General features: G+C 36.8%; 1 protein-coding gene across 2 annotated transcripts; it reads left to right on the forward strand.

The window, feature by feature from the left end:
* The first annotated feature begins 3,115 nt into the window (after nucleotides 1-3,115).
* NAV3 (neuron navigator 3) lies at nucleotides 3,116-230,356 on the forward strand. 2 transcript variants are annotated; one of them, XM_070947671.1, is made up of 40 exons: nucleotides 3,116-3,358; nucleotides 50,186-50,303; nucleotides 50,939-50,991; nucleotides 77,048-77,120; nucleotides 79,635-79,818; nucleotides 95,188-95,256; nucleotides 98,742-98,881; nucleotides 102,865-103,897; nucleotides 109,961-110,076; nucleotides 127,909-128,017; nucleotides 129,170-129,553; nucleotides 136,509-136,628; nucleotides 160,754-160,892; nucleotides 161,854-162,130; nucleotides 162,724-163,432; nucleotides 170,799-171,287; nucleotides 176,388-176,429; nucleotides 178,748-178,905; nucleotides 179,881-180,069; nucleotides 181,651-181,703; nucleotides 187,484-187,507; nucleotides 188,867-188,944; nucleotides 194,450-194,533; nucleotides 196,502-196,613; nucleotides 198,180-198,301; nucleotides 199,004-199,024; nucleotides 200,859-201,031; nucleotides 203,457-203,522; nucleotides 204,575-204,728; nucleotides 206,653-206,827; nucleotides 208,585-208,682; nucleotides 209,331-209,426; nucleotides 210,591-210,759; nucleotides 212,107-212,342; nucleotides 220,546-220,700; nucleotides 222,302-222,373; nucleotides 223,133-223,329; nucleotides 226,525-226,643; nucleotides 227,320-227,517; nucleotides 229,964-230,356. In XM_070947671.1, the coding sequence occupies exons 1-40, from the start codon at nucleotides 3,116-3,118 to the stop codon at nucleotides 230,081-230,083; spliced, it is 7,167 nt and encodes a 2,388-aa protein (XP_070803772.1). In that variant the 3' UTR covers nucleotides 230,084-230,356. The 2 variants fall into 2 exon arrangements, with proteins under 2 accessions (XP_070803772.1, XP_070803773.1); XM_070947672.1 differs by lacking the exon at nucleotides 203,457-203,522.
* Nucleotides 230,357-288,358: the final 58,002 nt, after the last annotated feature.

Genomic DNA, 288,358 nt, shown 5'->3' on the forward strand with positions numbered 1-288,358 from the left:
GTACTGATATATCCCAGCTGCTTTGTACTTCTCCATATTCTAAGCAGCCAGATGGCTAGCCAAGCTTCTCATTCTCATTTTGTAGCTATTAGTTCTCACAATGAAAATCTGATTCACGCTCATTCCTTTGATAGATTCATCAAGGTGATTATAAAACACTCAATATCCCGTTCTTGGCCAGTTTCAATACAGCTTGTTGAAATGGCAATTATACCTGCAAAAGACAGTTGTGCAAACTGATTTCTCAATTTGATCTAATTCTCTGGTCAAAGTAGCCCACTTTCCTATCTCCTGAAACCTAAGGCATGGAATAATGCTGTGGATAATATTCCACAATAATTCATGGAAGATCTATATTTTGAATCCAGTATCAACCTATAGAATCACAGCATCAAAGAGTTAAGTGGAGCCATTTAGGCTAAACTAAAAACAAACATATTTGTCTCTTCCTTTTGTTGAAATAGAATAAGCTCATTTTATTTGCACGGTCCCCTCTTTTTAAAAAAATCAGAACTCAGATTCTTCTTAACGTATAGCAGATCTTCTGTACTTTATCTCTGTTTAAAATGGTTACATGCAGTGGTGGGTTTCAAATTTTTTTACTACCGGTTCTGTGAGTGTGGCTTGGTGGGAGTGGCATGGCTTGGTGGGCGTGGCTTGGCTTGGCGGTCATGGCAGGGGAAGGATACTGTAAAATCTCCACTTCCTCCCCACTCCAGGGGAAGGTTACTGTAAAATACCCAGTTCCTCCCGATCAGCTGGGATTTGGGAAGCAGAGAATAGATGGAGGCTGGGCCAGTCAGAATTTTTACTACCTGTTCTCTGAACTACTCAAAATTTCCACTACCGGTTCTCCAGAACTGGTCAGAACCTGCTGAAACCCACCTCTGATGTACTGTTACAGTATATATGCTAATTATGAGAATATTCGCCTAGTCATTTTTGTAATTTATTCTGGCTGTGTACATAAATTAAAACTTTGCCTTTTTGAATTTGAGTAATAGTTTTATGGCATTATTCATAAATTTTTGTTAATCTATATGGCTATTTAATTTCATTATTCCTCAATTATAATTAGGAATTTGCTATTCTCCAAATTACTGAAATCCCCAAACCATACAACTGCTAGGTGCATACTACATTTCTGGGAAAGATCTCTAATTCTGACATTTGTTTGAGTTCACATATGTGTGAACAGAGAATATTTGGCATCATTAGGTCTTCTGAGACTTTGAGCCCAAATTTTCTTTAAGTCAGCCATATGCGTTATTTTTATTGTGCACTTGCATAATAATGTCACTGCAAGAATATACAACTTCATTTATACTTACACACGTAGATTTATATTTCTAGAATCCTTATGTTGTATTTGTTGACCATACAGGGAATATAGTATTGCTTGGTAATGTGTAGAATAGTTTTAATGTTATTATTATTATAGGCAGTCCTCAACTTTTGACCACAATTGAGCCAACATTTCTATTGCTAAGCAAGGCAGTTGTTAAGTAAATTGTGCCCCATTTTATAACTTTCTTGCCATGGTTGTTAAGCGAGTCACTGTGGTTGTTAAGTGAATTATATAGTGAATTAAGTGAATTATGTTAAGTGAGTCTGGATTCCCCCATTGACTTTGTTTGTTGGAAGCCAGCTGAGAAGGTTAGGAAATGGTGATCACATGACCCTGGGACAGTCACTGCCATAAATATATGACAGTTACTAATTGCCCAAATTTTGATCACATGACCATGGGGATGCTGCAACAGTTGTAAGTGTGAAAAAAGGTCACACATCATTTTTTTCAGTGTCATTATAACTTTGAACAGTAACTAAACAAATGGCTATACGTTGAGGACTACCTGTACTATTATTCATAAATCTTTCTATACCACATAAATATTTAATAGTTTTAATAGTAAGCAATACCAAAATAAAACTAGTGTGAATTACACTTTATAGTATTTATTAGTTTTGATCAAGGCACTCCTCTACATATTAAATACTAAACTGTTGATAACTAAATTTGTTGTTATTTATACATAAATCCTACTGCAAACCTAGCAGTTCAAACAGACGTAAAAATGCAAGTGGAAAAATAGGGACCACCTTTAGTGGGAAAGTAATAGTGTTCTGTGTGCCTCTAGCGTTTAGTCATGCCGGCCACATGACCATGGATACGTCTTTGGACAGCGCTGGCTCTTTGGCTTTGAAATGGAGATGAGCACTGCCTCCTAGAGTTGGGAACGACTAGCACATATGTGTGAGGGGAACCTTTACCTTATACATAAATCTAGAATAAATAAAGTATTTTGAAATATAATTTGGACAAAATATAACGATGAAGCATTCTTTATTTTAGTGTTATATTTAAATGAGTTCATATTAACAGAGGTACCGGTAGACATTATCAATGCTGGAATTCATTTTCAGTGCTAGGCTTGGGTGTATTTAATCTGATTTTATGGGAGAAAGAAGGAATGAGTATTGTAGTTTATGGATGTCACTAGTGAAATATTGCTGTGAACAGGACAAACAGCTTCATTACTCTGATTATTTCCAGCTAAAAACATGTTTAGCAGCTGTTTGCTTTGGCCATTGCACTGCCTTTTTTGTTTTTTTATCTTTCAAAATGATTTTTATAAAAATGTGGGTTGGTCATTTTTGTAACCAGGAAGATGTCTGCAATTCTAGTGCTGTAGATTCAGCAGTGTTAGATAGTTAGTATCTGAGAATACTTTTCTTATTCTCACTCTCACTGTTTCTTTCTCATTCTTTTGATTAGCGTAAGGAGATGAAACAGAAAATTTATGAGTTCTTTAATCCCAGACAGGCAGCTTTGCAGCAGTTACATTCAAGAAAGGTTCACACTCCAAAGAAATGGTTAGTCTGACACAGCCACTGATTCAGTCGGTATGGTTTGTGTGGAAAAGCAAGAATAGAGATGAACAAAAAGACTTGCCTCTTGGAAAAACTATTACCTTATTTTTAAAAGTTTCAAACGATGACTGCCGTTTTTGCTTAAAGCATTTGTTCTGGAATGCGTTGAAGTTAAAGTCTACAAGACTGAGGTCAGGAGCAATTTTCTTCTTGGCAGAAAGCAGAGACATTTATAAAAGCCATGCCTGTGTTTGGTGTTGCCGCAAAGCTAAAGCACGGACCTATAGGGTCACAGCCTGCTGATACTGTCCAAACAATCCCAAATTTTGGCACAAGCGGGTCACAGCAGTATTTATCAAAATCTCTGGAGCTTTCCAGGACAGAGAACTCAATGATTTCTTGTCAGATTACGTTAGAGTCAACCTCTGATTTTGGAGAAGTAAAAGCACTTCCAAGAAAAGGCAAGGATACACAGGACAGCAAGGTTAGTTCTAAACTTTACCTGCAGATTGGAACTCTGGAAAGAATGGCCTAAATATTTATCTTACCTTGGGATGAGTATAAAATTCTGTGCAATAATAATGCAAACATTGGAATCATTCAGAGGGTAAAGAATCTTTTATTTGATGTATTTAATTGATGGCTGGTATTTATATTATATTTTAAGAAACAGTTTGTTCCTATGCTCACCTTGAATCCCCCAAGGATGTTTTTGAAAACTGTCTTGATTTTTTATTTTATTTGTGTATTCTTTTGTATCCTCTATACTGCTATTTATTTTGTAGAGTTTAAAAACTGGGGAAACTAGGTAAGTTCCATAAGATGTGTACTAGGGTGACATTGAATAATTCTAATAACTATGAGCCATAAATGCAATAATTCTTAGTAGTATCATTTGGATAACTAAAATACTTTCATTGTGTTAATTAAAGAGATTAGCTATTGCTTTGGTTTTTCTATCTTAGGTACCAGCAGATTTTTTTTTACCTTCTGCTATATTTTTTAAGAATAAGGACTTAAGCAAAATTAAAAGATGACATTAAGTAGCTTGAAATCTACTCACTCTCTTAGAACTCCTATGTTATCCTAGGTACAGAACCAGAAAAATATTTGCACACACTTAATTTTTCTAGTTTGAGTAAAGGACTTTTCAGGGCTTAATATTACTTGGCAGGTACATAAATATTCCTTTATCCAAATATTACTTGCGTTTATTGTAATTTTTATGAGGATCTCTGAAAAGGCATCCTAGCCCTTCTTTTACTAAATGTGCCTAGGAGAGTGAATAATTTTTACAGTTTTTACTCTCAGACATGAAACTACCAACATAGTAATCAGTTTATAACTTCTTTAGCAATGTAGCGTATCTATATTTTTGTTCGTTTGTTTTCTGCCCCCAGAAACAGAATCCTCCAGAGATTTGCATTGTTCCTACCCTGGAACAATGTTACACTCAAATTTTTAATGTGTTATAGTCTTCTTGTTAAAAGGGACGCAGTGGCTCAGTGACTAAGATGCTTAGCTTGTCAATCGAAAGGTTGGCAGTTCAGCGGTTCGAATCCCTAGTGCCGCGTAACGCGGTGAGCTTCCGTTACTTGTCCCAGCTTCTGCCAACCTAGCAGTTCGAAAGCACGTAAAAAATGCAAGCAGAAAAAATAGGGACCACCTTTGGTGGGAAGGTAACAGCATTCCGTGTGCCTTTGACGTTTAGTCCTGCTGGCCACATGACCATGGAGACGTCTTTGGACAGCACTGGCTCTGTCCAAAACTCTTGGCTTTTTCACAGCCAAGGCTCTTGGCTGTGAAATGGAGATGAGTACCACCCCCTAGAGTCGGGAAGGTCTAGCACAAATGTGTGAGGGGACCTTTACCTGTACCTAGGCTTCTTGTTGTTTCTGTTTTTTCCTGCAGGCAGTCTTTCATAAACTATAGCTGCTGGCAATGAATAGACTTAGGGTCAGACTTGGCTTTCCTCCTAACTGCATAGTGTCAGGGTTCCAACGGATGCCCTAATTAAATCATGAGGCTTGAGCCAAGATAGTTTCCCATCCCACCTGGCCTATGGCAACTCAAGAGCAGGCCAGGGATGCTTTGTGAGTTGACATATAGTATGGAAAAACTTTTTTACATCTTCAACCACTATTGTCTTCACTATCCTGGTCATTGGAGTAGAAGCCAACTGTGGGATGCAGTTAGGACTTCAGTGTCTCTGTTTGAAGCATACCTTAGTACCTCTGCATCCCTTACTTTGGCATGGGAAGAAGGGCTGCTTTTATTGTTCTCTGATCCAGCGGTGGATCCACTTACTTTCACTACCAGTTCGGGAATGGGAGCATGCATCTCTTCTGCACATGTGCAGAGCCTTCTGCGCATACACAGAGGGTCAAAAATGGAATGTAATGACATCCTGGTGGTGGGTGGAGGCTCCCACTGCCAGCGCTACCAGTTCACGCGAGCCGGATAGATCTGGCAGGATTTCACCACAGGTCTGATCACAATAGTATTGTAAGTGTTGCTGCTACTGGGCTCTACCGTTGCTCCACTTATCATCAATATAAGATATTTACATTATTAATATTTACATTATTAATATTAATTATGCTGTTCTCATCTTTTTCAATAGAAAATTTATATGACTGGCCATCTTAAGTATATAACTCTGGGTAATTAGCAAAAGTCATATAGACACATACAAAAATCCCAAATATGAAAATAACCCCATAACCAAAGTTAAAATAAGCTGATCTGAATCAAACCCAAGATGCTCTATAACAAGTTCACAAACCTCATTCAGGTATATTGGATTCCCATAAAATCCTGGCTTTAACACCTGGAAAGAAGTCAAGTCTTACTGGTCTTCTTGAATGTCAAGATGTTTCTTGTACTCGGTACTAGCTTAATTCTGAAGTGTGAATATACCCACAAAATAAGATGGGTGTTAGCAATAGCACTTAGATTTATATACTGCTTTATAGCCTTCTCTAAGCGATTTACAGAATCATATTGCCCCCAACAATCTGGCTCCTCATTTTGCCGACATTGGAAGGATGGAAGGCTGAGTCAACCTTGAACTGATGAGAATTGAACTGCTGGCAGTCAGCAGAATTAGCCTGCAATACTGTATTCTAACCACTACGCCACCACTCAGATGTATTGAACATTTTCTTTCTTTATCTTTGATTTAAAAAACATAACCAGCTAATTTCTTTGCATAGCATGGGGATTTAGAACCATCAAACTGAACTTTACTGCATACTATTATATCTAATGGTCCAGGAGAAGTGCAAATTCCAAGCCTGTCTTTCTATTCATTAATATTACTTTAAAAGGACTAAAATGATTAGTTCTGAAATCCTACCTTACTACTATGGATGCTAAAAACTTCTGACAGATTATCTGGTAGTCACTTAATAGCCATTTGATGCCGATCAAATACAACCCCAACAATGGTAACCCATATACATATGTTATTACAACAAATAGCCACTGCAGACTCCTGTTATGGATATTCTTCGTGTTAGAACCAAAGGTGCTTTTTCAAAAGGTAACTGGACTTTCTTTGTTTTTCCTTGAAGATATTTTGGTTCTCATCCAGAAAACTTATCAGAACTGAAGAAGCTTCTTGGATGAGAAGTGAAATGTCTTCAAAGAAAGTCCAGTTGCTTTTTGAAAAAGCACCTTTGGGACAATCATGACTGGATGACTGAGAATCTCCATAGACATCTTTGTGTAAGAATTAAACTGCCCCCAGTTATTTATTTATTTATGGCCACCCATCTCATATACATGACAAAATGTGGATTTTGGACTATTGCTGACCAGACCTTTGTGTAACTTCTTGTGACTTTCTTAGGATCAGCAATGATTCAATGTATAGCATTCTTAGCTCATGGTGCTATATCTTAAGGAATGTTTCCACATATACAGTTCAGATAAAAGAGCTTGCATTCAAAATGTAATGAATACTTGTCAGAATTTCCAAATGCAAGGAAAATCTGCTTGTCTTTGAACAATTATTGAATATAATTGGAAATGTGGGAACTCTCATTTTTAGGAAAAATGATGACTATATTTGTTATAGATAATGGAAAATATGAATTAATCATCTGGTTTACATTTATGCTTGGCTGCTGCTTTCAAATTCTACTTCAGCATTTTACATGAACTGGGAATGAAGCTCTAGCACTTGCTATGCTTAATTTTTCCTGTCCTATCAGAAAGGTGCTATGATTGACATATGGAAAATTCACTTTATATTATACAATTTGAGATATTCTGATTCCAACATGAATGAGCATTTTCCATAGTCAATACTGCAAGCCATTATACCATCCTCCTGATTGTTAAAGATTTTTGGCTTCCAAGTTATTTGTATTGCCAAATAATGTCTTAGAATACAGCTGCAAAAATCAATTCACAGGTCCCTAGATACTCCTTTTATTCTAGTTTATATCTTCTGGATTTGGAGGATTTTCAGGTTTTGAAACCATAGAAAATTGTTTAGCTTTCCATTCAGTCTCATATATAAATAGGGTCCTTTTCCTTATAGCCACCTCCCCAGCTTCAGGAGGGATCTCTCAAGATGATCAAAATGCTTAGACAGGTTTCTTAGAAGGAATCATTCCTTGATAATCACTAGTTTATTCAGGGATTTAAAGCTTAGTATGAACTAGGGTTGGAAATAGACAATACAACTGATTGAAACTGATGAAGCACTAGCAGTCTATGTTTCATTCAATCCCAGTTAGCATGTTATAGTGATTGGAAATATTTTCCAAATGTGTGGTAGGAGACACCCTATACTGAGGAAGACACTCTCATAATAGGCTGATAATGGACTTCAAAGGGTGAATGGGTCAATGATATGTAACAACTCTATTAGTGAAGACATAGTAACCAGAGAAGGAACTTTGAAAAAACAGTGATAAATAAGAATCTATGGTAAAACAATCTGATAGGAAAAGAAGCCAAAAGGGGAAAAAAATCCTTAAAAATGAAATGTTAAAAGTACGATGATAGACAATTCTATCAAAGAAAAAACCAGAAGCCAATGTGGCTGCCTACAATAATTTGAAAATAAAAAATGGATGTGAGGAAAAAGGAATAAGTCACCAAGACAAGTACAAATTTGGACAGAGCTCAAGTTTATTGAGTTAGTGTCAGCAAACTGAGATTGCAAAGGATGAGGTACAACAACTTGAAAGTAAGAAAAAGGAGATATATATTACTGGATCATAAGAGTAACAGATAACAAAAATAAGATAAAATGACTTAACTCTTGCTTTGGCCTAATCTATTAGAAGAGGATATCTATTCTACAAGCAATTATAAAGTATTGGTTATCAAGGAGCAGGATTCCTATCTGAACTTTATAGATAAGGGGATGTCTACTGATTTTGAATAGGTAACTTGGAAATATCAGTTAACAGTGAACAGCAGAGGGTATGTAAAAATCAATTACATTCTGATTAGTCAATCAGTCATACCAGGATTGGATAGCATGTGTATTACAGTCATTCCTTATGGCCACTTTCATGTGTCAGTTCTGCCTGGTTCTGGACCAGGAGGCCTTGTTCAAAATCAGTCATGGCTTGGTTACTTCCTAGTTGAATTAGTGCAGTTCACTCCGCATGGAGCTGCCCTTGAAAGACCATCTGGAAATTACAACTGATCCAGAGTGCAAGAATGTATATACTCATGTGATCTTTGATTGTCGGATACTATACTACTATGGTGAGAGTTGCAGTAGCTTCCAGTTCCTTTCCATGTACAATTCAAGTTGCTATTTGTCATATTTAAAACCTTGCATTGGTATGGTGCCAGGTTATTTACAGAAATGTTTCTCCCTGTCTGTTCTACTAAGTCAGATGAGGTGAGCATGCTGCAGATTTCTTCCTTTACATATGGTCATACCAGTGGTGAAATCCAAATTTTTTTTACTACTGGTTCTGTGGGCATGGCTTGGTAGACATGGTGTGGCTTGGTGGGCGTGGCAGGGGAAGGATATTGCAAAATCTCCATTCCCTCCCCACTCCTGGGGGAAGGATATTGCAAAATCTCTATTCTCTCCCCACTCTGGGGCCAGCCAGAGGTGGTATTTGCCGGTTCTCCGAACTACTCAAAATTTCCACTACCGGTTCTCCAGAACCTGTCAGAACCTGCTGGATTTCACCCCTTGGTCATGCCTTCTCAATAGCAGTCCCTGCCCTATGGAGCCCCTTTCTACTGAGATCCAGAAGACACTTAAACTTCTAGCCTTCCTGAAGGACTTAAAAACCTGGCTCTTTCTCCAAGCATTGGGATAGGGAAAGTCTAGAACCCTTTGATTATTGGTGAATGTTGTCTTGGGCTGCCAAAAACTGTTTTTGGGAATTGGTTTTTATTGTTTCTTATATACAGTATTTTATTATTGATTCCATGAGCTATCCAGAGTCATAATACATAGAAGGCAGTGGTGGGTTTCAAATTTTTTTACTACCAGTTCTGTGGGCGTGGCTTGGTGGGCATGACAAGGGAAGGATACTGTAAAATCTCCATTCCCACCCCACTCCAGGGGAAGGATACTGTAAAATCTCCATTCCCTTCCCAATCCAGGGGAAGGTTACTGCAAAATCCCCATTTCCTCCCGATCAGCTGGGACTTGGGAGGCAGAGAATAGATGGGGGTGAGGCCAGTCAGAATTTTTACTACCAGTTCTCTGAACTACTCAAAATTTCCTCTACCGGTTCTCCAGAATTGGTCAGAACCTGCTGAAACCCACCTTTGATAGATGGCCATCCATACAAGTTTCATAAATCAATTAATTTGAGTATAATCATTAATTGCTACCTGTTTTGGTGGCTGCCTCAATTTGATGCTAATGTTTGGTGATGACAGAATTTCTTTTCTGGGTTCCTACTTCCAGTGTTACTAATAAGTGCATCTTATATCCTGAATGCATTTTACATTTGCTTTGATGCTTACATAGGAGGGTTCATGTTTTTATTGGAATGAGAAATTTGCTGAAAGATTGCATAACTTATTGAAATTCTCAGTCAAAGATTTCACATTGTTTAGTCTTGGTAAGGCAAGTAATTATTCCCATGTGAAAAACAGATTTTTAGTGCCTCTTGGGAAGAATAGAATAAACCAAGTATAGAACACTTAGAAAATACACAAGGTAAATAAAAAGGAACCTATTGTGAAATAGTTAAGGCAGGGTCCTAGAGGCTGTGGTGACAAAGGCTGAAACTTTGCCAGAAGACAGAGAAAATTTTTTTAAAACTGCAATATTAATAGTAACAACCTGGTATATCTGTCTAAGATAGAATGAATGGTACATTATTATAATAAACCTTGTTTGGTATAACTTCATATTTCAGTTGATTTCAATATGTTTGGACTGTGGCAGGAAAAATGTATGTGTTGTGGTCCGCCAGCAGCCTGCGAAGTCAGGCAGCGAAGTCAGACAGCGATGAGGCTGAGGAAGAACATGGGCCAGTCCTGGAGGCTGGGGAAGGCCCAGATGAGGGCTCCATGTCAGAGGCAGAGATGGGGCCAGGGCCATCGGGGAGTGAGGTGCGGACTCCAGAGCCTCCAGACCCTGATAGTAGTGAGGCAGAGGAACAGAAGGAGCCTGTTCCTAATGCACGCTGAGAAGAGTTGCCAGAAGGCAAGAGCAGCTCAAGCAAAGAGGACAACTCAAGAGATGATTGGCCCTCCCATAAGGCTTAAAACAGACCAGCAATGGTGTTTGGGCTTTGCCAGAAAACAACGTTGGTAGCTTCATCTTCGTCTTCTTCTTCGTCTACGTCTTGTATTTATTTTTGTATCTGTGACTTCTGAACGTGTGCCAAGAAAGGCCTTTGGCAGTTTGCCTAATTGGACCAAGGTTTGCAATAGGACTGAGGAATTTGTGTTTGGAGGAATTTGCTTTAATTTAGTTGAACGACACTGGGAATGAAGTAATTCTCAGCTGTTCGAATAAAGTTTGTTTGTTTTTTCACTGACTGATTTTCCTACTACTTACTTGGCCTGAGTCACAAGAGTATGTGTGCATTGTTTACTGCATTTTAAAATACTTTTATCCAGTTTTTCAGTCCAAAGAACTGCCACAACAGCTTATAAAAAAACCAATGAAAGAAAAGTACCGAGAGAAAATTGATAAAACTCCACTTTGAGTGGAGCTAATAGCAAAAACGTTTGAAATAAAGCTGTCAGATATGGTAAACTATGCTTTCTGAAGAAGCTGCAATGAAAAGTTTACATGACTTGAGATGGAGATATTTGCCAACCCATATTTTTCTATTCTATGTCCTTACAGAGTTATCCAGTTTCTCAAACCTGAATGTGATTTGAAATAACCTTGCCTGCTGAAATTACTACTTTTCCGAACATGGCCCAAATAGGAATAAATGTATATATTTAGAAAATGCACAAATGAAAATTGTACATGTTTGTACAACAAAAGTTCAGATGAAAGTGCACAAAATACAATTTTTGTGCCAATTGTTCTTAATTAGAATTTGCAAGGAAGTATGGAAATTCCCACAACTGTTTCTACTGGTATAGCACTTCATTCACTACTATCCATTTGACCTTTCATTACAGCAGAATTTTTGTAGGTGTCCTCACACAATACCATTTGGAACTGTGAGAATGCAGATTCCTAAGACTTATGTCTGAAATCTTCAAGGTAAACGTCACTATCTTTAGAATCTACTTTTCCATGTTTGTTTTCTGGCTGAATAGCCTGTTTTCTCATTAGAAAAGTCTACTTTTCAACACTTGCTCAAAATCATTGTTTAGCTGAAAATATCCAATTAATGCAGCTGCAGTTGATATGGAAAATGAGTTCAAGGAGAGTCTCTTGAGCATTTTGTATCTTTTTCTCTCCAAATATTCTTATCCCAAACTTTATTCCATATTTGTAGTACCTTGCCAAGATCTTAATGATGCTGTAATGGACTCCCAAGGTTTTGGCAGTTCTTTTTTCCTGTTGTGCATTATGGTTTGATATATAGGACATCTGTAAAACCACCAGATCTTAGTAATCCAGATGGTCATCCATAAAAACCAAACTTCCTAAGAGTGTGGTTGAATTCTTTTGTCCAGTAATAAAGGTCTGTGTGCTTCATATATAATTTAGGGTGAGTAAGGCATAAATCACCATGCTGAACTTTTATTCTAGCAATAGTGAGATTTCCTGGCAACATATGCCAACATCTAATCAGGATGTTCTTTTGTAAACACATGCTAATTTAAAAGAAATTCTAAATACACTCTAAGGCCTGATATAGTTTTTATACTGTATAACGCTTGTTGCAAAGGAGTTACAAAAAGGAAATGTGAACAAAGTACTATTTATTTCTTGTATTATGGATGTGATATCTATATCAGTGAAGGTTAACCTTTTTGGTGCTGAGTGCCCAAAGCGCGTGCGAACACACACACATGTGCCCAAACCCCCAAAATGCACTGTGAGTGTCCCCCCACTGTGGTGCATGCACAACACCCCCATGCATGTGCCCCAGTCCCCCAAGCCCCGTTTTGGCTTCTAGGATGGTGCAGAAAGCTTTCCAGACCCCAAACGCCCGCTGCCACATCCCATTTTGGACTTGGAAAGCCTCCTGCACCAACCTGTATCCCCCACACATGTGCCCCTCCCCCACACATGCACGCGTGCATCCCCTGCATGCACCCCACCCTGCACATGCACGGCAGAGACCTGAAGACCATCTGGCCTGCAGAGTTACATGTGCAATAGAGCTGGGCATTTTATGAGACCCCTGAGAATCCTATGCCTGAGAATTTAAAGGACTTGGCAGCCAGGCTTCACCTTCACCTGCCCTCTATTTCCCTAACATGCATACAGTTTCTCTCACAGGGAAAGGAAGCAGAGGAACCATAACAACAGCTGAGGCAGTCTGCCTTCTTGCCTAAAGGCTCAGAAAGTGCTACAACACATCTGGGATCAGCAGGGATGTTATTCAGAAATCCTCCTCAGAATAATGTCTGTTATCCAAAACCAAAAGCAAGACAGCACATAAAGAGTCATCTTCAGAGATGTAGCTAAATAGCTTTGCTATTTTATTTCATTGGCATCAGGCATTCTAGAAGGTTATGTTTTGATGCTATAGTAGACCAATAGTACAGCTGGAATTGCAAAATGGATGGTCCAAAGGAGAAGCCCATGTCCTAGTAGAATGTGGACTGTCTGGTGAGCAGTCAAAGGCTCCATTATTTATTTTATTTATTTATTTATTTATTAATCAAATTTCTATACCGCCCTACTCCCGAAGGACTCAGGGCGGTGAACAGCCAAGATAAAATACAGACAATACAAATATTAAAAATCCCTTAAAATTATTAAATATTTCGGCCGAAACACAGATTAAAACACCCAATTTATAAAATCACGAATTCAAAAATTTAAAATTTAAGAATTTAAAAGAGGGGAGTTAGGCCAGGCCAGCTTGCTGAAATAGAAAAGTTTTGAGAGCACGGCGAAACGTGCGCAGGTCCGGGATCTTCCGTATCTCTGGGGGGAGCTCGTTCCAGATGGTAGGTGCCCCCACAGAGAAGGCTCTCCCCCTGGGGGCCGCCAGTCGACACTGTTTGGCCGACGGCACCCTGAGGAGCCCCTCTCTATGGGAGCGTACTGGTCGGTGAGAGGCTATTGGTAGCAGAAGGCGGTCTCGTAGATACCCCGGTCCGATGCCATGGAGCGCTCTAAAGGTGGTAACCAAAACCTTGAAGCGCACCCGGAAGACCACCGGGAGCCAGTGCAGCTCGCGCAGGAGGGGGGTCACATGGGAGCGCCACGTCGCTCCCATAACCACCCGCGCGGCCGCATTCTGGACCAGCTGGAGCCTCCGGGTGCTCCTCAAGGGGAGCCCCATGTAGAGAGCATTGCAGTAGTCCAAGCGGGAAGTAACAAGAGCATGAGTGACCGTATTTAACGAGTCCCGATCCAGAAAGGGACGCAATTATTGAAGCTCCATTCCTGCAAGTCACCTTTTTGCAGCAACTGTAGGGTTCTGTGCAAAATGTCATGACTCTTTTCTCATTCTGGAACCATTTAGTTAAGCATTTATTTATTTATTTAGCATATGGCATAACATACATGGACCAGCAATATATATTAACATTTCACTTAGATTAGTAAAGCACTAATTTTTTTAAAAAATAAATCAGATACTGGATACTGATAAATGCCCTCAGCTTACAGCCAGTCACAATGTGATCTACAGTTTGATGTGGGACCCCCCAGTCACACTTGAGGGGAGGATATCCATTTACACAGAGAGCCCTGGCAGATGCTGTGTGCGGTGCAAATCCTATTCATTGCAAATCCATTGCTAACATAATTCAAAGCTTGGTACCTTTTCTGTGGGGTCATTTATATGTTGTTCTATGTCTAGGCCGTCAGCAACCTACTTGGCTTTCTATTGGGGATCGTTGAGCAGATGCTGTGCAAGTGGAGTCTTCCTGGATCTGAGTCTTCTTGCTGATAAATGAGGAAGATCAGCATGCACCTGTAGGAGTGAATTAAGCACCATTAAATCTTTCTGAGGTTAATAAACAAATGAAATAACCTTACAGCTAATGCTGAAATTAAAAGGATGTATATTTAACTTTTGACTTGTATAACAAAACAAATTCTGTTTGTTTGAATGTTTAAAATACGTTGTAAGGACGTGACTTCTAAGAGCTTATGTGTACTGGCTCTTTGCTCCATTGACAACAAGAAGCAAGCAACAATTTCTGGATGGCAGTAATGTACAACTTTTGTGTGCATGTGTGTGTGCAGGTGCTCTGTTTTCTTGACACATTTTTGGAAATGGCTTGCCATTGCTGCCACTGATTAATTAGGTGCCTTTGTGTAAGAGGCTTTTTGCTGCCCCAGGCAAAAGAAGATTTAGTGCAGTTCATCTTTGTTCAATTGAGCTTTGTGGAACTGCAACAATATGCCCACTGGAAAATGTTAGGCACAACTGATAGTTTCAGATGGTACAATACATATGGATTCTCTGGACTAATATACAGCACTTGTTTCTGAAGCAGTGAAATCTGACATTAGCAAGCTCACACAGCTGGTATTTCAAAAAGACAACTGGATTTTAAAAATTGTGGCCCCTCCATGTCATGCCATCTTTGTGCACCATTGCACATGTTTGTGGTGAATTTGTGGCTTCCACTTGCCTTTTTCCTGGGCCTGAGCATGACTGGTTGAGGTCACCCAACTGGCTTCATGCCTCAGGCCAGACTAGATTTCATAGTCTTCTGGTTTGTAGACTGATGCCTTAACCTCTGCACCAAACAGATGTCCTAATCTCCTTTTCATCATCAAAGCAATCTATTTTTCTGCTTTACCTAATAAAAGGCCCTTTCCATGTTATGTCTGTTTGAATGCCCCACTTTGTTTGGAATAATAAATGTCAGTTTGTGGCAGGCTAAGTGCAGTTGTTTATTGGATATTTTATACAGAAGAAGGGACCCAAGATGGATTTGGCCACACACACATAAAATTATATATGTCCACAGAGAAGGCCCTGGCAAATGGAATAGAAAGGAAGGGAGGGTGGTGTCTCAGCACAAGTATCCCATTGAATAATATGGTAGCTTGCAATCCAGGCTGACTGCTTTGCAAGCTGTTGCTACTCTTATTCCATGCTCATGCTGGATTAAACCAGCTTTTAAAAATAAAATGTGCACACATGCACACATTTGTTAAATGTATATCTACAAGCATTAAAAAATAGAAAGCTTTCACCTTAACCCTCAAACGGTCCATAGATGATTTAGGCTATTTCAAAACTGAGGGTGAAAGCCTTTAATTTCAGTTGACTGGAAAAAGTGAAATGATGGAAGTATGTTCATAGGGTGGGGGAGTGTGGGGGGAGAAGCAGCAAATGGAAAATGAAGATGCTTGGAAAGAAAAACAATAATTTAAAACATACAAAATTTTTACTGATTATACAGTTGTAACAAGGAAGGGAGGTACTAGATAGTAGAGCTAGTGGTAAGCATCAACTCTTCTGATAAATAGCCAACAAAGTGCTGAGTTAAGGCTGCAGAAATGACAGCACTTGGTCCAGATAGGAGTTCTTGTTGAGCTGATATATGAAGGAAAAGGCTACTTTGGAAATGGAACATTGAGGTGCCCATGGAGGATGCTTTCAGAGAGAGTCGATGACAACATTGCTCATTTTAACCCTCCGGAAACAGTTGCCAGCTAATTCTGCTAATTGGGTAAGAGATACCCATTTGTTTATGGGTAGCTATAAGCTTAAGTCAAAGTATTGTTCATACTCTGAATTTGATGAACAAGATGCACCTATTCCTAAATCAAACTGTCTATAAATATATTAAATGTAACATGATTACATTTTCTAGTACATGAAATATAATGCATAAGTTTGTACGGGGAAATAGTTCTGATTTTTTTTTCTACCAAGAAAGGAAACAGTTTGTCAAAAATTGCATGGACTAGTTTGGTTACCATGCGGAGTTTTAAAAAAAGGAAACACAACAAAAGTGTAGCTGTTAAAACAATGAATATTTAGATTCCCCCCCCCCTTCTTTCAGTTTTGTGAGTATGTATTTTTGTTCTGCAAATGCTATATTGCTATATTTTCTCCTCAGCTGCTGGAAGTGCAGTAGACCTTAGCTTCCTGACCACAATATGGTACAATATACAGTTTTGTTTCTGCAGTATATATTTTAATATCTGTATGAATACATACCAAATGAAGAAACAATATTGCATCTAACTATATGAACATTCAGAGGAAATGCTGATCACTATGTTGAAAATATGAAATCTGTTTTTAAATTTAATTCACAATGGCTTCATATGAACAAATATTAAATCTTTTTATTTTATAATATATAAAATATAAATATTTCATATATTATAAAAAAACATAGCAATTAAATCCCAATATTTATGAAAGATTTTAAAACATCATTATTATTCTTTCTAAGAAACAATCATAGAGATTTAAAATGCTTTATCTGTTTCTAACAGATAAAAGATTAGTTAGCCATCTAGCTAAAGATGTTATACGTAAGTGCATAGTTAGGTATAGTTCATGTCTATGTTATGGTGATAATGATATTCTTGTATAGGAATATTATGATGCACAGTAGGCAAAAATAAATAAAATAAAATATCAATGAACAGTTTATTTTAGTAAGCAGAATCATGAAACTGAGGCCCCTGGTTTAGCTTAGATCACTGGTTAATGGAATCAGTTGCAACTGGTTATGTCCATGACATGTTCATGCAGTTTCATTGGCAACAAAGGACAAGTGGTTTCTCATTATCTCCTTCTCAGTCTTGCCAGAGTTGTATTTCCTGGAAGTCTACCATCAAGTTTTGATGGCCAGAATACTCTGCCAGGAGATGCTCCCTCATGAGACAAATAATCTAGCAGCCTAAAAATATTTTTGGTCGGTCATTGAAAGCTTTTAAGAAAGTAGGCCAGAAGTACTACCCTGAGGAAGATCGGTTTTCTTATTGCATGATTAGACAATTAATTTTATAAAGGGGCCACATGAGAAATTGGGACTGTTGTGGAGGACCGCTGCCATCCCTCCATCCCCTTGACATCCAGCTGCTCCTCCTCCCAGAGACCACCAATCACTGTCACTGCCCCTCTGATGCCACTGATGCCCCTTGCTGCCACCCAACCCGCTGCTGCAGATGTTGCTCTTTCTGTGTGTGTGTGTCTGTATGCCTGTGTGTCTATGCATGTGTAGTAATATACATCCACTTAACAGTATGCTTCAAGAATCTGTGTGCCCTAATTTGTTTTTCTGGACTTTTGAACCTGGCTACCTTTTGATTATATTCTGCACTGAAGGTATTTTTAAAAACCTTTTAAGACTCAGGTCCTTGTCTCTTCCAAAACAAGATTTATCTACTTTTTCTGCAGCTCTCGTGCTATGGATTGTTAAATTTGCTACTCTAAGTGCACTTAGAACAGAAATGTTGGGATCAAGAGTGACATGTGTACTCTTATATCTGTAATGTTCAGACAAGGGCTTTAGTGATGTTTACAGTTTGAATCAGTTTTAAAGCATGGCATTTAAAGTGATTAGTGACACATAAATAAACATTCAAGCTTTAGCTGATTTAAATGGGTTTTCTTTTATTACAATCTTTTTCTCACCTTTAGCTTCAGCACAGGTTAACATATCATTAATTGAAGCTAGTAATGGCATGAGGTCAAGTAATAAAAGAACACTGCATGAGAGCATTATCTAGTTATTGTCAGTTGCACATCATGCTTGTAAATTCAAGTTGAACTTGAAAATAATTATTCCAAAAGGTTTAGCCATAACTCACCCTGATATTTGGAACTTGAAAATCCTTGTTCCAACCGTATCATCTCTATTGCAAAAGTGGTTTTATACCACTTGTGCAAATTATTGCCAGAAACAGAAAAATAATGCTGTTGTTGCTTGGGTGTTTTTCCAAAGGAGCCATATTCCATAGCACTTCTCATATTGGAGCAGCCAAACTGATTTGGGTTATTTGAAGTTGAAATATTTATAAAATTATTCTCAAATGTTTCTGAAGGGCAAACCGCACTTTGAAAACCACCTCCCTTTTCATTCATTATATGCATACTCATGCCCTGTGACCAAAGACTGTTTCTGTGCCAACTATAGTTACTGCTTTCTTGGATAAATTGCAAGGCAATGATAATATGATGATAGCTTCTTTTGGTGCAACTTTGAGATACTTTTCTACAGAGCATGCGGAATAAAGTAACATCGTTTTATCCATTTCATTCTCTCTCTTGGAGGACAGAGATGAGTTGGCAAATTGGTCTTTTGTGTTATTAAAAAAGACAATAGAAATCTAAGGTGAAAAGATGAAATGTTGTACAAGTGTAATTTTTTACTCGTTCTGGAAAACTAAGAAAGAAGTTATTTCATCAATCAAGGAAAGGAACATTAAGCCATCACTGTGACCAAAGAAATTTGAAAAGGAATTTCTAAACCAGCCTCATTTCGAAGTACTGTATGCATGAGATTCCATACAAAAATGTCCTTAAGATAAATGAAATTCCGTTTGGTTCTATGAAATATCAGCAATATTTTATTAGGAGTGTCTATTTAAGAGGCACTTATGATACCTCAGATGTCTTAGAGTAGAACTGGCTGCAATCTCAAAATTCTAAGCTATATTGTGATTGGGTCAAACTAAGCTACCAGTATAGTACCAGTTATGATTCATAGCCATTTTATGAATCTGTTTCAATGTATTTTACCTCCTTGCACGCTTGCCAGCTCATTGAGCATCTGTGCATGAGGTAGAGTGTTGAATATTGTATGAGGAGGAGGGGCTTTGCAAATGATTGCTAGCAATCATTTGCCATCTCATCTTAAGACCACAACAAAATTAAAGCAGACTTATGTTTAAAATGTATTGTGCTGTCTGAAGGCTTTTTAAAAATCGGTTTAGAAACAGTTTCCAAAATAACACTAAACTATTGTTTTTGCTATTAACAAAAATGCCTGGCTGTAATAATGTTAAAGTGCTATCATTTAAGTGCACAGTTTGCAAGAGGATTTCAAATGTGGAAGACGGATGGCTTTCCTAGCAATTGTTTCTGCAAATGACTGGATGCAAGGACACAATATAAATTGAATTTTGTGTTTGTGTTCCTGAGCAGTAGAAATTCATGGTCTTCTGTGAAGCGGGAATTGTGGTGCATGGGGTAGAGGACACCAATTGCATGAGAACAATTTCTCTCTTCCCTTGGTCAGCTAATTGGCTCATGGTGATATCTGCATGTTCTCAGCATTTCAAGAGCTGCTAAAGTGATCCTATTGGCAGACCACTTTTGAATGGATTGATGAGAGATTCGGGAGCCAATGTGGTTTGGTGTCTTTCAGTAATTTTGGGTTGTGGTCCTGTACATATTTTGCTTAGCAGCAAGGAAGTTGGACAGCAATTTGGATGGCTTGACAGTATATATTCAATCCATAAGAATTTTTCTGAAATTCCCTTCTCCTTTGAAAAATATTTAAACAGACTTCTCTTTTATTATGTTGATATAGAACAAATATGAAAAAAATGCAGGACTATTTCTCCACCTAGTTCTAGTGCCAACAATATTGTTGTTAACAATAAATTGAACATAATTGTTTAAAACTTCATCTTAAATTTTCTAACTGAAAATCTGCCTCTAGTGATGCCGATGTGTATCTTAATATTGATATATGTTTTTTTCCTGGACCTGCTGGATATATCTGATTTTAGTGAGAAAAAAACCACAGTATTCAGCTCAGGATACACAGTTTTAGTATGGCCACATTGTTTACCTGGGGTTCCTCCATACAATATGTCTTGTCATCACAAATATTAGAATTTCTCAACTATTATGGCTATTATTATTGGTTGCATAGTCAGCCAGAGGTTTAGCCTGGATTTGGCGATTTTATCCATCTATCAAGTCTTTCTCAGTGACCTGGGATAGGCAGATATTGTTGTTTGATGGTACTAAAGGTGTCATGGCAGGATGTACGCTAGATAATCAGATTTCCACATCAGAGATTTTTTTTTAAAAAAATGTAACATAGTATTTTTATCAAATACAGAATGGAAAATTTATAATTACTTGTAGACCTGATATTTTTTGATATATTTTTCAGCATTCAGTCTTTTTAAAGACTTTTTATGTTCATTGTCAGTGTGAATGATATACTCGTTATTTGGTTTTATTTTGTTTTTTGTGCACATGGTTTTTTATTTTTATTATTAGTGTCAGCTTGTTAGTTTGTTTTGCTCCTTTTTTTCTTTTATTTTGTATCTTAACTTTGGAAATAAAAACTAATTTAAAAAACAGGTAAGAGCGTACATATTAGGTGTGATTTAGGGAAAATGCAAAACCCATGATATATTTTAGAAAAATAATTCCCTGTGCTTTTCAAGACCAGCTGCAAGGGGAAAAAAGCTGATGATTTCAGCGGAAATGTAGGCAGCATTCTACAAAGGTCTTTGGTTCTAATATCTTGGATAAATTGGGACTATGAATCCATTACGTGTTTTCAAATTAAAATAATATGTTTGGGAAATGGAAAGCTTGCTAAGCTGCAGTTTTGGGGTGAATGTTTTGAGTTAGAGTAAATAGAAGTGAATAACGTGACCATTGGTGTTTGTTGCTTAAAAAGGAGGAACTCACTCTACTTGAATTCAGCTCTTGATTATGACCTATCTGTGTAGCTGAGTTGGCAACAATATGGATGTGGCTTGTGACTGCTTTTTTCAGGATCGTTTTTCTTCTTTCCTGTCTAGAAATCTAAACACAGTAATTTATGTAAACAATGTGTGAGACAAGAAAACTCATGATCTAAATTATCATAATGATAATCATGTGGCTGACTAAATTTTATACAGCTACTAGTAAATGTTGTTCCATCTACTGAAGTAAAAGAAAATATAGATGATAATAAATCAAAAGAAGCCATAGTATTGAATTTTTATTATGGTTTTGTTTTTCTTTAACTATGGCTTTGCTATTTGATGTTTTAGTTGATTCAGGATTATATTTTATTCATTTATTTATTTAACAAATTTATATATACTGCCCATTTCACAAAACATGATGCTGGGCAGTGAGAAATATATATAAAGAACAATAAGCATCATAAAACACTAAGTAAAATCACACACACACAAAACCCCCACTCAAGATAGTGGGAGAAACAACCATAATTTAACATCACACAATTATCTCATAGGATTTCTCAAGGGGTCAAGACAGGAACAGGGGTGATGTCATCTTAGTGGGAATTATGTTTCATATGGCAGGGGCCACAGCAGAAAAGGCATGACACCTGGGTTCCTCCTTAATAGATGGGATCTGTAGCATACTCTTCCTTCTTAACCTGATGGGATGGTAGATGTAACTGGGAAGAGACAGTCTCTCAAATAATCTGATTCTTTATAGTTAAAAACCAGCATCTTAAATTGTACCTGGTTGTGGAACATGTTAGGATCACATATAACGTCTTTACTATCTGATACAGCCCCCTGTAGATCACATTACAGTAATCCATTTTAAAGGTGACCAGGGCATGAATAAGGGCATGAGTAGAGTCTTATGGTCCAGGAAAGGACCCAACTGGCACACAATATGAACTTGTACTAAGACTCTCCTAACTACAATTACCACCTGGTCCTCATCTTAAACAAATCCAACAGGTGACTATCTATAGATCCAATTAGGATGGAGAAGTTTTGATACTTCGCCACCCTCACCACAACAAATAGGCTAAATAATGGCTCTCGCTCATGTTCTGACAAGTTCATCCTGTGCTGACGCCAGCAACCCTCTCACTGTGACTTCTCCTGTTTCATCTCCCTAAACTCCTCTTCGAACCATGAAGAGCAACAGGATCCATGAGAAGAGAGTTCGCGTGGGCACAATAACATATGAAGTCTTGACTACTCTTTTACTCCAGGCAACCAAGAACTCAACTGTACTATGTAGCAGAACATCAAGAATAATCCCCAAATCTCACTGAAATCCATTTGGGTGCATTAGTCTATTAATTTAATCATGATTCTACTATTATATTTTATTTTTGTGCCATTTTAGGAGCTAAAAGATATATGTTTAAAGTGTATGTGTGTGTGTGTTGTGTGTGCACACAATTATATATAAATATACACACACATTTAATATTTATACATATCTCAGTGGCTAAGATGCTGAGCTTGTTGATCGAAAGGTTGGCAGTTCAGCGGTTCGAATCCCTAGTGCCGCATAACGGGGTGAGCTCCTGTTACTTGTCCCAGCTTCTGCCAACCTAGCAGCTTGAAAGCACATAAAAAACGCAAGTAGAAAATAGGGACCACTTTTGGTGGGAAGGTAATAGTGTTCCATGCGCCTTTGGTGTTTAGTCATGCCAGCCACATGATCATGGAGACATTTTCGGACAGCGCTGGCTCTTTGGGTTTGAAATGAGCACCGGCCCCTAGAGTCAGGAATGACTAGCACATATGTGCGAGGGGAACCCTTACCTTTACCTTTACCTTTACCTTTACCTTTACCTTTACCTTTACCTTATCCTATCTATCTATCTATCTATCTATCTATCTATCTATCTATCTATCTATCTATCTACCTACCTACCTACCTACCTACCTACCTACCATCTATCCTTGCATTGGGAATCTGTTAGCAAATATACACTTTTAACTCCTTTTGTAAATATAAAATGTGAAAATTCATTTCTTATTATTAATTTTTCCATAATTACAATTGACATTCTGGAAAAAAAATCATTCTTTTAAAAGGTAATTAGGGTGGCTTGTCATGTATTCTGTCAGTGGTTGTATTAATATTGTTGAATAGTTGATGGAGTTCAGTAGATAGTTAATCATTTAGTGTTTTAGTGGATACTTGTTGGAGACTGATCTCACAGGTCCTTAAAAGTGAAAAAAAAAAGTGAAATAACAGCTGTTTTGTCAATTTCTTAAGAGGCACCTGTTTTGCCCTCTCACTGTCAGTTCAAGGTGCTTGAGGCAGAAAGTTTAGGAAAACGATCATTTCTGGAAAGCATATCAAATTCTCATAAAAATTAGTTACATTTTGTTTTATTGTCTTGAGAAAAAGAAAGATGTTGTATTGTGAGAATAGTATGGGCTTGTACGTAAATGGAACTGAGCTTCTCCCCAAAGATATCTGAAATAGTTTCTGCCTGGTTGGATTACTTCAACTTGAAATCTTCCATTAGTGTAATATGTTGCTACTGGGGGGAAATACTGGCAAGTGTTCACTTTATTATATCATTACTCTGGTTGACAATATATTTCTGAACATAATTTAAACTGCTGTTTATGGAATTGTGGTACCTAACAAGTTGAGACAAGGCTGCCTGAAAGACCAAATTTTACACTGAAAACTTGCCCTTTAAAATAGGCTATGCCCTTCTTTTTATGTGCCATTGTCTTCAGCAGCGTAGTTTGTACAAACTCAGTTATGCTATCTTCATTAGGGAAGTCCTCACTCTCAAAGGAGAACATTTGTATTTTTCAGGCAACTGAGCACATGTCTATTTAAATAAGCCTTTGATTCTTTAGTTTGTTGATTGAGTGGGTTGCTCCCGGTTCAGCCCGGTTTGGGCGAGCCGGTAGTGGTGATGATGTGACATCACTGAACCGGTTCTCTTTGACTCTTTTTTTTCAGAGACAATGTTATAGAATAGTCACGGGCCATTTATCAAATAAGTAAGGAAGTGTTTAGAAGAAAATGAGATAAATTCAAATATTTAATGCAATTTATATAATAAATTGTCTGTGGGGACTGACTCCTGGTACACCCTATAGGTATGTATGCAAATTCACTTAAGTTAACAAGTGAAGTTGTTATTTGATGTGTCCTTCTATCCTGGCCAGTGGTGGCATATATTGGTTAAAAATGTATAAGTGCTTACCGAAAGAAATTAATAATATGTGCCTCATGATGTCAAATACCATGACTTATGTACTTGGATCAGCTATCAGAACATAGACGCAGAATTTGCCTCATGATATCAGCATGCTTATAACATTCTTTTTTATGTAATAAAAAAATTGCTGTAGATCCCCTAGTATCAGAAACGAAATTGATTAAGCCAACAAGGTCTAATCTCTTCCCAGGTCTCTCTAACAATCTTTTCAATGGACTTACTACCAGAAATGTATAGCTGATATACAGATATTAAATCTGTATATATATTGTACATATATAAATCTGTATATACTGTACATATATATATATTGTTTATATATGTATGTGTCAGTCTTCTCCCCCTCCCAGTCATCTGTCAATGGAGCAGTGCCCTTGACCTAATAAATCACAAAGACATAATAATATTTAAACAAATAATCCCTGCTAGTCCCTTTGAAAAATGACCTGAAGTTATATACAACATTTGCATCTCTTTCCTCTGCTATTGAGTTGGATTCCTTCTATCTATCTGATCCATCTCATCTCTCTCTTCCTGTTACTCTACTTCATTCTTGTACATCTTGATCCTTCCACAATCAATGTACTGGGTGATTCTCTCTTTGGTGAAGGTTGTTAGCTTGCTTTTTGTCTGTCAACCAAACACTGCAAATGAGATTCTTTTGCATACACCAGTTGTTCCTTCTCCCTGTGGCTACAGTAAGTGGAACCCTGGCTAGACAGATTGCAACATGGAGAAAAGCTTCAGAAAGCCTTTTCCGTTTTGCTTCTTCCTGATTAGTCATTAATGCTCTCTTATTCCAGAGATAGATAAAAGGCTACCCAACTGTGTTTCTTATTTCATAATCTTTTCAGGATCCTTTGTCTTGTGAGACTAATCTTTCTTTTTCCTAGCTATGATTCTAGTCTAATCTTCTTCAGCTTTTCTTTCTCATCTGGGTATCTCAATCTTGCACAGGTCACTTAATTCATGTTTCCTTATTCTACTAAATTCCTGAATATAATTTATTCCTTTTATGCTTTGGGACAGCCATTCTCTTACCTTCTCCAGTCTGTCTAATCTTTTCATCTGCAGCAGCAGTTTATATCCTCTTATTGTCAATCCACTACTTGGTTTCTCTGTAGGTTAGTATCCTCTTCCCATTCCGATTTCTTGGGTATAGATCCAGTCATTTTGTAATCACATTTTCTTTTTATTTCTTTTCCAGGCATATTCTACCATTTTGCCTCAAACTCTGATTTGATTTGTTATTTATCTACTCCGATATAATCTACTAGATTGAAGTTGTAAAATTCACTGCAGTAATACAACCAGAACTATATCATGAATACTTATACTTGATTTCATTATCTGTCCTAAACTGATAAAAGAAACATCACCTGTGCTTCAGAGGTAAAGATGGGTCCAAGAGCATTTTTATTCTGTTCTTGATTAAAAGCGCAAAAGTCCTTCCAGACCAGGCTGAATATAACTCAGCTGGGGAGATGAACCACTCAGGAGCAGAAAATATTGTACAGGTAGACCTTGACTTACAACAATTAATTGAGTGACCATTTGAAGTTACACTGGCACTGGAAAAAGTAACTTATGACCATTTTTCACACATAAGACCATTGCAGAACCACCATGGTCACATGATTGAAATTCAGACTCTTGGCAATTGATTCATATTTATGATGGTTGCAGTGCCCTGGAGTCAACTTTGGCAAGAAAGTCAACGAGGAACCCAGGTTCCCTTAACAACTGTGTTACTAGCTTAACAAGTGATTGCAGTGATTCACTTAATATAACGGTGGCAAGATAGGTTATAAAATGGGGCAAAAATAACTTAACAACTGTCTCACTTAGCAACAAACATTTTGGGCTCAATTGAGCCTGTATTATATCTGAATATAATTTCAGGTTATTTCATCTAATATTTTTCCATTTTAGACATCAAAACAAGAGATCCAGTGTTTCATTTGAATGAAATAGAAAAAGTATTATTGGTGAGTTGATTGAAGCCTTACTGTCAAACCAAAGATCACTGTGTATATGTGATATAGAATTCAGACAATGCCTAGCAAAGAAAGAGTGCATCTTATTTATTACAGGTACCCGTGTTTCCCCCAAAACAAGACCCTGTCTTATATTTTTTTTACCACCAAAAAAAGGCACCAGGTCTTATTTTCGGGGGGATTCACTGATGCAGATGCACCTTACTTGCACGCGCTGCCCCCAGCCTCCTTTTCGCTGTCAGAGGCCTTCAGGAACTTTTTTGGCTGGCAAAGAAAACAGAGCTCAAGATCGATCCAGAGCTCTGTTATTGGCTAGAGAGGAAAGGCCTTCAGGAAAGGCCTTTAGGAAAAGTAGTTATTGACTTAACTAAATTGGGACCAGAATTTTTGTTGCTAAGCAAGGCAGTTAAGTGAGTTGAACCCAATTTTATTTTATTTATTTATTTTATTTATTTGTCAACAAGTACAAGGAAACAAGTAACAGTATAGATATAGACGTGGACACATGAAAAAAATTGGCACAAATAAAAGGATATAAATAGGCAAAACATAAACACATAGAATGATTAATATAAATGGGGACAATAGGCATGCTGGTGTGCTTATGCACGCCCCTTTAGGGACCTCTTAAGAAACATGAAAGGTCCACGGTAGACATTTTAAGGTAAAAAGTATGGGGATTAGTGAGACTAACACTAACAACAGGATCAGGTAGAGTGCTCCAGATATTTATTACTCTATTGCAAAAGTCATATTTCCTACAATCAAAATTAGAGCGAATTACATTGAGTTTGAATCTATTGCTAGCCCTTGTGTTATTACGGTTGAAATTAAAGTATTCATTTACAGATAGGACGTTTTGGTAAATAATCTTATGAACTAAGCATAGGTCAGAACGTAGATGGAGTAGCTCAAGGCTATCCAGACCTAAAATTTCAAGCCTGGTGGTATAGAGAATTTTATTTTGAGCAGAAGATTTGAGTACCCTTCTAGTAAAATATCTCTGGACTCTCTCTAATGTATTGATGTCTGAAATACAGTGAGGATTCCAGGCAGGTAGACAGTATTCAAGTATAGGTCTGGCAAAGGTTTTATATGCCCTAGTTTGAAGTATAGCGTTTGAAGTATAGAGAAAACTTCGTAAAATAAGATTGACAACTCTTAATGCCTTTTTTGCAATGATGTTACAGTGAGCTCTGGGACTTAGATCTTTTGAAGTAAGTACTCCTAGATCCTTGACAGAGTGTGGGTCAACTTTTAGATCATTTCCAGCCAGCAAATATTTGATGTTCTTATTTCTATTGCCAATGTGCAGGACTGGGCATTTGTTAGCAGAGATTTGGAGTTGCCAATTGTTTGACCATTCAGATACATAGCTTAAGTCATTTTGAACGGTAGTAGAGTTGTCTGTGGTGTTGAAAGTTTAACATAATCGGCAAAGAGGGCACAACTGCTTATAATTTGATCACAAAGGTTGTTGATATAAAGCAGAAAGAGTGTTGGACCTAAAATGCTGCCTTGGGGAACACCGCTGTTAACAGGTGGAGGATTTGATAGGGCGCTGCCTATTTTGACCACTTGTTGCCTGTTTGACAGGAACACAGTTATCCAATTATGCAGGGGTCCAGAAATACCAGAAGATTTTAGTTTCAGTGTCGTGCACTACTGAATCAAAGGCTTTACAGAAGTCTATGTAAATTGCATCTATTGCTTTGCCCTGGTCTAGTTGAGAGGTCCAGATGTTTTTGCAGTGAATGAGTTGCAGATTACATGACAAATTTTTCCTGAAACCAAATTGTTTACCAGAGAGTAGGTTATTTGTTGCTAAGTGAAGGGTGATGGATTGGTTTATGATGGATTCCATGACTTTACACGTGACACAACAATTTTACAGTCTTTTTGCTATGGTTGTTAAATGAATTATGTCATTTTGCAAACTGAACTTCCCCCATGGACTTTGCTTGTTGGAAGGTCACAACTAGTGATCATCAAAATACATCCTGATTGGCAAGCAGTCAAATTTTTATCACATGACTGTGGGGATGCTATGATGGTTATAAGTGCGAAGATCGGTCATAAGTCACTTTTTTTGGTGTAGTAACTTTGAACAGTTGTTAAACAAATAGTTATAAATCGAGGCTTATCCATGTAGATACTCACCTATTTATGTGTGACTATTATCTGCTTTCTTACCAGAGCCAACCTTTATCTGATTTGTAAAAATAAGAATTGGTCCCTCACCATTTTAAAACACCTCATTCATGAAATAGTTTGAGTTTGAGAGAAGAAAGACGTCTATGCAGAATGTATGTTGATTTAAAAAAAAACAAACCAACATGACATGCTGGAGTGCAATTTAATGCATAAATGCATGTCTTTGCAATGGCACACATGCTGGGAAGCTGCAAATGTTTTTCTTTTAACTGTGCATGCATGTAAAGTAAGATCAAGTAGTAATACAATCCTGTGCCTATGCAGGATTACATAAATTTATAGAGGTGTGGCATGTGAATGAATGTATTTCACAGCAGTTCATCATTTTACATTGGCCTCTAATTTATGTTATTATCATACACATTGAAAATATTTACATTTTTGCACATCTATTCCTAATTGCAGCTTTTAATTTTGAGTATAAATTTTTTTCTTCCTTTAAGACTCAGGGAGAAAAAGCATACATGTAAAAATGCAAGTTAGAAATTTCTTTACTACAGAAAAAAATCTATGGAATTAATTAAATTTAAGATCACCTTAATATACATAAAAATTGAAACCCTGAGTGTTTTTAATAATTTAACAAAGAGTCTAATCCTTCCTGGGAGATGTATGAATGTTTCCACATGTAATTTATATGTTAATCTTGCAGAACAAAACCAATGATCTTATTTTATGGTTGATTTTTGTCTTTTATAAACCCGTAATGTACAATTTTTGCATGCACAAAAATTGAAATGAGTGCTTTTATAATTTAACAAAGTTCCTAACATAAAACATGCCTTGCAATTGGTTATGCTGTTTGCCACAGGCATCCATTTAAAATATACTGTTTGTGAATGAGAAGGGGGAGTTGTTTTAACTGACATGAATAGTTCTGCTTCATTAGTTCAGTTGCTTAGAAGTCTTGTAATGTTGTAGTATCAGACTTCCCAAGTTAAGAAACAAAGCACTGTAAGCCATTCTACATGCAATTAAAAGCTGATTACACTATTCATATGGAAATGAACTGTTCACAATGTGATAGGGAACCCATGCAAGCAACGAAATTACTCCACTGTATTGTCCCATCAAGTAGCAAGAAGTCTTCAGCTTGATTTAGCTGTAATCCTCCAGTAGCCTTCCCATCCTGCTCAATTCATAGAATTCTGTTCACTTGGCTTTCCCTTCTAGCCATGCAGTTGTAGCACATTGGGAGAGCACAAACCAGGGTAAGGCTACTCCAGGCTATATTTTGGAACTGTATGTAGAAACCATATTTTTCCCCCATTGATGTAATTCTTTCATCTTTTCTTGATCTGGTGCAACCAAATTAGTACAATCTCATTTGTAGAGAGAAATCTCAAGCAGTATTTTGTCACATTTAACAAAATAGGAAGCTACTAGTTAGCTTCAAATGATAAAAGCAGGTAAGTAATTTCCCTTAGGTGCAAACAGAGATGGGATTGTTGGTTAGTTTTTCGCATACTGTAATTTCGCATTCTATCTATATTGTCCAAGGGGCTTTATCGGGAAATGAATGCAATTTTACTTATGTGAAAAAAGCAAGATATTTATGCTAGGACAAATAGTTTATTTGTATATAGTTGTGCTGTCAAGTGAACTTTTCAAATTTATATATAGCTATATGCCCAATAAACACCAAAGTATATCTTATCTTAGACTTTTGTACCTATAGGATTATTTCACTTGGTAATTTTTGATATTTCTTAACATATCTTTTGACAACCAGTGTTTCTTTTTTGTATAAATAGTGCCTAGTATGCACCCTGTGTTTATCATGCTTAGTAAAGCTCTTGCAGAAGTCTACCTGTCATAAGAACAAGGTAGCCTATATGTTGTCAGGATAAGTATCATGTTGGCTTAGTTTTGTGAAGTCTGATTCTAATAATAGATGCTTTAAATAGATCAATAAATGATTTAAAAATAAATAAGTGTTTGAATTTTTGGGGTGGACCTAATATAAGCTCTACTCCAAAAATAAGCCCGGGGAGATGGGCATGACCAGTACAAGAGGTGGCGATGTGAGGCAACAGTGTCCAGCAGCAGCTGCAGTCTGCCAGGCCCTTGGCACAGCACAGAAAAGTCCAAGTATGGATGGAGAGGCGATGGAGAGGAAACAGATGATCTGGATGTGCTGCACGGTTGCCTGGCTCATGAACGGCTCGTGGGAGGCTTGCAATGTGGCACCAGCAGCAGGCTAAGACAGAGGCACGGTGGGGGTATGCTGATGATCCTGATGCCCTGCACGGGTGCCTGGTGTGGCACAGCTGCAGGCAAGGTGAGAGATGGTGGGACAGAGTAGACAGTGTGTTGGATTGCCTGCCTCCCCCCCACCCCATGCCTCTACCTTTACCTGGCTCTGCTGTGCACTTTTTGCCCATAGCGAGACTGGACACCTTTGGAGTGCTTGGGAATGGAGCAAATCACTCTATTCCCAAGTGCCCCAGGTGCCCAAACACTTTTCACCCAGAGGGAGATGAAGTTTCGTCTGCTTGCAGATAGGGCTCTTTAAAATGGAGCTAATTACTCCATTTCAAACCATCCTATTTGCAAGCAGACGAAACTTCCAGTCTCCGTCATTTCTCTATCTAGGTGAAAAGTGTTTGTGCATCTATGGGGCACTTGGGAACAGAGTGAATCACTGTATTACCAAACACCCCATAGGCACCCAAACACTTTTCATCTGGAAAGTGTTTTGCCCCCTAATCTCTCCATTTCAAAGCACCCTATTTGCAAGCAGGCAAAGCTTCCAGTCTATGCTGGAAGAAAAGTATGTCTGCCCTGGGAAGCCCTGTAAACTGTTGCAGATGGTGGGAGGGAGTGGGCGGGCAGCTATAAAATAAGGCATTCCCAAAAATAAGACCCAGTAGATCTTTTGGTCCAAAAAAAATTAGAATACCTGATCTTATTTTTGGGGAAACACGGTATATAGTTTCAAATATTAAAATACTTTACCATAATATTATTAAAATATTATTAAAATAGCCATAATAAAAATTTGGAATACTTACGAGGATATCAGCTCTTGGTGCTGAGCTGTCACTGTTTTTGAAAGGAAATTGAGGTTAAGAAAAGGATCATTAGTATAGTCAGAAAATTTATGTCTGTTAATAGGACACTGCTTTAGGATTGTTACTTTGTTCTCAGAATTCACAAAATAGAGAATGATACATGTAAGATAAATAATGCCGATTTATTTGGGTTGGAATAATTTAGAAATCTTTTACCATTGTATAAAATAGCAATAGATATAAAGTATGGATTTTATCAAAGGATTTCAAACGTTTGCTGCCAAAACTGAAAGTTATGAGTGAACTATTTCCTATCCAAACAACACTTCAAACCGTCATATTACAAATTAATAACCACTTGAAAAGTATTGCCACAAAGGTTCCAGAGCTTTAACATGGTTTACATTTAGAGTTTAACTTCAATAGTAGACCATAAGCAGTGGAATATCTTGAGTGACCTATTATGCAAAACTTTCTCCTTGTCTGATAGCAGACAATTGTTTGATTGAAATCTTATTTACTCTTGTATGCTATATTATGTTTCTCTTAAGAACTGCAGCCTCTGCAGAATGTCACTACTTGTATAGCTGTATGAAAATGGCCTTGAAGAAGGCGTTCAATAGTCATCTGATTAACACCAATTTAGCCCTGAAAGGGAGGAGGGAATGAAGAAGAAACTCAAGATTGCCCTGCCTTGATTCTCTTAGTATAAGAGTCAAGAGAGAAAAATCTCTGCAGGACTTTCAAAATTTTATTATTATACTTCGAAGGAAGAAGAGTTACCTTAGTTGAGTGTGGGGCCTGTTTTTTGATCTAGCCTATGTCAAAAGACAAATATCATTGCATTCAACATATTAACCTTACATTTGCATTTATCTAAGTAAATTGAGCAAAAACAGTTTTATTACAAATATATTATTAAATTTGACAAATAAAATAATAAAGCTGGATGTTATTTAGTCCAATCTCTTGCAATATGGCTGGCTTGCATTACAGAGACCTGGCTGGGCTCGGAAGGAGGTGTCCCTCTGACTGAACTTTGCCCGTCAGGTTTTTGGATGCTACACCAGCCGAGGACCCAGGGGAGGGGTGGGGGGATGGCTGTTGTTATTAGGGAGGCCCATAGTCTGCAGGAGGTCACTGCTCCCCAGATGGACGGGTGTGAGTCCCTACTCATGAGATGGGGTCCTTAAGGGCAGTGGGCCTGTTGATTACGTACCTATCTCCCAGCTGTGTATCAACGGCCCTGCCCGGGCTGCTGGATGCCCTATCGGGGCTGGTGGTTGAGTTTCCCAGACTCATTGTTCTGGGGGACTTTAACCTGCCTTCCCTGGGTGGGGCGTCAGGGGCAGCCCTGGAGTTAATGGCTTCCATGGCAGCCATGGATCTGACTCAGGTAATTCAGGGCCCGACTCATGGGGGACACACACCTGATCTCATTTTTATCTCAGAGCAGTGGCGTAGTGAGTTCGGTGAGGGTATACCAAGTATGTACCCCCTGTCATGGACCGATCATTATCTTCTTCGGCTGGACTTCCATTATGCCGCCCCATGCCACTGGGATGCAGGACCGACCACCTGGTTCCATCCCAGGTGCCTGATGGACCCTGAGCGGTTCCAGATGGAGCTTGGGACTATACCTGTCTCTCTTTCCCACGCTCCGGTCGAGACTCTGGTGGATGCCTGGGAAAAGGTGGCCACCGGGGCTCTCAACCGGGTTGTACCTTTGTGGCCTCTGACCCGACGCAGATACTGGTTGGCCCCTTGGTTTACTGAGGAGCTCTGGGAGATGAAGTGGCAGAGGAGAGGCCTGGAGAGCTGTTGGAGATCCAGCCATTCCGAGTCTAACCGAGCACAGTTAAAATCCTTTTACGCGATCTTATCTAGTGGAGATGGAGGCAGCGAAGCGCCTTTACTTCTCTGTTCTCATTGCGTCCGCAGATAATCGCCCGACCGCCCTGTTTAGGGTGTCCCACTCCCTTCTGAATCAGGGAATGGGGGATGACCCTATGCGGGGGAGGGCCAAGCAGTATAGCCAACATCTGCTGGACAAGATCGCTCAGATTCGGGATGGGCTGGACTCAGGGCAGGGTCGGTTGAGGGGGGTGACGACAGGTCTGGTTATCTGGGACGAGTTCGATCCTGTTACTCCCGAGGAAGTGGACAGGATCATGGGGAAGCTGAGTACCACCACGTGTTTGTTGGACCCGTGTCCCTCCTGGCTTGTTTATTTGGCTCGGGAGTTACACGTGATTGGATCCAGGCAGTGATTACTGCTTCCTTGGGTGAGGGGAGCTTGCCTGCCGCCTTGAAGGAGGTGGTGGTGAGACCCCTCCTCAAGAAACCTGCCTTGGATCTAGCTATCTTGAACAACTTTCATCCTGACTCCAACCTTCGCTTTATTGCGAAGGTTGTTGAGAGCATGGTAGCACATCAGCTCCCGTTGGCCCTGGAGGAAGCAGTATACCTGGACCCATACCAGTTGGGTTTCAGGCCCAGGTACAGCACGGAGATGGCATTGGTCGCACTGGTTGACGATCTCTGGAGGGCTCGGGACAGGGGACATTCCTCTGTCCTGGTCCTGTTAGATCTCTTGGCGGCTTTTGATACCATCGACCATGGTATCCTACTGCAACGCCTCGAGGGATTAGGGGTGGGAAGCACTGTTTTACGGTGGTTCTCATCCTACCTCACGGGTTATTCGCAATCAGTGTTGGCGGGGGACAGAGGTCGGCCCCAAGGCCCCTTACATGTGGGGTGCCCCAGGAGTTGGTCCTCTCTCCCCTTTTGTTCAACATCTATATGAAGCCGCTGGGGGAGATCATCCATGGTTTTGGGGTATGCTGATGATACCCAACTTTTTCTGATTCTACCCGAATCAGCCCAGCGATGCCCTCGACGTGATGTCCTGGTGCTTGGAAGTGGTGCGGCTCTGGATGGGGAGGAACAGGCTTCGGCTCAACCCTGCCAAGACGGAGTGGCTGTGGGTACCGGCATCTCGGTTCCATGGGGATGCTCCACCGCTGGTTATAGGGGGTGAGGTGTTGCCCCCTGTTGACAGGGTGCACAACTTAGGCATCCTCCTGGATTCATGGTTGTCTCTGGAAGATCATGTTACGACTGTGACCAGGGGGGCATTTGCCCAGATTCATCTGGTGCACCAGTTGCGCCCCTACCTGGACCAAGATGCCCTATGCACGATCACTCATGCGCTGGTCACCTCCTGGATTGATTACTGCAACGTTCTCTACATGGGGTTGTCCCTGAAGACCACCCGGAGGCTTCAGCTGGTGCAGAATGCGGCCGCGCAGGTAGTGATGGGAGTGTCCTGACGCTCTCATGTTACACCCCTCCTGCGCGACCTGCATTGGTTACCGGTTGCCCTCCGTGTGAGAGTCAAGGTGCTGGTGATTACCTATAAAGCCCTTCATGGCTTAGGACCGGGGTATTTGGCAGACCTTCTGCGGCCAGCAACAGCTCCCCATCACCCGGTGCGTTCCCACAGAGAGGCCCTACTCAGGGTGCCGTCGGCCAGACAGTGTCGGCTGGCGACCCCTAGGGAGTGGGCCTTCTCTGTGGGTGCACCTACCCTCTGGAATCAGCCCCCCCCTGGAGCTCCAGATGGCCCCCAACCTTCGCTCTTTCCGCCGTGAACTAAAAACATGGCTATTTCGCCTGGCCAGCCTGGACTGCTGGGGTTTTTTAAAATGGATTTTAATTGATTTTAGGGATTTTATGTGTAACTTTTAACCCAGAGTTTTTGTTTTATTTTTCTGTTTTATTGTTGTGAGCCGCCCTGAGTCCTCTCGGAGAAAGGGCGGCATATAAATCTAAATAAATAAATAAATAAATAAATATTTAATATATTGTAGAATCCGCTGTAGCATCTTTGACAGAGGACCATTCAAACAGCTTTGAAGACCTCTAGTATAGGAAAAGGCAGTACTACATATGGTAGTTGTTCCATTTTCTAACAGTTATATACTCTAAAAATGCAAAATTAGTAAAGCCTCGGTGTTATGGATACACAAGTCAATAACCTTTGGATATAGTAAGAACATTTTGAATTCTGTTGTTTAGCAAATCAATCGAGACAGTGTTCAAAAAGTTCACTCAATGTATGTTTATTATATACCATTTTCAAAAATGTGCATAAATAGTGTAAAACTACATAAATGTTACGTATACAATTCTGGCACTATAAGACATCTAGCATTAACTGACACCCTTTCCCCAACTTGGCCTTAAAATGAGTTTTATTGTTCTAATATATTTTTTGTCTGATAATAAGAATATATTCCAAAACATAAGTACTCTATTAAATTTTTAGATAAGCACAGGTTTTTATGTCTATCAAAAACTATAGCTAAAGTTGACTCAGTAGCTTGGTTTCATGATTGTAACTTAATTGACTATAGAATCTGGTGGTTCTTTTGCTTCAGGGCTGAATTCACAGCAAGCACTAGTTTTGAGGTAGGAAGGGAGCATATCTTGCATATTTGTTTTTTTTTTTTTACAGCAAATGGTGTAAGTACCACAATTTCACGGTGGTATAACTAGTTTTAAAAACAAAAAGCCATTTACTGAGCAGTTGCTTAAGGCAAGAATGGACATAGTACATTAAAAAAAAACATCTGTTTTATTCAAGAAGGCAGAATGGTGTGTAGTGAGAATGGGTAACTTTCTTTTACTATACGTGGAAACTGTTTGGTAATTAAATACCCAACAGAGAGAAACTTGTGTACGGAACTGTAGCAGTGTGTAATATACCTTGAATCTGGACTTCTTTCCATACAAAATAATAGAATAAAAGAAGAGACATTAAAACAATTGCATGTTTTAATTCTGCAAAATGTAAAAGGAATGCAGTCGGAAACAAGGCTGAATTTTAAGTTTTTCATCTGATGTATAGAATAGAAAATTGGAGACACAAAATGTGTGTCTGTTAGATACAAAAATATGATTGGTTTATTACTGCAATATTTATTTATTTATTTATTTATTTATTTATTTATTTATTTATTTATTTATTTATTTATTTATTTATTTATTTATTTATTGGTTCAATTTATATCCGCCCTTCTCCGGAGACTCAGGGCGGCTTACAATGCATTTAAGCAATAGCCTTCATACTTTTGTATATACTGCTTAGTAGGGCTTCCCCCCCCCCAAGCGGTGTTCTTTTTTATACAAAGTCAGCTTATTGCTCCCACAATCCGGGTCTTCATTTTACCTACCTCGAAAGGATGGAAGGCTGAGTCAACCTTGAGCCTGGTGAGATTTGAATTTGCAGTAATTGCAGGCAGCTGGTGCTACTTAACAGCACTTTAGTCTGCTGTGCCACCAAGGCTCTTGGGATTAATACACTATATAGTAGTGTATTAATCCCAAGAACAACTTTGTGTGTTAATCGGGGGAAAAATTAGGAATGTTATAGATATTTAATAGGAAAGTTTTAATTCTTTTAGATTATTGTCACCTCCTGGTTACTTCAGAAAACTTGGTGCCTTTAGATGATTTGGGCTTCAGTGATCTTCAGTGCCAACCAGCATGGTTGATGCAAGAGCATTTGTGCATTGTAGAACTGAATCCAGAGAGCTCTGGGTTGTCCATCTGCATATTATAATGTCTAATTGGAGCATAAAATACAGGAAGCTCCTAGTGAAAACATGAAGATTCTTTACATGTAGTCCTCACTTAACAATGGTAATTAGGGCAGCAACTCTGTCACTAAATGATAACAGTTGGGGCAGTTCGGGTTGCCATCGCCAATCCCACATGGTTATTAGATGCACCATCATGTGATTGCTATTTATGACTTCTTAATCAGTGTTTTGTGTGCGTGTGTGTGTGTAGATTTATGTATTTATCAACTTTGAGGAAGACAAAAATGTATACAATTGAAACCAGTTTATACAATCTCTTCAAAATGGTTAATCTTGGATTTATAAGAGCTTTAGAACTCCATATGACACATTGCCAACAATAGTTTTTTTTCTCAGTTTATTTAACAAGTTAAAGATTGAGTGTATAGTCATTGTTTTACAATAAGAAACATTCATCTTCTACCACAATGATCCCAAGTGTAAAATGTCTATGTTGTATGTCAACTGGAATGAGACTTTATCAGAAACTGCTTAGTTATTGTTCCAAGGGAATGCTGAATCTTGACTAAAGCCAATCTGTTTTATATATATTTTAAATGACCAGTTAATCACAGCATATCTCTGTTTAAGATCAGTTTGACAGCTAGTATTCTTTCCTTCCCCCTTTTTAGCTTTTTACTTCTGACACGCAATATCACAGTTAACAGTTGTGTGATGTGTCATTGCCTGAAGAGTCATTATTTATATCCACACAAAATTGGGAATTCTCAGCTATCAGCTTCTTGGGTTTTTTCAGCTACAGATAATGATCTAGCTCCTTCTTGTGGTGCTTTGCTAGACCTGCAAAATAAAAAAAGGTTAATCTGAGTTTTCTAATGTGGTGAACAGAGTGCAAAGAAAATAATCCTTCTCCTTTCCGAATAATAGAATAAAACACTTATTGTTTATACCACTTTCCTCTAATTTCACTGGATTATAATACTTAGTCACCACGATAGACTTACCTATTATGAGGATCAGTTCAATTTATCTGGACGTAGCCAATGGATAGAGAACTCCTGTATTGCAGAGCATGCAGTAGAATAATATATTTTCTCTCTCTCTTTCTCTGTCTCATCCATCCATCCATCCATCCATCCATCCATCCATCCATCCATGCATCCTGTCAGGGCAGTTTTTAGTTTTTTAAAAAAACTAAAGCCTAAATTAAATATATTTTTTTTATTGGCCAAGTGTGATTGGACACACAAGGAATTTGTCTTGGTGTATATGCTCTCAGTGTACATATAAGTATATAAGTATGTATGATACTATTTTTTACTGTCCCGATTGCTTATTTTTGCCATGAATTTATAAGAGGAAAATCAGAAAAATAGCCACATGCAGAATGAGACAAGAATATTAAAAATGATATAAAGATGGGATTTTAGCAGTGCCTGTACACTATCGAGCATTGGAAAGGCCCTGGGCATGATGCCTGTTTAGGGACCAAGTTACACTCCTAAGAACAATCAATATTTTCTCAATATTTTCATTTTCTTTATCGCCCAGTTTATATTTGCTCATTCTCTTTCATGAATGCATGTTTCCTCCTTCCTTCATTATGGTATGCTTATGCTACCAGGAGTATTCATTTGTATCCAATTTGAAAATAAATCAATTTAATACAATTCTTTTTCACGAATGAAAATCTTGCAACAATTCTTTGTGTTGGGTACAGATATAAACACTATTTTTAAATTCCCAATATAGTTCATGAATGCTATATCACAAATAGACCATTAGTTTTCACTTAATTACCTTGTACTTAAATGGAATATAGTATAGAATGAAAATTTTCAATTATAGAAGACATGGTCCCTCTTGAATTATGATATAGTCTGTTAAATAAAATGTAAGACTAACAACTTTTTATCTAACACACTTCTCCTTCTTGTCTCTTCTTTCCACTTAGTTCAGGGTCAACCATCACAAAAAGCTTTGATGCTATGGATTAGTGACAAGTGACAGACCCAAAGAATTCAACAATTCCTATGATCTGAAATTATTTTAAGCTGCCATAGACCTAGGAAGCATTTGATCTTAAATAATTGACTTGAGCTCAGGAATTTTACATTTATTTTTGCCAATTGACTATATTATTTTATATAGTATTCATTCCCAACTATGTACATTTACTCAGACATAAACTCCCTAGTGGGATGCATAGGACTCTAGCCTTCATTTAATTAAATGAATTTTTTGTTTGATTCCATGAAATATAAATAAGACATCTAGTTGGTGTTTAAAATTAACATGGATATGTAATAAAAATTACAAAAATTATCCTTGAGCTACAAGCTTATTAGAGCTTTCTAACATGCATAACAAGCATCACAGGACTATACAGTTTCTGCTCACTGATATCAAGAATATGTCACCAACTCTGTAGGGCAAAATCCAGTCCTTGATCCTCTATTCTATCTTCCCAATGTCATTTTCCAAAGCTGGAAAATTCCAACCACCCCTCCTGTTCCCTCCCAAAAAAGGATGGTGAGAGAACACTAAGGGACGGATCAAGGATCTAAAGGTTTTTAAGCAAATCCTAAAATCACAAAACCCTCTGACTATTCTCTGTGTACACTTAGATAATTTTTTGTTCTTATTTCAATTCTCAAAACATTGGAGGTTGGAATCCATTTTGGGACATATGTAATCACTGTCTCTAATATCTATCAATATATCCTTCATGGTTGTTTGTAGGATTGGAAGAAAGGCAGAAGTTGTTCCAGGAGTTCTGACCTAGGCTTTCTGATATAGTAAAAAGCATACAATTAGTCCCCAAACCTCCCTTTTTTTATTTTAACGGCTGTGAATTCCTTTCATTCACAGCACATGCTGAATCACCCAGAGTTTATAAATAGTCCAACAGAAGTCTGCCACAGTCCTTCGGATAAGACTGGGAAACACCCACCTTTATCTTCTTTGACACACTGCCAAAGACCTAATTGGCAATTATCTTGGCAAGGCCACATGGAAACACTGAATCAAAAACGGAGCTTCAAAGTACAAACCAACACCATCCACAACGTTGCTTCCTGCAAAGGCCCATGTGCCTTTGCTCTTCCTTTATGTTTTATGGGAGGGGACAATAATCTCCAAACCTTACTCCCGGGTCGTCCCTTTTGTTTTAACTTTCCTGCCTTCTGGCAGCTCTGCGCATGTGCGCACTAGGAACAAGCTCCCCCTGTTTCTCTGTATCTCTGTATCTCTGTGTCTGACTCTGGAGGCTCCAGAGTCCGCACATAACTCCCAGATGGCCCTGGCCCCATCTCTGCCTCTGACGCAGAGCCCACGTCCAAGTCTTCCCCAGACTCCAGGACTGGCCCATGTTCCTCCTCAGCCTCCTCACTGTCCGACTCTGCTGCCAGCTCCTCAGGCTGCTGGTGGACCACAACAGTCAGGCCTAAGAAACATGCCCAAATACACCCAAATTGTTTTTTTCTTCTTCATGATTTAAAGCAAAGAGAAACACCAACAGTCCTTACAGTCTAGTTGAGCCCAGAGACCAGTGTTCTAGATCTAACACAAATTGTACTAAGAGCATCTCCAAGATTATAAATATATATAAATCCAGGATTTAACTTTATTGATAACAGAATTTGAACATCAAAAAGGAAACTTGAGCTCAGATGTAAGTTTTGGAAAAATGATATAAGGCAACTTAAAACAAGGTCAAATGAATGAACAAATAGTTTCATTTTATACTTCCTAATTTAGGAAAGGGGCAACCTTTTTGGGGAGGCAGAGAATAGATGGGAGTGGGGCCAGTCAGAATTTTACTACCAATTCTCCGAACTACTCAAAATTTCCGCTACCGGTTCTCCAGAACTGGTCAGAACCTACTGAAACCCACCTCTGCTCCTCGATCTTTATGATCTAGGACCCATCCTTTCTGTCAATCTTTCTTAACTCCCATTCTTGCTTTTCATTCAGATTTCTCTCTTGAGATTGTTTTCTAGGCAGTGGCTCTTCCTCCTGTGTCTTAAGTTTTTTCTCATAGTCTATTACAAACAGATAGTGTTTTAGGTCATATTGATGCAGAAATAAATAATGTTTCCTGGTTATATTGCCAACAGGCTAAATATTTTGCTCTTGTGCACCTTGAATTGGATGTTTTAATTTTTTTTAACTGGTTTTAATGTTTTTTTTTTACTGTTTTTATTGTTTTAAAATGCTTTTTAAAATTTTTAATTATAATATATATTCTGAATTGTAAGCCTCATAGAGTCATTAATTGAGATGGATGGCTATAGAAACTAAACAAACAAACAAACAAACAAACAAACAAACAAACAAGCATTGAAAATGTAAAAGTTCACCAACTTTTAAGTAGCACTTTATCTCCATTTGGCTCTTACCTTTTGGAAGGGGCATGACTACCAGGCAGCGTTCTATTTCTATTTGAATAAACAATTAATAATGCAATAATGACGATTATACTGAATATTTGGAAACAGAACAAAAAAACTTTTCTTCTTATGACGATTTTACTGAATATTTGGAAACAGAAAAAAAACTTTTCTTCTTCTTAATAAGCTGACTTAATTATTACATGCCTATTTCTATTAAAAAGAAAGATGTGAAAGTGAGTTCAGTGGAAAAACAGCAAATGGTTCAGTTTGCAAGTCTTAATTATAGATAACACAAGTATAAAATCTTTTGAGAGTCATATTTCACAGTGGTCTAGTTACCTAATTGCTTTCAGTATGTTCAAGTAAGTAGAACATCACAAAAATAATTGCAGAAACAAGGGGGAAAATTGAGATTTTACAGAATTAAAAAAACAACAACTTATGTGTATCTACTATACTACTTGCCTTTAATTTATAAACTATTATTGAAATATAACTTGGAAACAAGTCAAGGATTGTATGATTAAATGCTGCAGAAATTGAATACTGTAACAGATATGCAATAATGGAAAGTTCAATAGAGGAATAATTAAATTTACTCTGAGTATATTATATTCAGAGAAATTGGTATAGGATATTTTATTGTTGGTAGTTTATTCCAGTTTTGATCTCTAAAACAAGTCATTTTCAAAGCAATAGCAGCAGCAACAACAACAACAACAACAACAACAACAACTGTTGTTTCATTTTGTTTGGTATAAATGGGAATACACAGGTACTCTTTCAAGATTCTGTTATTACATTTTACAACAGTACAGTAACATTCCTGAAATTCTTGTGTTGTCTCTTCCTTGACCTGGCCTACCTCAAAAGGCTGAATCACTGATGAAGCAGAGCAGTGCTACATTATTGTAATTCTGATTATTGCACAATGATCTTTCTCAGGCACCTTTGTGTTAGCTGAAAAGTCTTAAAGGAATCCCTAGATGTATGCAACCAAACAAAATTCACATGGCCTATTTATAAGTAAATAGTGATTCTCCAATAAAGATGGGTCTACAGCAGGGATGTCAAACTTGATTTCATTGAGGGCCACATCTGGGTTGTGTTTGACCTTGGGGGGGGCGAGTGGGCATGGCAGACTCGACATCACTTGTGTCGGGGGCATCTGTTGTGGCCCGAGCGCTCTGCCAGAGTAAATGGTTCCTGAGATCCATTTTTTGCTGTGATGGCCTTCTGCAACCATCTGCTCTGGTTTCCTGGCAGGGGCGCTGAGGGCCAGTCCTTTGCTGTTTCCAGGGCAGCCCCGAGGATCAGATCTAAGCACCCTGTGGGTTGGATTGGGCCCCCGGGCCTTGAATTTGACACCCCTGGTTTACAGGAAAAGCTATTGAAAATGGGTAAAATCAGACTACCTCTTCATCCAAAGAGCTGCTTCTGCCCTTCTCCAGCCTCCCCATCCTATCCTGCTTCACTCTCTACAGTCTTTAGGTTATTGCTCCTTGCACAGGGCTACTCTGTCCACACCACTGGCTCTGTCCTGCTGCCTCTCCCTAACCAGGTTCAACAAGCTCTCTTCAACAGGAGAAGTATTGCTTTGCTATCCTGCAGTACTCACCCTGCTCATTTTAGGGCTGCTCCATTGCCTAACACCTGGATCCCAGCTGGCAATAGGAGGAAGAAGACAGCGGAAGTGGCAATGGCAGGGGGCAGTAGGGGTATTGGCAAAGTGAAGGGTAGTCAAAAGGGAAGAGATAAGGGAGAGGTTTATGGGTGGGCTGAGCTGAAGCAGACACAATTCACTTAGGGCAGGAGAAATGTGAAATCCTTGCCTAACAACCACATAGTCCTGGCCTAACCACTGCGTCTAGGGCTGCCAGAACTGCCACTGCTAAGCAGCATGGTCATGATGCTTAATGACTGTTTCACTTAAAGAAAAAAAATGTTCATCTCAAAAAGAGTCGTGAATTGAAGATCTGTATTGAAGAATGAGATTATTACACAGATTCAGAAAAATTCACATAAAATAGAGATTTTTTTTTCTTTTAGTCTAAACATAAGAGAGACGTTCTTTAAAATTGCCATTTCCATGATGGGAGTGAGGAGGCTTCTGGTATATAAATTAAATAATTATGTTATTTACATCCTCTCATATTCCAGATTTATGGTGCAAAATTTATATTAATATTTGAGTTTCAAAAATAGTATACTTTTCTTTTGTTATTTTACAATAGAATTAAAAATAGTTTAAAAATGATAGATGTCAAATGTATTGAGAAATTACTTCTTTGCACAAATAATTTTGACTTATATAGTACTTAACAATGCAAGTCATTAAGCTTTGCGTCTTGCGGGGGCTTCACAAATGCAGAACATACTCTTATACTGTCATCTTGTTGAGATTATTTTAATAGATAAATTTGGCCATAGACAATGTAAGCAATTTGTGGTCAAAGCTGTTGTTTAATGGAGAATATAGATGAGGAGAAAGATCTCTCTAAGGAAATGAGCAATGTGATAGTTGGTTATGGAGTTCAGTCAGTGAGATACATCCACAAAGTTCAGTGATGACTCCGTACTGACAGTTGTCAGTGACTAATACTCTGAATGTTTTTCTGTAGAAGTGACATTTAATAGACTCTTTCTGTTTTTATAAAGTGTTTCATATCAAAGTGTAAATGAAATGTGTATGGGAAACTGATAAAGGCCCCATGCTTTGCTTCTCAGCAATTTCTGTTCAGGCCCGGTCTCACACAGCAGTTGGCATTCTAACAAATTCATAATGGTTTTACTAAATTCCTGTATCTGCATCATTGTTCCTATTATTTGCATGCTAGATGTAGGAGTGCACATGAGTTTATTTATGTATTGGCTTGCAAGGAATTTATTTCAAAATAGAATAGTAGAAGAGCTCACTGGAATTCACAAAGCCATGTTCTCACTTTGCTTTGCCCTATTATTTCCTACACTATAACTGGAATCTGAAATATAAAACTGTAACTTAAAAGCATTAGGCAATTATCAGCTGTTGCTACTGATAGTTCTGTTTTAAAATAGAAGCCAGAATGGAAGATACTTATTAAACAACTACCACATCTGGAATGCAAATGACAGCAGCAATGAAAGTCAACAGTGAAATATTTGAAGTATGTATAAGAGGCATGGATGACTTAAACAAGTGCTTTTTTCAAACTGCACAAGCTATTATAAGTACCGTACTTTGTATGAATGAATTAGTAAAGCATAGAAAGAAGCAACATATTTTATAGTCTTGGACACGGGTTATATGTTAAATTATGAAAGTCACTAAGAACTCCAATTTACTTATTTGTTTTTATGTATTCAATTTGTATGGCCTCCCATCTCAAACAGGTGATTCTGGATGGCGAATAATCATAAAATAAATTAACACCAATTAAAATCACAATGCAGAATGAAAAATTGTTACTTTTGATTCAGGTGACATCCGAAATACAAACCCATGCTTAAATTACTGAGAGGCAGAGATACTATTATCCAAATCTAAGGACAATCAAATGATAGCAAATCTTGAGAAATGCAAATGTTTGCAAGTTCAAACGTAAAGCTGTACTGCTTAACAACTGGTCTCCTCACAAGTTATTCAGGGATAGAATCTTACAAAAATAAGGATATCTGGATCCAACAGTCCTCAGTTCTGATTAGTTATTAATTGACGTCTGCTAAGCTATGATTTGCTTGATACACAGTTGGGTTGTGACACAATGACTGGTCCTAAATAACTTGTGATTGTAAGCCACCCGGAGTTACTTAACATGGGTAGCCATATAAATCTTTTAAACCAACCAGCAAACCAATGAACCAATTAATCATCCAGTGAACTTCCATGGCTCAGAATAAACATGAAGTTGGGTCTCTGTTCTGCCAGCCCAGAACCTTAAGCATTATTGAATCTTTATTTGGACAATGTATTATTTAATTCAGGGAAGCTCAGAACAGCTTACTCCTCCCTGTTTTAATTCCTGTTGCTAAGAAAATATGAAGTTAAATTCAAAAACATTGTCCGAGGGAAATTTTAAAAGTTGCTATAAATATACATGTTGTGAGCCATTGTGTGAAATCTTGAGACAACACTATTGATGGTCTTTCTTTGACTTATGTTCTTAGTTCAGCCAATTGTTTACTATATTTCACTTTATTTGAGACCTTGTTCTACAAGTAGTAAATAAAACAGAAGCCTGTTTCTGAAAAGGGTAAATGTTAACTCACTGTATGTGTTCATTTGGTTCTGTGTATCTACATGGGACTAAGATTTTAGTGAATGCAGTTCATTATGCAAAGTTTGCAAGATTGGTATATAATTTTGTTGCTGTTTTTGTCCCGGTGTTCATTCACCGTAATTGAATTTTACCCCATGTAAGTTTATGCTAAAATACTTTATTTTTTTAAGATGACCAAAACCTTGTGTTTTTCTTGAAACAAGAAGGCACACAACCACTGTCATAATTCTTATCTGACAGCAATGTTTCTTTTTTTCTAAAAGTCACCTCTGGTTCACTTTATGTCCTTTCCAAACTGCCAGTGTGTTTCTCTTGTTCAAGCTGCCAATGTACTCATCGTTGCTCTGTCTGTATAGTAAGAGTTCTATAATAGAAGCCATTATTTCAACATTGTGACTTTTTTGTATGTGTAATTTTACAGCCCTCCATAGACATTTCAAAACATTGAAATGTAAGGCAAGTAACAAAGCAAATGAACTCTTACGGGAATAAACAGTTGTGTGACTTTTTTCCCCCAAATGCCTTACACAAACATGCCTTATCACTTTTGAAATTGCTTCAGAATAGGACATTTTAGAGATTTCCTTATGAAATTTATATCTGTCACAATCCAAACATTCTCTTAGCATCCCACAGTAATTACAAGGGGGGGAGGAGCACTGAAAGTAAAACATCCATGATAAAACCTAAAATAAAACAATAAACAAAATCCTGACCTCAGTAATTCCAGATCATAAATCACACATAGACATCCTATCATTCACCCTAGACTCTATGGAGCAACTTTATTTTCAAAAGTTTCCAGACAGCCAAAACTACAAGGGCCAACATGATTTCTCATGGGAAATTATTCCATAGCAGTGCCAATGAGCCTCTGTTCCATATCCATTCAAATGCTGGTGACTGGGGATCACCAGCAGTTTCTCAGTTTCAGCAGAACATGCAAGCTAGATGTGCTGCTTGTAAATGGAGACCAGAATGCCAAAGTTAGAAATATTGCCCAAGGATCTGCTGATATAGTCTACAGAGGAATTATTTAGTCTGTCATTTGTATCTCAACAACTGTCTGATTTGGTACAGCAACCAAACAGGACAGGTACAAACTTTAACAGATAGTTAGGACTGCATTAAAAAGAATCACAACCAGCCTGCCTTCCATTGACAATTTGTATACTGCATGAACCAGGAAGAGGGCAGAGTAAATATCTACAGACCCCTCACATCCTGGGCACAATCTACTTTAACTTCTCCCCTCAGGATGCCGCAATAGAGCATTGCATGCCAAAACAAGTAGACACAAAGCTAGTTTTTTCTCCCATGCCATCACTCTGCTAAACACATAATTCTCACAGCATTGTCTCATTTCTCATCTTTTCTCATCCTCTCATCTTTCCTACTATCTTCTTATGATTTATCAATTGCTGTTTGTAACTTGTAATTATGATTTGTGATCTATGACTTATTATTTGCTGTTTATATATGCATTGTGAGCTTATGCACTGGAGACAAATTCCTTGTGTGTCCAATCACACAATAGAATAAAATAGAATTCTATTCTATTCTATTCTATTCTATTCTATTCTATTCTATTCTATTCTATTCTATTCTATTCTATTCTATTCTATTCTTCTTATTGAGCAAATATTGTGGTGGGGGGAGGGGGTTGGTGCAGCAGTGGTGTTTGCCACCGCCACCTGTCACTGCTACAGCCGTTTGCCGCCGCTGCGGGATGCTGGAGCCTTTGCTGCCAAGCAGATGATTGGTGGTTGGATCAGCCTCCTGGAATACCACTAATCAGCTGTTCTAGTCGCCTATCACCGCTGATCGTCACCCCTGCCTATCACTACCATTCACCACTGCTGCCTATCACTGCTGCTGCTGTTTGTCAGTGGCAAGCGGTGGTGATTGGCAGCGGTGGTGGTGAATGGCAGCGGTGATCAGCAGGTAGAACAGCTGATCAACGGTATTATGGGAGGCCGATCCAACCACCGATCAGCTGCTGGGCAGTGAAGGCTCCAGTGTTCCCCAGCAGTGGCGAATAGCAGCAGCAGTGATAGGCAACAGTGGTGACAGGCGGTGGTGGCAAATGCCACCGCTGCACCAAGCCCCCACCCCCTTGCCACAATATTCACTCTATAAGATGCACAGATATTTCCACCCACTTTTTTGTGTGTCTTACAGTGTGAAACATACGGTAGTTTGGCTAAAAAATCAAAGTAAATTTTGGCCAATCCACTGATTTATTTTCATTGCTGTTTTCTAGTAACCTAGTAGCTTTGTAGTAGCTTCTTTTCCATGAAAGAGCAAAGTCACCCAAGTTATTGGAAGGTTACAAAAGTCATCTAAGCAGCCAACAATGAAAATTTAATTAACTGCATTAAATACCCATTTCTAACATAGTCAGTTTAAGCTAATCATGCATTTCTGAATGACTACTTATATTATTGGGATGGGAGGTATAGACAGAGTTCACTATGGTCACAGACAAGAATTCAAAATAAAACATATTAAAAATAAATTCAGTACAAATACACAAAACAGAATGGGAATGCTATAATTGGCGGTGGACTTACCAGTGGGAAGAGTCTAATTTTACAGGCAGCATAAAAATTAGGTATTTTCAAGCAAAGTAAATCTTTCTGATTTGATTATATATATATATATATATATATATATATATATATATATATATATGCATATTCTTTCCAGCCAGGTTTTACCTACGTAAACTTAGTTGTTCTACAGACCTAGGTTCTGTGAAATCTAGATTTCACAGAACCTAGGTCTGTAGAACAACTAAGTTTACGTAGGTAAAACCTGGCTAGAAAGAATATGCACATAAAAGCCTACGAAAAAGAAAAAAGATACATTGTACCTTTACAGGAAGGATATCTGAGAAGTGGGTGTGGCTCACTGACGACGCCTTAAAAGGCAGAAATAGCTATTTGAGTCTCCCAGAGAGCAACACAGAGTTGCAGTTTGTCAGCAGAAAAAAGGCCCAGAAACTTGTGAATGAGATTTCACAGAACCTAGGTCTGTAGAACAACTAAGTTTACGTAGGTAAAACCTGGCTAGAAAGAATATGCACATAAAAGCCTACGAAAAAGAATATATATATATATATATATATTATATCAGCCCTCCAAAATTGATAAGGGGAGAATATTGAAGCATTCTAAAGTTAATATTCTTTGGAATTTGGAAACAGTTACATGATGCAAATATCTTGTCGATTTGAAATTGCAGGGGGGCGGGTTTTGAATGTTCAGGAAAACATTATTGTTGGGATTTGACTTTGACATATAGATTGAACATGATTTTATTTAAATAGGAAGTTGTACATGGGCCTACGAACCATATTTGTATATTTCTTATGAATATTGGTATTTAGTTAAGCAGCCTCCACTAGTCTTTATGACAAGCCATTCTCACATTTCTGTCCAGCTATCTTTTCAGTGATTGTGGGTATTGATGACTTCCTAGTTTATTTGTGGGACAAGAAAGCAATTAATTTAAAGACTTTCTCCTCTCTGAGGGCACCTCTCCAAGTTGCCTTACTGCTAAAGTCTGGCTGGTGTAGTCCTATTACAGTTGGTGCTAAGTTTAGTTAGCTTTTGGTGTTAGCTAAAGAGCTCCTTGCCAAGACTTTTGGCTGAACTTCTGCTACTGTGTCATTTAGCTTGTTTCTGTCTTTTGTTGTCATGCTGCTACTGTATGGTTTTCATGTTTGTAATTTAGTATATAGTTTTAATTTTTAAACGGTTTGATGGATTTATCTGGTTTACTCTAATCCACTTTATTTCTGAGGAATAGTGAACCAAAATGATTACTTATAGGTGTATAGATTGCTATTTGCTTCCAGGAAGCAAAGGCATTTGCAGAACCAAGATATGTAAGGTACTGTACATCTTACACTTGTTTGCATACTCTGTATGGATAAAATGTTTGTTTCCCTAGAAAATGCTGGTACAACTGTTTGCACATGGTTCTTATGAAAATAAACACAAGAAGCAAAATGAAAAAAGTAAAAACATTACATGCAGTGCTTCCAGTGTAAGTCTCAGATCAGACTGAAAGTGATTTATGACAAGAATTTTCTTGGCAGTCCTGAAGGGGCTTTTTTCCTGATCACAATGATAGTGATGTTTCATTGTATAATAAAATGAATCATTCAAGGTTAAAATGCAGAAAAATGGCACAGAGGCTGATTAAAAAAAGTAAAAACCATTCAAGTTTTGGTAGTGACTCCTTAAATTGGAATGTGCTTTATAGAGCTCTACTCACATGTAAGCCAACACAAGTCTTTCTAAATGTTATTGTTTCTCTCTCTTTCTCTCCCTCTTTTCCTGTTTCCCTTTCTCTACTCTGCAGATTTACACTGACTGGGCTAATCATTATCTAGCAAAATCTGGCCACAAACGGCTGATCAAAGATTTGCAACAGGACATTGCAGATGGAGTTCTACTAGCAGAAATCATTCAGATTATTGGTAAGTCCCATGCATAATCTGAGAGCTGACATCTGGGTTAGGATATAAAATACAACAGAACTAGAACTAAGTGTTGTGAGAGATGAACATTAGATAGTTATGATTCAGTCTCTTTATTTCTCTTCTCTATACTTATTTTCAGAAATAGAGGCAATACTTCCTAATTTTTTTAAATGTTCAGAAATTTTGATAAGGGTTTGTCTGAATCTATTTGTATGTGGTTCATCCCCTTTATAGCCCAAGGACTGTGTTTCACACACTTGGCAGACTAAAGTGAATGCTTCATTAAGCCATGTGTCTCCAATGTGTGCATTTTATTAACTGGAGCGGTTTATACTTTCTGAAATGACTTGAAACTGTATCTTGATCCCACAAAAACAATTGTGGAAGATTTCATGTCAGCAGGCATTTGGCAGGGTCTGGAGAATTAGCAGCAATGGTCTCTGCACTTTCCCTTTGCATGAGGGAAGGAACTGCCGCTAACAAGAAAGACTGTTATTGTACATTTCAGCCTGCTGAGAGCAAAGTTCAGTATGTGCAAAATACTTGTGTGCCTATTTGCTTTGTCTCATCTTGTCTTGTTGCCTATTCTCAGACATGACTTTTTTTAAAAAAAATTCACTGCTTTCTTTTAGCAAATGAAAAAGTTGAAGATATCAATGGTTGTCCTCGAAGCCAATCTCAAATGGTAAGAATTAAATGTATGTATGTATGTATGTATGTATGTATGTATGTATGTATATGTGTGCATGTGGACACACTTATTTTATATGTATTTATACTATAGTATATTGATAACTGTCACATTTGCATTATACTGAATGTATACTCCTGGAAAATACATATCAGAAAATTGTTTACGGGATATCAAGAACTTAAGGAAGAAACATCATTGATACTTGCAAATAGATTGTCAGTGTGCTCTTTTCCTAAACTTCCGTGTCTTTCAGATTTATACAGATCATTTCACTTCATTTCAGAACTGCCTTTAAAACAGTAAATGGCAGGACCAATTTTAAGTGGTGTCTTTGTGTCTGGACTATTGGTTTGAAATATGGGGCTTGCCAACTTTTAATGAATATAAATAGTCTTTTTACTTATCCACAATATAGTCCAGTGAAATAGCCTGACTGCAGAACACTTTTTGAATCACATGCTATTCCTGTTGGAAGAAATGAACCTACAGAATGCATTGAAATACAGTTTATCATCTGAGGAAAATTCATCTATTATCCAGAATGAGTTTTAATTTTGGTAGCATTTTAAAATTACTAACATTTATGATTATAACATAATGGAAATGATACTTGGATTTTTTTTGTCACTCTGTTCCTTCAGTTAATCTACTTTATATTGTTGCTGGGTTTTTTTGTTTGATATTTTTAAGCTTCTATTGATTAATTTTAATTGCTTAGATATTTCATCTGTTAACCACTGTTTAGGTAGATATTTGAGAAAGGAGCCTGTTACATTCATTCTCTCACAGGAAGCTGCTAAAATTAACTCTTCACTGCAATAAGGTGAAGAGCTTCTTGCTTGCTAAAGCAAACTCAACAGTAGCTGTTATCTTCTTAAAAAAATTATTTATTTAAGTAGTTTCTGCAACCTTGCTTTTTTTATCATTTGTATTTTCTCAAGGAGTCTTACAAAATAGGTTTTGCTCCCACTGTAACACTGCATTACATCAGAGGTCAATAATATATTGCCAATAGATGTCAATAGCAACCTTTATTATTATTAAGCCATTTAAAAAATAAAAACAGCTGAACATTGATAAGATTCCAAATCTCATGAGATGTGAAAAGAAATCTCTCTTCACTTAATAGGGATAAGGGATTTCAGAATACTTAGATATTATTGTGAGATTCCCAAAGGTGCTTTTCAAGGGCAGCTTGACTTTCTTCTTTTTCTTTGATATGTTATTATGAGAGGTGTTGGATGGGAGGGAGAAGTAAAATTGCTGTAATTTCAAATATCATGGAATTTTGAGTCCCTGTCCCATTGCACAAGCATTATGCAAAACTTCCTGATATCTGGAGAAAATGCAAAATTCTTGCTTTTTTGAAAACATAAGATGATCTCTGCAAATAAAGAGCCAGTTTAATGGACTGATTAAAGTGTAGGGAAATGATTGGAAACACCTAGTTTCAAGTCATTCTTAATAACAGAGACTTGCTGGGTTACAGTGGACAATCAATCATTGTCAGCCCATGCTACTATACATGTTTTTTGCTATGTATACCACCATACAGTCTTTTTTTTAAAATAAAAAAAACCCTTAAATGTGATATAATATTGTTGTTCCTGATAAGAAAAAAAGATTTTTAAACCTTCTGCATCAAAAAGGTCCATTTTCTTGCCCATCATGATCCTATTCTTTAAATTGTTTTTCTATAGATGTGGATTACAGTTACTAATGAGCTATGATGCCGCTGGATAACTTTGATTAGATGATGTATTAAGATAGTAAAATTAAAATGGAGCAGGGGGATTTCAAGAGAAGATTCCCAAAGGATCTGTCAAAAGTAGATTAATGAATGTCAACATTTTAATGCAGCTAAGGAGAGGAAGAAGAAAGTATTCAGAAAATTTTGGAGTCATAGTCGATAAGTCAAGGAAAATTGCCCAAAGTCTAGCCACCATAAAATTCTATGTCTGGAAACATTGAAAGAGAACTAACAGAAATGCAGCCAATATTATGATGTCCTTATAAATCTACTATGTGACCACATTTGGAAATAATGTATGCAGTTTTAACTATCACACTTGAATATTGTATTTAATATTCTACGAAGTCTACATCAGTATATTTATTGAAGAGTTGAATAGAACCCTTCCACCCAAAGGGCAATCAAAACAATTTCAGTGATAGAGCAGTTTATCCATTGAGAAAGACTATAGCATCAGTAATTCTTAATTACAAAGGGGATATGAGGATACTCAATAGACAGCAGGGAAAGGAAAATATAGATTTTGTCCAGCAGTTCTACTGGCTTTGTTAGTATTCTTGGTAATGTTTTTTTTTTTTTTTGCTACCTTCAGAATCAGAAGTGGCATATGTTGAATACTAGCTGCCAAGGAATAATAGTGATAAGAGATAATCATCTTCTTATTAAGTCTTCTGAATACAGCTGATTGAGTATTAAGAGATAAATTGTTGGCTGTTCCAGCAGGGTTTTTATGAACCTCTGGCTTTCCAAACATTGCCGAGCTATGTTCCCTGCATCCTTCACATTTTATTTGAGATGCTAGCACAGAAATAAGGCTAATTTTATAAATACTTTCCATAGCAAATTAGCTTTAGACACATTTTTTACTTTTTATATCTTTGGATGCTTTACAATAATTTTTTCTTTTCGATTTTAGTATCTTTGTATACAAGAACAGGTTGCTGAGTGGGAACTATGATACCAAAATGGCATACAACAATAGGCATATTAATATTAATATTATTGTCTTTTTTGGCTTAAAAATTGAGCAATTAACATTTCTGGAGAAATATTTTGGGATCTGGAAAAACTTAAAAATATTGTGTGACTTTTGTGCAGTGAGTCTGCTTCTTATTAAAGGAATATTGTCAAAGTTAGTCATCCTTAGAACACGTTGTTTTTCAAAGGAAACATTTAGCTTCAGAAAAGCCACATCTTCAAAGTTCTGCAGATTAAAGCAGGAAATGGCCAGATTTCAAGTTAACCTTCTAATATTGATGATGCATTTCCCAAGAGGGTTACTTTTTGTTCAACAACAGAATTACAAAAATATATCCTATACCTCAGTGGTGGGATTCAATTTTTTTTACTACCAGTTCTGTGGGCATGGCTTGGTGGGCATGGCCTAGTGGGCGTGGCAGGGGAAGGATACTGAAAAATCTCCATTTCCTCCCGATCAGCTGGGACTCAGGAGGCAGAGAATAGATGGGGGTGGGGCCAGTCAGAGGTGGTATTTATCAATTCTCTGAACTACTCAAAATTTTTGCTACCGATTCTCCAGAACTGGTCAGAACCTGCTGAACACAACCTCTATATATCTATGTGCACACAGAGGTCTGTCTCCATATTAAAATGGTTTTCTGCTGAATGAGAATGGCAAAGCCAACTAATGCTGTATGCTGTCATTAATTAATTTGATCCTCTGAATTTCCAATCAAATTATAAATTAAACAATTCAAAATGTAACAACCCAGAAACCTTATTAATACAGTCCAAATCTGCTCTTTTTCCCTTAGCTTTTTCTAGGCAACAGTACCATCCATCATACAAAGCATTTTCAGATGCAGCCTCTTTGACAGTCTTCTCCCATCTGGTATCCTTCAGAGATAGTTGAACTAGAACTCCTTATATACCCAGCCAGCATTCTTGGTAATAATTGCAAGACATCTTAATTTCCCCACAAGGATATAGGATAGATATAAAAAGGCAGTGCAATCTCTCCTTTAGTTTTACTCCAGATCTCAACATGCCCTATACAGGATTTAGGTCATATAGAAATCCCTTTGTAGTATTGTATGTCAGTTCTTTCATGTTTCAGATGAAATTGTAAACATCGTAAGTGTGACCAGAGAGTGTACCTTCATTATAAACTTGGACTGACTTCTCTTTCCATCTGTTGCATGTGTTTCTCAATCTGAAAAAGATTACAATACTAAAGGTGATATATTCAGATTCATTTCAGTGCATAGAATTTGAATTAAAAATCAGTTTCTAGTCTGTATCACTTCTTTTCCCTCCCATTCAGTTCTGCTCTTTTTCTGCATTAAGCTATTACATCCATATATTGTATATCAAAATATGTACAACAATGTATTTTCACTTTGAAGTTGTCATGGATGAGTAAATTCTTGAGAAGTATTTTTAATAAAAAAATTGGAATGGAAATTAATAAATTTATTTATTAATGAGATTTATATGCTGCTCTATCTCCAGCCGGACTCAGGGCGGCTCACAACAGTTAAGAAACATCTAATAAAAAGTTAAAAAATTGAATCCAAATCTCATAATTTAACAGTTAAAAGTACAATTAAGACTAACAAGTTAAAATTAAATTAGAATTAAAACCCCATCAGTTCAGGCCGGCCAAACGAAACAGCCATGTTTTCAGGTCTCAGTGGAAAGAGTGGAGGTCGGGGGCCACCTGGAGCTCCAGGGGCAGTTCATTCCAAAGGGTAGGTGCGCCCACAGAGAAAGCCCTCCCCCTGGGGATCGCCAGCCGACACTGTCTGGCCGACGGCACCCTGAGGAGGCCCTCTCTGTGGGAACGCACTGGGTGATGGGAAGCTGTTGCTGGCTGCAGATGGACCCCCAAATATCCCAGGCCTAAGCCATGTAGAGCCTTATAGATAATTACCAGCACCTTGAATCTCACTCGGAGGGCAACCGGCAACCAATGCAAGTCGCATAGGAGAGGTGTAACATGGGAGTGTCAGGATATTCCCATCACAACCCGCGCGGCCGCACTCTGCACCAGCTGAAGTCTCCGAGTGGTTTTCAAGGGCAGCCCCATGTAGAGGGCATTGCAGTAGTCAATATGGGAGGTGACAAACGCCTGAGTAACCATGCGTAGGGCAATCTAGGTCCAAATTATTATATGTATTATACCTCTCCCAATTACATCTTGCAGAGTTGAATGAGGGATGCATTATAGCTATGAGACTTATTACGAATACTTGTTGTAGGAGTTTAGTATCAGTAGTTGGTATTGATATTTAATTCAAAGCATACCCGGTGTTGGAAAAATAGATAAAATAAAATATCGATTTTTGTTGCTGCTATACATTAAATAGTATTCAAAGTTCATTGAAGCAGTAAATATAAAAAAGATGTAAATACTCTAGCCACACCTGTTTGCTGAAGTAATAAATATATTTTTGTCAACCAGAAGGATTAGAAAAAAATGTTACCCCGGAATGGTATATTTAGATTATCTTTTTAAGGGAAAAATGAGAGCATGCTAAAGATACAAGAATGTTGAGAATGCTTCCCACTATTAAAAATAGCATCAATAAAAGCATTTCCTCACTAAATATGACTAAGAGAAAGATACAGAACCAACTGAAATCTATAACTGGATGAAATTGTTCAATAAATAAGATGCTGCTGAAACAAACATTTAGCTGTTGTATAAGTGCTAGGGTAAATATTATTTAGTACAGCCTTTCCCAACCTATGTCTCTCTAAAGATGTTGAAACTCAGTCCCAATATTTTCAGCTAGTGCATTTGATTTCTCTGCTGGTTGGGAAATCTTAGACCTTGTTTTGCAGTTCATCTAAGGGAAGAATGACCTATACATATTTATTCCATTTGAAAAAAAAAAGTAAGGTTCTGGAAACTGGTAAATGGCAGCAGTCAACATATAGCAGCAAAAATTCTGTTCATGTGGAAATCTGACTATAGTTTCTGCCCCATAATCTGCACAATACTTTACACTTTTGTAATGTATTCCATAGTGTACTGCTTTGTGCAGGGGCAGATCTGAGGTTAATGACACTCTTAGCAAAATAGAGTTTTCCATTCATGAGTTCTGTCAGGTTTATTTGAAAGTAGTTGGGTAGATCTCTCTGAAAACTACCAACTATTTGGACTAGTCACATTTTAATTTCTGAATGCCAGGAAAAAGTTCTATTCAAGACATTTGAGTCATGTCAACAGATGTAATGGTATGAAGGAATGTCTTTGGGAGACAGGGCAAAGAAATGCAACCAAGAGAATGCTCAGATAAAAGGCAGCTGAGCCTGCAGCAGTAATTTGCGTGGGGCAAGGAGCTCAGAAAGGATTCTCCTTAGTTTCTTGGGCTGTAAAATGGAGGGAAGGGAGGTACTTTCAGTTGTGCAAGAGTCTATTAATGTAACCTTAAAATAAAATAGAATTAGCTGATTTGGTTGTGTTATCTGTCTGGTCTATCTCATAAGGCTGACTCTCTAAAACACTGTATTGCTTCTGAAGCGGCAGATTGGGCAAGGATCATGATGGGTCTGGCAATTGTCCAAGAATGCTCAATGTTGAAGCCATTTGAAGACATGTTACCCTACCCACTTTCTAGTGTGCAACAATCCAAAGATGTGTGCTATATTCTTTGGAAGAATATTTATTTTAATATAATATAATTTAAAATATTTATCTCTCTCCTAGACTTCGAGGCAAATAATAAAATGCTTTCCCCCTCTTTCCTTCCCTTCTTTATATGCTAGTATTTTGAACAGGGAACATTAAAAGAACTTGTCTGAAACTCTGTTGATGTTCTATCATTCATTATAGGTGGTACTTAGCTAGATGCAGCAATAGTATGACTCATGAAGTAGCTTCTTATATTCAGTGGAAGAGCCAAGCCATCTCTTAACCTCAGAGAGCTATAAATCTCTCTAAAATGAAAGCCAGCTTATCTGTAGCCACAACTATGTCAAAAACATAAAAGGGAACTTGGTACTTGTGGATTGTATTCACTGTTTTACATAGTTGGTTTAAAATATTAGTCAGAATTAAAGTTGGACGATACTATTATATTTTTGCAAACACTTCCTGAAAAAGGAAACTCTGCAGTAAATTTTCCATGTTGTAAAGATGTTAAAGAATACTATCTAAAACTAATCAAATCCATTTGCCTGCCTTTAACAGAAGCTGGAAAAAGCATATTTTTATATATAACAGTAAGGAAGATAGGGCATAATAACTCCAAGTCCACATAAATTCTGGTGGTTACAAACTTCCACAAATTTTACTGGTTACACTCACCAAGCTTTAGTTTAACTTAAATCTAAAGAACCCATTGACTGGACAGTTTGAATGCAGGCAACAGCATCCCAGATACTGACAGAAGCAGAAAGAAACTGATGCCTAGAATGGGAGATTCAAATAATATGGCCCCATTATTTTCCCTGTGGGTTAGGCAGCCAAGCCGGGGTTTTACAGCAAACCCTGTATCCCCAAATTATCCTATCCCAGTGCTTGTATCATAAAATAGGCAGAAATTTTTTATCCTGCTGTAAAATGAATTAAATGATTATGAAACAAAAAGATCAATAGGGTAAGTTCTTCCCTTGGTTCTTCTCTCAAACTTGGCTCCCAGGAACCAATGGATTTCTGCAGTGAGAGCTTCAAACCACACAAACCACTAAGATTGTATTGATACTTTCCACCTTCCTCATATAACAGCTACAAATTTGTTCCGCCTTCTAACACCATAGTGAGGTGCCAATGCTTCAAATCTCAGCAAAGCACACATGAAGTTCAAAGAAAGCAATCTCTCTCAGTAGAAAAATGACAGTCCAAATTAAATCCAGATGAGTATAACAAGAAGTATCTTTAGCTGTCTCAGTCTGAAAAAGCTGCTCAAGATACTTGACACAGGATAGCTATGCAAGAATTGTTACTGCATGGTAGGATAAAACCACATAAAACAATTCATTCTTGCCTATCAATGTGAGAGTAAAAAGCTCTTTCTTCTCTCCACAGAATTTAAATCCAGTTCTTTTCACCTTTTTCATGAATTAGCAGACATCTAACTTCACATTTTTCATCCTTGGACCCAGATGACAGTTAATAATTGAAATAATCAATAATCCTGCTGACAATTATAGGACTGATGCTTTGGAAAGTGAGGTTTAGCAGCAACCATAATATAAAATGATCTCCATTCCCATAGTATAAATATAGCTGGGTGACATTTGCTCTAGTTTTAAAATCCCTTTTAAATAGCCTTTTTAAAATGAACATTGTTTTAAAACTTGCATTTTAAATATTTTCTTAAAGGATAGGTAGCTTTGTTATTTAAGCGTTGTTGTTATTAGTACTAAAGCACTCTAGATTCTTTTTTCAAGATAAAAAGTGGCATAAAATAATAATATAATCAGGGGTGGGCTTCATAAATTTTAGCAAGGGGTTCTCTGCCCAGTTGCTGGGTGGGCATGGCCATGGTGGGCATGGCTTAGTCGGCCTCCTGCACCACAGCGGTGGTGGCAGGGGCATTTCTGCCCTCCCTGGGCTCTGGAGGTTTTCATGAAGCCTCCAGGAGGGTGAAAACAGCCTACCCAGGCTCCAGAGTCTCTCTGGACTTTTCTAATCCTTCTGGTTCCCAAACTTCCAGTAGGCTCATTTTTCGCCCTCCCTGAGCCTCTGCGCATGCCATGCACTTACCTGTATCCAAAACAGGCCACCTGGGGATTCCTGTGAGAGGCGGGGTGGGGTAGATGAGGCCAGCCAGGAGTGGGATTTTGGGGTTCTCCAAACTAGACAGAATCTTAGCTAGAGGTTCTCCCCAACCCCTACAAACCCCCAGCAGCCCACCCCTGAATATAATGTTTACTATATAGTGATTACTAGGTAAGCCTCGACTTGACTCTAATAGAACCCAGAACTTCTACTAATGGTCATAAATTGAGGCACTCACATGATTGGAGCCAATTTTATGACTTTTTTGCAGCAGTCACTGAACAAATCAATGTATTCTTATGGGTGTTCTTTTCCTGGAGATTGGGCAAAAGGCTGAAAACTAGCAAAGAAAGTCATAAAAAGCAGTCAGGACATCTCTAAACCATGGCTGTCAAACTCATGGACCATGGACCGGGAACTGACCAATCACACATTGGCCATGACCACGCCCGGTTTAGCAAAGGGGAAAAGTCTGGATGGGAGTCAACAGGCTCAGACTTAACCCAGACAAGACCAAGTGGCTGTGGGTATTGCCTCCCAAGGACCATGTCAATTGTCCATCCTTAGCCCTGGGGGGGAAGAAGCTGTCCCCCTCAGAACGGGCTTGCAATTTGGGTGTCCTCCTTGACACACAGCTGAGATTAGAGCAACACCTAGCAGCTGTGGCTAAGCAGCTGACCTTTGTACAGGTTCGCCTTGTACACCAATTGTGACCCTACCTGGATCGGGAGGCTCTTCTCACAGTCACTCATGCCCTTGTCACCTCACAGTTGGATTATTGCAACGCTCTACATGGGGCTACCCCTGAAAAGTGTTTGGAGACTACAGTTGGTCCAGAGTTGGCCTCCTCCGGGTCCTGTTAGCTAAACAAAGTCAGCTGGCGGGTCCGCAGGGCTGTGGCTGCCCCGGCTCTCTGGAATCAGCTACCTCCTGAGGCCTGGACTGCTCCCACCCTACTGGCCTTCCAGAAAATGGTGAAAACCTGGCTTTTCCGGCAGGCTTGGGGCCGTTGATTTCGCCGCTGCGATCTTGTGAGATTCGGCCATGAGCGGTGTGTATGGGTTTTTTTAAAGTCTCTTATTGTATATTGTTCATATTGTCTTTGTTGTAAACTGCTCAGAGTCCTCGGAGAGTTGGGCAGCATAGAAATACGAATAATAAATAAATAAATAAACAAATAAATAAATAAATAAGTTGCGATACCTCATGTGACACTGCCGTGACAACCTGAGTTTGACATCCCTGTTCTAAGCTGTTGCATAACTCACTGAAACTGCTACTAAGGACTAAATTAGTAAAAGAAATCTCTAGACTGTTTGAGTTGATTTTGCTAAACAGAATAAAGGCTATTATTTTCTACTCTATTTTAAGCACTGGTATGTTTTAGAAATATTAATATGTTTAATTTTATGAAAACAAAAAGGTTTTATTCAAGCAAAAATAGCTGTATTTTTTAGAATAAAATAATATTATATGAACTTGTGCTCCATTGCTTCATTGTCATTTGATATTTCTAAAGCTGTACACTGTTGCACAACAACATAATTTATAGATCTTCAGGAGTCAGTCAGACTTGTCAATTTGGCTAACAAAATAAATGAATGAGAAGATTTCATTTTCATTTCAAAGATGCTTTGCTGAGGATTCCTAGCTAAATTTTTGTTATGCAGAATTTGTTTTATGTTATGCAGAATGTTGTAATGTAATTGGCAGTAGTTATTGGTTCACAAATATTAAATATTTGAGTATGGGGTGACATATGAATTTTTTGTCTAATGCATATACATAAAAGTACAAGCACAATATAAACATGCAATCTAATGCATGCACCAGAATCCCTCAGTTTTTTGGTTTTTAGTTTGTCTTGTACTATATCTCAATTCCCAGTAAGAAAAGCAATGAACATTTGATGGGAAAGATCAGAGTCCATTGTTTCTGAAAGATGGAAGTTGGGGAAGAATATAATATATGCCTTAAATGACATTTCCTTCTGAGTAACCCTGCAGAGCATTGCATAAAAGTTCTTATTTTGCACCTGGAAATTTCTGTATTGATGCTATATTATTGGCAGGGCTTCTTCTTCTTCTTCTTTTTTTTTTTTGCTTTTTCTTATTTGGATTTTAGATCAACAATATTGATCGTCAGTGAAGTAGTCCATTATATGGAACCAAAAGGATTACAATCATAGACTGTTTCTAATCTCTGGAAGGTTTAAATTCACCATCTTGATAAACTCATCTTGAGACACACACTCTTGCTTTAATAATTATGGTCTGCAATTTGGAAATTATTACAATAGATTAAAAACCGCTTCTGTCTTTATCACCAGCAATGTATTTGTTAAATATTTTCTTAGTTCTGCTTTTCTATAAGATAGTATCTTTGGTTGGAGGAAGCTAGTCATTTTGATAGTAGGAAGAACAAAAATAAGTATCAGCAATGATGGAAATCTTAGAAGATCTCCCTTTGTTAATTATTGAGAAGTTTACCTACAAAATTGAAAAAGGACTTTATATTTTATCTTTTGGAATCCAATGCTGGCTTGGATTGGCAATGCTAATTTTTAGAATCACTGCTTCTAGTATCCTTAGAGACTAAGGATTATCTGCATAATTGATTCATCAGATTCATCAGAATTAATTATGCAGATAACTTTACTCAGTTTTTTTTTTTTTACAAACTCCTCTTTAAAAGCCAAGAATAACATCACAATATTTTTCTTTCTTCTACCTCCTCCCCACTCATTGAACTCTTTCATTACAATGGAGATGGTATTTCCTGGCATTGAAAATTCTGAAAAGTAATTTAAACATGAATAGTTAAAAAATTCAAAACTTTCAAAATTATTTCAGAATGATTGATTTCACTCCTACAAATCATTGCAAAAGTAATTTTATTCATTTCATTATGAATTATGTTCTGTGTACCTTTATTAGTTGGTCTGTTAGCGATTCCCTGTTAGGAATCCCTAACCATTAGAAGAATAATTTCATTTTTAGTTTATAGTAACATATCAAAGAAAAACAGAAGTATAGAAATGCAAATAAAAGGAAAAAGACAAAAGACAAAGAGGAGTGCTGTGAGGCAATGATGGTTTTATTACTCAGTATTAATTACCATATGTTCAATTTATAATTAATTATGTTTGGAAGAAGGATAAGTAATGTCTACCAGAGAATGGTGATCAAAGTTACTTTTAGTAATGCCAAGATTAGTGTTAATAGACATTTTTAAGACAAGCCAATAGAATTTCTGTTCACAAGTGAATTGTTCATTTAGTCTATTAATTGAAAATCATACAGCATTGACTTCCAATCCTTCATTTCATTTAATGGTTTCCTTTTGTAAAATATTAACACAATGAATTCACTCACAACCTTGAATATTCAAGGATTTAAACATACAGACATACAGACATCGGAAAAAAAACAAAGATCTTTGTGTATGTTTTTCTTGTTTGAATTAAAAAATCACTACTTAACATATTGCAGTGATGGCTAACCTTTCACGCGCATGCAAACCCGCCAATGCAATGCGTGTGCACCCCCCCTGCATGAGTGGCTGGCTGGCAGGAGGCACGCACACATGCATATCAGAGCTGAACTGGGACGATGGCTCGCATGCCATCTCTGGCATGTGTGCCATAGGTTTGCCGTCAAGGACATATTACTTATATCTGTCCAAAATATGCTAATATATTTATTAGTTTTATACTCTGGATTTTTTATGTCATATACACATGGTTGCATATGCAAAATTCATTAATGTCCCTAATCACCATTCAGATAACCTTCAATAAAATTTCTGTGTCACCTTTCTTCAAATTATGTATTGGTCTTTTAAATGTGAAATTTTTACATACAATGATTTAAATAGATATTTTTTACTCAAAGATTGGAAGCATTCTGAACTCTCAACGAATGCTAATGCATAAAATCATCAATAAGCCTTGCATGTGTGCTGGTATAGCAATAGATCTAATATACAGATTTATTGATAATGTTTCTCTTAATGGCATTAGGCTCTTATAATAACAGTGTAATTTATAAAATTTTTATTTGCATGGGAAAAACTCTTTGTGTTCAATTTTAGCAGCAAACAGCCATATTTTAGTTTCAGATAGTCACTTTAAATAGAGCGCCTGTAGAGATTCTCATATATCGATGCAGATATTTTATTCACATTATTGATGCTTTTTATTCTTTAGAATTTCAAGTAAAGGTTCTTAAATTTGGACTTTTTTTCTGAATAGTTACCCAGAAGATTATACTTTTATTGTTACATTAGCTATAGCATTGCAAAATAAGTATTTCTTGCCATATTTACATTGCTGACATTTGCATTATGAATTTTATAGGTTTAACTTAACCAAAAAGTTCAAGCTTAATTTTAGTTTGCACTAAAAGAAATATAAATTTCAACATTTGTTTGTTTGTTTATTAGATTTCTGTGGCTGTCCACCCTAATCAACTCTGGTGGTTCATAAGATTTTCTTCCATGCAATCTTATTCTAGAACCTTAATAAAAAGCCAAGTCTTAACAGCCAAGTCAATTTGAACAACTAGAAGGCGGGCCTGTTGAATCACCAGTGGCAAGGTGTTTCACAAGGTAGGGGGGAACCTCAAAAAGCCCAATTTCCAAGAATCCACAACATTGCAAAATTTTAGGTACCTGATCTAGTAGGATGGGAGATGTGTTTAGGGAAAGGTGGTCCTGCAAGTACCCAGGTCTTGCCATGTATGGCTTTAAAGGTGATAACCAGCATCATGAATTGTGTCTGGAAGAAAACTGAAAGCCAGTGCATCTCACAATAAAGATGAAACATTTATAAATGTCTGTGTACAGCTGCATTCTGGACCATTTATAACTTTTAGTGGTCTTTGAATGCAGCCCTATGTAAAGTCCTAATAGAGGCTCATACCTGTGTTTAGTTGCTTTCGATGCTTTGTCTTCCTTCAGCAACATTCTAGGCATCTCTTGCATTGCTTCATCTCATAAGCTACTCATTAAATCAAAACTTTCTATGAGATCCATGTGCATAGAGAGTCCACATAGGCACAATTCAGTCCAGAACTCCAGTTGCCTTCTCATTTCAAGCAGCAATGAGGCATCTGCTGAACTACCTGCCAGGACTTAAGGAAAAACTCTTAAGTTCCCTTTGAAACTTCATAGTGTTCATTGAAGACCTGGGACAAGCCATTTCAAAAAGTTCCTAAAAAGACAAATCTATCTTTAACATACAGTATTTTTTCAGAAATAAATATCTAATTTCTGAATTTAGAACTTGAACTTGTTAGTGTTGATTTAACAGAATCATTTGAAAGAAAAAATTAAATAGAAATTCAAAAGTATACAATACATTTTTTATTCTGCTTATTCCAATTCCTAATATGAAAGGCAATATTACTAAGCAACATTGTAATTAGTCAAACTTTACCCGATAATATATTAGCCTCATAATTTGTTAGATGGTTATTATTGATTTCAGAGAGCTATTCCAATTTTGATTGAAACAGTATTGAGGCATGAAGGCTGACTAAAATATAATGGAACTTATATATGCAACCACAAACTTTAAGTTATTTTCATCCATTTTAAAGTAAAATGTGTTTGGGACTATTAAGTTTTGAATTCAAAGAATAGTTGTGAGTTGCCAAAGCAAAACGAAGGTAATTAAAGCAAATGACAATTTGTGGTAAAATTGCAAATAATACATTAACAATTTTTTTAAAAGCTGAGTGGGAATAAAAAGGGGGAAAAAAGACAAATAGAATGTATTGACCAATGATTTATTAAATCTTCTAATGACATTCCCACATCGTGTGTTCAGATGATCCATCAACTGTACATTATTTCAGTGATGTTTCTTAAATGAAGCTGATGGAATACAATAGTATTGGAAATGATAGTGGAAACTAAGCAACAATTATTTGCTTTAGATCAAAGAATAAGTTCATGTTTAAACTAAGAATTATGTGTGAGGACTAGTAAGCCAGTTCTTGTATTATTATGTGCTTGTCACAATAAATTCTAAATATAGTTTATTAGCAGAGAAGTCAAAGTTATGAATGCCTTTCACTTGGTATGGTTTTCTGATTCTAATATCTGCTACTCCCCATCTTCAACAAGATAATGGAAGAAAGGAGTCCTCAACAGAAAGATAAAGGTCAGTGAACTGTCAGTTCCATTCATCTCAAAAAGAAGATAGCACAAATTGAAACTGGAGCTAATTTTAAAAAAAATATGACTGAAGGCTTGCATTTCTTAGGCTCTTTTGTCAGCTGCCTGAACTGAGTGATTATTTTCCAAGCCCGATTTCCACATACTAGTTTCAAAAGATTTATTGAGATGAAAAGAATAGGTATAAAAGAATTTCAGCAAATCCACTATTTTCAGGTGAGATTTATTACATTTATGTACATTAACATTAAGCCATTAGACCAGAAACAGAAGATTGTGACTTTTAGTCCTGTCTTTAGGTATGAAGCCAGCTTGGGATCTTCAGTCCTAGGAAAAAGGCAATGGCAAACCACTTCCAAAAAACTTTGCCAAGATAACTTCAGGGTAGACAAGTGTCAGGAGTCAGAAAATCACTTGAAGACACAATAAAATACATTAAGACGAGAGACTCTTTTTTTCAAAATCTATCTTTGGTGAATGACAGGTCTATGTCAACAGAGGTGTTTAAAAGCCAATGTTTACAAATCATTCTCTTAACTTCTATAATATTTTAGGCTGCATTCCAGTTTGAATACTTTACTAATATCTTGGAAAAAAATTATTTTGATATTTAACTAATGTATCAAAGAAATAGCCAGTTTAGAAAATCTTTGTTGTTGCATCAAAACAACAAGGATGCCCTGAACTAGATTGAGAGTTTTAAAAAATATTTCTTCAGGTAAATAAAAATATAATTTTCATATTGATGGCATTGCAGCTTTTAATTTACTCTAAAATACTAGGTTTGTTCTTAATTATTTTAAGTAAATACCATTTAATATGAAAACGACTTCCTTTGATCTTTCAGGCAGTAGGACTATTTTGAATTCAGTCTTTGTACCGGTAGCTCAGGAAAACTAGTCTATTTTTTTAAAAAATAAAAGCAACATTAAAATATAGACCAATGTGTTTATTTTAAAATGTTAGCTATCATATTATTTACATTTTGTAGGTCTTAAAAAAATAAACTGGGGAGAGGTGTTTTGCCCCCTATCTGATAGATGATAGTAGTCCTTTAGACACTGTGTTGATACTATATGAAGAACTACTTTGATAAATGTTTGTTTTTTACTGCATTAACTGAGTGTGTTTCTTTTCCGCGTAAATATAGCTGTCTAGACTCTTGGCACATTCCCTTAGCTCTTAAAGAAAGAGCCCATGTATTAAAACCAGATTTGGTGCAGGTTTGGAAATGTTTTCTTTTATATGTTGTATTGGAGAAAATATTTCTAGGTTTTCATTTTGCAAAGTTAGTTTTCAATAGCACCATAAAGGAATTCTCAAGTATCTTTCCCTTCTTTGATTTCAATTTCTATATTCAATTTTCCTAGAAGATCCAGTTGTGGAGCCATATATAAACAAAGTTGTATTTTCAGTTCATTTTTATTGTTTTATTTTCCAACAAATATTAATAATTATTATCAATACAATTAAAGATGTACCAACATAATGAAGAGCAAGTAATAGGAAATATGAAATAAATCAGTTTACCCTCCAAACTTCTAATATCTTCCTACAACAAAAGATTCAGCTGCCAATTAAATTATATATAGAAGACAAAGATTTTTTAAAAAAGGCAGACTTGATGGAGCACTAGGTCTTTTTTTGCCATCAGTTTTCTATATTTGTATAAGGGGTGGGGATGAGAGAAAACTGGAGAAAGGAAGAAATTAAAGTAAATATTAATTGCTGGCAAATTCTGCTTACTGTAGTTGAAAATTTGTTTGCAGTGAATAAATGAGATTTTGGCCGGCCCAAAGATGGTGTTTATAAACTTTTCAAATCTTCCAGAAAAACGTAATAAAATAACTATTAGACTATTCTGTGAGTCTTTATATAAAATATAGTGGTAAATTGTTAGGCAATGATTCAATTATTCCATTACCACAAAGTAGAATATTTTGGCATAAGGTATTTTAAATCTGCCCTCAATCAGGGTAAAATATTAAAGCATAGTAACATGAAAGCTTTGTGATATTTAGGTACAGCAATTTCATTAAAATATTCATTTTCCATTTATGGTTTTTGCCAGTGCATTGGCTTCAAATGATGCAGAAATTAAATAGCATTAGGAAAAAATGCAATGTTTTGTGCTCTTAATTCTTGATTCCAAGAAGTGCCCTGCAGTGTTCCATTTACTCCCAAACTAGTATTGTTGTTCAGTTTATATATGAGGTTATGAGTGTAAGCAGACCATTTAAGACAATTTGTACCAAAGGTTCTCCCTGAAGAGTCTTGTCTGAAATCACAAATATTGTGACAGGGGCTAAATTGCTTAAAAACAAACTTTGATTTTATGTGGAACATTCAGCTTTTAAAACCAGCACAGCAGAAAATTGAATGAGGGCAGTTTTTCAACTAGGGAGAAATTGTTTTGCACAATCACCTTATGCAGGAAATTCTGATTTTGATCAAATTGAAGTCTTCAGAAATGGGTCCTGGAAATTGGATCATAGACCACTTCTAGATGGTCACTATTTGGGCAATTCTTAATTGTGAGATTCACAAATTAGTTTAACAGAGCAACATATATTAAGTAAGCAGTGGAATACCACAAGCTTCCATCTTAGGCCCAGTACTCTTCATAAATGATTTAGATGAGACAATAGAAGGGGAACTCATCAAATTTGTAGATGATACTAAGCTGGCAAGAATAGTCAACACTCCCGAAGACAAGTTCAGAATCCAAAAAGATCTTGACAAACTTGAATAATGGGCCCTATCCAACAACATCAAATTTAATGTGGAGAAAAGCAAGGTTTTACACTTAGGCAGGAAAAATCAAAGGTACACGTATAGATTAGGTGAAACCTGGCTCAAAAACAGTAACTATGAGAGGTACCCTGGAGTCCTAGTGGATGAACACCTAAATGTGAACCAGCAGTGTGTAGCAGTAGCCAAAAAAGCTAATAAAATCCTTGACTGTATAAACAGAGACATAGAATCAAAATCACGTGAAGTATTAATACTTCACGTGATTTTGGCCACACCTGACATGCTGCATCCAGTTTTGGTCAACACATTAGAAAAAAGATTTTGAGACTTTGGAAGAAGTGTAGAGCAGGAAGAAGAGAAGAGCAACTAAGTTGATTAAAGGCCTGGAGACTAAAACATATGAAGAATAGTTGCAGGATTTGAGTTTGGCTAGTCTAGACAAAAGAATGACTAGTCTAGAAAAAAGAAGGACATGATAGCAGTATTCCAGTATCTGAGAGGCTGCCACAAAGATGAGGGGAGTCAATTTATTTTCAAAGCACAAGAGGACAGGACAAGAAACAACTGATGGAAACTAATCAAGGAGATAAGCAACCTGGAATTAAGGAGAAATTTCTTAACAGTGAGGACAACCAGTGGAACAGCCTGCTATCAGAAGTTGTCGGTGTTTCATCACTGGAGATTTTTAAGAAGAGACTTGATAGTCACTTATCTGAAATGGTATTCTGCTTGAGCAGGGGGTTGAACTACAAGATCTCCAAGGTCCCTTCCAGCTCTGTTATGATTGCTTGATCAAGATTTCTTCAATACCTTTAAAAGAACACTTTGCAGAAACAGCTCTTACTTTCCACTTGCTTTTCTTAAATGTCAGACAATGATGAATGATCACCAACTTACTCTTTTGGGAGTTATAGTCAAGGCATGTTTAGTGGAGGACCAGGAGGTCTGGCATAGCTGACTTGCAATTTTGATCTTCTTGGGATCCATAATACTCATTTTGTAGATGTGGAAGTTTAGGCACATCACATTGTCAAAGCTTATCTTCTTCTGGGCTGGACTCAGAAGAATTACATTGATTTGCTTTTAAATTGAGGTTTAATTTTTCAGCTTTTCATTTTTCTTTTTGTTTCTATTGATGGCTAAAGGCTATAATAAAATAGGACAGAACTGAATTAAATTATATTACTGCCTCTGATCATCATGTGATAACTGGCAAGGTAGCTGCCAGTTGATCCTCTTGGTCCCTCTTAGGAATAATTCTTTAATTAGTAGTAGAACTAAAATGTATCAGGTTTGTTGCCTGCTACAAAAACATTTTTTGTTAAATTGAAGCAAAAGAAGACCATGAGAGGGATTGGCATACAGGAGGGGGGTGCGGACCTGACGGGTGTTACAGAGACCTGGTTGGGGCAGGAGGGGGGTCCCCCTCGTTGAACTGTGTTCACCAGGTTTCTGGGCGTTCCATCGGCCGAGGGCTCAGGGTAGGGGCGGTCGGGTGGCAGTTATTATTAAAGAAGATCTGAGTCTGAGGGAGGCCACTGTTCCTCAGACAGCCAGATGTGAGTCCCTCCTTGTGAAGTGAGATCATGGGGTTCACATGGGCCTGCTGACTGTGTATCTGGCTCCCTGCCACGTAGCAGCGGCCCTGCCCTAGCTGCTTGATGTAATAGCCGGGGTGGCGATGGATACCCCCAGACTTATGGTCATGGGGGATTTTAACCTGCCATCTGTCGGCGAGACGTCGGAAGCGGCTCAGGACTTCATGGCTTCCATGACGGCTATGGACCTGACCCAGGTAGTTCATGGCCCGATGCACACAGGGAGACACACTCTGGACTTGATTTTCATCTCAGGTCAGTGGCTGAATGATCTAGATATAGGGGATGTAGTCATCGAACCCTTGTCATGGTCTGATCATTCGCTCCTCCGACTGGACTTCTGTACCATTGCCCCCCACCGCAGGGAGGTGGAACCGGTTAGGTGGTTCTGGGGCGGAACCACCTAACCGGTTCCACCTTCCTGCGGTGGGGGGCAGTGGTACAGAAGTCCAGTCGGACTTCTGGATCCTGATGGATCCTGATGGATTCCAGAGGGAGCTTGGGCCATTTCCTGAGGTTCTGGCTCACGATTCAACTGAGGACCTGGTAACCGCCTGAGATAGGGCAGCCGCTGGAGCCTTGGATCGCATCATGCCTTTGTGGCCTCTGACCCGGTGCTGATCCCGGGTGGCTGCCTGGTTCTCCGAGAAGCTCAGGGAAATGAAGCACCGGAAAAGACACCTAGAAAGCGGTTGGAGGGCCAGCCGATCTGAATCCGACTGGACACTGGTGAGGTCTTATATTAAGACCTACCTAGTGGAGATAAAAGCGCTGAAATCTGAGTATTTTTCTGCTCTTATCGCGTCATCAGATAATTGCCCAGCCACTCTGTTTAGGGTGACCCATTCCCTACTCATCAGGGAGCGAGGGAAGACCCCTTACAGGGGAGAGCTGAGGACTTCGTGCAATATCTGTATGACAAAATTGCTCAGATTCGAGAAGGATTGGACTCTAACTGGGTAGCTTCAGGTGGGGTGACTGAGGCGGGCCTAGAGAATGTCATTTGGGAGGAGTTTGACCCTGTGGCTCCCGAGGACGTGGACAGGATTCTGGGCAGGCTTAGTGTGGCCACATATTTACTGGACCCATGTCCCTCCTGGTTGGTACTGGCCTCCCGGGAGGTTACACAAGGCTGGCTCCAGGGGATTATCAATGCTTCTTTGAGTGAGGGTAACTTCCCCGCCACCTTGAAGGAGGCGGTGGTGAGGCCCCTTCTTAAGAAGCCTTCCCTGGACCTGGCTGTATTAGCAAATTATCGTCCTGTCTCCAACCTTCGCTTTGTGGTGAAGGTTGTTGAGAGTGTGTTGGCACGACAGTTTCCCCGGTACCTGGAGGAAACGGTTTATCTAGATCTGTTCCAGTCGGTGGATGATCTCTGGAGGGCTTGGGACAGGGGTTGTTTCTCTGTCCTGGTCCTATTAGATCTCTCGGCGGCTTTTGATACCATTGACCATGGTATCATGGGGGGTTCGGGATAGGGGGCACTGTGTTGCAGTGGTTCTCTTCCTTCCTCTCCGATCAGTCACAGTTTGTGTTGACAGGGGGACAGAGATCGACCTCGAGGCGCCTTGTGTGTGGGGTGCTGCAAGGGTCGGTTCTCTCGCCCCTTCTGTTCAACATTTATGTGAAGCCGCTGGGTGAGATCATCCGTGGTTTTGGGGTGAAGTGTCATCTGTACGCTGATGATACTCAGCTGTGCATCTCCACCCCGGACCACCCCAATGATGCCCTTGATGTGATGTCCCAGTCCCTGGAGGCTGTGCAGATTTGGATGGGGAGAAACAGGCTCAGATTCAACCCATCCAAGACCGAGTGGCTGTGGCTTCTGGCATCCTGATATAGTCAGTTGGTCCCATCGCTGATTTTGTGGGTGAGTCGTTGCTCCCCAAAGAGAGGGCTCACAATTTGGGTGTCCTCCTGGATACATGGCTGTCTTTGGAAGAGCATATGATGGCTGTGGCCAGGGGAGCTTTTTATCAGATTCGCCTGATCCACCAGTTGCGTCCCTTTCTGGATTGGGATGCCTTACGCACAGTCACTCATGCCCTCGTCACATCCCGCTTGGACTACTGTAATGCTCTTTACATGGGGCTCCCCTTGAGGAGCACCGGGAGGCTCCAACTGATCCAGAATGCGGCCGCACGGGTGGTGATGGGGTGACTCGGTGTTCCCATGTAACACCTCTCCTGCGCGAGTTGCACTGGCTCCCAGTGGTCTTCCAGGTGCACTTCAAGTTATTGGTTACCATCTTTAGAGTGCTCCATGGCTTAGGACCCAGGTATTTACAAGACCGCCTTCTGCCGCCAGTAGCCTCCCACCGAACAGTACTCTCCCACAGAGAGGGGCTCCTCAGGGTGCCGTCAGCCAAACAATGTTGGCTGGTGGCCCCCAGGGGGAGAGCCTTCTCTGTGGGGGCACCTACCCTCTGGAACGAGTTGCCCCCGGAGATACGGCAGATCCCGGATCTGCGCACTTTCTGCTATGCCTTAAAGACATTTCTGTTTCATCAAGCCGGGCTGACCTGACCTAACTTTTTAAATTGTTTTAATTTTAAATTGTTAAATTATGGGTTTTAATATAGGAGTGTTTTAACTATGGGCCAAATTAAATAAATTAATTTTAACAATTTTAATATTGTTTTAAATTTTGTATTTTCTGTATTTTATCTGCTGCCTTTTCACCACCCTGAGTCCTTCGGGAAGGACTGTGAAATTGTAACATTAAGTATTCTCAGTAGTACCAGAAGGGCTATCAAATCTGCAAAACATTTGAAAGATTATTAAGTGCTTTAATCTTTAATCTGATAAATTCTAAAACTTGTCCAATTTAATATGGCATTTAAGAATGAACTGAACTTCAAAGCAGTTTAAACTGTTGACTTAAAATGTATTTATTTTATATCTTTAGAACTTTGAGGCATAGAAGAGAATTAAAATTTCCCCAAATTATCCAGCTAATAAATCAACAAATCAATAATCAATTGTAGCAGGTCATAAATCCTATAGCTATTCTGCATTCATTTCATTGGTGGGATGGGGCAATTTGATTCACTGAGCATTTAGTTTTATACTTCAGCAACTTTTCCATGTCTCATTCCTTTGGTTCTATCTCATATTATCTGTCTTGTATCTTTCTAGTTATGTAGAACATTTCCTCAGTAGTGATTGACAGTGTCTTTTAATATCACTCAGCTATGTCTGTAATGAGGAAAGATTTTTATATCAGTGCACCAATGTTTAAGTAACATTAGAAAGTTCTTCAAATCACTACAGCAGTGGAGAAATGGCTCTAATTTCTTTCATAAGTATGACTGGTTTTTAAGTAGTGGAAGGCCACTAGATTTTTAAAAATTGTATCTTTCACAAAATGAATATCATATCTACAAAATGATATATTTGTATATATTTTAAAGTTATTGTCAGGTAGGGTACTAAGTATAACATAAGCAGGCTTTGGGTTTGAGGTCAAGAAGCTAGAAGGCACAAGGCACAAGATACTCTTGTCCTAAAAGTATCCTGCTTCCTGTCTTTTATCATCTCTCTGCCCAGCATTACCAAAATGCTAGTGCCTACCCCGTGACCTTAAGTCCATATTATCAACTCTTATACACAATTGAAATAAGCAAAGAATTATCAACTTCTTTGTAGTTTTGATGACACCATATGAAGAAGATAAGATGGCTCCTATCCTAAGTATAGACTTTGCAGATGATGCAGATGTTCTTGAGGATTTGGTTGAACTTTAAGCTTTTTTAACCTTTTGGAATGAGAAAGTGGTTATGGGCCTAGACTGAATTAAAGCTCTGTCTCTGCACAGAGAATCCAGAGAATCCCTTGGTTTTCAAAGGTAGGGTTGCCAGGTGTCCACTATTTGAGTGGACAGTCCACTTTTTTCACATTATGTTCACTATTTTTTTTCACAAAATAGTGGACATTTTTTTTATTCAAAAGCTTTATGATGAAATGGTACATAATCTAAAGCTGTACAGTCTAAGAGAATAAGGATAGGAGAATCGCGTTTTGTCTTTTTTTTCATAAGTTAGAATGAGACAAAGATCGAATGCTCATTGCAATAATCACATTTTACACAACAGCGCAAAAAATGCATTAAAGCATTTTATCTTTTGATATCGAAAATGTAGTGCTGAAGTTTTTTGCCGAATTTTCGAATTCTGCGAAGAAACGAGAAGAGTTGAAATCATTTTTTGAGTTTTGCGAGTCAGAATTCCATGAAGTTTTGTGCCATGTTCCAACACGTTGGTTAAGTTTGTTTAAAGTGGTCGAAAGACTTTTTTTAAACTGGATACCTCTAAAATCGTATTTTATTTCTCTTGGATCTGATGAGTGCCATAAGGTTATCTGGAACCTTATTTCGGATCAGGAAAATGAACTTGCAAAAGACGATGAACCAACAATTTCAGAATTGTATTTATATTTCACGCACTTCTTCATGTCAATAATGCAAGACACCCTACTGAAGCTGGAAAGCAAGAAAATTCTTGCATGTGATCTTCACATTATCATGTGTAAGCTGCGTGATTCTTTGCAAAAAAAAATACGATGAGCAGTTTTTTGGAATGAAAGTTTTATTTGCCTTACGTAAAAAACATTTGCCTGAGAATGCCGTGCAAAAGTTCAAGAAAGAAGCCATCAACGTGTATCAAAGAGCCATTGCGTACCTAGAAAAGTGGTATAATTTCACCGATTCAGTATATGAGATGCTAAGTTGTTTCAATCTAATTGATCGCAATAATCCTCCAACTTTAGAAGAAATGACGAACATCTGGTTATTATCACCACGGCGAGAAGAACTTCCACCCAACCCTCTCTTCGATGAAATTTCTGCCTTAGAAGAAGTTTATGTTCATCTGCAGGGCGATTCATCCCTTGATAAGTGGACGTACTTTTTCAAGAAAGAGCCAGCTCCGAGTTTACTGAAACTGTTCCAGTATTGTGCATCAATTCCGGTATCAGATGCAAACGTTGAACGAATTTTCAGCATCATGGGAAATTTGTGGACTGACGAACGTAACCAACTGCTTGTATCAGTTCGAAGTGAACTTTGTATATTTTTTAATATTTCTCAACGTTATACTGAAATTAAAGAATTATTCCTTAAACACAAGGAATTGAACAAAGCTGCGCAGTCAAATAAAAAATACACACGACAGCAAAGTAAAATGTAATTTAATATTTTACATATTATTATAATAAATTTGATGTTTTGAATTTTAAGTAAAGTTTTGAAGTGATTATTTTAATACGTGTTAAAATGTTTGTAAGAAAATATATAATTTAATTGTAATTTTTTTTTTTATTTTTTTACTACTTAACCCCCCCCCCCCGCTTGTCCGCTATTTTTTGGAAGCAGACCTGGCAACCCTATCAAAGAAACCATCCATCCTGGTCTCCTTTGATCTTGGTCTTCAATACTACTAGTCATGGTATTCTTCTGGACGGATCAGAGTGTTAGGAGCGAGAGGCATGGTGTTACAATAGTTTCCCTCCTTTTTCCAAGTCATTTCCAATTAGTATTGATGAGTGACGACATCAAGGCTTAGGTCCCTGCCCCATGGGGTATCTTGACTTTCAGATGTCTTCCTGCCATTGTTTAAGATCTTCATGAAGCTGCTGGATGAGATCACCTATTCTTCTAGAGCTCAGGAGCAACTTTATGATGATATACAAGTTATACAACTCAGCTCTAGCAGAACTGAATGGGTGAGCATTTGGGGGCCACCTGGATCCAGGGAATTTCCTGATTTGGTTCATGTTAGTATAGTATTACTCCATACAGGGTTCAATTTGGAAGGTCTCTTGCTTGAACAGCAAGTGGCAGTCATGGTTGACTATGCAAAGCTATTTTATGTGCCAATTTTGTTCATTTCTGGATCAGGAAGTCTTACTTACAGTCTGCCACACATTTGTCAACTTCCATCTAGATTACTGCAATGTAGTATACATGAGAGTGTCTCTGAAGACTACTTGGAAGCTACAGCTGGTCCAAAATACAGCAATACGAATAATTCTAAGCATGCCTCAATATGCTTATGTAATACCTTTACTACGTGAGTTATATTGGTTACCAGTAAGTATCTGGGTCAATTCAAGATGGCCTATAAAGCCAATCTTAGCCAGGGATGGGCAATTTGCAAGATTGCCTGCCCATTCCAATAAGATAAGACAAAGAGAACATGTCCAACACTTAATTAATAGATCCCAGGAGAAGCACTTTTTCTTTTGCTGCACCTACTCTATGGAACAGCATTACCTCTGAAATTTAGATGGTCTTGATCCTGCCCGCCTTTTGGATGACTCTAAAGATGCAGCTTCCTCCAAAATAATGGGTTTTGTGACAGCTTGTCCTGATGGTTGCCCTTGGATGGTTGGATGAAATTGCATCAAAAATAATATGTTTTATTATTTGCAATGGTTGTGGTTGTTTGTTATATGTCATTTTACTTACCTACATACTCTGATTTGTATGTAAATTGGGTAGCTATGATTAAAATAAATAACATTACCAATTTAAAACAAACCTCAAATGTTACCAGAGTAGTAACTGAATTTGCTTACAGACTCTATGGCGAATTTGAAGAGATCTCTTTCAGGCAAAGTTTAAAAATAAGTTTATTTACAAAATCACATTTCATTACACACGCACACACGCACACTTTGCTCTGTTGATGTGTTTTCACTGAAGCAGTCAGTCTCCCACAATTTAGGACATACCACAGTATTCAAGCTTGTATGGAAACTTTCATTGTTGTTTATGTGAGTGTTCAAAATCCAGTTTTCTCGTACGTAGGTGGCTTGGTGATTTGTCAGCATGCCATTCTGGATCAGCCCTTTATGAATTGTTTTTAAGCACCAAAATGGACAATGAAAGCTTTTATAGCAGCTGCCTAATTAGCAGTAATCATTCTTGTTAACTTTGCTAAAGAACTGGACTATGTGATGAATGTAAACTATTCATTTTGGGGGTTTTTTCCTCCCATACCCATTTGCAGCAAGCAAGTTCATCTTGTAAAATAGCCTTTAACTGCTTTGCTATTTCATGTTCATTTTGCAGATTGAGAATGTTGATGTCTGCCTTAGCTTTCTGGCAGCCAGAGGAGTAAATGTCCAAGGTCTTTCTGCTGAAGGTAAGAGAACCACATATAAACCAAGAAAGTAAAATATCTCTCTGAAAAGTTCATGAACTCTATTTTCAACTTGCCATCTGGAAAAAAATCTTTATTATGAATTACCTACTTTATTTTCTTGGAATCAGTTGTTTCTTTATAAGAAAATAAATATTTCATTTGGAAGTCAAATGAAATACTCAAATTATTGATTTATTCCTAGGTATATTTTGTGCATTTAATCTCTTACCTATATTTCTAAACAGATATATGGTGTAATTTCCAAGTATATTGCTGAACATAGCAGGAATATGATACAGTATTGCATTGTGTAAATCACTGAAATTTAGCATGGTCAATAAGCCTATAAATTCACAAGAAATCTCATTTTAAAGTAACAGATCTAATGATTTATTACCTTCGGCGGTTCTGTTAACAATTATGTGCATTCATGTCACACTGTAATCAAATGGTTTAAAACTTTTGTCGGTTTGTTTAAATTTGTTACTCTTTGCATCACATATTATATTATCCCGGGGCAAATTAAATTTTTTTTAAAAAAATCCTGTTTTTTTAGCTTCACCATTAATATTTAGTTGAAGTGATGTCAGAAACTATTTTATTAGAATGCACAATTACTATTTTTGAATTTCTGTTTTATATGAAATTAATTATGCTATTGTCAAAGTTTTCAGACTCATTCAAATGTTATTGTTCATTTCTTGAGAAACCTGAAATAAATTATTTCTTGATAAAGAAAGAAGTAACATAAAATATTCTATTTTTTTTGTAAGAATGATACAGTGTCAGTTTTCATTTTCTTTTAGAATATGTATTTTTTTATTATTAAATTTCTACACTGCCCATCTCACCTAAGTGATTATTGATAGTCCTAGTCAGAACATTCAGTATAGCTTTTTGTGATTCTGAAAGAGGATGTATTCTCAAAAACAGTTCTTAAAAGAGATTTTCACATTTATTTTTATTGTTATCATGTAGATAAGTTTCAATTACCTTAAGTCCATTGATCAGGGAAGCCTGAATGGCAAAAACAGGCCAGTTAGAAATCAGTTGGAAATATTTTGATATATTATTCAAATATTTTACAAAATTTAAAAATGGTTGATTATGTATTTCCGTCTTTCAGATGCACAATATCAGTATACATTTCCTTTTAAATGTATATCATATTAATATCAATATCAAAAACATTTCTTATTATCAAGAAAGTAGTAACAATTTTATATATTTAATGTTTTTTAATTTCAGTTAAAGATGAATAAGCTTGTATTATTTTTATAACCACATCTGTCAGACGACTTTTTATCAGAGAATTTTAAAAAAAAGTCTAGATTCAGGAACTAGAAAAAAATGCCCTACAGATTTTTATTCTATCTTCTTTTGATCATAAAGAAGGTATGATTAAGCATAAGAAACATTTTAACTTATTTTTATTTTTTTTCTGAGAAATTAAGATGAAATTCTCAAATATGTCAGCTGGTATAATTTCAGAGGAACCAACAATACTTTTTTGATGTAAAAACCAGAGCTGAATAAATAGAAGGAAAAATAATTATTATACCGGGTATAATAATGAATAAGAATGAAGTGACTTTTGGTCCTAGCATTAGACACAGTGAGGCAGTTGGCTCCCATAGTTAATGCTCGAGAGCAGGAATTAACAGTGGGATATTGAGAACATACTTTATGATCTCAAAACAGTTCTTTCCTCTCAGAAGCAACTTAGACAAAAATCAGCTAAAGATAAAGATTTAACTACTTCTCTGGTCATCCTCTGTACACATAAATGTGTAGGTATTAAGTATGAGATTGGATTTTTACTGGTTCCAACATGAAAACTCCTCTTTGTTGCAAAGTTAAATTTCTTTATCTTGCAATTCTTAAAGTGTGAAGAGATTAGTTCTGACAAAGGCAATCTGTAACTTGGTCTCCAGTAACAAAAAGCTTCAAAAATCGTATGCAGCACTTTGATTTAGGCTTGGAAACACATTTAACCAGTATAATCCAAGACATGAATTGACTGGGTATGCTTCTAAATGGTTCTGGATTGTCTACAGAAACAGCCCAATATAGAAATGTATGAAATAGTCCAGCAGAATTTAGTATTATATATATAGCTGAAGGAAGGCACAATACCACTTTAGTTACAGGATTATGAAATTATTGGCCAACATCACCAAATGTAAATAATCATCACATTGAAATTATACAAAATTGTTACCTTTTGAATAGTGATTATGTGCTATTATATGTGTTTGAATATATTTATGGTAGATAAATTGGTGTTATGAGACAGTAAGTACTTTAAAAAAGTTCAATATATGATATAAAATTTATGTTTAATATCCAATATGAAACATGAGATTCCATCATAAATATCTCTAAAAATCTTGTCATATTAAATTCAAATATAAGGCAGTTTGCAGAACTGAAACAATGGATAATGTCCATTAGGCACATCTGTGAAGGAAAGCTAATTTCGATATTTTCATTTCCTTCTTTTTGTCTGTGCAGAAATAAGAAATGGAAATTTGAAAGCCATTTTAGGACTGTTTTTCAGTTTGTCTCGTTATAAACAGCAGCAGCACCAACAACAGCAGTACTATCAGTCCTTGGTAGAGCTACAGCAACACATCTCTCATTCTCCGAATCCTCCTGAGAGTGGCCAGTCCAAAACTCAGCAAGATATGCAGTCCAGGTAGGTCAGATTAGTTCCTTAATCAAATTGTACCTGAGATGGCTTTCTTTATGCAAGAAGTCTTTTCAAGCTCCGCAAAACAAAACTGAAACTGTGACACCAATGAAGTCTTATGTGGAAGGAAGCCTTTTATTAATGTTCAGAAAACTGTAATTGCTTAAAACAGTTTATAAACTATTATTCAGATATTTTTTTAGACATTTAACTTCCCCATCCCTGTTAACAATGAGATGAAACTGGCTGTTGGAAACTCACTGATTACACTGAAGCCTGATAATGCTTCATCTGAAGGAAGCTCATTTTAAAGACATTAAATTTCTGAAATTACTAAAGAATTACTAAATTTCTGAATTACTAAAGATTACTAAAGATAATCTTGTTTTTTTTTTCTTGAAAGAGAGTAAATTCTTAATTTTATCATAATTTCTGTTTGCTGAACATAACGGAAAAAAGTCTTTTGTTCCTCTGTTTTTAAATTGCTTTTATTTCAAACCTAAAATGAAGTGATTGTGTTTTTCTTCAGATAGTTTTTTCATCAAAGGAGTTTGGGTGTTACCACTGTGGATGAATGGTATATATTGTATGAGAGGTAGATTACAAAACACTGAAAAATCATTCACTGATTTTTTTAAAAAATCATGAAGCTCCCCATAGTGAATTCAAACCAGCTATTGCTTATCTAAATACAACAATCAGACGGCAGGAATGGAGCTGCTATTAAGTATCCTAGTATTTAGTCGATCAAATTTTTAGAAAGAGAAAGTTAACTATAAAATAAAGGAAAGATCATTGGTATAACAAAACAGTGCTTCCTCTATCAAAAACAAATTTCTTGTTTTGTATAATTATACAATTAGAGGTTGAATATATATTTTTAGCTAATTTCTTTTTCTGTTAAGCAATAACACAATCTATAATTTTTTAAATTATGTTTTGTGACATTCAAAATCTTAATGATGATTGTGAATCTTTCTCTTCACGTTGAAATCATTCAGATAAGAGCATGTGTTAAAAATAAACACATACATTTTCTGTTCGCTTTACTTATAATTATTTATATAAAAGATTGTGATGTGAATAGAATAGTAATGTGGCAAACTTGCTGGACTGTGGTGGGATTAAGAGTTTTAGGAACTTTAAGTTCATGGTTCAATGAAGAAAAGAGTGTTGCAAAACTCTTATGCGCATCTCTTGCTGGTTTTAAATTCCTAGTGTATCAACCTTTCTTTAAAATGTGTGGAGCCAAAACATACATGTCAGAATGTATGTTTTGTAGGAATTGCTTTGCTTTTTAAAACTAACTGAATATATATATTTTTTCCATTTACCATACTATTTTCATATATTTTTCCACCTGAAATGAACTATTTCTTCAATATTCTTTAAAACAAAAGCCTTTTAAACTAATTGTTTCTTTTAAAAGGACAGTTACATATTATTTATTTATTTTATTTTTCATATTTGTATACCGTCCTACTCCCGAAGGACTCAGGGCGGTGAACAGCCATAATAAATACAAATACATATAGAAGTTAAAAACTATTAAGAAACAGATTAAGTAATTTAGGCTCAAAGATTAAAAACATCCAAATTTATCTAAAGAGGTTTAAAACCCAATTTAAAAGCCAGTTTAAAAGCCAATTAAAAAGGGAGAGTTAGGCCAGACCAGCTTGTTGGAATAGAAATGTTTTCAGGGCACGGCAGAATATGCGTAAGTCTTGATCATAAGACATATGATCTCTGGCTTGCCCGAGGTTTTCTTTTAAAGTTCCAGGTAGATAAATGGGGAGATAAATGGAGCGCAGAAATGTTGGGAGAGATCAAAAGGACCCTTGAGTGATGCAAAAAAAATGGAGGGTGGAACTTTTAAGTTCATTCACTATACGTTTAAAATGATTGATGTGTCAAATTAAATTGTTTCCTCATTAACATATACTTTTTGATATTCATACAATCTATTTCCCATAATGTTTATGTTGGTGTTTCTCAAACTTAGCAACTTTAAGCTTTATTACACAACCTGTGATCTAGTGGGTCACTGTTTCAGAGAGATTTCCTTACCTAAACAAAGAAACAAAATGACTATGCGATGGCAAAAAAAGCAGTGCGAGTGAGAACAATTTCCACTTTTCTGTTGGTTTCCTAGTTGAATATCCTTGTGGAAAGCTGGTAAGAAACATTAGAAATCCTTCCTTCCTTCCTTCCTTCCTTCCTTCCTTCCTTCCTTCCTTCCTTCCTTCTTTCCTTCTTTCCCTCCCTCCCTCCCTCCCTCCCTCTTCCAGGTGGAAAGAGAGTGAGAGGGGAGTGTGGATCAGAAATAGCACCTGGGATGGGCTAGGCTGAGAGAGAGTGTCTGGCCCAAAGTGGTTTTCATGGCTTTCATGGCTCGTTGTATACAGATGACCTGCCCAGGCAATTCTGGAAATTGAAGTCCACACAGCTTAAAGTTCTCAAGGTTGTCAAACACTGGTTTATTTGAATATTTTTTTTTTAAATTTGATTTATATGCCGCCCTTCTCCGGAGACTCAGGGCGGCTTACAATGCGCTAAGCAATAGCCTTCATTCTTTTGTATATTTATACAAAGTCAGCTTATTGCCCCCACAACTGGGTCCTCAATTTACCTACCTTAGAAAGGATGGAAGGCTGAGTCAACCTTGAGCCTTGGCGAGATTCGAACCTGCAGTAATTGCAGACAGCTGTTCTTAATAACAGGGTGCTTTAGACCACTGTACTACCAAGGCCCTATATTTTGCTTGTATAACCAGCACCTATACGAATGTATATACTATTGGAAATAGGTTACGTTAGAATTAAGTAAAATATACCAGCCGACACTATATTGCACTTTTTTTAAAAAGGTGTAATGATAAATAAAGATGCTTTATGAGGTTTTAATTATTTTTCTAAATCAGGTAATTTAATTTAATAATTAATGAACCACAACTTTGCATTGTGGTTATGCTTATGCATGAGGAATCGAAATGCTTACTTTTAGTGATTGCTTCTAGTTGGGCTCTTGTAAGCATAACTATGCTTATGCTTCCACCATAGATAGAAATAGCCTATGCTTTTCAAAGGACTATGTCTGTGATAATTGGAAATATCTTTCTTTGATACACTATCATCCTGGATGTTAAAAGAGAGAATGGTCAATTCATTGTTTCTGTAAAGTTAAAATCAGGAACTCCCCCCCCCCAGTGTATCTTTTACTGATGTCTGTGATGAAATTAATTTTTTCATTGCATTAAGAAAGTTCAAGAATAATCAACAGCGTGCATTCTTAAAATGAGAAATGAAGCATTCAGTTCAGACGCCATCACTTAATACAAGAATCTACCAGATGTGCCAATACTGACCAAAATGTCCTAAGAATTATAATTCACAAAAGTATGTACAACTAAAGCCTTCCTACCCTTGGAGCTTGAATTTTACCAGCTGACGGCTTTGTATGACAACAATAGTCTTCATTGTGCATGAGCAGACATTCTCGAAATACATCAAGGAGTCATACAGTATTTTTAAATATACCAGATTGATACCCACTGCAATCATGATATGTCTAGCTGTCCAGCTGTCCATCTCATGGTGAGAAAATGTTGCATAACATTAAAAAACACAACAGCAAGCTTATTTGTAACTGTATTTCTTGACATCTTCTCTTTCTATCTTATCTGAAGGCTTCTTGAACTATACCCTTAAGCTGCCGTTCCTTATATGTGTATCGTCTCCCACAAATACCATTACTTCACAGCTATATAATTGTGAAGCTACAGTATATAATTGTTATATCTATATAACAAGGATATGTATACTGGCACAAACATATAGTAAATATAGTAAATAAAATGCTTTCATTTAAACAGCTTAATTAACAGCTTAATTGCAGAAGATTCATAAAGTAAGACCTCCCACAAATGATTGTTTATCCAAGGAAATGTAAAATACAAATTTGACCACAGAGGTATCATATTTGAAAATGGAAACCACAGTGGTTTGGAATCCTGGCAGTTATAATTCTAAGAGACCTCAAAGACATCAAAATATGAATCTTAACTAGCTGGCTGCTTTGTTGGCAGGATCAATAATATTTAATCTATGCAACAGAGATAAAAACAGAGATAAATATATAGAGACTGATATGTAAATAAAAGCTCTCTGACTATGTGATGACTTTCCAACTACCCACATACTGAAAGAAAAACACACATTTATGGGTTAGAGAGAAACTGATTACAGAGCTGTCAGCAAAATCCTAAAATATAGATACACTAACATTATGACCTGTAGACATAGTGGTAACAACTTGAGATTCATATGGATCTGATTAATTCATTAGTTTTCTATGTATTACTTTAAATATGCAATGCATTTAGTTTGTGGAACTAGAAGTCATTTTTTCAATGTAGTTGATACACTGTTTTTCAAACAGGATTCAAACATGAATGCTAAAATCCATGGGATCAGCAGCTTTGTGAAGTTTGTCATGTTAACAGCTAGCAAGTTTAGTAAAGTCATGAAATGGAAACAATCTTGAAAATATTTTATATGTATTATGCTTTGAGTACAAAATATCATGCGTTCAGCCATACTAGTAGGCCAGAATAATGTCATAAATTAAGTCTTCCATTTCATTACTCTGTGAGCAACAGTGGTGGATGTTGTTGTTATTGTTTTTACAACATTCTTGCTTCAAAAGCAAGCAATTGTTTCACTCTTCCTACATCTCTGGTTTAAAAATGTGAAGGTAGAATGAAAAGTAATGCTTCCAACAGATGGCAATACTGATGTGCTAGAAACTTTGTCATGGTATTCATCTTTCTTTTCTCCACTTCAGTTGGCGAGGATGTTTCTGTGAGAAAAAGTTGTCTTGTTATTGTTTATGAAATGGAAGCCTACATGACCACTTGTCATGACCACTTTAACCAGCATATTGTGATTGAATTTTTAAAAGCTGAACTAGTCTTTCCAGTTCAAATCCAACATCAGATGCAGATTGTCTATGAAACTGGCTATGTTGACATGAATACTGTGTGATACTGAGTCAAAAAATAAATAAATGTAAAGTTGATGAATGGGCCCTCTGCCTCTCTCCTCCCAATCCTGCCCTGCCAAGTTCTGGCAGGCCTTGGGTTTGCTCCCCACTCACATGTCACCCATTGCACACTTACCTTTTCAGGATCTCTGGATGCCATGTTAGGGAAGGAGGGCTAGCTAATCATCACTGGGCTATGTGGTTGCCTCCTGGAAGTGGCCACCTGTGGCGCACTCACAATTCCTTGCCGAAATGGTGGCTGCTTTCAGGAGGCTGCTGTAGGGACCAGGATGAACTGTTTCATGTTGCTTCTCCCTTGAGGGTGGAGACAGCAGCCAGACGTGGGTTGTGCTCATTGGTCAGAGGTTGGACTGAGCCTGTAAAATCTTCTTAAATCCTTCCCCTGTTGCTAAGGCACCCAGTTTTTTGCTCAGTCATCAGACTGGACAGTTGTGTGGAAAGTGTTCTCTTTCTCCTTATCGAGTTACGGTTATATTTCTATCTGATTGATTCTCTGTGTTTTTGACTTTGGCTTCCCTTCTGACTATTCTCTAGACTGTTGAATTTTTTTCAGTGAACCTGAATTCCAGCAGCCTCTTGTGAGCTTCTGATTTATTTCTTTCTCTCAGCTGAGATCAACATCCACTAAGAGGGTTAGTAAAAATTCTGGTGGAGCTTTCAGCTTCCCCTTTTGGGGGGTAGGGGCATCTTCTTGCCCTATTATCATTAATTAACCGCATTTACCTAGCCTTTATTGCCTGTGGAGCCTCGCGCCCCATCCTCCCCATTGGCTTTGACAGTCCTTTGACTGCACTAATTATTGTGGAGATTTTTTCTCGCTGCCCCAATTTAGCTGCTTGTCGGCTCTCACTATTCCTCCTCTCTGTCTGATTTTCGAAGCCCCTACATACCACGGGGTCTTCTGAGGGCTCTAATCTAATGGTCTGAGTTGCGGCGGCTGTTTAATTAGCTCAGCTGTTTGGCGCTGGTATTGGGAGCAGAGCGGTGCGCTCCCTGTCTTAGCCGCTTGTCGGCTTTAGTTCAAAGGGGCTGTTTTTCCTACCTCCTTAGCTTCCCCTCTGCCGCTTTTGCTTGTCCTCGCCAGCGCCTCTTCTAGCAGCTTGGAGCAGAGCAAATTGCCCCGCTGAAGAGCCTCGCACTCTAATGATCGTTCTCTGGGGCGCCATTTTGTAGCAGGAGAACTTGAGCTCTTACTGTCTTTTTGCTGGGCCGCCATTTTGAGAGGAGGGTGGAGTTTGCAGGCCTACTTAGCCTCTCCCTCGGCAATAGCACTCTCTGGGTTTGGGGCCTTCTTTTGGACATAATAAAGTGGTTCTCTTTGGGCTAGATCTGTGGACATTACTGCCCTCTCTGGTCCTTATTGCTGACCTGGTAATTTGCCTGTGCACAGTGGGATCTTAATTCCCCTAATTGACCTTCCTGGTTGTTAGTTGTTTCTTTCTTTAGTCATGCCTAAGGCTCAATCTAAATCTAGACATGGCCGTAAGGCCACAGTCCGCGAACAATCGGAGGCCTCCTTGTGTGAAAGCCAGATTCAGGCACCAGACAACGGGGTGCGAGCCCCTGCTTCCACTAGGCGACCCTCGCTGCCTTCCAAGGGGCTTAAGGCCCATGGAAAACCTCCCATTGAGGTGTCAAAAAGGCAAAGTATTAATGAAGCCCCAATATGTGGGTCAGCCAGAGAGCCTTCTGAGGACTTGAGACGAGAAATTTCGTTGACTCCGGATCAAAGATCCTTGCAGGACTTTCCAATGTCCGTAGATTCAGCAGAAGTTTGGGGATCAGCCCCCTTGGCGGGGGTTCGTTCTGTGGTGGGGTCTAGCGCCCCCTTTTCCCCAATGATCCACCCTCCTGTTACTTCTGCTCCGGTCCGAGCCTCTGCGGAAGCCGGCCCGGCTCCAGGTCCACCTCCGGTGAATTGGCAGCCGGAAGACATCCAACGAATGATTTCCGTTGCTGTACATCAGTCTTTGTCTACCCATTTCAATCCGACTCCGGGACCTGCCCCCACAGGTTCAGTCCCTTTAGAACAGGCGGAATCTCTGACTGGGTTTGATATGGAGGATGCCATTTCTCTGGCAGGCTCTGACTCTCCATCTGTTTCCGGGGTCAGTGATCACTCTAAAGATGTGAACATGGAACCCCAGGAGCCAGAGCTCTCGGAGGATGAGGGATTGCCCCCTGATCAGCCAGCATTCACGGGCCTTTTTCCGCAGTCTCTTTTTAAATCATTGCTGTTTAAGGCGGTAAATACAGCTCAACTGGGTCCCTCTTTGCTTCCAGATCCTCCTCCACCTGCTGGCTCTTTGAATCCGCTGTTTGCCGAGCAACCTAAGGCAGTGACAGCTATTCCTACACCCCCGCTTTTCCTGGAGGTCATCCAGAAGCAGTGGTCTGCACCCTCCTCGGTCCCGGTGCTAACTTCCACTGACAAAAGAAACTTCATTGTTTCTTCGGACCTGGAGTCGCTGCTTCAGGTTCCCTCAGTTGACGCCCCTGTTGCAGCTTTGCTCTCTTCTTCTGCCATTCCTGGTAATCCAGAGGAAGGTCTTCGTCCTGAGGAGCGTAGAGCAGAACAGGTCCTTCAGAGGGCCCACCTAGGTGCGGCTTGGGCCATTAAATCTGCATCCACCGCATCATTTTTTAATCGGACAACTATCCTGTGGCTTAAACAATTACAGGAAAAGATGTCCTCTGAGGACCCTAGGTTGAAACAGGACTTGAATAAAATCATAGCTGCGGTACAGTTTTCTGCAGATGCCACCTTGCATGCCACTCGATTCGCAGGTAAGTCTCTGGCCTCTTGCATTGCGGCCCGCTGTTTAGTGTGGCTTCGCCATTGGCAAGCTGATGCGAGGCATAAATGGCGTCTGACTTCAGTGCCTTTTTCAGGATCAAAACTGTTTGGCGAACACCTGGACAAGTTTCTGGTTGAGACCAAAGATAAAAGAAAAGTCTTGCCAGCTGTTTTCCGTCGGGGGGAACCTTGGGTTTTTCCTTATCCTCCTTGTTCTCAATTCCGTCCGGAGGAAGGGGGAATGGGTCCCCACAGAAACACGGGTAATTTCTACCCTGGGTCTTTAAATTTTAGGCAGAGGAATTTTCCGGAGAGACCAGCTAGGGGGAAGAATTTTGGTCCCCGGCGGCCCTTTCGAGGGGGAGGGGGTCGTTCCATCCGTCGCCGGCATTAGTAGTACGGGGGATCCTCCCATTGGCGGACGATTGGGCCTCTTCGCCAAGGTTTGGGAGGGTACTACTTCAGATTGCTGGGTCCGGGCCTCCATTTCATCTGGACTGGCCATTGAATTTATTTCCATCCCTCCTATGTCTTTCGTCCAATGTCCTCTTTCCCACATGGTTGATCGTCGAGTCCGCATGGACTCGGCTGTCAATCATTTATTGGCCATTAAGGCTATTCAGCGAGTGCCTCGCGACCAGGTGGGACAGGGCTTCTATTTTAGGGTCTTTCTAGTCCCTAAGTCATCGAGGGGGTGGAGACCTATTCTGGACCTAAAACGATTGAACCGGTTTGTGGTCTATAGAAGGTTCAAAATGCAATCTTTGTCTTCAATTCTGGACGGCGTACGGAGGGGCGATCTCCTCTGTTCAATAGATCTCACGGAGGCTTACCTCTATATCCCCATTCGCCCTTCTCATAGGCGATTCCTTCGCTTTTACTATGCTGGGGTTCACTACCAGTACAGGGCATTACCCTTCGGTCTTTCCTCCGCACCCCGTAGTTTCACCAAAATTTTGGCGGCCTTAGCGGCCCATTTCAGGCTTCAAGCCGTTCGTCTCCAGTGCTATCTGGATGATATCCTTATTATGTCATCTTCTCATCAGTGAGCCATGTCGGATCTTCGTCTTACGATTCAGACACTGGCATCACACGGCTTCTCTGTTAACTTAGAGAAGAGCCAGCTAACACCCTCTACTAGGATCCTCCATTTGGGGGCTATTATTGATTCGTCACAGGGTAGAGTTTTCCTTTCCCCAGACAGAGAGGTGGCCTTGAAATCCATGGTAGCTAAGCTCATGGGGGAGAGGAGGGTTTCCCCTCTGTTTCTTTCCAGACTACTAGGGAAGATGGTTTCGGCCATCTCCATTGTCCCATGGGCCAGATTACACCTTAGAGACCTTCAATGGTTTCTTTTACCTTTTCAGAAAGCGGGCAAGGGATCATCCTTGATCAAGGTGACAGTTCCACAGGGAGTGCGGTCATCCCTTCGCTGGTGGACATCTCCTGCGCTCTCCAAGGGCTGTCTGTTCCTAGAACCCCAGCGGATAACGGTGACTTCCGACGCCAGCAAATCCGGCTGGGGGGCTCACTGCGGGACTCACTTCGCACAAGGGACCTGGTCCCCTGTGGAGGGGGCCCGCAGCATCAATTGGTTAGAGCTGAGGGCAATTTATCTGGCCCTCCGGGCCTTTCAGCATCTGCTGTCCGGCGAACACGTGCTGATTTTGACCGACAACACCTCGGCCAAGGCGCACGTCAATCGCCAGGGCGGTACCAGGTCGATCTTGTTGATGCGGGAAGCAAAGAGACTAGGTCTTTGGGCAGAGAGGCATCTGGCCTCCTTGAAAGCGGACCATATATCAGGTGTCTCGAACGTGACAGTGGACTGGCTGAGTCGCCAGCACTTGGACCACTGAGAATGGAGCCTTCACCCGCTCCTATTCCGGAGGATAGCGGCTCATTTCGGAAACCCTCAAATAGACCTGTTTGCTTCACCTCAGAACAACAAGTTACCTCGTTTCTTCTCCCACTTCCCTTCCCATCAAGCGGAAGCTGTGGATGCCCTGCGCTCCCCTTGGCCGCCAGATCTGCTGTACGCCTTCCCTCCGATTCCTCTCATCCCAAGGGTGATTCGGAAGCTACTGCTGGAGCAGGCGGAGATCATCCTGGTGGCTCCACATTGGCCCAGGAGGTCATGGTTTGCAGACCTCATGCATCTCTCAGTGTCTCCTCCTTGGAAGATTCCGTGTTCCCCAGATTGTCTCAGCCAAGGGACGATTGTACATCCGGAGCCTCAGTGGCTTCAGCTGACCGCTTGGCGGTTGAGTGGGCAGCTATGCAGCGGGACCACATCCCCTCTGATGTGATCCATACCATCCAGGCCTCCCGGCGAGCATCAACAGAATGGATTTATTCTGCTACTTGGCGAGCTTTTTCCTCGTGGTGTTCATCCCAAGGTTTTTCTCCCCTTCGAGCTTCCGTCTTGCAAGTTCTTCGATTCCTTCAGTCGGGATTGGACAAAGGTCTGTCTCCCAATACCCTCAGGAGACAGGTGGCAGCAATTTCTTCCATCCTAACGTATAATTCCATACATTCATTGTCGCAGCAACCTCTGATTCGGCGTTTCCTCCGAGGTGCAACCAATCTCTGCCCTCCGGCTTTACATAGGTATCCCTCTTGGGATCTTTCTCTTGTGCTGGACTCTCTTATGGGGTCACCATATGAACCGCTTGATTCGGTCAGCTTGCGTTTATTGTCTGGCAAGGTGGCTTTTTTGGTTGCAATTACGTCGGCGCGTCGAATTTCAGAACTAGCAGCATTGTCCATTAGAAATGACTTGTGTGTTTTTCATGAAGATCGGGTGGTCCTCAGATTGGATCCAACATTTGTGACTAAGATTAACTCTCCTTTTCATCGTTTGCAGGAACTAGTCTTACCAGATTTCTATCCTTCTCCTTCCGGTCCTGTGGAGAGCTGTTTACACACGTTGGATGTCCGCCGGGCACTAAGCCTCTACCTCCGGAGAACTGCGGATATTCGGCGGACAGAATCACTGTTTGTTTCCTTTCTCCCGTCTTCTTTAGGACAAAAGGTGACTTCTTCCACGGTGGGTCGCTGGATCTGTGCGACGATTACAACAGCATACGAACTCTGGTCATTGCCTCCTCCTGCTTCTGTCACAGCCCACTCTACCAGAAGTGCTGCGACCACGGCGGCGTGGTCCTCGAAGGCTTCTTTGGTCGAAATCTGCAGGGCGGCAACTTGGACGTCTCCCTCGCCCTTTATTAGACATTATAAGCTAGATAAGTTTGCCTCGGCGGAGGCTGATTTTGGGAGGCGTGTGTTTCAGAGTGTTGTCACTCGGGAGGGGTATTCAGCCCAGACTGTCCCCGCCTGTGAAATGGGACAGTGATCTTTGGTATGTCCCACGTCTGGCTGCTGTCTCCACCCTCAAGGGAGAAGGAGCGTTGGTCCTACCTGATACGCCCCTTCTCGTTGAGTGGAGACAGCAGCCAGCCCCACCCTGGTCCTTTCAGTCTGGTCTTTCATATCTTTGTATTGTTGCATGGTTGTTTACTGGTTTTTACGGTTTTTCTTTCCACACACCAAGTCTGTTTCCTTCTCCTTCGACAAAAAAACTGGGTACCTTAGCAACAGGGGAAGGATTTAAGAAGATTTTACAGGCTCAGTCCAACCTCTGACCAATGAGCACAACCCACGTCTGGCTGCTGTCTCCACTCAACGAGAAGGGGCGTATCAGGTAGGACCAACGCCCCTTCTCTAATGTGATCTGCACAATGCTGCTCATTTCTCCTTTAAAGTTATGATTTTCAGTAACATTCTGCCAATGAATTTCTTTTCCATAAAAAAATTCTCTTTAAGTTCAAGGATGTTTAATTATTATAAGGATTTTTATACCAGTCTTTTAATCTTTTTCTTAGTTCTACAGATACATCAAACAATAACAAATATTAGTACTATTATAATAAATAGGAATTACAGTACTGAGTTACAGGATGAAATCCTTATTAAATATTATTTTGTTTATTTTCCATCTCCATTTGTTTGGGACCTGAGAGAACATCTCCAGTCAACACTTATAGGCTAATCAAGATAGATTAAAATCCTCTCCATTCTAGGTAATTTTCCAGTATTTCTAGGGATGAAATCCTAAATAGACTTAGAAAAATTTGCTGAATGTTGTAAAACATCCATAAAGAGAAAGGTGCATGCTGAAGTGAGTGTAATACTTCAAACAACACCCTCCCCACAATCTTTATGACCATTGTAGGTCTCCTACAAGAGTGACACTATCACTCTTTTATGTGCAATTCTGATAGAACAAATTATTACTTCTGTATATAATTCTGAGCAATATAGTTTTTATTGGGATTTTTCTGCATAGTAGTTTTAATAGCTAAACACAAACATTAATGACTTAAATTTACAGCAAATATTTTTTTGTTATTCTACCTCCCAGCGATTGGTAACATTATTAGATAATTTCTAGTGTTTATCTGTCTTATATTACATGAATGGGATTACAAGGTTAATACTTTTTGAAGAAACAAAACCTGAATTCCATGAACTCAGGTGACTCAACATGAAATCGATTTATTAGATGCTTTCAAAGAAACTATTGTTCCATACCCAAATTAGGAAATTATCATTCTCTTTATTTAATTTCTTCTGTAAGTAGTCATAAATGACATATCATTAACAGTAAATAAAATATTCTGTAATATTTGTGGGGGTGCACTGTAATACAAATATTACAGTGCACCCCCACCCCTGGAGACCATTTTTCCCTTATATTTTTTCTTCTATAACATAATATAATATATATATACAATATATTCTAATTGTGCCCTTATCCCCTCCAAAACAACATATATTCTTGAATAGGTTTATTCCCTTTACCTTTCACCAACATTGATTTTATAAAATCCCCCCCATTTCATTATAATTGTTTGCTTTGATCATCCCTTTTTTAAATTTAATTTCTGCTGTTCATTTATCATTTGTTGCCATACTCCAAATTTCATTATACCACTCATTTCTTTGAATATCCCAATTTCGTCCCCAATATTTAACCATCACTAATCTAGCTGCCATTATCAAATTTACAATCAATTCTTTTTTGTTTCATTTATATCCTGTTTTTCCACCAGCAATAATAATGCAATTCTCGGTGACATATCTAAATTTACATTCAAAAGTGCTCTAATTTCTCTAAACACCATGTCCCATATTTTTTGTGCACTATCACAATATCACTACATATGTTCCAACCTCTTTCTTGCACCTCCAACATATATTTGTATATTTACTATCTATTTGATTTAATTTATGTGGTGTTAGGTACCACCTCCATATAACTTTATATCCATTTTCCTTAACTCTAACTGTTATATTCTTACATACTCTTCTATTCCAAATATTTTTCCAATCATTATCACTTATTTCTCCTAAATCTGATTCCCAAATTAATTTTAAACCTTTTGCCTGCTCTCCTAATTCAGTCAATATTCTATATATTTTCCCAATTCTTCCTTTACCTATATATTCTTCCTTTACCTCACATTCTTTTATAATCATTTCAACTGTCTATCTTGCTCCTCAAATCTAGATAGATAGATAATTACAAATGATAAAATAACATTTTTGTTTTTACATTGAGGAAGCTATCTACTTTTTAGTTTACTAACATATGGGATTAGCACTGCATGCTGTTTTAATCTAATTAAGCAATTTATTTAGTGCATTAACCTAGTCTAAAAATAATTTGTAGTGTTTAAAATCAATATTTTCTTCCCTTATGGCTTTTATGGCCTGAGTTTTAGGTTGAAAATAGATTATTTTATTGCAAAATAAGCTATATCTCTACCACCCTCAATACAGTTTTTTTAGTCCCCTTCTCCAATGCATAGCGATCCCCTTACTGCTTAGCTTTAATTCCACATGGAAGCATTTTCTGTTCCCAAAAGAATATAGAAAATCATGCCTTACCTCTTACACTGAAACTAAATGTCAGCTTTTGCTGATGTGAAATGTGATCACATGAAAGTGACTGAGTTATATAAATTGTTTGTCATGGAACAGGTTTTGTCGTTTGTCTTGTTTTGATTGAGTGACTTTTCAAGGAAATAAGCAAATTAATGCTGAATCAAGCTGCATTCTGTATTCTTCACTGTTGTTTCCTACTGTTGCACTGTTACTTCGGGAAAAAAATACCAAAGTTTAAATAGTTCTTTTGCCAAATCCTATGAATTTTTTCATGACATTTTCCAAGCTTTTGCCTATTTGTTTAATGCTAAATATCTAGACTATAGCACTGCTTTGTTTACTATTTCTAATAGAAACAGAATTTGCCAACCCTAGGCATTAAGTCAAAGCAATCTGGATAAAGCTCAGCAGAAGTTTTCTGCTTTCCACTTCAGTCCTTGCCTGCCTGCTCCTTCTATATATCTCAGCCAAATTTCAATCAGCTTCTTTAAAAAACATTTTAGAAGAGTGAAATTTTCAGCTTGACTTTTTTTTTTAACCAGCATTCTGATACGGTGCGATTAAAAAAGTTGACCAAAGAATGAATTGTCTGTTCATATCACATCCTTGGTTGTTTAATATATCAAAGTCATATCACTTGTCACTTTCATCACTTTTCAATTAGGTTTATTACATTCTTGTCAATGCTAGCCCAGCACTTTTCATCTTTAACTTTCTATCTCATTGTTTGCTATGTTGCTAGCATGAGATGTGCTTACATAAATAATCATCTACTTGACTAAGGATATTTCCACAGCAGTAAGAGTTGGATTATTATGGATGACTGGTTTATTTTATAACAGTACGATCACTTTGGCCGTGGAACCAAGTGTTTAGAAAGGTGGTGAATGTACTCAAAGTTAGTTTGCTCAGTGTGCTATAGTGGAGTTTGCATAGCCTTCTGATGCTATAAGATGGATTCCTACATTGAGCACAGAATGGATTTGATAGTCTAAATAGCTTTCTCTGACTCAACGAATGTATTAAATAGTTGGAAAATGATCTGCAGAGTATTACAATGAAGATTCATAGCTACCTGCTGCTGGGTAAAGTCATACTAATTCTTTGCCATTTCTAAAATATGCCCAGTCTGTAGCCTTAAAATGCTATATAACATTCTCAATGATCTGAAAAAGTCACGGTCTATTAGTGATTCTTGAATGGATATCTTTTAAAATATTTTAATCTTCACTTTATATAAACAATAGAGTTCTACACTGAAAGGTCCCTTGACCATAAAAGGGGGGCAGGTAGAGAATTCTGCAGTGATTTCAGAAGTGTTTTAAAGCAATTGCGACATTTGAGAAGATCTTTCTGTATAAGCTAAAGTAGTACGAAGAGCAGCTCATTACAACGTAATTTGTATTTTAGAAACTGTCTATTAACATTGCATTTGATTCTTTAATTTTGCTTTCTACTCATGTTCTATCCATGTTCTGCATTAACTCATCAGTTGGTGGTAAGTTTGTGCTTTTTATGCACATTCAACAACATTCTTTAATTCAATTTCTCTGTTTCTTCTCATGCAGTCTGACAGCCAGATATACAACTCAGTCTAATCACAGTGGAATTGCAACCAGTCAAAAAAAGCTTTCTAGGTCAGTTAACATCTCTAATTTATTGCTTGCTAGTGATGCTTAATAGAGCCACTGCCCACTGGCATTTTTATTTTCTGAGCCACAATAGATATTAAGGTATTTCATTATAATATTTCAGATGTAGGTTTTACAGTATGTTTTGTTGGTTAGTGGAAAACTGGCCACGACTACAGTAAAGAATCTACAGTAAGATAGTTGTAGAGATATCATTATGATGCAGCTTAGCAACGCAACATAAATATTTCAAAGGATTTGTTCAGTGTCTATTAGCAATTTATATTCAAAAGCTCTGACTTCAATTTAAATTGAAGGTTAAATTTGTTTAACCGAAGAAGCCTTGGTCTTTATGTTCTTCAGAAGTGTTGAATCACTGCAGTATGAGCATTAGCTGGAAGTAATAGCAATTTAGACTAGCACCAATTTTCCAGTTAGAGAATAAGGTCCTCTCAATGAAAGGTGTCCAATTGCAAACTGTATACGCAAGTGTCTAAGATGCGGTAATTTGATTTCACGTACCAAACAAGGTTTAGATTTTACATCCTAACTGGCTACATCCAAGTCTAGGATTTAGAATTTTAAGTTGTACTCTAACACTTGAGTTGTACTTTTCCTTTGGAGGGAAAACAGTTGGGGAAAGGCTTCAAATATATATATTAGCTGTGCTTCAGAATCTTGTTTGCAACTGATAGTTGTTTGTTAGTCTCATTTCTAGGCTTATCTATTCTGTTCACAGTGGTTGGGTTTTCACATTTTCACATTGCATTAATTCAGTTAATTGTTTTTTCTTTTACCTTGGTTTGTTGAATAAACTATGTATGTTCAGTTTTGCACCTACTAATAAGCCAAAATGGTAGGTTCTTACGTTATATTCAGTAAAAAATAAATTTGGTTAATTGACTAGTAGAGTTCTCGTCCAACTCAAAAAAAACCCAAACCCCATCTTCTTCATTTATTGGCCTAGCCTGAAAGAAGAGAAAATTGTGTACTAGTACTTTATTCTGGAACACTACAAAAAGAAACCAGCCCTGTGTCTAATAGAGCAGTCTCTGGGCTTGGAAATAGAAGTGCACAACTATCTTCTAATTTGTTTTCCATTATCATTTTTCACTAAAAGAAGAGCTATTAGAAAAGACTCTGGCTTTGCACGAAAGCATTCTACAAGTAAAACAGATTGAGATCCTGAAGTGTCTAAACTGGAATAGGAAATACTCCTTGACTCAAGAATTCCTGTCAATCTGTGTAGATATGGTATTTATGGTGAATATTAAAAGTGTACTGGAATAAAAACAATTTGTGCTTTTCCAGTGCATATCAAAGACACTTAAAAAGGTTTTAATGAGATGAAGTATTTGGAGGCAAGTGTAATTTCTGTAAAAGTAGCTAGAAACAGAACATATTTTCAGTGGAAATGGTACAGCTCTTAATAGTCTGGATGTCAATGTATAACCCTGTCACTCTGCCAAGTTTTGTGGCTGTCTTACTTAGAATTACTACTTGCAGTTCATTTATTTCCTAAAGGAAGACACCTGGTTCCTCCTTTTGTGTTCAGTCTGTGTTGATTATGTGTATTCCTTGAAAAACAGTTCATTACTGGCAATGAACTATCAGTTGGGTAGTCCATGATTAAGTCATTCTGTCTGAGTTGCTAAGATAACACGAAATGAGCTATACCAGAGTGCAGTTGTTGTGCACCTGTGGTCGTAGGTTTTCAGTCTCATTTCTTATGGATTCTCTTGTCTCATTCACAATTTGTTCTGTCTGGAAATTAACAGTTGTTGTTTGTCCAACAGTATAAATTTATAAGGGTGTTTTGCAAACTTCTAATCAAAAGTATGTTTTTGTAAATTATTGTTGCTTTAAACTTTGCATTTCCTTGGTTGCTTAAAATGATTCTATGGGTGGCATATCTATAAATGGAATTAATATATTTATTTATTTATTCAATTTCTATATTGTGAAAAATGCCCTTATATTTTATATTTCACATGGATTTTAACATAGTCAAATATAATTAACTTGGTAGTTAGAGATCGTTTTCATAAGTCATAAAATTACTGTATCTAAAAAAAATTTCTAGAAATGAAACAATCTGCTCTTCTTGTAGCATAGACAAAAATAACTCAGAGTAACTACCAGAACATATCCTCCTGAAAGCTAAACACTGAGACATATAAAACTGCAGTTTATATCATAGCAGTCAAATATGAAATGGAAATATTAGATAAGCCGTTGCAATTCAAGACTAATTTTTTTTATAATGTATAATTTCTATGTAGAAAAATGTCAGGGTTTTCTGGAGGAAATATAGTTAAAAGACAGACACACAGAAATATTAAAAGTATGCTTTTTTTCTATTTATGCTGTGTTATCTTTCAGTTATTGCTTATTGTGATAGTGGTTTTTTATTTTTATTTTTAACAAAAGTATCTGACTTCAATATTAATAAAATTCCATTGATGCTGAAAATCTCTATGTTTATGACTATGGACATAATCTGAAGTTGTCTTTTAAAAAAGATCACTAAACCAGGCCATGAAATATACATAGCATAATGTGAATGTGTAGACAGTGGCATTTTTATTAACTTTACTAACCAGGAAGTTTCAGATGGTGGCAGCAAACACCAACAAATGCAATATTTGACTGGAACTGTGGTGGATGGTTCATTTTAATACAACAATTTTTATTTCCAGACAAAAGCTTCTCAACCACAGAAATCAGTAAACTCATCATCAAATACCTACCTATAAATAGGCTAAAGAACAAAGAGTATTATGGTGGCTTAAAGCTTACATATTTATTATTTATCAATGCCACAGATATCTTTGTTGTTTTTGCCACCGTAGCTACTCTGCTGTCATACCTATATTTATATAAGAAATGGTTTATGCAGTGTATTTCTCAAATAAACTCTCCACTAAGATTGACTTTTATTATCTTAGAAAAAATTGGGAAAAATTGAATTGCATATAGCAATAGCAATAGCACTTAGACTATTAGATATACCGCTTCATAGTGCTTTTACAGCCCTCTCTAAGCGGTTTTACAGAGTCAGCATATTGCCCCCAACAACCTGGGTCCTTATTTTACTAATCTCGGAAGGATGGTAGGCTGAGTCAACCTTGATCCGGTGAGATTTGAACTGCCGTTTGAACTGCCGAATTGCAGCTAGCAGTCAGCTGAAGTAGCCTGCAGTATTGCACTCTAACCACTGCTCCACCTTGGCTCTTAAGAAGCATCCAGGGACTCATTTATGCACTATGAATGGAAAATGCAAAGAGTCCTTATGTGTTTGTGATCCTATACAGCATCTATCCTCCATTTGTGCCTTTTGAGACTGATAACTCCGTGGCAGTGGCTAACTAACCTTGAAGCACATGAATGTTTGTTGTTGTTAATCAGGTTTATGAATTTATTTATGAAACCATGTTACCTTACAACTGTTTACAATTGCAACACATTTATTTCTGACTGTACTGTTCTAGGCTTCCTGGGCCTTCAAGGGTGCCAGCTGCAGGCAGCAGTACCAAAGTCCAGGGAGCTTCCAATTTAAATCGAAGAAGTCAGAGCTTTAATAGCATTGACAAAAACAAACCTCTGCAATATGCAAATGGAAATGAAAAAGGTGAGTGCTTAATAGACATTGTCTTACTGAACCAGAAGTCTAAGGAGATGCCTCCACAATTCCTGACATTGCCCTGGCCTTGAGCTTTGTAGAACTTTAAATTAGCATACATAAAGCCACCTGGGCTGTTTCAAATATGGTAACCAGAAAGCTCATTTTTTTGAAAATGGGACCCAGAGTAATCATAAGGTGCTGAAGTAATGTCTCAATTCTATCTGAAGAAAACTGCATCATGAGGGCACATAATTTTTATTCTAGTTGTCCTCATACCAGTACTGTATATATGGAAATATTCTTCAGAGTTAGATTTTGAACATAAAAATTGGATATGATCATGAGTCTTTTAAAAGTTATATGATATTTTATTCATATATTATTTATTCACATATTCAAAGTGAGATATTTAGGGAAGACTTACCCTTTTTTAATTCTAAAAGCAGTGTATGTAACATTACATTCAAGATGTTATTCTTGATCTTAACCAAAAGTCAAAAAGTGACTATTCAAGAATATATAGTAACATCCATAGATTTCAAAGTTATCTTCAATATTTTTGCTGTTGAGAAGCAACCTTATCAGAATAAATATAACATGCCTTCAGTTTATGGCAATGGAAAATCAGATTCAAAACTTGATTGTCTATGAGTCTAAATAAATGCTTCTTGAATAGTCAATCAAGCAACCATTTTTTCGTGAAAATATCCTATTTATCCTAAATAGAATGTTAATTTTTTGTGAAAATATCCTATTTAAAAATGAGAAATATATAGGTATAGTAAATATATATGTATATATATAAGCAGTGAACAATGGGAGAACATTAGCTAATATGCAAATACTGACACATATTACCTTCTTCTGGTAAATTCTATATCTTTCACTTTTAAACAAAATTAGTTATAGAATTATATTAATAAGGGTATACTAATTTTAATAATCTTAATCTTCAAGGTAAAGGAACATGAAATTTTAAGCATACAACATTTTTAAAACAACACATACTATGCTTACCACAAGGTGGGAGTAGATGTCTTCAAATAATAGTATTATCTTGGAGAATTCTTTTTGGTTGGAAAATAACTATTACTGGTTCCCAATTGTCATTTGCTTGGAAGGTATGCATTTAACGAATACTCCATTAATTGGAGTGTTTTAAAATATATTTGTCTTCATTTGTATTTTAATCAGTTAATCAGTTAATAGTTAAAAATGAATCGGGAACAACACAATGCTCAGAGGAAAATTAATTTGCATAATTATCCATAATTAATTCTTTATTTGTTTTTGTGTCTTTAACAAAATCCTTAAAATAATTATATTATTTGAATATAACAACAATTTGAATATTTTATATCATTTGTGATGAATGCAACTTAACCTTATAGCAACAGATTTTTTGAAAGAGTATTCGACTTAGGAAAAATCAGTCTCACAATAGCAAGTCTCTCCTATATTGTAGATATAGATTTGCAGTATTTTCCCAAACGATTTGCAGGAGGGAAGACTAGCTCTGTTGTGAATTCAATTATAGCAACAAATCAGAGGAGTTTTTGGTGTGTTTCATCAGCAAATCTAACCTTATTGGGCTTTGAAAAAATACACTTGGTACTGAAATCAACTAGAGACTTGATTTAGAACTTTAAAGGATTTTGAAGCTTGACCTAGGAATGGGAATTAGTTCTTGAAACTAGAACTAATTGTCATAAAATATGGTTATGTGAATAATAACACATAAATAAAAATAAAATATACCATTATAAATTTGTTCACAATGAAAAGTTTTTTTTATCTAAAAAAAAGTTTACTACTTTTAAATAGCACCAATAGTAATATACAGGTAGTTCTCATTTAGTGGCCACAATTGGGACCAGCAACAGTTATTACATGAAACAGTCACTATATGAAATGGTGGCTGTGCTTCTGAATTTACTTCCCCTTTCCTTTGCTTTAGAGACCTGCAAAGGTCATAAATTCAAGAATTGTATGCAAAGTTATCTCTTCATCACTATTGTAACTGCAAATGGTCACTATACAAACCACTTGCTACACTACATGTAGAAGACCAAACAGTGTATTAAGTATAATGTGTAGTTCAGTCATTCAGCATTACTTTGTTATATTGAACATTACATATTTGAGTTTCATTTGCCATTTTGTTTGGAAATTTCAGTAATTGAAATCTCACCTATCTGAGGAGAATGTAAAATTGGAAAAGGCTGCTGGATAGAACTTTCCAAGATTTATTTATTTATTTATTTATTGGCTCGATTTATATGCCGCCCTTCTCTGGAGACTCAGATCTCAGCTTCTGGTTCAGATAGTGTAAATTGAAATTAAAACTTTCTGAATGCAATCGTGTGCTTTTCTATTCTGATCTAAGTCATTGGCACAAATCCTTGTACTGAATATTTGTAACACTTTCCTGGCAAATAATGACCACGTACCATATAAACTGAATGTGTGGACATGTAGTACAAATCAAATTCCATGTAATATCACAATTTCCATTACTTCCTCTTCCAAATAAATGTTAATTTCATTTTTTTATTGTACATGTCAAATGAACATGTTATATATATATTCATGAGCATTACGATCTTCTTTCTACTACTGGGGATGGAATTGGGTTAGCAGTAGAAAACAATATATATTAAAAATACTAAAATACATTAAAATTGTAAAATATACACACCCCAAGCCCCTCAAACAATACATATTATGTTGACTAACAATGATTGGTTTTTAACTAACAAACTAAACCATGCTCATACAGAAAATATTGCTCAATCGTTAAGAGCCTTGGTACTACAGTGGTTTAAAGCACCCTGTTATTAACACAGCTGCCTGCAATTTACTGCTGGTTCGAATCTCTCCAAGGCTCAAGGTTGACTCAGCCTTCCATCCTTTCTAAGGTAGGTTAAATGAGGACCCAGTTTGTGGGGGCAATAAGCTGACTTTGTATAAAATATACAAAAGTATGAAGGCTATTGCTGAGCACATTGTAAGCCGCCCTGAGTCTCTGGAGAAGGGCGGCATATAAATCAAATTAAAAAAAAAAAAAAAAGTTTCATTGAAAAATAGTAAATTCAAAGTCTGAAATGACCAAATTGGTTTTAAAATGCCTTTCTTGTGGAAATTGTTTTTGCTGTTATTTTTAGTCCTGGCCGTCTCTTGTCAGATTGCTTTAATCATCTCTATATTAAACTGTTTCTGGCTTTGGCTGCTGATGCAGCTTGATGGAAGACTTCTACAGTGACCTTTACAACAGTTTCCCAAATTTGGCAACTGATTCTTCATTAAGAGTACTATAGCAACATCAGTGTGTCTGATTTGGTAAACATAGAAGTGCAGGTAGATAGGGCTGGCATCAGCAGAAGACTCTTTTGCTTTTCACATCCTAAATGAGAGGGCAATTTACAATATTAATCCTATAGATTTGTATGAATTTGGCACTAAATATTATGGTTTTAGTTATCAAAACAATCTCTAGGATACTACTACCGCGTTTTCCAAAAATAAGACCCTATCTTATATTTTTTTGAACCCCAAAATAAGCGCTTGGCCTTATTTTCGGGGAGGTCTTATTGTTTTGGGGGCATGTGGAGCAAGATGGGGCTCCTCTTGCCATCTTTCCAGATTTCCAGCTCTGCGTTTAAATATTTTCGGGGAGGGCTTATTTTCAGGGGGATGTTTATTTTAGGGCATGTGTTCAAAAGCCCAATTGGGCTTATTATCAGGGTCTTATTTTCAGGGAAACATGATATTGTTTCAGTTATTCAGTTATTTACTTGCATGGGCAGATTTTGAGCATGCTTGTTAATTATTTTGCACTTCTAGTTTTTCTTGTCCGTGTGAATCATAGAACGAACGGTATAATTACACGTGTTTAATTTTAAAACACACAATTGCCACTTTACTCTCCATTTATATTAGAAGTCATTAGACAACTCTGTATATTGTATTTTCTCTCTCTTACCAACTAGAATCACCCAAAGGTCCTCACTCATCTGCAGGTATAAATGGAAATGTACAGCATCCCACCACCACTGGGCAGCAGCTGGTCTCTGCCATCCCCTCTCCAAGTGCCAGCAAGCCTTGGCGCAGCAAATCAATGAATGTGAAACACAGTGCCACCTCTACCATGCTGTCTGTGAAGCAACAGAGCCCTGCAACCTCACCTACACCACCTGCAGACAGGCTTAAACCACCTCTTTCTGAAGCTCCCAAAACACCTTCCTCTGGGCAGAAATCTATGTTAGAGAAATTCAAACTGGTTAATGCTCGGACTGTTTTACGGCCCCCTCTATCATCATCAAATTCAGGCCCCGCAGACAGTGGCAAAGATGATGAAACTTTTTTAGAGTATAGTGAAGTGGATGGCTTCAGTGGTGGGCTCAGTACTGCTGGATCTACCACCAACAGCTCCAAAATATCCCCTAAATTAACTCCTCCGAAAGCTGGAAGCAAAAATATCAGCAATAAAAAGTCTTTGCTACAGCCAAAGGATAAAGAAGAAAAGAGCAAAGATAAAAATAAAGTTTGCACTGAAAAGATGGTAAAAGAGGAAAAGGAACAGATGCCCGAGACACCCGCCAAAAAGACCTCAAAAATTGCAAGCCTGATTCCCAAGGGGAGCAAAGCAACTTCAGCTAAGAAAGAAAGTTTAATTCCTTCATCTAGTGGTATACCAAAACCTGGTTCAAAAGTACCAACATCGAAGCAGAATAGTTCACTAGTATCTTCAGGAAGTAAAGATACAGAAAAACTGAGAAATACAAAAGGAAACCACCCCACATCTACGGCAAAATCCCAAGGGAATGAGAAAAACTATGTTCCTTCCAGTCTCTCAGCTTCTGAAGGAAAGGAGGCCAGTACTGGTCTTAGTAGTACATCATTTTCTTCTCCTTCAATGGCTTCAGTCAGTGGGCAAGTCCCGGGAAGTGGTGTTGTCCAACTTCCTCAGCAGCAACAATACAGCCATCCAAATACAGCCACTGTAGCACCATTTATTTATAGGTAAGTTGGGTTTACTCACACTTTATAATTTTAACAGTCTTTAATGATAGATAGATATAGATAGATAGATAGATAGATAGATAGATAGATAGATAGATGATAGATAGATAGATAGATAGATAGATAGATAGATAGATAGATAGATAATACATATATACATACATACATAAATACACATAAATACTGGGAAAAATGTAAAATGGATCACATGGAGACATCTTCCTAAGAAATTTAATTAGCACAATGGACTTGAAGTTTGTGTTGCTGGATTTGTTTTTCCTGCTGGTATATTTATCAAATATGTTTATGAAAAGGCTGTCCCTTTTTTTTTTCTTTTCCCATCTCAACAATATTAAGAATTATAGTGTTGTATTACTTCCCATATCAGATATATTACTTGTACTGATTTCACCTTAATTATTATTTATGATTTTACAGTAACCCCAAATTACTGTTTGCTAAATTATTTTAGCATTTTGCCTGCATGTGGTCTCTATGCAACTAGTTAGCCTCAGTCTGTAGCATCAATAGTGGAATTAAAAATGACATAACGGTTTCTGGATAAACTTGGAGAAAGTGTCTTTTAAGCGGAAACCTTCTGTATTATTGAAGGCCAGTGTTTGCTTGATTTAATCAGATTTTGGTTAGTGACTTCCATCAATTTTGCAAGCAATAATTCAATAATGACATTCCCCCCCCCCCAGATTTGTTTTTGCTGTCATGAGATAAAGTAACAATAAACCTACACGTATAGCAAAAATATGGTCATTTCACAGAATAAACAACATATTTAATTTTTTAAAATCTCATAAATATGTGTTTATGTTTCACATGCTTTCTAAAATTGTATATCGTAAAATTCTATTTTAACAGACAATTTGCCTGTTAATATAGAATATCCATTAAACAGAAAGTAATGATATCAAGTATGTCATTTGCATGTAATGTTAATGCTGCAAATTGGCAAAATATCAATCAACTATAAGGGACTAAAGTTCCCTATTTATTATAGAGTATATTCTAACATCTTCCTGAAAAGAGAAAAAAGCTTTATATAACTAAAGTCTATTTAGATTCCTGTTCTGTTCTTGTAATGGCCAATTAGATGACTATAGGAAATCTGTCAATGCATTGTTTCATTGCATTGTATCCTCTGCATTATGTTCCTCAATAAGTCAAAGACAATGAGTTTTAATCTGTAACTCCCCTCGAGGAGCACCCGGAGGCTCCAACTAGTGCAGAATGCAGCCGCGCAGGGGATTATGGGAGCGAGGGGGCACTCCCATGTGACATCTCTCCTGCGTGAGCTGCATTGGCTTCCAGTGGTCTTCCGGGTGCGCTTCAAGGTGTTGGTCACTACCTTTAAAGCGCTCCATGGCATAGGACCTGGGTATCTGTGGGACCGCCTTCTGCCACCGATAGCCTCCCACCGACCAGTACTCTCCCACAGAGAGGGACTTCTCAGGGTGCCGTCAGCCAGGCAATGTCGGCTGGCGACCCCCAGGGGGAGGGCCTTCTCTGTGGCAGCTCCTGCCCTCTGGAACGATTTGCCCCTGGAGATATGAAGGATATCAGATCTCCGGGTCTTTTGCCGTGCCCTAAAAACTTTTCTTTTCCATCAAGCAGGGCTGGCGTGAAACCCCCCCCCCTTATTTTTTAGCTTTTTAAATTGTCAATGGATTTTAGTTTGAATGTTTTAAATTTTGGGCCAAAGTCATATAATTCTTTTAAAAATTTTAAATTTTGTATTGGTATGTATTTTAGTTCTGTCTGTGCACTGCCCTGAGTCCATTTGGAGAAGGGCGGGATATAAATTGAATAAATAAATAATAAATAAACTATCATGACCAGTAGCCATTCAGCCTTAAGAAAACAAATCTTAAGAAAGACCTAGGCATTCTCTAACATCATTTAGATATCATTAAGACTGTATCTAAAGTATTGCATTTGGATTTATGCATCCCATGTAAGTGAGGAGGAATATGCCTTTTGTCAAGATTTTCATGATTATGTCAGAATTTAAATAAATAACATATTTGTCACCAAGAATTAAAATCACATGCTTTTTTCAAATTAAAGTTGGGTCACAGATTTTGACATAATTAGCAATGGTTTTATTAAGATGAAAAATAGCAGAGAAGATTCATGGCTCCTTTTAGGCTATGAAAAATGTAAGCGCTTGCATTCTGCTGTACTTTTCTTGTCATGATTTTGCCCTCCAAGGAAATGTTCCAGTTCGGGGCTTCATTTTTTAATTAGAAGAAACTCAAGAAGTAGATAATTTGGAAAACAATTTCCCTATATCTTTCCAGTAATTTATTTTTCTTTCTTTCTTTCTTTTTTTGCTAATGCTGGATTTTGAGTTTTTCCCATTGTTTTCCCACTGGCTATTGTAGTTACTTCATCATACCAATTTTATGTTCTATAACTCAATTTTTCCATTCTGTGCTAAAATAACATTATGCTATTATAGGTGTTCAGGCTGTGAAAATACTATTCCAGAGCTCATGACATTCTTCTAAGGTGTTTCTAGGTTCTAACACTATTTTCACATATAAGGCTGATAATTACTTTTGAGCTTCTAAACTGTTAATTTATGAAAATGAATGATCATTGATCATTCATGTATTTGTACTTCAAATAAGCAACCAGGCTGATATAGTTTTACTGACTGAAACTAAATTATCTGAAAATTCATTTAAGAAGCCAACCTTTATCTAAATATATAAATCAGCTGCTTACATATGTCAATTAAAGAACTAAAGAGATTATTGATAGTAACCAGAAATCTTAGTATAAGTTGTTACTGACTATGTTACTTAGGCATTTAAGTGGCACAAAGTCATTTCATCCACAGGTAGAAAGCCCACAGTTCTCTAAATTTGCTGCTTTTTTATCTCGATTTGCTGCTTTTTCCAGTAAATTGGAAAAAAGTTGGATTTTTCTCCTTTGATATTTTTCCTGTGTTCTAGATTGAATTTGAAATGGAAAGAAATGTCTATTCATTAAAGGACACAGTTTGATAAAGATATTTATGTGCTCAGATTGATGCACATGGATCAGATTGGTGTAGCCAAAAACCCTGAAAAAAATATGTGTGCTATTTAAGTGAAATGTTCCACATTGAACTCAGAAATCGGTTCATATCGCTCAATTGTCAATGCTAGTACTGAAAAGATGGAAGGTACCTGTGAGCTATGCTGTTTTGATTGATGTTTAATCATCTATTTTTTCCTGCATAAATCTGCTTTATCTCCTTTCAACACCCACTATAACTTCTGTGATTTTTGATATATAGTTGACACACAAGCTCTGTAATTCTGAGCTTTCTGCAAGCTGTTCTATCCCTAAAATGGCAAATTAGAGACACCAGCATGCTAGTAAATTTAACAGTTTGTGTCACTTGCAGTCATTGTTGCAAAATTAAAGTGGCAACATGCCAAACTCTGCCCTCAAAGCTAGGGTTCTCAGCAAAACAGGCTAAATTATTTCCATAGATGTATTTTTGGTTAAAATATTTATCTCAGATTATATATGCTGTAAAAATGTACAGATTTAGGATATAATAAATGGAAACACAAATTAAAAAAACAAGAAAATAATCAAGGGATGCTTTTCTTCCTAAGCTCTCTGTCCTAACTTCTTAGCTCATCTGTAAGTAGCTGATTTCATTTCCAATTTTCCTAATATTCTTTATTGTTATATTATGTAAAGTATGGTTTTATAGTTATGCACATATGAATACTAAAAAAAAACCCTACCCAATTTTATTGAAGCTTTAAAATCCCAAAAAGCTGCAACACATGTTAACAACAAGGCTTTTGGAATATGAGAGCAATGGGTAAGACATATTTGTGAAAAACATTGTTCAAAGAATAATGGATTTTCAAAATAGAAGTATAAAGTCAGATTCTTGCTCAATTAGCAATAATAATCATTAAGTTATGGAGGTAAATTGGGGTCAGACTACAGTACATGTCCTTGGAATATAATATGTCAAAGTAGTAACTAGATAAAAGGAGTAATGAGAATTTTGATTTGATGGAACAACTAGTTAAAAAAGAAAATGAGAAAAGTAAAGTAGAGGCAATATCTTGGCTTGTGGTATAACCAGATTTGTGTAGAACGGGCACTCATAAAAAAATCAAAATAGATTTTTTTTCCTACCAACCCAAGAGAGTTTCTGGTTAGTCATTCATTGGGAAATATAGCTTGAGTTTTATTGAGTGTTCAGATTTGTAACACTTAATTGGTATGCAACATTATAAAGAACTAGACAATAATAACATTTAAAACTTAGATGAACCTACAAATCTATTAAATGAAGTCATCCTTGCACAATAATATTTAGTCATGTTTCACATTAGCAAAGCAGAAGGGGGGGGGGAACCACTTTTGAATACTGTATAGTATGTCCAAATTCGCCCAATTGTGATTTATCCCAATTGCTTAAGTTAATAAGGTATAAATGAACTTGTGTGGCTTTTTTTTTTTTAAAGAAAACCACTGGGTTCTTAGTTCAAAACCTATCAGAAAATTATTTATTCATTTATGAGAGGATGTGTAAAGGATGAGCAAAATGAATCGTTTGAGCCTGTTAGCCAAGCTCATGCTTAGAGCATGATGCCAACCTTAATGCTACATCTGAACCACAATTTTTTGCTTCAGATACTGCCTGATACAATACAAGCAGATGCTAAAATGAGAGAAAATATCTGCCTGCATATTTTCTTGGGAGACTTAAAGAATAACTCAAGCACATTATATTCTACAAGTTTCTGTATATGATGCCATTTTATTTCATTTTTTAAAAAATATTAGCATGGTTGTGTATATTGTTCAGAACTATGTTTTCCTATCCTTTGCAGATGGTTTTTGAAAAAGAAAAACAATAGATAAGCAACTTGGAAGTCATAAATATAGCAGAAGAACTGACAGGTTGTTATTTTGCAAAAGGCATGTTTTTAAGAAAGCTTTCCAAGGTGTCCTCTAGTTGGGTGGATGTTATTTTTTTAAATTGAAGACTGTAAATAGTGAAATTTATTTTTTTCAAAATAAACTAACCTCATGTGAACAGAGGTAAATTTTGTTTTGTGAATAAAATGATTAGAAAAGCTAAATTCAAATTATTTGGAATTAATATTATAAGGAGAATGGAAGAAAAGTACTCTTTTTCTTGTAATTTTAACCTATTCTGGGTTATTGGGTAGTGTCTTCATGAGGGAGTTGATACAGTTTAGCACAATTGTGAATCTGGGATCACAGTATTTATTGTTTAATTTATATAATTTATATTAATTTATATAATATAATATAATTCATATTTTAAATTTTTCAGAGGAAAGCTATGGTTATAATAGCTGTCTAATTAAATTATCTCTGTGATCTTGCTGGCATTTTGTTAAAATACACATTTGTGTAGTATTATCAAAAGATAATCCTATCAATTAGTATAATCCCATATAATAGTTGTAATGAAAATGTGTTCAGTGGTGACAAGCTTCAAAGACATCTTTTAGAAGAAGTGTCTTCTTTAGACAGATTACACTTCCCATCAACTGCAACTCTTGATTTTTTTTCTGCCATTGATAACAGTCTACTAACCAATTTATCTGAGTTCTTATTTGTAATATAGGTCTCATTTCATTATTAGTCTTAACTAGCAATGTATTGCTGTTTTCCTGTGTGGTATTATTATTAGTAATATAATTCCTAGAATTAATCATTTGGAATACATGCATCCCTATTTGTGGTTAAGTGGTAGTTTGATTTACTTATTTTCTTCTGTCTCATTTCCTATCTTGCAATGAAAGATATTAGAAACATTTTGTCTTTGACCCCTTGACTGAATTAATCTAATCAAATACATCTTAATGGTATACTTACTTTATTTACACCATATGAATACAATATTCTGTTTCATGATTAAGCTTTTAGCACTTTATCTTCTAGATCCGTACAAAGAAGTGCTAATGATATTTCTATTTTTGATTACATATACTGAATTATAAGTCATCACTGTTATGATTTTATAGATGTTACCTTCCATCTCTTTAATTCCAGAACTCATTCGGAAAATGATAGTTCTTCTATCCCATCTTCGGACTCTTGTATCAGTCCTACAAAATTGGATTTGGCATACAGTAAAACTGCCAAGCAATGTCTAGAGGAAATATCTGGTAAGTAATATATAATTATTGCTTAATAGTGATATATTTCTGATTTATTATGGCCATACTTAAATAGAAAAACTACATGAAAAAAATAAATAAAATGAATAGGTAGTACTCTACAGGTAGTACTCTTCTTACAACTACAGGTTGTACAGGTAGTACTCTACTTACAACTACAATTGAGCCCAACATTTATGTTGCTAACTGAGACATTTGTTAAATGAGTTTTGCCCCACAGTTTTTGGGCAAAGTTTATTGCCACAGTTTTTAAGTGAATCATTGCAGATGCTAAATTAGTAACATTGTTACTAACTGAATCTGGTTTCCCCATTGATCAAGTGACCTCTTTGACCCCTCTTTCAAACCAGCAGTCTTCTCTGTCCAAAATATGGACTTTGCTGGTTTGAAAGAGGGGTCAAAGAGGACACTTATGTCAAAATTGAACAGCTCTCTCTCAACAGAGGAGGAGGGATACAACATCATCTATCTCCAAACTACAACACAATACTTTCAACAGTTCCAAGAAGGCTCCACACCCATTTGCACCACTCAGGTGACCCTGATAACACAGATAAATCTCCAGGTGACCTTAATGACTTGCTAAAAGAATGCAAATGTCCAGCTGTCTGTAAGGAGTATAATTCCTTCCATTCTCCACCATCCAGTCAGATCTGAAGAAGCTTCTTCGATGAGAAGCAAAATGTCTTCAAAGAAAAACCAGAAAATCCTGTTGCCTCCTGAAAAAGCACCTTTGGGATAACCATGACCTGGATCACTGAGAATCTCCATAGGCATTTTTCACAGTTAGATGTCTGACAGAATTACATTAATATAATTAGTTTCCAGCTTTATAGAAATATATAGGATTAAGAAATCTTATCATTTCCCAAACTGGGTTGTTTTTTTTTTTTTTTTTTTGCATTTTAACCCGTGTTTTCCCAAAAATAAGACCCGGTCATATTTTGGGGTGTTTTTTTCCAAAATAAACACTAGGGCTTATTTTTGGGGATGTTTTATTTCTTTTGAGTGCCGCTGCCACAAGATGGGAGGTGGTGCTGCCCCATGCACCCTGCACCGGCTTACTTCAGGGCCCTCACAGCCATCCATGCCCTGACACCTGCCTTGCCTCGTGGCAATGGCACCAGCGTGTCACTGGGCATCCTGCTCCATTGTGGCTGTGAGCAAGCAGAAGTGGGCCAGCAGCCATTCGGAGTCTTGCTGGATGGAGCTGTCAGAGCCACAGCCATGAGGCAGTTATTGGGGCGTGTCTGGCCTAATTGCAGGGGCCCTGAGGTAATCTGGTGCTGGGTGCATGGGGCAGTTCCACCCCCCCACCTCACCTCATGGCCTCGGCAGCAACACATCGTTTGTGGGCTGGCAGCCACATGTGCTCCTGCACATGTTTTCTGGTGCTGCCATAGCAAGGCAGTTCTTGGGTCATGGATGGCCTGGCTGCGGAGGCCCTCAGGTAAGCTGGTGTGCACATGGGGCAGCTCCATCCCCACCTCATCTCACCTTGTGTTGGCATCACAAGCAATCAGACGGAATGGGTGGGCAGCTGGCTGCACAGACACTTAAGTAGGGTTTATTTGGGGGGGGGGATATGCCTTATTTTGGGTGCACACACAAAAAACATGCTAGAGGTTATTTTTGGGAAAACACAGCACAAATTATTTCCACTTCCTGAGACCATCATGTAGTATGTGAAATTCTCGGTGCTCTCCGAGCTTCATGGCTTGCTTGCAGATATTTAATCCCCTAACTCAGAGTTCCCCAATATTTCTGGGTTGGAGAGGATGTTTTTGTGTGGGGTGCAGGCGCGTGTGTGAGCACCCAATGCTTGCATGAGTAGGACAAGGAGCACTTGCAATGCTGCTGCAAGTGGGGCTGTGTGTGCACAAATACGCACGTGCACCAACTGGCCACTCACATGGCCTGGTTGTGAATAGGCCACGGGCTTCAGCCCACAAATTGGGGACCCCTAACTTAACTAATCAGTATGAGATGTTACCTCCGTATGTTGCACCTGAAGTTTAGGGAAATAATAGCATAGTGACACAGGTGAAGACTTTTACCTAAATCAGGCAGATATGCTTTCTAGAACTTAGTCTCTAGATTTTTATTTGCACAATTATAAAAAGAATTCTGCAGAAAAAATATACAGAATTATCAAGAAATGAGAAACTGCTATATGAGCAGAGGCTAAATTATATTTGGCTTTTAGTGTTAAAAAGTCACTACACATGGGCACAATAGCTTTAATAATTTGTAGTGTGAAAAACTAGGATGTTATTCCTTTTATATTGTACTAGAATTAGGGGAAACTAAACAGTAGATTTCAAGACAGAAATTAGCAAGGGGAGCTATTATTTTCAAGCTGTGTTTGTGAGTTTCCATGGAGATCTGCTTGGCATTGTGTGAAACAGGTTGCTAGGCCTTTTTAAATGGATTTAATTTTATTTAAAAAAAAATCATTACAATATTTTGTGTCTTCAAATTAGTAATTTTATTAATATGTCTGCATATTAATATGCTAATAAGTTAGGATTTCAAGCTAATGTTATTTCCAGTGGCATGTAAAATATAAGAATGAAATTTGGAAAAAAAAGGGGGGAATTCAATGTGTCTATCACAATTACATTTTGGTGGATCTTTCAACCAAAATAAGTGATTCCTAATGCTAAAAATTCTATCAAATAGAAACATTTTGCCTTGAGTTTATATGTAATCTATTTATCTATTATATATACATACATGCAAACATATATATGAAAAATTATGTAATGTGCATATAAATGTGTCGTAAACGTAAAGTTGACACACACACTTTTTATTTCAGGAGGCAATTTTTGTTATATATTCTTTGTATGAATTTATATTTTAATCAGATTAAATCTGCAAATTGACCTGGAGGATGCATTGCTAAACACAATGAGTTCTATTTGTTAAGTACCCATGCATAGATTTTCCATATAAGGGTAGACTTGGAAATGGTTGACAATCACTTCTTTTCCACCATTCGTGTTTATATGTCTATTCTTCTTTTATTCCAAGTTCTATTAGCACTGAATTTGTAGTGACTTAAGCTCAGAAGCAACTGTATTTTCTATAAAAATTGTTCTCTCCATTGGTAATACAAGGGTGGCCTAATCTAATGTACATCAGTAAAATCTGATTCTCCAGTCTGATTCTGATTTTTTTTAAAAAATATTTATTTAAAATTGCTGATAACTTCATTAAAAATTTAATGTTCTAATTGGCTAGAATTTGAGTATAAATATTATTATACAACTAATATAATGTTTATATTTAGTTTAAACAAATAGTCATCAGCCCACCATCTGAATTTACAAATATGCAATATGTTCATAGGAACTTGCGTTACACACAAAATTTTTAGATATAAAAGTGCTTACAACATTCCTGTGCGTATTCCATTGCCACACTGAAATATAGACATCGTCAGGTTATTAGGCTATTGAGAGAGACACATCAGTCTTCTTTCTGTAATGGGTTTTCCATTTTTGCTCCAGACTATCACAGAAAGTGTAAAAAAGAATAACAGACTTTATAGGAAGCTTATTACTACTTTAGTGATAGTGAGATTCTCAAGTTAAGTAGAAATTACTGGAGGTAGGAAACAGATGTCTGAGTCAGAAGAGACTAGAATGTGAAATCTTTGCTAAAATAAGTTGATTTTTTTACTTGAACAGCAGGTTGCAAATATTCACATGTGGTATCTAATGAACATTGTTTTTTGAATAGTTCACTTATGGAGTAGGTGCTTTTTATGTATATGAATATTTCATCATCAGGGAATATTTATTATTGTTTCCTGTTTGTAGGCATGTTGTCATGCTGATTTTGATATTATCTGCAGGGTTTTTTTTTGTTCCTTGAATAAATTGATGTGCAAAAGCAACAACAAACAAAATGTTTAGCTATTTGGCATCTTACCATCATGATAATGGAATTTCTCATGAGATATCATTATTTCTGATGACAGTCACAGTGGTTTTAAACATTCCTGCTTTCTTAAAAAGGATGTACCAGAGTGGATGCAATGTTTAAACATTCTTATTCCATTCATTTTATCCCAGGCAGTGGATGCTGTCCACTGTGAAAGATAAGAGACTTGAATGGTGACTTGCCCTTTTATTGTTTCAACAATGAAACCTTACTTTAATAGATCACTTGTGGGAACAGGCTATAGGTTATTCCTGTCCATTAAATCCAAAAGTAGATCATTTGCAGTGATTGAAATCATTTGCTAATTATATCATATTACATATTACACTATATCATTTGCATAATTTGATCATTATACAAATGATGTAAAAATGCATTTTAAAGTTAGCATATGGAAATTACCTAAACAATTTCCTATGTATCAAAAATATCCATAACTTGGGGGAAGGGGTGAGATAATGATTTTGGCTCTTGTCTACAAAGTCTGTTGAATGAAGTCTGTGGATGAGAGCTATGACATTTAGACACAGACACAGACACAGACATAGAATTCTTTATTGGCCAAGCGTGATTGGACACACAAGGAATTTGTTTTGGTGCATACGCTTTCGGTATACATAAAAGAAAAGATACATTTGTCAAGAATCATAAGGTACAACACTTAATGATAGTCATAGGGAACAAATAAGTAAGTAAATCTTAAGGATACCAGCAACAAGGTTACAGTCATACAGTCATAAGTGGGAGGAGATGGGTGATAGGAACGATGAGAAGATTAATAGTAATAGTAATGCAGACTTAGTAAATAGTTTGACAGTGTTGAGGAAATTATTTGTTTAGCAGAGTGATGATGTTTGGGAAAAAACTGTCCTTGTGTCTAGTTGTTCTAGTGTGCAGTGCTCTATAGCATCATTTTGAGGGTAGGAGTTGAAACAATTTATGTCCAGGATGTGAGGGGTCTGTAAATATTTTTACAGCCCTCTTTTTGACTCATGCAGTATATAGGTCCTCAATGGAAGGCAGGTTGATAGCAATTGTTTTTTCTTCTAATTATCCATTGAAGTCTGTATCTGTCTTGTTTGGTTGCAGAACCAAACCAGACAGTTATAGAGGTGCAGATGACAGACTCAATAATTCCCTGTAGAACTGGATCAGCAGCTCCTTGGGCAGTTTGAACTCCCTGAATTGGCACAGAAAGAACATTCTTTGTTGTGTTTTTTCGATGATGTTTACATGCTCTGTTAGTAGCTATTAATATTGGACTGATACTATGCATTTTGTTTTTACTTTATATATTAAACAGTTTCATTGTTTTTCTCTCAGTGTATTACATGGCTTAAACCCATTAAAACATAAAGAAAAGAACTGACTGTTTTGCCTGCTGGTTTACACAAAATCCACCCATAGTTAATTGACCCTGACTTTTCATGAGCCTGGTATGTGTGTGTATTCATGTGTGTGTGAGAGAGAGATAGAGGGAGAGGGAGAGGGAGAGGGAGGGAAAGAGAAGGAGGGAGGGAGGGAGAGGGAGAGAAGGAGAAACAGACAGATGGATAGTAAAAATATATATTTGTGTGGATAGATGTTTGTAATCCATTATTGCTTCTGTTCTTTAAAATGCCAGCACCATTGCTCAACTCCTGACTACTATAAATGAGTGTCTATTTAAATATTATGCTATGCAGTTATATTCTCTTATTTGAGAAAATATGCTACAGTTTTGTGTATTTAGCTATTATTTATTCAACCCAGACATGTGTGTGCGTGCGTGCAGCACTATTTTAGATTAAAGGCAGCATTCTGGTAATATATAAGTAAAGTCTAAGGTTCCTTGAAATGCACTTGCTAATTCTTTTTTTTTTTTTTTGATATTTAGTGGTCAACTCAGTTCATATTTTTTTTCAAAACAAAATATAATTTGTGTTGTAAATTACCCCAAAAAGAATAAGTTTTGGTTAATTACACATTCCTATCTTTTATACTTGCCAGATGGAGCCCTAATTGTGCCTTTATACTGCAGATGGATAGAAGGCTTGATGAAAACCTATAAAATTAATTTTTTAAAAAATATTTGCAATAGTTCATATATCTTGACATAAGCAACATGTTACATTTAGTCATATATTTTATTTACGACATTATGTGGGTAACAGAACAAAAGATATAGCCTAAATAGAATAAGATTACTTCTTCGAGCATGCTGTCAGAGTAGCTGTTTCAAATGTTCTAAAATTCTCTGCAAGGAGAAATCCAAAAACAATTGTCATTTTGGAAGGTAGATTGCATTTTATGAATTATGACTGAATGCAATTGAAAACTAAATTAGTATTTCATCTAAAGTTTATAACATGTATACAAAAACTATCCATGAATTAAATATATGATTTTCTGTATTATTGAGAATTAACATAGGCATGTTGCTTCTCCCATCATGCTTATTGTAAAAGTCCAAGATCACATATTATTTCTAATATCTTTAAATTGGTAGTCAGAACTAATCAAAATGCAAAGCATGGTTTAAGCAAAGTTTAAATAATGTTTTAAGGCTGAAGCTAGCAAGATAGATAGATTCTGTAGAATAGAGATTTATAATTGTACCTGGTCTGAGGTTTGGCAGAGAATTGGTACACACTTCATATTATAGGCTAGGTATATACATGCACCTTGTTGTAAAGTCAATATTTTTTTGGTCAATATTTTTACACAATTTTTCAAGCTAATAAAAATTCATTCCTATCTTTTTTTCATTTGTAGGAACATTTTTATTAGTATTATTTTTGTTCTGGAAGTTTTGTATATCTATAGGTGTGGCTGAGTGTTACAAATATATTTCAGCTTGTCAGATAAGATTTATTTTAAAATTTGTGCTAAATACTAATAAAAAGTAATCTTAAATCACATATGCATCCTTTCATATCACATATATATCTATGCAGTTTTTAGCTGCAAGATTAAATTTTGGGAAGAACTACATTCTCTCTTCTTGAGCTACCTTTATGCACATATATTTTATGCAAATGTATATATATATATATTTTCCCCTACCTAAAATTTCTACTTTGGGACTTGGTAGTCAGTGCCATCTGACATTGATATTTTCAGCAGATTCCAATTTTTTTTTAACATTTCTAATTATTTCATAATGAATCAGAAATTAAAAGCTTTACTGTATAAAAGAAACAAAATCTTTTTCTCTTTCTAGCATTTCCACATAAAGGGATATTGCTTTTTCATCAAATTCTCTATTACACTATAGGAAGAGACCTCTTCAGTATATTGCAAGATCCAAAAGCCACTTCAACTTTAGGCAGGGAAAAAAGGGAGGAAGGCATTCCAGGGAGCATTAAGTTAATGTTCATCCCATTTAGCTTATGCTGTATCCTTAAACTCAGGATTTGTAGAATTGCAGAGGGTTGGGTGCTTCTGTTTTAATTTGCCAAGCTGTTTGCTGCCATGGCAGCCAGCAGCATTCACTGCAGTTACAGAGAACAGCCATAGATCTGGGAATGCAGGTTGAATACTAAAATGCAAGGAAGCTTTCACAGAGCTTTGCTTCCTTGGTTAATTTGGGTCTTATTGAGCTTTGACGTGCTTGGCTGCACTTGCTTTTCTATCAGCCATCCAAAGTAAAGATCTGCACACAGGAATCAGTCATGATCTGGTGAGGGAGCCTGGGAGAAGACGGTCATCGGCACTTGCAGTTTACTTTTGGATTTCAGAAAACAGCAGCCACGGAGAGTCCTATCAATCCAAAGGAGGAGGAGGATTGGATGATAAAAGGGAAACATCACTGGCTTTTATGTTTATTTCTGTGCTGGAGTAGATTGTTTAAGCAACTATCTTCTGCTTGAAAGAAATTCCTCTAAAATGATTATAACATTGTAGATTAACAGGGCTGGAAAAGACTAGCTTAGCATGAAAAGAATCAAAATGACTGTGCCTGTCTAGTCCTTAAGAGCCTGCACTTTGGAATGCTTATGCTGTGCTTTTTTTGACACTGGAGGAATGAGGAGCTACAGGGCATGTAAACTGGGTACTGCTGAAAGGTTAGTTCTATTGCTGAAAAATCTTGCCTTCTCGACAGCTAGAAATGTGAAATCTAATTTGTGTTGAGCCTTTGGATAAAAGTATGCAACGATCTGCTGAACTTTCAGTGTTCAGAGGCAAGGATGCAAGAAACAGAGGCGCTCGTCTCCAGAAACAGAAATCTCTGACTAATCTTACTCTCCTAAATGAAGCTGAAAAAAAGAGATTTTCATGCAGAGAAAACTGGTTTGGCAGCGCTTCCAAGTCTAGCCAGGTTCTTCATCAGTCAGAGCTTGGGAGTAGAGGCTTACTTTCTAAAGCACTGTCAAAATCAGCACAGTCCCTTTACCATGCCAGCAACAAGTCAGCATGGGAAATGGAAGAACTACCACCTGTTGGACCCAGAGCCTCATGCAAAAGGCTCAGAGGATACCTGGTTGATGAAACTGTTCAAGGGGAGACAAGCAAGTTGAGTGAAGAAGATGTGCCCTTTAAGTCAAAAATTACTAGCCAAAACTGGGTGGTGGAAGAAGAAGGTTGTTTACGTGAAGGGACTGCACAGCTTGATGAGGATGTTATAAGAACAATGCTTGGAGACTTAGAACAAGCACTTTACAATGATTATTTGGGTAAGTTAACTTCTGTTTAACATGATAAAATAGTTACTAAGCAATAATGTATTGCATGGAAAAGACTTGGTTAATAATAATCATCTTACTATTCTTTTACAATATACTTACAGCACATTTCTGCCTATATAGTATGATGAAGCAGGGTGTATCACATTCTTTTTTTCTGTTAGATTCGCAGACTTCATTAATTAAAAACTTTTTGGCATTTTGAAGGCATGCCAGCAATGTTACACAATTTTCTTCTTAAAATATAGCTATATTAAACTAATCTAGAAGCAGCAAAATAGGAAAACTTTAGCAATTTGATTTCTGTTTGAGCTTGACACATGGGAGTATTTGACAGTCATGGTAGCTTTCCCTTCTATCACAATTTGGGAAGGATGGTATGAAGATGCCACCTTGGGTTTTTGCTCTAAATATTAATGTGAATTATATCTCGTCAGAATGACTGCCAATTCATTCACAACTATTTTTATTCTATATTAATAATTTTCCATTTCATTAATATAAAAATTTAATTATCAACTTAGTAAAGCTTTTTTTATTTAGGCAATGATTTACCTTCTAATCTAATCTAATCTATTTTCAAAATATTTAATTCAAAAATAATATCCCTGTGTAATGTCATCAAAGCAGAATTTTGTGTCTGAAGGCTTTAGATCTGATCTATATTGATGCAAGCAAGTTGCTATGACTTATCAAAAATATAGGGGTTGTAAAGCATTTATTTGCAAGCCAGTTGTACTTCTGATTGCTATTCAGATATATGTCTTTTCAAAATTATGGATTCAAGAATTTTATAGCAGTACATTTTTGAAAATCTGTGTTACAGTGCCAAGGCTTTTTTTGCAAGTTTCCTAGTTTTACATAATGTTCAGATTAAAAGTCTGAAAGAAAATATGTCTTTGATTTTTTTGCTGATATATAAATCAGGGAAAAAACTTGTTTCTAACTTTGACTTTTGCTATACAGCATACTTCCATAATACTGATATAGTTAGATATGTGTATTATGATTGGGATGATTGATTGATTATATTTTTGCAGACAAATAACAGTGTTGCAATTCATATATATATATGGCTAAAGAGAAATACACACACACACACACACACACGTATGTATGTATGTATGCATGTGTGTGTGTGTGTATATATATATATAAATATATGTTTTTCTTTTAGCCAGGTTTTTCCTACGTAACCAAGATTTTTCTACAGCCCTAGCTCAGTGGAGTCACATCCACTCGATTCTGGGCTTTCTTTTTTTTTTTCCTTCTGGCAGACAGCAGGAAAAAAAAAAAAAAAAGCCCAGAATCGAGTGGATGTGACTCCACTGAGCTAGGGCTGTAGAAAAATCTTGGTTACGTAGGAAAAACCTGGCTAAAAGAAAAACACACATAAAACCTACGAAAAAGTAAGAAAATAGATATTGTACCTTTACAGGGAGGATACATGAGATGTGGGTGTGGCTTACTGATGATGGCTAACGAGCCAGAAATAGATCTATATAAGTCTCTCACTAGGCAGCATAGGGCAGCATCGGGCCTGCTGGCTGCCAGAAGGAAAAAAAAAAAAGCCCAGAATCAAGCCCCCATATATATATATATATATATATATCTTAGTCTCCTTAGTTTCCCAATGGGCAGCAGAATGTTTGCTGGCTGCCAGAAAAAAAAGGCCTAGAAACATACATATATATATACATGCAAGTGATGCTGATGCAGAAAAATTTTATGTCATTCCTATGTAGTAGGTCACAGTATATAATCTAATATTAATGTGATATAATACAAAACAATGGTGTTATATTTTTTTAATGAGAGAATGTTGAACAAAATATGGCAAAAATAGCTGATACAGCTGCATGTCTCAAATTATCCATTTAAAATTAAGAAATGACATTTCATTTCACTTATATTATATCATTAATCCATATAATATAGAAAGAAATGTGACCTCTTGTCTCTAAGCTGTCTGAACATGAAAAAGAGTCCTTCATGAGTGTTGTTCACTATTCCTATCACTATGCAGTGGATATAAAAAGTCTACATGCCCCTGTTAAAATGCTAGATGTAAAAAAAAAAAACCTGAACCAAGACAAATCATTTCAGAATCTTTTCCATTTACAATATAACATATAAGCTGTACAATTCAACTGAAAAACAAAAAAATCTTTTTTGGGAAAAATAACAATAAAAGCATACGATAACCTGGTTGCATAAGTGTGCACACCCTTAAACTAATGCTTTCTTGAAGCGCCTTTTGATTTTAATGACAGCATTTGGGTTTTTGGACTAGGAGCCAATTAGCGTTGGAAATCTTTGTCTGCTCTTTCTTGCAAAAGTGCTACAAATCTGTCAGGTTGTAAAGGCATCTCTTATGCATAGTCCTTTTCAAGTCATCCCACAGACTGTCAATTGGATTCAAGTCTGGGCTCTGGCTGGACCATTCTACAACTTCAATCTTCTTCTAGTTGAAGCCAGTCTTTTGTTGATTGGAGGTATGCTTTGGGTCATTATTGTGTTGAAAGATGAAATTTGTCTTCATCTTCAGCATTTTAGCGAAGGCCTAAAGGTTTCGTGCCAACATTGACTGATATTTGGAATGGTTCATAATTCTGTCTACCTTGACTAAAGCAGTTCCAGCTGAAAAAAAAGCATCTTCAAAACATAATGCTGCCGTCACCATGCTTCACTGTGGGTATGATGTACTTTTGGTGATGTGCAGTATTGTTTTTGTGCCAAACATACTTTTTGGAATTATGGCCAAAAAGTTCAACCTTGGTGTCAGCAGACCATAACACATTTTTCAATGTGCTTTTGTCAGATTTGATTTTTGCAAAATAATGTAGTCAGGCTTGGATATGTTTCTTTGTAATAAGAGACTTCCATCTTGCCAACTTACCTCACAGCCCATTCATATGAAGAATATGGGATATTGTTGTCACAATCAGTTCTTGCCAGAAACTCCTTCAGCTCTTTTAATGCTGCTGTTGGTCTCTTGGTAGCCTGTCTGATTCTTTATCAAATTTGGAGGGACATTCAGTTCTTGGTAATGTCACTATTGTGCCATATTTTCTCCACTTGTTGATGACAGCCTTCACTGTGTTCTATAGTATTGTATATCCAAAACCTTGGATTTTTTTTTTTTTGTATCCTTCTCCTGACTGATACCTTCAAACAATGAGATCCTATCAGATCTGCCATTGCATTGCTTCAGCCCTGCTTCGCTTCAATGTCATCCTGCCATAAAGGGAGGAAGGGAGGAGTAAGGAAATACGGGGGGGGGGGGGGGATGACAGGATGAACCAGAGGTGCCAGGCTGGAACAGAGCCTGGAAGATCCAAGAACACAAGTGTGAGAACAGAATGCAAACATCCACCAAGAGGCACCAAATTTTAGGGTGTTTAGGGCTGTTACCAAAATACTAGTTTGAATACTATTGGATATTTATAAAAGGAGCAAGTGGGGAGGGGCTTGGGAGAAGGGAAAAGCACTGAGTTTACGTAGGAATATTCAGATCTTGCTTTGCTTACTCTGTTACCACCTGGTTTTAGTAAAAGCATACATTTCACTACAAATGGAATCGAGAGTCTTTCTTTTCTAAATGCCCAAACTGGGACAGCTCTGACAGATCCCTTTGATCCTTGTAAGCAATTTTCAGACCATGTCAGACAAATTCTACTGAATGTTATATGGTCTTGATCAGAATCATTTTAATTGATGGCAGATGAGTACTGGCTGTAACATCAGTTTGAATGTGATTGGTTAATTCTGAATGCAGTCATATGCCTACTCATAAAAGGGTGTGCACACATATGCAACCATGATAGTGTACATTTTTATTATTTTCCCCCTAAAAGATTTCAGTTTGTTTTTCAACTGAACTGTGCACCTTATATATTATATTAAAGGTGAAAAGCATTTTGAAGTGATTTATCTTCTGATTTTTTTTACATCTGAAAACCCTGATATTTTATCAGGTATGTGTAGACCTTTTATGTCAATTGTATGATATTGCACATTATATTTGCAATTAAGTTAGGATGTACACATACAAACTCCTATATGCTTTCGATGTAGGGCAAAATACAAACATAAACAAAGCTATATATTTCTGTAGTCATATATAGTCATATAATGTCAAGGTCATCCACAGATTAATATGATACAAAAGTGTCATTATGAAATATTATATTTATGATAGGTCCTTGCTCTATAAAAAAAATTAGATGCTATAAAAAAAATTAGATGCTCAGAAAAAATGTGCCAGAAAAACCAGAGATTGGACCTGTTTATTGCTAATATGCAAGAGAAGGAAACAAATGGACGGCAAATGTTTTTCCAAGTTCAAGTATTCATACATTTTTTGCTTTTGAGGATTCATTGTCTATTTGTGCAGGAAGAAGACTTCTGTTAAGAAAACATCAGCAAATGAGATAAATTCCAGGATACAAAGATACAAGTGTAGAGCATATAAAATGCATAATCATTCCTCAGTTTAAACAGATTGCTGTCAGGCATGAAAGACCAGGTCGACAAGTGAAAGTTCAATTAAACTGATTTATTGCTAAAGGATTATGAACAGGAATCGTCTCAACTAACAGTCAGCATCTAGTTAGAGTTAATAGAAGTAAATGAAAGATTTTCATCTGTGACACAGTCAAATTAGATAAGGGTCAATGGTACTCAAGGGGAGATTGGACTTAATTCTTCTGTGGCTATGTAGGGATTCTAGGATGATCAGTCTTTTCACTCCACCACCAGGTTCTGCTGTTCCTTGTGCTAGAATTACAAGCATGTGAACACTAATTGTCAATAACTGTTTTATATAGTAATTATTTATACAAACGTATTTTCATTCCAGAGTAATGAAGAAAAAGTCGTCTTTCTGTTCTGTTTCCATTTTCATAGTGTTTTCAAGCAAATACTTATCCCTATCAATAGCATGTTTTACTATAAGAAATATAATTTTGACCTAAAAAAGAGCAAGATTATGATAAAGATTAACTACGTTAAAGCTACTTAATCACTTACAGAGAGAATTCTGTAAAAATTAGAAACTCCATTTATACATCAACAATTCCACTTTGTATCCTTTTAGTTAGAAGATATGGTGAATCCCCAGCCATAGATACAATTTTTCTTGTTGCTAAAACTTGAACAAACTATCTTTAAGAAATATAGTAATAAACATAAGTGTTTCAATTCTATTCATTAAAATTATTTAATGTGATAGTAGCTGAGGGCATCCAATGACATGCTGATAGGCAAGTTAGTTATGTGTGGGCTGAAAATAATGACAATTATGTGAATATATAGCTGGCTCACAATTTATTTTTAGAGTTCCCATCAATTATTTTTTATCAACTTGGAAAGAGGGCCAAATTATTATTCAAGTCCACAATTATCAATTCCCAAGACAGATTTTCAATATTTCAATATTTTTATTAATAATCAGATAAAAAGCTAAAGGGAATGCTTCTCAATTTTCAAAAGTTACAAAATTGAATAGGATTAGCTTATATTTATATTAGCTTGTATATATGTACAATAACAGACCTCCGGATTTTTCGTCGGGCCCTGAAAACCCATTTATTTCAACTAGCGGGGCTGGCCTGAGTTAATTTTAAATTGATTTTAAATTGGGTTATTTTAATTTACGGCCAGTAATATTTAATTATTTTAAATTGTTTTTAAATTTTGTATGTATTGTTTTTTACTCTGGCTGTTCACCGCCCTGAGTCCTATTCTGGAGAAGGGCGGTATAGAAATTTAAATAAATAAATAAATAAATAAATAAATAAATAAATAAATAAATAAATATTGTGGAATAAAAAATAAAATTCAAAGCAATCTTGACAGGTTGGAGAAGTGGATTAAAAGTAACAGAATGAAATTTTAATTGAAGTAAATGCACTAGACAGGGACACAGTCAAGTGCACAGATATAAGTTATATAATATCTGGCTTGATAATAGTACTTGCAATGAAGATATTACCATAGAAGTTAATTGCAAACTGAGTCAGCATTATAAAGAATGAATTTCCAAATCGTAAGAAATATTTTCTCGATTCTATTCTGGATATTACAGTCTAAGAAGATTCAGTGAAATTACAACACATTTTGAAAAGGACAATGAAGATGATTAGGACTTTAAAAACTATGCCCTAAGGGTGATTGACCTAGCTAGATACTGGTATGTTTAGCCTTGAGCAAAGACATTGGTGGATAGGATAACCATCTTCAGATAACTGAAAAAAAGGTCACATAGAAAACTATCAAGGTATCATTTTCACTCCAAAACACAGGACATGGAATAATAGATTTTAAATTACTGAAAGATAGATTCCAATAAAATATTAGGGAAAAATAATAGGACGAGTAGTTTGATGGTGGAGCCAGAAGCTTTCTTTCATTGGATGTATTCAGGTGGATGCTAGATAACCATATGTGTAGGATGCTTTAATCTGGATTCTTTTACATAACTAGAGGATTAGACTCAATATTCCTTTCCGAATCTGGGATCTTAAAATAGAAGAAACCAACCTACTCAGACTTAGTGTTACTGTCCAAGGTTCTGATTTCATGCTCTCAAATTTCAGATTATGTGATTATCCAGACATGACTGTACCTACTCTTAGGTACAATCTGATTCTGATTCCGCTATCTTTTGAAAATAACTTTTGTGTTAAAATGATTGAAAAACCTTCTCCTCTGGAATGTTGGGTGCTTGTGATACAGTGCCCAAAATACAGCAGTTTAGTGCTTTTTGTACCCAAAGCACTGATGTATAGGTTATTTAACCCACAATATTTATTATTTGTTACAGGCTTTATTTATATCGCTCATAAGTGCTTCAGGACTTTTTTTCACTTTGCATATATCCAGAGCAGAATAGGACAACTCACCACAGCCAACAATTCAATCACCAAATCAATTCATCACTGCCAATTCGCCATGACTAACTTGACGCGGCCAATTTGCCACAGGCCAACTTGCTTGGCTAACACACTGCAGGGCAATTCAACAATTTTGTTTAATTATTTAAAATAATTTTAAAATATTTTAATTTTTGTCATTCACATTTCATTTTGTCCCTCCTTTTTCATCCTTTCTTTAATGATTCTACTCCACCATTTCTTCAATATTATGTATCTTGTCCCACCATGAATTGTTCTGTGGTGAGTTAACTGTGGTGAGTTGGCTGCAGCAAGTTGGCCATGGCGAGTTGGCCACAGTGAGTTGGCTGTGACAAGTTGTCCTAAACCTTATCCAGCACATGGGTCCTCTGAAATCTGTCAAGTCTCAATATGCAGAAAATGTCTATGACCCTGACTTCTGATGACTACATAGACACATCCCATGCATATTCTTTGGCAACATTTTTGGAAGGGGTTTTCTCTCTTCTTTTTCTAATGCTGAAAGAAAGGAAGAGCTCAAAGTAACTCAGGGGGCTTCCATATATAAGGCAAGATGAAACATTTTCTGCCTTCTAATAAAACACCTTAACCCTGCCCTAAATTGGTTCTCAAATATCTTATATACTCATACTATTTCTAGTAAAATATTTTTTTCTTGATCTAAAAAGCAAAAAAAATCCTATTGTTGTATATCACTGTTTATTGCAATCTGTAGCTTTATTAATCTATGTATTAATTACAGGAAAGTCTATTATTTTTATAGACACTTTATGCCAATTTCACTACTATAAAATTATGGTTGATTTTCCATTGCATAATCAGAAAAAAGTTGGACCCTTTAGATAAATTACTATAGCCAAACATCATTATATTTTGAAACAGAAATAACATTCCATAATGTATAGACTTTGCTTTGCTACATTTCTGTATCTTCTTAAACAATATGCTGAAAGTCAACTGACTTCCCCCACCATCTTTTTTTTATTGAATTAAATTTACTTGGCTTAAAAATGCAATATAATTTTCATACAGAAAGCTTCACTTTTAAATAGGTTAAAAGTATTTAAGAATACTTCATTACTCCAGCAATAGAGCAAAAAAGCAGAAAAGTATGAGAAGCAGAAGAAATAAGTGAAGGTGCATTCAAGGTTATGGCTCTATCTACAAAACACTGAGGTCACCATAAGCATTTGTTCATCCTTATAAATACATTGCAAACTTAGAGTTTTAGTCAGTGGTGAAATCTGAACTGGTTTGCCACTGGTTTGCTGGCTACACATGCACGGTGCACGCCAAACGGCGGAAAAAGGAGGCTTGGGAAGGTAAGAACAGCGAGGGGGGGATCAGCTGTGCCACACAATTTAGATTCACTAGAACACAGGTGGGCAACTATGGCCCTTTTATGACTTGTGGACTTCAATTCCCAGAATTCATGAGCTAACATGGCTGGGTCAGGAATTCTGGGAGTTGAAGTCCACAAGTCATAAAAGGGCCATAGTTGCCCACCCCTGCACTAGAAAGCTGAATTTCCTGCTTTCTAGCAATTTTAAATCGCACAGCATAGCTGATTGTCAGAAATACCGGTTCGGAGGGACCAGTAGCTTTTATTTACTATTGGTTCACCCGAACTGCTGCGAACTGGTAGCATTTCACCACTGGTTTTAGTGAAGTTCTACTTTCTACTCAGGCAGCAACAGAGATTCATGAAATAAAACTTCCTTCTATTTGAAATGATGAGTAGATTAGAGAAGGATATATAAAAGATATAATAAAGAAATATGTTGTAATTTAGAAATACATGACCACCATGCTATTGATGGTGGTGGTGGTGGTGATGATGATACATTTAGGCATTCACTGTAAAATCATAATAATTCTGGAAGGCTTAATGTAAACAAAAGCAGAATGAAAGCATAAAGCATAGGTATAGCTTTGTTTATACTGTGATTAGATTGCTGGCTACTTAGAATTCAGTTTATTCTGATTTTTGGGTTAGGAAGGAAACAAGAAAAATAGGAACTAGCAGTACTCAAGAAGGAAAGTCTACTTTATTTCTTCCCTGTCCTCATAAGCCATTAGTTTCAACACTATATACAATTTGTTTATAGATGGGATCTTAATTTGTATTATGTGGTCATTCAAACTCAAGATTATTCTCATTTTTACTCATTTTCATCGTGGTTTTGATTATAACATTGAAATGTTCTAGTTCATATTGTCTTTCACATATATTGTATGCTTTATGTATTTTCCATACTCATATCCATTGGTTGGCTGGTTGATTGCAGGAGAAGATCCTGAAACAAGAAGAATGAGAACTGTAAAGAATATAGCTGATCTGAGACAGAACTTGGAAGAAACTATGTCCAGTCTTAGAGGAACTCAAATAAGCCACAGGTATTGTTTACTAGTGCAGTTGGATACATGGAACCATAAAGCAAAAACAGTGAAAAAGTGTATTGTCTAATCAAAATCTTCAGAGTTTCAAAATCTGGTCAATTAATGTTCTTAACCTTTCAGTAAATGTTTTGTTTCTTCTTTTTGTTCTCCTTCATTTTGAGGGTCTGGCCACAAAAAATTTAAGAAAACATTAGATAATAGTACACCAAGTCTTAAGAAGTGAGTTTAATCATTGTTCTTTAAGCAGTTTAAAGGTTTGATTTAAAACGTATCATATGGTTTAAGAAATAAATATCAAAAAGTGAAATTTAATCATTGTACAAAAGGGCAGTATTTCAGAAAACAAAATATAAATTGTCTTTAAAATCAGAGTAAAATCAACTTGTATAGCTCATATTTAAACAATGCTAATCCATAATAATGGTGCTGTATAGATGAGGCCATTCTGAATAAACATTGTGTGTTACTTGTAATTTGAATCTTGCCACTTGGGTTAAAGTAAACAGTTTTAATAGAATTTAGTCTTGATGGAGAAGGATGGAGAAAGCAGGTAATTCAAAGGAATAGTATTTGTTAATGGTAATAACACAGCTGAGTGACACTGTAGTTGCCAAATTCTATTAAGAATATTGTGCTTATCTTTATTTAGAATGTATTTACTGAAACAAATGGGAAACATTTCAAACTTAATCTCATTGTCATATTGCAATATTAATTTTAGCTACTGGTTTGTATGAGTGATTCATTACACTTTACAAGGAAGTCCCTGATTTTAAAAAAACCCTCCATTTTATTTTACAGTACTTTATGTTTTCTACTGGCATTTTGTCACTGCATGTCATTTGGTGAACATTTAACAGATTTTGTTTTCCATTACAAGGTTTGTTTTATTTTATTTAAATCTTATATATTAACATGGTTTTATCTCAAAGCCCACCATTGCTAAAAATATGGAAAATCTGAGAATAGAAATTGGCTTGTTGCAGAAAAATGTCAGCCTTAGAGTGACATCTTTAAAAACAGGTGCTATTTTTTCCCCTAAACCGTGTTTATTTAAAAGTAGAACTTTCCTTTGTCTACCTTTCATTTCATCCCATATGCATAGAAATATGGACACCATGGTTCAATAGTTTTTGTTTTGCTTGACAGCACACTGGAAACAACATTTGACAGTACTGTGACAACTGAAGTGAATGGACGAAGCATTCCTGGCTTAACAAGCCGATCTTCTCCAGTGACCTGGAGGCTTGGACAAGCTAGTCCTCGACTCCAGGCAGGTGATGCTCCTTCCCTGGGTGGAGGGTACCCTCGCAGTGGTGCTAGTCGCTTCATCCATACTGACCCTTCTCGATTCATGTACACCACACCTCTTCGTCGTGCAGCCATCTCTCGTCTTGGAAACATCCCCCAAATTGACATGGGTGAAAAAGGAAATAGTGACCTGGACATTTCCTCTGATGTTGATGTTGGAGGGTACATGAGTGATGGGGACATTCTTGGGAAGAGCCTTCGAGCTGATGACATCAACAGTGGGTAAGTTTTTCTTTTTTGTAAAAATGAGATTACAAAAATTGTGATTTTTTTTAATTCACAAATTAAATTCACAGAATTCACAAATCTGTTTATAAACAGAAAGGAATGAGGCAAAAATCTGAAAAATATGGTGAATTTGTTCCTGGCTGAATTAGAACTATAATAATTTACAATAAAAGTTATTAGTGAAAATAAATTAACTAATTAACTAATCACAGGTGCATCCCAAGGGGAGCCCCATGTAGAGAGCATTGCAGTAGTCCAGGCGGGAAGTGACGAGTGCCTGAGTGACTGTGCATAGGGAGTCCCAATCCAGAAAGGGGCGCAACTGGCATATCAGGCGAACCTGATGAAAACCCCCCCTGGCCACAGCCCTCATATGCTCTTCTAAAGACAGCCATGCATCCAGGAGCATGCCCAAGTTGTGAGCCTTTCTGTGGGGGCTAATGATTCGCCCCCGATAACCAGCGATGGCACCAGCTGGCTATATCGGGATGCCGGAAGCCACAGCCACTCGGTCTTGGAAGGGTTGACTCGGAGCCTCTTTCTCCCCATCCAGGCCCGCATGGCCTCCAGGCACCGGGACATCACTTCAAGGGCATTGTTGGGGTGGCCTGGGATGGAGATGTACAGCTGGGTGTCATCAGCGTATTGATGGAACTCCACCCCAAAGCCACGGATGATCTCACCCAGCGGCTTTATGTAAATGTTGAACAGAAGGGGTGAGAGGACCGATCCTTGCGGCACCCCACAAACAAGGCGCCTCGGGGTCGACCACTGCCCCCCTGCCAACACAGATTGTGACCGGTCAGAGAGGTAGGAGGAGAACCACTGCAAAATGGTGCCCCGCACCCCCAACCCTCCAACCGGTGCAACTTGATACCATGGTCGATGGTATCAAAAGCCGCTGAGAGATCTAACAGGACCAGGATAGAGGAGCAACCCCTATCCCGAGCCCTCCAGAGATCATCCACCAATGCGACCAATGCTGTTTCCATGCTGTGCCCAGGCCTGAAGCCAGACTGGAGCAGATCTAGATAGACAGCTTCATCCAGGTAATGTGGAAGCTGCCACGCCACCACACTCTCAACAACCTTCGCAATAAAACGAAGGTTGGAGACTGAACGATAGTTAGCAAAAACAGCCACAAATATAAATTTGTGATCTTTGGTAAACTGTTTACCAAATATGGGAAAAGATTCTAAGACATGTGAATATCTATAGCAAATTGGTAAAGTTCCATTAAGAGGGATGAATATTGCTCTTACTATAAGAGCATGCTTCTACTTATTTTTTATATGAGAATAAGAGTTGGGTATGACACAGTAGTGGGTTTCAATTTCGGCTGCTACCAGTTCGCTCGCTTGCACAACACTTCTGCGCATGCTCAGAGATGTCCGGGTGGGTGGCCAGAGCCTCCGCCGTCGCTACTGGTTTGCCCAATCCGGCGAACCAGTAGCAACCCACCACTGATATGACAGGAGAAACATGAAAGTAAGTTTCTGTGGAGATTATCAGTCATCCAGGTCATAGTTGAATCAAAGGTGCTTTTTAAAAAGCCAACTGGACTGGAGTTTTTTGCTTGAGGAAGAAGAAGATACTTTCCTTCTCATCCAAGAAGTTTCATCAGTTCGGACAGGATGTTGGGAGGGATGGAAGCAGGGGTGAAATCCAGCAGGTTCTGACAGGTTCTGGAGAACCGGTAGCGGAAATTTTGAGTAGTTCGGAGAACTAGCAATTACCACTTCTGGCTGGCCCCAGAGTGGGGTGGGAATGGAGATTTTGCATTATCCTTCCCCTGGAGTGGGGTGGGAATGGAGGTTTTGCAGTATCCTTCCCCTGGAATGGGGTGGGAATGGAGATCTTGCAATATCTTTTCCCTGTGATGCCCACCAAGCCATGCCCACCAAGCCACACCATGCCTACCAAGCCATGCCCACAGAACCCGTAGCAAAAAAAATTGGATTTCACCACTGTATAGAAAGATTGTTCTGATAGGAGGGGGGGGAGAGGGAGGACTTTAAAGGATCATATTTCTTTGCAGTCATCTGGTCATTAGCACTGTCCTGGAGATCTCTTGATGCCACATGGGGGTTTATCAGTGCTCTCAGGGTCACCTATGTCAGAGTGCAAATGGGATGGAATTTTCTTGGAACTGCTTAAAGGACTGTGTTGTAGACAAGAGATAGGTGGTGTCTTATATTCCCCTCTGTTGAGAGAGGGGAATGTTAACATAAATGACCTCTTTTACCCCTCTTTCAAACCAATGGTCCTCTCTTTATTCTGTCCACATTGTGGATAGGGAGGGATAAAAGAGAAAATTTATGTTTATAGGATAAAAATAATAGTTGCTGGTGTAGTATTTTTTTTCATGACCATTATGGTATGATGGTTCAAATATTTCTATAAATCAGGATAGAGAGAGCAAAATGGATATGGCAAAACAGATCAGTGAGCCTTAATTTGCACATGACCACCAAGTCTTTCAGAAGACTAAATAACCATAATAAAATTAATTAAATTATTTGTGGGCTAAATAGCAACATTTATGATATTTTTAAAGACTTTCAGTACTGAGGTTGCAGCAAGTTCATAGTTTCTTTACTTGGAATACAATTTTGCCATCTCATAATGCTGTAATGTCCTCCCTTATCTTGGAATATAAAATAAAATTCTAAGCAGGTACCATGTACTTTTTTTGGTTTGTTTGAACCAAAACTATGTGATAGTTCAGATAGGGGCAATCAGCTTTCAGAGAATTGCTTAAGTCTTCAGAAATCTTTGAATAAGTCTAGGAATGTCCAGGATTTTGCAGAAAGGATTTTGAGGAGTCCTAAGAATTTCACATTAAAAATTCCCTATAAATAAATAAATAAAATAAATAATTTTATTTCTATACCGCCCTTCTCCCGAAGGACTCAGGGCGGTGTACAGCCTATTTAAAAACACAGAAACAAAACAATAATTAAAATTTAAAATCATTAAATAGTTAGGCTCCAATTAAAAATCCCAGAAATTGTAGTCAGGTTTGATTCAAAGCTGAAATCTAAACATTGTAAATCATATTTAGATCCAATTGAGTTATGCAAAATTTATTTCTAAGTAGACCAGCTGAGAACTGAGTTATATTTGTACTTGTCCATTGATTCCAAGCCCTGTTTTGGCATTTAGTACATTCAACATTCATGAAAGGGTTAAACAGCTAGTGAGAGCAAGTCCAGGGAGAACAAGTATATTTCCATATCACTGGACATGCACTGGCTTCTGAAGATCTTGAGTGTTGACACAGGAGGAGATACAAATACATGCACTCAGTTGTGACAACTTTTGTATGAATTTTCATCTAAATGTGCTTTGAATTCCTGGCAGGTGTTAACTTTTATTGCACACATATTTGTAAAGGATACAACAATTTGACTGTTTGCAAAGTGTGGCTTATGTATGTGCATGCCTTCATCACACTACTAAGGCTAATGTTTCCAAACAGGTTCAGCCCTTGTACAATCACAGCCCCCTTATAATTCATTTAAATAAGCCCTGTTGTCAAAGATAAGTCTGAAAATAAGCCATACCTTATTTTCAGAATACTGTAGAACTTTGAGAAAAGGAAGACTGCTTTATTGAATAGAGGGGAGGTGCTGTGTTTTTTCATGTGAAAAATACAAATACTTTTTCAAGCATGCCAAGCCTACTTACTTTCTTCTCAGACTTTGCAGATGAATTCTTAATAAATTAATATGTAAAACTTGTTATTTTCTTCTATAATTGTTTTTACTTTGCCCTAAGACTGGTTTGTTGAAATCTAGACAAGTATTTAATTTTAGATTTATATTCCACCATTTATCAGGTCATATATCATAAAGTGGAGTAGTAGATGCTGTCTGGTGTTATCCCTGTATTCTTAGGGTTCAGGCTAAAAAGGGAGGAAAATCACTGATCTCACTGAAGTCAGGACACTCTTGGCATTAAAAGCAAAAACATATTGAAAATGTTAAAAAAAGGTGACACCTTGAATAAGAAGGTTGATTGCTGATTTTTGTTGAATACTTTACTGCTAGTAATCCTTGACTAAAAATGTAAAAAAGTATCAACTGGTTTATCAAAAGAGAAAATAAATTAGGTTGCCTTTCTTGAATGGAAATGTTCGAAATGGCAGTGCTCTTAGCTAAAATATTTTAAAATATTTTAAAGTACTGTTTCCATTTTATATTAAATAAGTAAAAAGGCTAATAAGCACTAAAAATACATGCTTCACCCAAGCATGCCAAACCTTATCTCTTTCATTCCCACTTTAATTACTTTAAACCTTGAGGACAATCATCCAGGAATAATTAAGAATTAATATGAGAAAGTACTCTGTTTCATGTGTGTAGCCTCTCAACTAAAAATTTTACCTACCTGAGACTAAAGTATCTTGAACTCTTAAATATGATTTTCACCTTCTTTTTCTTAATTTGTAATTCTATTAAAATGGAAGCTGCAATAGTTTTACCCACCCTCACCAAATGCCAAATATACAGTATTTCGACTTACAAAGCAGTCTGGTATCTCAGAAACTGCAGATTCCTGCTAGAATTCATATTAGGCATACAGTTGCTTCAAAATATGTTCCTAGCACATATGTTCCTGAAATGTCTAAGAAATGGCACTAAGCAAAAATGAGCTTTTCATTGATCTAGTGTAACAAAGCGAATGAACAGTAGTTTGCTTTAGGCTAGTAGTAAACCAATGTTTGAAATCACCGTTTATTCTTTGTTTACGGATTGCAAATGTATAATATGTGAAATACACATGGTTTATATCCAGTGGTGGGACTCAGCCAGTTCGCACCACTTCAGGATAACTGGTTGTTAACTTTCTGAGCAGTTTGGCAAACTGATTGTTGGAAGAAATCATTAGGGCAGAGAACCGGTTGTTAAATTACTTGAATCCCACCACTGTTTATATCTAATGTCCTGGTTTATTCCCAGTTTGCTTTTCAGTAATGTCTAGGTTTTAAACTGTTCACAGATGCAACAGAAACTAAAAAGATTGAGAAGTAAATAAGACATGAGCTAATAAACCATGACTATTTTGCCTGAGGTTTAGAATGTAAGAAGGTTATATTGGCATTAGATTAGAATCCTAGCTAATCCTACCCACTGTATCATTGTGACCATACAGATAATATCAAGCTATAGTAAATTCACTACGATAGGAATATATTATATGTCCTGACCACAGTAGGTAGAAAGCACGGGTGGGTTCTACTTACCTTTACTACCGATTCGCAACGGGGCTGCGCGTGCATGCTTGCTTCGCTCACACGCTCTTCTGCGCAAGCGCAGAAGCTTTTTCATGACATCAGGGTCAGTAGGTGGAGCCTCCCGGAGGTTTTACTACCAGTTCTATAGAACCGGTGTGAACCGGGGGCAACCCACCACTGGTAGAAAGAGGATACATACTGGAGCCATAGTTCTATCCTCTCCTACCCTTGCAGGATGTATGATAACATATCCATGTATCCTCTGAAACGCATATCAGTTTTGTGAATAAGGCCATTTTAATCAAGAGACAATGCAGTATCAAATACTTCTCCTTTTGTGGTGTAGCTGGGAAATAAAGAAGAGGGAAGTAAGATAGCTTATAGTAGGAAAATATTTATCCTTTTAGCTGATTATTTTCTACTTTGTCAGCAGCAGCAGCTTTCCCAAATATCAGGCAGAGATACTATTGGCAATCTGAGATGCCAAACATGGGAATTTCTACATGCATCTCTCAGAGAGAGAGGGGGAGGGAGGGAGAGAGAGAGAGGGAGAAAGAGGGAGAAAGAGAATGAATGAATAGAAGAACTCATCAAATTTACAGATTAAGCTGGTAGGAATAGTCAATACCCCAGAAAACAAGCTAAGGATTCAAAAAGATCTTGACAGACCAGCAATGGGCCCTATCCAACAACATGAAATGCAATGTGGAGAAAAGCAAGGTTTTACACCTAAATAGGAAAAACCAAAGGTACTAGTTCAGATTAGGCAAAACCTGGCTCCTAGTGGACGATCACTTAAACATGACTCAGCAGTGTGTGGCAGCAGCCATAAAAGTTAATAAAATAATTGGTTGTATAAACAGAAGCATAGAATCAAAATCATGTGAAGTATTTGTACTTCACATGATTTTACTAAATCCTTAATAAGACCACCCCTGGAATGCTGCATCCAGCTTTGGTCACCACATTGCCAATTGTCAAGAAGAGCAACTAAGATGATTAAGGGCCTGGAGACAAAAACATATGACGAATGGTTGCATTCATGGCCAGTATGGCCAGTCTAGAGAAAAAAAACGACATGGGGGACATGGTAGCAGTATTTCAGTATTTGAGGGGCTGCCATAAAGAAGAGGGGGTCAACTTATATTCCAAAGCACCAGAAGGCAAGACAAGAAACAATGGATGGAAACTACTCAAGAAGAGAAGCAACCTGGAATTAAGGAGAAACTTCCAAACCGTGAGGACAATTAACCATTGGAACAGCTTCTCTGCAGAAATTGTAGGTGCTTCATCACTGGAGGGTTTTAAGAAAAGACTGGACAATCACCTCCTGTATCTGAAATGGTATTAGAGTCTCCTGATTGAGCAGGGTCCCTCTCAATAGGAGCGGAGTCTCCAAGGTCCCTCTCAGCTTTATTCTGATTAAGACAGACAGACAGACAGAAATAACATATATATTACTGTTAGGTTATGACCCAGGGAAAGTAACTGTGATTAGCATATTTAAATCAATAAGGGATCTTAATTATAGAGATGTTATTTTATCATTTGGTTTAACAAGGTTCACTCTGATCAAGATTACATATCCTACAAACAACAAAAATATTACCTTTAATTCATATCGATAATAGTTGCACTATATAGCATAACAAAAATGTCTATAAGTGGTAGCCTTTCCTACTAATTCATTTTTATATTTATTATTTTTAGTTACATGACCGATGGAGGGCTCAATCTATACACAAGAAGCTTGAATCGAATTCCTGACATAGCTGCCTCTCGAGATGTCATTCAAAGAGGAATTCATGATGTGACAGTGGATGCAGACAGGTAAAGCCTTTTTTATATATAAAAGAATGTCAAATTACAGAGATTTGGGAAAGTTATTCAGGGCAATTAATTTTCAAATTTGTAAATATTGGGATCAGTAGCTGTAGGTTGGGGAGCATTAAAAATAATGGCAACAAAACCTAAGTTGGAGCTGGACAGTTATGTGAAGAGAACTGTGTATTCTTGAAAGACACAAAGACCTTCCCCCCCCCCAAATCTCTTGTATCAACATCCACCAGACAGTTACTATCAGAATGACCAATAATGTTGTGATTTATGAAGTGCTGCAAATAAATTGTCCTGTAGAATACAAAGGCACAGCAGCTGCCTAGCAATAATGCCAGCATTTAAGAATTTGTTCTTGTAAATCAGATGGTGATTAAAAATAACAACTTTCAGCATAACAGAATTTGTGCTGTAATTTTTATTTTGTATTTTAGACTGTTTTCTGCTCTGTGCATATACTGTAGATTATGCTGTCCTTGTGCTTGTGGAGTGCAGCCCAATGGCTAGTTTACAGTGAAATTGTAGTCTTCACATTTCAAATCGTTTCACACCTCTTGACCAAGTTCCTGAGCCATCTGCTACAGCAGAGAGAATTTGACAGAACTGCCAGCTTCAGCTCAGACTAATCCAAAGTATTTTTCATCCAAGTCACGATCAAAGAAAAACGTCATCAAAATATGAAATGGATTCTGAGTCCATATCTGGCTTCTTAAATAATGTCTGAACTCCATCAAGCCCCAATTAGTATAGTATTTACTTTAGCAATAGATGGATCTATCTTAGCTACCTAAGATAGAATAAGAATAGGTAGAAGGCAGAGGTGGGTTCTACTTACCTTTACTACCGTTTCGCAACTGGGCCGCGCGTGTGTGCTCGCTTCACTCACGCACGCACATGCTGTTCTGCGCATTGCAGAAGCGTTTTGATGAGGTCAGGGTCAGTGGGCAGAACCTCCCGCCGGTTTTACTATTGGTTCTATAGAACCGATGTGAACCGGGGGCAACCCACCTCTGGTGGAAGGTTCACAGAGGGTGATTCCCATCTGAAATAAGGAGGAATTTCCTGACATAATTGCTATTAAGCAATGGAACATCTATCTCTTGGAGCCATGGGTTCTCCATCATGAAGATTTTTAAGAAGAGGTTGATCAGCCATTTGTCTGAGATGATATGAGGATTACTGCCCTCAAGATCCCATCCAGCCAAGTGATATCTATTTACCATGCACATTTTCTGTTCTTTTTTGAATGGCTCCACCTTTCCCCCCACCCCCTCCATTTTTACAACCCAGTAATAATGTTTTTATACAATATGCTTCTTCTGTACTTATAATTTGTACTTGTATGGAATATTTTTCGGACATTGGAAAAGGAAGACTCAGACATATCATAGACAAGAAAAGAATATTTGTGTGCTTTAACAATCAAATAAACTGGCACTAAAATCATAAGATGTTAATTTGTTATAGCTAAAATCTTCTTTGTACTACAGCTATTTACTTTCTGGATTAGTCCATGCAGTTGCCTAAATATATTTGTATGAGATTGTACAGGGGTTGAGCAAACAGTCACAGAGCTACAGGAGAATACAAGCAATCCGTTTACTTTTTTTATTCATGCAATTGCTTTATTGTATAAGTTTCAAAGAAAATATAGCCTTCACATTTCTAATTTTTATCTCTTTGTACCAATTGGAAAGACTATTATTTTGAGGATTTCCTGGTGCATCTATTTAATTTACAGCTACTATTAAGAAGATTATTTTCTTTCCTCAAATCTAAAATATTGCATTTAGTTTGGGTCCACCACATTTTAGAAAGCAATTGAAAAATTGAAACATGTCCAGAGAAGAGCAATCAAGACAGGAAGGGACCTGGAAGGACCTCCAGCTACTGTTGGAAATACCAGGTAACAGTTGGTGGTACTGGGTATGTGTAGCCAGAAGAAAAGAAGATTGCGGGAATATATTATAGTTGTCTGTCTTCAAACAGTTATGGGCTTTGTTTAATTAAAGTCTCTGTGTGTATGCATTAACCGAGAAAGAATTATTATGGGAATAATAAATGAGAATATTTATCTCTTTGCATCTGGTGCTCTTTTGATCCCTTATATTACTAATTTTGCAAATACTGAAATTCTTAAAACAGATAATAGAGATATCTTGTTTGCTACCTTGGTTTTTGCTTCACTCCCATGTAAATGGCTGAAGTACGTGTTTGGTTTTTTGTTTTGTTTTTTAGTGTTGATTACAGCTGGGAAATATAAAAGTGAGAGTCATTTTTATCTCATTATTACAGGAGGAAAATTTCAGCATGTGCAGTGTAGCAGACTGTCCTAAATAGACACTGTGCTTTAAATACACCTGCAGAGCGTACATTTTCTCTGATTTCACTGCAGCTAATTCTAGGAAGAAAACAAATCTATACATAGACTGCTTTTAATTATACCAGTAATTTTGTACAAAAATTCAGGCCATGTGCTATGTTAATTTTCATTTCAATTTATATAAAGGTTTTGGCAGCTCTATTATCTGTAAAGATATTTCATTTTATTTATTTTAATCTATGGATATAAGCTCCTAAACTTTTAACAGTTCTAGTGCTATGCAACACAAAATGCTATTGTTAATATAAGTGATACTTTGCTTAGCCCAGAAACATAATTTAATACATTTTTACTTTATTTTACTTTATTATTTTTATTTTATTCAGTTTCAGTTTATTCACTTTCTGGGAAGTAGTAACAATATCTAACAATATTTTTAAAAGAATATAATTTAAAAAACTGTTTAAAATGAACAATAACATCGTGCATACATTAATTTATGAATTTAAAATATGACAAAAGTTGTGTCTTTACAGATTTTCTAAACACTGAAAAATTAGAGGCCAGATACAACTCTCTTTTTCAGAAAGTTAATTTCTAAAGGGCCTTTCCTGGACGTTTTAGTAGCCACTCAGTTAAGTAACAGAAATGTGATTCTTTTGATAATCTTAACAATTCAGGATTTTAAAGGGAATTACAAACATTTTAAATTTCACCGAAGGGGCAAGTGGCAAACAGATTTTTCAGCACAATATGATTAAGAAAGCTTATACTGGTTAACATCCTGGCTGCTGCTCTTGTACTAACTGCAGCTTCTAAACAGTTTTCAAGGATAGTCTATGTGTAACATATTGTGGTAATCTAGAAAGGATGTAGATAAATATATAAAATCTGACTCATTTCATGTTACGTGAGAAGTAATTATTCAAATTCACTCTTAATCATAGACACCATTTTCAAAACCAGTGACAGCCAAGGACCCCCAGTGTGTGAAACTACTGGTCCATGGAATGTACAATCCCATTCAAAATAGACTGAATCTCAGACACCACAATCCAATTTCAATATCTCTGTTTGTGTGAATTTAATTTCAGCCTGTTTCCCCTACTTAGTTCAGTATCAAACTTTGGAAACATGTAAATGAAGACTCAGTCATCTAGACCAAAAGTATCTAAAAAGGTTAAATCATAGCAAACTGGATCAAAGTGTCACAAGCCTTATTCTTCATTATGTAAATAGTACATGACCAGGGTATCAGGGGTTAACTTATTCTTCACTACTTAATATATTCATATTTCACCACTCCCATATCTAGCTCCACCCATTGTATATATAAGGAGCTGTATGCATTCCTTCTATGCTTCTATCTGTGATTATTCAGTGAATATAGAATGCCTTCTGTAAATAAACAGTGCTTTATTTGAACTTCTAATTCTCAACTTATTTATTGAGTCTGATCCTGAAAATATCGTAACAATCTGGTAGCAGAGGATGGTTGAATTGACTCAATAAAATCTTAAACATGTCTGAGAGAGAAAACTCCAGAAACAAAAGAGATAGGCCCAACACCAGGACATACAGCAAAGAAATGGAAGCAGATCAAGAAATAATCAATGAGTCCACGAATGCAATATCGAGAGAATCTGAAGAATGCACTACAGACGACGAAGAAATAATAGATGAAACTGATGACCAAGAAGAAAACGAAATAGAAAACAATGAACTCAGGTCAGAGATACTAAAACTCTTAAAAAGCCAAAAGAACGATGAAAACCTCGTCGCGAACCTCCAAGATATATTAAAAAACAACGGAGCAGCGAGAGAGAAGCGCATCGTTACTGACAAATCTAAAGACTCAAAAACGGTGAGCGATCTGCCTGCAGATAAAAATACAGCAAAAAAGAAAACTAACAATCCCGCGCAAAATTTCAAATGGCAGCCATCTTGGTTTCAACAGACCCCTAAGATGAGCGAAGCAGAGCCAATCAGATAAAATAAGGCGCGAAAAGCCTTATTCGATGCAAGAAATGAAAGGGAGAAAATTTACACCTCAGAAGAATCAGACACGGAGATCGAAGAAGCTTCAATAGATATGCGAATAAAGTCAGCAATGAAAACGCTCTATGCAGCATTTGGACCAAAATTGAAAATCACTAAAGAATCAACGAAAAGACAAGCAAGCAAGCAAACATCTCAAAATCTACCCGCTTCTATCCAAACGACGAGAGCACCGACGCCTGAACCTAGAGAGCCCTGCAGATACCACCCCACGCCACAGACGATCCCAAGGACCAGCGTCCCCAACGAAAGAAAGCGAGCGCCCGCTATCACCAGGACTCCCAAGATCGAGCCGGAGACCGATTCCTCGGAAGAAGAACAATGCGAGGGAGCTGCAGCAGCGAGAACCTCTCACGACGGCTTCAGGAACAAAATGAACAACGCGCATGTGCAAGACTACGCAGACAGCTTCGGAGGACATGAGGAACGGAGAGAACCATTCAGACTCGTTGCAAGCATCCCCACGCCATTTTGCAACTTTCAACATTTACAAGATCACGGACTACCCCCAGTTGTAAGTAATGGATCCAACAATATTGGGAATTTGCCCAATGACTTCCCAAAACTGAGAATAGATGGTATTAATTTGCAAGAATGGTGTCAGCAGCTCCAGGTTGTCTTTCTAAAAGAAAACTTACTGTTTTTTATTACTAACCCCCCAAAAAGACCTTGGACTCTAAAATTGGACTGCCTACACCATAGAGCATTTTTCTTATTAATTTCCAGTATATCTCCTGCCATGTATCACAGTATTAAGCAAAATCTGACTGTCTCAGAAATTATTCAATGCATGTTTAAATTGTTTCACAGTGAAAGTGTAGCCACTACTACAAGAATGTCTAAAGATTTCTTCTCATCTAGGATAAAGCCAGGGGTTACCATAAGTGAACATTTAATATCTTTAAACAAAATTAGAGCAGAACTGCATTTAAGGGGGGAGATAATTTCAGATCAAACAATGAAGAGTGTTATCATTAACTCACTAGACCCATCGTGGGATAATTATATATCACATTTAGACACAATCAATTTAGGATATTTATCCATAGAAAATCTATCTAATAAGCTAATAGCTGAAGACAATTCAAGGAGGAGTCGTTGTAACAATCACATGGAACATAAACAATATAAGAAGGTAGCATTTCAAGAAAGATATCATGAACCAATTGGATGCCACAACTGTGGATCCAAGGAACATAATAGGAGGGATTGTCCTAAACTCCTAAAAGAAAGACAAAGATCAGAATATAGAAATAGATACCACAACAGACAGTCATCCATTGATAGACATAGATATAGAAGTCCACCCAACTATAGAGGACATAGAGGGGGCAGAGATAATTCAAAGGATAGAAGGTCTGGTTCACTGAATGGGTTAAACAAACATGACAACACTAACATACAACTGCCAGAGAACAACGATTGGCTTATTGATTCTGGAGCAACTAATCACACTACAAATAATAAAAATATATTATCTTCATTTGTAGAAGATAAATTTGTAATTAAAGTAGCTAATCAAGAAAAGGTCCAAGTCATAGGTAGAGGGAATATAACCTTACCTGGCCTAGGAAAAATAGAGGGGGTATTGTTAATACCTGAAATACCTCATAACATACTTAGTGCAATAAAACTAAGCAGAGATTCTGACATAAATATTGTGTTCTCAAAAGGAAAAGCAACATTAGAGAAAAACAGAATAAGTATAGGTACTGTGATTATCAAAGGAGGTCTACCTTATTTAATGACAAAGGAGAGATGGTTACACAACATTGATTCCAACATGGAAGATAACAATGACATAGATAATGGAGACAATAGTAATAGTGACAATGAGGAACATGAGGTAATTCATAATCACAAAGACACACCCAATGAAAAAAAACCTAAAATTGGTAAACCAATTCATGATGAGTGTGCTCATGTCTTACATAGGAAATTAGGACATGCCAGTTTTCCTGTAGTACAAAAAGATGACTGAACATGCTGAAGGTGTTAAAATAAAAAATTGTGAAAACTATTTGGAATGCTCAGTATGTAAATCTACAAAACTCAAAACTAGTCCCAAACCCAGAAAGTCAACAAGATCAACCAACAAAATTTTTGATTTGGTACACATGGATCTAGTTGGTCCATTAACGCCATCAATCACATATAAAAAACGTTATTTTCTAACCATTGTGGATGACTATAGTCGTTATGGGTTTGTTTATACATTAAAACACAAAGATGAAACTTTTCAGAAATTTAAGGAGTTTTACAAACGTGTAGAAACACAACATAATATTAAAATAAAACAAATCATGACAGATAGGGGATGTGAATTCATGTCAAAGGAATTCTCCCAATGGCTAAAAGACAGAGGAATGTTACATTACACATCTAGCCCTTTCTCTGCATTCCAAAATGGAGTGGTAGAGAGAAAGAACTCAACATTACAAACCATGATTAGATGCACATTAGAAGATGCTGGCTTAGGTAAACAATTCTGGTCAGAAGCTTTACAATATTCCAATTATACACAAAATAGAACTTGGTCCAGCATTGTAAACAAGACACCATATGAAGTAATGTATAGTAGGAAACCAAAAATAGCACACATGCACATATTTGGAGTCACTGCAGACGTACACATACCTAAGCAATTGAGACGCAAAGGTGAGAACGTATCCAGAAGACTTAGGTTCATGGGATACGAAACAGGCACAAAAGGATACATATTTATCGATAATAATAACAAATTTATAGTTTCCAGAACGGCTGTGTTCCATGAACAGGCCAACTGGTCTAAAATACATCTTAATGAAATATTCCCAAACACCAATCCAGACACTAAACCTCAAGAAAAAAGGACTAGAGAAGAATACAATCACAACGCACATAAAAATAAAATCAAAACATGGACAAACAGTCAACACAAAATAAAGACAGATTCATTAACTAAAAAGGAAGCAAGGTATTTACATGACAATGATAGTAAACCAGAAAGAACGATCAGAAGTAACAGAAATCAAGTGCCAAACAAATACAAAGATTATGTAATGTATATGGATGGAGAAACATCAACACCTAACACATACGAGGAAGTGTTAAAGCTTCCCCCTGAAGAAAAGAAAAAGTGGGAATCAGCCATGACTAAAGAGATGGATAGTTTACGAGAACTAAATGTATTCACACCTACACCTGCACCAAAGGACAAAACTATTATTGGCACTAGGTGGATATATAAAATTAAAAACTTAGAGGGAGGCAACACCTTATACAAAGCTAGACTAGTTGCACAAGGTTATGCACAAAAATATCCCGAGGATTATAAAGACACATACTCTCCCACAGTAAGAACCGAGAGTGTTAAGACAGCTCTGGTTATGGCATCAGCACTCAACCTTGATGTATTCCAATACGACATACAGACTGCATATCTACACGCAAAATTAGATAAAGAAATATATGTAAGAGCACCTCATAGTTAATACACAAACAAAAATGAAACTTGGTTGCTAAACAAAAGTTTATACGGGTTGAAACAATCTGGTAAACGATGGTATGAATGTTTAGTAAAAGTACTCAAAACTATGAATTTCAATGCTACTACTGCTGATAACTGTTTCTTTGTCAAAAAAGAGGGTGATTCTCTAGAATTTGTATTAATTTATGTGGATGATATTTTGTATATAGGTAAACATAAGGGAGGAGAGAGACATTTGTAACAAAACTAAATGAACATTTCTCTTTGAAATCATTAGGTAAGGTAAATAAGTATCTTGGAGTTCAAATCAGTAAAACAAAAAGGGGATTCAAACTTTCTCAAAGAGACAAAATCATAGAACTTCTGAATAAATGTAATTTAAATAATGCTAAGCCCTGTGACACTCCCATGCAAACTGATTTTTTGAAGAACACAGACGAGTCATCCCCTGAATTTAAAGATAATACGCTTTACAGATCAGTCATAGGTTCCCTTCTATATATTTCCAATTGGACTAGACCTGATATTGCTTTGCCTCTCAACTTATTGTCTAGACACGTCAGCAAACCGTTACTATATCATTGGGAAGCTGTCAAAAGAATATTAAGATATCTAAAGAATAGTTTAGACTTCTGTTTGCTATTGGAACCTAATAATGTCAAAGAGCCCGTCCTCACATGTTACGCCGATGCGGATTGGGCTGGCGATACCACATGTAGAAAAAGCACATCTGGTTACATATTTTTCCTTAACGATTGTCCAGTTTACTGGTATACTGGTAAACAAGATTTAGTAGCCACCTCAACAACTGAGGCAGAATATGTTTGTCTGTCTAAGGCCTCAAAAACCTTATATGGTTTAATGACTTACTATCAGACACTTGGAAGAAACCCACTTTACCATTTATCATGCATGAAGATAACAAGGCTGCTATTGAAATATCTAGATCTGATGCTATTGGACAAAGGTCCAGACATATAGATATAAAATTCAAACATGTGAGACAGTTATCTCAGGATGGATTTATTAAAGCAGTTCATTGCGAAACATCAGAGCAAATAGCTGACATATTAACAAAGCCTTTGCCTTCTAAGCAGCATAAATACTTGACTTCTAAGTTACAAGTTTTATATTGTTCTGAATCTGAATGTAATTGTTGTAATATATCGAATCGGCATTTAGAGGGGGATTTGTCACAAGTAAATGCCTTATTCTTCATTATGTAAATAGTACATGACCAGGGTATCAGGGGTTAACTTATTCTTCACTAATTAATATATTCATATTTCACCACTCCCATATCTAGCTCCACCCATTGTATATATAAGGAGCTGTATGCATTCCTTCTATGCTTCTATCTGTGATTATTCAGTGAATATAGAATGCCTTCTGTAAATAAACAGTGCTTTATTTGAACTTCTAATTCTCAACTTATTTATTGAGTCTGATCCTGAAAATATCGTAACACAAAGTTTGTTAATCTGAGATGTTTCATTACTCATCCAAGTAACTTCATCAGTCAAAATAAAAAATTAGGCAGAGAGTCAGTGAGTTGTTGGAATGTACTAACTCTTGCCACACCAACTGCAGGGGTTTCTCCCCAAAATGAATTGCAATATTATACATTATATAATATATCACAGTAAAACAGTGTTTTGCTATCAAGCACGATGTCTTGAGGCAATGGATAGGTGTCAGAAAAATTTTGAAAAGCAGTTCTTGTAATAAAACTACACACTGGAGAAAAGCACTTACTACACACTGTGGAGAAAAGCACTTCTTAATGGTTAAGAATAATTCTTTGTTCTTTTTATGACATGGTTTCTGAATTGCTTTGAAAAAAATCTTTATTTGTAATATACATGAATAAAATCTTCTGAGAGAATGAGAACCTTCGAACTGGTGATAAATTCTAAGTGGCTCCCTCTCACTTAAGAGTGAAAGCAGCTATTTCCTTGAATTTGAAGAGGGAGGGTGTTTAAATCAAATTTCCAATGAAATAAAGAATGTGTTGAAAGAACTTTTCAATGAATTAATCAAATGTTGCTGGAACAATAGCCCAAAAGGAAGGAAACTGGCAAAGTATAGCTGGCCTCAACAATTATGTTATCTGGGGTATTTTTTGCTGTTAAATAACTTAGACATGGTAAGAGTTTATTCACGTGCTGTATATTGTTTGAACATGCTCAATATCATTCAACTAGAGAAAGTTGAATGATGCAAATTTAGAGTAGTCATATCATGCCTGATCCTATACTGCTTGGAAAGAAAATTCTGATATGAAGCAATGCTCAAAAAATAACATCAGCAGAACTGCATAAATATTTGAATTAGACAAAGTGATTGACTTGTAGTTCTGTAACACTGATCTAAGCAAGACTGCTCAGAAATAGTTTCTCATCACTGTAACAAGATGAAGCAAATGTCTCCATGGGAATCTTTATGCACACTGATACCCTAACTTCAAAGTTCCTGTGAAGCAAGAAAAGTTCCTCACAGTAATTACATCCCAGTAATTACATCCCAACTCATAGATTTTGCTACATCCATAATGTACTGAAATTAAAATAAAAATATTATGGAATGATTAGCTATCAGCTATCATACCCACTAAGGGTGGGTTGGTGATTTTTTTTTTTTTTTTGGAGGACTAGAGTAACTACTTTTGTTACAAACATAGACTTCAACCACTGTCTCATTCCAAATGCTAACTTTCTTTTTAAATGAAGCACGACATTAACTAGGTTTGTACCAATTATGCGATCAGAGGAGGAGTAATCCAATTATGTCTTTTACTTTACTTTTACTTTTATTTGATTTATATACCGCCCTACTCCTGAAGGACTCAGGGTGGTGAACAGCCAACAATAAAATACATACATACAAAATTTAAAAAGCAGAGATAAAATCGAATTAAATAATTTGTCCCAGACAGATTTAAAACCCCAATCAATTTAAAACAAATTTAAGCTTTGAATATTAAAAATACTAAAAAATATTAAAAATGTTTAAAAAGAGGGAGAAAGTTAGGCCAGTCCATATCATTCTTTCTATGTGTCAAATTTACATTCAAAACTGCCACAGTCTCATTCTTGTCCTCTTCTATCACCTTTTTAAAATTCATTTTTATGATATTAGATAGACTCAAACATAACTTCTGAATACAGCATTCCCAAATATTTTTCAAAGTAAAAACATTTTGCTTTATTCTGTATTAGTGGGACTCTTCTCCTTTATAATTAACTGTAACTGGTTCTATAATTAGTTCTTTCTTGTTTCCTCTAGTGTCTAACTTTCTAAGTTCCTTCTTATCATGCTTTTCCCCCAATCAACAACATTTTCTCACAGGAATGTTTCTTATTCTTAGTTTCAAAATATACATATATTTTATAGAACGTTAAATAATCCACAGCAAGGAACCTTGTAATTAATTTCAAAATCCTATTTCAAATCCATGTGGTCTCTTAATCTATTTACAACTTTACAAAATCAATGTTTTAATCATACTTTTCCTATTTTCCAATTTTCTATTTTCCAAAGTTACAAGTGCCAGGTATAAGTAACTTTGGTCACTAAAGCAATGGTTGTAAATCAAGGACTAGCTGTATACCTTATGAATCATTTGGAGTTTATAATACCACCTACTTAATTCAAAATAAGACTAATAATTGTAATAGGTAATTACTTTAAATTTAAAGAATTTAAATTACTTTAAACATTTTAATTTACATTGTTTCTAAATTTTAACTAGTGAATTATAATTAAGAAATGTGTTAGTTTTGTTGTTGCATAGTGAATGCTATTAATATTTTCACACATTAATGTAAAATATGCAATAAAAGTTTGATACAAAAAATAAATATTTTGTGATATGTATCAGCTACTACAGGATGATACAGAAACAAGACTAACAATTGTCATGATAACTTGCTGATAAATGCATTTTATCGTACATTAATTAAGCAAAATACTTAAATACTCCTCAAGAAGCCGTCCCTGGATCCGGCAATATTGGCCAACTACCGTCCTGTCTCCAACCTTCGCTTCATGGCGAAGGTTGTGGAGAGTGTGGTCGCGCGACAGTTCCCACAATTCCTGGAGGAAACATCTTATCTAGATCCGTTCCAGTCAGGTTTCAGGTCTGGGCACAGCACGGAAACGGCATTGGTCGCATTGGTTGATGATCTCTGGAGGGCTCGGGACAGGGGTTGCTCCTCTGTTCTGGTCCTGTTAGATCTCTCAGCGGCTTTTGATACCATCGACCATGGTATCATGCTGCACCGGCTGGAAGAGTTGGAGGTGGGAGGCACCGTGTTGTGGTGGTTCTCCTCCTTTTTCTCTGACCGGTTGCAGTTTGTGTTGGCAGGGGGGCAGAGGTCGACCTCGAGGCCTCTCATCTGTGGAGTGCTGTAGGGATCGGTCCTCTCGCCCCTTCTGTTCAACATTTATGTAAAGCCGCTGGGCGAGATCATCCGTGGCTTCGGGGTGAGATACCACCAGTACGCTGATGACACCCAGCTGTACATCTCCACCCCAGGCCACCCCAATGATGCCCTTGAAGTGATGTCCCAGTGCCTGGAGGCTGTGCGGATCTGGATGGGGAGGAACAGGCTCAAGCTCAACCCTTCCAAGACTGAGTGGCTGTGGCTCCCGGCATCCCGATATAGTCAGTTGACTCCATCACTGACTATTGGGGGTGAGTCTTTGGCCCCCACAGAAAGGGCTCGCAATCTGGGAGTCCTCCTGGATATGCAGCTGTCCTTGGAGGAACATCTGACAGCTGTAACCAGGGGGACCTTTTGTCAGGTTCGCCTGATTCGCCAGTTGCGGCCCTTTCTTGATCGGGATTCCCTGTGCACAGTCACTCATGCCCTCGTCACCTCTCGCCTTGACTACTGCAATGCTCTCTACATGGGGCTCCCCTTGAAGAGCACCTGGAGGCTCCAACTGGTCCAGAACGCAGCAGCGCGGGTAGTGATGGGAGCAGCATGGCGCTCCCATGTAACACCGCTCCTGCGCGAGCTGCACTGGCTCCCAGTGGTCTTCCGGGTGTGCTTCAAGGTGCTGGTTATCACCTTTAAAGCGCTCCATGGCATTGGGCCTAGCTATCTTCGAGACCGCCTGCTGCTACCGACGACCTCCCATCGTCCCGTGCGCTCCCACAGAGAGGGCCTCCTCAGGGTGCCATCAGCCAATCAATGTAGGCTGGTGACTCCCAGGGCGAGGGCCTTCTCTGTGGGGGCACCTACCCTCTGGAATCAGTTGTCCCCAGAGATAAGGAGAATCCAAGACCTTAGTGCCTTCCACCATGCCCTTAAAATCCACTTTTTCCAGCAAGCCGGGCTGGCTTAAGAAGAAATTTTAAATGTTTTAATTGGTTTGTATTTTTAATTTTGGGCCAAATTTATATATATTTTAATTGTTTTTTAATATTTGTATTTTATGTTTTTTAATTCTGGCTGTACACCGCCCTGAGTCCTCAGGGAGAAGGGCGGTATATAAATTTAAAATAAATAAAATAAATAAATAAAAAAAATACTTTTTCATATGTAGAAATTATTGCTTCATTTTTTAAAACAACACCAAAAACATTTGTTTAAAGTTGGTATTTGTAATCTTGAGCTAGGACTGCATAATATTCCAAGCATGGATTAAAATTAAAAAAAGGATTTTTTTTTAAAAAAATAGTATTATCTAATATAAAGTTCATTAGGCAGTATTGAGCATTACATAGGAGTAATCAGATATTATTTAATTATTTTGCTCCATTTAGATTTTTCTTACTCTCATGTTACTATCCAGTATTATGCTGGATGTAATATTTATTTAATAAGGTTAATAATAACTAACGAGCAATCTTTTTCATCCTATTGTTCCATTTCATATGTTAGTATCCAGTCCTTCATTTTATCTTTGGTTTGTTCAAATAACAGTTGTCTGTACGTACATCAATAATTTTTCAAGATGATGTTCAAGTCATTTGACAAAGCTTATATGACTCTTTATTGTTTTATCTCTTCACTCCATTGCACTTTTTTCATGCATGAAGATGCATTGGAAAACTGGCACTTTGTTTTTCCAAGTTTAGTTTTTATACCAAAAAAAATAATAATAATCGTAGTATGTGAAATGAGTAATGAATTTTATATCTTGCATCCTTGCCTGACTATAAAAATGTGGATGGGCAATGAAAAGATATAACTAATGTAGAGTCAGTAACAGAATGCCAGATGCCATTTCAAGATACAGCTATTACCTCTGATATCCTCTAATGGATTTTATAGCAAATAAGTCTTTTGACAGTATTTTTAAAAGCTATGGTGTTCAGCTAATTTGATGAATCAAGGAAGATGTTTAACTCTTTTACACAAAGTCCTCTAAGTAAACAAGCTAAATATCTCTTGCAAACTTAGATAATACAGTGAGAAAATGTCAATAAGAGGGAAAAATAAGGACAGAGGATTACCATACTCACATGATATGAGAACAATGTCAAAATTATGCCTTCATGCTTTCTTTCACTCTACAATTTCTACTTATGCACCAGATAGCAGAGGTTCAGAATGCCTCCCCTGCTCCTATTGATTTTGTTAAATTGCCAGATATGACTATAATAAGTATTTCTTCATTCATGATTTGATGTTATATGAGAATATAGATCTGATATATACTGCTAAGATCTGAGTGAGTGAAGGAGGAGGTACTCCTTGTGGAGATATATCAGTAAGAAGATGACCTTGACAGAGATGTGCATGAACTGTTGCCTAGAAAAAAGGTGCTGACATGTTTTTAAAGTCCACAGTTGATCTCAGTATCCAAATTTGCTTAAAAGTCAGCCTTCAAAGCAACTCTTCAAGTGTAACAGGCATAACAATAAAGGATAATGAGCATAACTATATCTTGGACAAAAATAATTTGTGTAGTGCCAGTTTAAAACGCATGTCACCTTAGGTTTCCTGGAAATAAAATAGATAGACAGGCAGAAGAATATAAATTCTTTATAATTAATTCCAGAATTTATCTAGATCCTTATAACATTTGTAACTTTCTGAAATCTAAGTTTTAATCATCCTTTTGCTGATTATTCCAAAAACCATTTTTTAAAAAAATGTGTGGTTAAAACTTACTTTCACTAGGTTTTGAAGGAAAGTCACATAGAAATATAAAATATCAATCTAGAGATTTTTGACAGGAAAAGCATTTCTGAAAATGGTTAGAAAATGAATTATGCAAACCTAGTATCCTTTCAAAGGTGCCAACTATGGTTTGAGCAAGATAGCTATTCCCTCATCTTTAAACCTACTGGAGATCACTATCTTCTTGTCTCCTCACAAGGAGCAGCTGTCTGGAGCACTTGCAAGCCATTTTAAGCCCTCTCCTTGTCCTGAGAGGAAATATCAAGGAATCTCACCAGTTTTTCATTCTGCCATGGTCAGTAGCTCTGCTTTTTGGAGATGTCTTAGGTTTACTCCAGGAGTCCCTTCAAATCTGTGTTTTTCAAATTTGGCAATTTAAGATATGTGGATTTTAATACCCAGATTTCCCCAACCAAGTTTGAAAAAAAAAAAACACTGTTATAGATGCTAAAGGCCAGATAAAGTTAGCAATTATCTTGCAAATATTCTAATAAGTCAGCAAAGTAGATTTAGCAGCTTGCTCTCTGTATATACCACAGAGCTTTTACACTGACCTAATTTAATATTCTTTCTTAGCAATATTGGAAAATAGATTCAGGAACATCTGCTGCAGTGATGAAAGCAGCCCTTGAGGCACAAGGGCCATTGAACTGTAGGTATATGTCTTGCTCTATATTGGATTACTGCAATACACTTTATGAGACTTTAAAATGGTCTGGAAATTTCAGCTGGCACAAATGCATCAACAAGAATTTGGCAAGGTAATACATGACAGGAATATAAAATTGCATCTCCCATCCTGCCCTCCAGGAGTGAAGTAAGAAATAGAGCTAATAGAAATAGGTTTGGGGTTTTATGTTCTACCATACAGTCAGGTCCAGAAATATTGGGACATCGACACAATTCTAACATCTTTGGCTCTATACACCACCACAATGGAGTTGGAATGAAACAAACACAATGTGCTTTAACTGCAGACTGTCAGCTTTAATTTGAGGGTATGTACATCCAACTCAGGTGAACGGTGTAGGACTTACAGCAGTTTGCATATGTGCCTCCCACTTGTTAAGGGACCAAAAGTAATGGGACAGAATAATAATCATAAATCAAACTTTCCCTTCTTAATACTTGGTTGCAAATCCTTTGCAGTCAATCACAGCCTGAAGTCTGGAACGCATAGACATCACCAGACGCTGGGTTTCATCCCTGGTGATGCTCTGCCAGGCCTCTACTGCAACTGTCTTCAGTTCCTGCTTGTTCTTGGGGCATTTTCCCTTCAGTTTTGTCTTCAGCAAGTGAAATGCATGCTCAATGGGATTCAGGTCAGGTGATTGACTTGGCCATTGCATAACATTCCACTTCTGTCCCTTCAAAAACTCTTTGGTTGCTTTTGCAGTATGCTTTGGGTCATTGTCCATCTGCACTGTGAAGTGCCGTCCAATGAGTTCTGCAGCATTTGGCTGAATGTGAGCAGATAATATTGCCCAAAACACTTCAGAATTCATCCTGCTGCTTTTGTCAGCAGTCACATCATCAATAAATACAAGAGAACCAGTTCCATTGGCAGCCATACATGCCCACGCCATGACACTACCACCACCATACTTCACTGATGAGGTGGTATGCTTAGGATCATGAGCAATTCTTTTTTTTTTTTATTTTAAATTTGATTTATATGCCGCCCTTCTCCGGAGACTCAGGGCGGCTTACAATGCATTAAGCAATAGCCTTCATTCTTTTGTATATTTTATACAAAGTCAGCTTATTGCCCCCACAAACTGGGTCCTCATTTCACCTACCTTAGAAAGGATGGAAGGCTGAGTCAACCTTGAGCCTTGGAGAGATTCGAACCAGCAGAAATTGCAGGCAGCTGTGTTAATAACAGGGTGCACTAAACCCCTGTACTATCAAGGCTCTTTCCTTCTCCATACTTTTCTGTTCCCATCACTCTGGTACAAGTTGATCTTGGTCTCATCTGTCCATAGGATCTTGTTCCAGAACTGTGAAGGCTTTGTTAGATGTTGTTTGGCAAACTCTAATCTGACCTTCCTGTTTTTGAAGCTCACCAATGATTTACATCTTGTGGTGAACCCTCTGTATTCACTCTGGTGAAGTCTTCTCTTGATTGTTGACTTTGACACACATACATCTACCTCCTGGAGAGTGTTCTTGATCTGGCCAACTGTTGTGAAGGGTGTTTTCTTCACCAGGGAAAGAATTCTTCGGTCATCCACCACACTTGTTTTCCATGGTCTCCCAGGTCTTTTGGTGTTGCTGAGCTCACCGGTGCATTCCTTCTTTTTGAGAATGTTTCAAACAGTTGTTTTGGCCATGCCTAATGTTCTTGCTATCTTTCTGATGGGTTTGTTTTGTTTCTTCAGCCTAATGATGGCTTGCTTCACTGATAGTGACAGCTCCTTGGATCTCATCTTGAGAGTTGACAGCAACAGATTCCAAATGCAAATAGCACACTTGAAATGAACTCTGGGCCTTTTATCTGCACATTGTAATTGGGGTAATGAGGGAATATCACACACCTGGCCATGGAACAGCTGAGAAGCCAATTGTCCCATTACTTTTGGTCCCTTAACAAGTGGGAGGCACATATGCAAACTGCTGTAAGTCCTACACCGTTCACCTGAGTTGGATGTACATACCCTCAAATTAAAGCTGACAGTCTGCAGTTAACGCACATTGTGTTTGTTTCATTCCAACTCCATTGTGGTGGTGTATAGAGCCAAAGATGTTAGAATTGTGTCGATGTCCCAATATTTCTGGACCTGACTGTATGTTAATAAATAATATTGACTTAATAGTAAGCAATAAACTGACCATATTATGTGTATGATAGTCAGGCTAATTTATAAAAGGTTTCTTTAAACTAAGTAGTGAACTAAATAGCACCTATGGTTTAATAAGTGTAAATACCAGGATCTCAGTATTTTGGTAATTTCTTTCTTCAAGCATTATCTTCCTATCCAGGAAGATTTAAGAAGGCAGTTTTGAAGGACTACCATCTTTGGGTGCCACAAAGTGGGCATTTGTCCACTGCTGCCTTGTTTCTCATTGGGACTAAAGCCTGTTGAGATTTAGGCAGGCAATTAAGACCTGCAACAAATATATTAAATATGATCACATTACAACATATAGTGATAGGCTGTTAAATTATCTGAATATCTACCCTGTCTTCAGCAGGCTGGCAGAACAAATAATGTGGATTTCCCAACCATCACCCTCTATATGATGACTCTGTAAGCATTTGATTAAAAGATTGCTGGAGAATTTTTGTTTTGTTTTGGATTATTTAGAGTTATAAAATTTACCCCAATGAAATTCTGGATGCATTAAAATGATGTACATAGATAAAAAGTGTGGGCTATTTTAAATTACAGATTTCAAAATACTTTAGTCTCATAATAAAGCTTCAATTTTTGGAGGATACAGAATCACAGGTAAAAGAATTATGAGTCTTTCCTTAATAATTGAAAACAAAAATGCATTTTCACAATGTACAAAAGCTAATGAATGGAAAATTAGATCAGATAGTTAAGAGTTGTTGCATATTGGCCTAAATTTAAACGAAGTTAATTGTAAGCATTGGAATATAAACTTTGTAAGTATTCTCTTGGATACAAGCAGCATGTTTGTAACTAACAAAAAGCATTTGACAAATAATTCTAACAGAAGTATTGCCCTTTAGGTGATTATTGCATCATTTCTTGATGGAATTATTTTATATATATCTTGTACAACATATACCTTGATCTAAAACTTGACATGCAGTTTATTATTATGCTACTTACACACTTGCATAAGATGGAAGGAAATCAGTATCATTTCCTGATTTTTTAAAAAATTAACAAGCAAATTATTTTTAGTTCTGCTGCCTTTCCAAAAATGCTTTCCTTTTTCTAAAATTAAAAAGCAAGTGCCTTGAAGCTAAAAATGTCTCAAAATATTATATTTGTATCTCTAGAGACTTTAGGAATAGAATTCTAAACCAAATGTATTTCAGTTCAGGATATTCTTTGACTGCTATATGAAAAATGGCTTATTCATTTCATTTGCATATTAAAAGTTATTTCCATTTTCATTAAACTTTTTGAAACAGCTATGCTAAGAAGTAAAACCCTATGCAATGCCATTTGTTGATAAGTTGTTTATATTCTTAGTAGAGAATATTTTTGCTGTGAAAATGCTGATTAAATCTGTTCTGTGACCCACAAGTAATACAGAGTTTCTGCCACAGTGGTTGTCATGCTTGAAAATGACAGGTAATGCATCATACTTGAGGTAGAAAGAAAATAAAGTATGAGTCTAGTGGCACTTGTGGGCATTTCCCTATGAAGACAGAATATATATATAGAAAATGAATGGCTCTAGGGGAGTTCCAGAATATTCATTGTCTAGTTTTACTTGCACTGCCCATGGCTTCAATTTTATGTTGCCTATGCTATGTTGAATGTAGCTAAATAGGCTTAGTGCTGTTGTTTATGATTTATTAGCAGACATGCCAAGGACAGTCGTTCTAAAACAAGTGATGGATTGATTGCAGTGGGACCTGGGCAGGCTTTGTCAATTTGTTTGTTATTTTTCACATTAAAAAAAAACAAAAAACAACTATGCCATTTTTCTAAAACAAAAAAAAAATCTCATTTTGAACGAACCCAATTCAAAAGGAAGTTTGTGAATAAATTCAACACCCTTTTTGTGTTCCAATTTGCCTAAAATGCACCATTTAATTTGTTGTTTTATGAAGAAAGTTGCCAGAAAGTTTAAGAGTCCTAATGATCTGTAAAATGGCACATTCACCTCTCTCATATTCTTGTGAACAACACCACACTAAACAGGAACAACTTCCAGCATATTCTATTTCAAATGGATATGTTTCAGTGATTTTGTCATTTATGAAAGTTAACTCAGGATGGAAAGAAGAAGAATAAAATTAATGTCAATTGTACTTTCTATTGAGAAGTTCAATATTTAAAATGGAATCAATGGAATTAGCCTACAGTTCAAACTATCATGTATAAATGTATAAATACAGCTATATATATAGCTATATATAGCTAGTATGATATCTTAATAAAACTATTATTTAGTAATATTTTGGTTACTAGTATACTATGAGCACTAGTGTTCATAGACAGTAAAATTAGGGATATTGATTACTAACATCAGTACTATATTAGAAAATACAGAGCAGATTGTATTTCAATTTGATCCAATTTGGGTTTATCTTGATAATAAGTTTTGCCTATGAAGTTATTCTCCTGTTTATTTCATCTTCTTTTATGATGAAAGAAGAAGAAAAAATTCCTAATTCTAAATATAGAAAATAAAATCTTAATTATAGAACACTTTGTTTATATCTAAAGATATATTTATTTCAAATAAATTGAAAACATATCTTGGTAAAAATAGAAGTAAAGTATTTTGTCCAGGTGTTTTCTTTCAAATAAAAAGAAACATGCTTTACCATTATCTTCTTCCAAAATGTTATTTCAAGTTAATCTTAGTCTATACTGTAGCTCTGGGAGCTGTTGCTATTCTTCTATACAAGTGTAACTTGGTATTTTTAAATACCATCATTAGGTATACTAACACTACCTGCTATAAGATGGCTTTCATTTAGAAACATCTTCCAAGACTGTGGTGAGAGTCACTTTCTGCTGATAGTAAACCTGCCATCTGTTATTTATTCTGCTCAAGAGCTGTAAAAAGCAGTAGCATATGCAACCATTAAGATCAGCAATTATCTTCCACTCAGTGATGGGCCAGCCTTAAGGACTTTTGATGATGGCAGTAAATGCTGCTCTGTCAATCTTGTATAAAATAGGCTGGGGCAATGTGCATAAGGACACCACAGTTGCTGTTTTCTTCCTGAAAGTAAGAAAGGTTGCTTGCATCCTTCCAGGTCTTTTCTGGTGAGAGAAAAGCAGCTGCAGGAATGTTGGGCTACCAAAAAAAAAAAAAAAAAAAAAAGCAAATAAAGTCAACAATCTTTGTTTTTGCTCCTCTTAGATGCTCCTGTTTAGGCAGACACACCATAATCTTTTAGAAGACTTTTAATTTCATTATGCTCAATTATGTTCTTGTGGTCTGCCATGACCTCTTTTTAATTATGGATTGTTTCATCTGTAAGCTGCTCAGAGTCATCAAGGAGTCAAAGGGGCCTTGAAATTGGATGGAAGGGAAAGAAGGAACGAAAGATGGTGGCTCCATCTGTACAACTCAAGTCCTCCTGCCCCTTTTTTAGATGCACTGCAATGCTGCTAACTGTGCTCAGGAATTTGGGGGATGGGGAATAGTATGAATGCCAATATACATATCCTAAAGAATGCTAAAACTCATTGTTTCATTTTCAGGAAAAGCTGAAGAATGATTTTTAAATTTGGAAATGACACTCTTCTTTCAGACAATTATTTTATTTCACAGCAAAAATTTAGAGATTTTCATAACAATGCTTGTCATTTGACATGTGCACAGAATTAGAAACAAGATTCTAAACAGGAAAGTTTAAAAAATCACAAAGTTGATTTCCTTAAAACTGCAGCTGTTCAACAGTCCTAAAATAATTGGGTTTTGCCGTGTCAGAGTATTTCTAATGAGCATTTCTTAGTGGCATGCAGTTTCTTTTAATACGCTGTAGAGAGTTCACTCTTCATGGAACAGCTGGGTGGAAGAGCAATAGCCTTTTTTCCCTATACATCAAAATAGATAGATGGAAAGGCAGTCAAATACTTTATTGCAGTTATATACCAGCTCAGAAACAAAAGAAAAATATATGACAAGTAAAAACCACAATAAAAGCCAGTAATGATAAAACTGGTGCAATTGATGTGACATTTTTTTACAAATAGTAAAACAAACTTAGCCATGTTAAGAAAAATTGGTTCAGAGCCATACAGTTATATTGTACAATTAAATTGCATAGTATAGTGTTTGTTGAAATGTTGAATTATGACTATACAAATCACCTGAAAAGATCACCAGTTCGACTCCATTTATCAAGTAACAGCTGGGTACTATCCAGAAGCATGTCTAATGTGCACGATTAAAAAATAGTTTTAAAAAGCCCCCCAACCTATACTAAGCCTGAATTGTCTACATGCAAATGCTACTTCCTCTCAAAACTGTATAATAGACAATTAACTCTTCTAATCAATTGTCTGGAACCCAGTGCAGATGGTTTGTAATGAAGGTAGAGGGAACAACGTGAAGTCAATATCCAAAACACCGTTGCTATTTATTTGTAGGATAGCTAACAATAGTAGGAAACTAATACAGTTCAGTAAAAGTAGATAGAAATCCATTACAAATCCATGCAGTATTTTTCATATGCACATCACATGCAAAACAAACTATTTAAATCTGAGTAAGGTTCCTCAAATAGGCCCTCCATGAATGATAGGAGAGAATGATGCTGGGAGCAATTAAGAGTGGCTGTCAATTGTTTTGGCTAGGATTGCCTTTCCCCTTCTTTCACTCAAGACCATGCTGACAATTTTCCAAAGTGCATTTAAACATTATTTTGATACTTTTCTTCCCTGGGATGGTTCTGTTCCATGTATCACTCTTTTTAAAAAATGGTGGTGAAGAGCTAAAAATATGTTTATTCTTTCTAATGTTATTAATTGTCACCAGAATATCATTTATTTTTTCCATGTACTACCAACTTTAGTCAACTCCAGGTGGTTTACAGCATCACCTAATCTAGCTGATACAGTGACATTCATGAGATATAGAAAGCCTGGTCAAATCAATAGATTCAGTGTAATAGTCCAAACATAAGACTTCAGTGATTATCAATACTACCTTATCCAAGGCCTATGTCTAAACTGTGTAAAAGCACTCCTGACTTAACTACATCTGGGCATTCAGGAGCAAATCTGATTTTTAAAGAGAATTCAGTTATGTCCAATACAGATTGACAATCTGAAAATATATGTCTGCCAACATGTCTGTGGAGTTTCTCAATCATCCAGGTCATGGTTGTCCCAAAGGTGCTTTTCCAAAAGACATTAGACTTCTTCAAGAAAGTCCAGTTACCTTTTGGAAAAAAGACCTTTGGATGTCTGCCAACAACTTTTTTTTCCCTTGTGGATTAGATTAAGGTTCTGTGATTCATTCACTTCATCACCTTTTTAAAATTTATTAGCATTTTATTTATTTCTATATTTTTATCAATGCTTATCAGATTCTTGCTCTTTATTCTGAGCCAGTTCATCTTTTTAGATAGACTTCAAAAGTATCTCCTTGAGTATTGTAGCATCAATCAAGAATTCCAAAGGCAACAATGGCCATATAGGGTGGTGCTTTTTTTTTTTTTTTGTGGAGAAATTCTAGATTTTATTAAATCCTGAATCCCCCATCACAACAAACTACCATAGACAATGAACAACAATAACACTGGTTATGAAGAAGTCTACCTTGATTATGGATTGCTGAAAACTATTCCTCCCAGTTTTAGGCAAATGTCAAAAGATCATAGAAAGCAAGATGAAATATGGTCTTGAAACACACGTGGCAAGATACTGAATAGCACTGTGTTAATTTATATTAATTTATATCATGAAAACTGCATGCAAAATGCAAAAAGGAGAACTATAGTGGAATGAAAATAATTTATTACTATTGATATTATTTTCACTTCCAATGTTCTTTCTGAGAAGACTCGAAGTAGTGCAGTTTTATATTCTTTGAATCTTATTTGATTTGTGTTTATTTCCTTGAAGAATAATCAACCTAACCTTAACCCATACCATTTTCTGGGAAACCCTTGAAATAATCTAAACTAATACTGGAATAAAATTTAAACCAGAATCCAAGGTTGATTTAATGCAGCTTTTATGGTACCTCACAGAATATGAGTCCAACAAACTACAAATCAGCCTACTGTGGACCTTTATACTTTTGATAAAGATAGAAATTGCATAGTTCAGTAAATTATTTACAATCAAAGCATTTTGAGCAATATGTGGATTGCTAAAGTTTATATTTAGCATATTTAGCAATATTTTTAATGTGTAAACAACCCATGAAATCAATGACATCAGCGAATTTCAGTTCCTGGGAAGAATAGATGAGATATCAATTCCTTTTATTCCTCTGTTGTTTTTATCTCCAACAGTTGGGATGATAGCAGTTCCGTTAGCAGTGGCCTCAGTGATACTTTGGATAATATCAGCACAGATGACCTCAATACTACATCATCGGTCAGTTCTTATTCTAACAGTACTGCTTCTTCAAGAAAGAATATACCTACCCATGTAGGTCTCACATTCTTAATTTTCTGTCTAGGGTAGGATATTTATTCCAGACAGCCACTTGGATGTTTTATCACTTTTTCTTAACATACTTGTTCAGCACATAAATTCTTTACTAGAGTGGTTTGGGGGTGGAGTGGTGAGGCATTTGTTTATTTCTTCGGTTTTCTTTGTGTTTTCTTTGTTGTAATTATAGTATTCCTAAATCTCTTCTGACATGTTATAGTTATAATTAGAGCTTTTGGTATAGCCATGTCATAAAACCATGATGAAACAATTAATTGAATCAAAGCAACAAAGGGACACCTTCTGGGCCTGATCTTTCTATGCAGAAAAAAACAGATAACCTATTTCCTGATCAAGGACCTGTGGAGAGTCATAAACACTGCTGGAGTTTAATGACATGATTACATTTTCTATTGATCACAGCATGGTGTTGCCAACAACCCAAGGCAAAGTTCTGTGCTGCATATGGAGGCAAGAGTGAGGGTTAAAGATATAGTCAAGTCTTTTCTTAGCATATCACACTCTTGGTTATAAAGAGAGTGTGAAATAACAACTAATCTCCAAGTAAACACATTTAGTCCCAATCACATGGCCTGTCAGTTTAGAATCATATTCTTGTCAAGCCACTTATTGCAGTATTGACAGTTTTGTAGGCAAATTGAAAATCTTTCACAATTTGAATCTGAAACTTGCCCGTTAATTAAATATATGATCCTCATATTCTTAGGTGTAATGAAGAAAACAATCTCAAGAATCAGCATTAATTTTTGTTATGTATTATTAGTTGCTCTAAGTTAATGTACTTAGCACTAGCTATACAAATACCAAATACCAGTCAAAGTAGAGTGATCAGCATTTTGAGGATAAGACGTTCAGTAAATAATGTGTACTCTACATTGCACTGATTGAAATAAAAAATACTTTATTAATTTCATTCCATGATATTTATTTTCGGTAGCTGAAGACAGATTCTGAAAAACGTTCAGTAACTGATGGAGAACCTTGGGGAAGCAGTGAAGAACTGAAGAAGCCAGAGGAAGATCTTGAGAGCAATCTTGACAACAGTGGCAAGTGGAGGAGCCATCCTCCTGGGTTGCTTGAGGAGGCTGAGAAAGGAGGGCAAAAAAATCCTCTTCCCATTTCTCAGACAGGCTCTTGGAGAAGAGGCATGACTGCACAAGTGGGAGCAACATCATCTAGGCACAAAGCTGGAGGAAGTACTATCAAGACACCTGGTAGGAAAGGCATTGAGAGTGTTTCATGTAAGACTAGTAGTTCCCTAAGTTGCCTTAATTGACCTCAATAGATGGGAAAACTCCATGTTTAGCTCCTGGGTATAGAAAACCAGTAATACTGTAATATTAGATTTATTACACAGGTAACTTGTATAACTGAATCACTTGGACAATAATTCAGAAGTATTTGGTGGGGAATAATGATAGAGTGTAATATTGCCATATTTCCTTTGCAGTTGTGGGATGGGTAGATTGGTTTTCCATGAGAGTGAACTCTCATTTCATCCTTTCTCGTCAATTATTGGGTCTCCCTCTCCATTCAGGAGTCAAGACTTCATTGTGTCTGGCTATTTCCCTATGAATATCTTCAAACAGAAAGTTTGTTCTGCCTTCAACTTTCCCCCTGGCATGTTGTTTACTGCCCAGTTATACCCTTCACCTTGAGAAAGGTGAAAGTGCTTTGCAAATCCTTCAAAAGAGGTGTTTTGCAGCATTTGAATGGCCATATGGGGCTCTGCTCTTTATTTACAGTATTACTGAAAAACTGAAATCTATTAGACATGGATTTCTGCAGCAATTGTCCTCTTCTTTAGGAAAAACAGATGATGCCAAAGCTTCTGAAAAAGTAAAAACTCCCCTGAAAGGAGCTTCCATCCAGCGTTCCCCTTCAGATGCAGGAAAAAGCAGTGGAGATGAAGGGAAAAAACCTCCTTCTGGAATGGGCCGATCAACAGCCACAGGTTCCTTTGGTTTCAAGAAAACTGGGGTCAGCTCTTCAACTATAATCACTGCAAGTGGAGCAACCATAACAAGTGGCTCAGCAACTTTGGGGAAGATGCCTAAATCTGCAGCCATTGGTGGAAAATCAAATGCAGGGAGAAAGACCAGTCTAGATGGTTCTCAGAATCAAGAAGATGGTGTCTTACATATGAGTTCAAAGACCACTTTGCAGTATCGAAGTTTACCACGTCCTTCAAAATCAAGCACAAGTGGGATTCCTGGCCGAGGTGGACACAGATCTAGCACCAGCAGCATCGACTCTAATGTCAGCAGCAAGTCTGCCGGTGCTGCTGCCACTAACAAACTGAGGGAACCTACAAAGATTGGCTCAGGACGATCTAGTCCTGTAACAATCAACCAGACGGACAAAGAAAAGGAAAAAGTGGCAATATCCGATTCTGAGAGTGTATCCTTGTCTGGTTCTCCCAAATCAAGTCCAACTTCAGCTAGTGCCTGTGGAACATCAAGTCTCAGACAGCCAGGTTCAAAATACCCAGATATTGCCTCACCTACATTTAGAAGGTAAAAATGTTTTATGTGAAAATTGTGATTCTTGCCCTCTCTACCCTTCTCAGAAGAGATGATATTCCATAAGTATATGGAATTGGCTTCCTTTGGGTTTTTGGAGGATTATGGTACTTCATGCTCCAACAGCACAATAGATTTACACTTCCAGGAAAAGGCAGATACAAATCTCTCTCTTTCTCCTTTTTTTTTTTTTAAAAAAATTGATTTATATGCCGCCCTTCTCCGGAGACTCAGGGCGGCTTACAATGCGCTAAGCAATAGCCTTCATACTTTTGTATATTTATACAAAGTCAGCTTATTGCCCCCACAAACTGGGTCCTCAATTTACCTACCTTAGAAAGGATGGAAGGCTGAGTCAACCTTGAGCCTTGGCGAGATTCAAACCTGCAGTAATTGCAGGCAGCTGTTCTTAATAACAGGGTACTTTAGACCACTGTACTACCAAGGCTCCTTGCATTTCTTTCTTCAGTTACAACAAGCCATTTCATCTAATATGCAACACCAGTATCCCAAAAATGCAAAATCTCCAGTAAAAATTGAACATGGTAGTTATATACATGTATACATATACGTATACATGTATATATCTACATGTGTGTGTGTGTGTGTGTTTGTATGTATTTCAAAGCCATACAGAGAGCAATCCATTGGGCAATTAACCAACAACAGTCCTAACAAAAGCTATATTTAGCAATTTTACTAACTGTTTAATATTTAGCCTTTGCATTTTCCCAATTGTTTGATAACAACAAAACTTTTTCCATTATCAAGAAATATGTCTTGAATACTGTTACCCACCATTTAGGAACATTTGGGCTTCCATCATGGCCATTAGTCATGGTTGATGGACATAGTAGTCCAATTCATATGGAGATGGTAAAAGCTTCACTGAGCTTTTTATAATTTTTCTCAGTTCCCACCTCCAATATTAGAATTTAGGGTTCTCAGTTGGGGGTGGATGCAGGACAGATACAAGTAATTCTTCATACATAGTTAGATTTTGCAATTTCTACCAGACAACATAGCAGTGACTATGAACCTGAGTGGACGATATAACTGTCAATAGCTTTCTTTCTTTCTTTCTTTCTTTCTTTCTTTCTTTCTTTCTTTCTTTCTTTCTTTCTTTCTTTCTTTCTTTCTTTCTTTCTTTCTTTCTTTCTTTCTTTCTTTCTTTCTTTCTTTCTTTCTTATTCTTTATTGGCCAAGTGTGATTAGACACACAAGGAATTTGGTGCATATGCTTTCAGTGTACATAAAGAAAAATAAAATACATTCATCAAGAATCATAAGACACAACTTTTAGTGATTGTCATAGGTTACTAATAAGCAACCAAATCATACTAGAAAACAAATAAAACAATATAAATTGTAAAGATACAAGCAACATGGTTATAGTCATAAGTGGCAAGAGTTAGGTACTAGGAAGGATGAGAAGAATAATAGTAATACAGGCTTAGTAAATAATTTGACAGTGTTGTGGGAATTAGTTGTTTAGCAGAGTTATGGCATTTGGGAAAAAACTGTCCTCGTGTTTAGTTGTTCTGGTGTGCAGTGCCCTATAGTGTCGTTTTGAGGGTAGAAGTTGGTTTCAGAGCCAAACCAGTTAGTTATAGAGATGCAGATGACAGACTCAGTAATTCCTCTATAGAACTGAATCAGCAGTTTGGGCAGTTTTAGTTTTCTGAGTTGGCACAGAAAGAACATTCTTTGTTGTGCTTTTTTCATGATTTTGATGTTAGGTGTTCATTTTAAGGCTTGAGATATGATAGAACCTAGAAACTTGAAAGTCTCTACTGTTGATACTGTGTTGTCTAGTATTGTAATAGGTGGTAGTATATTTTATTTTATTTTATTTTATTTTATTTTATTTTATTTTATTTTATTTTATTTTATTTTATTTTATTTTATTTTATTTTATTTTATTTTATTTTATTTTATTTTATTATTTTATTTTATTTTATTTTATTTTATTTTATTTTATTTTATTTTATTTTATTTTATTTTATTTTATTTTTTTATCATACTTATATGCCACCCTTCTCCCGAAGGACTTGGGGTGGCTCACAACAATAAAACAACTAGACAGTAAAATGAATACTAAAATAATCCAATTAAAATCCCCAACCATTAAAACTAAAACCCCCAACAGATCAGGAGATTTGTTGAAAAAGCCACGTCTTCAGGTCACTGGGGAAAGAGAGGAGGTCGGGGGCCCTCCGGAGCCCAGTAGGTAACTCGTTCCAGAGGGTCGGTGCAGCCACAGAGAATGCCCTCATCCTGGGCGCCAACAGGCAACATTGTCTGGCCGATGGCACCTGGAGGAGGGCAGTCCTATGTGAGCGCACTGGGCTCACATAGGACTGCCAGTAGGAGGCCAGTAGGAGGTGGTCCTACAAGTACCTAGGGCCCATGCCATGAAGGGCTTTATAGGTGAGTACCAGCACCTTAAAGCGGATCCGAAGGACCACCGGCAACCAGTGCAGCTCGCACAGGAGAGATGTAACATGGGAGTAACGGGAAGCTCCCGTAACAACCCGTGCGGCCGCATTCTGGACCAGCTGGAGCCTCCAGGTGCACCCCAAGGGCAGCCCCATGTAGAGGGCATTGCAATAGTCCAGACGAGACATAACGAGAGCATGAGTGACTGTACGGAAGGCATCCCTATCTAGGAAAGGTCACAACTGGCACACCAAGTGATCCTGCACAAAAGCCCCCCTGGTCACGGACGTCAGGTGGTCAACTAAGGACAGCCGCAAATCCAGGACGATGCCAAGATTGCGAACCCTTTCAGAGGGAGTAAGCAACTCCACTCCCATCAAGAGTGATGGGGTCACTAGATCAGGGGATGCCGGCATCCACAGCCACTCCGTCTTGGAGGGGTTGAGTTTGAGCCTGTTCCTACCCATCCAGACCTGTACTGCCTCCAGGCACTTAGACATCACGGAAAGGGCATCCCTGGGTTGGTCCGGAGTGGAGATGTAAAGCTGGGTATCATTAGCATATTGCTGATACCTCACCCTGAAACTACCAATGATCTCACCCAGCGGCTTCATATAGATGTTAAAGAGCAAGGGGGAGAGAACCGATCCCTGAGGCACCCCACAAATGAGGGGTCTTGGGGAGGATCTCTGTCCCCCTGACTGGATCTCCAAACTCAACATTAAACTTTGAAATGTTATTTCTGTTTTCCTTTTAGGTTTTCTTACTGTTTTTTATTGTTTTAATTGTTTTTAACCTGTAAAAATGAAGTGTTTTAATACTGTGTGTGACCAACCATACACTAAATAAATAAATCTGTCCCCCTGCCCAGACAAATTGTGTGCAACCTGAGAAGTAGAAGGAGAACCACTGTAAAACAGTGCCCCCCCACACCCAACCCCCCGAGTCATCGCAGTAGGATACCATGGTCGATGGTATCAAAAGCCGCTGAGAGGTCAAGTAGGACCTCTCAGGAATAACCCCTATCCCTGGCCCGCCAGAAATCATTCACCAGGGCGACCAATGCCATTTCAGTGCTGTGTCCGCGCCTGAAGGCCGATTGGTACGGGTCTAGATAATCCGTTTCCTCCAGGAATTGTGGAAGTTGGTGTGCCACCACGGACTCAACAACCTTCGTTATAAAGCGAAGGTTGGAGATGGGATGAAAATTGTTCAAGGAGGCTGGGTCCAGGGCAGGCTTCTTGAGAAGGGGTCGAACCAACGCCTCCTTAAGTATGGCAGGGAAGACCCCATCCCTCAACGAAGCATTGACAATCGCCTGGATCTAGTCTCCAGTCACCTCTCTGGTTGCCGCAACAAGCCAGGAGGGACACAGATCCAACAAACACGTTGAGGCCCCCAATCTTCCAACAATCCTATCCACTTCATCTATGGATACAGGGTCAAAGTCAACCCAGATGTTGCCTTCAAGACTTGCTCCTCGTCAGACCCTGCCCAGTCAGAGTCTAAACACGTCCAGATCTAAGCGATTTTGTCTTGCAGAAATTGAACAAAATCCCCAGCACTGCCTTGCAAGGGGTCCTCCCTCGCTCCCTGATTAAGAAGAGTGGGTCCCTTGGAACAAGGCTGCTGGGCGATTTTCTGCAGACAAAATGAGAGCAGTGAAATAATCACGTTTCGCCGCTTCCATCACCACAAGATAAGACCTAATATAGGTTCTTAACTGTGTTCGATCAGATTCGGAATGGGAAGATCTCCAACAGCCCTCTAGGCGTCTCTTCTGACGCTTCATCTCCCTAAGCTCCATGGAAAACGATGGAGCTACCCAGGATCCCTGTCGGAGGAGAGGCCGCAAAGGGGCGATTCGATTCAGTGCCCCGGCGGCAGCCCGTTCCCAGGCGTCCACAAAGGTCTCTGGCGAATCGGGGGATAGGTATGTGGGAAAAGTCCCAAGCTCCATCATGAACCTATCAGGGTCCATCAGGCACCTGGGGCGGAACCAACGAGTCAGTTCCACCTCCCAGTGAAGGTTGGTGGATAGAAAGTCTAGCTTAAGGAGGGAATGGTCGGTCCATGACAGGGGTTGAATGGAAAGTACTCCCCTACCCCGAGCATTAATCCACTGCCCAGAGATAAAAATCAGGTCAAGTGTGTGTCCACCATTGTGAGTTGGGCCCTGTACAGGTCAGGTCCATGGCCATCATGGAGGCCATGAACTCCCGAACCAGCTCAGATGTCTCGCCAGCTGACGGGAGATTAAAATCTCCCACAACTATCAAGTTGGGGAGCTCAACCGTCAGTTCGGCTAAGATTTCAAGCAGTGAGGGCAGGGCTGAGGATACGCAGCTGGGAGACAGGTATGTAATCAACAGACCCGACTGTACCCCAGGGTTCCATTTCAACAGTAGTGATTCACACCTGCCTATCTGAGGGACAGTGACCTCCCTAGGCTTAAGACTTTCCCTAATGACAACTGCCACTCCCCCACCCCTTCTGTGAAGTTGCAGCTGGTGTAGCACATGGAAATCTGGTGGACATAAATCAGAGAGAGGAACCCCTCCCTCTGGTCCCAACCAGGTCTCTGTAATGTAAGCCAGATCCGCGCCCCCCTCGTTGATCAGATCACGCATGAGGGGGGCCTTATTCACAATGGACCTGGCATTAACATACACCAGCTGGAGTCCCGGATTCTGCACTCCCAACCCCCCAGGGGAGCAGGTAGAGCTAAGAGGGCCGGGGCATGGCACCACCTGCAAGCAGCAGGGACATGTCCCCGTGATGTCATAACGCCCTCTGCTCCCACTACCCCTACCCCTCCCAACCACCACGGTGACACAATGACCCTCGCCCCTCCATACCCCGTCTGGCCCCCCCTCCCCGCTCCCCCCCGCAACCGTCCGACTGACTTAACTCGCTGATCTTTAAGGACCCCCCCAGGTCCATAACCCACCCCCCTCCCGGAACCCCTTAAAATTTTGGCTAAAAAATTAAATAAAAAGCCCCTCAACCTCCTCTTCGCAGCATGCCACTTATTCATCAAGTTTGAATATACCCATCTTCCTTTCAGAGGGAGTGAAACTATGTCTGTCTCCCAACTTATATCTCTACAACATTTAAAATGAAATGTTGACTAACAAAATAATTTTGGAACTTCCAGTTAGGTTGAAAGTTGGTCTGACATCTACAAATGGTTGCAATCAATTTTCTCTTTTTGGAAGCTAAGAAATGCTCATCAAATGTTCAGTGGGCAGAAAAATATAAAAGAGTGTCTAAATCTAATTATAAACAGCTGTTGCCAGTCAGAATGCCTAGCAGGACAGGAGAAGACCTGTATCAACATAATTTAATTGGCGAAGTCTACAGAATAGTTATCTATTCAAGAAAATATAAGTGGAAGCCTGTTTTTACTTGCCTCTGGGTGGCTGATAACTGACTAGAAATAGCATAGTAGTAAGGATCCCATATGTGGTAGGGTTGTAATTTCAAAACTGCATAATAGCTAACTAGTGGATGAATGTTCATTAAAAAATAAATATCTCTTTATATTTATGGATTATAAATTATCTTTTAAATATCTTATTAGATACACAATGAAAGACAAATTATACATTTTACAATATGCCATAGATACAGTCACAAAAATGCTTCATAAGAAGCTTTATGTCTAATTACAGTTAGACATAATTGTTATTGTATCATTTTATTGGATGCCAAAGTCGAAGATACTTGCTGTCACCCAAACATTTCTATTTCTTACTTTTTTTCTGGACATATGCACCAACTTCCAAAGAAAGGGCTGAACTGCATTGAACCACACTTTTTATTTTCTGAGAAGCCCTATTAATCTAGATGGGGCACACAAAGAAAGCATACTGCTTTCATCCTATTAACTTCTCTTTTAAGAAAACGAATGTATTTTTTTAAAAGCATATATTAGTAAGTTAGGGAGAGAGTTTTGTAGAAACCAGGGCAGATGCCTGAGTTATCTAAGTATGATGTTCCTTATCTTTAATCATTCTATTATGTTGCAAATTGTGCAAAAATATGCAACCTTGATTTGGAGATTTTTGAAATGACAGTATTTTCATCAGAAATGTTCTCTAAAAATAAGAATGAAAATTTTAAATCATATTGGCAATCTCTGGATATTAAAGCCTGACTCAAGTTAGCAGGACAAATTGTTCTATCAAAAACACTCAATAATCTTGAAAGAAAGCTGGGACTACCCTCTTGTGGCCAGTCACCAATACAACATTTTACTTAGAAATTGTTTACCACCATGGCTTTTATTATAGTATAAATAAATATTATGTATATTGTTTTTCATTACCATTCAATAAACTAAATTTAGAAAAGCCTTCCTGCAGAATTTATAGAAGGGCAGACTGTTTTAGATCTTTTAGAAATGCAATTTTCTGCAGTTCACAAAAGAAATCTATTTTATTCTGCTGGAGACTACTGGAGTGGGCTTGGAGAATAAATTTAATGAGATAAATAAAAATGAACTTTCATACATATACATAGGTACATATGGAAAGAAACTGAAATTAGCATTTTGCACTTAATTTCAGATTTGAGAAAAATATTGATTTGGTGGCTGTCCATAATCATGCTATAATACTTTAATTATTAAAATATCTTCTGATTAAGCTTTTGAAATACTTGTTAAGCTTTGATGAACATTTAATCTTTTTAGGCATCTACATAAAGAACAATTGTTGATTTTATTATCTCTATAAGAAGATCCATATTTCTTAAAAGACAAAGTTTAAATGAATTATTATTTTTTAAATGACATCTAATAATGAATAGTCAAAATGGTTTTCCTTGTGAGAAATGTAAAAGTAACTTGTGCTGATATTCCAGATATTATGATGTGAAGCTTTGGTTTCTAACATTTAGGTTGTTGGTTTGCTTCTAGGTTGTTTGGTGCCAAAGCCAGTGGCAAAGCTGCCACTGCACCAAATACAGAAGGCGTGAAATCTACATCTGCCATGCCCAGCTCTAGTACCACATTAGCTCGGCAAGGCAGTCTGGAATCTCCATCTTCAGGTACAGGTAGCATGGGCAGTGCAGGTGGGCAGAGTGGAAGCAGTAGCCCCCTCTTCAATAAGCCCTCGGACTTAAATACAGATGTTGTAGGCCTAAGTCACTCCTTGGCTTCAAGTCCAGCCTCAGCACATTCTTTCACATCAGGTGGTCTTGTGTGGGCTGCAAACCTGAGTAGTTCTTCTGCTGGTAGTAAGGATACACCAAGTTACCAGTCAATGACTAGCCTTCACACCAGCTCTGAATCTATTGATCTTCCTCTTAGTCATCATGGCTCCCTCTCTGGATTGACCACAAGCACTCAAGAGGTTCAGAGCCTGCTCATGAGGACGGGCAGTGTCAGATCTACTCTTTCAGAAAGGTGAGTTAATCATAAAGAGAGAGAGAGAGAGAGAATCATACCTGATCTTGGGGGTGGGGGGAAACTCTGAAAAACTAAGGATTGAAAAAAGTCTAAGAATTCTTTATTTCATTCAATAGATTCCTTCTACAGAATTTATTAAATTATGACTGTTTGAAATTAAGATACTTGGGAAACATTTAGAAAATAGTGATGACATTAATAAAATTAATAGTCACTATGGGTTCAAAATAGTGATTCTTATGTGTTCCTTCATTTGCTTAGATCATTCTCAAAATTGCAAAAAGAGGATAATCAAGTAGTTTAACCAGGCCAATGTACTGTATATTATATGTAACAGTATAATTGTGCTTAATAAATTATAGCTTACTTTATATTAGTGCTTGGAATTTGGGCAGAAGCTATAAAATGGTTATCTTCTGGGGCAGCATGATATACATTAATTTATTTCTTCCTCTCTGAAGATTTCTCTAGAAAGTTTCCTTTTAAGATAATTACACACTGCCCAAAGCTCAAAATTGTTTAACTTTAACTATGAATAGTGTTAATCTTATATGTGAAAGTTTTAACTATAAAACACTTTAATATTTATTTTTATGAAAAGAAGTATATAATAAATTTGTATGGAAAGATCAATATGTGAGCAATTCAGTTTCATAAAGTTCAACAACCTTCTCTCACTCATGACATTTAGAAGCATTGAATTGCAAATCTCTTGTCAGTTCTAGTCAAGCAGGGTGATTTAGCCTTTTGTGTATAGTTGATTGGAAGAGACCAGCTTGGGAAATGCTAAATATAATATTTAAATGGTTTGTTTGAAAGTAAACACGGTTAAGAATTAATATAGTAGGAGACCTTTTAGACATCTTCTTGTGATTGTGCTAAGAAGCGAATAACTTGTGTCAAGTCTTTGTGAGTCCAAAACAAATTGATGTGTTCTTGGCAAATATGAGTTCACACTAGAGTCATCATGAAACTATGTACTATGTACTCAGTACTTCACTTCACAGTATTTCTATGTCCCATGTACTATGTTGCATGAATTTGTGTGTGTGTGTGTGTACATGCATACACCATTGCTTTGTTTCTTCTTGGAATACCTCTATTTTTCAGACTATTGATTGTGTTTGTAGATTTATGCTATAGTTGTCTTCACAAATATGAAAGAACAATGAAGCAAGCAGCATAAAGTAACACAGATCCACAGCAACAGCTGCATAAGCTGTCCAGTAGGGCTGCCGAGAGGATTATTAAGTGCTGGAACAAGACTAATATGGCCTCCCTCACACATAAATCAATAATTCTACATTTATTAATTACATGCAAACATACTTGCAAATATATTAACTTCAGACAAGCTTTCTGACAAACGTCAGAAACTTCAGACAAGCTTTCTCGGTCATGTTTTTCACCATTTAAACTTCTAAATGTTAGAATACTCTCGGGAAAAGCCTGTTATCTATATTATCTATATAGTTATCTATATCTTTGGGAAATATTTTAGAAAGCCAGTATGACTTTTAATAACATAGTTTTCTATATCCAATTGAGAAGGCACATCTGTTATAAGAAGTCCAATATCAATTCCAGTATTTGACCTACTCTTCTCTTCACTTTGTCTGCCATGCCCAGATTCTGTAGACAGTGAAGTATTCTCATCACTAACATTCAATTGTTTCTCTAAATCTTTAAATTGAGAATTTACTTGATCTGATGTTTCCTGAAAATCCAAACTGGCCTCATGAGATTCCGATCTTTGTTTCGGTTCTTTACTTGTCATACATTGTTCTGAATTTAAAGTTTCATTTTGGTTAGTTTTGCTTGTTTTGCATTTAATGCTAAATTGATAAAGTGATTGTCAGCCCCTTTTATTAATAACACCATGTTTTTCCTTGCATTTTTGAGCTTCAGATTTTTGAGATGACATTTCATAACCATTCATAAACTGAAATGAAATATAAAATATATTCATAAATGAAATGAAACTAAACTTGCAAACTTAAATAAATAAGTAATGGAATTAAAATTCAATAAATTACATAAATAATTGTTCACTGAGTTTCAGATTAATAAAGGTTATGTCAAACAAGGCTGCAAGGCAGTTTTGCTATACACAGAAAGTATAGAGTATGAAGTATATATCCAGTATTGTTTTTTTTCTTTTTAAAAATTTGGTTTTGTAAAATTTTTAAAAAATTTCGCCCTTCATGGGCCCCCTTTGAGCTCCATGGGCTCCAGAACAATATACTGGCTGCACCTCACTCTCCTCAGGCCTGCTGTCCAGCACAGGCTGCAATATTTCTCATAGACATCTCTGAAGACATACTAGGAAAAAAACAATTTTCTCTTCTGCTCCAGGCTGGAATACTTCAGTATTCAGCAAATGGATGACAATTATATTGGACTGAATACTTATGCACATAGAAAACAATTATTTAATTGTGTAGGGTTTTTTTTCCTAACCAGATATATCAGGAATGCAACTGAATATTTAAAATATTTTCCATAGTGTAATAAATTATTACTATTACACTCTAGTAAATTTTTTTAATATTCAGTTGTATTGCTGACATATCTGGTGCAATATGGTGCAATCATTCATCATTTACTGAAACTGTTTGATTTACCTTTTACTAAGAAATTGCAATCCCAAGTCATGTTTTGTGAGTTGCGCAGCTATGTAAATTTGTTAAATAAATAAACCAATAAGATGCTGTAGTGAATATTTTTAATAATTGGTCATATTCCTATCATATCCAATCAACGAAAAAGGAATTTTGTTTTAGTTGTATCCCTTTTATGTCCATTTCAGCATAATGAACATAAGATGCATCTTCAAAACATATGGACACAATTAATTGTTTGTGACCCATTCCTTTGACTTTGTAAAAGATATTTCCAATGTAGCAAACTTATTTAATTAAAAGTTTATTTCAATCAGCCAGGCCTAGTGATCAGGGTTGTGATCTATCTCCTTTCAGATCTTAAATAGGCTCTTTCTCCTAGGTTTTGTTACAGAGAATTGTCCTGGCATCTCTGCAGGTTTTCCTCTTTCTACAGGTTTTTATGTCATCTAAATGCTTTAGGAATTCTGGATGGGTGATTTCATGTATGTCTTCCTGTGGTACCTGCCCTTCTACCTTGCTGATTAATTGGAGCCCTGAGTTTGGTATGCTTTTTATTTTCAAATGGGCTCTGGGCAAGGCCTTAGGTCAATATTAGAAGATACATTTTGGCTAACTTCTGATCCCTTTCTATGTGAAGATCTGCCATATGTGTTATGCTGCATCTTCTCTTAATACGTACATAGGGACAATCCTCCATTTCTACAAAGTTCCTCTCTCTTTCCTATCTTTCCACTGAAAAGTTTAAATAGGATATTGGCATTCATACCCTAGGCCAAGTATTGGTCAATAATGGGCAAAGTACATGTATAGATTATGACTTCTATATCCATCCAGGCAATTACTTTTTCCAAACACCTTCTCATATTTTTTTATCTGGCTCCACCCCTTCTTGGGGGGGGTTTCCCTTCCAATATTAAGCACAGTCCTTGATCCCTTACTCTCATGCTATCAAGAAAAAGATGTAGCATTAGGCCATACAAGAAGTTTGTCTCTTGACAGACAGGTATTCAGATTTAGTGGTCACTTGTTCATTGTTGTTCAAGTAAAACACAAATATGATTTATTTAGTTATTGTTCATGTACATTGTGAAATGGTCCACAGCTCAGGACACAGATTTTATTATTTCATTTGTCAATTTGTCTTTGCATTGTCAAACCAAGTCTGGCACTAAGGATACCACAGTAATCCAACAGATTCATTTTTTGATATGGGGACTGTAATTTATTTTCAGCTGTTCAAATATAAGGAAAGCTTTACTTGTGCTTACATGATGACAGCTGTTTTTTTAGCAAAAAAAGAGGTAGGTTTTGTATTTGTTATGTCAGGCGATTCAAGAAAGCAGATATCATAGAATTAAAACTTATATTTACCTACCAAATTAGATACTAGGAATGAACCCCTGTTATAGTGTGTTTTGAAAAAAATACACTGACATTATCTTTTAAATTGTTTTTATAAATTAAAACTCTAAGCTGTTAGAAACTGTAATGTTAAAACATAAGAAAAATCTATGACATTTTTAATAATACAAATCTAAGATTATTGTTTTCAGTAAATATTTGTTTTTGTTTTCTATAGGAGGTTTAGCTTTTTCAAAAAATTATTTATTCATTTTTTTATTCATTAGGAAGAAAATTCAACACAATAAAAATTAAGACCTTTCCATTAGTCTTCAACTTGCAACTTAATTCTTAGTGTTATCTATGATCCTGGTTTTCAAATGTTGGCATTGTGTACTTCATAACTATTATATCAGTAGCCAACAAAATATAATGACATATGGAACAATATATGACCGTAGTTTAAGCATCAAAACTTGAAAGAAGCTAAAATTTCAAATTCTCAGGTGCTAAAAACAGATTGTCCTTTCTTAACTAATGGTCAAGAAAAAAAGTCTTGGGCAGATCTAGAGAGAAAAAAAACATAGACTCAGAAGAATTTAGCCATCCTGAGCTTACATTAAGATCATATCTGAGCCCAGTTCATTTGTTTAGGCTCTCCTGCCAACATAACTACATTTTCAGCTATTTTCTATCTTCAAATTTCATAAGAATTGGAAATAGCAAGATATGTTCAGCATTTTATACATTTACGTCTTGTGAATGAACTTGCCTTTTGAAAAGTCCTGACTTAGATATTAAACTATGCTTATGGAAAGAAATTACATTAGCACAATAAATTGAAATCAAACAATTATGAGATCTGTATTATCCAGACAGTCCTCCCAAAGAATATAAGAATCTGAAGCTAGATATCATTTCAAAATTCAAAATGTAAGAATAGACCACTGTTACTGAAAAGTGAACAATAATCTTTGTACAGTATTAACACACCTCATTTACAGATTTGACATTTTCCATTAAAAATAGTTTTTCTAAAATACAGTATCTGCAATTCAAACCTTTTTAGACCTTTTAATTTTGAAGTATTCTGTTTACTGTATGTCTTTAGGGTTTTTCTTTGTTTTAACAGCATGCAGCTTGACAGAAATACACTGCCCAAAAAGGGATTAAGGTATATAATATTTTATTCAGCATGACTGCTGTTTCTCTGTTGTTCTGTAACTTCTCTCTATAATACATCATCCTTTTCTTGTTACTGTGTAACCTGTAGTGAACAACTAATATAGTATTTCCATTTATGTTTAGAAATTAGATTGTTACGAAGTTAAAATATTTTATCTCTTTGACAATGAGAAGAATAAGAATAATTTGTAGGCTGCATCCAGCAATTGTAATAATCTGTATATTTATCTAACAAATTTTCATAGCTGAAAATGTTTTTTTCTCCCAGAATTGCTCAACTGTTTCACAGGAACTTCCAGATAAGTTTCAAATTTTGCTTTGGGTGGTATCTTCTGACCATCTAAGTCAGTAATTGTCAAAGTATGGTCCTTTGACCACCAATCATTTGCAAAAAATCCATCAAGTGTTGTTCCACAGCTTTACACATTCACTGGGCAGGTCTATTTTTGATCTAGGGTCCACCTTCCTAATATGCAACACACTAAAAATGCAATTTGTTTGATCAAAGCAATTTCACTGATTCCTCAAATTCATCTGAAACAAGAACCCAGAATTTGCTTCAAATATCACTTTAAAGATATAACTTCCCACTTCTCATAATTTTCTGTTCTTTACAGATTGATTCCTTACAAATTGACTTCTTATTCAAATAAAAAAATATCCATTTACCACATAATTATGCTGATTATTGAATCCCACAGTCTTACTTTACTTCTGACTTTAAACTGGCTCTCAGAGAGCAAGCCTGCTTAGTTTCCAAAAGTTTTCAATAATAATATTTTCAAGTAGAAAGGATACAACATTCTTCTGCTGCAGTGAAGGTATATGTCAACGAATTGCCAGCCTCTTGAAGGCTGCATTTGAGATGGGTTTTCTAAAGAGACCGGCCCGGGGGGCGGGATCCAAAAAAAAAAAAAAAAAGAACCAGTTACAGTTTTACCTACACTTTTGCTTATTGAAAATAATTATGCTACAATTGGTAGAACCATATTAAGTCTTTTAGAATCCAGGGAGAGAGTTTTGCCATCTTGCTTTTCCTTTATCTGAAGACAATAATTTTAATTCTTTTAAAGAAAAGTAAATAGTCAATTCCTGTGAAATTATCAGGGCCAGTACATATGATGTGTTCCTTGTTCTTGGGTGTCAGTCAATTAAAATCTGATCTCAAGACCAACATTAGCAGTGGTCTGTCAAGTAACTGAAATATTAGATTGCAGTGAAATAATTTTTCTTGAGATGCATATTACTAAATAATAATCAGTTGAGCTTAGTAAATCTCAAGTAGATTTGACAGTAGAAAAATTGTATCAATCCTATTTGGTTGTCTAAATATACCCACCTCAGCAAACCTTGTCCTCACCCATGGATTAAGTATTATCAAAGTCTAGCAGCCCAACAGTCTGTTTCCACATATATGAAGAAACAGGTCTGATTATGACAGCAGGAACAAGCTTTATTTGCAGCCAAAGGACAGCAGATGCAAAGTCTAGTTTTAAAAATAGGCTTTGGGAAAATCATAGCACCAGTTTTTAAAATCTTCATTTTTTAACTTTGCGAAATATTTGATTATATATGAAATGTAAGCACTATATTGCAATTTGACTACCTAAAAGGGCCTTATGTATTTTTCACTGAACACTTTCTAAGCCTTTGTCACAAATGTGGGTTGTTATACTGTTGGAGATACATTTTTGCCCTTGGCAGCAATGGCCCAAAGTCTATGGAAAATTCAGTTTCCCAAATCTTGTTTTCAGCAAACACACTTCTTCACAAGAGTATTTCTTTTTCATCTCTTATATCTATCTATTTAGTGGTAAAGTGGTATCTCAGGATCGCTCTGTGGACAAATAATGTTTTTTTCTCCATAAGATGTCCCATCAAGTGTCACTTACAAACCCAAATCATTTCTTTTTATAGTGTTGATCTGTTCTTATTGTTTTCAACTTTATCTGTGCATTTTGCTCCTCTAGCTATCATTATGTAAGAACTGACCACTGTTCTCTTTTCACCAATTACTTTTTAAATGTATCATCATGCTTGAATTCAGATTCTCTTTTTTTTTTTGTCTTCTAAAGTTTCTAAATGTTTTCTGAAAAATTTCCTCTGCATGATTTTCTGTAAGATGCCAATTGTCTCTCTGTTAATGATTTGTCTGTCTTTTTCTTGGGTGATATCTACCTCAAATATTCTAATTATCTGAATTGAAAGTGGTACTTGATAACAGTGTCTAATCTTTGGGTAAGTGTTGCACTTTAGTTGTGTACAGCATGTGAATGTTTTTAATTTGTCCATGGTCATCTGTTTCAGGTATACTCCATCTTCTCGCCAGGCTGGTCAAGAGGAAGGGAAAGAGTGGCTGCGTTCACATTCTACTGGAGGGCTCCAAGACACTGGAAGTCAGTCTCCCCTGGTGTCGCCTACAGTTATGTCTTCCTCTGCAACTGGCAAATATTTCTCTAATTTAGGTAAGAAGGAATAATTTGCATTGTTACTTTATTCTATTTTGGTGGAGTCATATCCTCCATTAATTTGGCAGAAGTAATTAATATGTGTTTCCAGATTAAGTTTTCTCTTGTCAGGTACAGATTCTGCTGGTTGTTTTTTTTTTTGTTGTTGTTGTTGCTGTTGTTGTTGGGTTTGCTTGGTTTTTTTTGCAAAATTTTCTCTTTCACCTGTCTGTGTGTCATTTTCCCATAATTTGAGTCTTTCAGGAACGTTTTAGCTATTTATTTCAAAGCAAACGCTGCTGATGGTGGCTTGGTTTAACAAATTATGTGTTGCAGTGTGAAAAAAAGATGATAAATCTTGTTTTCTCTAAAGAAACATTAAAAGGATCAAAAGTCTTCCCCTTAAGAGCCTTGGAAACCAACTTTTCAAATGATACTTCCCTGTGTGTGAGGGAGGAAAGAAAAGAAAGAAATACATATTTCAAATCATGGCTAAAAACAGCTCTGTATCATGGAATTATCAATTTAAGATTATAAATACATTTTGGGGTATTAGATAATTGTAACTGCTACAACTAAGAAAAAATTGTCAGAAATGTACAACTTTGCCTAATCCAAGAGGTTTACTTGGAAATGGCCCACGGAAAAAAATTAAATTTTATTTTACTTTACATGTAATTAAAATTATTTATAGGAAGTAATATAATTCCTCATTTAATAATTTACCATTAAATTCTGAAAAATAACAACCATTTTGTTAAGAACCTCTGGAACCACATCTAAAAATGTGAAGCCACATTTGACCCTAAAGCCACAAACTAAACAATACTATACTATACTACACTATACTATACTATCCATGTTAAATTTATCCTAGAAATGGTTTTAATTGTTTATAAAACATAGCCAATATGTCACTTCATTCAATAGATTCCCCTAGAATATACATAGCATTTCATTCAAACATATTATTTTTTTTGTTTGATATTGCAGTAAGTCCAACAAATTTATCCCAGTTCAAACTTCCTGGACCTAGTATGATGAGGTCAAACAGCAACCCTGCACAAGATTCTTCATTTGATCTCTATGATGATTCTCAGTTGTGTGGCAGTGCTACATCCTTAGAGGACAGACCACGTGCAATTAGTCATTCCGGTTCATTCAGAGATAGCATGGAAGAAGGTAAGAGGATGTGTGAAGCAATGTAGAATGAACAATTGATGTATTACTCAGAGTTTAACCCATGCCATAATTAGAGTTTATAGACATATTAGAAGCAAATCATAGATTTAAACTGATTTTTGTTTCCTATCTGCTTGGAATTCACTTTTATTTTCATAGTTCAATAGCCTTTGGAAACAAAATACTCTTAAGCTTTTCAATAATTACAATCACTACATTCTTAAATACAATAGGCCTATTCTGTCTTTCATGAATATTTTCATCATTTCATCACTTTCCTTTGTTAAGTTGCAGCAATTGTACATTACTTTTTCTGATTCTTCCTCAGACAGTTATTCATAACCACCCCTGTTACCAGCTGAAGACTTTTAATCAAATCAAAATCATATAAAATGAAATCAATCTCTATTATCACCATCAATCTGATGCTCATCAATCTGATTTTCTCATTATGAGTGCTGATTCCTTATACACACATTGCATGATTATACAAAGCATTGTTTTTGTTTACACTAAGGTGTTCCTTCTGTTTTTCTGTATAGATCTGGCAGCATCCCAGATTTAATAATCACTTGATTCTGGCACCTGCAGCAATCCAAGCTCATTTTGTTCTGTGCTTTCAGCAAGCTGAATTGTCTAGCATAGCACGGAGATAACAAAATTTAAAAATCACATCATTTCAATGACCAAGTGGCTTTGCTTAGTAGAAGCCTAATAGTATGCAAAAAATTAGCAATACTCTAGGTCAATTTGTGTTAAAAGAGCAGGGCAACTTGCAATAGCGGCAACCTTATGCTCCTATTATAGCTATCATGGGCCTCAACACTTGCTACTTACATTGCAAAAAATTCACACCGATGGATGCTTTATTCTCTGAAATAAATAACAGGCCCGGGAATTCTAAGTATAAACCAAGATTCAGTGAGGTATGAAGGGTTATAGCCCTCCCTGTTCTGCAATATAATAATTCCAACCTGAATCAAATTTTAATCCAACAAAGTTCTCATCTTGAATTTTTGATTTTACTTTTTGATATTTACTTTTTAAAAATGCTAATTGCTAAGTGTGGTTGCTATGTCTCATTTTATTCTAAGCTTTGCATATAAGTTAAAATTGTTTTCATCTGCTGTGTTATCAAAGAGATACTTTTAAAATAGAATCCATCTCACTTACAGTGGAAGCTGCCTGCCTACCAATAACAGCTTTTATCTTCCATGAAGTGTAGAGTCCATTCGGCAGTTGACACTTTCTGTATTTGCTGTATCAAAAATTGCTTTGCCAAAGGGTGACATTCAGATGCTGTTTTCCTATCAACACAATAAATGATTAGTTTTACTGGCAAAACTGCAATGTATTACTAAAATCTCTGTGTACAAGTGTTTTTTTTTTTTTTTAGCCATAGAAAAATCATTCTGTGGAATAAAAATATATTTCTACACAGGCAGTCTCTGTAATAGTTTTCTCTTTGGAGACAATTATTCGAATTTAAAAAGAGATGTTCTGTTATTGAATTTGACAGGGAATCATTCCTGTTGCTTTATCAAAGTTATTCTAATACCAACTTTGGTGCTTCTGTTTTAGTACATGGATCCTCATTATCATTAGTTTCCAGCACTTCTTCTCTCTACTCCACAGTAAGTCTTAAACATATATTAAAAATCTTGGATGTTGTAGATTCTGTGTATGGTTTTTAAAATTGGCTTGAAAATATATTAAGATTTGGATTGATAACTGCTTTGATATTATTATATGCACAGACACAAAAAAGGTTCTGATATATCCACTATGGTGGAATGGCTGGTGAAGATGACAGAATTAGCAGAGATGGAAAAAAATGACTTGTTTGGTTAGAGGAAAAAGAATAATATATTAGTGACTAGAAACCCTTTATGAACTTTTTGCTGAAAAAAGAAAAGAATGAATTTATTTATCAGTTTGATTATTAAAAAGCATAGACTATAGAAAGAAGGAGATTATTTTGTAGCCAGAGAGAGAGGATAAATTCAAATGTACTTGTAACTGCTGTTAAGAAGAGTGGAAGCCATTTTTCTCTTCCTTTCTTCTCTTCTCTTCTCTTCTCTTCTCTTCTCTTCTCTTCTCTTCTCTTCTCTTCTCTTCTCTTCTCTTCTCTTCTCTTCTCCTTTCCTTTCCTTTCCTTTCCTTTCCTTTCCTTTCCTTTCCTTTCCTTTCCTTTCCTTTCCTTTCCTTTCCTTTCCTTTCCTTTCCTTTCCTTTCCCCCTTTTTACATATTACTTTATTGTACAATCATTACCACCAAAATTACCATCATTAATTTTCTTCCTTTTTTTCAAAATTTGTATTGGTTTTTAAAAAATAAACTTTTATACAGCATATGTAACAGGAAACATATTGACACCTGACAGGCTAAGAAACAATAAAGAAATTCTTATTGCTGTTTGAATGTAACAGCTTCTTTATAGTTTCAGAAGCAGTATGCCCTTGTTTTCTTCAACTTTTTTTGTTGTTTTCCTTCCTTCCCTTGACAGAAAATTGTTCAAAATTGTTTGCTGCTGCTATCTGATGTGCTGTACCTTTCTGGCTTGTTTTTGTGCACTTTAAAGATTAAGTGGCACAGTAATTGGTCACTCAGTGGATAGCTTTTCCTGTACTGAAACAGCTTTCCCAATGCAGGAAATTGCAGCATTGCTTTGACAGCCCAATTTTCAAACCTGATATAAAGTGATTTATGGTGAGCCAGCTTGTAGGTGTTTTTAATTATTAGTAATACATTTTTTTCTTATAGAGGAAGTTTGTTTTGAATTTGTATGTATCAAGCAATATGAAGTTATGACAGCTCATCATTAAAATTTCATTATACACTTCATTCTTTAAAACTTAAGTATTTCAAGATTAAAAGTTTACTATGTACTGTAGATTAATCGCTTGGTTATACCCAATGTGAATGTCCATTTTTAATGTAAACTGGAATTAGTCACTGGTTATGGGAGCTCCCATAACCACCCGTGCGGCTGCATTCTGGACCAGCTGGAGCCTCTGGGTACTCCTCAAGGGGAGCCCCACGTAGAGAGCATTGCAGTAGTCCAGGCGGGAAGTGACGAGGGCATGAGTGACCGAATTTAATGAGCCCCGATCCAGAAAAGGACACAACTGGTGAATCAGGCGAACCTGATAAAAAGCCCTCCCGGCCACAGCCGTCAAGTGCTCTTCTAAAGACAGCTGTGAATCCAGGAGGACACCCAAGTTGTGAGCCCTCTCTTTGGGGGCCAACGACTCTCCTCCAATAGTCAGTGATGGCACCAACTGACTATATCGGGACGTCGGAAACCATAGCCACTCGGTCTTGGATGGGTTGAGCCTGAGTCTGTTTCTCCCCATCCAGATCCGTACAGCCTCCAGGCACCGGGACATCACTTCAAGGGCATCATTGGGGTGGTCCGGGGGGAGATGTACAGCTGAGTGTCATCAGCGTACTGGTGGTACTTCACCCCGAAACCATGGATGATCTCACCCAGCGGCTTCACTGAACAGAAGGGGCGAGAGGACCGACCCCTGTGGCACCCCACATACAAGGGGCCTCGGGGTCAACCTCTGCCCCCCTGCCAACACAGACTGCGACCGGTTGGAGAGAAAGGAGGAGAACCACTGCAAGATGGTGCCCCCCACCCCTAACTCTTCTAGCCGGTGCAGCATGATACCATGTTGATGGTATCAAAAGCCGCTGAGAGATCTAATAGGACCAGGACAGAGGAGCAAGCCCTCCAGAGATCATCAACCAATGCGACCAATGCCGTTTCCGTGCTGTACCCAGGCCTGAAGCCCGACTGGAACAGATCCAAATAAACCGATTTCATCCAAGTACTGAGGGAGCTGTCGTGCTACCACACTCTCAACAACTTTCGCAACAAAGCGAAGGTTGGAGACTGGACAGTAATTAGCCAACACTGCCACCCTATCTCCATAGGACTCAGGGCAGCTCACAACAATTAAAATAAACCAATAAAAACATAAAATACATACATAAACAAATATTAAAACCCGTTAAAATACAATGCTGCATTCTAACCACTGTGCCACTACAGTTCTGCAATTTTAGCTATTAGAGTAATATCATCAGCATAGTGCAGATTATTCTTTCTTTCTACAGTTTTAAAACCAATTGATCATCTTCCAATCCAGCTTTCCTTAATATTTCATTATATATTGATTGAATATACAGCTTGGTTTCGCTCCTTTGCCATCCTGGAGTCTATTTCACCATATTTTGCCCATATTATGGCTTCCTGATTTATATATAGGTTTCTTGTGAGAGCAATGAGATATTCTGAGATTCTCATTTTTGTGAGTATATTTTATGACTTGATATGATTGACGTAATCAAAGGGTCTTCTTTAATTAATGAAGCCCATGTTGATTTGTTTTTGGCATCCTTCCACTTTCTCAGTTATCCAGTGTGCATCAGGATGTCTAAAACCCATTTTTGAATTACTGGGTTGTGCTCCTGTAATTTGCATCAAATTCTAGAATTTTAGCAGTGCAGCTTTTTACATTTGGAGGACAAATAAATTAGAGCTTTGCATATCTTAACACAAACTATTATGTATTGAAAGAAACCCTAACATATTATAAATGTATTGAAATTATCAAACCAGTTATCGTAGACCCTGGACTATTATAGATACGTATTAAAAATAAACAAATAAAAAGAAAATACAAACTTGAAGGAGAAAACAATTTCCCAACCATAATTTACACTGAAATGATTTTTTTTCCTCAGAAGACTAAGTTAAAATTAATGAAGCAAGCTCACAAGAATTTAAGAACTTCTTAAAACAGAAAATGTAAGAACATTACAAAAGAATTCTACAAAGTACACAGTCTATTTAGAATAATCAATGTGTAAGGGGTTTGTTTTGATAGTTTGTTTTGCACTTTTTTTTTGCCCCTTTTACGTAAGAGTATAGAAGGGATTCTCTTTTAGTTGAGAATACAGTTGTTATTTCTTCTTTGATTTGGCAATAGCCAATATATATGTTTACCTTGGACAGTGTGAAAAGCTCTTTCATAATAACTTGGATAAATTGAAAAGTTCAGAAGCTCACAATCTAAACTTATATCATATAATTAATAACAGCATTAATCAACACTATTAAGAAAGTTGTCAGCATACAGCCAACATAGCCATATAGTCTAATCAAATAATAAATAAATAAATAAATAAATAAATAAATAAATAAATAGATAGATAGATAGATAGATAGATAGATAGATAGATAAATAAATGTAATAATAGGCATATATCATCACATCAGTTTAATCAGTCAAGAACAACCGTTCTGAGATTTTAATAACTTGACCCTTTCCTCTCTCAATTTTCAGCTACTTGACAAGGCTTTTTCATCATCATTTGAGGAGCTAGCTGTGATAATGGAATTTGAAATACTCTTTATTAAGGGCATGGTATTCTCTTGGTTTTAAAATCTTCAGCAGGATTTGTTCTTGAAGGACATAATCATTGATCAGCAATACCCCTTTTGATCTGGGTAAAGCTCATTCAGTTCAGCAGTTCCGAATGAAGAAATAGTGCTCAAATGGAAATATCATACAAAAGATTTAAATTTAAATTGTACAAAAATATTTATTCTATAATATACAGAATAACAGAATTGGATGAGACCTTGGATGTCTTCTAGTTCAACCACCTACTCAGGCAGGAAACCCTATACATTTCAGACAAATGATCGTCCAATCTCTTCTTTAAAACTTCCAGTTTTGGAGTATCTCCCACTTCTGGAGGCAAGTCATTCTATTGATTAATTGTTCTAACTGTCAGGAAAATTCTCCTTAGTTCTAGATTGCTTGTCTCCTTGATTAGTTTCCATTCATTGCTTCTTGTCCTGCCTTCAGGTGCTTTGGAGAATGGGTTGTCTCCCTCTTCTTTGTGACAACCCCTGAGATATTGGAACGCTATTATCATGTCACTCCTAGCCTTCTTTTCATTAAACTAGACATACCCAATTCCAGCAACCGTTCTTTATATGTTTTAGCCTCCAGTCCCCTAATCATCTTTGTTGCTTTTCTCTCTGTACTCTTTCTATAGTCTCAACATCTTTTTTACATTGTGGCAACCAAAATCATATTATTCGGTAACCCTCTGTTTCTTCCATATATGTTTTTAAAGTTTTTAAAGTGTCCTAATTCTATGCCATTGTAGCGAAGGATATGCTTCAAAGTACAGACTATCAGCATAAGAGGTAGAGGATGATTTTTTTCTTCCAATCTTTCAATGGTACATTTGGTAATAATCAGTCACTGTTATTCAATATATCAATATATAGTTATTCAATATATCATTATATTTTGGGTAATGTAAACTGGTAAAATCTTTTTTCCCTTTATTCTTCCTTCTGCTTTTATTCATTTACTTTAAATATTATAATTTAAAGTTCATAAAATATTCTTGAGTCTTTCGATAGCATCATTACTTAAACAGCATACAGGAAGGAGCATTCCAGAATGTTCCAAGTTAACTGATCCAGTCTTAACTGAGAGCAGCAGGGATATGAGTGGTCTGGATGGGAAAGAGTTGGGAGAAAAAGCCCAATTACAAGCCATAAAACATTAGTCCAATTGCAATATTCAGAATAGCTGGAACACTCAACATGGCAACACTTGAAACTACCCAATTTTGTTTCATGCTTTACACTGTTTTGTTTTCTACTGGAGATAAAATTCTCAGAATGTAAGTGTTTTGTTTTATAGAAGCATACTCAAAATGGCTTTTGAGGTTAAATGGTTTTGCACGTTTCTACTGTTTGTGATTCTGTGTAAATATTCACTAAAGTGGCGGACACAACTTCAGCTGCAATTAATTATAGCTTTAAGAATAATACTGTAATGTTTGTAATAGAAATTAGATTTCTATTTCTCTTAGACATTATTAAAAAGAAGCTATCCAAAATAATATTAAAACATTTATGTTTATGGTAGCATGGAAGGCTTTAAAAGCTTATTATACTGATATATTCGAACCTTTATTCAGAATAAGTATATTACATTTATTTAGACTTGTTTCCAAGTGAATATTTATTGAATTGCAGCCAATAATCCAAAACTTTGATAATACTCCAAGTTATTAAAAGACTCAGAAATATTTACAATTTATATTCTCATTCTAATTTTTATCTACAATTATACCTGGGAATTAATTTTTATCTAAGCCAAAAGTCTAATGCTTTGATATTTTTCTTTTCTTTCGTTGATAATCATATACATTTCAGATGTGTGTGTGATTTGAAGAATGAAAATAGTAAAAGGGAATGTGGCAGAAAAAAGGAACCATACAGTATTAAAGCTTTGCTAATGTAAACTTTGCATAAATAATTTAGAAAATATTTTAAAATGTTTATAAATAATTACTTTATTGTCCCTCTAGGCTGAAGAAAAGGCACATTCAGAGGTAAATATAAATATACTTACTATTTAATAATCAGTAAATTAAAATAGTTGTGGTTGTGTGGCATTTTTTCTTATATTTACCAACCTAGCTTTGAGATGTTCTTCTAAGACATTGTTTCAAGGGTTTCAGCACCTGAGGAAGGTGTCTTTAGACAAGTCCTTTTAAATAGTGGCATTCTAATTGTACAGTGGTCTTCTCTATGATACTTCCTTATTATATGTTCATAAAGATCTCAATATTTACCACAACTTTTTCTTGAGTGTCATAGCCTAATCACATCAATTTCAAACATATACTGGTGTTTTATTTTGAATAATGTTTATAACATTGTACTATATTTTGATGGTACATTTATCTGTTTATTTACTGGATAAGTATGGTAATAAATATATTGCTGCAGTATCATGTATGATTATCAATAAGGATATTAATGACAGCAATTTCTTAATTATCTTGTCATCTACCCAGACCAATCACCACTGTATTGAATCTATTTTAAAATGATAAAGTACATTTTAGAGTACATTTTTCTTAATCAAATATTGTAGGTTTGTTGAAGAGTAACTGCAGTTTGAGGGAATTATTTTGAGGTATTTCACCAAGTATATAAATCATTAAACCTGTTTTTCACAAGTTTAAAAGTAACATTTTGTTTCGGGGTATAATTCAGTATTCGCTAACTTCTGAAAAAAATACTTCTGAGTCCTTAAAATATATGTTTGTGTATTTGTGTATTAAACAGTGAGCTGCATATCATTGATTTTATGAATATCAAACAATGGAATTTATTTGCATAAACGTGGAACGGGCAACAGATTAGATAGCTTTAAAAGAAATTAAACAATTTTGCAACTGATAAACTGTCCCAAAGTACAGTGTAGTCATGATAACTATGGATAGAATGCAAGCATGATTACATGATAGAATGCAAAATAGTATTCTTCCAGCCTAATATCCAGCATAAGTATGAATAGCAGTTATTGGAGAAGAGTGGGAAAATATTACAGCTCACATTATTTCCAAGGTGGAAGGAAAATGGCTGTATATACCAGGAAGCATTTGGCTGTGTACAGTACTATAGTTTTACATTCAAACACACAACCAGGAACAAAAAACATAGTTATATTTTGTGTTCTAGATCAGGGCTGTCAAACTGGTGGGCCGCAGACCAGATGCATCATGCACAGGCCACACCCATCCCAGCTCCGCGAAGGGGAAAAATGTCGCAAAAGGTCACGTGACAGCAACGTGACGCCGCGAGTTTGACACCCATGTTCTAGATTATTAAATGGTCTTTAGTCAAAGCAAGTGAATAAAATGTCATATTTTAGAACTCTTTGTATTTGTTGTCATACCTAGCAAATTCATAAGTTACGACGGGAACTGGTTGCATCTCAGGAAAAAGTGGCCACCCTAACATCACAACTGTCAGCAAATGTAAGTTATTTATTATAATAATTTTGATATAGTTTTATTCTGCATATATATCCACAGTAAATCTGTGAGAAAGATTGCTGTATTTAGGGGAAAAAGTATTAGAGTGTTGAATTCATCCTGGCGGGCTCCTCATGTATGGTCCAGATTAGAAAAAACACAGGACAAGTGTTTTCTCGGGATGAGAGAGCAGCAAACAAAGAGCTACAATCTCTTTTATTAGTTACCCAAATACAGCGTCATCAGAAGGCGTTATTATGGCCACACATCTCATATTACACACAAGAGATAGGGAAACAATGGTAAAGATACAAAGCAAAACCTAACTCTGGCTGCTTGGTATCAGATACTACCAGGCGAGAGGCCCATCTCTGTTATCTGATTCTCAGGAATGTGTTTACAAAGAGATAAGAGATATTTTTACTTTGTATCCCAGGATGTTTATACAAGGAGATATCTTTACTTTGTATCCCAGGATGTTTATACAAGGAGATATCTTTACTTTTGCAGGCACGTCCTATGTTAAAAACAATGAGAGAATGAATAGGGCCCTTCAGAGAGTATCCATATGAACCCGCTTTTCATAGTTTGATTATTTCAATGCTAAGCTCCATACAAGTGTCCAACCAGTTAAACTGGTCTATACATGTACTATGGCTACTGCATTCCCACATTAGAGATGATATTCTGAGTTTTAAATGAACTATGTGTTACATCACAAACAAATGTCAAGAGAGTTCTTCCAACATGAGTGTACTAATAAATTCTGCTTATAAACCATGAAAGTGTATTTAAGTACCAGCTGCACAAAAACAGAAGCATCAACAAAGCAAAATAAAAAAGGCAGGTGGCATTAAAACACTAACATCCAAGAATGCATAAAAATAAGTTAAAACTTTTCTACTCTTTTTCTAACGAAAGAACTCCATGTAAATATATATATATATATACTTTATAGTTTCAGTCAGTGAAAACCTCTGGGAGCATAATGATTACTGGCTGCTTTTATTTAAAATATTTTATAATATTTGAGTTTATGAATAAATATAATTATTAAGCATAGGAAGTCATGGAAAGGCTGAAGATTGATTATGTGCTTGCAAGTCTTAGCAATTACATAGATTTTATCCAAATTATTTTCTTGGTTAAAATACAAGTGTGATTTACCACTGCTTTCCCCCATGCAATATGAATTGATGCCTTTGCTATCTAAACTGATCATCTTCCTTTATTGCTGATGTCCAATATAGATGCCTGTTGCTTTAATTGGGTGACTCTTCTGAGAATATCTACTCTTGACATATATTCCCAATAATCTTCATTCATTCCTCCCAGGAAGCCCCACACTACGTTGAGGCAACATAGCAGGACTTGTAGGAGGAAGAAGGGGAATACTGAAAAAGGAAGTTCCAATATGGTGTTAATTTACAGAGCTGAGATGGGAAATTGTATTTATTTGCTAAACTTTATTCGTTAAATTTATTTGCCATCTATCTTGCCTTGAGGCTAGTGTAAGTGACTCTAAAGTGTATGTAGGCCAGTAAAAAAAAAAAAGAGGATTAAAGTAAGGAAATTCCTTTCCCTATAATCCATGTAGAGAGACACTATTGGAAATCATTCTTATTTATTTAATAATGGTGCCCACTCCAACAATATGTCTTTGGGCAGCATACAAGAAAAAATACAACAGATTCAACATTTTTTACTGCAAATCATTCAAACTTGGATTCTACTCAACCTGACTTAAAAGCCTGGGGCAAGAAATAGGTCTTGACTTCTTTTCCAAAGGCCTGCAGAGTTTAGTCTAATTGTATTTCATTACAAAAAGGTATATTTACATGGGGAAAGGATAGTGTGAATCTATCTTCCTTCACTTTGTTAAGCCTCTGGCTTATGCTTTATCCAATGGGGAAAGACTGAGGTGTTTCCTCAAGCAAAATAGAGAAGGCAGTAGATAAACTGGACATTTGGCCTGCCTTACCCCAACTGGAAAAATTATGGACTGATTCATCACTCATGGTTGTGGAATGCATGTGCCAGAAATACAGATATGAAGATCTTGGTGGTTTGGCTGGGGGGGGGAGAAGGGAATCGGGCCATGCAAGAGGTAGGCTGGCACACATGTGCACTCATTCAAGTGGCAGGCCAGTGTGCATGCTCACCCAGCTTGACTGCAAAGTCAAGCTGTATGCATATAGACATCCGTGCCAGCCCTCCACTGGCACAAGTCAAGTGCTCCTGCTTGCACTTGCCGCCTGCTGTCTGCCTATTCAGAATAGACCAGGGCCCAGTAGTGAACCACAGCCCGGAAGTTGAGGCTCCCTGCTCTAGGAGCAGTGGTGGGATTCTGCTGGTTTTAGGGGGTTCGGCTGAACCCTTTGTTAAATTGCTGTCTTGCCCCGCCCCTTGCCCCGCCCCTCTGCACTACTATTTATTGCCAATAAATGGGGCGAGCGAGCCAGCAATTTAACAAACGGTTCGGTGTTTTTTTGTAATTTATTGGCCCCGCAGCACACTGAACTGTTTGTTAAATTGCTGGCTTGCCCGCCCCTCACCCCGCCCCGCCTCCCACCCGCGCGGCGCCAGCCTACCGTAGCCAGGGGTAGGCAATTGTGGCTCTTTTACAACCTGTGGCTGTCTCAGGAATTCTGGGAGTTGAAGGCCACAGGTTGTAAAAGAGCCACAATTGCCCACCCCTTCCCTAGTCTGAGTTCCGCTGCCTGGGATCCACCTGGGCTGCCACGTGGTTCCCCACCGGCTCCGGACGCAAGAGAGCAGGATGGAGAAAGCAGCTTCCACGCCTTCACTCACCCTCACTCTCTGCTCTGTTGGATCGCCGGCCGTTCGCTTACCCCGCCCACTCCCAATCTATTGCTGCCTCCGGAGTCCCAGCTGATGGCTAGAGGAAAAAAAACTGTTCAAATTCTTGCCGCGGGGCTTCAAAGGGCCGCCCTATAGCCAGTGGTGGGATTCTGCCGGTTCTACGAGCTGAACCATTTGTTAAATTGCTGGCTTGCCCCTCCCCTCCGCACCACTATTTATTGCCAATAAATAGTGGTGGGCGAGGGACGGGTGAGCCAGCAATTTAACAAATGGTTCGGTGTTTTTTTGTAATTTTATTGGCCTGCGGAGCTTCAGCATAGACTAATTAGCCCTTGCTTAGATCGGCTCCCGAGTCTCAGCTGATTTGTCTCAGCTGTTTTGTTCAGGGCTCTGCTGCTTGCTGGAGCAATTTTTTTTCCCCCTAGCTATCCTGAAAAACGAAACTGAAACTGCTTTGCTGTTGCTGCAACGTTGGATAATTAGGCAGGCAGATTTCTTTTCTTTTTCCTCACCAAAAAAGGTAGGTGCAAACAATGGGGAATTTAGGGAAAAAGAGGAGAGTTCAGGATTTTAAAACACACACACAAAAAAGCTCTATTTAACTAGGGAATTGTAATAATTGAGATACTATTAATTGTATATTTCTGAAAGCAGAAATGGTTAAGTTGTGGTTTGGAGGAATATATGGGGGACATTATTTGGTTTATTATTATTGGTAAATATAATTAATTGATTTGTAAGAAACTGGATTGCATGGAAATAATTGGAATATTCATGTTCATATTGATTAATATACAAAAAAGGTAGTTATATAACTAATTGATTTATATTAAAATGTTGAATTTATATTAAACAACTAATATTACATAATTAACCAATGTGAGGATGGATATAAAAATAGATGACAATGGGAAGGGGTATAATATAGAATAGAAGGGAAAAATTGAATTTGATTAAGATTAGAGATGAGGATGAAGGTAATATTGGTTTTTTACAAAAATAGATGAGGAATAAATATGGCAAAAAGGAAATATAGAAATTGTAAATTTAATTGAAATGACTAAACACTGTTTAAATTTGTGAACCGGCCAAATACTCTGTTCAAAGAAAATACATTGTATGTTTGTATGTGTGTTTCTAATTATTGTTATTTATTCATATTTGTTCTCTTTTATTCTTTAAAGTTTAACAATTCATTCTTTTATCTTAATATCTTTATATTTGTTTGGGGTTGGCTTTCTTCCCTTTCATCTTTTTTATTGTACAGCAATCTTTCTCCTCAAACCTACCACCTCTCTCTTTTCTTTCCTTCTTACTTTCTCTTCCTCCCCCTCTTCTTCTCCTCCCTACTTCCTCTTCCTTTCTCCTTCTCCTCCTCTCTTCCTCCCTCTCTTACCCTCCCTCCTACTCTAATTTCCCTTCCCTTCCTTCATCCCTCTCTATTGCTGTATCCTTTTATGCATATGGACTACTCAGAGGGCTGAAAAAGTTATTTCTGACTGGTCCTCGCACTTTTGACCAGTCCTCGAACTTACGACTATCCTCACATTTTACGTTTTTGTCCTATCTTGTCACCATGGTGAAGAGAAGCAGTTGTGAAATGAATGACATGGTTGTTAAGAAAGCTGCACGGGCATAAATGATGACCAGTCATAAGTGTGAAGACTGGTCAAAAGTGCGAGGACCTGTCAGAAATCACTTTTTTCAGCCCTCTGGGTAGTCCTTTTGTGCATATGGACTACTCAGAGGGCTGAAAAAGTTATTTTTGACTGGTCTTCGCACTTTTGACCAGTCCTCGAACTTACGAGTATCCTCACATTTTACGTTTTTGCCCTATCTTGTCACCATGGTGAAGAGAAGCAGTTGTGAAATGAGTGTTAAGAAAGCTGCACGGGCATAAATGTGAGGATGGTCATAAGTGTGAGGACCTGACAAAAGTGCGAGCCCAGTCAGAAATGACTTTTTTTCAGCCCTCTGAGTAGTCCCTATGTACATAGCCACGCCCACCCAGTCACATGACCAGCTAGCCACGCCTACACAGTCACATGACCAGCTAGCCACGCCCACCCAGTCACATGATTGCCAAGCCACACCCCCAACTAAGCCACGCCCACAGAACCTGTTGTTAAAAAAATTGAATCCCACCATTGTCTAGGAGACCTGAGGGAATAGGGAATTGAACCTTCTTGAAACTATTCTGTATAAATGCAGGAAGTCCCAATACCATTTTTTATTTTACATATAAGGAAGATGCTCTCTAAAGCAAATGGGGGGAAATTTCCCCTTGCCTCAGTCACTATGATTTCCATCGGTATTTTCACCATGTTTATTTTAGCCTCAAGACAACATTGAAATGCATGCAGCTTGTTTAGCAAACCATATCATTTACTGTAGATTCTCTTCTTTAAACTTTTCATTGAAAAAATTTGTTATTGTTAAAACAAACAAGCAAAAATGGTAATGAAGACTGGCAATCTACTGTGGAAATGTTTTCATACATTTGATACATAAATGTAAAATTACATTTAAAATATATAGTTTTGAGCAGGTAAGGTTACGATTGAAGAAATTACTGTACGTAGAAACAGACCTGAGATGGCAAAAATGCATTCAAGCATCTTTTCTGGACTTTACTGAATCCTTTTAAATCTTGATTATATTTGAATGTTTCCTCCTTTGTCACAGGCTCATCTTGTAGCCGCATTTGAAAAAAGCTTAGGGAATATGACAGGCCGGTTACAAAGCCTAACAATGACAGCTGAACAAAAGGTATGTTTGAACCGGCAGATGCTGTAATGTGGAGAATCTAACAATCCAATGGCACTGACTTATATTAGAGTTTGCATTGATAGAGGAGTAGAGGAATAAACAAACAGGTGCATCTTTCTTTCATGACCCATGCTATCAAATCTTTACAATAAGATTCTATAAGAATCACATTAGTCATAATTACAGTTAGCAAGCTGTATCAGAAAGACGTGGGATGATAAAATCTTTCATTTTCAAGTTTTAATTAAAATATTTGTAACACTGGATTTAATGTGTATTAAAAATTTAACAACAAAAGCTGGTTGTAAACCAACAGAAGTAACTTGGCAACATTATCAGAATACTAAATATTAGTTGACAATGTTTCATGTTTTTAGCCTTTCAGTCAATATCTTGAAGGGGGTAGGACAAATAGATTTTCTTGACTTCACTGTTAAGTATGTTTAACATAATAGTTGACATGTAAATTTAGGATATAATTTTGGTTTATGTTTCATTACATTAGGTGGCTAAGTCTTGACATTGCAGTACTCTAAATTAAACTATTTTCCAAGGAAGTCACAAAATATGGTTTCCAAGATGTTTTTCTAGCTACATAGTATTTTTATAGCTTTGCCTGTGCTCTGCCATTGAAAAAAGAAAAAAGCAGTCCCATTTTAAGTATTTATAGCATGGGTGTCAAACTCATCGCATCACATTGATGCCACGTGACATTTCATGACTTTTTCCCATTTGCGGACCTGGGGTGGGCATGGCCTGCGCATGACACATCTGGCCCACGGGCCACCAGTTTGACACCTCTGATTTATAGGAATACAAATTTGTTTTAAGAATCAATGAAAAATTAAGTGAATCAAAACATTTTCCTTTACATTCATTTGTATATGTGTGGGTGTAGGTGTGTAATTTAGAATGCTACATAAAATTACCAAACATTTACAGTGTGAGAAAAAGGCAGAGCAGTGAAAGTGGATAGAAAAAAAACTACATTTTATGTCAATAGTTTAAAATTGCCCTAAACAAGAGGTTATTCAGTGCTTAAAAAAAATGGTGAGTCTTCCATCTAAAGTGATAACGATTTTGTAAGAATGTGTGTTTTATCAAAAAAGAAAAATTATACAACAGAAAAAAGAAACATTTTTCTTCTTGTGTTCTATCACAATTTACTTGGTAGATCTTGCATTCAGAATTCTGGAAAAAAATGAATGGATTTATTTTGGGTACATGGAAAATAAAATGTTTGAAACCTTAAATATGAAAATGAATGAAAAATGAGGGATGGGGATATTCTGGGAGCTGACATCCACGTATATTAAAATCGCTGGGGCTGAGTAATAGTGATATCAGTGACAAATTACTTGACTATAGAATGACACAAATGATGTAAATTTAAACAAATGGTGTTTAAATTGTGAATTTAATTGAATGGTATTATAAGACTCCCCAAAGGTGGTTTGAATGATTTTACTATATTGCTTTTTACCTTGATAAGCTTTTTCTACATATCCTAATATGAAAAAAAAATCAAAATTTTCTTGATTTGACTAGCAATAAGTGTTTTAAAGAATTTAAGTTTCAGTATATAAAATGAGAGCTGGAAATTGTAATGGAAGAAGCAGATATAGTTTCAACTATACATTATGCTTACTAAATAATTTCATACATTTTCTCCCTGTACTACATGTGAAATATAGTGCATGTCTTCACAAATGTTTACATTTTTCTCTAAAATGTGTTACTTGCAGCAGTTGTACAGATGAATAACTTCTAACTTAAGAACTTTACATTTGATTAGCAGAGATGAGAAGCAAACAAGAAACCTAATTTTCTTCTTAGTTTCACTTGCATTTTTCACATACACCTTATTTTCATTCCATTTTGTGTGTTTTTACCCCAGAGAATAGAACCTAATTACTGTGAGAATAGAACCTAATTACATTTTGAGCCTTTTCCCTCCTGTTCCCAAAGGAATCAGAACTCATAGAACTACGGGAAACTATTGAAATGCTGAAAGCTCAGAACTCAGCTGCACAGGCTGCTATTCAAGGAGCTCTGAATGGCCCTGACCACATTCAGAGAGGTATGGTATTCTGTCTCACTTTTCAGGAATGTAATGGTAGCTCATTACCAGCTTTCTGTATTTTTTTCAAAAGAATGAGTTTTGTGCCACATTTGTAGAACTTCCCATATGAAAATGTATGTTTACAATGTTTCCAAGTCTTAAAAAGTTCAACTTCGAAAGTTTTATTTATTTATTTATTATAATTTGTGAAACAGAAACAAAAACAGGAATAATATAAAAATGCAATGACAGGGACTATAGGCACATTAATGCGCTTATGAACGCCCCCTCTACGGACCTCTTAAGTGAGGTCCACAGAAAACAATTTGTGACTAAAAGTGTGAAAATTTGTATATGAGACAACTGAATCAGGTAGAGCATTCCAGACTTTGACAACTCCATTAGAAATATAATAGTATAAGAGTTTGGTTCTTTTGAGGAACTACTAAGCACTTCTGGGTTGAAAAATAGCACATTAGTACTAGAATCACCCGTAGAGCTCAAGCCAACTATGTGGAATTGAAGGGCAGTTCTTCATTTTTCAATTTTCTATCCACTTATATTAAATGGGATTGGAGATGGCATAAACAATGCCAACAACAGACTGGCATAAGGAGGATCATGCTGCCTTTAAGAGGCAACCAAATAATTTTAGATCCTTCAGATCTCTACTTCTTTACTCACTTTTGTTCCATTTCTAGATGTCTCTAGGTTCAATGAGTTCTCTATAAAATCCATGTCTATCATTTTTTAACCACCTATAGCAGGTAATAAGGGATACTGTGGCTTAGTGGCTAAGACGCTGAGCTTGTCGATCAAAAGGTCGGCAGTTCAGCGGTTCGAATCCATAGTGCTGCATAACGGGGTGAGCTCCCATTACTTGTCCCAGCTTCTGCCAACCTAGGAGTTCGAAAGCATATAAAAAATGCAAGTAGAAAAATAGGAACCACCTTTGGTGGAAAGGTAACAGTGTTCCGTGTGCCTTTGGCGTTTAGTCATGCCAGCCACATGAGCACGCAGACGTCTTTGGACAGCGCTGGCTCTTTGGCTTTGAAATGGAGATGAGCACCGCCCCTGGAGTCGGGAATGACTAGCACATATGTACGAGGGAAACTTTTACTTTTACCTTTAGCAGGTAATATGAGGGTTTTTAGAATGATTTTCTTAGTTATCAAATACACTTTTTGACTTCCTTTAGGATGTGTCATATCTTCAAGACCTTTTAATCACATTTATCTCTGGAAGAATGTGTCCTATATATCTGCTTCAATTTAAAACATTGACTGAATTACGCAATTCATTAATTTTATTCTGTAATCTGTAAACCATTCCATATGTTATTTCAATAGACATGAGCAGAAGAAGAAAAGGATGTTTCAAAGGAGAACAGAACTTAAGAAAGTATCGTTCCATTAATTTATACTCTGTTCTGGATTTAGTAAAAACAATCAAGAATAATCACGAGATGTATTAAATGCTTTATATCATTCCTTAAATAGTCACAATTATAGACTGGATAAAGGATGTAGGAATTACATTGGGGAAAAGGATGTCCACACTATTTCATTTCTCTTTATATTATAGATTTGCGAATAAGGCGACAACATTCGTCTGAAAGTGTTGCCAGCATCAATAGTGGTACAAGCCATTCAAGCATGGGTAGCAGTAATGATGCTGATTCCAAAAAAAAGAAAAAGAAAAATTGGGTAAGTACTTGTTTAAGTAAAATTGACTGCCTGTCCTTTTGTATAATTCTTTATTTCATAAATAATATAATGAATGAACCATGTAAATCATTGTTTTAATGCCCTTCATAAATATAGTTGTTGATGCTGACCTAATGCTGATATACTAGATAGGTATAATTTTTTTTTGCATCTTGCTCTATTGTTTATGCATCAAGATCACATCATATTGTTGATGTAAATGAATATGACAACATAATAACAGGCTTCACAAGTTACTATATTTGTTCACTATATACAATATATTAATTGTCCAAAGTACTTTATAGGACGATCCATGAAATATGAAAAAAAAAAAGTAAAGATAGCAGCCACAAAAGTGCAATTGAAGTTTGTACTTGTTTTTTAATGTTTGTCATGCATTAAAAGTAGGCATAACTTTTTATCACATTCTTGCTATCTTTTTTTTAAAGACTCTGTAGACATTCTTGGTAGTTTATTGTTCCATGAAAGAAATGTAGTAAATATCTTTAAAACATAAAGAAAGATGAAGGTCTTGAATTGAGACACATACCTCAAGAACTCGAATTTTACTGACATAAAAGTAGGAAAATACTTTTTATTGTTTAAAATATGTTTATTACACAGGTAATATTTTAAAAATACTGATTCCAACGTCATTCCCTTGATTTGTAATTGCACACTCTTTCATGTTTCTGCAAGGTGAACTCTAGAGGAAGTGAGGTGAATATAAAATCCTGGAAAATTTGGCATGCATCTCAAAGAATTCTATCTTGGCATGATTGCTATTCATTTTGGCATTAGGCTTTTGTACCCTTCTGAAATATTATCCTTTATGTCTCCTTAATGTTTCTCTTCATTTTACCTCCAACTTTAAAATCTGGAAAGGGGAAGTGTCGCCAAAATCCATTTCTTTCTCATTAGAAAACATGAAACGGCGAAAAGAAATGCTGGATGATGGTTAACCAGCTCTTAGCCTCCCAGTTCTTGAACAGGGATGGAAGAGAAAGTTGATTCAACTTCATACAAACCAATCTGTGCTTTCCAAAGTAACATGCCAACTGGAATGCAATATTTTCCCTCTATTTTGGCCCTTCTCCAAATAGTGCAATGCAGTTTTTCAAACAAAATATCTACCAAAATACACACGTTAGACAAAACTGCATATGAAAAGGTGGATACTAGCCAGTGGTGGGTTTCAAATTTTTTTACTACCGGTTCTGTGGGTGTGGCTTGGTGGGTGTGGCATGGCTTGGTGGGTGTGGCTTGATGGGCATGGCAGGGGAAGGATACTGTAAAATCTCCATTCCCACCCCACTCCAGGGGAAGGATACTGTAAAATCTCCATTCCCTGCCCAATCCTGGGCAAGGTTACTGCAAAATCCCCATTTCCTCCCAATCAGCTGGGACTTGGAAGGCAGTGAATAGATGGGGGCGGGGCCAGTCAGAATTTTTACTACTGGCTCTCCGAACTACTCACAATTTCCGCTACCGGTTCTCCAGAACTGGTCAGAACCTGCTGAAACCCACCTCTGATACTAGCAGATATTATTACAAAAGTGAAGGTAATACTGGAAATCATATACAAAGTGTATATCTTAAGAAAAAATATACAAAATGATATTTTTACCAACAGAAGTCAAAAATTCTGATGAGAGAAATCTATATATACTTCAAATAAATTGAATTTCTAGCAAATAAAATAGTGACGTATATCCAGTTCTATTTTTGAACTGATTCTTATGAAAGAAAATATTCCAAAATTTAGATGAAGGTAATAAAAACAACTACTTGGGAACCATATTTTCCCCTTGGTTTAAGTAATCTGCTTGCTCATAAGAATCCTTTGACAGCTCAGACATAAAAGATATAGCGCTTATTAGAGACCTAGCTTTTGCCATCTCAACTATTGAAATAAATGGCTGTTTGGCTATTCTGAACCTTTCAATAATGGATAAGAGCTTTTAGACAATAAAGGTCATGCTTGCATACATGAACTTGCTTCTTTAAAAGAACTTAAGCAAATGCTTTCTGTTTCCCAACCCTTTCAGCTTCTTGTCAGTGGAAAAGCAAATACTGCAGCTTCACAATGCTTATTTCTGAACAGTGCTACTGTGGAAGTTATAATATCTAATATTTCTGGGACAAAATGTCTCCTCCCTCAAATAATGCACAATGTCATATTGATTGGAATTAAATGTATTTTATAAGCCAGTGACTTTTTTTTTTAAATTACTTATTTAAGACCGATCATCTTAAAGTGAATACCAGAAAGAAGGTGTTTCACAACAGGTGTGGGGTTTTAAATCAGTATCTGTTTATCAGTACAGTTCGATTATGTGTATTTCCTATAACACAGTCCTCAGTTAATTTTAAAAAGCACCCTGTCATGTTTCTAAAGATATGGTGTTGCACATGATAATGCCCTGCTTTGTCTATACACTTACCTCAGGTACTAGCTAGTTGGCCTCTGCAAACTAACCTCATACAAGAACTCTCTCAAAAATGAGGAGAGCTAAATTGTCAAAGATATTGATGTTCCTTTCTTTTCTCTTAGCTAAGGAGTTCATTTAAACAAGCTTTTGGAAAGAAGAAGTCACCAAAAGCTCCTTCCTCCCATTCTGACATAGAAGAAGTCACAGATTCATCTCTTCCATCCTCACCTAAATTACCTCATGGCTCTGGAGACTGTGGATCTACTTCAATCAGGCCATCCCAATCAACTTCACTGTATGTTTATTCTTTGAGAAATGTCTCTTTGCGAAAGTGTCAATTTTTATATGGGATAGTTTTGGAAAATAAGTCATTATTATTTCTGAAATATGGTCATGAGTTACCAAGAAGCATTGCCTCTTTTTAAAGATTCAAGCCATTTTAATTCTCTACAGGTAGTCCTTGCTTAATGACTATAACTGGAATCAGCAATTCTGTTGCTAAGCAACATGGTTGTTAAGCAAAACATCACATAACTGCACCTGATTTACAGTGCCACTTCCATGCTGTTGTTAGTTGAATTAGCCATGATTTTCAAGTGAGACATCATATAATTTGCAATTTTACTGCCGGCTTCTGCATTGCCTTTGCTTGTGAGAAACCAGCTAAGAAGCATGCAGATAGCAATCAGATAACTGCAGGATGTTAAAATGGTTATATGTGAGTGGACCGGTCATAAACTTACTTTTTTAGTACCATTGCAAGGTTGATAGTTGCTAAACAGGGCAATCATTAAGCGAAGTCTACTTATAATTATCTCATGGAAACAGTACCCTTTAATCCTTCCATTATTCTTACATTTCATATTAAGTTGTTGCTTTTTAAAATTAGCTGCCACTTTGCTATGCTTTCTTTTTTTAAAATCCAAATGTTCAGCTATTGTTATTTGTTGTTTTTTCTTTTCTGCTTTAAGTAATTTCTAACAGCTTGATTTACTCACATGGCTAAATGTGAAGCTAAAAATCTATAGGAAGAATAACTTCTATATATTAGATTTCCCCTCTACATTTTTTTACGGACACCTCTTTCCATTAATAAGCAAAAAAAGTCTTCAAACAATAATTCTCCTTGGTTTTCTCAAACCCAAGCAAATGAAGTCTGCTAAAACACATACAGTACTCATGAATGCACATGAATGTAAATGAAATCCAGTCAATAGGGTAGGAGGGAAGGAACCACTCCTGTTTAATAATGAATTGCCAAATTAAAATGAATTGTGTAAAAATAATGTGTTTCTCATAATAGCCTGCCAGTTTCTTGAATCACTAGACACATGCCTCCTTTTGTTCAATCCCAGACACTCTTTGGCCATGAATACAATAACTTTGATGATTGCTTCTAATAATGAAACTGGTGTAGCATGGCCCAGCAGTTCCCAAGCTAATAAGCACCATTATGACATATCCCAGCTGCCTTCTGTAACCAGTAAGAGAAAGCAGCTTAAAATGTAAACCTTGAAGCATTGGCATTTACATAGCTCTGACTATGGAATACTGAGGTAGGCTAGATCTGTTGTAATACCCTTCACCAGAGGTGAAATCCAGCAGGTTCTGACCGGTTCTGGAGAACTAGTAGAGGAAATTTTGAGTAGTTTGGAGAACCGGCAAATACCACCTCTGGCTGGCCCCAGAGTAGGGTGAGAATGGAGATTTTGCAATATCCTTCCCCCAGGAATGGGAGGGAATGGGGATTTTGCAGTATCCTTCCCCTGGAGTGGGGTGAGAATGGAGATTTTGCAGTATCCTTCCCTGCCACACTGACCAAGCCATGCCCACCAAGCCACACCACACCCACCAAGCCACGCCCACAGAACTGGTAGTAAAATTTTTGAATTTAACCACTGCCCTTCACTCTTGATTGCAATAAATATTTGTACAAACTAAGCCAAATAGATCAATTCCTGGACAGATGGAAGTTTATAGAGTTACAATTACAATCGTGCTGACATGAAACATGCCACTTGCCACTCTGCAAAACATTCTGCTTGTTGTGGATCAAGAAATGCTACCCATTTCAACACACACACACACACACACACACACACACACACATATAAAACTGCAGTGATGTGTTAAAAGGGACTTTCTTTCTGGTTCACAGTTATGCACCATAATAGTGCAATTGTGATTCCTCATGATACATCTGTTTGCTGAAGTGCAACATTTCAAATTACCAATTGGGCAGAGGCAGATATCAAATATCTGAATGTTTTGACATGCTGAAATAATATTTTTGCACATTGTGAATCAGCCTATCGGGAAAGATATCCTGTCTTAGCAGTTTCTCTTAAACTGGTAAATTAAACCTGCCTTAAATATATGACATAAAATAGCAATCTTGCCTGTAACGACTGCACTCCAAAGCATGCTGATAAAAATCACACTGAATACTGTAAAACCTTAAAATTGTACCTTAAGTCTTGTACCCGTAGATTTTGGTGATTTATATTGTTCCTACATTCAACATGATAATGAAAGGCATAAACAAGAGTTGTTTAAACTGTGACATAATCTTCATATTTAGTTATCATTCCCTCTTAAAGCTTTTACTTTTTCATTCTACTGCATTTTTTATTCTGTTTCTTTCTTGGTTTCTTATCTTCTAAACCATTTCCTTTACTTTCTTTCACTTGCATCTGTCTGTCTAATGCGTGTATATGCAGGTCATCTCTATTCTGGGCTCCAAAGAAAAGACAAAATGGTCCCGTGATCTACAAGCATAGATCCCGGTAAATTGGCACAAGGGGCTTGGAGTTATTTATCCAAGAACTAGACGGATGTTCTCTATTTTCTCCCTAAACGTCTTTGCAGGCATGCTTTGAAAATACAATATATAGATTATATGTTGTAGAAAAAAATGGAACTAAAAGAGTATTATGTGAACAATGGTGTGGTTGCTATTGTACATCAGTTTAATAATGACCAGAAAGGACATGTTTTTTTTTTATGCTCCAAAGGAAAGAATTAAAAATTGAATTTTCAGTTTTAATTCACTATTAAAGTGAATTTAATTCACTGTTAAAGTATTCTCGATTTCATCTTACGTGGTTTCAGAAACAGAAGCATGATGTCATGTATATGTATTTACTGCTCTCTGTTATGCCATGCACAAAGTTCCATATGGCATATACTCGGTGCAACTTATGGAAATTATTGAATATTAGCATGGAAATTATGGAAATTATTGAATATTAGCATTTTTGAAATCGTTACAGATTAAATTCTACAGTCATAGAATAGACATTTTGAACACCATAAAAAAGAAATCAATTAAGTCAGATCACATATACTGATATTTAATGTAAGTATTGTGTAACCTCATTATATATGAGTTGGACTGAAAGACAAATCATCTGAAAAATCATATCAAAAGAGAAAAATAATAGTTTAATAGTAGCAATGAAGTTTTAAATTATATTATTTTGGAAATCATTTACTTTTAATGAAAGCAGGGGTATTACTTAATATAGGAATGATTTGTAAAATGCAGTCCTATTGAATTTGGAGTATAAAACATCATTGTTCTTATAAAAGGAAATAAGTAGAAAAGTTATAGAAACATCCTTACAACTTTAACCTAGATACTGTTTCCCCTTTTCACTTTTTTCAATTGAATTGATTCATATTGCTTTGATGAAATTCTCCCTCCTGCTCCTAGGAATCAGCAGCAGAAACCTTTTCTGATTCTTGGATATACTATAATAATACACACACACACCCCTCCGGGAGAAGAGAACCTTCCTTTAATTTTCTGCCTCTTTACCTTCTCCTCTTTTTTTAGGATCTGTGAATGCACAGAAGCAGAGGCAGAAATAATTCTGCAGCTAAAAAATGAGCTCAGGGAGAAAGAGCTCAAGCTTACAGATATTCGTCTTGAAGCCCTCAGCTCTGCCCATCATCTTGACCAAATTCGTGAAGCCATGAACCGCATGCAGGTCAGTTCTGTGGAATAACTGATTAGGGCATTATTTTTTTAAAAAATAATAATGCTGTACTGTAATCACCCTGAACTGAACAGAGCCATGAAATGGTATCAAAGCCAGCAGTCAATATTGGGATTGAAAAATAATTAGATGAAAGACAAATTAGATCGAATCAATCCTTTCTAAAAAACAAAACAAAACATTATTTTGCATAGCATCCCTGTTGGTAGTTATTGGCAAAAAATCTCTATAATTGTCAATTCTTTTGCAAAATGTTACAACTTATTCAAAAAGCAGAAGGACTTCTGGGTATTTTAGAAGTATTCTGGTTGATTCAATCAAGAACTACATCAATTTAAGAAAATCTTCATAGTTGCTTATTTCAACTCTAACCACTCAATATTATCTTTTTGTTCTATGATTGTCTTGCTCATCAGATAAGGATATCTGTATATTTTACATTTACTTTACTTCATCTATTAATTTCAAGCATTTAATACGATGCTGCAATGCTGTGTTCAAAGCGCAAAATTGAAAGAGAGAGTACAATTTAGACCTACCTGAAATCAAGTTCCTAGAATTTGATAGACTGGTTCTTGTACTTGTGGAGTATGAGTCCTTTTGTATTGAAAAGCTGAAATGATGTGATTCAGTCTTCTAAACCAAGAAAATAAAATAATTCAGTGGGAGAAAAAGATAGAATGCAGTGCTTAATTTGTGAAATACCAGAATAAAAATAAAAATTCAGAACTAAAAGTTAAAACAATATAGATAGCAGTTAATATCAGTTGAAAGATGTAATAATAATTCATTAAATTTCTATGCTTCCCAAATCAACTCTGGTCTTCACAATCTCTATACTTGTATATTATTGAAAATATGTGCAGCAATTTTCAATGTACTACAAATACATTGAAATCTATATTTAAGATAGAGTGCAAAAAGAAAAGCTAAGAATATTTCTGAGGTAGAAGAGTTCAACTATAGGAACGATATGAAAGTTCTTATTCCAACCAAAGAACAAATTACATAATATTTACTGAAAGGGTAATTTATCCAAATTTATTTCTGCATTTGCCATATTCAGGGTTTTCTGATTCTGAAATTGCCAACAACTGCACATAAAGTAGGTAAATATGCAGAAAGATTTCATTATGTACAGACTCAGGTAAAATTCAATTTAGTAAAATTTTTGTATTCAAGTGTATTTTTATTAGGTCAGATCTTCTGCTTTCTATATTCTGTGATTACTTAGGGATTGGGTAAATTCTCCTTATGCTGTTTCCAACATTTACTTATAACATTTGTCTAGTTAAGTAATAGTTGCAATTGTCAAAATACCTGAATGACTGATTGCCAAATTAGGACCTTTGTATTTAACTTAGTCGTTAAAAAAAAAAAGCACTGGGATTAGTTTGATGAGTTAATGAATTTGTCATTGCAGGAAACTTAAAGAAAGAACTGAACTCTTTCTTTCTTTATCGTAATATAAAGAGGCAGCCTTCATCTGCAATTGATGTTTTCAATGGAAAGAAAGAGATCCTTAATTTGGTTTTGGTTTAGTTCTTTAAGTCTATCTTTAATTACCAGTACATGAAATCTCCCACAAAGACTACTACTTGGATGTATCTCAATAGTGCAATTAAATGTGAGATTAATTGTCATGATATTAGATAGATATTATTGTTATGATATTGTCATATTAGATAGATATTATTTTGCTCCATTGCTATAATTATTTGATATACTTCAAAAATATGATAGCCTCAAAGTTCCAGTTTATATACCAATGAAAATTCTTTCTATATTTTTGCACCTCTGTTGCAAAATTGTTTGGTCTTAATGGTTAAATTATTATTATCCATATTATACCAGAAAGATTAGAAATCTCTGCTTCATTTATTTAATTGTTTCTTACTTGTATTTTATATGTTAGAATGAAATTGAGATTTTGAAAGCTGAAAATGATCGTTTGAAGGCTGAGACTGGAAACACTAGCAAACCTATCAGGCCATGTTCAGAATCCTCAAGCAGCACATCTTCTTCCTCTTCGCGACAATCTCTAGGTCTCTCTCTGAATAATTTGAACATCACAGATTCAGTTACATCTGGTAAGTAAAAGCTTTATTCTGTTAAGAAATATTCTTGCATCAAGGAACACTTCTCTTTCTTTCTCCTCACAAATTGCCCCACACTTACAGACTTCTTGCCAAATATAATTTTATTGTCAAAGTACAGAGAAATGTAATTAAATTTGGAAAGGTGCTCATTATGTAAATGAGGTTTACAACTTTGAAAATTAATATAAAATGAAATAATCCTATGTTGTATTAAGGAAAATTGAAATACTATATTGTTGTTGATTCTTTCTATTGTATTGAATGCAGTAATAGCAATAGTAGTATTGGCTGGATGTTTCCTGTTTTCACTTGAGGAGGTTTTCTGTGAGGGAAAATATAAATCTATGTGTATACAATACCTTTACAGCAAAATACTGTATATAGAAATGGAATAATTAAATGTGCATTTATAATTTTTTTCTTATATATGTGTTATGTATGTTTGTCTATCAATGGTGGTATTCAAATTTTTCCCCACCAGTTCTGTGGGCATGGCTTGGTGGGCAGGTCATGTGACTGAGGAGCAGCACCTTGCTGTGAGAGACATCTAGTTGGCCACACCCACTCTATCCCCACCAAGCCATGCCCACAGAACCCGGTAGGAAAAAAAATTGAATTAATACCATATTTTTCCTTAACATCACCCATTCCCCAAGACCCTGGAGCCTTCTCCCACTAGCTGCCCGCTCTCCCTTAAGCATGATACGTTGCCCCATTTCCCCTCCTTCAGAGGCCCGAGCCCTTACTCAATCTCCCTTTTTCCTCCCCCACGACCGCCTGCTTCTTCGTCCCTTGGCAAGCCAGAACTGAGCCATCGCCGCTGGAGTTCCTGCCAGCCAGCATCTTGCCTCCCTTGTCAACAAGATGCCTGCAGCTGCCACCTCTTTTTTTCAGTGCAAGAAGCCTCCCAGCCGCTGCTTTGCCAGCCGGAACCAAGCCCACTGGCAAAGAAGGATTTGTCTAAAAGGATGGATGTTTCAAAAATACAAATGTTAAGGATTCAAATATTTGACATCATGCAAAATAGGCAACCAAAAATAAGGCCAAACATTTTTTTTGCCTAAAACAAATGGATAACTCTGATTCAGAGTCATTTTTATTCAAGAATATTGTAACCTTTTTGTCATACTTGAAAAATGATCTTGCTTTACTATGCTCCATACCAAACTGAAACTATATATGACTGTATTTTCATTTGATTCATCCTTGCTAAATACTAATTGATGAATTTTATTTGTATTATTGATTTCATCTTGCAGATGATTCTCATCTTTCTTCAGCGATGTAGTATCTGTTTAACAAAATTCTTCACTTTTTTCCCCTTATTTTCTACTCTCAGCCATATGAGAGTACCATTGAAATGTTGATTATTTTTGTCTTGGCACTCAATGCAACTCTGCAAATGGATGCAACATGCTGATTAGTATCTTAACACTGTAACCAGTTTGAACAATCAGTCACACAGGGAAATGGCTTTCAGTCCATTTATGATCCTCGTTAAGTAGATAAGTACTCAGGTAGAATTGGATGTGTTTCTTTACACATATTACATTCTGACATCCTGAGTTGGCATCTGACTCCAACTCACAGAATCCATATATTCAAAATATATATTCATTTTGCTTTTGCAAGCAAACAAACAAACAAAAAAATTCAGAGACAATTATAATCATAGCCTTTTGCAGACTATATTCACACAAATTTAACTTTATTTTTAAAGATTATTTATTTATTGTTTACTTGCTTAGATATTTTACTGGAAGATGTTGCAGATGGAACTCTCCATAAAGAAGGCCAGAACGTTAAGATCATTGTCACAATAAACAAGGGCTACGGTCGATCAAAGGTATTATTCTGGCTTCCAACTTTTATTGCCATACGATTATCTTAATTATCTTTCTATAAATGCTACTGTTGCTATAAAGGCTTTTCTGTTCTAATCAGCAGTTTATTCAGTTTAGACCGCAACAAATAATATTGCAAGAATTTATTTTTCTCATGCTGTACTTACATTGGCATCATTGACATTTATTGGCATTTTGGTATAATTATGTGTGATTTATAGAAATGTGGACATTCATAATTGTATCAGAAGAGCTGTGGTTAGAATGTAGCATTGCGGCTATTTCTATTGACTGCCAATTGCCAGCAATTTGGCAGTTCAAGTCTCATTGGCTCAAGGTTGACTCAGCATTCCATCCTTCAGAGGTCAGTAAAATAAGGACCCAGATTGTTGGGGGCAATATGCTGACTCTGTAAATTGTTTAGAAAAAACTGTAAAGCACTGTGAAGCAATATATAAGTCTAAGTATATAAGTGTTATTGCTATTGCTATCAATAAATATTTTAATATAAATCTGCAACATATTTGATATATCTGTAACATAAAAATACTATTTTTGTCTGCAGAAAAACACTCAGAGAAGCTTGACAAAATAATTTATCAGTATTGAAATGACTTCTTTCTTACCTCATTTATCTCCTCTCTTCATAGGACCAAAGAATACAGGCATATTTGATAGGTTCTATCAGGGTCAGTGGTAAAACAAAATGGGATGTATTAGACGGTGTAATTAGACGACTTTTTAAGGTAAGATTTTGCAAGTTTAATACAATGAGCAAGTTTTGCAAGTTTAATACAATACATCAAGCAGATTTTGTGAGAGATTTGGAGTTACCATATCCCAGCTGCAAAAATCCAAATGATTATGAGATGGCAGCAAAAAGACTCAGAAAACTCTACTTGTGGGCCAGGTTTTTAACAAACCAAATATGTTAGTCCTATATCTGCAACCAGTTTATAGGCTAGTTTACCTGTAAATAAAGGAAAACATATATGAGGAGCCAGGACATTCCCCACAATGAGTTAAATAAATTGATTTCACATCTTAGGCTGATTAGGGTCCGTGAGATTGGTGTTTGTGGGGGTCCTAGGTGTCTCTGAGTTTGGTTGTTTTCTTGCAGATAGTTCATTTCCAAACTAGGAAACATCATCAGTGATAGAAGGGAATGGGGTTTGCTCTCATTTTATATGCAAGTGGCTTGCCCTATCAGTGTTGGTGGGAGTGGTCTTGGTGGTTCCTTGATTTGATTGTTTACTGTTAATTAATTTGTCTGAGTTGGTAGTTCTTTGATTGGGATGTTATCCAAGGCCATGCTCTAGATCAGGGGTGTCAAATTCGTGGGCTGCGGGTCGGATGCATCACACACTGGCCATGTCCACCCCTGTTTTAGCGAAGGGGAAAAAAGTTACAATAAGTCACATGACGACAACATGACACCGGACGTTTGACACCCCTGCTCTAGATTAAAACTTGTTCCTTTCATAGAACTACCTAAATGCAGCTGGAGTAAATTGAGCTTCATTTGCACATGTGATAAACTGGCCAAATGCCCAGAACTATTTTTTTCTTCAAGAGTGAAGAAGATTGAAGTTTCTGGTTTTCTCTAGTTTTTAGTTTTTATGATGATGTTTTTTAAATACTTGTGTTTTATTATTATAAACTGCCCACAATCTAGGTAGCTGACAAGATAGAAATCAAAACAATTATAATTATGTCTTATAAAATCCAACAAGAAATACTAGACATTTTTGAGTTATTGTTTTTTGACATTCCCATTTAAGCTTAATGTATATTCTTGATCTACAAGTTGTGGTAATGAGAATGGCATATGAACCAGTAGATTGATAATTCATTCATTGATACTATAAACTATGAATGTTTTCATTTGTTGTTGTTTTTTATTATTTTAGGAATATGTTTTCCGAGTAGATCCAGCTACGAGCCTTGGTTTGAGCTCAGATTGTATAGCTAATTATTGCGTAGGTGATATAATTAGAGCCCATAACCAAGAAGTACCTGAATTGCTACCTTGTGGATATCTGGTTGGAGATAATAACATAATCACAGTGAATCTTAAAGGTAAAACACACCTTTAATTTATTCCCTTTTTCTTCTGCATACTCTGTAATGTTGTTTCCATAATATACTGTCCAAAAGAATAGAAAAAAATATAACTACATGATCAATTGCACTTTTAAGTTGCATAAAAGTCAGGTAAAAATAAAAGTAATAATTTAAAATAAAGTAATACAATTGTTGGATACCAGTTTGAAGGTATAGTCTGTTAGGAATAACAGACTATAAGTATTAAATGACCTGGTACAGATTAGAATAGTTTAAATATTAAACAACCTGGTATATCTGCCCTGGTATACCGTAGTTGAAATGGCTGCTTTTTAAAACAAGTCTGGAACAGATAATGCCCATTTTCTTCTACACATGATTTCCACCAATTAGTTTTCCAGTAGTAAATGTGATAACTGTAACTTATGTCAGTTTCATAAATTTAGGTTGGTTCATAAATGCATTCTAGCTTCATCAGTGACTAAATATACATACATAAACATAGAATGAATTTTAGTCTACAATTCATTATTACTTAGCTATTCAAACGAAAATAGACATTTCATTTCTAATACTTTCTTGTGACCTAAGAATCATATTGTAAAGGACAGAATCTTAGAATCCATATACTGATTTAGGAAATTCAAATAAAAATAACATTGACCAGTCCAAAGGTATATTTGGGACAACCACTGGCAAATATGTTTGCTGTTAGTGGACTGGATATAACCACGTAATATGAGACTGAGCTGATACATCCTTTACATTTCAAACTTAGGTCTTATCATCTCAACCACTTCACCACTGATGGTTCCTACTTTAGCATCACCTTTTTTTTTGGTAGCATCTAAAATTTCTTATTAATGTTAAATTAATTGTGAGAATCTCATATGTGCATAGTAATATTTGTATTATTATTTTTAAATGAAGACAAATTTATAAACAGAATAAATAAATGTTAAAGAATGAGGAATTAGGATTCTGAATTAAATATTTCAACCATGTAGAAAGTGTAGTGATTTCAACTATGTAGACAGTGTGGGGGCCTTCAAAGGAACTGTCTGTGATTTACAGCGATATTTCTGATCTGCTAACTCATTCTGTAATCAGTTTGACCTTTTTAAGTGTCTCAGACATTTCAGATATGCCTTGCTGCCTCACCTAGTTTTCACTTCACATTTGCTTTGATTGCAAGTACTTATCTAATCACGTTGCTACATTAATATTCAATGAATTGACTTTTTAAAAAAGTATGAAAAATTATTTCTCTAAATGATTCCATACTTTCTCCAAAACAACATAATCAATAGGAATTTTTTTCCCTGTTTTACTTCTTGTTTTTTGTTTTGTTTTTGTTGACAGGAGTAGAAGAAAATAGTTTGGATAGCTTTGTGTTTGATACATTAATTCCTAAACCAATTAGTCAACGGTACTTTAATTTACTGATGGAACATCACAGGATTATCCTATCAGGACCTAGTGGCACTGGAAAGACCTATTTAGCCAACAAGCTTGCTGAATATCTGATAACTAAATCTGGCCGGAAAAAAATGGAAGATGCCATTATTACTTTTACTGTTGATCACAAATCAAGCAAGGTAAGATCTCAGAAAAAGAGCCATCAATGTTATACATATTAAAGAATAGCATGTTTCATTCTTTATATTAGAATTAGGTAATAACTGAATTTTAAAATATTTTTACTGGATAATAACTGACATTTTACTTGCTACTTTCATATATTCATATCTTTAATGATTTGCCACAGTATATTTGTATTCATTTTGCCATTTTGTGCTAATTTTGTCCTTCTTATCTGACATGTTGCTTGGTTTGATACACCTAACACAAAATAGGGATATGATACATCTTTGCTGCTGCTGCTTTCTTGAGTATCCACGCTTATGCTTTACAACAAGATGTGATCCAGTTGGTTTATATTTGACTTTTTATATGGTTAGACATAGTACTATCTGGGTCACATAAGGAATGCATTGTCCTTGTAATCATCATGTCCCAACTAATCTTGGAAAATACAGAATAATAGAGTTGGAAGGTCTTCTAATCCTTGGAGATCTTCTAATCCAACCCCCTGCTCAAGCAGGGGACCCCATACCATTTCAGACAAGTAGCTGCTCAGTCTCTTCTTAAAAGCTTCCAGTGATAGAACAGTCACAACTTCTGAAGGCAAGCCATTCCACTGGTTGTTTTCACTGTTAGGAAGTTTCTCTTTAGTTCTAGATTGCTTCTCTCCTTGATTAGTTTCCATCCATTGCTTCTTGTCTTGCCTTCTGGTGCTTTGGAAAATAAGTTCACCCCCTCTTCTTTATGGCAGCCCCTTAAATATTGGAACACTGCTATCATGTTATCCCTAGTTCTTCTTTTCTCTAGACTAACCATATCCAATTCCTGCAACCATTCTTCATATGTTTTAGTCTCCAGGCCTTAATCATCTTAGTTGCTTTTCTCTGCACTCCAAAGTCTCAATATCTTTTTTATAATGATTTAACCAAAACTGGTTAAATCATTATAGGTATTCCAGATGTGCTCTTACTAAGGTTTTATAAAGTGATACTAATGCTTCACATGATCTATCCTCTGTTTATACAACCAAGGATTACATTACCTTTTTTGGCTGTTGCCGCACACTGCTGGCTCATATTTAAGTCCCTCTCACAGTTACTGCTTTTGAGCCAGGTTTCACCTACCCTGTCTTGTATATTTTGTTTTTACCTTACTTTTCTCTACATTAAATTTCATTTTGTTGGATATGGCTCATTGTTCAAGTCTATCAAAATCCATTTAGATCCTTAGCCTATAATCTGAGGTATTGGCTATTCTTGCCAGATTAGTGAAGTCTGGAGTTTATAATCAATTATTTAATAGTTATATATGGAGTTTTTACAAGGTTGTTTTTTTTTAATATATATATATATATATATATATATATATATATATATATATATATATATATATATATATATATATATATATATTTGTTTTCTCAGGTTTTCGCGGGTGTTTGTATGTAGGTCTTTGGTTATTCGGGTCTTCTCCCACGTAAAATTGGAAGTGTCTTGGCGACGTTTCGACAAAGTCTCATTCGTCATCTTCAGGCTGGTGTTCTCGGCTTCGTGCTTCCAGGAGCAATGTGAGATCGCAGCTGGAGGGTGGTCTGTGTTTCAGCTCTCCAGACGGCAAGTTGTTTGGATTTGTCCCAAAGTGCGGGGTGGATCTTGTTGCTGAGTTTGAGGTGAAGTGTGAGGAGATCCTTGTTGATTCGGTCTAGGAGGAATCTTTTTCTGTGGAGTTCATTTCTGATTAGGGCTAGTTCTGTTCTTTTCAGAATGCGTTTGGTGGCTGCAGAGTTGGAGTGGAATTTCAGTTGGAAGCCTGTGGGGATTAAATTTTGATCTCGGCAGTTGTGTAGGAATGCAAGGTCACATAAAATGGAAGCTCTTTGGACTTCAAGTTTTTCATAGGTCCTGGTCAGATGGTGGATTTCCTCCCCGTAGAGGTGCGATATTTGTTTTCTCAGGTTTTCGCGGGTGTTTGTATGTAGGTCTTTGGTTATTCGGGTCTTCTCCCACGTAAAATTGGAAGTGTCTTGGCGACGTTTCGACGAAGTCTCATTCGTCATCTTCAGGCTGGTGTTCTCGGCTTCGTGCTTCCAGGAGCAATGTGAGATCGCAGCTGTCTCTTCCTTTTAACTGCTAGTGGGGGTGTGAGCTGATTGGGTGGGAACTTGGCTGTGCTCTGATTGGATGGGGGGTTGGTTGTGCTCTGATTGGCTGGGGGTGTGTTCTGTTTGGGTGGGGGCTTGGTTGTGCTCAGCTTAGTCTGAGTTGCAGGGGGATTTGAGCTGGTGAGCTGCGTTGTTGTTGTTTGGCTTCGTGTTTGTGGCCGTGCGAGCTCTTCATGGTGGGTGTCAGTCTGCTTCATGTATGGATTGGAGGGGTTTAAAGTGGCTAATAATGCAGCTGCGGTCTGGCTTCTGGTCCTTGGTCATGGCTCATTATCAGTGTGGGTTTGAGTCTGCTTTCTGCATGGATGTGTGGTGGTGACATCCTCTGTGGCTCTCGTGAGTGTGGGTCTGGTGTCATTCGTCGTGTTAGGGACTTGTTTGTCAATAAGGGCGGGTTTCCAAATGGCTGGTAGGCGGGAGGTATCGTCTCGTTTGTTCATGCTGTGTGGGCGTTTTTCTATCTCGATGGCTTCTCTGATTATTCTGTTGTTAAAGTGTTCAGTTTTGGCGATAGTTCTGTTCTTTTTAAAGTCATGTCATATCATGTCCTGTGGCTTTAAGGTGTTGGACCAGGGAAGAAGTTGGTTCCTCTTTTCTGACTTAGTTCTTGTGTTCTTCTATGCGTGCACTTATTCTTCTGTTGGTTTGTCCGATGTATGTGGTGGGGCAGGCGGTGCATGGGATTTCATATACTCCTTGATTTTCTAACTCAATTTTGTCTTTGGGGTTCCTTAGGATGGTGGATGTTTTTCGGTTTGTGCAGAATGCTGTCCTGATGTTATGTTTGTGGAGGATTTTGCTTATTCTGTCTGTGGTGCCTTTTATGTATGGGAGGAAGGCTTTGCCGTTTTCTTGTTCTCTGTCTTGGATTTTAGTGGGGGTTTCTTTTGGATTAGGTTGGTGATCTTATTTCTTTGGAATCCATTGGATGCCACAAACACCACACATCCATGCAGAAAGCAGACTCAAACCCACACTGATAATGAGCCACGACCAAGGACCAGAAGCCAGACCGCAGCTGCATTATTAGCCACTTTAAACCCCTCCAATCCATACATGAAGCAGACTGACACCCACCATGAAGAGCTCGCACGGCCACAAACACGAAGCCAAACAACAACAACGCAGCTCACCAGCTCAAATCCCCCTGCAACTCAGACTAAGCTGAGCACAACCAAGCCCCCACCCAAACAGAACACACCCCCAGCCAATCAGAGCACAACCAACCCCCCATCCAATCAGAGCACAGCCAAGTTCCCACCCAATCAGCTCACACCCCCACTAGCAGTTAAAAGGAAGAGACCGCTGCGATCTCACATTGCTCCTGGAAGCACGAAGCCGAGAACACCAGCCTGAAGATGACGAATGAGACTTCATCGAAACGTCGCCAAGACACTTCCAATTTTACGTGGGAGAAGACCCGAATAACCAAAGACCTACATACAAACACCCGCGAAAACCTGAGAAAACAAATATCGCACCTCTACGGGGAGGAAATCCACCATCTGACCAGGACCTATGAAAAACTTGAAGTCCAAAGAGCTTCCATTTTATGTGACCTTGCATTCCTACGCAACTGCCGAGATCAAAATTTAATCCCCACAGGCTTCCAACTGAAATTCCACTCCAACTCTGCAGCCACCAAACGCATTCTGAAAAGAACAGAACTAGCCCTAATCAGAAATGAACTCCACAGAAAAAGATTCCTCCTAGACCGAATCAACAAGGATCTCCTCACACTTCACCTCAAACTCAGCAACAAGATCCACCCCGCACTTTGGGACAAATCCAAACAACTTGCCGTCTGGAGAGCTGAAACACAGACCACCCTCAAGACAGACACACACACCAACAAACTCCGAAGACTACAAGAACGCCAGAAACAATCCCCTCCACCCTCACAGCCACACATGAAACAAACAGTGCATAACATCTCAGATAGGATCCTCACCAAAGCCGAAACCAATGTCCTTTCCAAAGGATTCAACTTTGCAGTCGCTCCCAAAAGCATCCCCACTGAAACCATTATATGCGGAGTTGAAACCAGCCTGACCAAAATCAACCCCGACGACGCAAACAGAATCAGACTCGAAATCACCAACATCCTCTGCACCAGCAAGCCACCCAAAAGTAACTTACCCAAAGAGGAACAGACAGCACTACTTAACCTGAAAGAAGACACCAGCATAATAATCCTACCAGCAGACAAGGGCAATGCCACGGTGGTTATGAACACATCTGACTACCAAACCAAATTAACCAACCTACTCCAAGACTCCATATACAAACCCCTAAACACAGACCCCACCACCTACCTGGAAAAAAACCACCAGATCCAAAATAAAAGCCTCCCCCATCAGCGAAGAGATTCAGCAAAGAATCTTTCCCAGAGAGAAATCATCCAGATGCCCTAAGCTTTATGGTCTCCCCAAGATACACAAAGAAGGAACCCCACTTAGACCCATAGTCAGCTCCATAGGCTCACCTCTACAAAACCTAGCCAAATTTCTCGCCAAACAACTACAGCCCTATGCAGAATCCATCACCTCATACGTAAAAAACTCATTCCAGTTCATAGACATCATAAAGCAACAAAACTTACAGCCCAGTGACCTACTCGTGAGCTTCGATGTCATATCCCTCTTCACCCAAGTACCTATCAAAGAAGCCTTGACAGTTATCCAAAACAAATATAACCCCCCAAAGCACATCTTAGATCTGACCAACCACTGCCTATCCAACACATACTTCATCTATAATGGACAGAAATACAAACAAACAGAAGGAGCACCCATGGGATCACCCCTCTCACCTGTCATTGCCAACCTCTATATGGAATACTTTGAAACCCAAGCTCTAGAAAAATCTGATCATAAACCCAAACTCTGGCTCAGATATGTGGACGACACCTTCATAATCTGGATAACTGGATAACTTCCTCACACACCTCAACAGCCTACACCCCAAAATACAGTTCACCATGGAAACAGAAGCGAACAACCAACTTCCCTTCCTGGATGTCTTAGTCTACAGAAAATCCAATGGCTCCCTAGGACACACTATCTACCAGAAGAAAACACACACAAACCGCTATCTGCATGCACTCTCACACCACCACCCTGCCCAGATCAACTCTGTAGCCAAGACACTCATTTCCAGAACAAAACGCTTAGCTGACGAACAACACCTAAAAACCGAACTACACACTCTTACTAACGTACTAACATCCAATGGATTCCAAAGAAATAAGATCACCAACCTAATCCAAAAAGAAACCCCCACTAAAATCCAAGACAGAGAACAAGAAAACGGCAAAGCCCTCCTCCCATACATAAAAGGCACCACAGACAGAATAAGCAAAATCCTCCACAAACATAACATCAGGACAGCATTCTGCACAAACCGAAAAATATCCACCATCCTAAGGAACCCCAAAGACAAAATTGAGTTAGAAAATCAAGGAGTATATGAAATCCCATGCACCGCCTGCCCCACCACATACATCGGACAAACCAACAGACGAATAAGTGCACGCATAGAAGAACACAAGAACTCAGTCAGAAAAGAGGAACCAACTTCTTCCCTGGTCCAACACCTTAAAGCCACAGGACATGATATTGACTTTAAAAAGACCAGAACTATCGCCAAAACTGAACACTTTAACAACAGAATAATCAGAGAAGCCATCGAGATAGAAAAACGCCCACACAGCATGAACAAACGAGACGATACCTCCCGCCTACCAGCCATTTGGAAACCCGCCCTTATTGACAAACGAGTCCCTAACATGACGAATGACACCAGACCCACACTCACGAGAGCCACACAGGATGTCACCACCACACATCCATGCAGAAAGCAGACTCAAACCCACACTGATAATGAGCCACGACCAAGGACCAGAAGCCAGACCGCAGCTGCATCATTAGCCACTTTAAACCCCTCCAATCCATACATGAAGCAGACTGACACCCACCATGAAGAGCTCGCACGGCCACAAACACGAAGCCAAACAACAACAACGCAGCTCACCAGCTCAAATCCCCCTGCAACTCAGACTAAGCTGAGCACAACCAAGCCCCCACCCAAACAGAACACACCCCCAGCCAATCAGAGCACAACCAACCCCCCATCCAATCAGAGCACAGCCAAGTTCCCACCCAATCAGCTCACACCCCCACTAGCAGTTAAAAGGAAGAGACAGCTGCGATCTCACATTGCTCCTGGAAGCACGAAGCCGAGAACACCAGCCTGAAGATGACGAATGAGACTTCATCGAAACGTCGCCAAGACACTTCCAATTTTACGTGGGAGAAGACCCGAATAACCAAAGATCTATATATATATATATATATATATATATATATATATATATATATATATATATATATATATATATATATATACACATACATACACACATACATACATACACACATACATACATACATACATACTAAAAATTATTGAAAATTACTGAAATAAATTTTTTATAGGGATTTGGAGTAAGGTATTGGAGTCAATTGTATATCTTTCTCACATTGGATTAAGATGTAGCAGTTATCTGCCTGAGATACTGCAGTAGACTGGATGAGGGTGAATAAACTAAAGGCCATCTACAGTATAAGACAAAATTGCTTATGATGAGTGAATGAAGAACTCAAGAAGTTGAGGATTTACTTTAAAAAGAGGCACATTCTCCTAAAATGTAATTTACCTCACTTGGTAATTTAGGATCCAATTGTAATCTCAGATTTTCAGATATAGTAGTTGCCTTGATTTAGATTGTAGGAGATTAAAAAGTTTAAATAACAACCCAGAGCTACACTTCTTCCATATGTTGTTTAATGTCTATATATAATATGGTATTGTTAATTCTTCAGAAACCTAAATCAAATAGGTTTAGCAAGTTATCTTCATTTCTATGTGGGGTGATCCTTGAAAAGTATCCAGAAATTGTAGTTGTTGAAAAATTTAGCAGCTAGGTTGCTAATTATTGCAAGTACTGTGCAGGAATCATATTATGCCTGTACTGAATTTCTTTCCAGTTGCCTACAGCTCCCGATTGACCTTTAAAATATTAGATTAGATTAATTAGATTACATTGGATTAGGTATTGATTACTTGAGAGTTCCATTCCCCCTCATAGCAACTTGCCTGATTATTCAAATTAGAAGAAAAAGCTTGAAGATCCCTCATATCCATAAACTCACTTACTTGGTATGCCCAAAACTAGAAAATGTTCTTTCCAAAAGACTGAAGGATAAAATCTTTGTTGCAAACTGTCAGTTTTAGTTGAATTTTTATTTTAATGATTCTGACTTTAATTTTGATTCTAAGTAATACTGGTTTTCTATTTTGTATATTTAAATGCTGTGAGGTGCTACCAGGTGCTACCAAGTTTATACACTACCAAATAGTGTATAAACAAAAAAGTGTGGAAAGAAAGAAAGGAAAGAAGGAGGGAGGGAGAGAGAGAGGGAAGGAAGGAGAAAAGAAAGACAAAGACACACAAAAAGAAAAATAGAGAGAAAGAAAGAGAGAGAGAAAGAGAAAGAAAGAAGAAGAAAGAAAGAAGAAGAAAGAAAGAAAGAAAGAAAGAAGAAAGAAAGAAAGAAAGAAAGAAAGAAAGAAAGAAAGAAAGAAAGAAAGAAAGAAAGAAAGAAAGAAAGAAAGATCAGATTAGAATTCTTGAAATAATGGAATAAATATGCAGCTTAGGTATATAGATTCTTCTATCCATTCGGAAAAACCTCATGATCAGGATTTGCTGATCACATGAAATAGCCTTCCTGCATTTGAATAAAATCAAATAAAAGCTCCTATTTTATTAAATTTGTGAAACCAAGGAAATCAGATTAGTACAAATCTATTGTATGCATTCAACAATATATTGTAAATATAAGCTTTGGATAAAGAAGATGCTTAGGAAAAACTGCTTTGCTTGAGACTGCCAAAATAATTTCATGACACTTAGTTTTAACAATGATACATAAATGTGAAGTTGGCAATAGAAAATATACCTGTCTTATTACATTCTTCTCCCTTTTTTGAAGGATGTTCAACAATATCTTGTTAATTTGGCTGAACAGTGCAATGCTGATAATAGTAGTTCTGACCTTCCTGTGGTAATAATTCTTGACAACCTGCACCATGTTGATTCTTTGAGTGACATCTTCAATGGTTTCCTTAACTGTAAATATAACAAATGGTAGGTTGATTCTTTAGTCATTGGTATTATGCAGCCTCTCCCAATCTGGCAATCTTCAAAGATATTGAATTGAAGCTTTCAGAATTCCAGGTTCTTATGACCTGTTTATAAACGCAGGAAGTTGCATTTATACAGTTCATATACAGGGGGCTACGTTGAAAATAGGGAGTGGAAGAATATGAGATGAATTTATGAATAGACCCAATGAGGTTTGAGAAATATTTTGATTTCATATTTTAATGCAGCTGAATAGTCTTTTATTATACATTAAATGTATTTTTGCTCCTCCAGCCTTCCACTCCTCAAAATTGGTGATGTTACAAAACCAGTTTAAACCCAAAACATAAAGTAGAAATAAACATTTTATCATATCAATTTCAACAGAATTGCACACAGTAGTCTGCAGTTGCTTTAGTCTTGCATGTTTTAGTAATAAGTTTTAGTAATAAGTCTAGTCTTTATAACACACATATCCCTTTGTGATTTTAAGAAAAAAGGAAACTGCATGAATCTGTGCATTGAGTTTTCATAAATAGGTTCCTATAAACAGATATGTAATTTTTGTTATTCTTTGTGTGCATAAAATATGCTATTTTAGCCAAGAATTGTACTAATGAATATATAATATATTGTATTAATCTGGAAAAGTGAAAAGTTTATTAATAAGCAGACTTAGTAAAATTCTACTTATTTATACATTTATACATTTTTACATATAGCCCCATGCTTAAGTAAGAATATTTTATTACAAAATGGCTAAATTGCTTTGAGTAAATATTTCATCTTTCTCAATAAAGTAATAATTTCATATCATACCTACAGAATCATTGAAATAAACTTTAAAAAAATCACCCATCTGAAGAATTTATAGAAAGCTATGCTAATCTTGAAAGAAACAAAAATTAATAAGTGTCAAAGTTAAACTGAGAGCCAGTTTGGTCTAGTAGTTAAGGCACTGGACTAGAAACTAGTGTAAACTAAGGTGGAATTCTAGTCTCGAAAGCCAGCTGAGTGACATAGGGTCAGTCGGTCTCTCTCAGCCCCAAGAGCTTTTTAAAAAACCTTGCCCAAAAAGCTGAAGAGACTATGCCAGGCAATTGCCAGAAGTTCAAAATCTGATCTGAAGGGGCGCGCACACACATACACACACACACACAAACAGAGAGAGAGAGAGAGAGAGAGAGAGAGAGAGAGAGAGAGAGAGACCACACACATGAAAGAGCTTCAGTTTAATATCTGACACTTCCTCTAATGGTATCTACAGCTTAGTTCAAGAATACATTTAAGCAAACATTTGAGACCTAGCATAAGTGCGTTCAAAAGGGCTTTTCTGAAATATAAATATACATTATTTTATATTAAAACAATGTTAAAATTAGTTTTCTTAAATGTCAGTTTACTTTGGCATTATGATTACTTCATAAGTTCTTCTTTTTATATATTCAGAAATTAACGGAGTAAAGTTTTATTTTTTATTTTTTTTCTTTCTTTTGTGGTCATCCTTGCTGATTTTAATGCTGCTTTTATGTTTTTTTGTTAATATTTTCTTCTTATTCAATTTTCCTGGATAGTTTTTTAAATCCATGTTTGTTTGTTTTAAGTCCCTATATTATTGGAACAATGAACCAAGGAGTTTCATCATCACCTAATCTAGAACTGCATCAAAACTTCAGGTAAAGATTATTTCTCTTTCATTTCTATCATATGACTCAAGTTCAGGCTAAAGTTTCTTAGTTTTAATAAGTTCATAATTGTTGCACATTTGGTTATATAAAATCAGAAAGCATATGTCTTTTTTTTTAATGAGTCAAATGGAATGAAAATATAATATCACCACATTTAAGATTGTTTCTGTTACCATTGCAAAAGTGATGTGCAATTTGGCTTTTGTCATAAGATAGCAGAAAAGGCTAAATATATTAAGTTCTAATAGCAATTTTCTTCATCATTGGCCTCAAGACATACAGTTGAAAAGAAACAATGTATTATTAGCTAGAGATATAAATGTAATCCTGTGACAGAAAATAATCTAGCTCAAAGTCTATTTACTGATAACAGCTAGCCAAATGCCAAAGGCAAGTTCACAAACAGGACATACAGTCATTATCCATCTTCAGTGATTAATTGCTAACTTCAGGCACTGAGAGAAATGGTCTGTAAACAAAGAAGATTTTCTTTGGCCTTATAAAAGACTATGTATATCTTAAATGCAGCAAATATCTTTAAGATGCACTGCATCTTAAATGCAGTGATCAAATATTTCATTTTTAGCAATTTATGATGGTTGCTGTCACATCAGCTCATGGAAACAGTTGCTGTAGGTTAACAATAGGTTTTAACAAGCACATTTTTGTTTGGCTCAACTATAAGACTTCATTGGATGACTGCAACCTTTACATTTGGATTCCATTATTTTATTGTTTTGTGTTTAGATGGGTGCTGTGTGCTAATCACACAGAGCCTGTTAAAGGGCTGTTATCCAGATATTTGAGAAGGAAACTGATTGAAACAGAGCTGGAGAAGAATACCCGCAATAATGATCTCATCAAAATTATTGACTGGATTCCCAAGATATGGCATCATCTCAACAGCTTCTTAGAAACCCACAGTTCTTCTGATATAACCATTGGTAAGACGTTTTACAGTTAAGAATGCAAATTAAGAGTTAAAACTGACCTTTGAAGCTTATCTTACCATGTAAGTTTACTATGAATGTATCCAGCAAAGTAACTAGTATCTTTTAGGCCCAAAGGAGAAAAAAAAGAGTTGTGTTTGCAAACATGGTATTGTTGGATATGAATTGGATTTCTGGAATGAAATTTGTACTTAAAGAAGAACCAAAAAGCATTTAATGTCATTGATCTTAGTGTACTTTAGCCTTGAACTTATACTTTCTTATCCCATTCCACTGTCAAAAGACTTAGTTCTAACTGTGAAGAGAAAATTCAGAACAAAACAAGAATATTTCAAAATAAAAATAAAATAAAATGCATATGCTTGGAGAGCATTTTCCGTCACAGTTTTTACTTTTTTTAAAAAAAATCTGGATTTTCACATTTCTTGATCCCATTAATAATGTACATTCTAATGTGGCATCAGATCAGCAAGCAGCAGTTATAAGAAGCAGAGAAGGCAGAGAGGTCTAAAACTCTTTCAGATCTCTCAAGAAATCCAAGATCAGGTATTACTGTTTCAAAAACCCTCTTCCTTCACGACAAATCTCTGTTAAGTAATCTTGTGAGAAATGGTGCCCTAAGAGCAGTGGAAACTCCATCTGCATGTTTTGCAAAAAAAAAAAAAAAAAACACCCTCCCTCAAGAAGAGATCAAAGAATCTTTCAGATAATTTTATGTTTCAAAAAGATTTCTTTTAATTGCTTTTTTTTCTACAAACATCCCTAAGTGGCACAACTTGTTTTGGCAGTTGCCACATAACAGCTGGCAGTTGTTACAACATTGACAAGCAAGGCAGAGAGCTGGGGTTTAAGTGTATCTAAGAAACAGTCACCTTGTTTACAGATGAAATGTCTTCAGAATTATTTCTGCCATTTAAACAAAGGCCATCTGGAACCAATGAAGTAATTGGTCTTTAGAAATACATTACCCATATTTCTCTGTCTCAGCATTCACAAAATGCCAGATGTTATAAATGTATTTTTCTAAATCCTGTGGCTGAAAAGGCTAATGCAAAAAAAAAAAAAAAATGTCATTGTGCTTTGTGAAAAAATGGCTGCCATCACTAACATGCAGTGAATAGCATACAAACAGTATATCTGTTGTATCTATCTGACATAAAAAAAAAACTTGAATTAGATGTGCACTTTCCACTATCCAATTTTTTTTTATATGAGGAAGACATAATGTAGAAAATAACATTATGTTTCTGTACATTACACTGAGCTGTGGTGACGCAGTAGTTAGAATGCAGTACTGCAGGCTACTTCTGCTGACTGCCGGCTGACTGCAATTGGCAGTTCAAATCTCATCAGGCTCAAGGTTGACTCAGCCTTCCATCCTTCCGAGGTGGGTAAAATGAGGACTCAAATTGTTGGGGGCAATATGCTGACTCTGTAAAACCACTTAAAGGGGCTGTAAAGCACAATTAGGGTTGCCGGGTGTCCACTATTTGAGCGGACAGTCCACTTTTTTCACATTATGTTCATTATTTTTTTTTCACAAAATAGTGGACATTTTTTTTATTCAAAAGCTTTATGATGAAATGGTACGTAATCTAAAGCTGTACAGTCTAAGAGAATAAGGATAGGAGAATCGCGTTTTTTTTTTCATAAGTTAGAATGAGACAAAGATCGAATGCTCATTGCAATAATCACATTTTACACAACAGCGCAAAAAATGCATTAAAGCAGTTATCTTTTGATATCGAAAATGTAGTGCTGAAGGTTTTTGCCGAATTTTTGAATTCTGCAAAGAAACGAGAAGAGTTGAAATCATTTTTTGAGTTTTGCGAGTCAGAATTCCATGAAGTTTTGTGCCATGTTCCAACACGTTGGTTAAGTTTGTTTAAAGTGGTCGAAAGACTTCTTTTAAACTGGATACCTCTAAATTCGTATTTTATTTCTCTTGGATCTGATGTGTGCCATAAGGTTATCTGGAACCTTATTTCGGATCAGGAAAATGAACTCGCAAAGGATGATGAACCAACAATTTCAGAATTGTATTTATATTTCATACACTTCTTCATGTCAATAATATAAGACACCCTACTGAAGCTGGAAAGCAAGAAAATTCTTGCATGTGATCTTCACATTATCATGCGTAAGCTACGTGATTCTTTGCAAAAAATACGATGAGCAGTTTTTTGGAATGAAAGTTTTATTTGCCTTACGTAAAAAACATTTGCCTGAGAATGCCGTGCAAAAGTTCAAGAAAGAAGCCATCAAAGTGTATCAAAGAGCCATTGCGTACTTAGAAAAGTGGTATAATTTCACCGATTCAGTATATGAGACGCTAAATTGTTTCAATCTAATTGATTGCAATAATCCTCCAACTTTAGAAGAAATGACGAACATCCGGTTATTATCACCATGGTGAAAAGAACTTCCACCCAACACTCTCTTTGATGAAATTTCTGCCTTAGAAGAAGTTTATGTTCATCTGCAGGGCGATTCATCCCTTGATAAGTGGACGTACTTTTTCAAGAAAGAGCCAGCTCCGAGTTTACTGAAACTGTTCCAGTATTGTGCATCAATTCCGGTATCAAATGCAAACGTTGAACAAATTTTCAGTGTCATGGGAAATTTGTGGACTGACGAACGTAACCGACTGCTTGTATCAGTTCGAAGTGAACTTTGTATATTTTTTAATATTTCTCAACATTGTACTGAAATTAAAGAATTATTCCTTAAACACAAAGAATTGATCAAAGCTGCGCAGTCAAATAAAAAATACACACGACAGTAAAGTAAAATGTAATTTAATATTTTACATATTATTATAATAAATTTGATGTTTTGAATTTTAAGTAAAGTTTTGAAGTGATTATTTTAATACGTGTTAAAATGTTTGTAAGAAAATATATAATTTAATTGTACATTTTTTTTAATTTTTTTACTACTTAACCCCCCCTCCCCCCTGGCTTGTCCGCTATTTTTTGGAAGCAGACCTGGCAATCCTAAAAGCACTATATAAGTCTATGTGCTATTGCTATTGCTATTGCTATTATGTCTCCCTCATATAAAGGGAGCAAAAAAACTACTTAAGATACTGAATGTAATCTCTCTCTCTCTCTCTCTCTCTCTCTCTCTCTCTCTCTCTCTCTCTCTCTCTCTCTCTCTCTCTCTCTCTCTTAAAAAATCTTATTTTAGGTCCTCGCCTTTTTCTACCTTGTCCTATTGATGTTGAGGGTTCTAGGGTGTGGTTTATTGATCTCTGGAATTATTCTTTGGTGCCATATATAATGGAAGCTGTGAGAGAAGGACTTCAGGTAGGATTCTAGTCAAACAGATAATAATGCCCCAAGTCTGAATCCTTGGGGCATTATTATTCATTATTGTTTCTAAGAATTGATTTACAGAAACAATCATCATTTGCCATGAAAGGGAAGTTTAATCTAATTTTTAAATCTTCCTATAATCTGTGCCCTATTATTGCAACCATGGACATCACTGTGCCTATAAATAATTTCCTTCGATCTGAAAAATGCCAAAGGAATGCAAACATATTCTGGATATTTAATATTCAGTGGGATTCTCACTTGTAGAATTTTGCAATTCATTAATAGAAATACCTCACTTGAATGTTGCTAATCAGTGAACCAAATTAGTATAACCTTGTTATATATTGTCAAGTGGAATACATAAATTGGAGGAGGGGGTAAACCAGTTACAATGGCTAAGAGTCTATGAAGCAAACACCAAAAACATATGTGTCTTAATCATTTCTTGGTATCACTGTAACTTATATAAATCCAAAATTTTTTGACCAGATGTTATTCTTATAAACTGAACAGATTATTATGTTATTCGTAACTTATTTTGTAGCATGATGGGGCATTCAGGGTGAATACTTTCTAATAACTTGGTTCATCATGGCCATTCTAAAATGTCTTTTAATAAAATAAGTGTAGACATTTTTACTTTTCTTTTGGTATATATATTTAGATGTATGGTAAACGTGCACCTTGGGAAGACCCCTCAAAGTGGATAGCAGAGACTTGTCCATGGAGTTCACTGCAACATGATTGGTCATCATTACTTCAGTTAAGACCTGAAGATGTTGGTTATGAAGGTTATGCATCTGCCAAAGAAGGAACCACTTCAAAGCACATTCCACAGATGGAATCAGAAGGAGATCCTTTGGTAAAATAAATGAATGCTTATTGCTTTTTTAATATGCTTTATTCAGTGATGCTTTTTAATTCTAATGGTTTATTATATGCAACAGCTGAATGTAATTTAGTTACATTTATTCTACTTGCTGCTTTGGCTGCTCAGGTAAATTGGTACCAGTTTGCATGTACCCTTATACTACAATGAAAAAAAAATCCTTAATGTATAATCCCATAGTATTAAATTTAAGACTCTCCTTAGATTAGCATTAATTCACTGAGTATGTACAATAAATCAGTGTATGAATTAGATTAAGAAGCTATCACTTCAGAATATATGAGCAAATTTATATGCCAGTCCTAAATTCTGACCCACTCTTAACTTTCAATCACACTTCATACTGAGCAAGAAAGAGAATATTTTGTTGGGATCATAAATATCTGGGCATTCATTTACCTTAATGGTATCCCTGAATAGATTTCATTACTTTCACTGACAAAAGTGAATAGCTATGAATGAGAAAGAGGGCTCATATATTAGGAGTGTAAGGAGACACAGGCAAAAAAACAGAAGAAAATTAGAGATATGTGCATGTGAAGTGAAGATATAAAAAAGATTTATCCAGGAAAATATTTAGAAAACAGAAAACCTACAGAATAAAGAGATAGGTTTACAGGTTTAAGCCCTTCCTCCATTAGATCCTAAAAAGGTCCATGCTACATCAAGTCACAAAAGCATTTTATTGCCAGCAGGATATATCTGGAGTGCCCAGAAGTCTCGACTGGAGGATGAGCTCCTTTCCATGACCAAGACTAGTAACTAACTATCTATGGTTCAACAGGTTGTAGACAGCTACCTAGCATGAGTAGCAGCTACTAGTTTGACCTTTCATAAATGTCAACAGTATCTTTTAAAAGCTGTTGTGATGCTGTTACTAATATCACCACACTTTTAACTATGTGCTATTTTTAAAAAATCTGAATCTTCCTGCATTTACTTTCAGTTGCTAAACTGAACTTTGAACACTGTTAGGAAGACATAGAAAATATTTTACTATGTTGTCTATGCTATTCATGATTTAATATCCCACTACCATGTCTCCCCATACATTCTTCCCTTCAGGCTGAGCTACAGAGTTCCAATTGCTATAGTCTTTCCTCATAGGAAATTGCTTAATTTTAACTGATTTTTTCTTCTCTCTATCCCTACTAAGATGCATTGAGCAAATTTGTGTACAAGCTTCTCACTCTTCTCCATACATTTTTGCTGCTATTGTAAGCAAGGCTTCTTCAAGCAACCATTTTCAACTTAATGAAATGAGGCTAAATGCCTATATGACAGTAATAAAGCTACCTTGATTTTTCAAGGTTTAGTTAAATATGAAAAGTTGTCACAACATGATTTATTCTGGTTTTCCTTTTTTAAAAAAAAACATATTTTGGATCAGAGAAACTATAGATTTGCATTGTAAAATTAGGTTATTTTAAAATGCCACCAACAAAGCCCATTCCCTGAACACCAGTAAGAGGAAAGTTTTATAAATTCCATTATTTCAGTATGTAAACATCTTAGAAATTTCCAGTGCTCTTGAAGTTAAGTAAGATGTGCTTAAGGTTCTTCTGGAATCCAGCCTCACAGCAGTAACACAATAATATGGCATTGTTTTGTGAAGGTCAGCTCCTGGACAGCAGATGGTGCTATTGCATTCAGCCATTGACTTTCACTCATTCCACTCAATATGTATGCAAAACAGATTAGGCTTCTTTTTCTACTCCTATCATGCCAAAAAAAAAAAAAAAAGCCTGTTTGTTTATTTCCTTATCGTTGACTAGAAAAATGAATCATGGTTTAAATAATCCATTCTCCTTTATACTTTGAAGGTCTTACCTATTGTTTTTCCCATCCATTTAATTGTTTCTCTGCTTTTAAAGACTTAATCATAATTCAGCAGGTATTTTGATATTATGTCTGCTCATCCTTATGATGTGGAAATGGTATGTTTCTTAAAACACACACACAAAGGCTAACATAACAATACTGGATGGAATCTGGTAGCATCTCTTTGCCTCCATGCAAAATAGCACCAAAATGTTTGTGAAACATGTATTCAAAAATATGCATGATGAGCTTTAAAAGAGCTTAAGGCAGGAATTTCTCATAACAATGGATAATCATATAGTTATAGAAGCAAATATTCAAAGGGTGGGGAAAGCTCATGTATAAAGCTACGTAAATCAGAAGAAATTTCCTTACAAAGGAAAACATTTTCAGTAAATGTTTTCTAAAACTGGCTCTAACAAAGGACTTGAAAACATAAATAGTTGCACATTTTTGTTTGGTTAAATTAAAAACAAGAGGTGAAATTCATTACAGTATTGCTTTGCAAATGTGAACAGTAAAATGGACTGGATTATTATTATTCTAAATCATCTTAACTCTTGTACCAATAACACACCATACTGTATTTCTTTCTCAGATGAACATGCTATTGAGGCTGAAAGAAGCTGCCACTTACTCAAGTGCCCAGAGCTGTGACAGTGATACTGCCAGCCACCATGACGATATGCTGGACCCTTCACTTGAATCAACGCTCTAAGGGGGGCGTGACTTTGGTTAGAAGATGCTGATAAACCTATACCCGTGTTAAGGGCTGCTGAGGTGGTGTGTATCTGTGCTGAAATAGCATGTGTGTGCTGTGTCATATATGGAGGCACCTGATTTAAGCAGTAAAGCAAATCAGAAATGAAAGTTGGATTTGTTCAGTTTCAAGTGGAAAGAACCTTTAACAGGGAGGCTATGATGCAGATTGCACACATAGTAGTCAAACTGGAATCACTTAGAGTCTTTTATTTTCTATCCCTGTCTTGAAAGTTTACAGTGGAAGCATTTTATGTGATACTTCAATATACTTGGAGGTGCTGCATTCATAGTTCTCCTGCTCCTCCTCCTCCTCCTCTTCCTCCTCTAACCTCTGTGGTGCCTCACAGCACATATTCCAGATTATATTCTGCTGTCCTTTCCAAAATGAGGTGGATGCAAAATAAAATAATCAGAGGGCGTATAGACTCAATAAGCACAAAACAGTATTGTGCAATTACCTTATACAAACAATACTGTGATATGCTGGATAAGTGCCAATTTGATACTAAACTGCCATATTTGCAGTGATGTGGTTCACCAAGTTTTCTGTTTGTGTGTGTGCGTGTGTGTGCGTGTGTGTGTGTGTATTGAAAAAAAAGTCACCCGTTTTTATATCCAAATTGTTTTTAACCACAGTGGTATTTTTTAAACACCTGCCCACCTCTTAAGGTTGTTGCTGTTGTTGTTAGGCAATTCTGATGCTGACTAAAGGTTTTGGTTAGGACTTTGTTTTGAGTCTTTTGGGAGGGGGAAAAAAGAGATCATTTCCTATGGTGCTGTCTCACTGCCTTAAAACCGATTTCTAGACAATGTTACACTTGGTTTAATTTGTTTAAACCATTGGTTATTTACACTGTTTCCTTTCTTCATTTTACTAATGAGAGAGCATCAGTGAACACAGTAGCCTTGTGTTTATATATCAGATTTTTTTTAATTAGGTGGCTAGAAGGATGAATTATTAATATAGATATAGATATATTATTTTTAATCTTCTGTGAATCAATGACCTACCATCCTAAAACATTCAAATGACCCAGAAGCTACCCCTAGTTAACTATGAATGGAAAAAAAAAAAGTCCAACATAGTTATTTCTATCCCATTAGGAAAAGAACTTAATTAAGACAGAAACAGAGATGTGTGACATTTTATCCAGCAGAGCTGGGTGTGCACCTGAGTTAGCATGAGCACAAATCATTCTTGGTTTTCGTCCCTTCTCTTCCTTCCCCCATTTGGAGCATGCTATTTTAATTGCAGTTGTTGTACATGAAGAAAGTCAGCATTACAAAAACACTGACACAGTGCTATTCACTGTGCAAGACAGAAATGTTTTTACTGTAAGAAGGGAAAGTGGGGGGTGATTTTGCACAGTTTATTGGGAGGGTATTGTAAATACTGGAAAAAAAAAGTGTTGCACAAATAAAAGCAAACATAACAGCGACAGCAGCAAAAATACAAAATTATACTTTATTCTATTGATGTGAAGAAATGTTTCATTTATGGAGAATACCCATATGTTGTAAACAAAGCAAGAGGGCAATCAGTACTATCTGTTTTTTTAAAAAAGACAGATAAGCCAGGTATGTTTGTCCTGTATTTAGAACTGCCATCACAAGTCCTGAGCTATCCTTGCTACAATGAATATTTGCACTCTTTAAACCAATCTAACTTTGCAGGAAAAAAATAGACATTATCTATCCTGGCGGGATATACTAAAAACCCAATCAGAGTAATTGGAGATATTGGTTAAAATTAACATAAAATATCTAAGGGCTATAGCATTCTATAGGCACATACTTCAACCCTTGTCTTGAAAGGGCTCATGTGGAGCACATCTACTCATAACCATAGGACATACGCCAATGAAATACTTTCAGGATACATATAGCCAGTGGATAACTTCAGGACACGTAAGTGGTGCTACTAACTCTTGCAAGAATATATTTTGCAAAACAAATATTAAAAAATCAATGCAATTTTCCTTCTTGCATCAGCCGCAGGTCTCCTGCATGGTGCTATTGCCCTAATAAGAAAGTCTGCTTTTATGCACAAAAAATGTACTCAGATTGATTTCCAGCAGCAAATATTAGCTGACTGTCTCATACTGTTAAGCAGCATGCCACTCTGGAAAATGACTAAAACAAAAGCTGCTCCTTAAGATTGATGTATTCTAAAACAACATCTAAGCCCAGGAATTCCTGCCATTTTCAATACACATGCACACATCCTGTATGTATATACTACATAATACAATTTTCCCTGCAATACATTTCAGTGAATCCACCTAGTTTACAACTTTAACAAATTTGTTTGTGAAGCATTTGTCTGTATACATTTTATATTTTGTACATTTTTAATGTAACATATTGTGTAAATAGACAGAAACAGTGAGATAAATCATCTGAAAAGTTTTGTAGTCTTTGTAAAGCCCTAATAATAAGTATTTGGTGTCATCAGACTTAACTGGATGATGTATTTTATATTGATTTATTGTTCTTCTAGCTTGTAAACCAGCTTGCATATATTTTTTGCAGGTGTGCACACTGTATCTGTCTAAATTATTACTTTGCCATTAAAGTGGAATTATTTATTGACAACTGAGTCTGCTGTTTTTAAACTCCAGAGGAAATCAGCCTTTGATTCCATTGTTAGGGGTAGGCTATGGGAATAACTTGAGAAAACCATTACAAATATTAGACACATCAGATTATTTATTTATTGAATTGCTTTCTTACCTTACTACAAGAATATGAGCTAGCCAACTGGGGATCCTTATCTGACCCTATTTTAATAAATGGATCAGTCAAACAGGTCTATTTATTTGCTCCTATCACATTTAATTTGCATATCAATTATAGTGTTTCAGCCATGGAATGAAAATCATTTTGTCTCCTGGCTTAATAGGTACAGAACACTCAATTTAATGTAGGTTGATAATATATGGTGTTTATATCATGATATATGTTGAAATTTAGAAAATTGTGGGTTAGGCTGGCTGATTATTATGAGAGGAAAAAGCTGAGGATTAACTACAAGCAAGCTACACAGCAGAACCGAACATACATTGTCAGTTAATATCCAGTATTGCCTGTTCCTTAAATATAATATTTGGATGTCCCTTTCTAGAAGCCATTAACTGGAAGGTAAATCTTAATCCAGTTTTAACTCATTGGGTATATTCTAAAGTTTTTCTATTTTAGTGGAGATCAGGAGTTAAATTACTCCTGCAATCAAAATATGCCAGGAAAATAAAATTCCACAGTTTCTGTATTGGAAGGAGTTTTTGGAATGGAATTAGAATATATTTGTGTAACTGGAAATAGTCCAGAATATGTTAAGGAAAATTCCAAGTCTTTGACAGGGCTGTCTTGCCACACATCTAAAACTCATATCTGTCAATCTCTATAAGAGCACCGTTTATAATACACATTTTTTAAAAACTGCCAGGTTCCCAGAGAGTTATTTTGTTAATTTTTTCTACTGGCAAATGAAGGGTAAATATGTCATATTGTGATATTATACTTCTTTCTATCTAGAGGAATTAAATCCTTGAATAAAGGATTTCTCAATGACTTTTGGAATGGAATGCTATCAAAGACACAACGTTGTTCCAATGCTCAGGATTCTACCTTTGATATCCTCAGTTTAAGCAGATATTTTTTTGCAGGTCTTAGACTCACCAGCAGACCATTATATTTCCAAACTATGTCCTTAAATCTAAATTCCACAAAAGTCTGGGAAGGGATTTATATGTAGCAAGCACACACACAAAAAAAATAGAATTTGGACTATGACATTCTTTCTGTGGCTGAATTGGACAAGAAATTGCTACAAATAACATATAATCTGTCATTTTAACAGCACTTTAAAAAAAAGCTGGTTTTAGGCAAGGAACATTGCTCTGTCTGGTATCATCACTGCTAAGACAAAAGTGACATTCTTATCTCTGTCTTTTTTCCGACATTGCTCAGTGACAATAATTGTACAATAAGGAACAGGGAGTTAATCAATTTAGAGTCCCCATCCCATTCAAATTGGAATCGGACATTTTCTGTATCTTGTCTTTTCTTTCAAAATTAAACTACTACCAATATCAATGATTGAAAATATTTCAAATTTCAAATGCATGTCCACATTTTTATTTACATTTATTAGAAGTTTTTCAAAAAGTAAAAATCCAATCAAAATTTTAAAAATAATGGAAGGAAAGACATACAAGAAACAAAGAGGAGAAAGAAAAAACATTTAATTGAAGAAATATTATGATTTGCTACCTTATTTTCAACAGATAATTACAATTGAGTATTCCTTCCTCTCGGTCAGATATTATCTAAGTTCCTTCTGCCCTTCATTTAGTCTACATCTTTATTAACCTTCAACCTGTAAATCTTCCAGTCATTTTTTCTTCTTTCAGCAAAATGTTATTTCCATGACCAGACAGGCTTGTTTGCCATTCTGCAAATTATATATACAATTTTTAAAATTTGTTTTGTTTTCTAGTACTCAAGTTTTGTATTAGTTTCAGGGTATATTGTTTCAGTTCTGTTGTACTTTATTTGTCTCTCATTTTATTTTGTTTTTAGCTCATTTTATTTCTGCTCTAAATCATGCAATTCCATTCTTTAGGCATTCACTTTTGGAGTCTGCAAAGCTTGTACTCTTCAAAAACATAACAAGAACTGTATTGTTGTCTAAAATAGACATATTTCTGATAAGTGTCAAGAAAAACCAAGGATGCCAGAGTTACTAGTTGAGATGCAAGTACATAGAACACAAGAAAGTACAAAAACAATAGCTAATCACTTGACTTCAGAGGGGTCTTGCAAGTGGTAATAAGTTATTCTTTTTCCTGCAGAGTATATAAACCTTAACAAATTAAAATAATATTTAGTAACAATTCATATTGCAGCTCTTAGGTAGAGTGTATTCCTAGTGAAAGATACTTAAAAGCAAGTTGAACACATTCATAGTCTTTTGATTCCAACACTTCATAGCTGAAAGCAGATCACAAGCAATTTATGTTACTTTTCAAAAAAATAAGTTATGGCAAAATTATACGGCTAAATGCCCTCAGGTATTTTAGACTTCAACTGCCAAAAGTGCCAACCAATTTATGAGAGGTGTAATTTAGTTGTTTGCTAGAAAGCCCCCACACAAATCTTATCAACATTAATACTAGCAACAATGAAACTTGGACTTCTACACTCAAAAAATTGGAAAGGCTGTGAAATGCATTAATCAGAAATCAGGAAAGAAAGATGGAAACTTTTATATCTGAAATTTGGGCCAATAAAAAATAGTTGGTTGACAAGATAGCTCATATTTTATTATTGCTATTTTCAGAAAAGTTAAGGAGGTGCTCCAATAACTGGACAGCAAATGATCAGTTTTCTGAGAAATAGCAAAATGAAGAGATTTATCAAAAAGGAAAGAAAAAAACACCTAAATTAGCTCAATCACTGACAATTACAAGAAATTGCAATCTATGAAATGGGGGAAAACCCTTGAACTAGATTTGGACATTATGTATTTTTTATCTCAGTGTTATAAAAAATGTGATTCTTTTAACCTATATGTTGTTGACAAGCTCATTATATCACTACAATTTCAGTACAAGTTGGGGAAGAAATTACAGCTAAGGACTTTAATGTGATGTTGAAATGTTTGAAATGTAGGGCGGTATAGAAATTTGATTAATAATAATAATAATAATAATAATAATAATAATAATAATAATAATGTTGAAAATTGTCATTTCATAAATTGCTTTGTGAGCCTGTGGCACAGGAAATATATATAATTAGAAAGTAAGTTCTCTCCTGATTTTGAGGAATGGCTCCAGGATGTGAGTCTATTATTTATTTTTGAAAAATCTGTGTGTTCTAAAAACAAAAGATAATGCTATTGTTGGTATATAGTTTTAATGGTACGCTTTAAAGATTGAATAGGCTTTTCATTATTTGTATTTATATTGTTATTTTTCTATTTATTTTCTTTAACACACATAAACACATATATAAGCATATATACATGCATACACACACACCTATACTGTATATATAGTGTGCATGTGTATGTATGTATATGAGCATGTGTGTGTATATATATATATTTCACTTTACGATGTCTACAAATATGTATTTTTCTGTTGATATTTTTTATTGGTAACTTTTAAAAAATGTAATATAGATAAAGGAACATACCGTACATGTTGCTAATGTCTCTTTACAGCTTCTCTAAAATGTTACAGTTCAATAGCCAATTGTCCAATTGCATTTGTATAACTGCATATCTACCTTGTTACTTATTTTCCTGTTTCTGTATATTTGTCTGATATTGCACATATTGCAAATTCATCTATAATCTGGATACTGGACAATAAAAGTATTTTTCTACAAAATAAATATGTCAATTTTTTTTTGTTCTCAGATTTGCATATTCTGCCAGAATTAAACATAGTTCCCTAGATGATGGGACAGTCTTTTTAATAATTACATGTTTTCAGTGTTAAATATTGTTTCAACATGCTGTAGCTAATAAATATATTCTGCTCATGTAAATGTATTTTTTGCAAAAAAAAAAAAGGAATCAGAAAATGGAATCTATCATAGAAAATAAAGTAAGTGAGGAGTAGGCCATGCAAAATACTTATTACTTTGAATTGCTTTTCTATATTCCTCATTTAATTGTATTTCAAAATGAACACTGACAAATATTTCTAAAGCATATTGTTGCCAAGGGTAGGTATACCATATCTGGGCTGGATAAAAAAACCACCATTAGATAGTAGCAAAAATATTAAGAAGCTAGATAATGGTAGTCCTAACCAAGAGCATTCTTCTTCTAGGTCTCTGATTGCTCAAGCAATATAGCAATCAGATACGGAAGCATTTTCAGTTTTAAAAATTGGTCAATTAGTTCTAATTTATAAAGTTACTAGAATAAATCAGTGAAAGGGGCATAAATAAAGTTATAAAAGACATAAAGAGTCAATGCTGGCAACTTTCCGGTCTACAGATCAAATCTGGCTGCTCAAACTTTGATAATTCATTATCCTATATTACTTGACATAAATATTGTAGCCCTCAATAATCTTTATATTGTTTCCATACTCAATATAGTATAGGTACCCTCTAAATTGAAGTTTCACTCTCTGATCTTAGACAACAAATTTGTAGCTGTCATAACTTATAAATTTTGTTTCCATCAACTATAATAAATGCACTTCTTTGAGACTGGACTACTATTACTGTGGAGGTCCACATGTAAATTTGTCACTTGAAATAGGATCTAAAGCTACATTTCTGGGTTGGGCTTTTGTTTCCATTAATTCTTTCCTAAAAATTTACTTCCTCCTAAGGAAAAAATATAGCCTCAAACTGATCTCACAGCAGAGGCTTAGCACAATCTCTTTTAATGTCTGGACCAGAAAAAGTCATAGTAAAAGTAAAACAGTGAGTCCTTGAGTTGGATATGCAGAACAATGAACCCAAATCTCAACTTTGTACATAGAAGCCAATGTAGCAGAGCTTTTGCTATATCTAATTATCTTTACACCATTCTTTTTGTTCCATACAGAGGAGCATTTATGTTGGTAAGGCTTAAATATTTTCAAGCATATTGGACAGAAAGTTAGATACATTTCTATGTTCAAATGAGATCAATGAGAAAATTCTACATGTATTAGTTATGCCTTTATACTATACTTGGTATTCTGGATGAATCCATCTCTTCCTTACAAAATGCATGGGTTGGTCTGAAATTGAGTTTGTGTGCTCTTTTGTTAGGAGATTGATCTAGAGAGGTTGTATGAAAGGCCCAGTTCCTAAGTCTACCATGAAAGCTTATCAATAGTAGCCATAAAAGAAAGAGAGCCATTGCAAAAGCAACTACAAGGAATCGTATATGTTCCCTCACTCTGTGTCTTCAAAAGAGCTTTGAAAACTGTTTTTCTTCACAGCATCTACATTGGAGCCCCTTTGAACCCTAACTTTTTAAAAGGAGGCAGGAAATGTGACACTTTCATGGTTTCAAGATGTGGGCAAAATATAATAATGTTGTTAATAAGCTTTTGGAACATTAAAACTGCATAATCAGTCAAACATTTTAAACAATTCACATTTATTTGATAAGAGGTGGTGCAGACTCCAGAGTGATTGTTGCTGTGGGGTTTGAAAAGAAGATTGAGAGATTATTTGAGATCATTGCAAGTTGTTGATCTTCTTCTTTAGACTTCACAATGCCAGAGCAAAATCAATGAATGCTACCTAACAATACCAGGAAAGTACCAATGCTTCTGTTCCAGCAACACAAGCATTTTACATTCTTACATTTACTCTTTTGGTCATTCAGATCACACACACAAAAAGACTTTTCTTGTCATTGTCTAAAAATTGCAGTGTCACATTAATTTTGTTGGAGTGATAGGCAAGACTTATCTCTAATTCACTTTTATAAGCAAGTAGACAGCCTGTAACCTACTTTGTTATTGTTTCAGGGATATTTTCTTACCTAAATAGAGAAACAAATAACCATGGGTGGGGGGAAGAAATGATAGAAGCAGGACGGACTTCCAACTTCCTATTAGAGTTCCCCATGGGAATTTTCTTGTGGAAAGTTGGCAGGGAGCATCAGAAATCTTTTCCTTCCTTCCTTCCTTCCTTCCTTCCTTCCTTCCTTCCTTCCTTCCTTCCTTACATACATACATACATACATACATACATTACATACATACATAAATTCTCTTTTGCATTTATAGGTTGTATTTGTTTAGGAACCTATTTTTCATAGACGCTCGAGGACAAAAAAAAAGTGGGTGTTGTATGTTTTAATTGCAAAATAAGTGGAATCTATTCACCATCACCTATAAAATGACCCAAAGAAATTAATGTGTTTTATTATTTGAATAAAAAAGCTATTGTTGAAAGTCTTGACTGAAGGACTATTCAGAATTTGGATTCTTTAGGCCATGTTATGTTTAATCTTTACTTTTTTGTCTCTCCCTTAGGTGATATAAATATAGTGGTGGTGGTGGAGTGTGTGTGTGTGTGTGTGACATGAACACATATGTAAGAGGAACTGAATAATGTATGATAATCAAATTTTATATAAATAAATACAACTTTGTATATATGGGGCCAATTGCAAATACACGTTTATATTTGCAACATACTTCTGCAATCTATGCAAATATCCAGCCAAATATCTGGAAGCTTATTTATTACCAAGCTCCTTTTGTGATAAATTTTAAATGGAAAGGGCAAAATTGTTTGATTATATAGTTATAAGACCTTGGCCAAAAATAATAAAATATGGTACTGTACTTGAACCTCTAGGTACAGAATCTCTAACACATATTGGAAAAGTAGGTATTAGCAGTGATTTTTTTTTTCTTAAAAAATCAGCCTGGTGGAAGAAATTACCTATTAAAATGATAATTCAAGTTTAGTCATGCTGGACAAATGTCTTCAATCCAAGCTACTATGATTATTTCCCAGCGTAAATATTTCGTGATCAATTTCATTTATACAAATCTTCTTCATGATACTTCCATACAGGTTATGTTTTGTAATGTTAAAGTTGACCTTCAAAGTGCTCATTTGAATTGCTTTTCTTGATGAACTGAGGCCCACAACTGAATTAATCCATCTCTTAATCCTCACTCTTATTTTTCTATATTATCAGCTTGCAAGATATAGAAGGTACTAATACTGAAATTTAAAACCTTAGGTTTAATATTTTGCATTTCCCTGGTTTCCTTGGTTTCTTGGTGAAGAAACAAAAAGAGACAAAAGGTTATAAAAACAGAGTGAAAGTAAAGGAATTAAATGCAATAAAGGCAGTCGTGCAGTTTTTCACTTAAGAAACTAAATCAAACATGCAAGTACAGAAGAGAAGGTACCTCACTTGTTACCATATTTGAAGAGAGAGGAAGAATTGCAACCAGCCTGCTTTCCATAGAAGGTCTGTATATTGCACGGGTCAGAAGGAGAACTGAGAAGGTATCTGCAGATTCCTCACATCCTGGACATAAACAATTTCAATTCCTCTCCTCAGGAGAGCTCTATAGGGCATTGCATGCCAAAATACAGGTAGTCCTCGATTTACAATAGTTTGTTTAGTGACTTTTCAAAGTCACAACGGCACTGAAAAATGTAACTTCTGACCATTTTTCACACTTATCGCCATTGCAGCATCCCCAGGGTCATGTGATCCAAATCCCTACGCTTGGCAATTGACTCATATTTATGACGGTTACAATGTCTCAGAGTCATTTTTGTGACCTTCTGATAAGCAAATTCAATGGGGAAGCCAGATTCACTTAACAACAGTTTGACTAATTTAATAACTGCAGTGATTCATTTAACAACTCTGGCAAGAAAGGTCGTAAAATGGGGCAAACTCACTTAACAAATGTTTCTCTTAGCAACAAAACTTTTGGGCTCAATTGTGATTGTAAGTCAAGGACTACCTGTAACTAGAAATAGGGACAGTTTTTTCCCTTGTGCCATCACTTCGCTGCATACTTAATTCTCAAAGTGCTGTTTAATGTCTATGTATATTTATCCCTGTAGTGTGGCTGTAACATTATTATTTATCTTCCTTATTACTTTATTTAGTCTATCTATTTATTGACATGATGATGATTCTGTTGCTCTGCATGTACACTGAGTGCTTCTAATACCAAAGACAAATTCCTTGTGTGTCTAATCACACTTGGCAAAATAAAGTTCAATTCAATTCAAGAAATAGTATTTGACTGGAAATATGAAACAGAAATAAAACTACAAAACATGGCAGAAATAATGTTAGGCTGCATCAAAGTACAATTTCCAAATGATGGGAAGTGGTCTTTTCACTTTATTCTGTTTTAGTCAGCCCCCCACCACAAAAACTAAATATAATTCCTGATAACTATATCCTAAAATTTTAGAAACCTGGCACAGTTTCAAAGAAAGTCTAGGATAATCAGGGACTATAAAGTTATATGAAGAAAGGTTGGATGGATGTAGGAATGTAGTTAGCCTTGAAAAAAGATGGTTGACAGAGGAATGATAACATGCTTCTACTACCTCAAAGGTTGTTATACAGAAGGCAGTTGAGATCTGATCTTCTATTCTATTCCAGAATAGAAAAAACACACACAGTGAATTTCAGTTATAGGATTTTATGATTAATGATTGTACCTAATAATACAATACTATACTAACAATTAGAACATTTTAAAAGTGGACTTAATTACCCAGGGACATAACAGGTTCTCCAATCACACTGTCTAGAGTGCTTTGATTCCTACATTGAGGTCTAAATAGGCCCACTCAATTCAATTACTTTAAATTTGACTTGTGTTAGTCTCTTCAAAGGCTTATGAAACTGCTATAGGAATCATTTAAGGCAAGCTTTTTATATTGTAATAGCAGTGATGGAAAAATATCAGCGAGAGAGACCCAGAGACCTAAACGATCCTCTCCAGCTTCAAGGTTCTCTGATACATTGTAAATATTTATTTAAGTGTCTGGACATTTAAGGGGCAGGGTTAGGGTCAGGGTTAGCATTAGGTATGGTACAAGCTTGCTTGTTTTTATTTTCAGCTTCTAAGTAAGGCAGTTTAAACATTAAAACCAATACCTATTCAAGTAACTTTAAGTAGAAACTTAATAATATTTCTAAATCATATTTTTGAAACCATGTTACAATGTTAAAATAAGAAGCCGATAGTTGAAATATTAGGGTTATAATTTATTAAAACTAGGTCAGAATTTTTTGAATCTGTTAGTAGGAGAATGCAAATTAGTCATTATTATTTTTTATTGTTTAGGTTCATGGTTGAGAAATTGTTTTTTTTAGAACCTTCTAATGATCATTGATCCCTAGTAACAGTGTGAGTTCCTGTTACTTGTCCCAGCTTCTGCCAAGCTAGCAGTTCCAAAAGGATGTAAAAAATGCAAGTAGAAAAATAGGGACCACCTTTGGTGGAAGATAACAGCATTCTGTGCGCCTTTGGCATTTAGTCATGCCGGCCACATGGCTATGGAGACGTCTTCGGACAGTGCTGACACTTCAGCTTTGAAACAGAGATGAGCACCGTCCCCTAGAGTTGGAAACAACTAGCACATATGTGCAAGGGGAACCTTTATATTTACCTTTTCATTGATCATTTCTTTTGGAAGTTCTGGACATGGAATTATGGTATCACTTCTGTGGCTGATGCTGGTTTAAGAGAAAGTCCATTAAGAGAAAGCTCATCTTCAAAATAATATATACAAGAAGCTAGCTGTATCAATATTGCTAGACAGCTACTAGGAATAAATATTGTTCAGATCTGTGGTTTTGATAGTGGACAGGAGAAATAATTTGTACAAGGATAAACATCTGCTGATTAGTCATCCAGAACAGAAGTTGCTACGGGCATAGAATTAAATTCATCTAGGGATACATGATTGGAGTATTGATGGAGAAAGATCAGAATCAGGTATAGAAATCACAATAATAAAGAACAAATTGTAAGATGCTTTAACAGATCAAAAGAAGAAAGAAAGAAAGAAAGAAAGAAAGAAAGAAAGAAAGAAAGAAAGAAAGAAAGAAAGAAAGAAAGAAAGAAAGAAAGAAAGAAAGAAAGAAAGACGGGAGGGAGTGAGGGAGGGAGGGGAGGGAGGGAGGGAAAGATTTCATGTCAAACTAAAAGTCTCCATTATTAGATTAGATTCAGTTTTCTGTGCAGACTCGGCTGATTGCCAGAACGTAAATTAGATGATCAATATGCCACAACCAGAGATAAGTAGGCTCAGGCAGTTTCACCATGAGTAAAGAATAAGCAACTTTGAAAAAGAAGTATCTAGGGACTGGATGGCACTCATGATCAAACAGGTCAAGCATCAAGCAAGACCACAAAATAATCAAACAACAAGCCCATAAGAGAAGCAAGGCACGACATAACTAGGTCCAAGACATGGTAAAGCAACATTCATGCAGGTCAGAACTGAGTTTTGAACAGTTATTTTCATCACTTTTTCCAAGAAGAGAGTACAATAAATTTCCTGAATTTCCACCCAGTGCCATATGAAAAACACTACATAGGAGTTGCACAATCTATTCTCTTGTTAGCATTCCTATTCTTTTTAGTTATCCTCTCAGATTTATGAAGTTCTGCTAGTTAATCTTCACTATGCCTTACACTTAGATTTAGACTTCGAATAACTTTATTGTCACTTTGAATGTACACTAATTGGCATACATTAAAATGAAATTTCATTGCATTCAGCTCTCAAAGGGTCTCCATCTCTAATATACACTACATAAACATGACAAGGTAAATAAGTAAGTAAGTAAGTAAGTAAGTACCCATATATATGACATGGAGAAACAACATAGTCTAGTTCAGATGTATACAAAGTACATGGCAAGAGAAACAAATCTTGAGAGTTTACCATATGGATGGCATGAGGAACAAAGCTGTTCCAGAATCTGGAAGTCCTGCTAGAAATACTTCAAAACCTCCTCCCAGAGAGGACCAACAGAAACAGACTGTGAAGTGGGTGTGTAAGGTCTCTAACAATGCTTTGAGCTCTAAGCACTTATAAGCAGTATCCTGAATAACAGGAAGAAAGCTTCTTATAATCTTCTCGGCTGTCCTTACCACTCTCTGAGTGGACTTTCTATCTGAGGCACTGTAAACAGTGATGCAGTTTGTTAAAACATCTCAGTCATGCCTCTGTAAAAAGTGGCCAGGAGAGAAGAAGAAAGATGTGCTCACCTCATCAGACACAGGAAATGCAGACCCTGGTTTGCATGCTTCACTAAGGATGATGTATGGAAAGACCAGTTCAGATTGTTAGTTATCTGCACCTCCAGATACTTAATACTGTTGACCACCTCTACATCTGCATCCTTGATACTGAGTGGAGTGTGATGATGCTGACACCATGTGCCTTTGCTACTGCCAAGGGACTACATCCCAGAATATCAGTGATGTGTGGTTCTGGAAACTTGCTGTTAGAGTTGAGTAACTAGCTAAACAGTGTTGAGTCTCCAGGAACAGGTCTTCTATGAAATGCTACTCCTTCTCATGTCCTCCAGCAGGGTCATTCTCATATGCATAAAAAAATATCCACAATTCTTATCAAAATAGTACAAGATAAACAATGAATAAAATTTGGGAAGTGTCTTTATGCCAGTCAGAGGATGTACTTTTCTGGATCACCGATCTGTATGAATTTGATAAAAATGTTGTTTCTTCATTGATCTACAGAAAGTGTATGATAAAAAGGCTTTATTTATACAATAAATGTATTATATTGTATTATAAAAGCATTTGTTGCCAGAAATGATAAGAATAGTAAGAAGTACAGTGAGATCATTTTTTTAAAAAAAATTGATTTATATGCCGCCCTTCTCCGGAGACTCAGGGCGGCTTACAATGCGTTAAGCAATAGCCTTCATACTTTAGTATATTTATACAAAGTCAGCTTATTGCCCCCACAAACTGGGTCCTCAATTTACCTACCTTAGAAAGGATGGAAGGCTGAGTCAACCTTGAGCCTGGGGAGATTTGAACTTGCAGTAATTGCAGGCAGCTGAATGTTAATAATAGGCTATTAGACTGCTGCGCCACCAGGTTCTCTATTTGATATTATTAACAGAATGAATGATGATTAGTGCAAAACAAATATAAAAATGAAGAATTAATGGATAGAGAAGAACAAAACAAATGTTTCTTAGTACAGTAGAATTAATGATATCTTCACAAGCAACACAGCTTAGCATGTCAATAGAATGATTGTATATTTGTATGTATATGTGTGTATATGTATTATTATTATTTAGCATATGATGAGAACATGACAGAAGACAAGTAAACATATACTTGTATATGTATGTATGTATGCATGCATGTATGATATACATACCATCCTCTGAAGTCCATGCGAGCTCACGCCTACTGCTTCAGTGACTCCATCCAGCCACCTCATTCTCTGTTGTCCCATTCTTCTTTTGCCCTCAATCATTCCCAGCATTTGGCTCTTCTCCAGTGAGTCCTTCCTTCCTTCTCACAGGGTGGCCAAAATATTTGAGTTTCATCTTCAGGATCTGGCCTTCTAAAGACCAGTCAAGGTTGATCGCCTCTAGGACTGACCAGTTTGATCGCCTTGCAGTCCAAGGGACTCTCAGGAGTCTTCTCCAGCACCATAGTTCAAAGGTCTCAATTCTTTGGCGCTCAGCCTTTCTTATGGTCCACCTTTCACAGCCATACATTGCAACTGGGAAAACCATAGCCTTGACTATACGCACTTTTGTTGGCAGGGTGATGTCTCTGCTTTTTAGTATGCTGTCTAGATTTGCCATAGCCTCTCGCCCCAGGAACAAGCGTCTTTTAATTTCTTGGCTGCAGTCCCCATCTGCAGTGATCTTGGAGCCCAGGAAAATAAAATTTGTCACTACCTCCATTTCTTCCCCATCTATTTGCCAAGAATTGAGAGGACTGGATGCCATGATCTTAGTTTTCTTAATGTTGAGTTTCAAGCCAACTTTTGTACTCTCTTTCTTTTTCTTTTTATTATTATTTTTTTTTATTGCAAAAGTTTTACAATTACATTTTCACCCCATTTTTCCCCCCAACCCACCCCAAACTCCCCAACCTAACCCTCCCAAACCCCCCCTAACCCTCCCCCCCCGACTTCCACAGAATATAATCCCATCAAAATCCCCTTTTTATAAAACCTGAACCCCTCAATCCCCTATATAATTTTTCATCTTCACAAAATTCAAATATTTCTGTTTTTATATAATACTTTCAATAAAAAGCTATTTGAAACTTCCTAGTTTGATATTTGTTCTGCACATAATCTATCCATTTTTTCCATTCCCATTCATACGTCTCTTGTGAGCAATCTTTTAGATATGCTGAAATCTTCGCCATCTCTGCAAAGCTGGCCATCTTCAAAGTCCATTCTTCAATAGTGGGCAAAGCTTCATTTTTCCAGTATTTACCTATCAATAATCTCGCTGCTGTTATCATATACAATATCAACTTAATTTCATCCAATGTAAAACCCTTTACTATACCCAGTAAAAACAATTGTGGAGAAAATTGAATTTTTTTCTTCAAAACATTCTGCATAACCCACCATATTTTTATCCAAAAAGTCTTAACTTTCTTACAGGTCCACCAAACATGATAATATGTGGCATCTAAACAATCACATCTCCAACATTTTGGCTGAACATTAGGGTATATACACGACAATTTCTTGGGATCTAAATGCCATCTATAAAACATTTTATAAAAATTTTCCCTCAAATTCTGCGATTGTGTAAATTTAACATTCTGAACCCATATTTTTTCCCATGTTTCCAACATCACTGGTTCTGTAAAATTTTGTGCCCACTTAATCATACAATCTTTAACCAATTTAGTTTCTGAATCCCTTTCTAACAAAACATTGTATAGCCTTTTAATATGCATTGGACCTTTCTCTTTTATATGTCTAACCAATTCTTCCTCATGCAACATAATACCGGTTTTTTGGTCCTCTTTCCATCTCAGTTGAAGTTGATTATACTGTAACCAAGTTAAATTAATCCCTTCGTCCAACAGTGTCTCTAATGTCTTCAGTTGCCATCTGCCCGCATCTGCAAAAAGAACTTCTTTATATAACCCCCCCCGAGTGACATTATATTTGTATTCCACATAATATGACCAAGATCCAGCCATAACAGTATTTTATAATCCCATTTGAATCGTTGCTTCTTCCAAACTCTCATCAAGGAATCTCTAAGTATATGGCTTTTAAATACTTTATCCACTTTATCTTCATAAAATAAGTAAGCATGCCATCCAAATTCAAGGTCAAAACTTTCTATATTCAATATTCCAGTCTTTTTCTTTCCAAACCAATCGCTTGCTTGAGTCAAAGCTGCTGCTTCATAATATAACTGTAGGTTTGGAAGTTTAAGACCTCCCCTTTCTGGAACATCTTGCATAATTTTCAGTTTCACTCTCGGTTTTTTCTCGTTCCAGACAAACTTATTCAGTCCTCTTTGCCATTCTTTCAGTTGTTTATCACTTTTAAGCACCGGAATCATTTGAAACAAAAAAAGAAATCTTGGCAAAATGTTCATCTTAACAGCTGCTATTCTTCCAAGTAAAGACAGCTGCAGTTTTTTCCAAGTCTCCATATCTTTCTGTACATCTCGCCACAACACCTCATAATTATTTTGAAACAATTTCATATTCGATTCTGCAACCTGAACTCCTAGATATTTAACCTTTGGTACAATCTCAAAACCTGCCCTCCTTTCAAGTTTGTGTTTTCAATCTTGTGTCATATTTTTAACTATCAGCTTAGTTTTTTTCTGATTCAATCTAAATCCTGATACTGTACCATAGTCTTTTATAATGTCTTTCATCTGGATTATTGATTCCATTGGCTGTGTTAGGGTAACAACCAGATCATCTGCAAATGCCCTTATTCTGTAGTCCTCTTGCCTTATCACTATTCCTTTCAAGGTACTCGAATCCCGTATTGCATTCAACAAGACTTCTAGTGTTAAAATAAATAACAATGGGGATAACGGACAACCTTGTCTTGTTCCTTTCTCAATATTAAAATCTGTTGTCAAATTTCCATTAACAATAATCTGTGCCTTTTGTTCTTGATAAATTGCTGAAACCGCCTGTATAAATTGATCCCCAAAGTCCATCTTTTTTAAAGTCTTTAATAGAAAATTCCAATCCACTCTATCAAAGGCCTTCTCCGCATCCAGGAAAACCAGCACTGCAGGGATCTGTTTATTCTTCTCAAGATATTCCAATAAGTCTATAACTTGCCTTACATTGTCCTTCATATATCTGCCTTCTATAAATCCCGCTTGATCATCATGAATCACCTCTTGAATTACTGGCATCAACCTGTTGGCTAATACTTTTGCATAAATTTTATAATCATTATTCAGAAGATATATTGGTCTATAGTTCTAAGGTTTTTTAGGACCTACTTGCTCTTTTGGTATCAAAGAAATGTAAGCTGTTTTCCATGATGGGGGTATTTTACCCCCTTGTTGTATATTACAAAACAAGTCTCTGAGTTGTTCCACCATTTCTGCTTGCAAAGTTTTATAATACACTGCAGTCAAGCCATCAGTTCCGGGAGCTTTAGCTGTTTTCAATTGTTTAATTGCTACAATTATCTCCTCAACTGTTATAGGGTGATTCATTCTTTCCTTTTGTTGTTTAGTAATTTTTGTAACTCTTTTATTTTCTAAATATTTTTCTATAAGTCCATTCTGTATGTCATTTTTAGCATATAATTTGGTGTAATAATCTACAAAAGCTTCTTTAATTAATTTTTGTTGAAAAATTTATTTCCCTCCAATATCGATACTATCAATAGTCCGCATACTCTGCTTCTTCCTTAATGTATAGGCCAACCATCTGCCCGGTTTATTGGCATTGCAAAATGTATTATGCTTCGCATATTGTAAATTTGTTGCAGCTTGTTCCGCCATAAACATTTGGAATTGATCTTTCAAAAGTTTTATAGCACCACTTATTCTTTCGTCTGTTGGATTTTTAATAAGTAACTGTTCTTTATTCTTTATTTCTACTTCCAGTTCAAATCTTTTCTTTTGTCGATTCAGTTTATGTTTAGAGTTCATATGAATGAGTACCCCTCTCATGTACGCTTTACTCGCATCCCACACAATTTCCATTGGGGTACCCTTATTCAAATTTATTTCAAAAAATTCTTTAATCTGTTTTTTAAGTTCGGTTATGTTTTTTTCATATCTAAACAAATTTTCATTTAATCTCCATGATCTTCTATCAGTCTTTCCAGTCTCAATTTCTATCCATACTGGACTATGATCGGATAAAGTTCTTGGAAAAATCTTAGTTCTTTTTGTTTTAACAAGTAAATCATTTGATAATAAAATAAAATCAATCCTAGAAAAAGATCTATGTCTATCAGAGAAAAAAGTATAGTCCAAGTCTTTTGAGTTATGTATTCTCCATACGTCTTTTAATTCCAAATCTTCTTTCATATCAAAAAAGGTTTGTGGTAGTCTGATCCTTGACTTCGCCAGACTCTTTTTATCTAATTTGGAATCAATTACTCCATTCCAATCTCCCATAATCAAAATAGATCTGTAATCCCATTGCAATATTTTGGTATGCAAAATTTTATAAAAATGATCCTGTTGTTGGTTAGGAGCATAAATTCCAATCACAAGAATTTGGCCATATACAGTGTGCAGTTCAATTGCTATAAACCTGCCACCTTCATCTGCTTCTATAATTTTAGCTGATAGTCTTTTATTTATGTAAATAACCACACCATTCTTTTTTTCCAAATTTGAAGCTATAAAATGTATTCCTAATTTTGAATTTGTCAAATATTTTTGATCTTGTGTTCTAACATGAGTTTCTTGTAAGCAAATTATATCATTATTAAATTGTCTTAAATATGTAAATATCTTCTTCCTTTTCTGTGGTGAGTTCAATCCATTCACATTCCAAGATAAAAACTTAACCGTCATGTATACCTTTTTGAAGCGACGAGCAGAATTGCCGGATATCTTCCGAGATCTTCGGCTTTGCTCCCCCCATGGCTTCACTTTCTTGTGTAGTACTCTTGACTCCTTTTTTATATTGTTGTGCCTTAGCTCTTTCCTGTAATTGTTTTTCTTTGAGTTGTTTAGAGACTGCTTGAGTTATACGCTGGTCTTTGGCTTCAGCCATTCGAGCTAGGTCCAAGGCCACATCTCTTGTAGTCAAAATTGGAGAAGATTCTAACAGGGGCTCCTCCAGAAAACCTCCTGTAGCATCCTGCATTTCCACTGGCTCTGATTCAACCCTGCTTAGGCTGCTCTTCCAGCTCTTGCTGAGGTTGCTTCTCCTTATCACTCTCCTTTATCTCCAACCCAGTAGATGTACGTGGGGATGGTGATCTCTCTTTAAAAACAGTATAATAGAAATGTTCCGCCTTTTCAACAGTATTCAATCGATATCTTTCTCCATTGTACTTCTCTTTCTTCATCTGTATCAAGAGGCTCTTTAGTTTGTCTTCGCTTTCTGCCATTAGAGTGGTATCTTCTGGTATCTGATGTTGTTGATATTTCTCTCCAACTTTTGATTCATCTAGCCCCGCCTTTCTCATGATGTGCTCTGCATATAAGTTAAATAAGCAGGGTGACAGTATACAGACTTGCCGGACTTCTTTCCCAATTTTGAACCATCAGTGGTTCCATGTCCAGTTCTCACTGTTGCTTCTTGACCCGCATATAGGTTTCTCAAGAGACAAATAAGATGGTCTGGTATTCCCATCTCTTTAAGAATGTGCCACAATTTGTTATGATCCATACAATCAAAGGCTTTAGCATAGTCAATGAAGCAGAAGTAGATGTTTTTCTGGAACTCCCTAGCTTTCTCCATGATCCAGCGTATGTTGGCAATTTGATCTCTAGTTCCTCTGCCTCTTTGAAATCCTGCCTGTACTTCTGGTAGTTCTCGATCCACATACAGCCTAGTTTGTAGGATTTTAAGCATAACCTTACTAGCATGTGAAATGAGTGCAATAGTGTGATAGATTGAACATTTTTTAGCATTGCCTTTCTTTGGAATTGGAATGTAAACCAATCCTGTGGCCACTGTTGAGTTTTCCAAATTTGCTGGCAAATTGGGTATAGCACTTTTACTGCATTGTCTTTTAAGATTTTGAATAGCTCAGCTGGAATACTGTCTCCTCCACTAGCTTTGTTGTTGCTCAGATTTCCTAAGGCCCATTTATTTATTTATTGGTACGATTTATATGCCGCCCTTCTCCGGAGACTCACATTCTAGATATCTGGCTTGAGGTCAGTGACCACCCCATTGTGGTTATCAGGGATGTTAAGCTCATTCTTGTATAGTTCTTCTGTGTAATTTTGCCACCTCTTCTTAATCTCTTCTGCCTCTGTTAGATCCCTGCCATTTTGGTCCTTTATCATGCCCATCTTTGCATGAAATGTTTCCTTCATATATCCAATTTTCTTTAAGAGATCTCTGATCCTCCCTATTCTATTGTTTTCTTCTATTTCTTTGAACTGTTCATTTAAGAACGCATTCTTTTCTAACTATTCTCTGGAAATCTGCATTCAACTGGGTGTATCTTTCTCTTTCTTTGCCTTTCGCTTCCCTTCTTTCCTCAGCTATTTGCAAAGCTTCCTCAAACAACCATTTTGCTTTCTTGCCTTTCTTTTTCTTTGGGATGGTTTTAGTTGCTACCTCTTGTACAATATTGCGAATCTCCGTCCATAGTTCAGGCACCCTGTCTATCTGATCTAATTCCTTAAATCTATTTGTCACCTCTACTGTATATTCATCAGGGATATGATTTAGTTCGTACCTGGGTGGTCTAGTGCTTTTCCCTACTTTCTTCAATTTAAGTCTAAATTTTGCAACGAGAAGCTCATGATCTGAGCCATAGTCAGCTCCTGATCTTGTTTTTAACTGACTGTATAGAGCTTCTCCATAAGGACACTATTTTTTGATATTAATTCTATAAGGTGCTGTAGGGCTTCATAGAACTGGTCAATTTCATCCTCTTCAGCACCAGTGGTTCAGCAATATATATATATATATATATGTGTGTGTGTGTGTGTGTGTGTGTGTGTGTGTGTGTGTGTGTGTGTGTGTGTCAGGTTTCAATATCGTCTTCAAATAAAATAAATTGTATTTCCAAACAGATAGTCTTTGAAGAAATCTTTCATTTTATTAAGCACGACAATCTGTCCCCGATCGTGGCGTAGCCAACTCTGGCTTCCTGACCCCAAACCCTCCCTTTCCGTTCCCCAAATCTCTGCGTCTCATTGGCCTTCTTCCAAATCACTCTCCCCATATCTACTACCTAAGCTCCCAGGAATGTCCCCCCTCCTTCTTATCTCCTAGGGCATATTATCTTCAAGGAAAATAAGTAGGTGAAATGTCAAGCATCCTCTTGCCAGCTGCCCCTTCTTCTCCTTCTTATGTCAGCACTAGAGTAAATGCAGGTTGAAGTGCTGACAATATATATATATATATTAACTGTACACACACACACACACACACACACACACACACACATATGTGTGTGTGTGTGTGTATGTATATGTATATGTATATGTATATGTATATGTATATGTATATGTATATGTATTTCTCTTTAGCCAGATTCTACCTACGTAAACCAAGATATTATGCAGCCCTAGTTCAGTGAAATCACAATTCACTAGGACTAGGGCCCTATACACACACACACACACACACACACACACACGTGTGTGTGTGTGTGTGTGTGTGTGTGTGTACAGTTAATATTTCAGGTTTCTTCCTGTGTAATTGTGAGCATATCCCTTAGAGGGTAGAAGCGACGTTTCAACAGAATCTCATCTGCCATCATCAGGCTTACATAGACATATATATATATAGACATATATATATATATATATATATATATATATATATATATATATATATATATATATACATACATACATACATACATACATACATACATACATACATATATATGGATAAAAGGACCGAAAAGAAATGGAGACAATAACTTGAGTGCTTCTGTCAAGACAGAAAATACCCAAATAATCCTGGATGCTCTCAATTCAAACTCTAATAACTAAAACAGCACAATACTTTAGAATTCCTTGGGAAGAGGTATCTTATAACACCTTCAAGAAACCTATCTCTTCAAGAAACAAAATAAAATCTCAGGAATCAAGAAGGAGGATAGGAGGAAGGAAGCACTGGAATAAAATATGTATCCCCATAAACACTGTATGGCTGTCTTCCTAAAGTATGATCAGAAATGGGAATTTTAAACCCTATTTTAAAATTGTTTCCCTGCTAAGAAATTGAACAATGGCTCTCACCTGAAGCAGATCTGACAGAGAACAGCTTTATTTGCTGGTGATAGGATATCTTTAATTGCTATTTAGTATAAGAATTTGGATTGTTATATGGACACTATTCTTTTTTTAAAAAAAAAAAGGTTCAAAAGTCTCATTTCTGAAAAATGAATTTTATCTATACTTATCTATAAAACATACAAACTCATCATTACAAAGTTCCAAAGCACTCTACTGGGCCATTTCAATAAATCTAAATTTACCCTATCAATTTAGATTTAAGAAATGTAAGAAATGTTCCTGTGAATTATTTCTTGATCATAAACTTAATCCAAAGATACTTCCAAAGTTAAGATAAAATTTGTGCTTCATTGTATCTAGAAAGTTCACCTTACAAAAAGAAGGCTGTCATAGGTAGATGACAAACAAATACAAGATTAAAGAGACCCATAAGTACAATTTCATAAGATTGTTCAAATGAAGGCTTGTTCTGTTCCCCAGGCCTCTGGCTCCACTGGGAACAGGCAGATAAACTCTAGCAAACAGGTTTTCATACAGATCGTTTATTAGGGTATCCTCAAACATAGACTTACAATCATGATGAGTCATGGTGAGTCATGGTGAGATTCATCCTTATTTCATAATCTGTCCCATTTCCTAGTGTAAAATGACGGTAGTTCTGTCCCCCTGTTCAGAAAGCATGCTTCTCTCTCCTGTGGTAGTTCAAAATGGCCAGGTCTTTGTTCTGCACCCAGGCAGAGAGCCTCAGTGGCCAATCAGACACACAGATGTGGTCACATGTCATGGACTACATTTCCCATAATGCAATCTCTCTATACATCTCCCAAAATGCAATCTCTTAAGGAGACAGTTCTTAATTCTTAAGGTAACTAATTCACTATAACTCACTATCTGAAACAGCACAAGGCTGGACAGCCGTCTATCTGAAGTGCTTTAATTTTTAATTTCTTCCGTGAACAAAGATTGGAAACAATGATCTAAATGACCCTTTCCACTCAATGATTCCATGTTTTATGATTTAAATTTGGAACCAGTGATAGCAGTGATTTATTTGTTATGGAAATGCTTGCCAGAACAGAAAAATAGAATATGATTTATTAAATATTCTCTCTCCATTTTCTCTAGGCAGTCAAGGCAGGATACGTCATACCATTTTATATTCACAACAATGTGTTGCATGGGCAAGATTGATAGCTGCTAGCCCAGATGATACAGGGGGCTTCTAAGGCTAAGTCTTGAATCTAAGTCTCCCAATAAAATGCACACTTGGAAACAGGTGTAACTTTATGCATGAAGTCTTTTCTACTGCTGAAACAATACTGATACTTTTTACTTTTTTCTTCAAAAAAAGGGGGGGGGGTAGGGGAATGGATCCAGGAAACTATAGACATATCAGCCTGACATCAATACTGGGATGTCAATACTTTTCCATTGCTTGATTATCTTTTCTAGATTATCTTCTGGAAAAGTTAATCAAGCAATGAATCTGTGAACACCTAGAGGCAAACAAAGTCATAACCAGAAGACAACATAATTGTCAAAAGCAGATCATACCAGATAAATCTTATTATGTTCTTTCACAAAATGGGAAAATTAGTGCACCAGTGAAATGCTGTGGGTATAATTTACTTGGACTTCAATAAGGCATTTGAAAAAGTAGACCACAACCTACTACTTGATTCGATAGAAAAATGTTGGTAGGACAGTATCACCAACAGATGGATTCATAACTGGCTGACCAAGCACATTCAGCTTGTAGTTCTTAATAGAACTGCATCTACATGGAGGGAGGTATGCAGTAGCTCTGCCTTAGGTCCAATACTCTTCAATATCTTCATCAATGATTTAGATCGGGGTGTCAAACTTGATTTCATTGAGGACTGGATCAGCATTGTGGTTATCCTCTGGGGGCCAGGGGCAAGGGGCATGGCCAGGGTGGTAACAGTAGACTGGCCAACTTGATGTCGCTCGTGTAGGTGGTGCTGGTGGCAGCCAGCCAGGATTAGGGAGGGAATCCAGGTGTCTCTGGTGAGTTGGGCAGTGGGTGGGAGGCTCGTCCCAGCAGGATGAGGTGAGGCGAGGCAGGGGTGAGGCCAGCTGCAGCTGGAAACTTTGTGTGCAGAGTGCACCGTCCTTTGTGTGTCAAGGGTGATGGTTTCTGGTCACAGCCTACATCCAGAAACCATCACCCTCCACACACAAAGGATGGTGCACTCTCTGCACACAAAGTTTCCAGCTGCAGCTGGTGCACACTGCATCAGTTGGTGCACACTGCACCAACTGCATTAGTTGGTGCACACTGCAGCTCCAGAGCCCGCTGCTACCACTGGGCTGGCTGTCCAAGCAGCAGGTGGAGGCGGGGAGGAGGCATGTGATGGAGACCGCTGGATGCACTTATTCTGTCCCATTGTCTATTTTGGCTTGCCTCCTATGCACATATGCACCTGCCAGGATGGGGTGGGCCAGGCTAAAGCAATGGGGGCCATCCCCCTTACAGTTTCCAGGATGACTGTGTGGGACGGATATGACCATATCACGGGCCGGATCTGGCCCCCCTGGCCTTGAGTTTGACACCCCTGATTTAGATGATAAAAGGGGAACTCATCAAATCTGCAGATGACACCAAGCTTGCAGAAATAGCCAACACTTCAGAAGGTAGGCTTAAGATATAGAAGAATCTTGACAGACTGGAACACTGGGTCCTATCTAAAAGAAATGAAATTCAATGGTGAGAAAAGTAAAGTTCTATATTTAGGCAAGAAAAACCAAATGCACAAGTATAGAATAGGTGGTACCTAGCTTGATAGTAGTAACTGCAAGAGGAATCTTGGAGTCTTGGTGGACAATCACTTAAATATGAGCCAGCAGTGTGCTGCAGTTGCCAAAAAAGCCAAGGCAATCTTAGGCTGCATTAACAGAAGGATAGAATCAAGATCACGTGAAGTGTTAATACCACTTTATAATACCTTTGTAAGACTACACTTGGAATATTGCATCCAGTTTTGGTTACCATAATGTAAAAAAGTTGTTGAGACTCTAGAAAGAGTGCAGAGAAGAGAACAAAGATGATTAGGGGACTGGAGGCTAAAACATATGGTTGCTGGAATTAGGTAAAAAGGTATGTGCTAGTCGTTCCTGACTCTAGGGGGCAGTGCCTATCTCCCTTTCAAAGCTGAAGAGCCAGCGCTGTCTGAAGACGTCTCCGTGGCCATGTGGCCGGCATGACTAAATACCAAAGGCACACACAACGCTGTTACCTTCCCACCAAAGGTGGGCCCTATTTTTCTACTTGCATTTTTTACGTGCTTTCGAACTACTAGGTTGGAAGAAGCTGGGGCAAGTAACGGGAACTCACCCTGTTACACAGCACTAGGGATTGAGTATGAATAGTTTAATAAAAAAAAGGACTAGCATCACATGATAGTAGTATTCCATTATCTAAGAGACTGCCACAAAGAAGAGGGGTCAACCTCTTCTCCAAAGCCTGAAGGCAGAACAAAAAGCAATGGATGGAAACTAATCAAGCAGAGAAGTTAGAACCTAGAACTAAGGAGAAATTTTCTGACAGTTAGAACAATTGATAAGTGGAATGACTTGCCCCCAGAAATTGTGAATGCTCCAACACTGGAAGTTTTTAAAAAGAGATTAGACAACCATTTGTCTGAAATGGTATAGGGCAGTGATGGCTAACCTTTTTGCCATCGTGTGCCAGGAGAGGGGGGGCGGAGGAGGGTCGCACACACATGTGCCCACGTGCATGCGTGCGCAACCCCCTCCCCCCTCCCCCCCGCTCCTGGCACATGATGGCCTGCTAAGCCCGTTTTTCTTTCTTACCTGGTTCCAGATCCTCTCTGTGTATCTGGGAACAGCGAAAACAGCCTTTCCCACTCCCTTGGAGGCCCTACGGAGGCTGAAAAGGCCCATTTCCCAAGTCTCTAGGAGTCTCTCTAGGAGTCTCTGGAGGCTGGGGACAGGAAAAAATGTCACTTCCTGTCCCACCGGGAGTGGGGAAATGGGCCCTTTGAGCCTCCGTAGGGCCTCCAAGGGAGTGGGAAAGGCTGTTTTCGCCATTCCCAGATACACAGAGAGGATCTGGAGCCAGGTAAGAAAGAAAAACGAGCCTTCCCCACCCCCCCAGGCCCTCCAGAGGCAGGAAACAGCCTGTTTCCCTACTTCTGGTGGGCCCAGAAGGCCCGAAAATCAGCTGGCCGGTGCGCACATGCACCCCAGAGGTGAGCTGGCGTGCCCACTAATATGGCTCCGTGTGCCACCTGTGGCACGCGTGCCATAGGTTCGCCATCACGGGTATAGGGTTTCCTTTCTGAGATGGGTTGGACTAGAAGACCTCCAAGGTCCCTTCCAACTCTCTTATTCTGTTATTCTGATAAATGCATTTCTCAATTTCTTCTCCTTGCATTCCATAGAACTGGGACACCACAAGATCAAGAAAGAGAGAAATCAATTCTGATTTTATTTTATTTTTTATTTATTTATGTAATTTGCATGCCGCCCTTCTCCCAAAGGACTCAGGGTGGCTTACAAAAGAAACATAAAAAATTACATAAACATTAAAATCAGTTTAAAATTGATTAAAATAAATTCAAATTCAAATTTTTAAAAATCACCCCTACGAATTCAGCCCATTTGGTGAAAAAGCCACATCTTCAATTTGCGGTGGAAGGAGAGGAGGTCAGGGGCTGTCCTGAGGCCAGTGGGCAGCCCATTCCAGAGGGTCAACGCTCCCACAGAGAATGCTCTCCCCCTGGGGGCCGCCAGCCGACATTGTCTGGCTGACGGCACCCTGAGGAGGCCCGATCTGTGTGAGCACACCAGACTGGGAGGATGGCAGGAGATGATCCTGCAGGTACCCTGGGCCTAAGTCATGTAGGGCTTTATAGGTGAGTATAAATGAACCTTGAAATGAACCCGAAGAATCACCAGTAGCCAGTGCACCTCACGCAGGAGAGGTGTCACACAGGAATACCGAGAAGCCCCCATAACCACCCGTGCAGCCGCATTCTGGACTATCTGTAGTCTCCGGGTGCATCCCAAGGGCAGCCCCATGTAGAGGGCATTACAGTAGTCCAACCGAGACGTAACAAGGGCATGCGTGACCGTGGCAAGGGCATCCCGATCTAGGAAAGGGCGCAACTGGCGCACCAGGCATACCTGTGCAAAGGCCCCCCTGGTCACGGCCGTCAAATGATCTTCTAAAGATAGCTGTGAGTCCAGGAGGACACCCAGATTGCGGACCCTTTCTGAGGGAGCAAGAACCTCCCCTCCCATCACTAGTGATGGGCCCACTAGATCGCGAGATGCCGGTATTCACAGCCACTCAGTCTTGGATGGGTTGGATTTCATTCAGACATTAAAAAAAATCAAAATCTTGATACATAAGATAACGTATCCATATTTTGTTTAATAGAAAACGGTTTAGACAAAGATAAAACCTCAAACATTTAGCTGTAATTCCACACCAGGAATAACCATGTTTTCTCTCCTTTTCCTCCTGGAGAAGTATAACTAACAGGATAGATGAGCCTAAGTGTGTGCCTTTCTGTTTGCAAAATGTAGTTTGCTTTGGAGGCAAACTGCTTTGAAATAAGCAGATATGACATATTCTCCTTGCCGAGAGGGGTTATGGAAGATCAGCCATGCATATATGCTACTGTGAAAAGAGATGGGAGCAAATGTTTCTAGGGAGGGCATCCCCAGACTACTTTAGGTAACAAAAAGAAAACAACTGCAAAAACAGCAAGCCGCCTATTAATCCAGTGGGCTACAGCAATTCTCTGGAACAAAATAGCTTTCTTCCAGAGTACTTCTGCAGGAGGCAGGAAGAAAACTATATAGACAGAGATTCTGGTGAGTTTTCAGCTATTTATTTAGGCACATACATATTGTTATAAACATGAGCAAATGCAAATCAATATTTGTCTTTCTTGTGACTCATCTCAACACTTCTGTCATTTCTTTTTCTTTCAGAAAGAAGAAAAATTGTAAAACAACAACAACCAAAAAGCTACATAAAGCCTGCTGCCCAAAGCATCCCTGCAAGCAGACAAACCGGACAAATCACTTAGTAAATATGTACAGGACTGTACTCTGAGATCCCAGCTGAACACAATGGAATGTCCTTCTGAGTGAATATAGTTAAAACTGCACTATAGCAAGGATGGTTAAAACTATAATTTTTTTCATTTGGAGTACAGTTTTTTTCATTTCATAATGCTTGAATATATTATAAATCAAATGTAATGCTATAGGATTATCTCCTCCTTTTGTTTCCAAAATTAAGCAAAACTCCCTGTGTAAAGTGGCAGCAGTCAAATGTCCTCCAGTGTTAATTCTTCTAAGTAGTTGCTATAAGATTAGATGTTAAAACCATCTTTGGCACAGTATTTTCTCTATATGGTCAAGTTGAACTTCAATAAGAGCTGCTTCTGATGTCTTCACTGAGCTCTCATTGCATAACTTGGAATTACACAATTTTGTTCTTTCAGTATAATAGAAAATCTGATTGATTTTCTTCCTAACTATGTATGTGATTGTTTTAAAGTTTTCGGTTAAATTTGGGGCTTCACAAAATTTAGGCACCTTTAGAAACCATTCAAATGCCATACTAATACCGTATTTTGCCGAAAATAAGACCCTGTCTTATATTTTTTTGGACCCTGAAATAAGCACTTGGCCTTATTTTTGGGGAGGTCTTATTATTTTGGGGCATGTGGAGCAAGATGGGGCTCCTCTTGCCGTCTTACCTGATTTCCAGTGCTGCTTTAAATATTTTTGGGGGGAGGCCTTATTTTTGGGTGAAGGTTTATTTTAGCGCATGCGCTCAAAAGCCCAATTGGGCTTATTATCAGGTGATGTCTTATTTTGGGGAAAACAGGGTATCACATTTAGAAAACATTTAAAAACATCAATTGTGTATAGGTAGTCCTTGACTTACGACCACAATTGAGTCCAGAATTTATGTTGCTAAGTGAGAAATCTGTTAAGTGAGTTTTGTCCCATTTTACGACATTCCTTACCACATTTGTTAAGTGAATCATCGCAGTTGTTAAATTAGTAATATGGTTGTTAAGTGAATCTGTCTCCTCTATTGACTTTGCTTGTCAGAAGGTTGCAGAATATGTTCACATGACCCAAGGACATGCAACCGTCATAAATATGAACCAGTTATTAAGAATCTTAATGTAAATCATGTGACAAACCTGTATAACTATTGTTTGGATACACAATTTTAGCAAAGTTAATTACATGCTTGTTCATGTTTCAGGAATTTATAAGCAGACTGGCTGCTTATAAATGGTTTATATTGCTGAAGCATGAAAAAGCATGTAATTAACACCCTCCGATGGTATCTATCCTTAAATATTCAAGTCAAAATCTAATATATATTATATTTGAAAGAAAATATTTTTTTTAAAAAAAGGTTTGGTAGTTGAACTTGTTACCCAGAAATCTATATTAGAAAATTTAGAAAATCTATATTAGAAAATTTGTTTACAAACATGGTTATTTTAGGAAAAGTTCTGTTTGATGATATCCACAAACATGAAATCCTTGACTAAATGGATTAATTTAGAATGTCAACTAATGCTGGTACATTTAAATAATTTTAGGCCTTGGTTTACATTCTTTTTCAAGGATTGAGAAAGCAGATTTCAGAGGCCACATATGTTATTTCATTTGTAAAGCAACATAATTTTAAAGTTCTACTTTTTTCCCTACTGCAATTTCAAACTTCAAAATTATTTCCTATTTTGTAATTTCAGACTTCATAACTTTGTATTAGGGAAAAAATAATCGCAAACCCTTAGTTTTAAAAAAGAAAATACTCTCAGCATGTGTATGTGTATTTTTAGAATTTTTATAAATTATAGCACCATCCTGATTAAGGAAATAAAATGGAGCTTATTTCTGAATGATTTTATGGTTTCTCATACAGTCAGCCAGATGTTTAGACTGGACATCTATTGAGTCTTTCAAAAGACCTAGGACAGGCAGATGTTGTTGCTTGATGGTGTTAAAGATATCGCTGCAGGATAGAAGGTGTTCCAAGCGAAGCTGCCTTTTGCAATTGACTTGTGGTTATTTTGTCAGTGCTGATTGTGTTCAAGTGGTGCTTCAGATGTTTTTGGATTGCACCCAACAGGCTTTTTATTATTGTTATCATGGTTCATCACACAGTCAGTCAGATGTTCAGATTGGAACTGGCATTTTTGTCCCTCTATTGAGTCCTTCCAAGAATCTGAGATAGGCAGATGCAGATATTTGAGGGTCTTAAAGTTATTGTTGCAGGATGTAAACTGTTCTGAGCAAAGCTGTCTTTTGCAATTGACTGATGGTGATTTTTTTTCTCAATGCCAGTGGTGTTTAAGTGATGCTCAAGCTGTTTTGGAATTGTACCCAAAGTGCCTATTATTATTGGTACTCCCTTTGCTTTCCCCCCCAATCTTTCTGTTTTATCTGCAGATAAAATTTTGTTATCTTATGTTTATTTGCAGATAAAAAATTGTTTGACTATTCTTTCTGTTCTATTGTGCTGTCTTCAGGTACTGCCATATCCACTATCCAGACTTTTTTGTCTTTCTTATCTAGAATTGTTAAGTCTAGGTTGTTATGTGGCAAGTGCTTGTGTGTCTGAACAATAAAGTTCCAGAATACTTTAGCTACTTCATTTTTTTATTTCTCTATTTTGGTCCTACCACTTCTTGCTTGAAGCCCATGATATTGTTATATATACAACAATGTGAAACCATAGTTACTGTAGCTGGTGTTGGCCTTCATATGCATTGAGCTCCTCCCAAGGAACTCCCCTGTCAGCAATGGATCTGCAGCAACTCCCCTCCCCATGCTATGTTGAGACGGCTTGAATCTCGACACTAAGTATGTCATGTATCGGTATACTATGTATATACCAAGATGTGTAGTCTTTTGTAATTCACAGATGAAAAAGTTGGCAATGTGCAAATTTTCTAAGTGACATCAAAGATTTTTTAATACTGATAACCACTGGGACTACCACTGCTGGTTATGCCATAATCTTTCAATTTCCAGATCTTGATACTTTGGATCAAGAATTGGATCTTCTCCAATTCTTTGTCTTCTATTCTACTTTCCCCTGGTATTGCCATATTAATTATCCACACATTTCTTATTCCAATCATAGTTACATTTATTATGCTTTGAGCCAAGACTTTGGTCGGTTTGCATTCAGAAATATTTTAATCTGGTTGTTTTTAATTATTTTTTGAACTCTAGGTTCCCAACAATTTTTCCTTACCTGCACATGATAATTTTTGCAGATATTCCAGTGAATCATTTTGGCAAATGTATATATTTATAATCAGATTGTGCAATCTTTTTGCATGAGCTGAGTATATGATGTACTATTTCTTCTGTTTTATTAGATGTTTAAAGCAAAAAATAATATGAACATATAGATTGCCATGTATAACATGGTGTCGAGTCCTACCGGAGCTCGCCATCGATGGGGGGTGTGGGAGATGAAGGAGTGGAGATAAGCAGCCGCAGCGAACACACAAACAGTTCCTGGATAGCAGCATTCAGGGCGATGATTGATGACGTTGCCGGGCCTCTCCGATTCTGCTGTCCTCGCTGCTCTGGTGCTCGCAGCTGTTACTGTTAAGGGAGTGGGGGGTGCTTGATTGATAATCACCGGATGTATGTTTAAGGGGCTGAGTTTTTGTTAAATAGCGCTGTGGTGTGGTTACACCCAGTGCTGACTTTGAACCAAAACACTGACTTGTACTTTACTTTTGACTGCAAGCTTATCATTGCCAAAGTAAACCCTGATTCTCTGTGTGTTACTGGTGATTATTTCCTATCGCAGTTCTGAACGAACGACAAGCCGAGAGAAAGTCAGCGCTTGGTTCCTTTTCGTAAGAGGTGAGGATTCCCTGTGGCTTTGCAGCAAAGGGGGATATGGCAGAAGGGACGGCCTTGGAAGAGCAGGAGTGTGGTGGAGATGTGGAGGGGGAGGAACCACTGATAGAGGAGGTGAAGGAGAGTGTGGAACAGTTGGCAGTGAAACCAAAAGTCAAGCAACCCAAGAGTGCCCCGCCCCGGCCGGAGGAGGAGAGTTTTCCAGGACAACGGGCTCGGACGGGGGATTGGTGGCACAGCTCTGTTCTCCTCGGGCCGCGGATGCCAACGCCCCCTTGCTTGGGAGCGTCTTTCCAGGGCTGGAGGGAAAGATGATGGACTGATGAGGATGAAGGGGATTGGGGGTATCCTGCCTCATCCGGTCCCAGCACCATGGATATGCTACGTGAGCGTTTTGGGGAATCTGGATTTCGTGACGCCCCATCCTGGCAGCCCTGGGTTGCAGGGCTGGAGCCTCCAGGTTCTTCTTGGCAGGATACAGGGGTGACCACTTCGGAGACCCAATTCCGGCTCAGAAGTCCTAAATGGAGGTATGGACGGACCATAAAAACTTAGAAGCCTTACAAACGCCCAGGCGACTATCTCCCAAACAGATAAGGTGGGCACAATATTTCCAGCGTTTCTCTTTCCGGTTGCGGTATGTTCCTGCTGGGAAAAACTTCCTGGCTGATGCGCTGTCCCGGATGCCACAGTATAATAGCAAGCAAGAGGAAGTGATAGAACCTCTAATTGCACCTTCCCAAACCCTATTAAGACTTACAGAAGTAGATGGTCACTTACGTACCGAGTTTAAAACAGCTTTACAACAGGATCAATGGGTAATCCAAAACCCCTCTATGGTTAGCTATAATGATGGAATAGTGTGGAGGGAGAATAGAATATATGTTCCAGAACGTTTACGGAACGTAGTGTTATGCAGGTGCCATGATGCCAAATCAGCAGGCCATTTTGGGTACTTAAAAACTCTACACCTTGTGAGGAGGCAATTCTGGTGGCCACGAATGCGTAAGGACATAGAAACATACGTAAAAGGTTGCACAACCTGTGCAACCACCAAACCCTGGTCTGGACGACTGTTAGGACTATTACAGACAGTCGTGAATCCTAGCAGGCCTTGGGAAGAGATCGCTATGGATTTCATAGTCGATCTCCCCCCTAGCCATGGCCACACTGTAATTTGGACGGTGGTAGATCTGTTTTCGAAACAGGCCCACTTTGTGCCATGTAAAAGCATACCATCTGCGCGACAATTAACCGAACTCTTTTTGCAACATATCTATCATCTCCATGGAGCACCTAAGAGGATTATATCTGACCGCGGTGTTCAATTCACCTCTAAATTTTGGAGACGATTTGTCCGTTTAATTGGGTCCTCTCAAGGGTTAAGTTCAGCATTCCACCCGAGCACTAACGGGGCGGCTGAACGGGCCAATGCCGTGGTCGAAAGATATATCAGATGCTACGTTTCTTACCAGCAGACGAATTGGTCAGGACTCCTGCCTTTTGCCGAAGTGGCATATAACAACATACCCCACCGCAGTACTGGGTTCTCCCCTTTCCAAGTAATATATGGCCGAGAGTTTTCAGCCATTCCAGAGTTAGATCCCCCTATGACAGACGGTGACACGCCACGCGGTTGGGCTGATAAAATTAGTCATGTATGGCCAAGTGTAAAAACAGCATTACAAAAGGCAGCAGACGAGTACAAAAAATATGCAGACAAGAAAAGAGCTGATCCAAAACCATTCCGGATAGGAGACAAAGTATACTTATCTACGAAATACCTTAAACTCCGACTGCCCAGTAAAAAATTAGGACCTAAATATATAGGACCATTTCCCATAACACAAGTCATCAATCCCGTAACCGTAGCTCTTAAACTTCCCCCTCTGTTCAGTAGGATACATCCCGTATTCCATAGCAGTTTGGTGAAACCGGTGACGATAGAAAGGCCAGGTACCTCGACTACTCCACCGGGTCCCGTGCATACCAACCAATATGAGATAGACCGAATATTGGACTCCAGGGTTCGTAGGGGGATGTTACAATATCTTGTGCGGTGGAAAAGATACCCTGTAACACAGGCCTTGTGGGTGGCAGCACCCGATGTTCACACTGCCCGATTGATACAACGGTTCCATCGGAAATACCCAGACAAACCTAATGCAGGATCATAACAGTGACTAACATTTGTATGCTTTCTATTTATAGGTGAGCTCCTGGTAGGGGGGGCCGCCTGTCGAGTCCTACCGGAGCTCACCATCGATGGGGGGTGTGGGAGATGAAGGAGTGGAGATAAGCAGCCGCAGCGAACACACAAACAGTTCCTGGATAGCAGCATTCAGGGCGATGATTGATGATGTTGCCGGGCCTCTCCGATTCTGCTGTCCTCACTGCTCTGGTGCTCGCAGCTGTTACTGTTAAGGGAGTGAGAGGTGCTTGATTGATAATCACCGGATGTATGTTTAAGGGGCTGAGTTTTTGTTAAATAGCGCTGTGGTGTGGTTACACCCAGCGCTGACTTTGAACCAAAACACCGACTTGTACTTTACTTTTGACTGCAAGCTTATCATTGCCAAAGTAAATCCTGATTCTCTGTGCGTTACTGGTGATTATTTCCTATCGCAGTTCTGAATGAATGACAAGCCGAGACATGGGCTCCTTGCTCCTACCAATCACCTGTGTCTGGGGTAAGCCAGATACTGTTAGAGAATTTAAATAGGGCATCATTTAAGGAAAGTATATATAGAAGAATATTATGTAAATTCATTCAAGTACATTCAAGAAAGTTGTGGAGAGTCTTATCACTTAAAACAGGGTGTCAAACTTGCGTTGTCACATCGTCACGTGACCTATTGCAACTTTTTTCCCCTTCATTAAAATAGGGGTCGGTGTGGCCAGCACATGATGCTTCCAACCTGCAGGCCACAAGTTTAACACCCCTGACTTAAAACGTCAACAGTGAAAACTGTGACTTCTTATGATAACCTGATTTCATGATGGAAACCATGAAATAATTGTATTTGCATATTTTTGATATAACATTTTAGGTTACAATCTATTAAGAGTCCTTCACTCAGTCAATTTTCTTGGGGTAGACCATATTTGATTAAATGTTTATGGTTTGCATTTGCTGAATAGACATACAGTATTAGTGATTATTTTCTTCCTCTGTTTAGCTGGAGCAGCTGCTGAGCAAGAAACAAATATCAGGAAATTATTATTTTTGTGACAATATCGCTCTTAAAAACTGATTTGGTCTCACTTTAGAGATGAAGCCATATCTTCCTATTCCTGTACTAGATTATTATTCTGACAATAAGCAGGTTGTGTTGTTGTTTTTTAAGTAACAGTTTGCATCCATTTTCTTTCTGTGATATTAAAAGTTATGCGAGAGAGAGAGAGAGAGGGGGGGGGGGGAGGGAGGGAGAAGGAGAAGGAGAAGAGAGAGAGAAAAAAAAGAAAAAGAAAGTTAATGCAGTGGGGTTTTTTCAGGATATGCTCCCACTAAATTTTTGGATGCTGCTTTTTGAACGAGGTCTGTTCACGTGGAAAAAAACACTCAGTGTTCATGATTTCTTATGGTAGTAATTAGAGTCTGGTAGAAAAGGTGATCAAACATCTGGAGTGGGATAACCTGTTTATTCATATAGGGTCACTAAACATCCCTTTCTTAATTATATTCAGTTACCGGGATTTTGGTAACCTAATTATACTGAACAGAAAGAAGATAACAATAAATATATATATAGAAACAATAAAACGATGCCTCAGCTGGGGCACAAAATATTTCAAATACACAATTTGCCACAAAAGAGAGCAGATGTTAGGATGAAATATTCAAATACATTATCAGAAAAACTGAAAGTTTTCCAGTAAAAGACAAATGCAATGATAAAGTAGGCCTTCGATTTCTGATGCTCTTTTCTTCCTTGATGTAAATATTATACTTAAGAAAACTTTGTATAGTCTATGTGACTTAGACACAATAAATTTAGGTAATTTATTTTTAACATCTAAAAGTAGAATCTTTAACTTTGCAATGCTACTGGTTTCATTAAAATGGCAGTATTCTAGTAACTTATATTTGACCATGATTAAAAATCTATCTGATCATAAAAGCCAGGAGGCCAAGTGAAGTCTTTAATTTCCTGAGCCATTCACGTTCAATGTTGAGCAGAATTATCTGGAAAAATGCTACTGAAATCAGTCTGGCTGTTCAGTCTGAGCATAAATGTATAGATTTGCATCCATAAAAGCAAAAACTTAGATTAAAGAAAAGAATATTACAGATTTTTATACTTGAAAGGGATATTAAGTCCCACTTTGCTCTTGGAACTAAAATGCTATTATGTTATTCTTGAAAACTGACCATGCAATTTTACAATTTTTAAATGATAAGGTTCCATGTCAATCAGCATCTTTATCAACCAATTTATACATATTTTCCCTAAAGTTTAATCAAAACCATATTTCTTATAAAAAGAATGCATTATACAAACCCTACCTGCCTTAAAATATTCCCCTCATATTTATTTCCTTGAGTTTATAATGAGTTACTTCGAAGTTTTGTTTGATGTTGTGGATAAATGACTTGTGAGCCTGATGGATATTCTCACCCATGATGGAAGGAAAGAAATCATGCAAAAAATAAAATAAAATGTAGCCAGGGTGTAATGAAGTATGCAATTATACCTGGAATTTCATTCTTCTGCAGCTCTTAAAAGTACAGAGAGTTCTAAAAGCAAAATCTGGAAACCAAGTTCCCTTGACCCAATTTCAGAGTTTGCTTGGCCATTCGCTTCTTTTTTACAAAATTCTCAAAGCATTTTTTCCCCTTAGCAATACAGTAGAGTTTTCCCAAGTTTTGTTTTCTTTATCAAACCCCATGAAGAGGCATGGTGGCTAGTGATGATGGAGATGATCTCAGCTCCGGTGGTTTGAGCCCTAGTTCTGTGTGGCAGGGTGAGATCCTGCCATTCGCCTCAGCTTCTGTCCACCTAAGAGTTTGAAAGCATATTCTAGGCAAGTAGATAGATATGTGGCACTTCGGTGGGGAGATGAGCTGGTGCTCTGTGCAAGCAGTCAGATTTCTGATGGCTCTTTTTTATTTAAGCATAGTATATTTTAAAGACCCATACACCTAAAGGATCAATAGTCCAATCTATTAAAACCATGTGAGTGCTTTATTTGGAGTTGTTTCTGCTATTTCCAAAGTCTGGTGAACCACAACTGAATTTACTGACAGAAACTTAGTGTTCAGAGTTCTTGTCTAGATCCATATCACTTTTTAAACATCCCTCTCCCCCACCTTTTCCTTGCCTACAAGCAGTGATGCATTCAAACAAGCTGCTTCTTTTGGTTTCCTTTGCTAAATGATTCTGTAGCACCATCTGTCAGACCATCTGCTCAAACTACATTAACAAATCTGAGATCATCTTTGCTTTTTAAGTGATCTGTACTTTTCAAAAAACCCACAAAACCCACAAAAAGGTCAATATCTTAGTCAAGTGGTTGCCATGCAACCTTGAGCCAAGGTGGCGCAGTGGTTAGGGTGCAGTACTGCAGCTACTTCAGCTGACTGCTAGTTCAGCAAATCAGCGGATCAAATCTCACCGGCTCAAGGTTGACTCAGCCTTCCATCCTTCCAAGGTGAGTAAAATGAGGACCCAGATTGTTGGGGGCAATATGCTATTTAGTATACCGTCTTTGGTGTAAGTTGCCCAGAGTCCTCGGAGAGTGGGCGGCATAGAAATATGATAATAAAACAAATGCAATTTCAAATATGGAGTAAAACATTTCAGAAAGCAGCTAACTTTCTATTCCTACTGTTAAGGAAAATTGGATTGTCAATAAATGATTTCCAGGGATATTTTCATTATGCCTATAAGAGAAACATAATAATTTGTTTCATACTTAGAATCACAAATTTCTGATATTGAATCAAACTTTTTTTATATGACAATTTTTTTATATGACACAAGAACAGTTTTTTTTTTCCGAATGCCATCTCTCCGCTAAACAAATAATTCCCTCAACACTGTCAAACTAGTTACTAAGTCTGCATTAATTAATTAATCTTCTCATCGTTGCTATCACCCATCTCCTCCCACTTATGACTGTATGACTGTAACCTTGTTGCTGGTCTCCTTAAGATTTACTTACTTATTTGCTCCCTATGACTATCATTAAGTGTTGTACCTTATGCTTCTTGATGAATGTATCTTTTCTTTTATGTACACGAGAGCATATGCACCAAGACAAATTCCTTGTGTGTCCAATCACACTTGGCCAATAAAATTCTATTCTATTCTATTCTATTCTATTCTATTCTATTCTATTCTATTCTATTCTATTCTATTCTATTCTATTCTATTCTATTCTATTCTATTCTTATCCCAACCCCTTTAATTTTGTTTTTAAATGAATGGCATTTAAATGAATGGTTGGTGTAATAATAAACAGTTATTTTATAAACAGCACTATAAACAGCACTGAATGTGGTAGCCCTGAAGATCCAAAGAAAAGGTGGCTTCCAGGGCTGACACAGTTTGGACTGAAATGGGGGAGACCTGTATTCAAATTCTGCTCAGTTGTTGCACTTGTAGAGTTGTTGACACAATAACATTAGGAAGGATATTTTGCCTTAAGCTCCTAAATCATGGGTGAACAAGCCTTGATCTCCCAGATGTTCTACTTTCAGCAAATCTGATCATAATCATACAATACTCATGCTTATATATTCACTCATATCAGTGATGAGGAATGTGTCTGAAAGGCCATAGATTGTCCATGCTTCACTCAGAGGAGAAGAAGGATAAAAGTATAGCAAATATTTCTTTGAGTAAAGAGAAAAGGCAATGGTGAATAGGTAATGCAGTTAATAATTAGTCATAAATGGCTTCTTAAAATCCTTCAATATTCTGCAAGACATTCTGCTGTTAGCAGCAGCTGTAGCTAAATTCTGTTTGAATTGGAATTTTTTGCCCACTCTTATCTGCACATTGTAATTTATTGAGAAATTTTTCAAGGTAATCTAAAGAGTCATTACTCCCGTCTTTCCATGTCTTTTGAAATCCACTATTCAGTTTCATACATGGATAATTATAATTCATGGAACTTAGTAAAATAAATGAAAATACTGATTGCCATAAAAAAGCCATAACTGAGAAACATGAAAGCATGTTCTTTTTAAATAATATATATTAAGGAAGAAAGAAAGTGGCATTCGGAGTATATGAGAAAAAGTAAGGCTGATGAGTGTGATTATGAGGTCACAGTCCCATCCCTAGTTTTACATGTATTACAATTTGTTAAATGTTCATGAAAGGAAGATAGACAACCAATCTCATTTTAACACTTGTTGAAGGAACTAATAGGTATAAAACAGAACTTTTTGATAAATTTATCACTTATGAAATATTTAAGCATTTTTTAAAACATGAGATCATTGATGTTTCTAAAAAGAAAAGTCGGTTCTCTATTCCAAATTTCTTTTAAATTACTGATACTCCTTTGGTTCTCAGTAAAACTGAATTGTTAATCTTTTTTAAAAAATCTTTTTTAAAATATTGATAAAAAAAGAAAAATACATTGTTAAAAAAATGAAAACATAGAAAGTGCTTTTTTTAAAAAAAGTGAAAAATACAAAAAGAGAAAAGGAAAAAAGCATATCATTTCACTTATAAATTACAATTCTATTTATAGTTATTTAAAACAATGATTAAAGTACACACATATAATGCACTTATATATCTTTTTTATGTTTTTATTTTATTCAAAACAAAGTTAAAATACAAAACTCAAAAAAAATTCCAAAAGGACAAAAAGGAAAAAAAAAATCACAAATATTATTTTAACTTATCTCATTTTGGGTAAATGAATTCCATATTTCATTATATTTGTACACAAAATCTTTAGTAAACCATTCATAAGTGGCAAATGTAATCAAATCCTGAATCCATTGAGTGATCCATTGATCCATACAGTATATAATTAATGGTTTCAGTAAAAATATGGAATGGATATTCCTTAAATAGATGGTAACCAAATTTTCACCAATAGGCATCAGTTCAAATTTGGATTGGTTAACAGAGTATCCTGCTATTTTACTAAAACCATCAACACTGTGATAGTAGTATGAGCTTCAGAAATAAAGAAAAGAATGACATCTGTAACGTGTTCAACTGAGCTATGTACTGTTCCATTTATCTCCCTCTGTTGTCTAATAGAACAAGCCAGTAGTTCCATGCAGATATTAAAAACGAAGGTTGAAAGTGGACAACATTGCTTAGTTCCTGTAAATAGTGGAAAAGTAGGAGAACCCATGCGATTAGCTTTCACTTTAGATGTGGGCTATTCATATAGTATCTTAATTCATTTTATGAATTGATGAGGCCAAAAAGAGAAATCACCCAGCTCCTATTCATACCAAATCCTGTCATCAATGTGTCAATGTTGACTTTGACAGACTTTCCTGATTCCATGAGGGCTTTAAATTCTCCAAATGTGGCACCTTGTGACCTTCTAATAAAATTTTGCTACCAAATATCAGATGCAGGAAATAGGTGGTTCTGGAATATTTCTGCAGTTATTCTAGTTCAGGGGTGAAATCAGGCAGGTTCTGACAGGTTTTGGAGAACCAGTGGCAGAAATTTTGAGTAGTTCGGAGAACCGTTAAATACCACCTCTGGCTGGCCCCAGAGTGGGGTGGGAATGGAGATTTTGCAATATCCTTCCCCCAAGAGTGGGGAGGGAATGGGGATTTTGCAGTATCCTTCCCCTGGAGTGGGGTGGGAATGGAGATTTTTCAGTATCCTTCCCCTGCCATGTCCACCAAGCCACGCCCACCGAGCCACACCATGCCCACCAAGCCACATGAACAGAACCGGTAGTAAAAAAAATTGGATTTCATCACTGTTCTAGTCCATTTCAATTATCCATTTAATGCATACACACAGACAGACAGACACACATAGAGACACAGGCACACACACCACACACACACACACACACACACACACACATTCCACATAGCTTCTTAAAAGTATAGAAGATGGTAAGGCCATTGCAAGAGTATGAAGCATTTATTGCTGCAAGATCCACAAAACTTCAAAAACGTCAATGCTATTCTGCTTCATGCTAAAGGAAAGAATGCTACAAATTGGTGGAAATGTCAATGATATTTTTAATGAAGCAGAGTTGTTGGTCAATACTAGAATTTCTTTCTACTGGTCTTAGATCAACATATTTTCGAAACAGATAATACTGTACTAAATGTCATGTCTAGACACAGTGAGCTGTTTTGATTTGTTTCTCCAAATCAATAGGAAACATTGCTCTGCTAAGTGCGACAGAAATGAGAGATAGAAATTCCCTTTCCTAGGAATCTCTCTGAGAAATCAGAGCCAAAAGTGAAGGTGGATTGTTGTGCAAGTCATGGCAATCAAACGTACAGATTGCCAGTTTCCCTCCAACACACATACTACAAAGCATAAAATACACATTTTTCCAAGAATTAAATAATTTTGCTGAAACAAATGATGCCAAAAAATTTGAAGTTTAGTTGTTTTGAAAACTTCAGAATCCAAAGAATAGAAGTATTACACTAAAATAGAAGTATATATTAGAGGACAGTTATTCATTTTCTCATATAGTTCATATAAAGACTAAATATAAATATTTTAAGAAAAACCCTGATTTTTTTTTAAGGAATAGAGATTGTTTTTGAAGATTCTAAAACAGAGTAAAATGTATTAGTTAAGTTACCTATTTACAATATTATATGTGACATAAAATGACTGCAATTCTAGCCAGATTTAAAGGTATGACTTGCTAATGCACTCAGTTAAAAGTCTGTCTGATGCTACACTGTATAACCTAGGTTGATAGGGTTTTTTTTACAGATTGCATGCTAGACCTGTTCACTGCTTAATATTATTTAAAGGGGGATTAGAGAATGCCAAAAATAACTTACATAGTTGTGAGCGTTTTTTTCCTCTATATCTCTACAATTCTTTTAATAAATTATACAAATATCCAGGAAAGATGTTAGGGTATTTTAAATCTCTGTTATAAGAATTGAATTGTTACCTTGAACATTAACCAATATTAAAAAGCAACACTAACAAATCAAGACCCACATAATTCTTTCTGTTTGTGGAGTCTGCTGTAACTCAGAAATATAAGGGGCTCCTCTTCCACACTTTTTTTGTGTGGTCCAATAAAAAAAAAAGATCCCACCGCTAGTTTTGAACTTTTTATAGCATTACATATAGCATTCATTACATACAGCACACAGGAACAGTAAAACATAGCTGTAACATGAACTAAAAACACTCAACTATTGAATTCAGTGGAAATGATGCCTTTGTGCCCTGCAGGGAAGTGTGTTCACAGTTATTAGTTGGCTTCTCATACAATACTGCACAGACTCCATAAAGGTGCAATACATTTCTAAAGTACTATACATACCGTGTTTCCCCGAAAATAAGAACCTGTTTTATATTTTTTTTGAACCCCGAAATAAGTGCTTGGCCTTATTTTCGGGGAGGTCTTATTATTTTGGGGCACATGGAGCAAGATGGGGTTCCTCTTGCCATCTTGTCTGATTTCCAGCTCTGCGTTTAAATATTTTCCGGGGGGAGGGTTATTTTAGTGCATGTGCTCAAAAGCACATTTTATTGTATGATAAGAAAATAGATAAGACCTTTAAAAGTCATATATTAAGAAATGCTCTATTGCGTGTCTGGAAAAAGTATCAATATAAATTAAACGATAATTTATCATTTAATTTATTAAATGATAAGTTACCAATATGGACAGTACCCAGACACGCGATAGAGAATATAAATTTGGAGAAAAAGCAGGATAAGACTACATACAAGGAACTCCTTTATAAAGAAGGAGTTAGATTACAATTAAAATCTATGGAGCAATTAAGAGAAGAAGGAATAATTAGAACTTGGTTTCAGTATGGGCAGCTGCAGGCCAGATGAAGATCAAAAAATTGGTATTTTGCAGCAGGATGAGAATTTGATAAAACAAATAAGAGACAAAAGTCAAACGCATATAAAAAGGTTGTATAATGTGTTAGTGGAAATAGATTCAGAAACAGAGCTAGTCAAGGATTGTATGATAAAATGGGCACAAAATATAGGAGAACCAATAATGATGGAAACATGGGAAAAGATATGGGTTAGAAATGTAAGATTTACACAAGCTCAAAACTTAAGAGAGAACTTTTATAAAATGTTTTATAGATGGCATTTAGATCCAAAAAAACTAGCCTGTATGTATCCAAACTTACAACCTAAGTGTTGGCGATGCGAGTGTGAAGATGCTACGTATTTTCATATATGGTGGACATGTAAAAAAATTAAGGCTTTTTGGATGAAAATATGGTGGATTATTCAAAATATTTTAAAGAAAAAGATTAAATTTACACCACAGTTTTTTTTTTGTTAGGAATAGTTACGGATTGTACTGTAATAGAGACTAAGTTGGTTTTGAATTTAATAACAGCTGCCAGGTTACTGGTGGCACAGTATTGGAAGAAGGAAGATCCACCTACTATTGAGGAATGGACACTAAAAGTCGTGCATTTGGCAGAAATGGCAAAAATTTCATCATATCTTAAAGACCATTCAAACGAAAGATACATATTGGAATGGAGAAGATGGATCGACTATATTCAAAACAAGTATCAGACTAAGAAGATTCATATAGCTTATGAATGAAACATTTTCCATCTTTAGTTTATGTTTATAGGGTTTTGAGCTATAAGGAGTTAAAGACCTAGAGAGAATCTGAAGTCAATAATTTGTTAGCATATTTTAGTTTTATGTTTGTGAATGCTATACCCTGTGCTTGTTCTGGGAAGTCTAGGGAGGGGGGTGGGGGGGTAAGGGAGAGGGGGAAAAGGATGGGTGGGAGGGCAAGGGGGGAGGGATGGGGTGAGGGGGGAAGGGGGGAGAAAATGTTTGTATTTCCTATAAAACTTTTCAATAATAATAATAAAAAAAAGCCCGATTGGGCTTATTATCAGGGATGTCTTATTTTCAGGAAAACAGGGTACTAAACCAAGGGTGGGCAACTATGGCAACTTTACGACTTGTGGACTTCAACTCCCAGAATTCCTGAGTCAGAATGAGGTGCCATAGTTGTCCAGCCCTGTACAAAACCAAGCCAATTCTCCCTATCTTTCAAATGTCAACACTCTCTGCACAAGGTCACACAGCTGTTATTCTCTCATTGTCTTTTTGGCATCTACCCTCTGGCCCTTATGAATCCAGTCTGTTTTTTTTTCAGTTCTTAACTTTCTAAGATTTGATTCATTTCCAGTTGATCAACTGGACAACTGCTTTATGGGCAAAATTTCTAACTACTCACATTTCACATTATCCAAATTGTCAGTTTCTGCTCTGGAATTCTTTGCACCCCATGCTCTTCCCCTCCACCTCTTGTTTACTTATGATCTGCCAGAAGAACTTCCTACTTTGCTGAGTCAAATGCTCTTTCATTCATCTTCCCTTCTTCTGCCTGGCCACACCTAAAGTTAGGCTCCAAATATGTTTCTGAGCTAACTTCTTCTTTCTTAAATATACTTTCTCCTCTCAATTTATGCTCCCAACTTTTAAATATCAGAGCTGGTTAAACTCTAATCTGGGTATTAAATGATCTCTCATTTCCTCCCACAATCTCTACATCATTTACCTGCTGTCTCCAAGAATTTTACATTCTTCAGTTTTTAGTACTTAGCCACGAAATCTTTACCTTTACTGCCTCTTACTCACTGCCCTGCAACCACTGGCTTATTTGTTTTACAGACTGTATAATGTCTCAACTGATACTTATTTCTACATTATTAAAGATGTATATCTGTTTTATATTTCTTCAAGCAATCTGGTCTTTCTATACCTTGGTTTAGAGTCTTACATATTAAATGTCTCAGTGGTATCTATATTGCAAAATTATGGATGTTATTAAGATGATTCTGGCAGCAGTGGCCATTATCTCCATTTTTGTAAATACAGAGACTGCCTAGTTGCCTTTTGTTTCACTTCCTATAAGTACAGGTCTTATCTCATGTAGGATGGAAGCAAGTGGATTTTGGCTACTATAATTTCAGCCTTATAGTATTAAACGCACATATGTTTGCCCCCAGCAGTTTGCCAGCAGATCTTTACTATGTTTTAATGTCTCTTTGATTTAATATAATACCTATGTAGGCTATCTCCCCCCCCCCCCTTTTATTCACTCATGCCGGATTTTCAGAAATTGCCTGGACAAGGCCTTGAAATTTTCTTGGAAGATTTTTCAGAAATTGTTTCCCATTGTGTCCTTTCTAGGGCTGAGAGAAAGTGACTGACCCAAGGTTACCCAGCTGGGTTTATGCTTCAAATGGGACAAGAACATATGTTTCTAGCTGGATACCTTAACCATGACCCCAATCTGGCTCCCAGGTTCTCTTTGCATTGGCAACCAGTATTTCAATGAAATATAATATCAACCAACAGTTTTAGCTAATCCTAATCTCATTTTTCCGATTTTTGAAAAACTACCTCACTGGATGGAAAGATAAAATATGTTCAGAAGCTTATAACTATTAAAAAGAACTACTGATATTCTGTTAAAGGTATTGGCTCTGTGAATGTTCGACTTCAAATTTCTACCATCATATTTTTTTTAGTTGAAGCTAATGTCTTAACATTAGGATCTTTCCTCTTGGAGCTGTATTTTGCTTTAATTTGCTTTTGCCATAGCAGCTGGTATAATTTTCTTGAATCTTTTCAATACCTTTTCCTCTGCTGGACTGTTCCAGCTATAATTTGCTCACTCACTGATTGTCACTGAGGAAAGAAATACGACAATGAAATCCATATATAAGAGCAGCCAAAGTAAAATACGTTGCTACAGTAGAGAAAGTAATTATTGTTAGCCACATGTTGCATGTATGCCTTTTATCCCATTAAGGAATTGATAAAATAAGAGAAGATAAAATGATAAGAATGTTGGAGACAGAGGAGCAATGTAATACTTAGGCAACCTGTTGATACCAAATTGCTTCTATGTTCTGAGCAAGATTTTGATATCTACTTGAACAGCCTTCTCCAAACTGGTTTTCCAGTTGGCTGACTGGGAATGTTAGACTCCTTAATCCCAATACATCCTGTGGACACCAGGTTGGAGGAAGTTAGTCTACAAATTTGGGAAGCTTTTTAAAACATTCTTTCTTTGTTTATACCTTCTTAGAAATCTTTCACTAAAAAGATTGCAAAAAGAAAAACATTATTTACTGTTGATGTTGATAAAACGTTCCCACTTTCCTTTGGAGAAAAAGAAGAAACTTGAAAAAAATTGCAGTGGTCAAAATTGTTACAGCATATGCCTTTTATATAAGAAAAATAATAAAAATCACATCCAATTCTGTTCCAATCTGTATCAATCTAATCCAGTTTCCAGTTTCAATAATGTCTGAAAAGATAAGCCCACGATAGTCAATGTCTTTTTCTGGTGCTTCCATTAGATGGTAAATTTAATTTAAAAAGGGAAATTGTATTGGATAGATAAAACGTTGACTTAAGTACAACTAATATTATTGCCAAATGTGGACCAGTAGAACATATTACAAAAATACAGATGTCATCTATATTTATTTGAGCCCAGATTTCTTAACCCTAGTAGTAGTCTCTCTTTTGCAATCACAAACATTAGCTTAAAGAAATAAGAAAAATGTATAATAAGCTCTGTGCGGATTTCATATCACATCATGGTCTTTTTATGTGCTCATTACTCAGAATATATGAAGACCTGAGGAAATACATTATGGTATATTAACATGGAGAACACAAATCTTTTGGTTGGTAAAAGTCAACACTGAGTTGATGGCAATAATCACTCAGAACATGTAGGCCAAATTAATGGATTTTTGTTTTAGATTTATATCCCATTGTTCAATTGAGGGTTCAAAGTAGTATATATATAGCACTCCTTTCCCTTATCCTTCCCTTAATTTCCCTGCAAAAAAGAATCATGTGAGGGAGTGGGCTGTATGACCAAAAGTCATCCAGTGAATTCCATGGATGTTTCATGTTAAATACTTCTCACTAGCAATACATAAGGCACCAACCCTGGTTAAAACAGTCATTTAAATCTGAGTTAGCTCTTACATCAGAAATAGTTCTTTCAGCTTATAAATAAAAGAGAATGTTTTAATGAAAACTATACATGATTTGCATTGTAATGGTAATGACCAAGTCTTTTTTAAAAAAGAAAATTCATCTTTATCTGTCTTCTGAGATTGCATATTTAATAATAAAGACAATTATATGCACTATCAGGTAGGTAGATTATCACTCAAGTATTGGACTTAAAAGTATTGAAGAAAAAAACAATTCTAAACTAACTGATAGAAGAAACAGTAATGTTCAACAGAATTGTGAGCAATGTGGACAATTATTTTTGTTGTTGTATTTATAAGATAATTTTCTTATAAATACAACTTTAACTTTCATGTCCCCCACTTTTATTATTGTTATGATTAATTTTAAAGTGTTAATGGCATAGCAATTACTCTTCCCCCCCCCCATTCTTGCCTACTCCCTCCAATCCTCTGAATCTCTTTTGGGGAAAAAAAAACATTCAATGGGAATCTTTGTCCTAGACTCATTGGCTCAGCTAATTAGATTGTGGTTTCAACACTGTACCCATATGCGTTTTCACATTTTGAGACTTGGAATTGGTTTATATACAGGCTACATTTAGAATGCATGTAAGTGAGTGGTAGGATTCAGCCAGTTCGCACCACTTTGGGAGAACCAGTTGTTAACCTTCTGAGCAGTTTGATGAACTGGTTGTTGGAAAAAATCATTAGGGCAGAGAACCGGTTGTTAAATTATTTGAATCCCACCATTGATGTAAGTATAAGGGGAAAGTGACTTTTTAGTATGGATTTTTGTCTTATTTTTCTGCCTATGTTTAAGATGGCATTCCTGGGAAAACAACAACAAATCACATTGCCTACTTAAGAAAAGATAATTTGTTTCTGAATTTTTTTCAGGCCCATTAATTTAGCTGTCCATTGAAGAATATCCAGTACTACAGATTTTGCTAAATTTTCCTTTGAAGATAGCTCCTATTTCATTACAGGTCAGAAATAGCAGAGACTCTAGGCAACACAGATTTAGCTGACCTATTTCTCAACGCTCAGAACTAGCAGCAATACTATTACTCAGATTCAAAAGAAAATCTTTAATTTTTCTTTTTGAAGGATTGCATTAAAAATGGTGGCTTTGATGTGTGTGTGTGTGTGTGTGTGTGTGTGTGTGTGTGTGTGTGTGTGAGTGTGAGTGTGTATACACTATAGTCTTCATCAGCCTTGGCTTTATGCTTCCAGAATTGGTAGATTCTGATTTAAAATAGCACAAGATTATACCTGTTATTATTTTTCCTTCTTGCAGTGAAAATTATCGCGGAGTATATAATAGCTAGTACAGTGACTAAGTGACTGCTTGTCAATCAGATAATCCCTGCTGGCATTCCTTCTTGCACAGAATAAGTAGGAATAACAATGCAGAAAGTATACTAAAATAGCTGTCACAAGGATCCAGGTCTGAATTCTTTTATTAGGACAAAATAGGGTTCACAATGTATTTATGGTCAGCAAAAGTAATGATTAGATAATTATTGAAGGCTGACATTTGGAAAACATACTTCCCAAAATAAATAGATGTATAGTACACTTAGCAACAAATATATGAAAATGCGTCTTTGAAGTCCTGGAAAAGAGAGTACATATTTAAAAAAGAGTAAAGGTACGTTTGGTGAGTGTTTCACCTATCAATCCAAAATTTGTCCCAGATGGGATTTCATGTATTTTATAGTGGAGAAATGTAGTCACAAACATACATAGGGGAGATTAGAAAGACAAAGATACAATGTGACATATATAATTTCATCAGGCATTGTGACAAATAAATATTTGTATATGTATGATATGCAGACATTATTGTAGCTTGTTACATTCTATACATCTTTTGAAAACATTGGGTGCAACTCCAAAGATCATTCAACATATTATAATCAAATTGTAATCTTTAATGTAGTAGAAGAGAAAAAATATCAAATACAAGGTAAATTATCTTGTTCAGCTTAATTAATACTCATGTGAATATTCTGAGTATATAAAAAGTAAACTTTCCAATTTTATGATATTCTGATTTGATAACAATCTTTTCTAATTCTTTGACCTACCGTATTTTTCAGAGTATAAGATGCTCTGGACTATAAGACGCACCTACCTTTTTTGGGGAGGAAAACAAGAAAAAGAAATCTGCCTCTGCCTCCCAGCAATTTTGCCTCGTTGCTGCAAACAGCAAACAGCCTGCTTTACTTTCATTTTTGTTTTCAGCATAGCTTGATTAGCACAAGAAAAAAAAAATCTGCTCCCAGCAATTTACCTCCCTGCAGCAAGCAACAGAGGCCAGCGCAAAACAGCTGAGAGTCGGGAGGCCGATCCAATCAACTTGTGCTAATTAGGCTGTGCAGATGCTGAAATGAGCTGTTTCTTGCTGCTTGCTTCAAGGAGGTAAACTGCTGGGAGGCAGAGGCCAAAGGGTGGGGGCCAGTGGGTGAGCGGGTCTACATTCAGTGTATAAAACACACCCAAATTTTTATCCCCTTTTAGGGGGGGGGGAAAGGTGCGCCTTATACTCCAAAAAATATGGTAAGTCAGGATTGTATGGTTTGAATTTGTATGTTATCCCACGGAGCTTTGAATGTGCTTCCCTGAGCCCTACAAATATTGCTATTAAGTACATATTAAGTGACATCAATTTCAATTAAATTAAATTTAGTTTTGATCCATGACTCCAGTTCCACCTACTTTGAGAGATGAAATTAATATTGTTGACAGTCCACTGGATATAAATCCACTGGAATTCAGAAAAGGTTTTTTGGGGTTTTTTTTTGAAGAAACTATGCTCACAGCAAGGTTGCATGCTGCAATGGTTTGCTGAAAGGAACTTGATGAAGCAGAGCATATCAACCAGCCATGTATTAACAGAATGCATGTTACCAAAATTAACACTTTAAGAGAAAGAAATACAAATAAAAGGAATATGTGATCAGTTGCAGGCTGGAACTGTGAGTGTTATGTTGGAAGATTTTGCTTCTAGGGCAATAGAACTTAGTACATTTGTAAATTTACTAAATTTGCATGTTTAAATCACACTAAATATGAGGACTGTAAAATAAGATTAAACTCCGAGAAGGGCAAGAGAAAATAGACTTGGATTTAAACTGTAGTGGGAAGTAATGAGATGGCATTGCAGCCCCTTGTCATATTGACAAAGGGCAATGAATTGTTTTAAGTGGTGTCAGAGTAGTATGTGATAAAGATTGTTAACTACTCATGCCATGTCATATGACTGGGTTGATTTTACAAATCACAAGCCAGTCAAAAGAGGGAATCTGATAGAGAATAGATGAGTGTGAGAATAGATGAATTTTTAAATGGTGTGTGTCTAATCTAGTAAATGTGATCTTCTTGTCTTCTGAAACTTGTGCTTGTGTTGTACGTAGATTTGATTTTAGTGTGTTATTGGTCTGGCATTTGAGGTAGGATACTATTGTTTGTAAGTGATACTGATTTCATAGTCCTAGCAATGCTCAAACTTTCTAATTTTGTTTCTAACTTGTGTCCTGTTTTAGTACGTAATGTAAGCTTTATTTCCAACACAAAATTATGTTTTTAAAAATAAACATAATTTTAATCACTTTATATATAGAATATCTTATTCTATTATATGCTAGAAAGATCTATCAAATGAATAGCCATAGCCAAAACATTTAGACTTATATACTGCTTCATAGTACTTTACCGCCATCTCTAAGCTGTTTACAGAGTCAGCATATTCCCCCAGCAATATGGGTCCTCATTTTATCAACCTCAAAAGGATGGAAGGCTAAGTCAACCTTGAGCCAGTCAGGATCAAGCTTCTAGCTATAGACAGAATTAGCCTGCACTCTAACCACTATGCCACCATTGCTGCAGTAGCCTGCTTTCTTCAGCTTCATTATTCCTGTCCCATGCAGTAATGAGTGGAGGTGGATATTGTATTTTGAAATGATTTCAAAAAAGGAAAATGCAGTTCTTTTACTATGCTCCCACCTGATTGACAGGTATTTCTCTAAGACTACTTAAAGAAGTTTCTGTTTTGGCTAATAAAACCTATTGCTAAATCTAGCAAGTAGTGGTGGAAGCAGAACCTCTCTTGAATTTTGTCTGAAATATAGACTAGCATGGCAGGCAATATAGGAAAGCATATATGACAGTGGGATTCAAAAAAATTTACTACTGCTTCTGTGGGCATGGCTTGGTGGGCGTGGCAGGGGAAGGATACTGTAAATTCTCCATTTCCTTCCAATCAGCTGGGACTCAGGAGGCTGAGAATAGAAGGGGGCGGGACCAGTAAGAAATTACTACTACTCAAAATTTCCACTACCGGTTCTCCAGAACTGATCAAACCTGCTGAATACCACCTCTAATATATGAACACATTTATTGTAATGTCATTATGCAAATCAATCTCTGGGGAATAGCCTACTAAAGATGGCTCCAAAAAGTGGAGCCAATGATCAGGAAAAAGTGACCTCCCCATAATTCCTCTCAGGATAAGTAGAGAAGTTAGAATCCCTGAGAAATACTCCAGAAAAGCTATTGTTCATGAGGTAAAAGGAGTCCCTATGTATTTTATGTGGCTAATCATTGCTAACTATAGAGGACGGTGTTCATCTCTATTTCAAGGCCATTGAGCCAGTGTTGTCCAAAGACATTTTCATTGTCATGTTGCCCAACATGACATCAGGGAGCACTGTTACCTTCCCACCAGACTGGTACCTATTTATCTACTCACATTTGCATGCTTTTGAACTGCTAGGTGGGCAGGAGCTGGGGCAAGTTATGGGAATGCAACCTGTTGTGTGGAGCTCAGGTCTTGAACCCAGACTTACAGCTTTTCCAATCAACAAGTCAGTGTCTTAACCACTGAGCGTTGCCCTCCCCATTTATGAGGAGGCCATGATAAAAGTTTCAGGCTGATTTAGAGTTCTTGGGCATGAAGGAATAGCTAAAACTGTGATAAGCACCTTTGAAAGGACACTATGTTTGTATATTTCCTTTTCTAATTAACTTCAGAAAATGGTTGTTAAGTGATTTTCAGCTATTAGAAACATTTGGATCAACAGTTTTTTATTGGTACTGGCTGGGTTTCCTTCAATCCTTTGGAAAAGGATTAACTACAACCTTAAAATCTTTATTTTTTTTACTAAACAGCAAAAGATTATTAAAACTTTGATTTTAGAAAGTTACAAACAGACTAATGGTCCAAATAAACTTGAAATAAGATTTTAGAATTATTTATTAAAAATCTTTCCAGTGAGAAAATGTTTTGTTTTGATTTTAAAAAAAACATAATACGGTAAAATTTTAAAGTAAGACTCTAGAGTAAATTAGAGGCATTAAAAAAATACAATTAAAAGAGAAGAACACTTAAATTCAGTTTAAAATTAGTCACTTAAATAAGAGATTGGTATAAAAATTTAATTGTTGTTGTTGTTAGTTGTGAAGTCATGTCTGACCCATCATGACCCCATGAACAATGTTCCTCCAGTCCTTCCTGTCCCCTACCATCCTCTGGAGTCAATTTAAGCTCACACCTACTGCTTCAGTGACTCCATCCATCCAGCTCTTTCTCTGTCATTCCGTTCTTCTTTTGCCCTCAAACTTTCCCAGTATTAGGCTCTTCTCCAGTGAGTCCTTCCTTCTCATTAGGTGGCCAAAGTATTTGAGTTTCATCTTCAGGATCTGGCCTTCTAAAGAGCAGTCAGGGTTGATCTCCTCTAGGATTGACCGGTTTGATCACCTTGCAGTCCAAGGGACTCACAGGAGTCTTCTCCAGCATCATAGTTCAAAGGCCCTCAATTCTTTGGTGCTCAGCCTTTCTTATGGTCCAACTTTCACAGCTGTGCATTGCAACTGGGAAAACCATAGTCTTGACTATACGCACTTTTGCTGGCAGGGTGATGTCTCTGCTTTTTAGTATGCTGTCTAGATTTGCCATAGCTTTCCTCCCCAGGATCAAGCGTCTTTTAATTTCTTGGCTGCAGTCCCCATCTGCGGTGATCTTGGAACCCAGGAAAATAAAATCTGTCACTACCTCAATTTCTTCCCCATCTATTTGCCAGGAAAAAATAAATAAATAAATAAATATAAATAAATAAACTAAATATTTTAACATTGGACATGATGAAGGATATTTTTGAATAATGAATCCAGAAGTTAATTTTACAAGCGTCCACTCTAGTAGACACAATTGCAGCTAAAAGACATCGTAAAAGAGAATAAATTCTACCTTATCAAGATTGAGATTGAATTGCATGTGATTTAAAAATGACAGGCTACAAGAATGACAAGGAAAAATATGTTTCACTGGACATACAAAAGAAACTGGCTGACGTCTTAATAATTAAAAAAAGATATAAAAAGAAGAAGATATAAAAACAAAAAAGTCGCATGCATAATTTTCTTATATTGAATTTACAAAAGAAGATTTAAAGCTTTGAAGAATTTCATAGAAGAAACAAAGAAAAAAGAAAGAAAGTTTTACAAGATTATTTTAACAGCCTTAAGATTAAAGGTGTAAAAGTAAAAGGAGTAATTTGCAACTCAGTATCAGAGATCAGTAACATTTTTATGAAGTAAAAGGAAGAAATGCAAAGCTGGCTTATTTGACCATGGTTAAAAATAGATATGTTACTGCTGGTAATCTTCAATGAACTGAAATGACAATGCTTTATTAATTTGTTTATAGATAAGAGATGAGATATTGAAAGAAGAGATGACTGTTTATTTAAAATAAGTTGATAAATTAGTATAATTGTATATACTTGTGATAAAGATAGGAAGTCACTTCTTTAAATATTACTCTACTATATTTTTATTTTTTATTTTCTATTTCTCTTTCAATTTTCAATTTTTATTTTCTTCATTCTACTCTTTTGTATTCTTCTATTTCTCTATTTTTATACTAGTATTTACTGTTGTAATTAGAAATCTTTACTAAAATTACTATAAAAAGTGACATCATAATGTAAATCAAATAAGGGCTTCTGTTTACTAGCCTTTATTAGTCATCTTAGGATCCATAGCTGCTGATGTAGGCCTCACAAACTATATAATTAAAGTAGAATGACATATCACATGCTGGATCCAAGGGCTCTTAGTCTGGAATAAATTCCACTGGTTTACAGACTCAGTCTATAATCAGATATAATATTCTTCAGCATTCTAATGAACAGTGCTGCATATAAAGTTTAATTATTTGTGTAAAACTGTCCAGGATGAATATTCAATTTGTCTGTTAAAACATAAATTGCTAGCATATAAAAAGTAAGTACTCATTTGGATTTTATTGAAAATTGTGAATGGTTTGCAATTTTGTTGTCTGTCATGTGGCTGGATTACTACTGTGTCTCTCTCTTCCGTATAAATAAGCAACAAATTTATTCTTGTGGGAGATATCAGAACTGTATTCTATAGATGAATACAGTGATAAACATAACAAGATTTTAAAGCCTATGATTGAGTTTGGGAAAAATACACTTGCTGGTTTAACCTAATCTTACATTGACAGGTATTTCCTCTGCTTGGAACCAGATTCTAGTTTATGTCATGAAAAATTTAGCATCTGTTCTTGTTTGCATATTATTCTGAGTTCCTCTTAAGCTGTCATTTTCTGTTTGTAAGCCTTTACATTTTTCAAAAAACTATGGTAACATTCTTGCATGAGTATTTTAAAGACAACCTGGGCCATGCCATTTTTTGTTCCCAGACAAAAATACAAATCTCTCTAGAATTAAAGAATACACAGGGGTTGTCTTTTTCTTCTGAATTTTCAACATTTATTGCATTTCAGAGCTATACTGTATTGTACAGAAGAAGAAAAAAATAAAACTTGAACAAAGATGGTAAAAAAAATCTCTCTCCTTAGTACTCATATTCAACATGAATGGGATTTCCATTGAGTTTTTGAGTGGAACAACTGATTTAATTCTCAGTCTAAAAAATACATTGGGGTTTTTAAAGGGAACATGGCTTTCTCCAATAGATTTAAAAAAAAAAAAAAAAGAGTATGTTGTCCATTGCTGGATGCTATTGCACTTATTGTGCACACCTGATGTAAGTATCTCACATACTTATCTATTGGAACAAAATTTCAGTTTATATGGCTATAATCCTGTGTAAATCTACTCAAAAAAGGCTTCATCAGGTTCTTTACTCCATATCCTAGGAAAATGTGTATCAGTTTGTAGCCTAATTTACAACCCTTTTGCCTTCCCAATAACTCCTGTTAAGAGGTATCCCACACTTAGAAATTTATTTATTTATTTTTATTTTTTTATTTGTCAAGCATATATAAGATAACAGGTAAAAGGGACTTCCAGCAGCTCTGTAGGATATTGTGGATGCTCCTCAGTGGAGCGCTAGCCCCGTGACTTTGTTAGCCGCTAGAACAGCAAAAAATCAGCTGTCTAGCGGCGAAGAACCTTCCCCCCTGGGAGAAGAGGGGGAAGAGAGCAGCCAGGCGCATGGTAGAGCTCCCTAAGAGCCCTAGAATTAATTCTGGGGCTCAAAAGGTGAGAGCTCCCCAAGAGCCTGGGAAAGCTCCAAAGCCGGGACGACTCTGCCAAAAGGCAGAGCAAAACGCCACAATTTGATACAAATTGAGAATTGAAGCAAGCAGAACAAAGACAGGAGACTACATAATTGCAAGTATTTATACTTTAATTCCATTGAACATTGTTTCTTTTCGAGCCTACAAGAGCGGAGCTGAAGCGGAAAGGGGGGAAAGATGGCGCTGGCTCGTTAAGACAAAGAGACGAAAGTGAAAGTTAAGAAGAAAGCTTTTATTGACTTGTTAACTCATTAGTGCCTTTCAGCTACCAACTCTGCCTTAAGACTTTTTGGATTTAACCCTGTATGTTAGACTTTGGGAATTAATATTCAAAGATTTTCTGATTTTTCTTCACTGGCTATAAGAACTTTAAGAATTGATTCTGAGACTGTGGGATTTTAAAATGGCTTCAAAGCAGACAAAATTGGTGCTGCCTAAAGCAGGGAGTGTGGGAAGTTCTCCCGCTCAGACTAGAAGGCTGCAAACTTTATTGCCTCCAGCAGATACACAAGCTCAATCACAACCACAACCACAAGCACAAACATTAACACTTGAGATGTTTCAGGAAGCCATGAAGGAAATTAAAGAAGGCTTTAAAGAAGACATTGCATTTGCATTTAAAGGAGTCTCAGATCAAATGGAAGAAATGAAGGACATAATTAAGACAAGAAATAAACATATAAGGGAAGACATAGTTCTTGCACTCCAGGGACTGGTAAACCATGTTAACTATGTAGAGGACAGAGTTGAAGAGGTTGTTCAAGCCAATGAGATTCTAGATGGTAAAGTTGAGGAAACACAAATCAAGATCGATAAAACAGAAGCTGAAGTGATGTTGACACAATATAAGATGGTGAAATTTGCTGTGAGAATAAGAGGCTTGAAAGAAGATTCTAAGGAAAATTTGAAAGAGATTTTTCAAAAGGCTCTGGCAGTTTATAGGAGAGCCCAGAGGAGAACTTGAATGGCAAATTGATCGGATTTATCGCGTCAACTCATGGATAGCCAGACAAAGGAAACTACCAAGAGATGTTGTAATCTACTTTGTCACCAGAAGGATTAGAAATGAGATTTTACAAGCCTCCTACAAAAACAAGTTGCAAGTGGCAGGACAAGAAGTGGCAGTATTTAAAGAAATACCACCTAAAATGTTGAAATCTAAGAAAGAGTATGCTTTTCTGGCAGATGAGCTTAGAAATCGACAGATACAATACAGATGGGAAGTTCCAGTTGGATTAACAGTGAATTACGCAGGAGAGCGATATCGCCTCAATACAATATGGAAAGCAAGAGATTTTTATACTAACATACTAAAGACTGGACACCCACCAGCAATGGGAGCTAAAAAAGCAAGAGAGGCAACAGAGGGAAGGAAAGAGGATCTGCAGAAGCAAGCAGAAGGTGGAGCTATGAGTATGCAGGAGGAATTACTGCAACTTTCAAGTGCTGTCCAAGCATGGGATATAGCTGAAAAACAAGAAGAAGTTAAAGATCAAAGACAAATCAGAGCAGTCACTAAACGTAAAGAACAAGAGTTAAAAAGGCTACAAGAGCAGGCTTTATCACAAGAAAATGTGAATATTGGTACAGAAGCTGTGGGAGGGGCGAGATCGAAAAAAAAATTCCAAGAGGATTACCAAGCGGTTCTTGCTAAGCTTCGAGAGTCTGAAGATGGCCTCTAGGTTTT

This window comes from Pituophis catenifer, unplaced genomic scaffold, assembly GCF_029215685.1.
Source record: "Pituophis catenifer annectens isolate HBS135680 unplaced genomic scaffold, rPitCat1.0.hap2 SCAF_7, whole genome shotgun sequence".
In the NCBI taxonomy this organism is placed as follows: domain Eukaryota; kingdom Metazoa; phylum Chordata; class Lepidosauria; order Squamata; family Colubridae; genus Pituophis; species Pituophis catenifer.

What these genes read in the sequence shown, in the direction of transcription:
- NAV3 (XM_070947671.1), top strand. Translation starts at nt 3,116, where the DNA reads ATGCCTGTGTTTGGTGTTGCCGCAAAGCTAAAGCACGGACCTATAGGG. An exon ending in CAGAGATAGCATGGAAGAAG is followed by an intron (nt 180,070 to 181,650) that starts GTAAGAGGATGT and finishes CTTCTGTTTTAG; the next exon opens with TACATGGATCCTCATTATCA. An exon ending in AAGAAAAGGCACATTCAGAG is followed by an intron (nt 187,508 to 188,866) that starts GTAAATATAAAT and finishes TGTCATACCTAG; the next exon opens with CAAATTCATAAGTTACGACG.